The sequence below is a fragment of the Phyllobates terribilis genome, unplaced genomic scaffold (genome assembly GCF_046119375.1).
Source record: "Phyllobates terribilis strain yellow unplaced genomic scaffold, ASM4611937v1 Scaffold_5__5_contigs__length_657084704, whole genome shotgun sequence".
NCBI lineage: Eukaryota > Metazoa > Chordata > Amphibia > Anura > Dendrobatidae > Phyllobates > Phyllobates terribilis.
In genome coordinates this window covers 518,974,619-519,257,851 of record NW_027362765.1, presented here as the reverse complement: position 1 = coordinate 519,257,851, position 283,233 = coordinate 518,974,619, and the positions used below count along the sequence as shown (strand labels likewise).

Genomic DNA, 283,233 nt, shown 5'->3' with positions numbered 1-283,233 from the left:
CCACGTAGGTGATCCTCTTTTATGTCAGATTGCACAATTACCGCTCTATGGACAGAGCTATTTTCCTCAATGTAAGCATATGGCGCATCAAAACAAGGCTCCATAGATTTACACTGAGAAAGCGATTTATGGTGCACACATAAACCGCTGCGTGAGCTGGCGATTCTGCTTTCAGGTGACTTTACCTAGAAGAGGGCCAGAGACAGGGGCACGACCATGGCTGGGCCCATGCTAGTGAGGGGCCTGCCGACGCCAGCGCAAACTTCAACTGAATGTGCGTCCTCAGACGCACATTAAGCTGAAGTGTATCGCAGCTCAGAGACCCGTCAGGTCCATGCACGGCAATAGACGCTGCCGTCCAATCAGAGGCCAGCAGCCGACGTCGGCATGCACATAACTGAGGGCGCATGACAGTGACATCATTCGCTCCCATCACTTGCACTCTGAAGTCAGCTACCGGCTTCAGAAGGAGCAGAGAGAAGGTGAGTATAATGTTTTATTTATTTCTATACATTAAAGTACAGTGGTAGAACGGGGGACATATACCAGGATGGGGGATATATATATACCTAGATGGGAACCAGAGTAAAGGACATATATACCAGGATGGGGCCCAGGATAAGAGACATATACCAGTATGAGGGATATACAGTTGAAACCAGAAGTTTACATACACTATATAAAAAGACACATATGCATGTTTTTCTCAATATCTGACATGAAATCAGAATAAACCTTTCCTGTTTTAGGTCAATTAGGATTACCATAATGTTTAATATTTGCCAAATGCCAGAATAATGAGAGAGAGAAAATGTTTTAAGGCATTTTTATTACTTACTGCAAAGTCAAAAGTTTACATACATTTCATTAGTATTTGGTACCATTGCCCTTAAACTGAATGACTTGGGTCAAACGATTGGGATATCCTTCCACAAGCTTCTCACAATAGTTGGTTGGACTTTGGGCCCATTCCTACTGACAAAACTGGTGTAACTGATCCAGGTTTGTAGGTCACCTTCCCCGCACCTGCCATTTCAGTTTTGCCCATAAATTTCAAAAGGATTGAGATCAGGGCTTTGTGATGGCCACTCCAAAACATTGACTTCGTTATCCTTAAGCCACTTTCTTACTATTTTGGCAGTATTCTTCGAGTCATTGTCCATTTGGGTGACCCATGTGCGCCCAAGCTTTAACTTCCAGGCTGATGTCTTGAGATGTTGCTTCAGTATTGCCACATAATCTTTGTTTCTCATGATGCCATTTATTTTGTGAAGTGCACCAGTACCTCCTGCAGCAAAACAAGCCCACTACACGATGCTGCCACCCCCGTGTTTCACAGTTGGGATGGTGTTCTTAGGCTTCGAAGCTTCTCCCTTTTTCCTCCAAACGTAACAATGGTCATTATGCCCAAAAAGTTTCATCAGACCACAGGACATGTCTCCAAAAATTAAGGTCTTTCTTCCTGTGTGCATTTGCAAACATTAATCTGTTTTTTTTATGTTTCTTTTGGAGTAATGGCTTCTTCCTGGCAGTGTGGCCTTTCAGCTCATGTTGATACTGTACTCGTTTCACTGTGGATATTGACACAATCTTACCAGCTTCCGCCATCATGTTCACAAGTTCTTTTGCTTTTGTCATTGGGTTGATATGCGCATGTCAGACCAAAGCACGTTCATCTCTGGGACACAGAACCCGTTTCCTTCCTAGAATGGTAGAATTGGAAGGGACCTCCTGGGTCATCTGGTCCAACCCCCTGCTCAAAGCAGGATTCACTAGATCATCTCAGACAGATGTCTGTCCAGCCTCTGTTTGAAGACGTCCATTGAAGGGGAACTCACCACCTCTCGTGGCAGCCTGTTCCACTCATTAATCACCCTAACTGTCAAAAAGTTTTTTCTAATATCTAATCTGTGTCTCCTCCCATTTAGTTTCATCCCATTGCTTCTAGTCTTTCCTTGTGCAAATGAGAATAAAGATGATCCTTCTACAATGTGACAGCCCTTAACATATTTGTAGACAGCTATTAAGTCTCCTCTCAGTCTTCTTTTTTGCAAGCTAAACATTCCCAAATCCTGCAACCGTTCCTCATAGGACATGGTTTGCAGACCAGTCACCATTCTGGTCGCTCTTCTCTGAACTTGCTCCAGTTTGTCTATGTCTTTTTTAAAATGTGGTGCCCAAAACTGTACACAGTATTCCAGATGAGGTCTGACCAAAGAGGAGTAAAGACCGATAATGACTTCACGTGATCTAGACTGTATGCTTCTGTTAATACATCCCAGAATTGTATTTGCCTTTTTTGCTGCTGCATCACACTGTTGACTCATGTTCAGTCTATGATCTATTAGTATGCCTAAGTCTTTTTCACATGTGCTGTTGCTTAGCTCTATTCCTCCCATTCTGTATATGCTTTTTTCATTTTTATTGCCCAGATGTAGTACTTTGCATTTTTCCCTGTTAAAAAACATTCTGTTGGTTGCTGCCCACTGCTCCAGTTTATTTAGGTCTTTTTGAATCCTCTCTCTCTCTTCTCTAGTATTAGCTATCCCTCCTAGCTTTGTGTCATCAGCAAATTTAATCAGTTTACCCTCAATTCCTTCATCTAAATCATTGATAAAGATGTTGAACAATACAGGTCCCAGGACGGAGCCCTGTGGTACCCCACTTGAGACATTCATCCAGCTGGATGTGAAACCATTTACAACCACCCTTTGAGTCCGATCACTAAGCCAGTTATGAATCCACCTAACAGTTGCCTGGTCCATTGCATATTTGGTCATTTTTTCAATAAGGATGGTGTGAGATATTTTGTCAAATGCTTTGCTGAAGTCAAGATATACTATATCTACAGCATTTCCCTGATCCACCCAGTCAGTGATTCTGTCATAGAAGGAAATTAAGTTAGTCTGACATGACTTGTTAGTTACAAACCCATGCTGACTCTGGTTAATCACTTCATTCTTATCCATGTACTTACATACATGTTGTTTAATAATTTGTTCAAAGATCTTTCCTGGTATAGAAGTCAGACTCACCGGCCTATAGTTCCCTGGGTCCACCTTCTTCCCCTTTTTGAAGATAGGAACAACATTTGCTCTTCTCCAGTCTTCTGGGACTTCTCCTGTTCTCCAAGAATTTTCAAAGATTATGGAGAGTGGTTCTAAAATTTCTTCTACGATCTCCTTCAGTACTCTGGGGTGTAATTCATCTGGACCTGGAGACTTGAACTCATTTATGTTAGCTAAATATTCCCTCACAATCTTTCTGTTTACAGATAACTTGGATTCCTCTATTCCTTTAAAAGGACAGTGAAGATCAGTTGATGTTACATTTTCTTTCTGAGAGAAAACAGATGCAAAATAGGAATTAAAAAGTTCGGCCTTCTCAACATCCTCTCTTACCATTTCTCCATTTTCATCCTGTAAAAATCCTATAGCATCTTTGACTTTTCTTTTACTTTTGACATACCCCCAAAATCCTTTTTTATTGCTTTTGACATCTCTTGCAAGCCTTAATTCATTGTCAGCTTTAGCTAACCTGATACGTGCCCTGCAGGATCTGCAGACTGCATTATAATCTTCTTTAGATATGCCTCCCTCTTTCCATTTAATAAACATTTCTTTCTTTCTTTTTAGCATGTGTTTAAGTTCTGTGTTCATCCATCCTGGTTTCCTTAAATGCTTCCCATTCTTCCTACTTTTCGGGATTGTTAACGATTGTGCTTTGAGAATCTCATTTTTAAAAATTTCCCATCCTTCCTGGACATTTTTGTCCTTAAGGACATCCAGCCATTGGATCCCTCCTATTCTCTTTCTGAGTCTCTTAAAATCTGCCTTTCTAAAATCTAACCTTGAAGTTTGAGTCTTCACATGTCTTCCTCCTCTAGTTATCCAAAATTCTATAATAGCATGATCGCTGCCTCCTAGGGTCCCAGCCACCTTTACCTCCTCAACCATTTCCTCCCTGTTTATAAGGATTAGATCCAAAGTAGCAGATCCCCTTCTTTTCTCCCCTACCTTTTGGAAGATAAAGTTGTCAGCAAGAGAGGATAAGAATTTGCTTGACCTGTTAGTTTTACTTGAGAGAGATTCCCAACAAATGTCTGGATAGTTGAAATCTCCCATGACCACTACGTCATATTTTTTGGAGAACTTGGTCATTTGATACATAAAGAGTTCATCCATATCTTCAGCTTGCCCAGGTGGCCTGTAGTAAATGCCTACAATGGTGTCCTTTCCATTGTTCTCTCCTTGTATTCTTACCCAAACAGTTTCCACAGAACTCCCAGTCTCTGAAGCTTCAATCTCTGTGCAGATATACGCTTTTCTAACATACAATGCAACACCTCCTCCTCGTTTATCAAGTGGTATGATGGCTGGACATTCCCATCTTGTTTGTACTTGTGTATAATTGTTTGTACAGATGAGCGAGGCACCTTCAGGTATCTTGAAATTGTACCCAAAGATGTGCCAGACTTGTGTAAGTTCACAATTCTCTTCCTGATATCTTGGCTGATTTCTTTAGACTTTCCCATGATGCTACACAAAGAAGCAGTGTGTTTCAGGTGTGCATTAAAATACATCCAGGTGTATCTCTAATTAACTCAGATGTTGCCAAAAAAACAAAAGCTTCCAAACACATGACATCATCATATGGTCAGTCCAGAATTGTTTAAAGGCATAGTAATCTTAGTGTGTGTAAACTTTTGACTTTGCAGTAAGTAATAAAAATGCCTTAAAACATTCTCTCTCTCTCTCATTATTCTGCCATTTGGCAAATATTAAAAATCATGGTAATCCTAACTGACCTAAAACGGGAAAGGTTTATTCTGATTTCATGTCAGATATTGAGAAAACATACACATGTGTCTTTTTATATAGTGTATGTAAACTTCTGGTTTCAACTGTATATACTAGGATGGGGGATATATATATAGCAGGATGGGGGCCAGGATAAAGGACATATATCAGTAAAAGGGTCATATATATCAGGATGGGGGATATATATACCAGAATGGGGCCCAGGATGAGGGACATACAGGTGTATCTCACTAAATTAGAATATAATCAAAAAGTTAATTTATTTCAGTTCTTCAATACAAAAAGTGAAACTCGTATATTATATAAAGTCATTACAAACAGGGTGATCTATTTCAAGTGTTTATTTCTGTTAATGTTGATGATTATGGCTTACAGCCAATGAAAACACAAAAGTCATTACCTCAGTAAGTTAGAATACTTTATAACAACAGCTTGAAAAATGTTCTTAAAACCCAAAATGTTGGCCTACTGAAATGTATGTTCAGTAAATGCACTCCATACATGGTCGGAGCTCCTTTTGCATCAATGAGGTGTGGCATGGAGGCAATCAGCACTAGTGTGCAGATGCAGCAGAGAGGAGAGATCTGTGTGCTTAAGCTCTGACAGCAAACTAGTCACTAGTTACAAGTATGTGATTTTTTGATTACTTCCATCCACATTCAGACGTGAGCGGTCTCGCTCAATACTAGTAAATTGAGTGAGGGTGCAGATGTCTAGTCGGAATGTGGCCTGAAGTATGCAAATCGCATACTTGTGGTCACGTGACCACCCACTCTCGGCAGCAATACTGGAGAATTTTGACGTGTGTTGCTCGTGCTGTGAGAACTCACAAGTTTGCAGTCAAATAGATTAACTAATCTTTCCTCAAACCTGGATAAGCCATAATACATATTCTTGCTGAACAGCACAGAAAATTATGGTAGATTATTGGAGAAATGTTATTAATACCATTAATATAAAATACAGTATACTAACATTATCTCCTTTGTTTACCTATTAGGCTGCGTGCACACGATGTGTTTTTCATGCGTTTATGCTGCGGAATTTCCGCAGCGGAAACGCATCAAAAACGCATGTATATCCGCACCCCATGGTCCCCAATGGCATTCCGCAATGTCAATGCACATGCTGTGGATTTTTCCGCAGCGTTTCTGCAGCGCTCATAAATCCGCAGCATGTTCATTAATTTTGCGGAAGCGCAGCGGAACTCCCGCCATTGACTTGCATTGAGACGCATAGAATCCGTGTCTGTACATTTGTACAAGCGGATTCTATGCGTCTCTATGTGCGGATGGTACCCAGTTCTGGAGGAGAGGAGACTCTCATCCAGACCTGGGTACCATTGTACCTGTAAAAAAAAGAATAAAATAAAAAATAAAGTTTATATTCACCTGTCCAACGGCTTCTCTCGGCATGCCAGCAGTGCTGAAGGACCTTCGGTGACGTCACAGTCATGTGACCGCAGGCCCCTCACCGCTGTGTCTCGCGATATGCCGGCAGCCAGGAACCAGACAGGAAAGAGCGCTGCAGCACACGCCGGGGCATCGGGGGTGAGTATAGCTTTATTTTAAGCATTGTTTTACAGTCACACTATATAAATCCATGCTGTTTGCATGGATTTATACAGTGTGACCTAGTTGTCAAGCACTTTCCAAGTGATGCTAATCGCCTGGAAAGCGCTTGTCAATCTGCATGCGGAAACGCATGTGAATCCGCATATGGATCCGCATGTATTCTGCAGGAAAAACGCATGCACAATCTGAATGCGTTTTTTCTGCCAGGGAGATGCAGAAATGATGCAGAAATTTTCTGCTTCATTTCTGCATCGTGGGCACATAGCCTTAGACTGCTCCAATCAAAACATATGAGGTAAAGATCATTATAATAATTAATTACCTTTGTTTCAGCTTCCTTTCTCTTTTATAATGTAACGCTAAGATAATATTACATCAGTACTCCTTTTATCCATGGGCTGTTCCTGGTATTGTGGCTACGTCTTATTCACTGTAACGGACATGAACTGCAATACCACACACAGATAATCAACTTTTTTTTTTTTATTTTATGCAATGAATTTAAAGGGGTTTTCCCATGAACAAAAGTTCATTTCAATCAATGGCTGTGTCTGGCCGTGTATGGAACACGGTCTGATCATACCACAGCTCCTGGGCATGGGAGGAAGCAAAAGAGTATACAGACATGACTGCACGGGATCACAGATGATTCTTTCTTTGAAGTAAAACATTGTTTAAAACCAGGCAGAGAAATGTTTTACCTCACAAAAAGAATCAGCTGTGACCCCATGCTGTAATATCTGTATACTCTGTATACTCTTTTGCTTCCTCCCCTGCCCAGGAGCTGTGGTATGATCAGACCATGTTCCGTACACGGTCAGACACAGCCATTACATAGCAAGTAAAAGACAAAAGAACCACATGCACGGCCAGACCCCTTTGTGTCTATATACTTTTTAAATGTTTTTAAATGTTTTGTCTACAAAGTTTCTGGAATAAAATTATACCTTTTATATATAGAAGTGTGCTGCCCCGTGCATGTGGTTCTTTTCTCTTTTACTTGCATTCTTGATTATACCACATGGGTTAACACCTTCTTTAATATTATTGGACTCCATATTTGCTGTGCACTCCTGTATCCATATATATACAGACATTACATAGGTGAACACTTATAAGATTATCTCAGCACAGGGACATTTTACTTAAACACATCCGATTGTGGAACTGATTATTATTCCAAGATCTATTGATTAAAATTAACTTTTGTTTGTGGGAAAACCCCTTTAACCTCTAATATTTACACTTCTAAGTTGTTAAAGAGAGAGCCTAAGGCTGTGGCTACACGCTGGCACTTAGGTCTCCATAACAAACAAGTCACAAAATATCCCACCTTGTTGGATTTTTTACAACTTGATAGCCGGGGTCACTGTATCCTAAAAACTCAAATATAAGTTGATGCGCATACAGAGTATAGGCGCATGTTCACACTGGCCACCGAACAGACAAAAGCCAAGATAAAAACATAATAAACAACTACCCTGCAGTAAATAAATAAACAGCAATAGTGCATGAAAATTATTTAGGACGCTTATTTAACATAATTTTGATCAAAAAAACTTAAAAGCCATCCCACCATTTCACAGTGACCCTATTCGGGATAGTCCAAACCTACAGTATTAAAACCTTACTATTTGTCAAGTGACATACATGTGGATAAGGAACCCTGATAGAGGTTAGGGCCATCCTGAATAGCCTCACTGTGACTTGGTGGGATGGCTTTTATGTTTTTATATCAAAATGATGTTAGCTAAGTATCCAATGTTATTTATATGCACTGTTGCTATTTATTTATTTACTTCAGGGTATTTGCTTATTATGTTTCTATCTTAGGTATTGTCTATTTGGAGTCCAGTGTGAACATGCGCCTACACGCTGCATGCACACCAACTTATATTTCAATTCATCTCTTTAGGTTTTTGCTTCAGTTTTTTTGCACTCTGTGCAAATAAGCAAGTGGCCTCCCTTTTCTTTGAGCTGAACATTACATTCATGTAGTTCTCCATGGCTGGGTGTCTATTAGCCGGGTCTCAGTCCTTCTTAGCCCTTATCCACATGTACATCACTTGACAAATGGTAATATTTTAATACTTGAGGTTGGGACCGTCCCGAATAGGGTCACTGTGACATGGTGGGGATGGCTTTTAAGTTTTTTTGATCAAAATTATGTTAAATAAGCGTCCTAAATAATTTTCATGCACTATTGCTGTTTATTTATTTACTACAGGGTAGTTGTTTATTATGTTTTTATCGTGGCTTTTGTCTGTTCGGTGGCCAGTGTGAACATGCGCCTGGAATTTGAAGTTTTGGTCCACCCCCATGAATCTTATGACCTCCCATAAAAACTCTGATTCACCCATATTAACTGTTAGAACCTTGCTGTTAGATTTTTTTTCCTTTGCTGGTCACATGACCTTGTTGGCCTATTTAATCCTGCTCCGCCCTTCTGGCTTTGCTGGACTTCATTGTATATCTACTTTCTAGCTAGCCTGTGCTCTGTATCTAACTCTGTTAGTTTGCTTGGTCTACGGACCTCTAGGTTCTATCTATTTTGTTTGTTCGTCTGTCTGCTACTATTTCTGTTAGGAGGTGTCCCATATTCCTCCCAGTCCTTAGTACTTGTAGGGATTCCCTCCCCAAATCTATAGGTCTCCGTACAGACTAGATTAGGACTTTAGCAGGTCTGATCGCAGGATCAGGTTCCCTGTTACATCGTAGGGATTCAGCTGAGTCTTATAGTAGGGACAGATCTCCTCTCTTTCCTTAGCTTTGGTAGCAGAACATAACAGTAAGTCCAGCCTGTAAATTCTCTAAGGAAAGATTTTTTTGTTGTTCCATCATGGTGTCGGTTCAGGATTTGGCTAAACACCTGCAGGGACTCTCTCTGGAAGTGGCCGAGCTCCGTCAGCACGTGAGTAACTGTCCTGGAGCATATTTCTTGGAGCCTAAGGTATGTTTGCCGGATTTATTTTTTGGTGAACATCGAGAATTTTTTTTCATTTAAAAATGCTTGCTTATTGTATTTTCGTTTGAGACCCAAGTCCTCTGGGGATGAATCCCAGCGCGTAGGGTTCATAATGTCACTTTTGCGCAAAGAGCCTCAGGAGTGGGCCTTTTCTTTGCAACCTAGTGATACATGCTTCAGATCAGTGGATAGTTTTTTTTCTGCTTTAGGACTATTATATGATGATCCTGACCGTGTGGCATCAGCTGAGACTGAGTTGAGACGTTTAAAACAAGGATCAGGTAATATGGAAAAATATTGTACACATTTTCGTCGTTGGTCCACTCAAACAGGGTGGAACGATTCTGCTCTGAAAAGTCTATTTCTTGCTGGGCTCAGTGAAAAGGTTAAAGACCTGCTAATTGCTTATCCTACACCTGAGGATTTGCAACAGGCTATGCAATTAGCTATACGGGTGGACAGAAGACTGCGTGCTAGGGTTAATGAGAGCAAATCCTCTGCTATGTCAGTTTCTGGTTATGATAATGTGTGTACTAACAGTGGTGAACCGATGGAGATTGGATCGGTGGCACCTCGCTCTCAAGAAAAACACCGTCGTTTTTCAGAAGGCTTGTGTTTCTATTGCGGGAAATCTGGTCATTTGATTAAAGGCTGTGAGCTTCGTATGAAGAAAGAAAAAAAAATGGTCAGTCACGCCCGTATTGCCTGTTTAAATTCCAAGGGTATATTTTTAGCTGCTTCCACGATTGCTCAGGAAAAATTAATGGAATTTCGGGTGTTTGTTGATTGCGGGTCTACACTGAATGTTATTGATGGGGGATTCGTGGAAAAACTCAATTTAAAACCTGAACCTTTATCATCCCCCATTGCTGTGGTTTCTGTGGATGGCTCCCCTTTGAAGAATATTACTCTCAAGGTCAGTGAATTTCCTCTCACTATTAATGGTGTTCACCATGAGAAATTGGATTTGGTAGTGTTGAATAACTTGCCTTCTCCAGTAATATTGGGTTTGCCCTGGTTAAAATTTCACAATCCTGTACTGGATTGGTCTACCAGTGAAATTAAATCCTGGAGCCATAAATGTTATGACAAGTGTTGTAACGGGCGTATTGCAGCTTTGGATAGGGGAGAATTGCCTGTTCCTATTCAGGATTTTTGGAGAGTTTTTTCTGAGAAAGAATCGCAGGTTTTGCCTCCCCATAGAGACTATGATTGTTCTATTGAATTTGTCCCTGGAGCGACTCTTCCTAAAAGTCGTTTATTTAACCTTACTATTCCTGAGAGGAAGGCTTTGGAGGAATACATACAGACAAGTTTGGCCGCCGGTCACATTAGGCCCTCTAAGTCTCCTGTGGCGGTTGGATTTTTTTTTGTAAAAAAAAAGGACGGCGGTTTACGTCCTTGTCTGGATTTTCGTGAGATTAACAAAATTACGGTACGCAATCCTTACCCACTGCCATTGATTCCTGATCTGTTTAACCAGTTATTGGGGGCCAAGTGGTTCTCTAAAATTGACCTTAAGGGGGCATACAATCTGTTGCGCATGAAGGAGGGTGATGAATGGAAGACTGCTTTTAACACTCCTGTGGGTCATTTTGAGAATCTGGTTATGCCTTTTGGTCTTACTAATGCTCCTGCATTTTTTCAGAATCTGATTAATGACATCCTTAGACCTTTGATCGGTAAAAATGTGGTTGTGTATTTGGATGACATTTTGATTTATTCGCCAGATCTGGAGTCTCATTGGCGGAGCGTGCGTGAGGTATTACAGTTATTAATGGACAATTCGCTTTTTGCTAAGCTGGAGAAATGTGAGTTCGCTGTACAGAGAATTAGTTTTTTGGGCTACATTATCTCCAGCAAAGGTTTTGAGATGGATCCGGTTAAGGTTCAGGCTGTGCAGGAATGGCCTAGGCCTATTGGTTTGAAATCAATACAGAGGTTTTTGGGTTTCGCCAATTACTATAGAAAATTCATAAAAAATTTTTCTAGTATTGTCAAACCTCTGACTGATCTCACCAGGAAAGGTGCTGATGCGGTTCAGTGGTCTTCTGAGGCCATTGAAGCTTTTGTGTATCTCAAGGAGAGGTTCACCTCTGCTCCCATCCTTATGCAGCCTGATGTTACTAGGCCGTTTTTGGTTGAGGTTGATGCTTCCTCTGTGGGGGTTGGCGCAGTATTGTCGCAGGATAACGGGGATGGATTACATCCCTGTGCATTTTTTTCAAAAAAATTTTCGGAGACTGAATTGAATTACGATATTGGTAATCGGGAATTATTGGCTATTAAACTCGCATTTGAACACTGGCGCCACTTCTTGGAAGGTGCGGAATTTCCCGTTCAGGTTCTTACGGATCATAAAAATCTGATATATCTTGACGCTGCCAAGCGCCTGAATGCCCGTCAGGCTAGGTGGGCACTGTTTTTCTCGCGGTTTAATTTCTCCGTTACTTACATCCCTGGTACTAAGAATGTTAAGGCGGATGCCTTGTCTCGCAGTTTTTCTCCCATAGTCGGTGCTGAGAAAGAGGAAAACATTTTACAAGAAGGTGTTGTGATAGCTGCTTTAGACTCCGTTTTGGAAGATGAGATTCTTAAAGCTCAGGAGAATGCCCCATCTAACACTCCTCATGGGAGGTTGTTTGTGCCTGGGACCTTTAGGAGAGATTTGTTTGTTGAGTGTCACGAATCTCGGTTGGCAGGTCATCCCGGAATCTCTGAGACCAAGAGACTGGTGGGTCGCAGTTTTTGGTGGCCTGGATGGCAGAAGGAAGTCATTAAGTGGGTGCGCCAATGTACTATATGTGCTAGATCTAAGTCCTCACATACTCCTGCTGCGGGGTTGCTTTGTCCTTTGGAGGTCCCCAGTGCTCCTTGGACACATTTGGCTATGGACTTTATAACTGACCTTCCCCCCTCTGAGGGTTTTACTGTCATCTGGGTGGTCGTGGACCGTTTTAGCAAGATGTGTCACTTGGTTCCCTTCGTCAAACTGCCCTGCGCTAAAACTCTCGCTAAGGCCTTTGTCAAGGAAATTGTCAGACTTCATGGCGTTCCTACTGACATTGTTTCTGATAGGGGTCCTCAGTTCGTGGCTCGTTTTTGGCGTGCCTTTTGTGACAGGTTGGGAATTCATTTGTCGTTTTCGTCCGGATATCATCCTGAATCTAATGGCCAGACAGAAAGGAAAAACCAGGATGTTGAGCAGTTCTTGCGTTGTTTTGTGGCAGACAATCAAGAGGGGTGGTCTGAGTTTCTGCCACTTGCCGAATTTGCTCTGAACAATCATACATCTTCTTCTGCTGGTTGTTCGCCTTTTTTTTGTTGTTCTGGGAGACATCCGTCGTTTGGGTCGTTCTCCAAGTTGGGATCTGCCGTGCCTGAGGAGGAGAATTTTTCCGGTGATTTGGAAAGAGTTTGGACGGATGTGCGTGGTAATCTTCAGGAGGCCAACAGAAAATCTAAAGACTACTTTGATAGGAAACGACAGGAGGTTTTGTTCGCTGTTGGTGACATGGTTTGGTTGTCCTCTAGGAATCTGCGGTTGAGGATTCCTTCTAAGAAATTGGGTCCCAAGTTTGTAGGGCCCTTTAAGGTGCTTCAGGTTGTCAACCAATCTGCTGTTAGGTTGGAGGTTCCTACCTCCTGGAGAATTAATCTGGTCTTTCATGTCTCTCTGTTAAAAAAAGCTGTTGTGTCGGATGGTGACGCCTCTGCCTCTGTTCCTCCGGTGGTGGAGGACGGGGAATATGAAATTTCTCGCATCCTTGACTCTAGACGGTATAGAGGTAGTTTGCAGTATCTTGTGGCCTGGAAAGGTTTCGGACCCGAGGATAACTCTTGGGTGAGGTCAGATGATGTTTCCGCGTCCAGACTTATCAGAGCGTTTCACAGGAGATTTCCTGATAAGCCTGGTCCTAGGGGATCCGGAGGATCCTCTTAGAAGGGGGGGTACTGTTAGAACCTTGCTGTTAGATTTTTTTTCCTTTGCTGGTCACATGACCTTGTTGGCCTATTTAATCCTGCTCCGCCCTTCTGGCTTTGCTGGACTTCATTGTATATCTACTTTCTAGCTAGCCTGTGCTCTGTATCTAACTCTGTTAGTTTGCTTGGTCTACGGACCTCTAGGTTCTATCTATTTTGTTTGTTCGTCTGTCTGCTACTATTTCTGTTAGGAGGTGTCCCATATTCCTCCCAGTCCTTAGTACTTGTAGGGATTCCCTCCCCAAATCTATAGGTCTCCGTACAGACTAGATTAGGACTTTAGCAGGTCTGATCGCAGGATCAGGTTCCCTGTTACATCGTAGGGATTCAGCTGAGTCTTATAGTAGGGACAGATCTCCTCTCTTTCCTTAGCTTTGGTAGCAGAACATAACATTAACAGCCTTGACAGGATCATGAGAGAGAATGTGTGTTTCACTACAAGGATTCACCGGTTTCTTTGTGGTTAATTTATCGCTTAAAAAATCTGATCAATCCCGTGCACTAGACCAGTCATGACTTTTGATAACTAAGTAATGCATGTTTTAGCATTTATAGTGAATATAATTAACTTTATTAAACATGTGTGGGAGACAAATCATAAAAGTTATCTGCCCCAAAAAGCAAGACAAAAAAATGCCACAAAAATAAATACTTTATTTAAATAAACAATCCCTCACACTATTCCTCGTTCACCAATTTATTTTTAAAAAAAAGGTTTCCCACGCAGGTCCAATGTAGTCCACCGAATCCAACGTAGTCCACTAATGGAAACCTGTAAACAACAAACACATAAACACACAGAAATAACAAGACAATGTCCTTCATTCACCAACTTTATTAAAAAAAGTTTACATGCAGGTTCGCCGTAGTCCACCAAATCCAATGTAGTCAAAAGCACAGAGTGACCAGGAATGTTTGAAGAACAGTGACGTTACCAATGTTACTTATGTTATCGCACTTCAGAGGCGCTGGGTCATGCCTCCCTCTGAAGAGCAATGACCTCAGTAACATCCGTAACGTCACTGTTCTTCAAACATTCCTGGTCACTGCACTGTGGACTACATTGGATTTGGTGGACTACGGTGGACGTGCGTGTAAACTTTTTTTAATAAAGTTGGTGAATGAGGGACAGTGTCTTGCTATTTCTGTGTGTTTATGTGTTTGTTGTTTACAGGTTTCCATTGGTGGACTACGTTGGATTCGGTGGACTACATCGGACCTGCGTGGGAACTTTTTTTTTAAAATAAATTGGTGAACGAAGGATAGTGTGGCTGAGAGTTTATTTCAATAACGTGCTAGTAATGGAGGATGTCAAGCACCAGGGCTTGACATCAGCTGTGTTTTTGGACAATTCACCGCTGACATCAACCCCAAGCTCCATTACCCCAATTGTCAATGCACCAGGGCAATTGGGAAGAGTCAAGGCAAAGCGCCAGAATTTGCAAATCTAATGTGATGCACCACTTCTGGGGTGGCTGGGGGTTGGTATTTTTAGGCTGGGAAGGGCCCAATAACCAAGACCTTCCCAGCCTGATAATATCAGGTCTCAGCTGTCTGCTTTACCCTTGCTGGTTACAAAATATGGGGGGGGACCCCCTCGTCATTTTTTGTAATTTTTTTTTCCATTTATTTATTTAATCGTAAAAAGCTGCCCAATAAGCTCCACGGGGTGCAATTTTATAATACGTCGAGCAGGAGAGAGTTGAGTGCAATTAAATGTCTATATGTCCATCTATCCATCTATACCTATCTATCTATATCTATTATTTATCTTAGTCTATTATCTATCTCTATAGCATTCATTGCTGTCCAAAAATGCATGCAAAAACTGCACGCAAAAAACATAAATAATGTGTATATTGTACACTGCATTTTTCCTTCCAAGAAATGACAAGAGATGCAGAAATAGTGAAGAAATTGCTGCAACCAAATGTTCAATGTGTGCACATAACCTTAGAGTATTCATCATCATATAATAAAGAACAATGGGTCACATTTACTAATTCTCCAGTTCCATGATATTTATTTAATTACGCAATCACTCACAACCAAAACCACAAGGCCGCTCCTAATACATAAAAAAACAAATGTCCCAAATGTCAGAGCCCAGTGTTAATCACTATAAAGCACAAACTGAATGTGTCCAACGCTTTTAGTAGTCGATTGAGCACTGTGTGATGGGAGAAAAGCTTTATGAATTCAGTATGAACAGCTTTAAACAAAGGAATCAGGTTTTGAAAAGAGAAAAAAAGAAATCTACCATTAAGGAAAACAGGGATCGGCTGTGAGAAAAAAGGAGCAAAAGCAAATAGGGGAGAAGGAAAAAGGAGAAGAGCAAAACTGACAAGGTTTCAAGGGTGGGCTTGGACTACATGAAAAATGCAGGTAAAAAAAACGAAATAAGTGAAAAAAAAAGTTATATATTTTTACATGCAGTGTGAACTGTATTTATATGTATAAACAGCTTTAGACCATTCATATCCATATGGATTTGTGGATGTATTAGAAGGAAAGGAAATTTTTTGTTTCGAAGCATCATCTACTATCCATAGAGGAGACTTTCTTTAAAGAGCAGCAGCAGTAACCTTTTGTAATCCTCAGAGAACCCTATATGTGTTATAGGTTTGTCCAAACCGAACAATCCCATTAATGTTCTTAATAAAGATTTGTCAATGATTTGATATTTTCGAAGAAAAAGTCTCATAATGCAGGTTTTGAAAAGAAAACCAGCGACTGGTGTCAAAATAGCATGGATGTGTTTCTGGGGGTATCAGGCACTTTATTTTGGAAATCTGTAGGACCGGATATCTGGATTCCAATCTTTTTTTTTTCTTAATTGTGTATATTTTAGAAGATGAAGAAATGTAGAATTTCCTTTAAAAGTGGTTGTCCACTACTTTTACATTGATGACCTATGTCTGATTGGCCGGGGTCCGTCACCCAGCACCCCGCCAATCAGCTGTTATCGGTGTCAGCTGCCGCCGGCCGAAAGTACTCACTTGCCGAGCTGCTCAGTCTTCTGGTAGTAGCCGAGGCTTGGTACTGCACATCCGCCTCCTATTCAAATCAATAGGAGACGTATGTCTAGTACCCTGGGGCTGTCACTATCAGAAGACAGAGCAGTCCTTCAAGTGAGTACTTTCGCCGCCAAAACTGATAACAGCTGATCAGCGGGGGTAACGGGTGTTGGACCCTGGCTGACCAAAAGGATAGGTTATCATACTAAAAGTAGTGAACAACCTCCTTAATGATACTCACCATTAAGGTTTCTTTCTGCTGCTTAGCTGATGTTATATATTCTTTTAACTTTAAGATTTTATTGTGATTGAGTTGGATTACATCCTGTGTTGTGTATTCACTTATACTTATTTGTGTGTATTTATTGTAATAATTTTACTTTCAGAAAACTACAAAAGCCTTATCAGCAATATCAGAAGCTGTGAGTATTGCACTACATTCTCAGAGGTGGCCAGCAACCACTTGAAAAGGACCAAGCTCCAATATAATATACAGTGTATCCATATATGAAAGTATGATGTTTCTATAGAGAAAGCAGGTCTAATTTCTAATCTCATAAAGCCCTACAAGCTATATAATTAGCTGCCATTTATTATGATGTCTCTCTTTAATTTTGTGTCACTCATTATTATTATTTTCTAGTTTACAAGCACCTTTAAAACTACAGTTCATGTAAGTACAGTACATATTTTCCTTTCTATATATTTCCACAATTTTATCTCATTATTTATATTATAGGCTCACAGATTGAATAGCCAAAATGTCTCACATATGTAAGGCAGGTGACTTGATGCAACAGCAGAGGGAAAACAACAATTTATTTCTTGGATTAACAGTATGAAATATTAACATAGATGCTGAAATTGACAAATCACAAAAGAACAATATTTACAGAGCATTTGACAATCAATTGTATAATAATGTTATATGAGTTAGTATTCATTAATTCCGAAATCAATTCTGAGTCTATAGTCCAAACAGGTTCTACTGGGGAAAGGGGCAAACACAGTATTTGGCGGGAACAGTCTCTGGAAATTGCTGCAGCTTCCTGGGCCTTGACTAGGCCACTGGTCCAACTCGTTAGCCGCATGTCTCTCTTACCAAGTCTCTGGGCTGCTCTAGCATCAGAGGGACCCCGTCTAGTCCACAGTCCTCCATCTGCACATGCCCAGTACCATTAGTCCGTGCAGGAAGGGAAGATCCATCTCACATGTCTCCTTCAACCACTTGCCCAGACTGGAGTCTCTGACTGGGTGTTCTCAGGGCTTCTTCGATGCTTGACCATCAACAAACGTCTCCTCGGTACGTACTGGTGAGAGCTGGTCCTAGACTGTTGACTGGTGTTGTCTGGGTCAGGAACCTTGACCAGCATTCTTCTGATCTTCAGTGCTTGACCGCCATCGTCATACAGGTCCGGGACTGGCTTGTACCCGCGGCTGCAGCCTGCTCTCTCGGCCGCTGGTGCAGTGGGAGTGTTTGTCACCAGTCATGGTGCCAAATCTCCTCCCGTTTTGGCATGCTGACCTTTTATATCGTAGGCTGATTTCATCACTCTTACGTGATCCGGGGTATTGCCTAATTCTGTTCCCTCTGTAACTCTTCTCCTTGGGAATAGTTCCGCAGGGTTTTGTTAGAGTCTGTATACCGCATGGCTTTGCAACACTTTGTCTGCTATTCTCTGTTCTCTTACACATACATGGGTGAATAAAGACCACAGTTCTTTCCACTATCTCATGTCTGGAGTGCTGACATTTTTGCTGTACTACACATACATATACTTGCATAAACATTCAGTAGTATGCAAGGTTTACGCAGATATGGAAAAATAGAAGTGTAATAGTTTATTTTTATCAATTAACAAAATGCAACAGTAAAGCATGGCAGAAGTTCCTTTCCAAGTTTGGGGCTGTATTTCAGTAAATAAAGTTGAGAATTTGGTCAATATTTATGGAATATCAATCCTAAGAATCCTAAGAAATGCAGATACTTATTCATCGTGCATACCATTAGGGAGGCGTCTGGCTTCAAATTTATTCTGCAACAGGACAACAACCCCAAACATACTGTACAACCAATGTCATTAAGTACTGGAAAGTGGAAGATGGCCTTGTGGCTCCAGCACTGGGACAGAATTTCATGGTTTATTTTATTTTTTGTTTACTTTCAATGTAGAAATTTAAGTTTTACATGATTTGTAGTGTAGTCAGTAATGTCAGTAATACTCAGTCTAAGGCCACAGCCCCACTATCAGTATTTGGTCAGTATTCGGTCAGAATTTTTGTGGAGGCTTCACCAATTTAAGATACACCAGGTAACTGCTCTCCTCCAAATTAAAGATGTCCTAGTGCATGCAAAGAAGCTAATTAACCAAATTTGCTAATCTGGTTGAAAAACTTAACTCAGAGACTGAACCACGCAAAATGGCATACTTTATTCTACTTCTAGGTGGGATTAATAAAATTCATTGCTCTTTCTGATAACTTGGCACACTGCAATTTGCTCATCCATGTATCTCTTGGCCTCAGCAACGCCTTAGGAATTCTGATGGGAGGGGTGAGTTCATCTTTCAGCGCCATCTTTGCCAACTTGACATGAATCTCTCTGTTATCAGCCATGCACATGCATACGTCATTCACAGGAAATCATTTAGTTGTTTATGTCTACAATAAGAATAGAAACTGTTAGTTATATATTCATTAACTATTAACATAATCCATGTGCATTTACACATTTGCATACATACATACACATAGATTATTCCATCATCTCTATATTAATTTACACTGATTAGGTAATCTATTAAAAGAAACTAATTGATTTTCTACAATATATATATTTTACCTTCACAGACCCCCCTAAAATCAGTTGTTTGCTTTTAATATCCATATGCTAAAAAACAGAGGGGGAGAAGGAATTGACCCTATGTTAAGTTTATTCTGGAACCCTACGATGTGGTGGGCGCCCCATCCCTTTTAGACGGACCCACCGACGTTTCCTAAATCTAACTCAAATGAAGACCTACAGGAAAGGGATGGAGACCCTAAAAGATCTAGTGACTGGGTAATCGAGGGCCACCCCTAACACAGAAATATGGATATTAACTTTACAAACTCATTTACTTCCGGTAATCTCTCTGGTACAACACCTTTGTTCTAAGGGGAACTGTTTGTTCATAGGCCTCTTCATGAGATTCTTCGGACAAGACGCTGACAGGTACTGCTGCATCTACTGTTTTGGCAATTAACCTCTTGACACAGGGAATCACACAGATCAGCAATACACTAATTAGAATTATCACACTTCGTAAAATAATTCCCCCTTGGATTAACCAATTCTTCCAATCTCCCATCCAAGGAAAATATTTATCCCAGGGATCAGTCACACCTGAATTCCTTTCCAGTTCTTCACTTAAATCTGTCAATTTTTTGAGAGCCTTAGTAACTTTCCTTGTGGGGCCGGTATTGTCTGGGATATAAGTACAACAATGCTCACCTATCATTTTGCATACCCCTCCTTTTTCTGCAAGTAACATATCCAGGGCTATTCTGTTTTGGAAGGCCATGGTAGATGTGGGTGCTAGTTGGTCACCTATCCCTTGTAGGGCATCTTTGGTGTAATTGACAAATCTTTGTTGGTTATAATTAGAGATGAGCGGTGTTCGACTAGAACTGTTCGCCAATCTCAAATTCGAGCTGTTTTGGGCGGTGTTCGAGTTGTTCGACGAACCCGAACGATTTGCAAAAAATTCGGCTGTTCGAGGTTATGTTCGATAACTGTTCGTGCACCAAAAGCGTGTCCTGCATGTCTGGCGCTATTTAGAGCACCAATCATGCAGGGATTGTCTGCCACTCACTGTAATGCCACAGCCATGGTGGTTGTGGCATTACAGTGATTGCCCAAATCGATGGGAACAGTGCCAACAGTGAAACATGAAAAGCCGGCAATTCAGCAGCGGCATACACCGGTACCCGACAATTTAGAACCGAAAGAATAGAGCTTCACACATAGATTAGATAGATATAAACATGTCAGCCACATATATACGAAGTACAGTGAAAGTGCTGCTTACTGTACTTGTCATTTAGCGTAAAGGATTTATCAAAAAAAATAATAGTGTTTTCATGCACTGTCTCTTTAAAAAAGCCGGCCGGCAATTCAGCAGGGTACCCGACAATTTATAACAGACAGAATAGAGCTTCACACATAGATTAGATAGATAGAAACATGTCAGTCACATATATATGAAGTACAGTGACAGTGTTGATTACTGTACTTGTCATTTAGTGTAAAGGATTTATTAAAAAAAATAATAGTGTTTTCATGCACCGTCTCTTTAAAAAAGCCGGCCGGCAATTCAGCATCTGTACCCAACAATTTAGAATAGAAGGAATAGAGAATCACACATAGATTAGATAGATAGAAACATGTCAGTCACATATATATGAAGTACAGTGACAGTGTTGCTTACTGTACTTGTCATTTAGTGTAAAGGATTTATTAAAAAAAATAATAGTGTTTTCATGCACCGTCTCTTTAAGAAAGCCGGCCGGCAATTCAGCATCTGTACCCGACAATTTATAACAGACAGAATAGAGCTTCACACATAGATTAGATAGATAGAAACATGTCAGTCACATATATATGAAGTACAGTGATAGTGTTGGTTACTGTACTTGTCATTTAGTATTAAAATAAAGGATTTATTATTAAAAAAATTGGCGTGGGGTTCCCCTTAATTTTAGGCTCTAGCGGAGGTTAAGCAGACAGCTGGGCCAGATGTTTGAAGCCTGGGAAGGGGGTAATACCCACGGAGCTTCCCAGGCTACTAATATCAGCCCCCAGCTGAATACATAGCCTTTACTAGCTATTAAAATGGGGGACCCCCCCAAAAAAATGACGTGGGGTCCCCCCTAATTTAATAGCTAGCAAAGGCTAGGCAGACAGCTGGGGGCTGATATTAATAGCCCAGGAAGGGAGCCATGAATATTGGCCCCCTCCCAGGCTAGAAACACCAGCCGTCAGCTGCCCCAGAAATGGCGCATTCATAGGATGCGCCAATTCTGGCACTTAGCCTCGCTCTTCCACGCTGCCCTGGTGCGGTGGCAGGGGGTAATAGGGTTGGGGTTGATGTCAGCTTATAATGCCAGCTGACATCAAGCCCAGGTTAGTAATGGAGAGGCGTCTATAAGACACCCCCATTACTAACCCCATAGTCAAAGTTAAAAAAAACACAAACACCCAGAATAAAGTCCTTTAATTGAAATAAAGACACAATCCTTTATTGTTCTAAATTAAACCATACTTACCGTCACGCCCATTCCAGCTGAAGCCAACGATCTCCTGCAATAAAAGAAAAATAATAAAGCAACCTCATCCTTACCTTTCCATGGTTCCCACGACAGCTTCAGCTCTGCTACATCGAGATGACAGGCTGGACCGCAGCAGAACGCTGCCATCCAGCCTGTCATCCCGCAGACACTGAGAAGCGCAGGCATGCTTGCGCTCTGCAGTGTCTGGCTGTGACGGCATCCAGATGAGCCGAGTTCATGTCCAATGAACTCGGCGCACCTCATGCATGTCACTGACAGCGTGGGAGAATTCTCCTGCACTCAGCACTTCAGCATGAGAATTCTCCCACGCTGTCAGTGACGTACATGAGGTCAGCTGAGTTCATTGGACATGAATGAGCTCACCTCATGCACTTCACTGACAGCGTGGGAGAATTCTCACGCTGAAGTGCTGAGTGCAGGAGAATTCTCCCACGCTGTCAGTGACGTGCATGAGGTGCGCCGAGTTCATTGGACATGAACTCGTCTCATCTTTATGCCGTCACAGCCAGACACTGCAGAGCGCAAGCATGCCTGCGCTTCTCAGTGTCTGCGGGATGTCAGGCTGGATGGCAGCGTTCTGCTACGGTCCAGCCTGTCATCTCGATGTAGCAGAGCTGAAGCTGTCGTGGGAACCATGGAAAGGTAAGGATGAGGTTGCTTAATTATTTTACTTTTATTGCAGAAGACATTGACTTCAGCTGGAATGGGCGTGACGGTAAGTATGGTTTAATTTAGAACAATAAAGAATTGTGTGTTTATTTCAATTAAAGGACTTTTTTCTGGGTGTTTGTGTTTTTTTTTAAATACTTTACTAGAAATTCATGGCGGTCATGTCTAATATTGGCGTGACCCCATGAATTTCGGGCTTAGGGCCAGCTGATAATGCCAAGCTGGCCCTAACCCCTTTATTACCCAGTGAGCCACCGCACCAGGGCCCTGGATGAGTTGGGTACAGCGCCAGAAGATGGCGCTTCTATGAATGCGCCATTTTCCGGGGTGGCTGCGGACTGTATTTTGCAGCGGGGGGGACCCAGAAAGCTTGGGCCTCCCTGCGCGGCAGATTCCAGCCTAGTTGTACCTGGCTGGACACAAAAATAGGGCGAAGCCCCACGTATTTTTTTTTTAAATTATTTCATGAAATTCATGAAATAATTAAGAAAAAAAGGGCTTCCCTATATTGTTGTGTCCGGCCAGGTACAAATAGGCAGCTGGTGGTTGGGGGCAGCCCGTTCCTGCCTGCTGTACCTGGCTGGACACAAATATAGGGCGAAGCCCCACGTCAATTTTTTTTAAAATTATTTCATGAAACTAGATGGTGGCCCGATTCTAACGCATCGGGTATTCTAGAATATGTATGCGGCAGACCCGACGCAATCAGCAGAGCGGTGTTTAAATTTGGCGCCAAAATCGCTGACTGGTCGCGGCCAGCAACCGCGACCAATCAGTAAAGCGGTGTTGAAATTTGGCGACTATATCGCTGATTGGTCACGGCCGGCGGTCACGACTAATCAGCAGAGCGGGGTTTAAATTTTGCGCCAATAATGCTGATTGGTCGCGGTCGCGACCAATCAGCAAAGCGGTGTTTACATTTTGCGTCAATAATGCTGATTGGTTGCCGTCGCAACCAATCAGCAAAGCGGTGTTTAAATTTGGCGCCAATAATGGTGATTGGTCACGACCGCGACCATTCAGCAGAGCGGTGTTTAAATTTGGCGGCAACAATGTTGATTAGTCGCGGCCGGCGGTCGCGACCAATCAGCAGAGCGGGGTTTAAATTTGGCGCCAAAATCGCTAATTGGTCGCGGCCGGCAACTGTGACCAATCAGCAGAGCGGGGTTTAAATTTGGCGCCAATACTGCTGATTTGTCGTGGCCGGCAACCGTGACCAATCAGCCGAGCAGGGTTTAAATTTGGCGCCAATACTGCTGATTGGTCGCGGACGGCGACCGCGATCATTCAGCAGAGCTGTGTTTAAATTTGGCGCCAATAATGCTGATTAGTCGCGGCCGGCATCCGCGACCAATTAGCAGAGCGGGGTTTAAATTTGGTGCCAATCTCGCTGATTGGTCGCGGCTGGAGTCCGCGACCAATCAGCAGAGCGTTGTTTAAATTTGGCGCCAATCTCACTGATTGGTCGCGGACCCCAGACGCGTCCAATCAGCAGAGCGTTGTTTAAATTTGGCGCCAAGCTCGCTGATTGGTCGCGGCCGCTATTTAAATGTGGCGCCCAAATCGGTGATTGGTCGCGGGCAGCGTCCGCGACCAATCAGCAGAGCGGTGTTTAACTTTAGCGCCAAGATCACTGATTGGTCGCGTGCGGAGAGCGCGACCAATCAGCTAATCGTATTGGTGAGGACCGGGGAGCGCCGCTGCCTGGTTGGATACTTCCGCTGCGAGAACCCGGGACATGAGCGACTGGTCGCAGCAGAAGTATCCCGACCCGCAGCGCAGCTCCCCGGTCCTCCCTTGACACCCTAGCCGCTGATGTCCCCACAGTATCCGCATGGTGTTACAAAGATCCGGACATTTGTGTTAAAAATCGCTGATTGGTCGCTGGCGCTGCCAGCGACCAATCACCGATTTGGGCACCAAATTTAAATATCGGCCGCAACCAATCACCGATCTTGGCTCCACATTTAAACACCGCTGAGCTGATTGGTCGCCGACGCTGGGCGCGACCAATCACAGATTTTGGCGCCACATTTAAATAGCGTCCGCGACCAATCAGTACAGCGGTGTTTAAATGTGGAGCCAAGATGGGTGATTGGTCGCGGCCGATATTTAAATTTGGCGCCCAAATCGGTGATTGGTCGCGGGCAGCGCCAGCGACCAATCAGCGATTTTTAACACAAATGTCCGGACCTTTGTAACACCATGCGGATACTGTGGGGAGATCAGCAGCTAGGGTGTGAAGGGAGGACCGGGGAGCGGCGCTGCGGGTCGAGATACTTCTGCTGCGAGTACCCGCTCATGTCCCGGGTTCTCGGAGCGGAAGTATCCAACCAGGCAGCGCCGCTGACATCCATGCGGCTAGGGTGTGAAGGGAGGACCGGGGAGCGGCGCTGACATCCAATTGGTCGCGGCCGCTATTTAAATGTGCCGCACAAATCGGTGATTGGTCGCCGTCTTGACCGTGACCAATCACTGATCTTGCCGCCAAAGTTAAACACTACTGTGCTGATTGGTCGCGGACGCTGCCCGCGACCAATCACCGATTTGTGCGCCAAATTTAAATATCAGCCTCATGCACGTCACTGACAGCGTGGGAAAATTCTCCTGCACTCAGCGCGAGAATTCTCCCACGCTGTCAGTGACGTACATGAGGTGAGCCGAGTTCATTGTCAGCTCATCTGGATGCCGTCACAGTCAGACACTGAGGAGCGCAAGCATGCCTGCGCTTCTCAGTGTCTGCGGGATGACAGGCTGGATGGCAGCGTTCTGCTGCGGTCCAGCCTGTCATCTCGATGTAGCAGAGCTGAAGCTGTCGTGGGAACCATGGAAAGGTAAGGATGAGGTTGCTTTATTATTTTTCTTTTATTGCAGGAGATCGTTGGCTTCAGCTGGAATGGGCGTGATGGTAAGTATGGTTTAATTTAGAACAATAAAGAATTGTCTTATAGACGCCTCTCCATTACTAGCCTGGGCTTGATGTCAGCTGGCATTATAAGCTGACATCAACCCCACCACTATTACCCCACTGCCACCGCTACAGGGCAGTGGGAAGAGCGAGGCTAAGTGCCAGAATTGGCGCATCCTATGAATGCGCCATTTCTGGGGCGGCTGACGGCTGGTGTTTCTAGCCTGGGAGGGGGCCAATATTCATGGCACCCTTCCTGGGCTATTAATATCAGCCCCCAGCTGTCTGCCTAGCCTTTGCTAGCTATTAAATTAGGGGGGACCCCACGTCATTTTTTTGGGGGGGTCCCCCATTTTAATAGCTAGTAAAGGCTATGTATTCAGCTGGGGGCTGATATTAGTAGCCTGGGAAGCTCCGTGGGTATTACCCCCTTCCCAGGCTTCAAACATCTGCCCCAGCCGTCTGCTTAACCTCCGCTGGAGACTAAAATTAAGGGGAACCCCACGCCAATTTTTTTTAATAATAAATCCTTTATTTTAATACTAAATGACAAGTACAGTAACCAACACTGTCACTGTACTTCATATATATGTGACTGACATGTTTCTATCTATCTAATCTATGTGTGAAGCTCTATTCTGTCTGTTATAAATTGTCGGGTACAGATGCTGAATTGCCGGCCGGCTTTTTTAAAGAGACAGTGCATGAAAACACTAATATATTTTTTAATAAATCCTTTACACTAAATGACAAGTACAGTAAGCAACATTGTCACTGTACTTCATATATATGTGACTGACATGTTTCTATCTATCTAATCTATGTGTGAAGCTCTATTCTGTCTGTTATAAATTGTCGGGTACAGATGCTGAATTGCCGGCCGGCTTTTTTAAAGAGACAGTGCATGAAAACACTATTATATTTTTTAATAAATCCTTTACACTAAATGACAAGTACAGTAAGCAACACTGTCACTGTACTTCATATATATGTGACTGACATGTTTCTATCTATCTAATCTATGTGTGAGGCTCTATTCCTTCTTGTCTAAATTGTCGGGTACCGGTGTATGCCGCTGCTGAATTGCCGGCCGGCTTTTTTAAAGAAAGCGTCTTCTGAGCAGTTTGTCAGCTTTTGGACACCTTTGAAGGTGTTTTCTATGTGTTTCTATGTGTTTTTGTTTGCCTGCCATTGGTTTTAACGGTGTTCGACGGTGTTCTAAGGTGTTCGACGAACAGTTCGACGAACAGTTCCTCGAACATCCCGGTGTTCGACGAACCGAACCGAACCCGAACACTACGGGGGTGGCTCAACACTAGTTATAATATATGTAATTTATCCAATCTACGTTCTTGTTGATGGTTATTATGGACTCAAATCCCACCTTCACTTGGTCTCGGGCCTTGAATTCGTCTGGCACCCCCCTAAGCACTCCGAGAACATCAATATATATATGGGTCAAAACTGTCTTTGGGGTTAACTTCTCTCTTGGCCCTGTGTATACCTGCAAACGCAGCCTTTATTTCCTCTTTGGATTCCTGGGACTCAGATATAAGGTAAACAGACATTATTGCTTTAGTTAAGGCACATTCCCCAGTCCATTTGCCCTCCAATCTAACCCTAATCTTCATGTCACCACATTCAAGGAAGTGTTGTACCAGAAAACTGGAATATCATCCTCTTTAGTAATAATTGCTTGGAATGCACATGTTACCGTAACAAAGGCTTCCCCTCCAGCTACTGTCATCAGAAAAAGGAACATCAGGGTTGTGGGTCTGAAACCGGTTTCTTGCAATGGGATGCGTGGATCCATGATGTTCGGCCTTCGACCTTCACAGCCGTAGGTGATGTAAACAGCACTTGGTAGGGTCCTTCAAATCTGGCATCCAGTGTGGCTCGCACGTGATTCTTTATCCAGACAAAATCTCCAGGTTGGATGCTGTGAGTACCCGGTTCAAGATTTGAGTCTGGAATATAAGAGTACACTGTAGCATGTGTTATTTTTAACTCTTTAGCAAGTCCGACAACAAAATTCACAAGTTTATCATTCCCTGAACTAAGCTACTGTGGTTAATATCGACCCATTCTAGGTGGCCCCCCAAACAAGATCTCATATGGTGTGAGCCCAGTGAGTTGTCTCGGGGTATTTCGGACTGAGTATAGGGCAATAGGCAGCACCTCTGGCCATGGAAGTGACAATTCTTTACTGGCTTTAAGAATTTTGTTTTTCAAAGTGCCATTCATCCTTTCAACTTTGCCGCTACTTTGAGGATGATAAGGAGTATGCAGGCCCAAATCCGCCACAATCATCTCCCAGATTGTTTTGGTAACTTCTGCAGTGAAAGCGGGTCCTTGATCACTTTCAATCACCTCTGGAATTCCGAATCTGCTGATATGTTCTGCCAGAAGCCTTTTCACTGTAGTTCTAGCAGTCATGTTGGCCACTGGGTGTGCTTCTGTCCAGCCGGAAAACATATCCACCACCACCAGAACATATTCATATCTTCCACTCTTGGGTAATTGCATATGATCAATTTGGATTCTCTGGAAAGGATACTGTGACTTTGCCGGTTTCTTCTTTGGCACATGTTCTGTTCTTCCGGGATTACAAGTTCTACAAATCTCACAGCTCCTAGTATAGTATGTAGCAAGAATTGAGATCTCGGGTGCAATATAGAGTTTATTGATAGCTGAAATCATCTGATTCTTTCCTCTATGTACCTTTCCATGAGCCCACTGAACCACTGCAGGATACAGTGCTCTTGGCAGACATATTCTTCTTCCCACTCTCCAGATTCCATCATTGCAAAACGTTCCTCCCCGTCCGATCCATACTTGTTTTTCTTCTTCTGTTACCGCATTCTGCCGGGTCCACTAAAGTCCTGTGTGCCGGATTCTCTTCCAGTCTTTGCTCCTCTTCATCTTCCTCCTCTTCTTCTTCCAACCCCAAATTTCTCATTCCAGTTTCTTCCTCATCCCCTCGTTGTCTCTGACTTCTGGTAAGCACAAACACCTCCGTACCCATCGACACCTCTGCTTCCTCTGGAAATATTGGTTCCATAGCTGCTGCTGTTGCTGTAATGTCAGCCAGATGATTCCCCTTGGCTTCCTCCGAATTCAGTTTCCCATGAGCCTTAATTTTGATCACAGCCACTTGCCTAGGTAACTTCAGAGCTTCTAGCAGACTTCTCACTGCCACTGCATTCCGGATTGGAGCTCTACTGGCTGTCTTGTAGCACCTCAGGGCCCATATCAGGCCAAAGTCGTGGGCAATCCCGAATCCGAACATCGAGTCTGTGTAGATATTGGCCACTTGACTCTCTGCGCACTTGCAGGCTTCGGTCAGAGCATACAGTTCGGCCTCTTGACCTGACATATAAGATGGCAGTGGTCCAGCAGAAACAACCGTTGGTGGGGACACCACCGCATATGCGGTATGGTAAGTTCCATATTCATCTGCGTATCTGGACCCGTCAGTATACAGTATCAGATCCGCTTCAGGCAGTGGCTGCTCAGAGACAGTAGATAGGTGAGAGGTTTCTGCCTTCATGACCTCAAGGCAATCATGGTCACTCGAATCAGGGTATTCATGGTCTTCTGAGGACCCCCCTAAGTCTTCAGAGCAGTCCCCCCTTGACAGAGGAAGCAGAGTGGAGGGGTTCAAGACAATACATCGCCGAAGATCTATATTTTCTGTTAAAAGGAGCTCACATTGGATTCTGACACGACCTTGCATAGATAGATGGTTGTGCTGGGTTTGTGCAAGGATAGCTTTCAAATCATGAGGGGCCAGTCTAGTTGTAGGATGGCCAAGTACAACATCTGCTGTTCTGTGGCGGAGATCTGTAGCTGCCAGCACTGCTTTGAGGCATGTTGGAGCTGTTTGCGCCACTGGATCCAATTTGCTGGAATAATATCCGACGGGTCTCATGTGGCCTCCATGTTTTTGTGCCAGAACTCCTGATTCAAGGCCACACGCTTCAGAGACAAATAGAAAGAATGGAAATTCATAGTTGGGAGTCCTCAGTGCAGGGGCTGAAATGATGAGTTCTTTCAACTGGTCCATTGCATCTTCAGCTTCTTGGTCAAAATGCAGGTCAAGCTCAGAAGAGTGGACTCGATCATATAGAGGTTGCATGAGAGCTGACGCGTTAGGGATCCACTGCCTGCAGTATGTGACCATTCCCAGGAAAGCTTGGAGTTGTTTGACAGTTCTCGGGTACGGGATGTCACGGATGGCAGTTTTTCGCTCTTCAGTGAGATGCTTGGTACCTTGGTATAAGCAATGACCCAAAAACACAACTTTGGTACAACACCATTGTAGCTTTCGCAGAGTAACTTTGCATCCAATGTTGGAGCAAAGAATAGCTGAACCTGTGGCAAGTTTGGTCATCGGGACAACAGAGGAGTAGATCATCGACATATTGTATCAATGTGACTTCAGGGTTCTCACTCTTCCAGGGTTGGAGACAGGTAGTTAAGGCCAGTGTGAAGTGATGAGGGGAGTTCTGACCTCCTTGAGGCATAACGGTCCAGGTGTACTGTACTCCTCTGTGTGTAAAAGCAAAAAGATACTGACAGTCTGGATGCAGAGGCACACTGAAGAAGGCGTTTGCCAAGTCGATTACTGTAAAATGCGCTGCCTCAGGGGGAATTTCACTGAGTAATGTATATGGATTTGGCACCACTGGGGTCTCCAGGATTGTAACTGCATTCACAGCTCTCAGATCTTGCACCATCCTAAATTTATCCGGTTCTCCTCTTGCAGTTTTCTTCTTCACTGGAAACAATGGAGTATTAGCAGGAGAAACACAGGGAATTAATGCTCCTTTCTTGAGTAATTCTTGGATCTGGGCATCTAATGACTAGTGTTGAGCCACCCCCGTAGTGTTCGGGTTCGGTTCGGTTCGTCGAACACCGGGATGTTCGAGGAACTGTTCGTCGAACTGTTCGTCGAACACCTTAGAACACCGTCGAACACCGTTAAAACCAATGGCAGGCAAACAAAAACACATAGAAACACATAGAAAACACCTTCAAAGGTGTCCAAAAGCTGACAAACTGCTCAGAAGACGCTTTCTTTAAAAAAGCCGGCCGGCAATTCAGCAGCGGCATACACCGGTACCCGACAATTTAGACAAGAAGGAATAGAGCCTCACACATAGATTAGATAGATAGAAACATGTCAGTCACATATATATGAAGTACAGTGACAGTGTTGCTTACTGTACTTGTCATTTAGTGTAAAGAATTTATTAAAAAATATAATAGTGTTTTCATGCACTGTCTCTTTAAAAAAGCCGGCCGGCAATTCAGCATCTGTACCCGACAATTTATAACAGACAGAATAGAGCTTCACACATAGATTAGATAGATAGAAACATGTCAGTCACATATATATGAAGTACAGTGACAATGTTGCTTACTGTACTTGTCATTTAGTGTAAAGGATTTATTAAAAAAAATAATAGTGTTTTCATGCACCGTCTCTTTAAAAAAGCCGGCCGGCAATTCAGCATCTGTACCCGACAATTTATAACAGACAGAATAGAGCTTCACACATAGATTAGATAGATAGAAACATGTCAGTCACATATATATGAAGTACAGTGATAGTGTTGGTTACTGTACTTGTCATTTAGTATTAAAATAAAGGATTTATTATTAAAAAAAAATTGGCGTGGGGTTCCCCTTAATTTTAGTCTCTAGCGGAGGTTAAGCAGACAGCTGGGGCAGATGTTTGAAGCCTGGGAAGGGGGTAATACCCACGGAGCTTCCCAGGCTACTAATATGAGCCCCCAGCTGAATACATAGCCTTTACTAGCTATTAAAATGGGGGACCCCCCCAAAAAAATGACGTGGGGTCCCCCCTAATTTAATAGCTAGCAAAGGCTAGGCAGACAGCTGGGGGCTGATATTAATAGCCCAGGAAGGGAGCCATGAATATTGGCCCCCTCCCAGGCTAGAAACACCAGCCGTCAGCCGCCCCAGAAATGGCGCATTCATAGGATGCGCCAATTCTGGCACTTAGCCTCGCTCTTCCACGCTGCCCTGTAGCGGTGGCAGGGGGTAATAGGGCTGGGGTTGATGTCAGCTTATAATGCCAGCTGACATCAAGCCCAGGTTAGTAATGGAGAGGCGTCTATAAGACACCCCCATTACTAACCCCATAGTCAAAGTTAAAAGAAAACACAAACACCCAGAATAAAGTCCTTTAATTGAAATAAAGATACAATCCTTTATTGTTCTAAATTAAACCATACTTACCATCACGCCCATTCCAGCTGAAGCCAACGATCTCCTGCAATAAAAGAAAAATAATAAAGCAACATCATCCTTACCTTTCCATGGTTCCCACGACAGCTTCAGCTCTGCTACATCGAGATGACAGGCTGGACCGCAGCAGAACGCTGCCATCCAGCCTGTCATCCCGCAGACACTGAGAAGCGCAGGCTTGCTTGCGCTCTGCAGTGTCTGGCTGTGACGGCATAAAGATGAGACGAGTTCATGTCCAATGAACTCGGCGCACCTCATGCACGTCACTGACAGCGTGGGAAAATTCTCACACTGAAGCGCTGAGTGCAGGAGAATTCTCCCACGCTGTCAGTGACGTGCATAAGGTGAGCTCATGTCCAATGAACTCAGCTCACCTCCTGCACGTCACTGACAGCGTGGGAGAATTCTCCTGCACTCAGCGCTTCAGCGTGAGAGTTCTCCCACGCTGAAGCGCTGAGTGCAGGAGAATTTTCCCACGCTGTCAGTGACGTGCATAAGGTGAGCTCATGTCCAATGAACTCAGCTCACCTCCTGCACGTCACTGACAGCGTGGGAGAATTCTCCTGCACTCAGCGCTTCAGTGTGAGAATTCTCCCACGCTGAAGCGCTGAGTGCAGGAGAATTTTCTCACGCTGTCAGTGACGTGCATGAGGTGAGCCGAGTTCATTGGACATTAACTCGGCTCATCTGGATGCCCTCACAGAGAGACACTGTGGAGCGCAAGCAAGCCTGCGCTTCTCAGTGTCTGCGGGATGACAGGCTGGATGGCAGCGTTCTGCTGCGGTCCAGCCTGTCATCTCGATGTAGCAGAGCTGAAGCTGTCATGGGAACCATGGAAAGGTAAGGATGATGTTGCTTTATTATTTTTCTTTTATTTCAGGAGATCGTTGGCTTCAGCTGGAATGGGCGTGACGGTAAGTATGGTTTAATTTAGAACAATAAAGAATTGTGTGTTTATTTCAATTAAAGGACTTTATTCTGGGTGTTTGTGTTTTTTTTAACTTTGACTATGGGGTTAGTAATGGGGGTGTCTTATAGACGCCTCTCCATTACTAACCTGGGCTTGATGTCAGCTGGCATTATAAGCTGACATCAACCCCAGCCCTATTACCCCCTGCCACCGCTACAGGGCAGCGTGGAAGAGCGAGGCTAAGTGCCAGAATTGGCGCATCCTATGAATGCGCCATTTCTGGGGCGGCTGACGGCTGGTGTTTCTAGCCTGGGAGGGGGCCAATATTCATGGCTCCCTTCCTGGGCTATTAATATCAGCCCCCAGCTGTCTGCCTAGCCTTTGCTAGCTATTAAATTAGGGGGGACCCCACGTCATTTTTTTTGGGGGGTCCCCCATTTTAATAGCTAGTAAAAGCTATGTATTCAGCTGGGGGCTGATATTAGTAGCCTGGGAAGCTCCGTGGGTATTACCCCCTTCCCAGGCTTCAAACATCTGCCCCAGCTGTCTGCTTAACCTCCGCTAGAGCCTAAAATTAAGGGGAACTGACGCGCCCCTGGGCCTACTTGATGTAGCGTTGCGCACGCAGGGACTACCCGGAGCCGGGCCTGTTGGGGGTAGTAGTCTCGTGGCGGTGACCCGGTCCGTGCCCAGGGAGTCAAACTGTGTGGCTTAGTATTAGCAGTAGATGTTGGACGACTACGCCACCCGTTGAATGCAGCTATGGAGCTGCCGCTGCAGGGCAGACCGCTGAGGCCGGTGGAAGGATTGTGCAGCGTGGATGGTATAACCCCCAACGGGAGGGGTATGGCCTCAGGGCAGGCGACGTGGATGATGGGGGTAGCAGGAACCACTCAGAGACGATGCGGTGTAGTTCAGGGTCTTTACTGGTGACAAAGATAGACCCTCCCGGAGTACTGGCTAGCGGTCGGGGCCTGGTCAGTCCTTGAGCAGATGGGATCCCCCTTGGCCAGGCGGAGTTGTAGGCCTCCCCAACTAATTGTACTCTTCTAGCTTCCTTGCTAGAGGCGGTAAAGGTAGCCCACGTCCCTGAGTGTACCGTGTGGTGCTCACCCGTATGGCCGGTGACTCGGGGCCTTCTAGTGGCTTCCGCTCCACGACGGCGGTGCTGGTCCCACGCGTGTGACCGTGCCTTCGGGTTTCTTGGCCAGAGGACCTGAAATCCCCTGCCGGTCGGTTTCTGCTGCTGGGTCAAGGTTAATCCCCACAGCCTCGGACTCCGGGTCCGGTGGTAACTCTTCAATCAGGGCGAGCTCTTCAGCTGCCAGCCCCTGATTCCTTTTAGCACTGCTCCCACTGAGCTCCTGATCTTTCTTTCCTAAGCTGCTCCTCTTCTTCTCTACTCTTCTTCTCAACTCACTAACCCTGCCTCAGCCCCAGTTTTATATAGGGGAAGTTCTTCCCCTCCCAGGACTGGGCAGGAGGTGTGGCATGCATAGGATTCCTGACCAAGAGACCTCCCACCTGCTCTCAGACATAATATTGCTATTACTGTGGAAACCAGACCCCTGGGGTGCCACATTCCCCCCTAGTGAAATTTAGTACTCCGGGACTAAACATACTTTTGTAAACATAACAAGGAAAAACAGAAACAGTACAATAAAGAAAAACACATTAGGATGGTCACGGCGTGTCCGCAACCGGGTGCAGTCTTTGAAGAAAACAAAGGTGTCCATTTCACCAAAACAGGGAGACGTAACCAGGTAGGGGTCTGTCCTGCCCCGAGTCCTTATCAGTCTTTTAGTCCATCCTGGGTTACGCTCCAACTATATGCAAAAAGGATTCCCGGTAAATCCACCAAAGACTCCTACAAATAACTAGAAACACAAAATTATACACAAGCAACAACAAACAGGTAAACATTAATAAAATAGCTCGAACATTTAGATCCTCCACCGTATGGGCAACTGGCCTCTAGTGACCCTAGTGGACCTACGGAGCTGGCTGACTGGTCCTGAGCTACAGGGTATAGGAGCTGTCAAGGGTAAACTGGGCAGCTGTCTACGGACTCTTTGGCTCACTAGGGGTATGGCAGGCTCACTATAAGCAGAGGGTTGATTCTCCTGGTCTGCTTGTGTGGGGTCTTCTGCCTCCTGGACCGGCTGTTCTTCCAGCTCTACCTGTGTCTCCATAGGCACTTGGGATGCTGGTTGGAGGAACGTGAGGACGGGTACCACAACAGCACCATTGACTTGAGTCCAAGACCGAGGGAAGTCTCCGAGCACTGTACTAACCATATCTTCCCTTTCCTCTACGGGTCGAGGGTCCTCTTGTTCCTCTTCAGGGTTCCGTAGCTGTTCGGGACACTTCTTTAGGTGATCCCGGGATACAATGGCTGTGGTTTCCCCTCCGTCTTTACTGATTGTACAGATCTTTGGGTTGTCGTGGCTTGAAGGCAGTACTGTGTACGGGTCCTTCTCCCATTGGTCGTCCAACTTGTGGAGCCGTATTTTCCTCTTCAAGACCTGCTCTCCGGGCACCAGGGGAACAGCGGGAGCATACTGGTTGTAAGTTTTCTCTTGTCTTTCCCTAGCTTGACAGAGACTACGCTCCACGCTCTCCTGTACTTTTCGGTATTGCTGCTGCCTCTCTGTGTCCCAGTTGGCTTCTGGTGAAGTGTCCTCGGGTGTCAGGACTCCCATCTCCAGATCAACAGGAAGCTTACCAGGTCTTGCCCTCATTAGGTAAGCCGGGGTACAGTTGGTGGAACCTACAGGGATGTGGTTGTATAGGTCCACCAGGTCGGGCAGCTTTTCAGGCCACAGACTACGTTCTTCCAGGGGCAAGGTTTTCAGAAGATCTATCACCACCTGGTTCATTTTCTCACAAAGTCCATTAGTTTGCGGGTGATAGGGTGTTGTTCTAATCTTCCGGCAGCCATACAGGGTGCAGAACTCCTGGAAGACCTCCGCTTCAAAGGCAGGCCCCTGGTCCGTCAGCACCTGCTCCGGGTATCCATGCGGACGGCAGAAGTGCTGCTGGAAGGCTCTAGCTGCTGTGTGAGCCGTTAAGTCCTTGACGGGGACGACAACCAAGAACCGGGAGTAGTGATCCACGATGGTTAACGCGTAGACGTAGCCACTTCTGCTTGGGGTCAGTTTTACATGATCCAAGGCTACCAGTTCCAACGGCTGTCTGGTGATGATGGACCGCAGGGGAGTCTTCTGGTTGGCACGGTCCCTCCTTCTTAAGTTGCATGGGCCACAGTCTCTGCACCACCTCTCGATGGTTCCTCTCATGCCTACCCAATGGAACCGCCCGCGCAGCAGGAACTCCAGCTTCTTCCATCCGAAATGCCCAGCTCCGTCGTGGTATGCCTCCATCACCATAGCTGCGTCTCTTCTTGGCACCACTACTTGCCAGATTAGTTCATGCGTCCGGGAGTTAACCATTCTGCGGCACAACTTTCCCTTGTAAAGGAACAGTCGACTCTTCTCAGCCCACAGTTGCTTGGCTTCCTCCGGAGCGTCTGGGTCAAGGCGTGCATCTGGCCGAGTCAGCATCTCCTTTACCAGTCGGACGGCCGGGTCACTGTCTTGCGTCTCCGCCCAGTTGTAATGAGGTAATGGGTTGAACGTAGCGGATTGCTTACTCCTTACACGGTGGGAATACTGGATAGTCCCATGACGGTGAAACGCGGGGAGTTCAACTTCCTCTAGTTCCTCTGAATCTTCCCCTACGTCCGGTAGGTTCGGCATCCTGGACAGGGCGTCCGCGTTGGTATTGGAGCGTCCTGCCCGGTATTTGATTGTAAACTCATAGTTGGACAAGCGGGCCATCCATCTCTGCTCTAGGGCACCGAGTCTTGCAGTGTCCAGGTGTGTCAACGGGTTGTTATCCGTGTACACGGTGAACCGGGAAGCAGCGAGGTAGTGCTTAAAGCGTTCGGTGACTGCTCACACCACTGCCAGGAACTCTAGCTTAAATGAGCTGTAATTCTCAGGGTTTCTTTCGGTGGGTCGCAGTTTTCGGCTGGCGTAAGCAATTACCCGTTCCTTCCCCTGCTGGATCTGGGACAGTACGGCTCCTAGCCCGATGTTACTGGCGTCGGTGTAGAGGATAAAGGGCTGGCTATAATCAGGGTACGCCAGGATTTCATCCCCCGTGAGGGCCATCTTCAGCTGGCGGAAGGACTCTTCTTCCAGCTTCTCCCATCTGAAGGGTGGCTTCTGGTTCTTGGCCTTCCTGGACTGGCCTATCAGGAGGTCCTGCATAGGAGCTGCCTTTTTGGTGAAACCGGGTATGAACCTTCGGTAGTAGCCTACCAACCCGAGGAACTGCCTCACTTCCTTTACGCTGGAGGGGCTTGGCCATTCCTTAATTGCGGTGATCTTATCAGGGTCGGGAGCCACTCCGTCAGCACTCACCACGTGTCCCAGGTACTGCACCTTTGGCTTCAGGAGGTGACACTTGGAAGGTTTCACCTTTAGGCCGTAACTTGCCAGAGCTTCAAACACTTCCGCCAGGTGCTTCAGGTGGTCCTCGTAGGTCTTGTAGTAGGCGATGACATCGTCCAGGTATAACAGGACCGTCTCAAAGTTCCGGTGTCCCAGACAGCACTCCATCAATCGCTGGAAGGTTCCTGGTGCGTTGCAGAGTCCAAATGGCATGCAGGTAAAGTCGCTAAGTCCCATCGGGGTGGTGAATGCGGTCTTCTCCCGATCCGCCTCTGCTACAGGAACCTGCCAGTACCCGCTAGTGAGATCCAAGGTGGAGAAGAAGTTAGCAGATTTTAAAGCAGCCAAAGACTCCTCTATTCTTGGTAAGGGGTACGCATCTTTGTGTGTGATACGGTTAATTTTCCGGTAATCTACACACATTCTCATGGTGTTGTCTTTCTTTTTGACCAAGACTAGTGGAGCTGCCCAGGGGCTACAGCTATCCCTGATTACCCCAGCCTCCTTCATGTCTCTAAGCATCCCCTTGGCGTGTTGGTAGTGTGCAGGGGGTACGGGCCGATACCTCTCTTTTATGGGAGGATGGTCTCCCGTGGGGATGTGGTGTTCTACCCCCTTGACTCGCCCGAAGTCTAACGGGTGTTTACTAAACACTCTCTCGTACTCTTGAACCACCCGGTAGACTCCCTGTTTCTGGTGGGAGGGAGTGGAGTCAGTACCCAAATGTAGTTGCTGACACCAATCCTCCATTATTTTCTCAGAGCCGTTACCTTCCTCCGGATGAGATGGAGGCAAGGGTTCCACAGACTGTATAGAATTTTGGTTGATAGTATATAATTTGGCTAGCGTAGCATACCGGGGCAGGTATACTTCCCTTTTCCCAATATTTATTATGCGAACGGGTACCCTCCCATGGCGTACATCAACTACCCCCCGTGCTGTCAGAATGGTGGGCCTACTGTCTGAGTAGACGGGTTCTACCATTGCTTGGTAGTCTCTACCTCTTAGACCAATAGCTGCCCGGCACCAAATCATCATTTCACTTTTCGGGGGTATGGCAATAGGGAAAGGGTCACACATTCTTACGCTACCAATCTCACCGCCGGAGAGTTCCACTTGTTGCCGTCGCATCAGTGCCCGGATCTCTTTCTGGAGCACTCGCTGCTGGCCGGAGCTGGCGTTCTTGGCAACCTGCTGTAAAATGAAAATCACCTCTGCAAGACAATTTTCAATCACATTAGTTCCTAGAGTTATCTTTGGGTGACTCTCGCGCTTGTCAATGTCCACAATGATCAGTCCCTGTGCTGCCAGTTCGACTCTACCGATTTTAATGGTCATTTCTTTAAATCTGATCTGTGGCACGGGCTGACCATTACTGGCGATGATACTCAAGTCGTCGTCTGGATAGCGGGTTATATCCGAGTCATTCCAGTACTGCTTGAAGAGCACGTACGGGATGGTGGTGACCTGTGACCCGGTGTCCAGTAGGGCACTCATAGGGATGCCATCCAGTACCACAGGCAAGACTGGACGTCCTCCCACATATTTGTCGCGCCAGTTCGATGGGCCTGGTGATCTTTTTCCTGGGGGTTGGCCCTCTACCCCAGGTTGTGCCAGTTTAAAGGACCGTACCTTGCCATATGTCCGGGTTGATTGCAACGGCGGCAGATGGGTTGTCCGTCCTCGTTATACCGGTCGCTGGGTCTTCCTCTGGCCGGTGGGGTCCTCCTTGGTCGATGCCACGGGATGTCCTCCGGTCCGGATGCCAGCTGGATCTTCCCTGGAGTGGAAACCTGTAAAGACTGCACAGTTCGGGTTAGCGCAGCAACACTTTTAGCTAGCTCTTGGACCTGATGGTGCAGGTCTGGAGCCGGGTCATTGTTCAAAGCCTGCGCATCAGCCCCCACAGGCCCTGCCGACAAGGGCGCCGCCTCCTGGTGGTAAGTGATAGCTGGGCGCCTGTGGGTCACAACGCCACCTGGTGCCGGTTCTCGGAGCACCCGGATGGCTCTGTCCTTGAACTGTGCAAAGTCCAGATGAGGATCCTGTAAGGCTATGGCCCGCAACTGGGTTCGGTGGACATTGCAATATAGTCCCTCTATAAATTGTTCGGTCAACAGCCTGTCCTCGTTTCCCACGCTGTCAGGGTCGGTCTGCTTAATGGCTCTCAGGGCCTCTTGTAGGTTTAGTGCATAGTCCCTTATACTCTCATGTGCTCGCTGCTTGCACCCATAGAATTTAAGCTTAATCTCGGCTGAGGTGCGGGTATCAAAGGTGTCCCTCAGCCGGGTTAGTATCCCTGCGACAGTCCTCCTCCCAGGTGGCCAGGATTTTACCTCCCTTTGGGCTGCCCCGGTTAGTTGGGCCACCAGGATGCTCACTTTTTGCTCTTCTGTGAGGGGGTACACCTGGAAGAGGCTATCCAGCTTTTCTTTAAAGTCATTCAGGGTATGTGACTCCCCTGAGTACTGGGGTAGCCAGGCTGCTCCCGGGATATAGGGCATGGTGAAAGGCATGACTGCAGCAGCGGTGGCGCTGGCGGGGGTTGAGGCAGTGAAGCTCTCCTCCGTATCCGACATCTTCCTCCCCCCTAGTGGACCGTGGCCTACCTTGCGATGATCCTCTTCCGTAGGCCGCGGCTCCGCAGTGGATCGTCAGGGATGAGGACCTTCCGTCGCGCTCCTGTGACGTCAGCGTCTGCTGGGCTCCTTCCAGGACCTTACGCGACGTCTGGACGTGAGGCGGGGCTTCAGTTCTCGCGCGCTTTTGGAATCCACGCCCCTCTTCTTCCCGCGCGGCGTCTTCAAGATGACGTCCAACGGCGGGAAAACTCCACGGAAGGCGGGAAGAAGGCTGAAAATGGCGCTGGATGGCGGGAATCTTCACCGATGGCGGGAAGAAGGCTGAAGATGGCGCCGGATGGCGGGAATCTTCGCCACAGATAAGTTTAAAAGTCTCTTTTTTCAGGCACGCAGTACCCGGTGGTTGCGGGCACGAAATCCTGCCGACTACGCCAAAAGTTGACGCGCCCCTGGGCCTACTTGATGTAGCGTTGCGCACGCGGGGACTACCCGGAGCCGGGCCTGTTGGGGGTAGTAGTCTCGTGGCGGTGACCCGGTCCGTGCCCAGGGAGTCAAACTGTGTGGCTTAGTATTAGCAGTAGATGTTGGACGACTACGCCACCCGTTGAATGCAGCTATGGAGCTGCCGCTGCAGGGCAGACCGCTGAGGCCGGTGGAAGGATTGTGCAGCGTGGATGGTATAACCCCCAACGGGAGGGGTATGGCCTCAGGGCAGCCGACATGGATGATGGGGGTAGCAGGAACCACTCAGAGACGATGCGGTGTAGTTCAGGGTCTTTACTGGTGACAAAGATAGACCCTCCCGGAGTACTGGCTAGCGGTCGGGGCCTGGTCAGTCCTTGAGCAGATGGGATCCCCCTTGGCCAGGCGGAGTTGTAGGCCTCCCCAACTAATTGTACTCTTCTAGCTTCCTTGCTAGAGGCGGTAAAGGTAGCCCACGTCCCTGAGTGTACCGTGTGGTGCTCACCCGTATGGCCGGTGACTCGGGGCCTTCTAGTGGCTTCCGCTCCACGACGGCGGTGCTGGTCCCACGCGTGTGACCGTGCCTTCGGGTTTCTTGGCCAGAGGACCTGAAATCCCCTGCCGGTCGGTTTCTGCTGCTGGGTCAAGGTTAATCCCCACAGCCTCGGACTCCGGGTCCGGTGGTAACTCTTCAATCAGGGCGAGCTCTTCAGCTGCCAGCCCCTGATTCCTTTTAGCACTGCTCCCACTGAGCTCCTGATCTTTCTTTCCTAAGCTGCTCCTCTTCTTCTCTACTCTTCTTCTCAACTCACTAACCCTGCCTCAGCCCCAGTTTTATATAGGGGAAGTTCTTCCCCTCCCAGGACTGGGCAGGAGGTGTGGCATGCATAGGATTCCTGACCAAGAGACCTCCCACCTGCTCTCAGACATAATATTGCTATTACTGTGGAAACCAGACCCCTGGGGTGCCACAGAACCCCACGCCAATTTTTTTAATAATAAATCCTTTATTTTAATACTAAATGACAAGTACAGTAACCAACACTATCACTGTACTTCATATATATGTGACTGACATGTTTCTATCTATCTAATCTATGTGTGAAGCTCTATTCTGTCTGTTATAAATTGTCGGGTACAGATGCTGAATTGCCGGCCGGCTTTTTTAAAGAGATGGTGCATGAAAACACTATTATTTTTTTTGATAAATCCTTTACACTAAATGACAAGTACAGTAATCAACACTGTCACTGTACTTCATATATATGTGACTGACATGTTTCTATCTATCTAATCTATGTGTGATTCTCTATTCCTTCTATTCTAAATTGTCGGGTACCGCTGCTGAATTGCCGGCCGGCTTTTTTAAAGAGACGGTGCATGAAAACACTATTATTTTTTTTGATAAATCCTTTACGCTAAATGACAAGTACAGTAAGCAGCACTTTCACTGTACTTCGTATATATGTGGCTGACATGTTTATATCTATCTAATCTATGTGTGAAGCTCTATTCTTTCGGTTCTAAATTGTCGGGTACCGGTGTATGCCGCTGCTGAATTGCCGGCTTTTCATGTTTCACTGTTGGCACTGTTCCCATCGATTTGGGCAATCACTGTAATGCCACAACCACCATGGCTGTGGCATTACAGTGAGTGGCAGACAATCCCTGCATGATTGGTGCTCTAAATAGCACCAGACATGCAGGACACGCTTTTGGTGCACGAACAGTTATCGAACATAACCTCGAACAGCCGAATTTTTTGCAAATCGTTCGGGTTCGTCGAACAACTCGAACACCGCCCAAAACAGCTCGAATTTGAGATTGGCGAACAGTTCTAGTCGAACACCGCTCATCTCTACTAATGACGCTTCTTGGGCTGCTTTCAGTGGGTACTGTGGGAGTCTGGGAATCCGTGCACCTTCTTTCAGGAAAACTTGGACTGGCGGGACAGGCAGCCGGCCTATGTTATCAGGACCTCGAGACCAGAGCTCAGGTGGTATGCAGTCAAGATAATGCTGTGGTATGGCGGTTATTGCAAATTTGATGACACACAATGCGAGGGCATGTACCTTTGTTTGTTTCTCTAATGATAACAGAGTAGAGACATCTAGATGCATTTGACGCGCCCCCTGGGCCAGTGTTGTTTGGGGGATACCCGGAGCCGGATCAGATGGGGTTTGTAGTCTCCGAGTGGCGGTGACCCGGTCCGTGCCCAGGGTGTCAAGCTCAGTGTGTGGCAGTCCTTACAGATGTTATTGGTGTTCTTTGTGTCGACTACGCCACCCGTTGATTTGCGGTCAATACGGCCGCCGCTGCAGCAGGGTCCGCTGAGGCTGGTGGTGCTTGTGCAGCTCTGGTAGTATAACCCCCAACGGGAGGGGTATAGCCTCAGGGGGTCAGGTGTAGAGGATGGTGGTAGTGGTGGTGCAGTGTGGATGTTAAGAAGACTCCGAGCCGGGCTGTGCAGTTGAGGGTTTTTACTTACTGCTGTTCTTGTGGTCACTCTGGCCTTAAGTGACCGCCCGAGCCGTGCTGCGTCCACCAGGTCTTGGACTCGGCCAACCCCCAGGTGATTCTGGAGCGTGGTCCTGAGCTCCCTTTCTGACTTGTCCTTCTCTCTGGCCTTCCCCACCAGGGATCCACCTAAGTCCGGCTCCCTCGGGCCTCTTGTTGGTAAACCCTTGTCTCTGGGTTCCCTGACCCTATTCTTGGTTTGCCTTCCGGGTGGATTTAGTGGGTGGTCGTGGCAGATCCTGCCCACGACCTCCGGTCTCTGGCTAAGGTGTGCTGTAGCCTCCACCAGCTTGGGATCCGGTACCCTGTTGCCAACTCTTCACCCTCTGATCTAATTTTGGGTTCTTGGAGTTCCCTCTTCTCCCCCTTCTGGGTCCTTCTTTCTCCTCTCTCTCTGCTTCTCAGGCTCTCTCAGACTGACCAAACCTCTACAAAAGACTGACGTCTCACAGACTGACCCTGACCTAAGATGGTTCCCACCTTATATACTCCCTCTATGTGTGAGCTCAGGTGACCAGCACCCAATGAGCTCCTAGCTTTACCCAGGCTGCTCCCCCTATCTGCCCCTACACTACTGGGATGTTCCACCCCCCTCCCACTCCAGCCAGGAACAGACACTGTCGTACCTGCACATTTCTCTAGTGGGAGTACCATCGGTCTGTCCCTCGGAAATGGGATGTGTGTAGTGCATGCAGCTAACTGAGCTCAGTTCCACACTCCATCCTTACCCGGGAGTGGAATATCACACCTCTGGGTTGAGGTGCAATACCCCTGTAGCAGCCGAATCCTCAGGGTGCTACACATTCCATTCTCATCATATGATATCTGAGCATTTAACTTCTGGAGTAGATCTGCTCTTAACAAATTAAGCGGGCAGGTGTCTGAAACGAACCATCTGGCCAGCAGCTTCTGTTCTTTCCCAATAGGCAATGGAAATGTTAGTCGGGATGAGTGTGGTTTTCCATCCACTCCCACACATGAAAGGAAATCATCAGAAATAAGCGATTCATAGGGTAAATCTCTTGACCGTATTACTGATCTGGCTGCACCCGTGTCTACTAGAAAAGGTAAAGTTCTGTCCCCTACATCTATTTTGACAGTAGAAATCAGTCCAGATTTAGTGGGGATGTTTTCAACTGAGGTCAAGGTGAGCACGGATTTGCCACTGTCCTATGCGGTGTAATTCTGGTCTTCCCCCGCAAACCTGCGTGGTTGTTCCCTGTTATTTTGGTACATCTGTTGCGGTGGCTGGTCTCTGTAATTCTGCACAGGTTCTCTTGGCATTGTCTCATACTCTCTCTATGGTGGCTGCCGTAATGGCTGTCTATACTCTTGGCGGGATTACCGTGGATTCCCTTGGTAGCGTGGAGAATCTCTTCTTTCAAATTGCGGGTTGTAGGAGAGTGGCATCGAGCCATAGAAAGGATCCCCTCTATTCTCTGGACATCCTCTTCTGAAATGACCTGGTTGGTTACAACGGTGACAGATTGGTTCCCTTAGTCTTAAACTCGGGCCTCTGTACATTTGTGGAGGACCCATCCATTTTGGGGGTGAGCGGTATAGTTGCTGTGGGTATCCTGGGGGATTTGGCAACTGTTATTGTTGATTATCTGCAGGTTGATAGACTGCTAGAGCAGCTGGAGCGGGAGCAGGAACAGGAGTCCATGTAGGTGCTGAAGTAGGCTCTGGAGCAGGCCTTGGAGCAGGCTTGGTACAGCATTCAATTGTTTCTCTATAGCTTTAGCAATGAGGAGTACCTTTCCCGGGGACATGTCCACGTATTCTGGCCTGGAATCTGTAAGCTTCGCTGAGATTTCCTCTCTGAGTCCCCTAACAAATGAAGTGACTAGCAGATTCTGTTGGATCCTCTGACCTTCATCGAACCCTTGATCCTTGAACAGAGTATAGATTCTGGTGTAAATTTTTTTGACATTCTCCCCTGATTCTTGAGTACTGTCCGATACACTGGTAGATGAGTCTGTGGGTCGCTCCTTGGCCCATTGCTGAAGTTGTTGACAAAAAGCTCCTCCTGATTGGTAAGTCTCCTTGTCTGTCACTTGGCTATCATTCAGAGCTACTTGAATTATTGGCCAGAAGGCATCTCCCGCTCTAATGCTAGTGATTTCATGAAGATCTTTCCAAGTGGCTGAATACGTTTGTTGAATTTGTCTGATTCTTCCGTAGAACACCATAGGGTGTCTGTCTGGGTCAGGTAGTTGACTAATCACTTGATTAACTTGTGAGGGTGTGAATGCCACATATCTATTATGGAGATCTGGCACTGGAGATTCTGACTGAGAAGATGTTGAGGGAGATACCGGCAACACAGCAACAGGAGGTGGGCTTGTTTGTCTAGAAAATAGTTCATTTGGGTTATCTTCTAAGGTCATTTGGCGGCTGACTGGGTCTGATATAGCTGTGGCACTTTCCACAGCTCGGGTGAGAATTTGAGATTTATGATAGTCATTGCTGATTAGTCTTATCTCCTCCAACATAGTTAGTCCCCTATACTCTCGTATAGCTTGGACTATTGTTTGGGCACAGGCTTGCATAGGAAATCCATACATTCCAGAACTTATAGCAGGAAGAGCAATAGAAGTAAGGTTCCTTGTTCCAGCATAGTTCAGAATATTGTTGATTGTAGCTCTAAATTGTGACACACACTGATCATGATGATCTTCCTCATACACTGGACCTACTGCATGAATGATAAGCCTGCATGGTAATCTCCCTGGTCTAGGGGCTACCAGGTCTGTTGCCTCGACCGGTCCTGAAGAATATACAATGCTGTTGCAGTCTTCCTGAATAGCATTACCTCTGGCTTGCACAATAGTCTTAGCCACTCCTCCCCTATGTTGTAATCTAGGGTTTGTCGCATTAACTATAGCATCCACCCGCTGTGTTACCAGATCCCCCAGACCTGCTGTTAGTACTGTTGATGACTTCCAAATCATTCTTTCTGTCCATGGCTTCCACACCTGTGGGTATTCTTCATCTGAAAGGGTGGCACGGGAATCCTCCCGATCCGGAGAGAATTCTGATATTGGTGTACGAAATGTCACACGAGCCGGTATACCTTCTGGATCGCTTATTGGTGTGGACGCTGATGGTGGTGGTGGTGCTGCCGCCTCTTCATCCCACGGCTCCTCCGGTTCAATAGTATTTCTCCTTCGGTTAAGGGCCTGCCGGAACTCCGGACTGTTAAATAGAGTTTCGGCACTAGGCAAATGAGGATAGAGAGGGACATAGTCTTTTGGGACATAGTACGCACCATCCAGAGTGACAACCGGACACACTGGTATAGGAGTAAATGTTGCGGTTGATGTTCCGGGTGTAGTGTGTATTGCGGCCTGTATTCCGGGTGTGCCAAGATGATCGCCACCAGAAGGAAGCACACGACAGGAAGGGTGCGTGCCACTGGGAAGGAGCACACCCACTGACAACTGGTCAGAGGCCGGAGATGATGCAATGGGTGTAGTAACATGGCCGCTGCAGAAAGTGTTGGAACTTTGGGCGGACATAGGTATAACGGATGAGGATGGGGCACTAGGAGTGGCTTGGGTAGTAGCGATGGGTGGGCCTCCTGGACGGGGCGCGTGACATGCAACACAATAATCTGCTGACAATGGATTCTGCTGGCCACAATTAGAACACACCCAACAATTCATTGAGCCACCATTATAGGGCGGTGGTGGAGGCATCTCTACAACATAGAAATAACCAGTTATGTTCCCTTTGTTATCCCTATCCTCAATTTCCACAAACCATTCTTTCGATAAACTCAGCGCAACCTTTTTCCACACGTATGCACTTTGCAATAACCCATTATTTTCCATTTTTCCCCTGTTTTTTACAAATTGCTGCCTTCAACATCTCGTACTGTAATCTACCCCCAGGTACAACCCACACAATGACATTACTTTTTTGGTTTTCTCTACATATTTCCTTCCTTCTCATCTAGGAACTATATCTTTGGGGTCCTGTCGCTCCTGATCAAGCGACCCCAGCCATACAAACAATGTCTTTAGTTTTTCCATGATTTTGGCTCCAGGCGTTCCATCCCCTTAGACTTATGATCAGACCAGGCAGCTGATACACAAGTAGAATTGTAACAGGTCCCTACACTCCCTACCAAGCACTGAATTGATTCTTTTACGACTTAATGAAGCACTGAACACCCCGCGCACCCGCGTCCTAGTGACGTCTTAACATACGGCTTAACGATGCTGTTGGCTCCCCGCGTATTCCACGTCTTAATAGAGGATTGGTTGACCCCGCGTGCCCGCCCCCAATGGTGTCTTAATACACGACTTATCAGCAACTTCACTCCCCACGTGTTCCACGACTTAATACACGACTTAATAGAGGCCCTGCGTGCCCGTGCCCTAATGGCGTCTTAATACACTACATCACTCCCCGCGTGCCCGCGTTATAAACAAAGAAATTTTCCTAAATTCTCAAGTGTATACTTGTATGCCCCTGCGTACAAAGATTGTTCTAATGGGACGGAACACCTCAGATACCACAGATCAGTTATCCCAGAGCGACTACACACCAGAGTTCTTGGAATCACACAGCGGGGACCCGCCCAGTCACACGGGGCTGTCCCTAAGGGCCAATCTAGACACCACAAACTCACCAGAGACTGCTCATAATACCAATAAGCACTACGGATTCATTAAATCTGCTGACTTACCGTATTCATTGAGAGTTGATCAGGCTCTCGCTTTGAGCAGTCCCGGCTCGTCTGTAGGTGGTCCGGTGATGGACACCCCAAGACTTAGAGTCCCCTCGTGTGTGATTCCACCATTTGTGGAGGTTTCACCAATTTAAGATACACCAGTTAACTGCTCTCCTCCAAATTAAAGATGTCCGAGTGAATGCAAAGAAGCTAATTAACCAAATTTGCTAATATGGTTGAAAAACTTCACTCAGAGACTGAACCACGGAAAATGGCATACCTTGTTACGTAGACATGGGGTTATACAGTATTCTCCTTCTAGGTGGGATTAGTAAAATTCATTGCTCTTTCTGATAACTCGGCACACTGCAATTTGCTCATCCATGTATCTCTTGGCCTCAGTAATTCCTTAGGAATTCTGATGGGAGGGGTGAGTTCATCTCTCAGCGCCATCTTTGCCAACTCGACATGAATCTCTCTGTTATCAGCCATGCACATGCATACGTCATTCTCAGGAAATCATTTAGTTGTTCATGTCTACAATAAGAATAGAAACTGTTAGTTATATATTCATTAACTATTAACATAATCCATGTGCATATACACATTTGCATACATACATACACATAGATTATTCCATCATCTCTATATTAATTCACACTGATTAGGTAATCTATTAAAAGAAACTAATTGATTTTCTATAATATATATATTTTACCTTGACATTTTTTCTCAGGAGTGGGAGCCAAAACCAGGTGAGGAACAATCAGAGAAAGGGTATAATAGAAACAAGTCACCAATTCTACATTCATCACCCACTCCTGGTTTTGGCTCCAACTCCTGAGAAAAAATACTGACCGAATACTGACCAAATACTGATAGTGGGGCCGTGGTCTAAGACCACTATCACACGTTCAGTATTTGGTCAGTATTTTACCTCAGTATGTGTAAGCCAAAATCAGGAGTGGAACAATCAGAAGAAAAGTATAATAGAAACACGTCACCACTTATGTGTTTTCCACTCCTGGTTTTGGCTTTCAAATACTGATGTAAAATACTGACCAAATACTGAACGTGTGATTGTGGCCTAACAGTGATCCATTGCTATGACTACTAAGATTTACTGTAACTTTCTATATATTTACTAATAGACATATAGCAAATACACAAATGGCCCTGAAAGTCCTAGAAGCCCAGTTTTATGGCAGCCTCAATCGTTTTGAGGCACAGATTGAGTTACAGCGTTCCCTTCCTTTGACTAATTTCCTAGATGTCTTCTGTTTTTAATTTATTTTTTTTTTAGAAAATGGATGACCCCTTTAATTCATTTTTATAAACCATTGATCAAATAAAATAAGTAACTGATGCATATATTATTCGTATGCTACATAATCTAATTATACCGAAGTTTTAACATCTCAAACAATAATAAAACAAATATGAATATTTTTGACATGAAAGTTTCTGACAGAAGTTTGTTTTTCCTGTGCTATGTTCATTATAGAATTTATGCTTCGGATTTCTTTTTAAGCACTATCTTTTCTTACCCTCAGATCACTACCAGCCCTCCAGCATCCAAAGACCAGCAAAACTTGGTATGTTTCTCTTTTAACAAGTTTATTGACCCTTTTACTATTAGACACTTTTAGCGAGTATAACTTTAAAGCTGTTTAATAGAGATGAGAAAATAAATTTGCAAGACTCTAATCCAGCTGCCTTGGCTGCCGTGAGGCCTTCAAACCACTTGAAACTGCTGGCATTGTCAGATGCCCTTTCCATTAACTGGCCAAGCTTGACAGCATGTGTGCGTCACGCCACAACAATGAGTTGTGCCAGTCCAGCTAATCAAATGAGGAGTCAGGGGTGCCAGCAGGAAGGAGATGGTTCATATGGCTTTTATCTGGCAGCCACGGATTACTGATGTGGCACCTGGAGCTCATCACTACTATGCAAAGGGGTTATCCGGGACTTTTATTATTTTTGCGGATGGAGAACTGTTCTGCCCAGCGCCAATCTCTGGCAGCCCAAAGCAGTCACAAACCGCTCCTGCTGGCAATTCTGTAGCTTTCGGTGACATCACTTCGACAGAGGAGCGTCTTCTTTTCCACTCTGCTCTGTTGACGGGGCACCTCTATCAATGTCATGCTGTGTTGGGTCGGCTGGTGATCAACATGACGTCTGACCCATCGACAGAGTAGACAAGAAGACGAAGAGCTGCTCTGTTGACGAGAGGTGAAATAAAGCAGGGGAGTCACTGTCACTCTATTGGTGTCTGCGGCCATCCAGAATTTCAGCAGCTTTTTCTAATAAATATGCCTAACCTAAATATTTCTTTTCAAAGTAACACAGAAAAATTGTACATAAAACAGATAACCAGTACTTACTATACGATCATTTGCATCTATGGTGGATTAATGTGGCTTTATTGTTTATTAGTCCCTCCAAAGATATGTCTTCTGGCAAGGAAATAGGCAACAATCCCCCATGGTCTTCATAGCAGCATCCTAGTGTGGCGCCCCTGAGGGTTCAATCGCCACAGGGGTACTGCACCTCAGTTCGAGGTGTGGTATCTCCTCTTCCAGGTAAGGATGGAGCATCTCTCAGGACACCACTTCACCATTCAACACTACACCACTCCTGTCCTGTAGGGGGCCTAAATGCACCAGGGTGCTGCCCCGACCCGGGATAGAGGAGATGGGGGGAACCAAAGATAGGGGGAACCATGTAGTGGGTGAGGGTGGAGGACACACTTTTAGGAAACACTTATTCATTCATATTTAATCTACGGCCATCTTAGGTTCAAGGTCTTTGATTGTGATCTTCGTCATTGATTGTGGCCTTCGTCTTTGATTGTGGTCTTCTGCCAGGGTCCAGCAAAAGTCTGCAGCTTACTGAAGATACACGGTCCTCGTACTCTGACCTTGAGACGAGGAGTGGGTCAGAGTTAACCACTGTCTCTACCCGGTCAAGGTCCTGACCTAAGAAGGCCTTGGAGGGGAGCGGAGGAGATAGGCTCCACAGGCAAAAGGATCCCAGGGGGATACGGACGGAGCGGAGTTGCCATTTGTATTCTTTACTCTGGCCTAGTCAGAGGGATTCCTGCTGCAAAAGGGGTAACCGGCCCCCGACATCTGACTTTGTTACTTCACGTCTCAGTCAGAAAAGCCCGGAGGCTTAGTGGATCCCAGAGGGATACGGACGGAGCGGCTTACGCCACCTGTATCTCTTACACTGCATTTATCCAGTGGGACCCGGCCTTACAACACGTTCGTACCACACACAGTCAGGAGAAGACTTAGTGGGAGAACTTACAAAGGAGAGGAACACAAACCAGCGGGGTCTCGACAGGTGCTCCTGATCTACCTGGAAAGTGCTGAACCCCCTTCCCGGTGGCCGCAGTACACCGTGAGAAGCAGAGAGAAGCTTTGTGGCTGAAAGGTCATCCCAAGTGAGTAACTTCATACACCGTCTCAGCTCGTTATTTCCTGCGCGGCACTGCACCCACCATCTCTACTCACACTGCCCTGAGGCCTGCTCCGCCTGCGGGGAGCCGTCCCATCTTAGCTGCCCGCGACACCAGCCTCAGTGGACTGAAGCAGCACTGGTGCCCATCACCAGAAACCGCAGGTGGCGTAGTCAAAATACCACTCTTACTTGAAAGCCCAATATTTTTATGAGTCAGCCCTGGGCACAGAACGGGTCCAGGCCACGACTGCCTCCCCCGCTACCCCTACACCGACCCGGCTCCGAGTAACCCCATTTCCCAGGGAGGGCGTCACACTAGGATCCTTGGCTTTATGGTATGAACACCATTAGCTTCAGCTAGGCTTCAAGACATCTATAAGGATTAGCCTTTTTTGCTCATTCATGTTGCTATGTTGCTAAAGGTAGAAGCTTGAAAACAGTGTTTCCTATTTGGCTGCAATCCAATCATTTTGCTGTCAAGTTTTAATTTTAACAATTCTGGAGATACCATGAGGCCACCCATCATGCCGGGCCTTATGATATTTTATTATCATGTGATACCTTACATGGTTATAATATGGTGCTTGCTTAGCATCTCTGTCCCCATTGCATTGACGCCAACTACATCTTAGTGCTCTACATTGTGGAGCCACTCTTCATCCTGGACCATATGTCAGTCCTGTGATACGTCACATGGCTATACTATTTGATGACAAAACATCACAGGTCTGAATTTAAACCCCAGAAGTGGTTTCTAAATACAGGGAATATAGAAAAGCACATGTTCTCTTTGGATGTGAGTGGCCAACGAATATTAGGGACCTACAAACACCTCAACCATTGGCTGCATCAGTAGGTGAATCCCCTTATTCCATTTGGTATCTTTTTCTCCCATGCAATTATCTTTACTACTGTGTATATAGATTTCTTCTTTTAAAGCAGAGTGTTGATTAACTAGCAGTGTATATGTATTGTGAGGCCAGATATACTCATGTATTTTTTCAAATTGATTGCATTGACATCTTATTGCTCTGCTCACTATTGTGTATCTGTTTTGCTTTTATGGTTTGTTTATTGATTTGTAATTTATTAAAGATTTCTTTTTTATATGTTGTGTGTGTGTGTGTCTCGAACATCAATTTATATGGTTTATTTTTGGCTGTTCACAGCGCTTGCAAAATTTTTGAAAGTGAAATTTCCTCCTTAATATGAGTATTCCAGTATTACTATGTATTTGCTGGGATTATTGATCTGCCCATAGAGGATATAGAAACCAACTGGAGAAGAAATTATTAGGAAAACATTTCTATTGGATAAAAGAACAAAGTACATCAGACCATAGACATTTTATAGTCATATACTGCATGCAATAAATCATGCATACTCTTTTAACATGAAATTAATGTTTCAACAGGCCACCCTTTGCTTTTAACAGGACTAACTGCAATTATATTACACCATCTAGAATAGTGCAGCTCTCCAAAAATAATCCTTAATGTGTTTGTGATTTTACCAGTGGATGAAAACATATTTGTTTTATACTTTTAGCATTTTAGATTCCATGTATTACACCTTTTTCACTTGTACCGTTTTACTTATTTTTTATTTTTAACCTTTAGGGATTAATAATTGGTCTTTCAGTAGGAATTCCATGTGGTGTAGCTCTGATAATTGCACTGGCCGTGGCCATTTTTTACTTCTATAAGAAGAAACTCAAAAAGACTCAGGTAAAATATTTTCAAGTTTTTATTGTCAAAGTCTAGAAAGCAGCACTCTCTATTCTAGTCTATCCAGTATTTTTGTTTTAAAGAATAAAGAGATCCTAAAGGGAGTCTGTCCCCAGATTTACAGGGATTGTCCGATAGATGTAATGCCCTTTATAAATATATATCTTTAAGCCCTAACCACTTTTGTAATTTGTTTTAAATCTCTCTACTATTTTCCTATCCTGCTATTTCCTATATGTCTCACCCCCCTGAAACTGAATGGGACCATGAAGAGGAGTTGTGGTTCCTTACCTCAGCTTTGTCACTGCCATCCCCTGATGCCGTCCTGTTTCAGTAGCAGTAACAGTGAAGTGACTCAAGCTTCTAACACGCCATCACACTTCTTCTGTTCCCAGAGCCCAAATCTTCACCTCCTGTCGTCACAGCCGCTGCATCTGTCACCGCCACCTCATTCACTGAAACAAGACATCATCAGGGTGCGGTGATAGAAGCAGGGCAAGTGACATTAGCCATCCTATGATGATCTGTTTCGGGGAAGGGGAGGATAGAAGTTGTGGGAAAGTGACTTCAGGGCCATCCTCCTGTGATGTCTCATTTGATACTCCCCCGAACAAACAATCACAAGAAGTGAAGTAATAAAACGCATTTAGGGTTTAGCAGGATGGGGAGAATGGAAGGCAATTTTAAAACAATGCAAATTACAAAAGTGGTTCCGGCTTAAAGATAGATACTTATAAAGGACATTCGATCTATCAGACCACCCCTTTTGTCTCTTAGACAGGGTGAAGCTGATGTACTTATTTTGAAAATCAAAGTCAGAATGGCGGTATGATTTTCAAAATCAAATGAGCATTTTATGATATAGAGATCATTTTAATACTAGGCATGGAAAATTTTACAAAGCCCCTTAACAGTAATAAGAAAATACAATAATGCTGATAGTACTGCAGATCTCATATTCGTGATTAGGGATTGTAGAGCACAGAAGATGGATGACTCCAGGATAGAGCAGCAAGATCTCGGTGTGCAGTATATGTGCTGTTGGGCATCATATATATGTAGATAGTCCACATGAGAAGCATTGTTTCTAAGGGTATGTTCAAACAGACCAAAACCACAAATTACTTAAATTTGGTTCAATCGTAAATCTCCCTTGTAATTCATTTGTCTGCACATTTGAATGAAGATTAGATGAAGTTAATCCTTGTATTGACTCTCAGCAGTACAAATTGAAAATCTGTTGCAGAAATCCAAATATCAGCCTTGGATTACAACTACAGATTCTGTGGCAAATAAACTGGTTATTTGTTATTTGTCACGCCAGGTGTGGAAAAGATACCTGGCCAGGTATTTATACACCCAGGCCAGAGAGCTAATTAGCAGAGGGAGGTAGCTGCTAGGTCCTAAAGACAGCCTCTCAACTAAGAAGCTGTCTGCAATGCCAAACATAGAGATCTCCTGCAACCAACTGCAGGGCGATTGTCACTTCTGACATACCTGTGACATTATTACACAGGAAAAATCCTTAGTGTGAACATAAGGAGAGTATCTCTGTTCATGAGTAGAGATGAGCGGTGTTCGAATCGAACTGTTCGCCAATCTCAAATTCGAGCTGTTTTGGGCGGTGTTCGAGCCATTCGGCGAACACTAACGATTTGAAAAAAATTCGGCTGTTCGAGGCTATGTTCGATAACTGTTCGTGCACCAAAATCATAACTGGATTTTTTCTCAGTAATGCTGAAAATTAATGTTAATACGCAGTTTGAGTGTACAGCGGGGCGAGGGGGGGGGGGCAGGGGATGGATCTCTGCAGAAATAATGAAGATCTCCATTTTTTTTTCTCTTTCCCGCATTTACAGTGGGGAGGTGCAATCTGTCAGCCTATCAGCAGCGCACACACGGAGCGAACTGCTTTTTTTCACACAAGCAAGGGCATGTGTCATTGGCAGTGTATGTCACATGTCCTTGCACTATAAGACCCAGCCATTTTCCCCGTCGCCACCATTTTTTCACTGCTGCAGCTGCGTGTTGCTGTGTGCTCTATACTTTGTTAATTTCAAGCCAATTTTCGCACAAATCTACAGATAGCTTGGGAGTAGGGAATAGTTGTGATTGCATTCCTTTTAAGGACTAGGTTACATCATTTCCTACGACTTTTATCAGGCAGGTCTGTGCTCTTAAATAGATAGGTTGGGAGTAAAGACTAATTGTAATTGCAGTCCTTTTGAGGGCTAGGTTACATCTGTTCCTATCACTTTTTGCCAGCCAGGTCTGTGCCAGTGCTGTGCAAGTTTTTTTCACAGCATTTGGCTAAATCTAGCAAAGCAAATCCTTTTTGGCCTCTTGCAGTGTGTGTTAGTCAGTGGAGTAGCCTATCTGTGTTGCAAGCTACACCACCTGTGTATAGAATACCAATTTTTTTACTGCACCTAGTGAAGTAAAACCTTTTGGGCATAGCATCATTTTATTAGTCCATCTATACTAACCTCCACCAGGTTGCAAATTCAATATAATTTTTTTCTGCATCTAGCTCTGAAAAAATATTTCGGCTTGTAGCAGTGTGTGGGACTTGTTCTATTAGTCCATCTATACTAACCTCCACCAGGTTGCAAATTCAATATAATTTTTTTCTGCATCTAGCTCTGAAAAAATATTTCGGCTTGTAGCAGTGTGTGGGACTTTTTCTATTAGTCCATCTATACTAACCTCCCCCAGGTTGCAAATTCAATATAATTTTTATCTGCATCTAGCTCTGAAAAAATATTTCGGCTTGTAGCAGTGTGTGGGACTTGTTCTATTAGTCCATCTAAACTAACCTCCACCAGGTTGCAAATTCAATATAATTTTTTCTGCATCTAGCTCTGAAAAAATATTTCGGCTTGTAGCAGTGTGTGGGACTTGTTCTATTAGTCCATCTATACTAACCTCCACCAGGTTGCAAATTCAATATAATTTTTATCTTCATCTAGCTCTGAAAAAATATTTTGGCTTGTAGCAGTGTGTGGGACTTGTTCTATTAGTCCATCTATACTAACCTCCACCAGGTTGCAAATTCAATATAATTTTTATCTGCATCTAGCTCTGAAAAAATATTTCGGCTTGTAGCAGTGTGTGGGACTTGTTCTATTAGTACATCTATACTAACCTCCACCAGGTTGCAAATTCAATATAATTTTTATCTGCATCTAGCTCTGAAAAAATATTTCGGCTTGTAGCAGTGTGTGGGACTTGTTCTATTAGTCCATCTATACTAACATCCACCAGGTTGCAAATTCAATATAATTTTTATCTGCATCTAGCTCTGAAAAAATATTTCGGCTTGTAGCAGTGTGTGGGATTTGTTCTATTAGTCCATCTATACTAACCTCCACCAGGTTGCAAATTCAATATAATTTTTATCTGCATCTAGCTCTGAAAAAATATTTTGGCTTGTAGCAGTGTGTGGGACTTGTTCTATTAGTCCATCTATACTAACCTCCACCAGGTTGCAAATTCAAAATAATTTTTATCTGCATCTAGCTCTGAAAAAATATTTCGGCTTGTAGCAGTGTGTGGGACTTGTTCTATTAGTCCATCTACACTAACCTCCATCAGGTTGCAAATTCAATATAATTTTTATCTGCATCTAGCTCTGAAAAAATATTTCGGCTTGTAGCAGTGTGTGGGACTTGTTCTATTAGTCCATCTATACTAATCTTCACCAGGTTGCATATTCAATATAATTTTTTTCTGTATCTAGCTCTGAAAAAATATTTTGGCTTGTAGCAGTGTGTGGGACTTGTTCTATTAGTCCATCTATACTAACCTCCACCAGGTTGCAAATTCAAAATAATTTTTATCTGCATCTAACCCAGCCAATACTTTTGGGCTAATACCACAGTTTGGCCACTCAGCTCTGCTCGGTTCCCATCCATTGTTTTTTGTGCAAACAACTCCAGAGTTGTGAATTACTTAACCACCAAAATGAGTGGAAAAAGGCCTGCTGCTGGTGGAAAGGGGAATAGGCGTGTTGGGAAGGGAAAAAAAGGTGGGGTAGGTGTTAAAGCAACAGTAACATCTGCAGAAGAAACACCATCTTCCAGCCAAACTAAGATGTCTACTTCTTTTAGCGGACAATGTGATAAGATACCTTTCTTACGGCCACACCAATCGCTACAAATTCCAGATGAGGCACAAAAACAGCAGGTGCTTTAACGGATATCAAGTGCTCCTTTAAGTGGGCTCTCCTCCACCTCAACTTCAACATCACAAATACTCCAGTCCTCAGAGGTGTCACCCCAATCGCACTTGCTTCCTCACAGCTCCCAAGTCTCCAGCTGCCCGTCTGAGTATGGGGTAGAACAGATGATTGAGTCTGCAGAGCTGTTTACTCATACTATAGCCTGGGAATCAGAGGTCGGCTCCAGAGCTTCTGTGAATCTAGACGAGGAAATGATCTGCACTGATGCCCAGAAACTTTATGAGTTGGATCCAGGACCAGATGCAGAAGGTACTGACCATAATGTTGACCCAAGTTCCCAAACTGTAACTCCTGTTGGTGGAGACAATGAGGAAGACGATGATGAGACTCAAATACCTGATTGGAGCGACAACTTTAGTTTTTTGTCAGGGCAGGAAGAGGTTAGCTCTGAGGACGACGGGTGTGATAACACACAGGGTGATGATGACGAGGTTGGAGATCCCACTTACTGTCAAACCACAGTCAGCCAGTCGATGAGGTCAGCAGAGGAGGTGGAGGAGGATGATAGTGATGACGAGGTCAGGGTGCGCCTTCCTAGACAGAGACGTAGTACTGGAAGCACGTCAACAACTGCATCCTCAAACAAAACTCTGCCTCTGACCACAAGTCGTGGTGGCTCTTCAGGTCGCATGGGTGCTAAGCCTTGCATAACCTGGGCATTTTTTCAGATCTATAAAGATAACACGAGTTGGGTCATCTGTAACATTTGTCAGCAAAAGCTAAATATAGGCCAAAAAATACATAGTTTGAGTACTTCATGCATGAACCGGCACATGGATATGAAGCAAAAGTTGCAGTGGGAAGCTCACTGTGCTACAATGCGGCCTAGCCGCCCGGGCCAACTACCGTCTGCCACATCTTGTGCATCCGTGGCCTCTTCATCCTCTGTGACTGGGGGGACAGCAGTCACACCTGTTTTGGGACGCAAACCTGCCAACTCTTTACCCGCAACAGCCAGCGTGATTGGCAGGTTATCATTTTCTTTGGAGGTGGAAACACCAGCTGGTGTTCAGCGCTGTCCGACATCAATAGCACCACCTTTGGATCAAGGCAACCTAACATGTCCGCCTGCATCTTCCTCACAGACCGGTAGTTTGCCGGGGACACCCTTCTCAACCCCGTCTAAGCACAATAGCCAGCCCTCGGTCCCTCAGATGTGGACAAGTAAAAGACCATTTCCTCCTAGCCATGAGAAAGCTAAGAGGTTGAATTTCACCATCTGCAAGCTCTTGGCTACAGAAATGCTGCCTTTCCGCCTGGTGGACACAGAGGATTTTCGAGACCTTATGTCCGTCGCAGTGCCCCAGTACCAGATGCCCAGTCGGCACTACTTCTCATAGAAAGGTGTGCCTGCGCTCCACCAGCATGTCGCACACAACATCACCCCTTCTTTGAGAAACTCTGTGTGTGACAGGGTGCATTTCACCACAGACACTTGGACAAGTAGGCGTGGACAGCGGTGTTACATGTCGCTGACTGGGCACTGGGTAACTATGGTGACAGCAGGACAAGGGGCTGCTGTCCAAGTCTTGCCGTCCCTACGAGTTGTGCGTCAATCCTCTTTATCTCAAAGTTCCTCCACTGCTTCTGCCTCCTCAACCTCCTCTCGGTCCTCCACCTGCACCCAAAGCCTGTCTGGTCATGCCACAAGCTTTCTAACTGCGCAGAAGGGATCTTGCACACCTCCTTACTATGCTGGCAGCAGGGCTCAACGTCATCAGGTGGTTTTTACTTTTAAATGTCTGGGAAATGTGAGTCACACATCTGAGGAGTTGTGGTCAGCTCTGGAGAACCAGTTTCATGAATGGTTGTCTCCACTGGACCTGAAACCAGGGAAGGCCGTGTGCGACAATGCTGCAAACCTGGGTGCGGCCCTTCGCCGGGGCAATGTCACACACGTGCCTTGTATGGCTCACGTGTTGAACCTGGTTGTCCAGCAATTTTTAGCCCACTATCCCAGACTAGATGGCCTTCTGCAGAGGGCACGGTCGCTGTGTGCTCACTTCCGCCGTTCGCATCCCGCAGCTCAGCTACTTACATCTCTACAGAAGTCATTGGGCCTGCCACTTCACCGGCTAAAATGCGATGTGCCTACCCGGTGGAATTCAACTCTGCACATGTTGCAGCGACTGTGGCAGCACCGACAAGCCCTGGTGCAATGCGTTCTGACGCATAGCCTGGGCCAACGAGATCCAGAGGTGGGGCAAATCACGCTGGAGGAGTGGTCTCAGATCAGGGACCTATGCACCCTTCTGCACAGTTTTGAAATGGCGACGAAGATGTTTAGTGCTGACAATGCCATTATCAGCATGACTATTCCGGTGATTTACATGCTGGAGCACATGTTAAACAGAATTCGGAGTCAGGTGGTGGCACAAGAGGAGGTGGAGGAAGTAGAGGAGGAGGAGTTGTATGCGGAAGGGCTAACATCTGCAAGGTCCAGACGGTCGGCAGCACCAAGGGGGCAGGCATGTGAGGGTGGGGGAGATGGTTTTACCAGGGCGCATGGTAGCAGCCAAACTAGTGCGGAAGGTGCAGGAGCCCAGGAAGAAGTGGAGGATGAACTGATGGAAGACTCATCAGATGAGGGAGACCTTGATCACATTTCTGTTGTGCGAGGTTGGGGGGAGAGGACAGAGGAAGGAAGCATGATTGTTACCTCGCCACCAACACAACAGGGACTTGGTGCTCCTGGATGCGCAAGACACATGAGTGCCTTCTTGCTGCACTACCTGCAACATGACCCTCGAATTGTGAGAATTAGAAATAATCCTGACTACTGGGTTGCCACACTGTTAGATCCCCGGTACAAAAGTAAATTTTCAGAAATTATTCCTGCCATAGAAAGGGATGCATGCATGCAGGAGTATCAGCAGAGACTGTTGCAGAATCTTACATGTGCTTTTCCACAAAACACCAGTGGTGCATGTAGTGAATCTCACAGTTCCAACTTGCCAACCGTGGGACCGTTGAGTGTTCAGCACTCAAACCGTAACAGAAACAGAGTATCTGCTGGTAACATCAATTTTGCGGAATCATTTCACCACTTTTTTAGCCCATCCTTTGCAAGGCCACAGGAGACAAGAAGTCTGACACATAGTCAACGCCTAGAGACGATGGTACAGGAGTATCTCCAAGTAAACATTGAAGCCATGACTGTGTCACTGGACCCTTGCTCTTTTTGGGCTTCCAATCTGGATAAATGGCCGGAGCTCACCACTTACGCCTTGGAGATCTTGTCATGCCCCCCAGCCAGCGTTCTGTCTGAACGTGTGTTCAGCGCTGCTGGTGGTGTGCTGACAGATAAGCGCACGCGACTCTCCACTGATAATGTAGACAGACTCACGTTCATAAAGATGAACAAATCATGGATCCGAAACGACTTTTCTACCCCTGTGTCATCCTGGGGAGAGTAAAAGCTTGATGATTTGTTAAAATCACCTCACCAACCGTTTTAAGCTTTAAAATTACTAATCATGTTTATCTGTATCTTGACTGGAAAATAATTTGGGCCTTGTAGCAGTGTGCAGTACTGTTTCTATTAGGCCATCTATACTAAGCTCCACCAGATTTAAAATTGCTAATCATGTTTATCTGTATCTTGGCTGGAAAATAATTTGGGCTTTGTAGCAGTTTGCAGTACTGATTCTATTAGGCCATCTATACTAAGCTCCACCAGCTTTCAAATTAATAATAATTTTTAGCTGCATCTAGCCCGGAAAATAATTTTGGGGCTCCTAGATGTGCAAGACACATGAGTGCCTTCTTGCTGCACTACCTGCAATATGACCCTCAGGTTGTCAGAATTCAAAGTAATCCTGACTACTGGGTTGCCACACTCTTAGATTCCCCACACTCTTCAATCAACCTTTTCATTTTAATAAAGAGAAAAAAAATGGTCATGTTTGAAATTATAAGCATTAGCAGGTTATTAGAAACTGAAATCAAACAGTTTTGAACTCAAAACTTTATTCTAGGTGATGTTACATTTGCACATAGGACCCCTTGTTCGAAAGGTGCTTCTGAACTCTCTCGTCCATTGAATTTCTCAGGTTTTGGATGGTTTCTGCTTTAATTGTTTTGCATGAGGACAGAATACCCTCCCAGAGCTGTTGCTTAGATATTAACTGCCTCCTGCCATCATAGACACTCCTTTTGATGATGCTCCAGAAGTTCTCAATGGGGTTGAGGTCAGGGGAGCATTGGGGTCACACCATAAGTTTGTCCCCTTTTATGCCCATATTAGCCTGAGATGTAGATGTGTTATGTGCAGCATGAGACGGTGCATTATCATGCATGAAAATGATCTTGCTGCGGAACACACGGTTCTTCTTCTTGAACCATGGCAGGAAGTGCTGTTTGAGAAACTCCACATACATTATGGAGTTCATCTTTACCCCTTCAGGGATCCTAAAGGGGCCGACAATCTCTCTCCCCATGATTGCAGCCCAAAACATTACTCCACCTCCTCCTTGTTGGCGCCGTAGCCATGTTTGCATGGGGTGTCCATCAACCAGCCATCCTCCACTCCATCCATCTGGACCATCGAGCGTTGCACAGCACTCATCCGTGAACAAAACAGTTTTGAAGTCAGTCTTCATGTATTGTTTGGCCCACTGGAGCCGTTTCTGCTTGTGTACAGTGGATAGAGGAGGTCGACAGGATGGCTTACTCACAACTGCAAACCTCTGAAGGACCCTGCATCTTGTTGTTCGGGGGACGTTGGAGGCACCAGCAGCTTCAAAAACTTGTCTGCTGCTATGACAAGGCTTTTTTGCCGCTGCTCTTTTAACCTGACGTAATTGCCTGTAGGAAAGAGTCCTCAATTTTCCCTTATCAGCACGCACATGTGTGTACTGTGAATCAGCTACATACTTCTTGATTGTGCGATGATCAGGATGAAGTGTCTTGGCAATGTTGATTGTAGTCATGCCTTGACCTAAACACTCCACAATTTGTTGCTTCTCAGCAGCCGACACATCCTTTTTCTTTCCCATTTTGGCAGAAAATGTAGGCTGCTTAATAATGTGGGACAGCCTTCTTAAGTAGTCTTGTCTTTCATTGGACACACCTGCTAAACTAATTAGCACAGGTGTCTGCAATTGCTTACAGTGATATAAAGAGCCCTGACACACATCACCATCAATGAGTTTAACTGACAAACAAAAAAATTCTTACCTTATCACTCCTAAACACTTTTTGCATTATAATTTGGAACACAGTGTACATGTGCTTTTCCACAAAACACCAGTGGTTCACGTAGTGAATCTTACAGTTCTAACTTGCCAACCATGGTCTGTATGGAGTTGTTCAATAAAGGGCCCAAAATTAAGATAACATAGACGGGAGAGGTCTCTATGAATACGAATTCCTAAGTATTTGATACCCTGTGAGGGCCAGGCAAAGGGAAAGTTGGACTGGATGGAATCCTGTATGGATTTGGGGAGGGAAACATCGAGGGCCTCAGACTTCGCTGCATTGATTTTAAAATTTGACCATGTAACAAAGTGATCTATTTCAGCCATAACAGCAGGGATGGATATATGTGATTGAGTGATATATACTAGGACATCATCAGCAAATGCAGAGCACTTGTACTCGGTGCCTCCCACCTCAATCCACCTAATATTGGGGTTATGGCGAATTGATGAGAGCAGGTGCTCCGTCACTAGGATGTATAAGAGAGGGGACAGAGGACATCCCTGCCTTGTCCCATTGGTGATTATGAAAGGTGATGAAAATGTTCTGACGCGCTCCCTGGGCCTTGGGACACCCGGAGCCGGACCCTTTGGTGGATGCTGGGGGTTGTAGTCTCCGTGGCGGCGACCCGGTTCCGTGGCTCAGGGCGGTCAAACCAGTGGCGGAACTATTTATGTGGTTTTGATGTTTAAATGTCCGACTACGCCACCCGTGGATTGCGGTCAGAGTGAACCGCCGCTGCAGGGCAGACCGCTGAAGCTGGTGTTGTGGGTGCAGCAGAGCGTAGTATAACTCCCCACGGGAGGAGTATAGCCTCAGGGCAGTGTATGCGGAGGATGGGGGTGATGGTGCAGGGCAGCAGCAGTAACGACACGGAGTCAGTGATGCAGTCCAGGGCCTTTACTCACAGTTCTTATTATCCAGACCACTTCTGCAGGTAACGGCTACCCACGTCGTACTGTGCTCACCAGGTGAGGGGCTCAGACAACTCCCAGATAACTTTGGAGCGCTTCACAGGACCCCCTTTGTGTGTCCTTTCTCTGGCCTTTCTTACCCAACAAGTGACCACACTTCTGTCCGGCTGCCTCGGGCCTCCTCTTGGTAAACTTGGCGCCAGTTTCCCTGACCCTATGTTGTGCCTTCCTAGCGGGTGTAGCGAGGGGCTGCACCACATAAAATGTCACAGCCTCCGGTTTATAGCTGAGGGTCGTTTCCCGCCTCCACTAGTTTCGGGGACCGGTCTCCCCCTTTGGCCTGACCCCTCCACGCAGGTGGATTCGGGCGTGCGGTGGCGACTCGCCCGTCCGCACCCCTGGGATCCCTTCGTTCCTCGTTCCTGGAGCCTTCTCCGCTCCTCTTCCTTCCTTCTCCCTCTTCCAGGCCTGGGCCTCTGTTACTAGGCCCGCCTCCGGAGCAGAGCTCATGCAGAGCCCCTGCTCCCTGTCACTTCTGCTCAGACTTCTCTGCACTGAACTAAGATGGTGCCCACCTTCTATACTCCCTTCTCAATGCACCCAGGAACTGCTTCCTCCCTGCTCCTGCACAACAGGGTTCCCCTTCCTCGGTGTTCCCTCCCCCCACTCCAGCCAGGGACAGGGACTGTCGTGCCCATCTCAGGGGCATATTGGTCGCCCTGCCCCACGGCAATGTGGTGTAATGCATGCAGGTGTCGGGGTCCTGATCCACACTCCATACTTACCTGAGAGTGAGATATATCTCTGTAGCAACCGAGCCCTCGGGGTGCTACAGTTCCATCTATCTTCAGCCTAGGTGACGTATTGTGATACAGGGCCGTGATTTTGGCTATAAAAGGGTCCCCTAGACCCCTACCCCAAGCTTTTTAAGAGAATAATATATGGCGTGCCAGAAGACTCTATGGAATGCTTTCTCAGCATCCAACGAGAGTATCTAATTACAAATTTTTAACTGCATCTAGCCCAGGAAATACTTTGTGCCTAGTAGCAGTGTCTGCTAGTCAGTGGATTATCCCAGCTGTTAAGCAAGCTACACCACCTGTAGTTTGGACACTTAATTTTTTCAAAGGAAATGCTTCGGGCCCCCGGGATACTCAGTGAAGAGCATCGGGAGGCACTCCAAGGCACAGGGGCTGGGACTGGCGGTAGGACGCCTTGCGGTGGACCGCCAAGCTCGATCCTTATAAAAGCATTTTAACTGCAGCAGCTTTAGTGAACGCTACTGGAGCTGGAATTCCCTCAGCTGCTGGCATCAGACTTGCCCTCCAATAGATCCTTGTAAAAGGATTTAAAGTGTACTCATTCAAATTAGAGAGACAATTTAAATGAAAAAGCTTAGACCTGCCTCCACCGCAGGGGGGCTCGCTCGACCCACCAGCGGACAGGCACCAGTATTGGGAGAGGGGGGCTGGCCGTCAGGGTCCACCGCAGCTCTGGCACAAACACGGTGACACGGAGGTCGCACGGGCAGGAACGGACTGACCGTGTCGGCTTCGCACTTTTTTGGTTTTAGAAGGGCATGACATGCCTATATCTGTGTCTCCCCCTCCTTTTACTCCTCCACCTCTTTTCTTTTCGCATGACTATATGTACTTGCCACTTTTCCATGTGTTAGTTGTGTCTTCTGAGCAGTTTGTCAGCTTTTAGACACCTTTGAAGTGTTTTCTATGTGTTTTCTATGTGCTGCTATGTGTTTTTGTTTGCCTGCCATTGGTTTTAATGGCGTTCGAATGTGTTCGACGAACAGTTCGACGAACAGTTCGTCGAACATATGGGTGTTCGACGAACCGAACCGAACTCGAACACTACGGGGGTGGCTCAACACTATTCATGAGGTATTCGATGGAGCATTTTGCAATTTTTGTTCTGTTGGAATAGTATAGACTTAGAGGTGCAATAGAGGGTCCCTGCACCCCTACAGAATGGTGCAGTAATATGTCCAGGCGCATGATGCCTAATGCGTTTTTGAACTTGAAGGTGCTCTATCTACTGCCATAGTGTGTCTGTATATGGCATGTAATGGAGATTGCAACAGTGTTTCATTAATGGATCAGATTGGCAAATAGTCTGTAAGAAGCATTTCTTGGGATCTGATAGGTAAAGATATGTAATTGGCTCTGATAGTTAAAATATAAACTCATTGCGGTTCAGACAACACAGATCTAGATAAGACCATGTGCATGAGACTTGATTGGAAATATCGAGTGGACGTGATTGGTGACAGTGAAACAGAATTTTCAATAACTTGACAACAGAGAAATTCAATGTTTTTAAATTAGGGGTGAGCGGATATATACACTGCTCAAAAAAATTAAGGGAACACTCAAATAACACATCCAGATCTGACTGAATGAAATATTCTCATTGAATACTTTGTTCTGTACAAAGTTGAATGTTCTGACAACAAAATCACACAAAAATCATCAATGGAAATCAAATTTATTAACGAATGGAGGCCTGGATTTGGAGTCACCCCCAAAATTAAAGTGGAAAAACACACTACAGGCTGATCCAACTTTGATGTAATGTCCTTAAAACAAGTCAAAATGAGGCTCAGTATTGTGTGTGGCCTCCACGTGCCTGTATGACCTCCCTACAATGCCTGGGCATGCTCCTGATGAGGTTGCGGATGGTCTCCTGTGGGATCTCCTCCCAGACCTGGACTAAAGCATCCGCCAACTCCTGGACAGTTTGTGGTGCAACGTGACGTTGGTGGATGGAGCAAGACAAGATGTCCCAGATGTGCTCAATCGGATTCAGGTCTGGGGAACGGGCGGGCCAGTCCATAGCTTCATTGCCTTTATCTTGCAGGAACTGCTGACACACTCCAGCCACATGAGGTCTGGCATTGTCCTGCATTAGGAGGAACCCAGGGCCAACCGCACCAGCATATGGTCTCACAAGGGGTCTGAGGATCTCATCTCGGTACCTAATGGCAGTCAGACTACCTCTGGCGAGCACATGGAGGGCTGTGTGGCCCTCCAAAGAAATGCCACCCCACACCATTACTGACCCACTGCCAAACCGGTCATGCTGAAGGATGTTGCAGGTAGCAGATCGCTCTCCACGGCATCTCCAGACTGTCACGTCTGTCACATGTGGTCAGTGTGAACCTGTGAAGAGCACAGGGCACCAGTGCCGACTTTGCCAATCCTGGTGTTCTGTGGCAAATGCCAAGCATCCTGCATGGTATTGGGCTGTGAGCACAACCCCTATCTGTGGACTTCGGGTCCTCATACCACCCTCATGGAGTTGGTTTCTCACCGTTTGTGCAGACACATGCACATTTGTGACCTGCTGGAGATCATTTTGCTGGGCTCTGGCAGTGCTCCTCCTGTTCCTCCTTGCACAAATTCAGAGGTAGCGGTCCTGCTGCTGGGTTGTTGCCCTCCTACGGCCCCCTCCACGTCTCCTGGTATACTGGCCTGTCTCCTGGTGGTGCCTCCAGCCTCTGGACACTATGCTGACAGACACAGCAAACCTTCTTGCCACAGCTCGCATTGATATGCCATCCTGGATGAGCTGCACTACCTGAGCAACTTCTGTGGGTTGTAGAGTCCGTCTCATGCTACCACGAGTGTGAAAGCACAACCAACATTCAAAAGTGACCAAAACATCAGCCAGAAAGCATTGGTACTGAGATGTGGTCTGTGGTCCCCACCTGCAGAACCACTCTTTTATTGAGGGTGTCTTGATAATTGCCAATAATTTCCATCTATTATCTATTCCATTTGCAGAACAGCATGCGAAGTTGATTGTCAATCAGTGTTGCTTCCTAAGTGGACAGTTTGATTTCACAGAAGTTTGAGTTATTTGGAGTTATATTCTGTTGTTTAAGTGTTCCCTTTATTTTTTTGAGCAGTGTATATATAGAGTAGAAATGAATACTACTCGAATATTGCAAAAATCTACATTCGCCATTTTTTCTGTAATTTGGTTCCATGTAGTTTCAACAAAATGGTGTTCACTGGTCCCCATTTTGCTGAACCAAAAAGGCCATAAAAATATTACTTTCTGTTCTGATGAGTCCCGGGATGTTTCTGCTTATGTGCGGCTCACATCGTCATGTTATGACGTCGCGACTTTATGAGTGCTTTTGCGGAACCGTCTTGGTGCTCATCAGAGTTGGAAGTCCCAGCCCAGCCTGAAGAAGCACTGGGAACTGGCACTCACAGTGGTGATAAGAAGAAGCAGTTTGGACCAGAGGGGTGATGGCGAGGCGTGGATGAGTAGGAGAGGTGAGCAGAAAGGTAAGTATGAAAATTTTTCTTATTCTTTACATTTATATTTTTTATGCTCTGGGGTCTTTCCAGACCCCAGAGCATAATAAATATAAGATGTAAAGAATAAGAAAAATCTTATTTTCCAGACTCCAGAGCTTGATAAAGAACAATAAATTTTCTAAGAATACCTTTTCTGCAAATCGAAATTCCCTGGAAAATCTACACCAACAAGCGAATTTGAAATTTGCCTTACCTGCTTTTCTCTACATAGTATAATAATGATCAACTCATAATACGTTTCCTTTTTTATTAGTTACAGATAGAAGGAAGAGAATGCAGTGGTCCTGAATCATCTTACGAAACAAGGATCACTATGTCTAGAGCTACAAGTAATTATTATGATGACGTTGGTATTCCACACAGATGTGAACCTGTGTACGATAATGTGCTTTCAGCATATAACTCTGTGTATGACACAACTTTACCGAAAAAATAGGTAGTACTGTGTTTAAATTTTATCTATTTATGAATTCTTTATCTTATTGGGAAACAGCAGTGTCATTTGAAAAGCCGCATGACCATTATGATCGGCTATGTGGTCTTTCAAGTGAAACAGCTATCTATTTCCAAGTTAAAGTGATTGTGCAGGGAAACAGTAAAAAGACAGCAGTGGTACAGGGCAGTTGTGGCTAAAAGCTGCAAAATGACCTCAACGTGTGAACACAGCCTTTTGGCAAAAAGACTCCAATCAAATTCACTACCTCTTATACTTCCCATTTATTTTGGGAAAAAGGGCAATCATTTCCTGTGAAAAACCAAAATTATGCGTTCACAAGAAGATCGGATATATTACTTGCGCTGCCTGTTCATCTGCACAGGGGTAAGGCCCGGGCCGGCTGCAGGAAGTTTCAGTCCAGGCATCCTGTCTCTGCCTGCCCCTCCCTGCTCACTCTATTCTTGGGTCCCTGAAAGACCACATTTCTGTATTTCCTGGGAAAAGGAAGCTAGAGAAAAACTGGAACCAGAGAGGGAGAGTTTTGTAGATATCATTACAGGTACAGCTGGTAATATAGCCCTTCTCTACGCTACCCTAAACCACTGAGAGGTTGCTGTCAATCCACTCACTGCCCTACCAAGGATGTTCTCATTACCCACTCACTGCCCTACCAGGGATGTTATCATTAACCCACTCACTGCCCTACAGGGATGTTCTCATTAACCCACTCACTGCCCTACCAGGGATGTTATCATTAACCCACTCACTGCCCTACAGAGATGTTATCATTAACCCACACTTCCCTACCAAGGATGTTATCATTACCCACTCACTGCCCTACCAGGGATGTTCTCATTACCCACTCACTGCCCTACCAGGGATGTTCTCATTAACCCACACTTCCCTACCAAGGATGTTCTCATTACCCACTCACTGCCCTACCAGGGATGTTCTCATTACCCACTCACTGCCCTACCAGGGATGTTCTCATTAACCCACTCACTGCCCTACCAGGGATGTTCTCATTACCCACTCACTGCCCTACCAGGGATGTTCTCATTACCCACTCACTGCCCTACCAGGGATGTTCTCATTACCCACTCACTGCCCTACCAGGGATGTTCTCATTAACCCACTCACTGCCCTACCAGGGATGTTCTCATTACCCACTCACTGCCCTACCAGGGATGTTCTCATTACCCACTCACTGCCCTACCAGGGATGTTCTCATTACCCACTCACTGCCCTACAGCAATGTTATCATTAACCCACTCACTGCCCTACAGCAATGTTATCAGTAACCCACTCACTGCCCTACCAGGGATGTTCTCATTACCCACTCACTGCCCTACCAGGGATGTTCTCATTACCCACTCACTGCCCTACCAGGGATGTTCTCATTACCCACTCACTGCCCTACCAGGGATGTTCTCATTAACCCACTCACTGCCCTACAGCAATGTTATCATTAACCCACTCACTGCCCTACAGCAATGTTATCAGTAACCCACTCACTGCCCTACCAGGGATGTTATCATTAACCCACTCACTGCCCTAAAGGGATGTTATCATTAACCCACTCACTGCCCTACAGGGATGTTCTCATTAACCCAGTCACTGCCCTACCAGGGATGTTATCATTAACCCACTCACTGCCCTACAGGGATGTTATCATTAACCCACTCACTGCCCTACAGGGATGTTATCATTAACCCACTCACTGCCCTACAGGGATGTTCTCATTAACCCAGTCACTGCCCTACCAGGGATGTTCTCATTAACCCACTCACTGCCCTACAGGGATGTTCTCATTAACCCACTCACTGCCCTACAGGGATGTTATCATTAACCCACTCACTGCCCTACAGGGATGTTCTCATTAACCCAGTCACTGCCCTACCAGGGATGTTCTCATTAACCCACTCACTGCCCTACCAGGGGTGTTCTCATTAACGCATTCACTACCCTACCAGTGATGTTATCATTAACCCACTCTCTGCCCTACCAGGGATGTTATCATCAACCCACTCACTGCCCTACCAGCCCATGTTCTCATTAGCGCATTCACTGCCCTACCAGTGATGTTATCATTAACCCACTCACTGCCCTACAGCAATGTTATCATTAACCCACTCATTGCCCTACCAGGGGTGTTCTCTTGAACCCATTCACTGCCCTACCAGTGATGTTATCATTAACCCACTCACTGCCCTACCAGGGATGTTCTCATTACCCACTCACTACGCAACCAAATATGTTAACATTAACCCACTCACTGGCCTACCAGGGATGTTCTCATTAACCCAGTCACTGCCCTACCAGGCATGTTATCATTAACCCACTCACTGCCCTACCAGGGATGTTATCATTAACCCACTCACTGCCCTACAGGGATGTTATCATTAACCCACTCATTGCCCTACAGGGATGTTCTCATTAACCCAGTCACTGCCCTACCAGGGATGTTCTCATTAACCCACTCACTGCCCTACCAGGGGTGTTCTCATTAACGCATTCACTACCCTACCAGTGATGTTATCATTAACCCACTCTCTGCCCTACCAGTGATGTTATCATTAACCCACTCACTGCCCTACAGCAATGTTATCATTAACCCACTCATTGCCCTACCAGGGGTGTTCTCTTGAACCCATTCACTGCCCTACCAGTGATGTTATCATTAACCCACTCACTGCCCTACAGGGATGTTATCGTTAACCCACTCACTGCCCTACCAGGGATGTTCTCATTAACCCACTCACTACCCAGCCAAAGATGTTAACATTAACCCACTCACTGGCCTACCAGGGATGTTCTCATTAACCTAGTGACTAACCTACCAGGGATGTTATCATTAACCCACTCACTGGTCTACCAGGGATGTTCTCATTACCCACTCACTACGCAACCAAATATGTTAACATTAACCCACTCACTGGCCTACCAGGGATCTTCTCATTAACCCACTCACTGGCCTACCAGGGATGTTCTCATTAACCCAGTCACTGCCCTACCAGGGATGTTATCATTAACCCACTCACTGCCCTACCAGGGATGTTATCATTAACCCACTCACTGCCCTCCAGGGATGTTATCATTAACCCACTCACTGCCCTCCAGGGATGTTATCATTAACCAACTCACTGCCCTACCAGGGATGTTATCATTAACGCACTCTCTGCCCTACCAGGGATGTTATATTAACCCACTTATTCTGACTCCATGACTAAGCTGCAAGCATAGGGCACTGTGAGACACCGGTACTAGGCTGTCTCTTTAACATACTCACATGAAGTGATGTCTTCAGAAAGCATGTTGTTGAAGATTCAGAAGAAGATTTATTTTCTAGCAGAATTCTTGATGATGTGCAAACGTACAGCAGGTAAAAAATACTTTTTTAGAAACAGGCTGGAGGCACATGAGCTTCTTACATGGCTGAAGATGGTGAGTGAGGAAGAAGAGTGGGGAAGAAGGGAGAGGTTACTGACATCGGAGAGAGACAGAGAGAGAGAAAGGACAAACTTATAAAGAAGGCAAACCTTACTGCATAGTAATGAAACAGCAATATACAACAACTCAATAATAGTTGTTTGATTCCCAAATCATTGGACATGAGCATGGCACCATTCACTGCCCTACCAGGGATGTTATCATTAACCCACTAACTGCCCTACGAGGGATGTTATCATTAACCCACTAACTGCCCTACCAGGGATATTATAATTTGCCCAGTAACTGCGGTACCAAAGATGTTATCATTAACCCACTCACTGCCCTACCAGGGATGTTATCATTGACCCACTGACCCACTAACTGCCCTTGTCCAACAAGAATATTACCATTAAATCCCTCACTGGCTTAGACCACTAGAGATTAGTGTTGAGCCACCCCCGTAGTGTTCGGGTTTGGTTCGGTTCGTCGAACACCGGGATGTTCGAGGAACTGTTCGTCGAACTGTTCGTCGAACACCTTAGAACACCGTCGAACACCGTTAAAACCAATGGCAGGCAAACAAAAACACATAGAAACACATAGAAAACACCTGCAAAGGTGTCCAAAAGCTGACAAACTGCTCAGAAGACACTCTCTTTAAAAAAGCCGGCCGGCAAATTCAGCAGCGGCATACACCGGTACCCGACAATTTAGACAAGAAGGAATAGAGCATCACACATAGATTAGATAGATAGAAACATGTCAGTCACAAATATAAGAAGCACAGTGACAGTGTTGGTTACTGCACTTGTCATTTAGTGTAAAGGATTTATTAAAAAAAATATTAGTGTTTTCATGCACCGTCTCTTTAAAAAAGCCGGCCGGCAATTCAGCATCTGTACCCGACAATTTATAACAGAAAGAATAGAGCTTCACACATAGATTAGATAGATAGAAACATGTCAGTCACATATATAATAAGTACAGTGATAGTGTTGCTTACTGTACTTGTCATTTAGTGTAAAGGATTTATTTAAAAAAATAATAGTGTTTTCATGCACTGTCTCTTTAAAAAAGCAGGCCGGCAATTCAGCAGCGGTACCCGACAATTTAGAACAGAAAGATAGAGCATCACACATAGATTAGATAGATAGAAACATGTCAGTCACATATATATGAAGTACAGTGATAGTGTTGGTTACTGTACTTGTCATTTAATATTAAAATAAAGGATTTATTATTAAAAAAATTGGCGTAGGGTTCCCCTTAATTTTAGGCTCTAGCGGAGGTTAAGCAGACGGCTGGGGCAGATGTTTGAAGCCTGGGAAGGGGGTAATACCCACGGAGCTTCCCAGGCTACTAATATCAGCCCCCAGCTGAATACATAGCCTTTACTAGCTATTAAAATGGGGGACCCCCCCAAAAAAATGACGTGGGGTCCCCCCTAATTTAATAGCTAGCAAAGGCTAGGCAGACAGCTGGGGGCTGATATTAATAGCCCAGGAAGGGAGCCATGAATATTGGCCCCCTCCCAGGCTAGAAACACCAGCCGTCAGCCGCCCCAGAAATGGCGCATTCATAGGATGCGCCAATTCTGGCACTTAGCCTCGCTCTTCCACGCTGCCCTGGTGCGGTGGCAGGGAGTAATAGGGTTGGGGTTGATGTCAGCTTATAATGCCAGCTGACATCAAGCCCAGGCTAGTAATGGAGAGGCGTCTATAAGACACCCCCATTACTAACCCCATAGTCAAAGTTAAAAAAAACACAAACACCCAGAATAAAGTCCTTTAATTGAAATAAAGACACAATCCTATATTGTTCTAAATTAAACCATACTTACCATCACGCCCATTCCAGCTGAAGCCAACGATCTCCTGCAATAAAAGAAAAATAATAAAGCAACCTCATCCTTACCTTTCCATGGTTCCCACGACAGCTTCAGCTCTGTTACATCGAGATGACAGGCTGGACCGCAGCAGAACGCTGCCATCCAGCCTGTCATCCCGCAGACACTGAGAAGCGCAGGCTTGCTTGCGCTGCTCAGCGTTTCTCTGTGACGACATCCAGATGAGCCGAGTTCATGTCCAATGAACTCGGCTCACCTCATGCACGTCACTGACAGCGTGGGAAAATTCTCACGCTGAAGCGCTGATTGCAGGAGAATTTTCCCACGCTGTCAGTGACGTGCAGGAGGTGAGCTGAGTTCATTGGACATGAGCTCACCTCATGCACATCACTGACAGCGTGGGAGAATTCTCCTGCACTCAGCACTTCAGCGTGAGAATTTTCCCACGCTGTCAGTGACGTGCATGAGGTGAGCCGAGTTCATTGGACATGACCTCGGCTCATCTGGATGCCGTCACAGCGAGACAGTGAGGAGCGCAAGCATGCCTGCTCTTCTCAGTGTCTGCGGGATGACAGACTGAATGGCAGCGTTCTGCTGCGGTCCAGCCAGTCATCTCGATGTAGCAGAGCTGAAGCTGTCGTGGGAACCATGGAAAGGTAAGGATGAGGTTGGTTTATTATTTTTCTTTTATTGCAGGAGATCGTTGGCTTCAGCTAGAATGGGTGTGATGGTAAGTATGGTTTAATTTAGAACAATAAAGAATTGTGTCTTTATTTCAATTAAAGGACTTTATTCTGGGTGTTGTGTTTTTTTTAAATACTTTACTAGAAATTCATGGCGGTCATGTCTAATACTGGCGTGACCCCATGAATTTTGGGCTTGGGGCCAGCTGATAATACCAAGCTGGCCCTAACCCCTTTATTACCCAGTGAGCCACCGCACCAGGGCCCTGGATGAGTTGGGTACAGCGCCAGAAGATGGCGCTTCTATGAACGCGCCATTTTCCGGGGTGGCTGCGGACTGCAATTTGTAGCGGGGGGGGGCCCAGAAAGCTTGGGCCTCCCTGCGCTGCAGATTCCAGCCCCCAGCTGCCTAGTTGTACCTGGCTGGACACAAAAATAGGGCGAAGCCCCACGTACTTTTTTTTTAATTATTTCATGAAATTCATGAAATAATTAAGAAAAAAAGGCCTTCCCTATATTGTTGTGTCCGGCCAGGTACAAATAGGCAGCTGGTGGTTGGGGGCAGCCCGTTCCTGCCTGCTGTACCTGGCTGGACACAAATATAGTGCGAAGCCCCACTTCAATTTTTTTTAATTATTTCATGAAATTCATGAAATAATTAAGAAAAAAAGGGCTTCCCTATATTGTTGTGTCCGGCCAGGTACAAATAGGCAGCTGGTGGATGGGGGCAGCCCGTTCCTGCCTGCTGTACCTGGCTGGACACAAATATAGTGCGAAGCCCCACTTCAATTTTTTTAAATTATTTCAGGAAATTCATGAAATAATTTAAAAAAAATTGACGTGGGGCTTCGCACTATATTTGTGTCCAGCCAGGTACAGCAGGCAGGAACGGGCTGCCCCCAACCACCAGCTGCCTATTTGTACCTGGCCGGACACAACAATATAGGGAAGCCCTTTTTTTCTTAATTATTTCATGAAATAATTTAAAGAAAATTGACGTGGGGCTTCGCCCTGTTTTTGTGTCCAGCCAGGTACAACTAGGCAGCTGGGGGCTGGAATCCGCAGCGCAGGGAGGCCCAAGCTTTCTGGGCCACCCCCGCTGCAAATTGCAGTCCGCAGCAACCCCGGAAAATGGCGCGTTCATAGAAGCGCCATCTTCTGGCGCTGTACCCAACTCATCCAGGGCCCTGATGCGGTGGCTCACTGGGTAATAAAGGGGTTAGGGCCAGCTTGGCATTATCAGCTGGCCCTAAGCCCGAAATTCATGGGGTCACGCCAATATTAGACATGACCACCATGAATTTCTAGTAAAGTATTTAAAAAAAACAACACCCAGAAAAAAGTCCTTTAATTGAAATAAACACACAATTCTTTATTGTTCTAAATTAAACCATACTTACCATCACGCCCATTCCAGCTGAAGCCAACGATCTCCTGAAATAAAAGAAAAATAATAAAGCAACATCATCCTTACCTTTCCATGGTTCCCATGACAGCTTCAGCTCTGCTACATCGAGATGACAGGCTGGACCGCAGCAGAACGCTGCCATCCAGCCTGTCATCCCGCAGACACTGAGAAGCGCAGGCTTGCTTGCGCTCCACAGTGTCTCTCTGTGAGGGCATCCAGATGAGCCGAGTTAATGTCCAATGAACTCGGCTCACCTCATGCACGTCACTGACAGCGTGGGAAAATTCTCCTGCACTCAGTGCTTCAGCGTGGGAGAATTCTCACACTGAAGCGCTGAGTGCAGGAGAATTCTCCCACGCTGTCAGTGACGTGCAGGAGGTGAGCTGAGTTCATTGGACATGAGCTCACCTTATGCACGTCACTGACAGCGTGGGAAAATTCTCCTGCACTCAGCGCTTCAGCGTGGGAGAATTCTCACGCTGAAGCGCTGAGTGCAGGAGAATTCTCCCACGCTGTCAGTGACGTGCAGGAGGTGAGCTGAGTTCATTGGACATGAGCTCACCTTATGCACGTCACTGACAGCATGGGAGAATTCTCCTGCACTCACCGCTTCAGCGTGAGAATTTTCCCACGCTGTCAGTGACGTGCATGAGGTGAGCCGAGTTCATTGGACATGAACTCGGCTCATCTGGATGTCGTCACAGAGAGACGCTGAGCAGCGCAAGCAAGCCTGCGCTTCTCAGTGTCTGCGGGATGAGAGGCTGGATGGCAGCGTTCTGCTGCGGTCCAGCCAGTCATCTCGATGTAGCAGAGCTGAAGCTGTCGTGGGAACCATGGAAAGGTAAGGATGAGGTTGGTTTATTATTTTTCTTTTATTGCAGGAGATCGTTGGCTTCAGCTAGAATGGGTGTGATGGTAAGTATGGTTTAATTTAGAACAATAAAGAATTGTGTCTTTATTTCAATTAAAGGACTTTATTCTGGGTGTTGTGTTTTTTTTAAATACTTTACTAGAAATTCATGGCGGTCATGTCTAATACTGGCGTGACCCCATGAATTTTGGGCTTGGGGCCAGCTGATAATACCAAGCTGGCCCTAACCCCTTTATTACCCAGTGAGCCACCGCACCAGGGCCCTGGATGAGTTGGGTACAGCGCCAGAAGATGGCGCTTCTATGAACGCGCCATTTTCCGGGGTGGCTGCGGACTGCAATTTGTAGCGGGGGGGGGCCCAGAAAGCTTGGGCCTCCCTGCGCTGCAGATTCCAGCCCCCAGCTGCCTAGTTGTACCTGGCTGGACACAAAAATAGGGCGAAGCCCCACGTACTTTTTTTTTAATTATTTCATGAAATTCATGAAATAATTAAGAAAAAAAGGCCTTCCCTATATTGTTGTGTCCGGCCAGGTACAAATAGGCAGCTGGTGGTTGGGGGCAGCCTGTTCCTGCCTGCTGTACCTGGCTGGACACAAATATAGTGCGAAGCCCCACTTCAATTTTTTTTAATTATTTCATGAAATTCATGAAATAATTAAGAAAAAAAGGGCTTCCCTATATTGTTGTGTCCGGCCAGGTACAAATAGGCAGCTGGTGGATGGGGGCAGCCCGTTCCTGCCTGCTGTACCTGGCTGGACACAAATATAGTGCGAAGCCCCACTTCAATTTTTTTAAATTATTTCAGGAAATTCATGAAATAATTTAAAAAAAATTGACGTGGGGCTTCGCACTATATTTGTGTCCAGCCAGGTACAGCAGGCAGGAACGGGCTGCCCCCAACCACCAGCTGCCTATTTGTACCTGGCCGGACACAACAATATAGGGAAGCCCTTTTTTTCTTAATTATTTCATGAAATAATTTAAAGAAAATTGACGTGGGGCTTCGCCCTGTTTTTGTGTCCAGCCAGGTACAACTAGGCAGCTGGGGGCTGGAATCCGCAGCGCAGGGAGGCCCAAGCTTTCTGGGCCACCCCCGCTGCAAATTGCAGTCCGCAGCAACCCCGGAAAATGGCGCGTTCATAGAAGCGCCATCTTCTGGCGCTGTACCCAACTCATCCAGGGCCCTGATGCGGTGGCTCACTGGGTAATAAAGGGGTTAGGGCCAGCTTGGCATTATCAGCTGGCCCTAAGCCCGAAATTCATGGGGTCACGCCAATATTAGACATGACCACCATGAATTTCTAGTAAAGTATTTAAAAAAAACACAACACCCAGAAAAAAGTCCTTTAATTGAAATAAACACACAATTCTTTATTGTTCTAAATTAAACCATACTTACCATCACGCCCATTCCAGCTGAAGCCAACGATCTCCTGAAATAAAAGAAAAATAATAAAGCAACATCATCCTTACCTTTCCATGGTTCCCATGACAGCTTCAGCTCTGCTACATCGAGATGACAGGCTGGACCGCAGCAGAACGCTGCCATCCAGCCTGTCATCCCGCAGACACTGAGAAGCGCAGGCTTGCTTGCGCTCCACAGTGTCTCTCTGTGAGGGCATCCAGATGAGCCGAGTTAATGTCCAATGAACTCGGCTCACCTCATGCACGTCACTGACAGCGTGGGAAAATTCTCCTGCACTCAGCGCTTCAGCGTGGGAGAATTCTCACACTGAAGCGCTGAGTGCAGGAGAATTCTCCCACGCTGTCAGTGACGTGCAGGAGGTGAGCTGAGTTCATTGGACATGAGCTCACCTTATGCACGTCACTGACAGCGTGGGAAAATTCTCCTGCACTCAGCGCTTCAGCGTGGGAGAATTCTGACGCTGAAGCGCTGAGTGCAGGAGAATTCTCCCATGCTGTCAGTGACGTGCAGGAGGTGAGCTGAGTTCATTGGACATGAGCTCACCTTATGCACGTCACTGACAGCATGGGAGAATTCTCCTGCACTCACCGCTTCAGCGTGAGAATTTTCCCACGCTGTCAGTGACGTGCATGAGGTGAGCCGAGTTCATTGGACATGAACTCGGCTCATCTGGATGTCGTCACAGAGAGACGCTGAGCAGCGCAAGCAAGCCTGCGCTTCTCAGTGTCTGCGGGATGAGAGGCTGGATGGCAGCGTTCTGCTGCGGTCCAGCCTGTCATCTCGATGTAGCAGAGCTGAAGCTGTCGTGGGAACCATGGAAAGGTAAGGATGAGGTTGCTTTATTATTTTTCTTTTATTGCAGGAGATCGTTGGCTTCAGCTGGATTGGGCGTGACGGTAAGAATGGTTTAATTTAGAACAATAAAGGATTGTGTCTTTATTTCAATTAAAGGACTTTATTCTGGGTGTTTGTGTTTTTTTTAACTTTGACTATGGGGTTAGTAATGGGGGTGTCTTATAGACGCCTCTCCATTACTAACCTGGGCTTGATGTCAGCTGGCATTATAAGCTGACATCAACCCCAACCCTATTACCCCCTGCCACCGCACCAGGGCAGCGTGGAAGAGCGAGGCTAAGTGCCAGAATTGGCGCATCCTATGAATGCGCCATTTCTGGGGCGGCTGACGGCTGGTGTTTCTAGCCTGGGAGGGGGCCAATATTCATGGCTCCCTTCCTGGGCTATTAATATCAGCCCCCAGCTGTCTGCCTAGCCTTTGCTAGCTATTAAATTAGGGGGACCCCACGTCATTTTTTTTGGGGGGTCCCCCATTTTAATAGCTAGTAAAGGCTATGTATTCAGCTGGGGGCTGATATTAGTAGCCTGGGAAGCTCCGTGGGTATTACCCCCTTCCCAGGCTTCAAACATCTGCCCCAGCCGTCTGCTTAACCTCCGCTAGAGCCTAAAATTAAGGGGAACCCCACGCCAATTTTTTTAATAATAAATCCTTTATTTTAATACTAAATGACAAGTACAGTAACCAACACTATCACTGTACTTCATATATATGTGACTGACATGTTTCTATCTATCTAATCTATGTGTGAAGCTCTATTCTGTCTGTTATAAATTGTCGGGTACCGCTGCTGAATTGCCGGCCGGCTTTTTTAAAGAGACGGTGCATGAAAACACTATTATTTTTTTTGATAAATCCTTTACGCTAAATGACAAGTACAGTAAGCAACACTTTCACTGTACTTCGTATATATGTGGCTGACATGTTTATATCTATCTAATCTATGTGTGAAGCTCTATTCTTTCGGTTCTAAATTGTCGGGTACAGGTGTATGCCGCTGCTGAATTGCCGGCTTTTCATGTTTCACTGTTGGCACTGTTCCCATCGATTTGGGCAATCACTGTAATGCCACAACCACCATGGCTGTGGCATTACAGTGAGTGGCAGACAATCCCTGCATGATTGGTGCTCTAAATAGCGCCAGACATGCAGGACACGCTTTTGGTGCACGAACAGTTATCGAACATAACCTCGAACAGCCGAATTTTTTGCAAATCGTTCGGGTTCGTCGAACAACTCGAACACCGCCCAAAACAGCTTGAATTTGAGATTGGCGAACAGTTCTAGTCGAACACCGCTCATCTCTACTAGAGATAACATAAATTACTTTTTGACTACCCTAGGCCACCAGGGATGCTACTATTAACCAATTTACTGTCGTAGATCACCAAAGATGTTATCATCAACCCTTACACTTCTTATAGCCAAAATTCATGTTACCAATAATCCATCCACTGCTCTGAATCACTGCTGGTTAATCTAAAAAACAAATTGCATGTTTACATATTCAAGAAATTATTTTCTTTACAAGCTGCTCCAAAGAACAACCCTTAGGATATGTGCACACAGTGGCGGCGTAATTTAAAGTTCATGGGCCCCAATGCAAGAGCTTCAACAGGGCCCCCAATTATTGAAAGTCTTTAATAGCATTGATCTTTTTATATAGGCCAAAGGGACTTTTTTGCTCCCCCTGGGCTGCAGGGCCCGGATACGATTGTAAATGCTCCACCTATTGTAGCTACATACCGCATGCACATCATGTTTGGGCCACATATTTCTGCCTCTATTGGGGCTTTCTTTTGAAACCCTGAAAAATGGGATCTGGAATGTACCCCCAGTGGAGCCACAGTACACTTCACCTTTGTGCCTACCTATAAATATGGACACTATTGGGAAGGTGCCATATATTGCACAAAGTAACTCCATCTGCCACACTATAGTGAATGGCTCTATAGGGGATTCCACCAAAATCTAATTTTTACGAGCTTCAGTTGGAAAACCTGAAGGAGCCACAAATGTGTGGCCGGAACGTGACGTGAGCCCGGCTTTACTCTGAAGAACTCTGGCAACTGTTTTAAATCTAGTCTGTGTAATTCTTTATTTCTGTGCCAAGGTTATATAAAGCAATAACTACTAAAAATAAATTATTGTCTTCTTATGCCCTGGACCGTACACAATATTTACTTTTAGTTTTTCCACTATTTTCTGTATCATATGCACATACAGCAACATACACAAGTACATCTTCTCATATAATACACCTGCTATAGATTATTTCAGTTATTGATTGCTTATTTATAAACCAGACGTTTTACCAAATGCAACTGCCAGAAGAAATTGTGACCCCTAACCAATGCCCAGAACCATTGTGCCCCATCTATCTTTATATTGTTTAGTATAGAAATGTAATTGATAAATGCATTTTATAATATGGATAGAAATAATTTAATGCAGATAAATAGGTAATTGAAGTCCTGACTGATTTTGACAATGATGCTTATATTTGTAAAGGTTATTAAGTAAATGGAAAATATGTTCTTTAAAAAAATGAAATAGTAAAATTGAAGATAAAGGTATGGAAAATCTGTTTTTGTTGTTAAATAAACTTATGTATCAACCAAATTAAAGATATGTTTCCTTATTTTTGAATTTAGTACTTTAATTATACTTTAATTATATTATCAGTATTAAATGTGTCACCCAAGTTTCTTGATTACTGTATAATACAATGCTGGTAGGTGTTTTTTTATATTCAAGAGCATAAAAACGTGTTATATCGGCTCAACAAGTGCTGGAAAATGCCTGATACAAGGTGCGGTGCACGGAGACTCCAGACCGGCTTCTGGGTGGAGAGTATAGCAGCAAACTGGGAAATCCAGCATCCGCAGGAAATAAGGTTAGTATTTAAAAATATTATTTTATTGGCGACCATTAAAAACAAGGGAGAAAAAAAAATACAGAATGGAAGATAGGACACGGATCTACGCATTTCGAACAACTGCTCGACTAAGGACTAAGAGCGGTTGCTCGAAACTCGTAGACCCGTGTCCTATCTTCCAATCTGTATGTCTTTTTTTACATTTTTATTTCATTGTTTTAAATGGTCGCCAATGAAATAATGTTTTAACATACTTAACTTATTTCCTGCGGATGCTGGATTTTCCTGTTAGGTGTTTACATGTACTTGATTTCTGGTGCAGAAAGAACTGAAACTGAGGAAGCACGAACTGGCCAATTATAGCCAAGATTATTTTAAAACAACATGTACAAAATTAAACGATAAACAAACATTAGCCACCTTCCTTTTATTTGACAGTACATCCAGGGCCGTTCTAGATTTTCTGTTGCCTGAAGCAAACATTAAAATGACTCCCTCCGCAACCTAAAAAAAAGTCAATAGGAGTTTGTAAAGATGTGCGGTTGTGGATTTTAATTATCACCTAGGCAGGTTATCGATGCAATTAGTTTTATTCCTTCCGACCACAGTGAACAGCAATTCCAGGTAAATGTCCAACAGGCAACTCTCATAGTCCTCGTGTTTCAAACCTGGGATCAGTAGTTCCACTGCCCCGTACCAGGTGATACCCACTGTCCCCCAACTTTTGGTTGGCCCACAGCTTTTTGTATCTCCCGCCGGTATATTGGCAGTCACAGCATATGCTCCTTCGGATGATGGATATCACGACCGCAACCCATGATACCACCCAGCTCTCAGTCCGACTACCAATGAATCTTCTCTTTCTCCTGCACAGGGTTCAGCCCCCTGAATCGGCAGAAGAGCTCACCCCTTCCTCCCCCAGCTAATTGTGCCTTAGTGGAGATATTTTCTCAGGTGGAACCCGTCCCCTGGGTTTGCATGTGAGACTACCTGTGGTGATGGAGAGAACAATGGCCCAAGGTCTTGGAGATATGGTCACTGAATGGAATAGATACCTGAGGTTGAACTGATGAGCAAACAAATCACTAACAAAACACAGCAAGCAAATTTCTAACTAAACACAAAATTAAAATTGACGAAAATGGGTGCTCAGTAGTGTTGAGCGAACATGCTCGACACTGCTCGGTACTCGCCCGAGCATCACGCTACTCGGGATGTTCAGCGAGCACCGAGCATTTCCGGGTTACTCGGGCGGGAGCTCGGGTCTCCGCCCTGCATGTTTGGTGCTCTTTACAGAGCCAATGAACATGCAGGGATTGCCAGCCAGTCACTGTAATGCCGCAGCCATGTTGTTTGTGGGCATTACAGTGATTGGCTGGCCGCACAGCGTCACCTTGAGTATTTAAAACCGGGCGCCGCCATCTTGGAAACAGTCGCTCCGGATCAGACAGTGTAGGGACAGCGCTGCTGATTTAGGGAGAGATATATCCTGCAAAATAGTTAGTGTAGGGTCTGTAAAGGCTGCCAGATCAAACAAACAGTCCTTCTCAGGACTAATATCCATCACAGGTATATCAGGCAGGCAGGCAGGCTGTATAGGAGACGCAGTGGTTATACCAGCAAACGCTGCATTACAGTCCTGTGTGCTGCTCCTGTTGCTGACATTGCTGGACTTAGCTCCAGGTCCCGGGGGCCTGGAAAAATCCTTTTTTTTTATCTAAATCCTCTTTTTTTTTTCCTCATTCACAATGTACAAATACCCATCTTATTAACTTTTTGGTGCCCCCCCCCCCCCCCCAAAAAAAAAAGTGTGCCTCTGATCTTTCAGACACAAATATATCTGTTGAAAATAGTCTGGTGTAGGCCAGAGAAATAGAAGTGTGGTTTTGCAGTTCTATGGGCCATTTGTATCTAAAAAAAACAGTTTGAGTGTGTCGCTCACTGTTCAGCCACAAATATATATATTTAAAAAAGTCTGGTATACACCAGTAAATTATTACTGTGGTTTTGATGTTCCACGGTAAAACATCTCTATTATCCTGTTTTTGGCATCTTTTGCTGTATAAAAATAATAATAGTGTCTCCCTGATTTTTCAGACACAAATATATCTGTTGAAAATAGTCTGGTGTAGGCCAGAGAGACAGAAGTGTGCTTTTGCTGTTCCACGGTAAAAAATCTCTATTATCCTGCTTTTGGCATTTTTTGCCGTAAAAAATAAATAGTGTCTCCTGATTGTTCAGACACAAATATATCTGTTGAAAATAGTCTGGTGTAGGCCCGAGAAATACAAGTGTGGCTTTGCAGTTTCATGGTTCAAACCTCTGTATTATCCACTTTTGGGCCATTTGTATCTAAAAAAACAGTTTGAGTGTGTCGCTCACTGTTCAGCCGCAAATATATATATATTCAAAAAAGTCTGGTATACACCAGTAAATTATAACTGTGGTTTTGCTGTTCCATGGTAAAACATCTCTATTATCCTGCTTTTGGCATTTTTTGCCGTAAAAAATAAATAGTGTCTCCTGATTGTTCAGACACAAATATATCTGTTGAAAATAGTCTGGTGTAGGCCCGAGAAATACAAGTGTGGCTTTGCAGTTTCACGGTTCAAACCTCTGTATTATCCACTTTTGGGCCATTTGTATCTAAAAAAACCAGTTTGAGTGTGTCACTCACTGTTCAGCCGCAAATATATATATATTTTAAAAAGCCTGGTATACACCAGTAAATTATAACTGTGGTTTTGCTGTTCCATGGTAAAACATCTCTATTATCCTGCTTTTGGCATTTTTTGCCGTAAAAAATAAATAGTGTCTCCTGATTGTTCAGACACAAATATATCTGTTGAAAATAGTCTGGTGTAGGCCCGAGAAATACAAGTGTGGCTTTGCAGTTTCACGGTTCAAACCTCTGTATTATACACTTTTGGGGCCATTTGTATCTAAAAAAAACAGTTTGAGTGTGTCGCTCACTGTTCAGCCGCAAATATCTCTATTTAAAAAAGTGTGGTATACCCCAGTAAACAATAACTGTGGTTTTGCCATCCCACGGTAAAAAATCTCTATTATTCAGGTTTTGGTAGTTTTTTCCGTAAAGAAAAACAGTAGTGTCTCCTGACTGTTGTGACACAAAAATATATCTGTTGAAAATAGTCTTGTGTAGGCCCGACATCCCAGTGTGGTTTCGCAGTTCCACGGGTCAAATCGCTGTACTATCCAGTTTTGGGCCTTTGGTATCTAAAAAAAATGCAGTTTGAGTGTGTCGCTCACTGTTCAGCCGCAAATATCTCTATTTAAAAAAGTGTGGTATACCCCAGTAAACAATAACTGTGGTTTTGCCATCCCACGGTAAAAAATCTCTATTATTCAGGTTTTGGTAGTTTTTTCCGTAAAGAAAAACAGTAGTGTCTCCTGACTGTTGTGACACAAAAATATATCTGTTGAAAATAGTCTTGTGTAGGCCCGACATCCCAGTGTGGTTTCGCAGTTCCACGGGTCAAATCGCTGTACTATCCAGTTTTTGGCCTTTGGTATCTAAAAAAAAAGCAGTTTGAGTGTGTCGCTCACTGTTCAGCCGCATATATCTCTATTTAAAAAAGTGTGGTATACCCCAGTAAACAATAACTGTGGTTTTCCTCTTCCACGGTTCTAATCTACTCTTTATTACCCTTTTTCCATTGATAGTGCAAGTGTAAGCTATTTTACTTCATTTACAATGGGCAAGGCGCGTGGCAAGGGACGTGGAAGTGGACGTTCTGGTGATGGTTCGTGCAGAGGACGGGGCCGTGGCCAAGGTGAAAATGTGCCACAACCAACAGCCACATCTTCTCGCTCCCACTTCTTGACCGAATTACTAGGGAAGCACAGAACAATACCAGTATTGAGAACTGATCAGTGTGAACAGGTTATTAATTGAATAGCAGACAATACTTCCAGTTACCTGGGCACCACCACCTCCGGTCTGTCTTCCACACAGTCAACTCTTAGTAGCCGTGAGTCTCGACCGCATACTCCTCCTCACCCTGATGCTCCTTCCTCCCACCATGCCGAGTGTCGTCAGACAGCAAGTGATCCCACACTTGAACACTCTGAAGAGCTGTTCACTGGTCCATTTCCATATTTGGGCCCCTCGCCTGATACGCTTGAAGTGGTGGAAGAGGAGATCCCATGTTGCGATGCCCAAATATTTGAACAGCCACGGCCACAGGAAGTCGACGTTGGCAATCTGTCACAAGAGGTGGACGATGACGAGACACAATTGCCAGGAAGTGAGGAGGAGGATCGTGGTGCGCAAGTGGAAGAGGAGGAGGTGGTGGATGATCTAGTAACTGACCCAACGTGGAAGGAGGACATGCAGAGTGAGGCCAGCAGTACACAGGGGGAGGGAGGCAGAGTACCCCAACAGGCAGGAAGAAGCAGTGTGGTGGCCGCAGACAGAAGGCAGGCAATCGTTCCCCGTAACACCTACACGAGGGACTTTGCCAGTACAAGCGGTAGGTCTTCCAGAGTCTGGAATTTTTTTAAAGACTCTTCTGATAACCCCAAAAAAGCCATATGTTCCACCTGCCATGCCAGCATCAGCAGGGGTGACAAAACTACCAGCCTGACCACCACCAGCATGATCAGGCACATGGCAGCAAAGCACCCGACTTTGTGGGGCGAAACCCAGGGTCCGCGACCAGTGTCAGCGGGTGTCACCACTGCTTCTTCCACTGTTGTGCGTGCAATAGAACCCCCTGTTGTGTGTGCAAGGCAATCCCCTGTCCATACTGCATGTAAAGATGCCCCCTCCTCTCAGTCTTCACTTGTTATGGCAGTTTCTCAAGAAACAGCATCAACGTCCACGTCCACGTCCCACCGCAGCGTTCAATTGTCCATATCCCAGACCTTTGAACGAAAGCGGAAATTCGCAGCTAACGCCCCACAGGCCACAGTCCTAAATTCACACATTTCACGACTGCTTGCATTGGAAATGCTGCCTTTTAGGCTGGTGGAGACGGAATCCTTCCGCAATCTTATGGCGGTGGCCGTCCCTCGGTACTCGGTCCCCAGCCGACACTATTTTGCCCGGTGTGCCATCCCTGCACTACACAAGCACATGTCCCAAAGCATCTGCCATGCCCTCAACAACGCAGTTACTGGGAGAGTCCACCTGACAACGGACACGTGGACAAGTGCTTGTGGCCAGGGACGGTACATCTCTCTGACGGTACACTGGGTAAACATAGTGGAAGCCAGGACCCAGTCGGACCTTGGGACGGAACACATCCTCCCCACACCGAGGATTGCGGGCCCTATGCCAGTCAGAGTTGCCCCCACAGTGTACAGCTCCTGCGCATCCTCCTCCTCCTCCTCATATTCAGCCTCCATCTCAGATATCACCACATCAGTTACAAGCTGGAAGCATTGCAGTACTGCCTCCGCCAAGCGGCAACAGGCTGTGCTGAAACTCATAAGCTTAGGTGATAAACCTCACACTGCTTGTGAGTTGTGGACAGCTGTGAAAGAGCAGGCAGATCTGTGGCTGAGACCGCTGAACCTACATCCCGGCATGGTCGTGTGTGACAATGGCCGTAACCTGGTGGCGGCTCTGAGGCGAGGTGAGATCACACACGTACCATGCCTGGCTCATGTGCTTAACCTCGTGGTTCAGCGGTTTCTTAAATCGTACCCCGAGTTGCCAGATCTGCTCGTGAAAGTACGCCGCCTGTCAGCTCATTTTCACAAGTCGGCTACAGCTTCCGCCGCCCTTGCTGTGTTGCAGCAGCGTTTGCAGCTTCCGGCACACCGACTGGTGTGTGATGTCCCCACACGTTGGAACTCTACCCTCCACATGTTGCAAAGGATTTGTGAGCAGAAGAGAGCAGTTGTGGAGTACCAGCTGCAACAAGGCCATCGATATTCAGGTCAGACTCCACACATAAGGCCTCAGGAGTGGACCTGGATGTCTGACATATGTACCATCCTGACAAACTTTGAGGAGGCCACCAAGATGGTGAGTGGCGATGACGCCATCATTAGTGTCAGCATCCCACTTGTCTGTCTTTTGCAACGCTCTCTGCAGAGAATTAAAGAGGAGGCATTGCAGCCAGAGTATGATGAGATGGATCAAGAAGCCATAGCGGGCGATTACACACAGCCCAGCCTCATCTCATCCCAACGTGCATTGGGGGAGAATGAGGGAGAGGAGGAGGAGGAGGAGAAGGAGGAAGAACAGGAGCTGCTATCATGCGTTGTAGACGGTAGTACCTGCACAAGTGTCATACCGTCGGTTCAGCGTGGGTGGCCTGAGGACAGGGGGGATGAGGAAGAGGAGGAGGAGGAGAGCATGGTCAGTCGTCATCTTGGTGAGGACACGGAAATCTTGCCCGTTACCAGTCTGGCACGCATGGCTGACTTTATGTTACGCTGCCTTAACCGTGACCCTCGCGTTGTCAAAATGTTGGGTGACAGTCATTACTGGTTGGTGACACTTGTAGACCCCCGCTACAAGAAGAACTTTCACTCTCTTATTCCTGAGGTGGAGAGGTCTACAAAAATGGGGCAATACCAGAAGGCCCTTGCTGCAGAACTCTTAAAAAAAATTCCCATCTGAACACGCTAGCGGCAGAGGTCACAGTTCGTTGCCCAACCAAGGCGTACAGGCGAGAGAGATGCAACTCCAATCCAGCAGAGGCAGGGAAACACTGTCAACGTTCTGGGACAGTTTTCTGACACCTGCCCAGCTTACAGGCCCTGAGGCGCGGGGTACTCTCACAAGGAGTGGAAAGTTTCAAAAGATGGTGAGGGAGTACCTTGCCGATCGTACCAGCGTCCTCCGTGATTCCTCTGTGCCTTTTAATTATTGGGTATCCAAGCTGGACACTTGGAATGAACTTGCTCTGTACGCCTTGGAGGTCCTGGCCTGCCCTGCCGCTAGCGTGTTATCGGAGCGTGTTTTTAGTGCCGCTGGGGGAATTATAACTGATAAGCGCACTCGCCTGTCAACTGACAATGCTGACAAGCTGACCCTTATCAAAATGAACAAGGGCTGGATTGGGCCAGACTTCTCATCACCACCAAATGACAGCAGAGTAACATAAAGTCAAATCCACTGTGTTATTTCAGGAGGTGTATTCATATGCACCGCTTCACACCCACACATGGGTATACGCTTCCTCGTTTCGGCTGTTTTTTGCTCTTCTCCTTATCCTCAGCCTCCACCACCACTATACCACCAGGGTGCCAGCATTGCAAGTTCCTCCATCCTAATTTTTGGCAGCTTTTGCTGGGAAAGCATAAGCAAATACCATGGGACACCCACTCCCCAATAATGGGACTTATGTTTGTAATATGCTGTACTGCATGGCTCTTGTAAGGGGCATTGCAAGTTGCTCCGTCCTAATTTTTGGCAGCTTTTGCTTGCAAGGCATAAGCAAATACTATGGGAGACCCACTCCCCAATAATGGGACTTATGTTTGTAATATGCTGTACTGCATGGCTCTTGTAAGGGGCATTGCAAGTTGCTCCATCCTAATTTTTGGCAGCTTTTGCTTGCAAGGCATAAGCAAATACTATGGGACACCCACTCCCCAATAATGGGACTTATGTTTGTAATATGCTGTACTGCATGGCTCTTGTAAGGGGCATTGCAAGTTGCTCCATCCTAATTTTTGGCAGCTTTGCTGGGAAAGCATAAGCAAATACTATGGGAGACCCACTCCCCAATAATGGGACTTATGTTTGTAATATGCTGTACTGCATGACTCTTGTAAGGGGCATTGCAAGTTGCTCCGTCCTAATTTTTGGCAGCTTTTGCTGGGAAAGCATAAGCAAATACTATGGGAGACCCACTCCCCAATAATGGGACTTATGTTTGTAATATGCTGTACTGCATGGCTCTTGTAAGGGGCATTGCAAGTTGCTCCGTCCTAATTTTTGGCAGCTTTTGCTGGGAAAGCATAAGCATATACTATGGGAGACCCACTCCCCAATAATGGGACTTATTTTTGTAATATGCTGTACTGCATGGCTCTTGTAAGGGGCATTGCAAGTTGCTCCGTCCTAATTTTTGACAGCTTTTGCTTGCAAGGCATAAGCAAATACTATGGGAGACCCACTCCCCAATAATGGGACTTATGTTTGTAATATGCTGTACTGCATGGCTCTTGTAAGGGGCATTGCAAGTTGCTCCGTCCTAATTTTTGGCAGCTTTTGCTTGCAAGGCATAAGCAAATACTATGGGACACCCACTCCCCAATAATGGGACTTATGTTTGTAATATGCTGTACTGCATGTGACGCGCCCCCTGGGCCGTGTGTACACGTGTGTGGGATACCCGGTGCCGGGTCTCTGGGGTCTGTAGTCTCCGTGGCGGTGACCCAGTCCCGTGGCTCAGGCTGGTCAAACCACTGGCAGTCTTTCTTAGGTTTTGAGGTTAATTGTCCGACTGCGCCACCCGTGGATTGCGGTCAGGGAGTACCACCGCTGCGAGGCAGACCGCTGAGGCTGGTGTTGTGTGCGCAGCATAGAATGGGATAACTCCCCTCGGAAGGAGTATAGCCTCAGGGCAGTGAGTGTGGATGATGGGGGTGATGGTGCACGAGCACAACAGGAACGACTCAGAGTCTTTGCAGTGCAGTTCAGGGTCTTTACTGATGATTATAAGGTAGACCCTCCCGGGAGTACTGGCTAGCATAAGAGGCCTGGTCAGTCTGTGAGCAAGCAGGAGTTCCCCTGGCCAGGTGGAGTTGTAGGCCTCCCCGTCTGTCTGCACTCTTCCTGGCTACCTTGCTGTAAGCGGGTGGAAGTAGCCCACGTCCCTGAGTGTACCGTGTATTGCTCACCCGTATGGCTGGTGACTTGGGGCCTTCTGTTAGCCTCCGCTCCACGACGGCGGTGCTGGTCCCTTGCTTGTGACTGAGTCTCCGGGCTTCTATGGCCAGAGGACCTGAAATCCCCTGCCAGCTGGTTTCTGCTGCTGGATATATAAGTCCTCACAGCTTCGGACTCCTGTGTCCGGTTCCTATTGTCTTCTGCCAGGGCGAGCTCTGTTCAGCTTCCAGCCCCTGGTCTTTAGCTCCTAGCTCCTACAGAGCTCCTTGCTGTTACTTTCCCTTGCTCTCACTCTGACTCTGACTGTTCTCTGACTCACTCAACCACGCCCCAGATCCAGTTTATAAGGGCAGAATTCTCCCCTCCCAGGACTGGGGCAGGAGGATGTTGCATGTTTAAGGGATCCTGACCAGGAAACCTCCCACTTGCTCTCCGACGTAATATCTCTATTACTGTGGTGACCAGACCCCTGGGGTGCCACACATGGCTCTTGTAAGGGGCATTGCGTTCCTCATAATTTTTGGAAAGCCTTCCATTCACTGCTTAGGCCAACAGTGCACGGGAGACCCAGTTGCTATAAATCGAAAAAAAGGTTTAGTTAACGCCCTCTGACCTCCATGTCATTTCCAAGGGGCATTGGAGTGGCTCGAAATTTTTGGTAGGCATTGCACTCACTGTATGCCCTATAACTGTGTAGCCGAACCGCTCCTTTTGTTACAGAAACATATCCTACAAGACATATCTGGTTGACTGGCCTGATATTGATGTGAATGGTCCCTGTTCCTCCTGCTCTTTCTCCTTTGCCACCACCTCATCCATCATTCATCACCTGAAGCTTTGTTTTAACGGGAGTCATAGAACTGGGATAGTAGCAGGAAATCATCCAGCAATCCTCGAAGGAGGTAGAATATGCGCCAAAACGCTGACCACCTCAGGCCTAGCTGCTACTACATACATGCGGTTGCATTCCAAGGAACAGAAAGCTAAGGAGGTGGATGGCCTCATGATCATGAATAATTTACTCGTTGTGTAGGAGGCCGACCACTGCTGCTGTCTACCTTCTGAACTTTGTGTTGAAGCCTGATTGACCCAGGACCCGCAATCCTCTATGTCTGGAGGACGTGTTGCATCCCAGTGTCCAACTGTGTCCCGGCTTCCACAATATTAACCCAGTGTGAAGGCGTCAGTGAGATGGACCATTCCTGGCCACATTCACTTGTCCACGTGTTTGTGGTTAGGCTGTCCTTCCCACTAAATGCACTGGGGAGGGCACAGGTAATGTTTTGGTATGCGTGCTTGTGTATAAGGCGCACCGGGACAAATAGGGGCGGCTGGGGACCGTTTATGGACACCCGGCCACCCCCACACGGCTGGGGACTGTGTGTGGGCACCCGGCCGCGGGACGGCTGGGGACTGAGTATGGACACCCGGCCGCCCCCTGGCGGCTGGGGACCAAGCGTGGACACCCGGCCGCCGGGCGGCTGGGGACTGAGTATGAATACCAGGCTACCGACGCAGCCATGACGTGGTGGCCAGATTCCACCTCCACATGCCTAAAAGGCCCAGTTTCAAGTGCAAGCATGCTAGCAGTATGGTATTGCAGCCTGGGGGTGGGTGGGTGGCAGGCTGCATACTTGCACTTGTATTGCAAGTTATGGGGAGGTACAATTGAACACTGCCCTGGGACAAGGACTTGCACGGGGATAGTTGCAAGTCTGCATCTTCCGATGCGGCAAGGATCACTTCTGATGGGCACACTTTTAGGCAGTGACCTGGGTGTCAGAGATGCTTCCAGGGGTCTTCCCCATGCTATTCCCATGTCTTTTTAGCACTGTATGCATGTGTCACACAGCACATGGCCAGATAAGGTTGTAAAATGTTAAAATGACATTTCCCGGTGAATGCATTTGTCACGGTTGAAAGCAATACAAACGTGCAAAAACGCATAAAAAATGCTACTTGTGAACATAGCCCAAGGTGTGGAGGAGTATTTTTGTTTTTGGTTATTTATTTTACCTTATACACAAGTCTTTACCCTGGAAAGGATGTTCCTTAACCCCTTTCCGACCTGGTCAGTAATAGTACGCACCAGGTCGGGAAGGCCGGTTCAGCGGGGGCTCCGGTGGTGAGCCCGCACTGAAGCGAGCACATGTCAGCTGATTATTGGAATCGCAATCCACCCGCGGCTGTTAACATGTTAAATCTCTGACAGTGGCATTTAACTCGCGCTTCCGGGAGTCCTAAGCCCCGCCCATCAGTGACCCCGTCACGTGATCGCGGGTCACCAATGGGTGGGCATGACAACTCAGGGTCTGCAGCAGACGCCTGTGGTTGTCATGTCTCAATTGCTATGAGCGCCACCTAGTGGTCAGCGCTCATAGCAAGTGAGCATTTCTCCTGCATACAAGCAATCTGCTCATCGCTTGTATGCAGTAGAAGCAATCAGACAACTGCTGCTTCTAGTCTCCTCTGGAGACTATAGAAGCAAGCAGAAAGTGTAAAAAAAAAAGTTTTTAAAAAAATAAAAAAAATAAAAAATATATAAAAGTTTAAGTCACCCCCTTTTCGCCCCATTCAAAATAAAATATATATATATAAAAAAAAAAACACATACACATATTTGGTATCGCCGCGTTCAGAATCGCCCGATCTATCAATATAAAAGAAGAATTAATACAATCAGTAAACGGCGTAACGAGAAAAAAATTTTAAACGCCAGAATTAAGTTTTTTGGTCGCTACAACTTTGCAATAAAATGCAATAACGGGCGATCAAAACATCGGATCTACCCCAAAATGGTATCAATAAAAACGTCAGGCCGGCACGCAAAAAATAAACCCTCACCTGGCCCCAGATCCCGAAAAATGGAGAAGCTAAGGGTCTCGGAAAATGGCATCATTTTTTTTGTTTTTTTTTAGCAAGCTTTGGATTTTTTTTTCACCACTTAAATAAAAAAAAACCTATACATGTTTGGTGTCTATGAACTCGTAACGACCTGGAAAATAATAATGGCAGGTCAGTTTTAGCAATCTGTGAACTTGGTGAAAAAAAGGACCCAAAAAACAACTGTGGAATTGCATTTTTTTTGCAGTTTCACTGCACTTGGAATTTTTTTCCCATTTTCCAGCACACGATATGGTAAAACCAGTGATGGTGTTTAAAAGTACAACTCGTCCCGCAAAAAATAAGCCCTCACATGGCCATATTGAACGAAAATTAAAAAAGTTCTGGCTCTGGTAAGAAGGGGAGCAAAAAAGGAAAACACAAAAACAGAAAGACCCATGGTCGTTAAGGGGTTAACATATTTCACAGGAAAGCACTTTCACTTTCGTTTTTGAACGTTTTATTGTGAGCCTGTAAAAGTGGCTTAATACCTCTGACCACGTTGTTGACAGCAGTGACCTGGGGGTCAGAAATGCTTCCAGGGGCGATCCCCATGCTGTCCCCATGTCTTTTGAGCACTGTCACTATCGTTTTGGGCACTTTTTAGGCTTTCTACAGACTGCCGGGGGAGCCGCCGCAAAAATGTTCGGGTCTCCCATAGACTAACATTGGGCTCGATGCTCGGGTCGAGCACCCGAGTATCACAGTGAGCTCGGCCCGAGCTTCGAGCACCCGAGCATTTTAGTGCTCGCTCAACACTAGTGCTCAGTGCTGGAAAAGTATTTAGAAAGTGGCCAGGTCCTCACAGAGTTCTTCTTTAACTTTGGTATATTATCTATTTTTATGCTCATTCACTGATGCATTTTTCACTCCGTATTTTTTAAGTGTATCATGATACTTTTGCTTATCAAAAGACCCTTACAATACTTAGTTCGTTCCTTTATACAATGATACTCCAATTGTCAGCATTTCCACTTATAATTTAACTATAATAACAGTGTATCAATTAAAATTTAACTTTTATTGATTACTTTTCTAAAGTTCTAAAGTGCACGTGCTCAAAGATCACAAATAGATACATATAAAAGCACAGAAAAAATTATATATCACTTAGAATTTAACTGTATTTATATTTTGACCCCCAACAGTGTCTGTAGGATCACGGCCACCTAGTAACACAGACGGTAACCTTAAGGTTCGTCCGTATCAATATCATATCACAATTTATTTAGTATTATGATTTAACCATTTAATTCTAATATATACTTTTTTCCAGATCATTTTTCTTACAGTAGGAATGTTTGTTTTTCCGATCTTCTTTTGCTATTTTTTTTTCAAATTAGTTATTTCTGTTAAATGAGGTATACAGTATATGTGTTTATTGAAATTACTAGATGGAGGCCCAATGCTATCGCATCGGGAGGGCGGTAATGTCACAATGGGGGCAGACTTTGCAGTGCTGAGAATCCCCCCCCCCCATGTGCTCACCCACCTATCCACTCGCTCTTTCCCTCATGTTCTGACTTCTCCCGTCTGTGCTCTCTTCTTTGACCTGTCTACCCCATGTGCTATCCCCCTTGTCTGCTGTCTCTCTCCTTCCTGTGCTGTGTTCTCCCCTCATGTGCTATCCCGTTTGAGCTGTCTCCCCCCTGTGCGCTTTCTCTCTCCCGATCTGCTGTCTTCTCCTCTCATGTGATCTCTTCTTTGACCTGTGTACCCCATGTGCTCTCCCCATTCTCTGCTCTCTCTCTCCACCCCTGTGCTGTCTTCTTCCCTCATGTGTTCTCTCGTTTGAGCTGTCTCCCCGTGCAGTAAATCAGACCGCCGCCATCTTTGTGCAGGTAGATAGCAGCAGTCACATTAAAACTGGGAATGCTCTCCTCCTGTACAAAGATGGCGGCGGACAGTGAATCATTCGGCTGATCCCGGCGGCTGCGTGTGCAGCGTGTTTGCGACAGTTTTCCACTGGTGGTACCGCGCAAGTGGCTGCTTACGGCGTATACAGTGTGTGTGTGTGTGTGTGTTGCGTACAGCATATACAGAGTGTGTGTGTGGTGGTGCATACGGCGTATACAGTGTGTGTGTGTGTTGCGTACGGCGTATACAGTGTGTGTGGTGCGTATGGCGTATACAGTGTGTGTGGTGGTGCATACGGTGTATACAGTGTATGTGTGTGGTGATGCGTACGGCGTGTATGACGCGCCTCCTGGGCCTAGTGTGCACGTGTGAGGGATACCCGGAGCCGGGTCTCTGGGGGTTGTAGTCTCCGTGTCGGCGACCCGGTCCCGTGGCTCAGGGTGGTCAAACCAGTGGCAGTCTTTTATGGGTTTTAGGTTAATTGTCCGACTACGCCACTCGTGGATTGCGGTCAGGGCGTACCGCCGCTGCGAGGCAGTCCACTGAGGCTGGTGTGGTGTGCACAGCAAAGGATGGGATAACTCCCCACGGGAAGAGTATAGCCTCAGGGCAGGGAATGTGGATGATGGGAGTGATGGTGCACGGGAGTCCCGGTACTAGTAGTGCTGTATGCGGTGAGAAAGCAGGAACGACTCAGAGTCTTTGCAGTGCAGTTCAGGGTCTTTACTGATGATATTAAGGCAGACCCTCCCGGGAGTACTGGCTAGCATAAGAGGCCTGGTCAGTCTGTGAGCAATCAGGAACTCCCCTGGCCAGGTGGAGTTGTAGGCCTCCCCGTCTGTCTGCACTCTTCCTGGCTACCTTGCTTTAAGCGAGTGGAAGTAGCCCACGTCCCTGAGTGTACCGTGTGGTGCTCACCCGTATGGCTGGTGACTTGGGGCCTCCTGATAGCGTCCGCTCCTCGATGGCGGTGCTGGTCCCTTGCTCGTGACTGAGCCTCCGGGCTTCTATGGCCAGAGGACCTGGAGTCCCCTGCCGGCTGGTTTCTGCTGCTGGGTGAATATACGTCCCCACAGCCTCGGACTCCGGTGTCCGGTTCTTAGCGACTTCTGCCAGGGCGAGCTCTGCTTAGCTCCAGCCCCTGGTCTTCAGCTCCTGCTCCTACAGAGCTCCTAGCTGTAACTCTCCCTGTGTCTGGAACTGTCTCCAGGCTCTGACTGTCTGACTAACCCCACCCCAGACCCAGTTTATAAGGGCAGATTCCTCCCCTCCCAGGTCTGGGCAGGAGGTGTTGCATGTTTTAGGGCTCCTGACCAGGAAACCTCCCACTTGCTCTCAGACGTAATATTTCTATTACTGTGGCAACCAGACCCCTGGGGTGCCACATTCCCCCCTCGTGAAATTTAGTACTCCGGGACTAAACACATTTTTAAGAAAACACAAATACAGGGTATAAACAATAATACAACAACATATATACAAGAAGCTTTAGTCTTTAGAGGTCACGGCGTGTCCGTGACCGGGTGTCCATGTCACCCAACAAGGTGAAGTTTTGGCACAGAGTAGGGGACCTGTCCAAAGCAAACCCCAAACGTTGGCCCTGGGCGTGGCTGCAAGGCTAAGGCTAGCTACTTTGGGCCACAAGGAGGCCACGCCAGACAGGTTTTGTCTTCCGCGGCCATCTTCGCAAGAGGCACCAAGGTGCAACTATCTACAATATAGTTCCGGTTACTCAGCGTCCATAACCTGTCAGTCCAAATAAACCTGCAGGGTAACTAGAGAAACATAATTAATAACCAGGTAACAAAAACATAAACCTTTTTCAGCATTGGCAATTTTACCAGAAAATTCACATTATATTTTAGACTCTCCAGCGAGCGGGCATCTGTCCTCTAGTGCTCCTGGTGGACCTACGTAACCCACTATCTGGTTCTGCACTACAGGGTGTAGAAGGTGTTGCGGGTAGGCCTGGCAGCTTTCTGCGTACTCTTTGGCTCACTAGGGGCACGGCAGGCTCACTACTAGCAGAGGGTTGATTCTCCTGGTCTGCTGGTATGGGTTCTTCTGCCTCCTGGGCCGGCTGCTCTTCTGGCTCTACCTGTTCTTCTGTAGGCCCTTGAGGGGCTGGCTGGAGAAAGGTGAGGACGGGTACCACGATAGCGTTGTTGATTTGTGTCCAGGACCGGGAAAAGTCTCAGAGTATGGTACTGATCATTTCTTCCCTTTCCTCTGCGGGTTGAGGGTTCTCTTGATCTTCGTCAGGGCTTTGCAGCTGCTCGGGACACTTTTTCAGGTGGTCTCTGGAGACAATGGCTGTGATCTCTCCTCCATCCTTACTGATGACACACACTTTTGGGTTCTCATGGCTTGAGGGCAGTACGGTGTACGGGTCCTTCTCCCACTGGTCGTCCAACTTGTGGAGCCCCCTCTTTCTCTTCAAGACCTGCTCTCCAGGTACCAGGGGAACAGCGGGAGCATGCTGGTTATAAGTCTTCTCTTGCCTTTCTCTTGCTTGAGACAGACTTCGCTCGACGCTCTCCTGTACTTTCCGGTACTGCTGCTGCCGTTCTGTATCCCAGTCTGCCTCTGGCGAGGTGTCCTCAGGTGTCAGGACTCCCATATCCAGGTCAATAGGCAGCTTACCAGGTCTTGCTCTCATTAGGTAAGCCGGGGTACAGTTGGTGGAACCTACGGGGATGTGATTATACAAGTCCACCAGATCAGGCAGTTTTTCAGGCCACAGACTGCGTTCTTCCAGGGGCAACGTTTTTAGCAAGTCTATCACCACCTGGTTCATTTTCTCACATAATCCGTTGGTCTGAGGGTGATAGGGCGTTGTTCTTATCTTCCTGCAGCCATACAGGTTGCAGAACTCCTGGAAGACCTCCGCTTCGAAGGCTGGTCCTTAGTCCATCAGCACTTGCTCCGGATACCTGTGTGGACGGCAGAAGTGCAGCTGGAAGGCTCTGGCTGCTGTTTGAGCCGTTAAGTCTTTGACAGGGACCACCACCAGGAACCGGGAGTAGTGATCTACGATGGTGAGGGCGTAGACGTACCCAGATCTGCTTGGAGCCAGTTTCACATGGTCCAGGGCTACCAGTTCCAGTGGCTGACTGGTGATGATGGACTGCAGGGGAGTCTTCTGGCTGGCACGGTCCTTTCTTCTTAGGTTGCACGGGCCACAGTCTCTGCACCATCTCTCGATGGCTCCTCTCATGCCTACCCAGTAGAACCGTTCACGCAACAGGAACTCCAGCTTTTTCCATCCGAAGTGCCCTGCTCCGTCGTGGTATGCCTCCAGAACCATAGCCGCGTCTCGTCTTGGGACCACTACCTGCCAGGTCAGCTCATGTGTTCGGGAGTTGACCATTCTCCGGCACAGCTTCTCCTTGTAGAGAAACAGCTTACTTTTCTCCTTCCACAGTTGCTTGGTCTCCTCCGAAGTGTCTGGGTCAAGACGGGCATCAGCCTGTGTCAGCATTTCCTTTACCAGACGGACTGCGGGATCACTATCTTGTGTTTCCGCCCAGCTGTAGTGGGGTAAGGGATTGAACGCAGCAGAGTGCCTGTCCCTCACACGGTGGGAATACAGGGTAATCCCATGACGGTGGAACGCAGGGAGTTCAACTTCTTCCAGATCTTTTGGATCTTCCCCTACGTCCGGTAAGTTTGGCATTCTGGACAGGGCATCCGCGTTGGCATTCGAGCGTCCCGCCCGGTATTTGATGGTGAATTCATAGTTGGACAGGCGGGCCATCCATCTCTGCTCCAGGGCACCAAGTTTTGCAGTGTCCAGGTGTGTCAACGGGTTGTTATCCGTGTACACGGTGAACTTGGAAGAGGCAAGGTAATGCTTGAAACGTTCGGTCACTGCCCACACCACTGCCAGGAACTCTAGCTTGAATGAGCTATAATTCTCAGGGTTTCTCTCTGTGGGCCGTAGTTTTCGGCTTGCGTAAGTGATTACCCGTCCTTTCCCCTGCTGGATCTGGGACAGTACAGCTCCTAGCCCGATGTTGCTCGCGTCCGTGTGGAGGATAAAGGGCTGGCTGTAGTCAGGGTACGCCAGGATTTCATCCCCCGTGAGGGCCATCTTCAGCTGGCGGAAGGACTCCTCTTCCAGCTTTTCCCACCTGAAGGGCGGCCTCTGGTTTTTGGCCTTCCTGGATTGACCTATCAGTAGGTCCTGCATAGGGGCTGCCATTTTGGTGAAACCGGGAATGAATCTTCGGTAGTAGCCTACCAACCCGAGGAACTGCCGCACTTCCTTTATGCTGGAGGGTCTTGGCCAGTCTTTAATCACGGTGATCTTATCGGGGTCGGGGGCCACTCCGTCAGCACTCATCACGTGTCCCAGGTACTGCACCTTTGGTTTCAGGAGGTGACACTTGGAGGGTTTCACCTTTAGGCCGTAGCTTGCCAGGGCGTCAAACACTTCTGCCCGGTGTTTCAGATGGTCCTCGTAGGTTTTGGAATAAACGATGACATTGTCCAGGTATAACAGGACCGTCTCGAAATTCCGGTGTCCCAGACAGCATTCCATCAACCGCTGGAAGGTTCCTGGTGTGTTGCAGAGCCAGAACGGCATACAGTTGAATTCGCTGAGACCCATCGGGGTGGTGAATGCAGTCTTCTCCTTGTCTGCCTCTGCTACAGGAATCTGCCAGTACCCGCTAGTAAGATCCAAAGTGGAGAAGAAGTTAGCAAATTTTAATGCAGCTAAAGATTCTTCTATTCTAGGTAACGGGTACGCATCTTTGTGTGTGATATGGTTGACCTTTCTGTAGTCTACACACATTCTCATTGTGTTGTCCTTTTTTTTCACTAGAACTAGTGGAGCTGCCCAGGGGCTACAGCTGTCCCTGATTACCCCAGCTTCCTTCATGTCCCGCAACATCCCCTTTGCATGCTGATAGTGTGCAGGGGGTACAGGTCGGTATCTTTCCTTTATGAGTGGATGGTCTCCTGTGGGGATGTGATGTTCTACCCCCTTTACTCACCCGAAGTCTAGCGGGTGTTTACTAAAGACTCTTTCGTACTCCTGAACCACCCGGTAGACTCCCTGTTTTTGGTGTGAGGGAGTGGAGTCAGCACCCACATGCAGTTGCTGACACCAGTCCTCCATTTGTTTCTTAGAGCCGTTACCTTCCTCTGGTTGAGATGGAGGCAAGGGTTCCACGGCCCTTACAGAATTTTGGTTTATGGTGAACAATTTGGCTAGCATGGCATACCGGGGCAGGTATACTTCTCTCTCCCCGATATTTATGATGCGGACGGGCACCCTCCCATGGCGTACATCGACCACCCCCCGTACTGTCAAAATGGTGGGCCTACTGTCTGAGTAGATGGGTTTTACCATTGCTTGGTAGTCTCTACCTCTTAGACCAATAGCTGCCTGGCACCAGATCATCATCTCACTTTTTGGGGGCATGGCAATAGGGAACGGGTCACACATTCTCATGCTACCAATCTCACCACCAGATAGTTCCACTTGTTGCCGTTTCATCAGCGCCTGGATCTCTTTTTGGAGAACACGCTGCTGGCTGGAGCTGGCGTTCTTGGCAACCTGCTGTAAAATGAGAATTACCTCTGCAAGACAATTTTCAATTACGTTAATTCCCAAGGTTATTTTAGGGTGACTCTCATGACGGTCAATGTCCACAATAATCAGTCCTTGTGCCGCCAGTTCGACTTTACCGATCTTAATGGTCACCTCTTTGAGCCCCACCTGCGGCATGGGCTGACCATTGCTGGTGATGATACTCAGGTCGTCACCTGGGTAGCGGGTTATGTCCGAGTCATTCCAGTACCGCTTAAAGAGCACGTACGGGATGGTAGTCACCTGTGACCCAGTGTCTAGTAGGGCACTCATAGGAATGCCATCCAGTACCACAGGCAAGACCGGACGTCCCCCTACGTATTTATCACGCCAGTTCGATGGGCCTGATGATCTTATGCCTGGGGGTTGGCCCTCTACCCCAGGTTGTGCCCGTTTAAATGACAGTACCTTGCCATATGTCCGGGTTGACTGCAGCGGCGGCAGATGGGTTGTCCGTCCTCGTATCTGTCGCTGGGTCTTCCTCTGGATGTTGGGATCCACCTCTGTCGGCGCCACGGGATGTCCTCTGGTCCGGATGCCAGCTGGATCTTTCCTGGAGGAGAGACCTGTAAAGACTGCACAGTTCTGGTTAGCGCGGCTACGCTTTTGGTCAGTTCTTGGACCTGGTGGTGCAAGTCTGTAGCCGGGTTGTTATCCAAAGCCTGCGCACCAGCTCCTACAGACTCTGTAGACAAGGGCGCCGCCTCCTGGTGATAGGTAATAGCAGGGTGCCGGTGGGTCACAGCGCTACCCGGTGCCGGTTCTCGGAGCACCCAGATGGCCCTGTCTTTTAACTTTGCAAAGTCTAGTCCAGGGTTCTGCAAGGCCATTGCCCGTAACTGGGTTCAGTGGGCGTTGGACAGCAGACCCTCAATCAATTGCTCAGTTAACAGTTCATCTGCATTCCGCACACTGTCAGGGTCTGCCTGTTTAATGGCTCCCAGGGCTTCTTGCAAATTCAAAGCATAGTCTCTTATACTGTCTTGGGCCCGCTGCTTGCACCCATAAAATTTCATTTTGATCTCTGCTGAGGTGTGGGTATCGAAAGTGTCCCTCAGATGGGCTAAGATCTCCTTCACGGTCTCCTTGTCCCTGACTGACCAGGACTTTACTTCACGTTGGGCTGCGCCGGTTAGCTGGCCTACCAATATGCTCACTTTTTGTCCCTCCGTCAGGGGGTATACTTTAAACAGGCTGTACAGTCTGTCTTTAAAGTTGCTTAGGGTATGCGACTCCCCTGAGTATTGGGGCAGCCAGGCCGCTCCGGGGATGTAAGGCATGGTGAACGGCATTACTGCGGCAGCAGCCGCGCTGGTGGTAGTGGGTCCCTCCGTGTCCGTCATCTTCCTCCCCCCTAGTTAAGTGTGGCCTACCTTCTGTTGCTTCATCTCCGTAGGCTGTGGCTCCGCAGACGATCGTCAGGGTGGAGGACCTTGCGTCGCGCTCTGGTGACGTCAGCGTCGCTCCCTCTCCTTCCAGGACCTTGCGCAGCGTCGGTGCGTTGGGGTGGAGCTTCAGGTCTCGCGCGCTTTCGGCGTCCACGCCCCTCTTCTTCCCGTGCGGCGTCCTGAAGATGGCGTCCGACGGCGGGAAAACAACCCGCAGATGGTGGGAAAACAGCTGAAGATGGCGGGAACCGACTGAAGATGGCGGGAAACGGCTCCGGATGGCGGGAAACAGCTCCGGATGGTGGGGACCTTCACCACGGCAGGTATGACAGTCTTTTGAAGGCGTGCAGTACCCGGTGGTTGCGGGCACGAAATCCTGCCGACTACGCCAAAGTTGACGTGCCCCCTGGGCCTAGTGTGCCGTGTCTCTGGTGGTCAAACCAGTGGCAGTCTTTTATGGGTTTTAGGTTAATTGTCCGACTACGCCACTAGTGAATTGCGGTCAGGGCGTACCGCCGCTGTGAGGCAGTCCACTGAGGCTGGTGTGGTGTGCACAGCAAAGGATGGGATAACTCCCCACGGGAAGAGTATAGTGACGCGCCCCTGGGCCTTCGTCGCGCTGCATCGCGCGCACGGGAGCTTACCCGGAGCCGGATCTGTTGAGGGTTGTAGTCTCGTGGCGGTGACCCGGTCCGTGCCCAGGGAGTCAAACTGAGCGGCGATGCTTTAGCGATAGATGTTGTACGACTATGCCACCCGTTGAATGCAGCGAAGGAGCTGCTGCTGCAAGACAGTCCGCTGAGGCCGGTGTTATAATTGTGCAGCGTAGATGGTATAACCCCCAACGGGAGGGGTACGGCCTCAGGGCAGATAGTGTAGATGACGGTGGTAGTGATGGTGCGGTAAGGAGGCACAGAGACGTGGGATGCAGTTTCAGGGTTTTTACTCACTGGTGTTGCTTCAGTCACTTCGGCCGGGAGTGACCACCCGAGCCGTGCTGCGTCCACCAGGTGCGGGACTCGGCTAACCCCCAGGCAATTCCGGAACGTGGTCCTGAGCTCCCCTCTCTCCCTCTCTCTCCGGCCATCCCCACCAGGGATCCACCTTTGTCCGGTTCCCTTGGGCCTCTATATGGTAAAACCTTTTAAGGCTTTCCTGACCCTACTCGTGGTGTACCTTCCTGGTGAATGTGGTGAGGGTCGTGGCAAAACTTGACCACGACCTCCGGTTCCTGATTAAGGATGTTTTGCCTCCGTCAGTTTGGGATCCGGTGCCCTCTTCTGCCAACCCTTCACCCTTTTTAGCTCACTCGTGGGATCTCAGGGTTCCCTCTTGGTCTTATGCCTCTGGGCCTTTCTTCCTCTTCCTCTCTGCTTCAGGCCTGGCCCTTGAGCTGGGCCCAGCCGGAGCCACAGCTCCCTGTCAGCCCTCCTGGCTGAACTCCTCCTCAGAACTCTCCTGACAGACTGACCCTATCTCTAGATGGTGCCCACCATATATACTCCCTCTATGTGTGAGCCCAGGTGACTAGCACCCAATGGGCTCCTACCTCTATGCCCAGAGCCCCTCCCCTATCTGCCCCTACACTACTGGGATGTTCCTCCCCCCCTCCCACTCCAGCCAGGGACAGACGCTGTCGTACCTGCACATCTAACTGGTGGGAGTACCGTAGTTCTGTCCCCCGGAAATGGGATGAGTGTAGTGCATGCAGCTATCTGAGCTCAGTCCCACACTCCATCCTTACCCGGGAGTGGAATACCACACCTCTGGTTTGAGGTGCAATACCCCTGTAGCAGCCGAGTCCTCAGGGTGCTACATTCCCCCCTGGTAAACCACAGCACGTCCTCGGGCTGTAAAAGAGTAAAACAATATAAAACATACAAAAATTTTAAAGTGCACTTACATATAAAACACATTAACTTTCAATATAAAACTCTTGCATATAAAACATTCTCATATAAAACATACTCTTGATCTCCTGGCCACGGTGCAATTTATGACCAGGTAAAAGTGCAACAGTCACAAAAACAGTTCCTTATAAAACCGGTAGGGGGCGCCTTAGGAAGCGCAACTATTTACAGGGTGGCCGCTCTCAGTCCTCGGCCAGTGGGGATAAAGGGATGGCTGCTCACAGTCCTCAGCCTGGTTAGGGATAGGGACACACGGGAACAATTCACTAGTCCCAACGGGGACCATATTTTAATTAGCAGCAGTTCTTGTACCGGGTAAAGGTCACGTCCTCTGTGTCCCTCCGGCAGATGACTCTCGACATCTCTGCGGGTGACAAAGACGTCGCCGGGGGTTCTGTGATCCCGGATAAAGCCCCAACCGTGCTCCAGTTGGAACTTGATTATGGTCCCGGTGGCGCGGGGACCGTGGGCTGCACGGGGGTTTCGCCGGGTCCGACGTTTCTGCTCCGCACTCTGAACTTGCAGCCGCTCCTCGCGGACCCGCCTCTCTCGCCGTTCCCTGTCGAAGACCTCCAGTTGTTGCCGGCAGCACTCCGCACGCTGGGCTGCGGCCGCCCGGGTCTCTTGGGTGAACCCGATGAGGTTTTCTCCAGTGGGGTCCCATGCGAACTGCGCCTCCTCCAACGGGAGTGGGGTGATCTTGGCGGGCGCCGGAGCCGGAATCAGGGGCTCACACAGAGGCCATTCCTTCTGGAGTCGGGGAGTGGTGTACTCCGGAGGCCACACAAAGGGCTGCCCATCCGGGCAAGTATGCTGGGCGAACAAGTCTTCACCCAAGGGTAGCACTTTGGAGGTCGAGGGCGCGGTGGTGGCAGCGGCGCCCGGATTCACCAGGCCTTGCGACCAGGCCGGCGGCACCCTGAAGGTGAAGGGCGCTGTGGAGACTGCGGCGCTCGGGGGTACTCGATCTTGCGACCAGGCCGATGGCTTAATGGAGGTAGAGGGCGCTGTTGGAACTGCGGCGCCCGGGGGTACTCGACCCTGCGACCAGGCCGATGGCGTTTCCTGCTTGGCCACGCTCTGGATTGAGGCGCGTGACGTCACAGAGGGCGCGGCCGCGGCTCCTGCCGCTTGAGGCCTAGTTTGGAGCGGTGACGGTGCAGCAACGGGCTCGGTAAGGGGGATTTCGGGCTCTGCGACGGGGAGCTGGGGCAGGCTTACGGCTACTAGGCTTGGGGTGGTGACGTCCCCTTTACCTGCTTCCATCTCTTCAGCTCCTTCCACGGCGTCGTCTCCGGCCTTCGTCCCTCCTGCACCATCTTCAGGGGCAGGCGTGCTCCTCGTTGCGGGTGGCGGCCTTTGCTGGCGGGTTCCAGCTTGCAGGGCCATTTCTCTGCTCCACTCGGCCAGCACTTCTTGCTGCACTCGGGCCATCTTCCGAGCCAAGCCCTCCAGTGCGGTCTGTGCATGCTCCCGATCTCGGGGGAGCTGTGCCAGAATCTCCACCAGGCCTTCTGGGGTGGCGGCCTGCAACAGGCTCCTGACCACAGGGTCGGTGCTGCCTGACTCTCCCTCCATCTCCGGGTGCGATCTCTCCAGACTCCTCCAGGCTGCACCCATCCTCTCTCTTTTGTTCTTGATCCGCCCACTTTTTGGGTGGTCCCGGGGCAACTTGGTGATTGTCAGTTCCAGGGGCAGCCCCCCCACGCTGATGGACATCTCTACCATTGCAGTCTCTGCTGGTGGGGGCGGTCTCCGCTTTTGGCGCTCTTCTGGGACCTGGCCCACGATGGGAGGTGGCCTCTTGCCACCCTCTGGCACGCCCATAATGGCGTCCGCTCTGCCAGGGCGGGAAATCGTCTCAGATGGGGGGAATCGTCTCCCAATGGCGGGAAACTCCGTGGATGGCGGGAAAAGGCTGCAGATGGCGGGCAAACGGCGGGAAACGACCCGAGATGGCGTCCGATGACGGGGACCCTCTGGAATTGGCGGGAGACTCCTTTTTACGGTAAATATGAACTTTTCTTCAGGCACGCAGTACCCGGTGGTTGCGGGCACGTAATCCTGCCGACTACGCCAAAGTTGACGCGCCCCTGGGCCTTCGTCGCGCGGCATCGCGCGCACGGGAGCTTACCCGGAGCCGGATCTGTTGAGGGTTGTAGTCTCGTGGCGGTGACCCGGTCCGTGCCCAGGGAGTCAAACTGAGCGGCGATGCTTTAGCGATAGATGTTGTACGACTACGCCACCCGTTGAATGCAGCGAAGGAGCTGCTGCTGCAAGACAGTCCGCTGAGGCCGGTGTTATAATTGTGCAGCGTAGATGGTATAACCCCCAACGGGAGGGGTACGGCCTCAGGGCAGATAGTGTAGATGACGGTGGTAGTGATGGTGCGGTAAGGAGGCACAGAGACGTGGGATGCAGTTTCAGGGTTTTTACTCACTGGTGTTGCTTCAGTCACTTCGGCCGGGAGTGACCACCCGAGCCGTGCTGCGTCCACCAGGTGCGGGACTCGGCTAACCCCCAGGCAATTCCGGAACGTGGTCCTGAGCTCCCCTCTCTCCCTCTCTCTCCGGCCATCCCCACCAGGGATCCACCTTTGTCCGGTTCCCTTGGGCCTCTATATGGTAAAACCTTTTAAGGCTTTCCTGACCCTACTCGTGGTGTACCTTCCTGGTGAATGTGGTGAGGGTCGTGGCAAAACTTGACCACGACCTCCGGTTCCTGATTAAGGATGTTTTGCCTCCGTCAGTTTGGGATCCGGTGCCCTCTTCTGCCAACCCTTCACCCTTTTTAGCTCACTCGTGGGATCTCAGGGTTCCCTCTTGGTCTTATGCCTCTGGGCCTTTCTTCCTCTTCCTCTCTGCTTCAGGCCTGGCCCTTGAGCTGGGCCCAGCCGGAGCCACAGCTCCCTGTCAGCCCTCCTGGCTGAACTCCTCCTCAGAACTCTCCTGACAGACTGACCCTATCTCTAGATGGTGCCCACCATATATACTCTCTCTATGTGTGAGCCCAGGTGACTAGCACCCAATGGGCTCCTACCTCTATGCCCAGAGCCCCTCCCCTATCTGCCCCTACACTACTGGGATGTTCCTCCCCCCCTCCCACTCCAGCCAGGGACAGACGCTGTCGTACCTGCACATCTAACTGGTGGGAGTACCGTAGTTCTGTCCCCCGGAAATGGGATGAGTGTAGTGCATGCAGCTATCTGAGCTCAGTCCCACACTCCATCCTTACCCGGGAGTGGAATACCACACCTCTGGTTTGAGGTGCAATACCCCTGTAGCAGCCGAGTCCTCAGGGTGCTACAATTGCCTCAGGGCAGGGAATGTGGATGATGGGAGTGATGGTGCACGGGAGTAGTGCTGTATGCGGTGAGAAAGCAGGAACGACTCAGAGTCTTTGCAGTGCAGTTCAGGGTCTTTACTGATGATATTAAGGCAGACCCTCCCGGGAGTACTGGCTAGCATAAGAGGCCTAGTCAGTCTGTGAGCAAGCAGGAACTCCCCTGGCTAGGTTGAGTTGTAGGCCTCCCCGTCTGTCTGCACTCTTCCTGGCTACCTTGCTGTAAGCGAGTGGAAGTAGCCCACGTCTCTGAGTGTACCGTGTGGTGCTCACCCGTATGGCTGGTGACTTGGGGCCTCTTGATAGAGTCCGCTCTTCGATGGCGGTGCTGGTCCCTTGCTCGTGACTGAGCCTCCGGGCTTCTATGGCCAGAGGACCTGGAGTCCCCTGCCGGCTGGTTTCTGCTGCTGGGTGAATATACGTCCCCACAGCCTCAGACTCCGGTGTCCGGTTCTTAGCGACTTCTGCCAGGGCGAGCTCTGCTTAGCTCCAGCCCCTGGTCTTCAGCTCCTGCTCCTACAGAGCTCCTAGCTGTAACTCTCCCTGTGTCTGGAACTGTCTCCAGGCTCTGACTGTCTGACTAACCCCGCCCCAGACCCAGTTTATAAGGGCAGATTCCTCCCCTCCCAGGGCTGGGCAGGAGGTGTTGCATGTTTTAGGGCTCCTGACCAGGAAACCTCCCACTTGCTCTCAGATGTAATATTTCTATTACTGTGGCAACCAGACCCCTGGGGTGCCACATGTACAGTTTGTGTGGTGCGTACGGCGTTTACAGAGTGTGTGTGTGGTGGTGCTTATGGCTTGTATGTTTGGTGCGTACGGCGTATACAGTGTGTGTGTGTGTGGTGCGTACGGTATATACAGTGTCTGTGTGTATGTGGTGCGTACGGCGTATACAGTGTGTGGGTGTGTGTGGTGCATATGGCATATACTGTGTGTGTGGTGCATATGGCATATACTGTGTGTGTGATGCGTACGGCGTATACAGTGTGTGTCTGGTGCGTACGGAGTATAGAGTATGTGTGGGGGGTGCGTACGGCGTATAGTGTGTGTGGTGCATATGGCGTATACAGTGTGTGTGGTGCGTACGGCGTATACAACGTGTGTGGTGCGTACGGCGTATACAGTGTGTGTGTGGGGTGCGTACAGTGTATAGTGTGTGTGGTGCATACGGCGTATACAAGGTGTGTGGTGCGTAAGGCGTATACAACGTGTGTGGTGCGTGCGGCGTATACAATGTGTGTTGTGTGTGCGGCGTATACAGTGTGTGTATGGTGCGTACGGCGTATACAGAGTGTGTGTGGTGGTGCATACGGCGTATACAGTGTGTGTGTGGTGTGTACGGTGTATACAGTGTGTGTGTATTATGTGTACAGCGTATAGAGTGTGTGTGTGGTGCGTACAGCGTATACAGTGTATGTGTGTTGGTGTGTATGGCGTATACAGTGTGTGTATGGTGCATACTGCATATACAGTGTGTGTGGTGGTGCGTTCAGCGTATACAGTGTGTGTGTAGTGCATACGGAGTATACAGTGTGTGTGGTGCGTACGGCGTATACAGTTTGTGTGTGGTGGTGCGTACGGTGTATATACAGTGTGTGTGTGTGTGTGGTGCGTATGGCGTATACAGTGTGTGTATGGTGCGTACGGCGTATACAGAGTATGTGTGTGGTGGTGCATATGGCGTATACAGTGTGTGTGTGTACGGCGTATACAGTGTGTGTGTGTGTGTGGTGCGTACAGCGTTTACAGTGTGTGTGTGGTGCGTGCGGCGTATACAGTGTGTGTATGGTGCGTACGGCGTATACAGAGTGTGTGTGTGTGGTGCGTACGGCGTATACAGTGTGTATGTGTGTGTGTGGCGTGTACGGCGTATACAGTGTGTGTGTTATGCTTACAGCGTATAGAGTATGCGTGTGCTGCGTACGGCGTATACAGTGTGTGTGTGTTGTGCGTACGGTGTATATACAGTGTGTGTGTGGTGCGTATGGCGTACACAGTGTGTGTGTGGTGCGTATGGTGTATATACAATGTGTGTGTGGTGCGTACGGCGTATACAGAGTGTGAGTGGTGGTGCGTACGGCGTAAACAGTGTGTGTGTACGGCGTATGGGGGGTGTGTACGGCATATACAGTGTGTGTGTGTGTGTGTGTGTGTGTGTTATGCGTACGGCGCATAGAGTCTGTGTGTGGTGTGTACAGCGTATACAGTGTGTGTGGTGCGTACGACGTATACAGTGTATGTGTGGTGGTGTGTATGGCGTATACGTTGTGTGTATGGTGCATACGGCGTATACAGAGTGTGTGGTGGTGCGTTCCGCATATACAGTGTGTGTGTAGTGCATACGGAGTATACAGTGTGTGTGTGGTGGTACGTACGGTGTATATACAGTGTATGTGTGGTTCGTACGGCGTATACAGAGTATGTGTGTGGTGCTGCATATGGCGTATACAGTGTGTGTGTATGGTGCGTATGGCGTATACTGTGTGTGTGCGTGTGGTGCGTACAGCATATACAGTGTGTGTGTGTTGCGCATGGCGTATACAGTGGGTGTGTGGTGCGTACGGTGTATATACAATGTGTGTGTTGTGCGTACGGCGTATACAGACTGTGGGGGGGTGCGTACGGTGTATACAGCGTGTGGTCTGTACGGCATATACAGTGTGTGTGTGGTGCGTACAGCGTATACAGTGTGTGTGGTGCGTACGGCGTATACAGAGTGTGTGGTGGTGCGTTCGGCGTATACAGTGTGTGTGTAGTGCATACGGAGTATACAGTGTGTGTGTGGTGGTGCGTACAGCGTATATACAGTGTGTATATGGTGCATACGGCGTATACAGTGTGTGTGTGGTGCGTACAGAATATACAGTGTGTGTGAAGCGTACGGCTTATACAGTGTATGTGTGGTGGTGTGTATGGCGTATACAGTGTGTGTATGGTGCATACGGTGTATACAGAGTGTGTGGTGGTGCGTTCGGCGTATACAGTGTGTGTGTAGTGCATACAGAGTATACAGTGTGTGTGTGTGGTGCATATGGCGTATACAGTGTGTGTGTGTGGTGGTGCGTACGGTGTATATACAGTGTGTGTGTGGTGCGTATGGCGTATACAGTGGGTGTGTGGTGCGTACGGTGTATATACAATGTGTGTGTTGTGCGTATGGCATATACAGTGTGTGGTGTGTACGGCATATACAGTGTGTGTGTGTGTGTGGTGCGTACAGCGTATACAGTGTGTGTGGTGCGTACGGCGTATACAGAGTGTGTGGTGGTGCGTTCGGCGTATACAGTGTGTGTGTAGTGCATACGGAGTATACAGTGTGTGTGTGGTGGTGCGTACAGCGTATATACAGTGTGTCTGTGGTGCGTACGGCGTATACAGAGTATGTGTGTGGTGGTGCATATGGCGTATACAGTGTGTGTGTGTACGGCGTATACAGTGTGTGTGTGTGGAGCTTACAGTGTGTGTGTGTGGTGCGTACGGCGTATACAGTGTGTGTGTGGTGCGTACAGCATATACCGTGTGTGTGTGGTGCGTACGGCGTATACAACGTGTGTGGTGCGTGCGGCGTATACAGAGTATGTGTGTGGTGGTGCATATGGTGTATACAGTGTGTGTGTGTACGGCATATACAGTGTGTGTGTGTGGTGTGTACGGCGTTTACAGTGTGTGTGTGTGGTGCGTGCGGCGTATACAGTGTGTGTATGGTGCGTACGGCGTATACAGAGTGTGTGTGTGGTGCGTACGGCGTATACAGTGTGTGTGTGGTGGTGCGTACGGCGTATATACAGTGTGTGTATGGTGCATACAGCATATACAGAGTGTGTGGTGGTGCGCTTGGCGTATACAGTGTGTGTGTGGTGCGTACTGCGTATACAGTGTGTGTGTGGTGTGTATGGTGTATACAGTGTGTGTGCATGTGGTGCGTATGGCGTATACAGTGTGTGGTGCATACAGCATATACAGTGTGTGGTGCATACAGCGTATACAGTGTGTGTTTGTGTGTGGTGCGTACGGCGTATACAGTGTGTGTTTGTGGTGCGTATGGCATATACAGTGTGTGTGTACGGCGTATACAGTGTGTGTGTGTCGTGCGTACGGCGTATACAGTGTGTGTGTGGTGTGTATGGCGTATACAGTGTGTGTGTGTGGTGCGTACGGCGTATACAGTGTGTGGTGCATACAGCGTATACAGTGTGTGTTTGTGTGTGGTGCGTACGGCGTATACAGTGTGTGTTTGTGGTGCGTATGGCATATACAGTGTGTGTGTACGGCGTATACAGTGTGTGTGTGTCGTGCGTACGGCGTATACAGTGTGTGTGTGGTGCGTACGGCGTATACAGTGTGTGTGTGGTGCGTATGGCATATGCAGTGTGTGTGTGGTGCTTACGGCGTATACAGTGTGTGTGTTTGTGGTGCGTATGGCTTATATAGTGTGTGTGTGGTGCGTATGACGTATACAGTGTGTGTGTGGTGCTTACGGCGTATACAGTGTGTGTGTTTGTGGTGCGTATGGCTTATATAGTGTGTGTGTGTGTGTGTGTGTGGTGCGTATGGCGTATACAGTGTGTGTGGTGCGTACGGCACATACAGTGTGTGTGTGGTGCGTACAGCATATACAGTGTGTATGGTGTGTATGGCGTATACAGTGTGTGTGTGTGTGGTGTGTACGGCATATACAGTGTGTATGGGGTGTATGGCGTATACAGTGTGTGTGTGTGGTGCGTACGGCATATACAGTGTGTGTGTGGTGCGTACGGCGTATACAGTGTGTGTGTGGTGGTGCGTACCGCGTATACAGTGTGTGTGGTGATTACGGCGTATACAGTGTGTGTAGTGCGTACGGCGTATACAGTGTGTGTGGTGCGTACGGCGTATGCAATGTGTGTGTGGTGGTGCATATGGCGTATATACAGTGTGTGTGTGGTGCGTACGACGTATATACAGTGTGTGTGTGGTGTGTACGGCGTATACAGAGTGTGTGTGTGGTGGTGCATATGGCGTATACAGTGTGTTTGTGGTGCGTACGGCGTATGCAGTGTGTGTGTGGTGCGTACGGCGTATACAGTGTGTGTGTGGGGGGTGCGTACAGCTTATACAGTGTGTGTGTGTGGTGATGCGTACGGCGTATACAGTGTGTGGTGGTGCGTACGGCGTATACAGTGTGTGTGGGGGGGGTGCGTACAGCTTATACAGTGTGTGTGTGGTGCGTACTGCGTATACAGTGTGCGTGGTGCGTACGGCGTATACAGTGTGTGTGCATGTGGTGCGTATGGCGTATACAGTGTGTGGTGCATACAGCGTATACAGTGTGTGTTTGTGTGTGCTGCGTACGGCGTATACAGTGTGAGTTTGTGGTGCATACGGCATATACAGTGTGTGTGTACGGCGCATAGTGTGTGTGTAGTGCGTACTGCGTATACAGTGTGTGTGTGGTGTGCTTACGGCGTATACAGTGTGTGTGTGTGTGGTGCGTCCGGCGTATATAGTGTGTGTGGTGTGTATGGCAATGTGTGTGTGTGGTACGTACGGCATATACAGTGTGTGTGTGGTGCGTAGTGCGTATACAGTGTGTGTAGTGCGTACGGCGTATACAGTGTGTGTGGTGTGTACTATGTATAGTGTGTGTGTGGTGGTGCGTACGGCGTATACATTGTGTGTGTGGTGCATACGGCATATACAGTGTGTGTGTGTTTGGTGCGTACGGCGTATACAGAGTGTGTGTGTGTGGTGATGCGTACGGCGTATACAGTGTGTGTATGTGATGCGGACGGCGTATACAGAGTGTGTGTGTGTGGTGATGCGTACGGCGTATACAGAGTGTGTGTGTCGTGATGCTTACGGCGTATACAGAGTGTGTGTGTGGTGGTTTGTACGGCGTATACAGTGTGTGTGTGGTGCATACGGCATATACAGTGCGTGTATGTGGTGCGGACGGCGTATACAGTGTGTGTGTGGTGCATACGGCGTATACAGTGTGTATGTGTGGTGGGTACGGCGTATACAGTGTGTGTTGCGTATGCGTATACAGTGTGTGTTTGTGGTGCGTATGGCTTATACTGTGTGTGTGTACGGCGTATACAGTGTGTGTGTGTGGCGCGTACGGCGTATACAGTGTGTGTGTGTGTGTCTGGTGCGTACGGCGTATACAGTGTGTGTCTGGTGCATACAGTGTGTGTGTGTGTGGTGCATATACAGTGTGTGTGTGTCTGGTGCATACGGGGAATACAGTGTGTGTGTGTGGTGCGTATACAGTGTGTGTGTGCGTGTCTGGTCCGTACGGCGTATACAGTGTGTGTGTGTGGTGCGTACGGCGTATACATTGTGTGTGTGGTGGTGCTTACGGCGTATACAGTGTGTGTGTGGTGCATACGGTGCAAACAGTGTGTGTGTGTGTGGTGCCTATACAGTGGTGTGTGGTGTGCACGGCGTATACAGTGTGTGTGTGGTGCATACGGCGTATACAGTGTGTATGTGTGGTGGGTACGGCGTATACAGTGTGTGTTGCGTATGCGTATACAGTGTGTGTTTGTGGTGCGTATGGCTTATACTGTGTGTGTGTACGGCGTATACAGTGTGTGTGTGTGGCGCGTACGGCGTATACAGTGTGTGTGTGTGTGTCCGGTGCGTACGGCGTATACAGTGTGTGTCTGGTGCATACAGTGTGTGTGTGTGTGGTGCATATACAGTGTGTGTGTGTCTGGTGCATACGGGGAATACAGTGTGTGTGTGTGGTGCGTATACAGTGTGTGTGTGCGTGTCTGGTCCGTACGGCGTATACAGTGTGTGTGTGTGGTGCGTACGGCGTATACATTGTGTGTGTGGTGGTGCTTACGGCGTATACAGTGTGTGTGTGGTGCATACGGCGTATACAGTGTGTGTGTGTGTGGTGCGTACGGTGCAAACAGTGTGTGTGTGTGTGGTGCCTATACAGTGGTGTGTGGTGTGCACGGCGTGTACAGTGTGTGTCTGTGTGTCGTGCATACGGCGTATATGTGTCACCCCAGGCCTGGATGGCACAAACATTAAAGGCTGTGTCTGAGAGCAGGAGGGAGGTTCCCTGGTCAGGGACCATTAGCATGCAGCACCTCCTGTCCCAGGCCAGTAGGGGGAGCAGGCTGCCCCTATAAAAGCTGGAACTAAGGGCAGGGTTAGAGAGACCAGGACCCACTTCTGAAGCATCCAGAAGGGTTCCCAGAGGAGAGGGACAGGTCAGCCGCAGCTGAGGAGTCCGGAAGGCATAGGAAGAACAGCAAGCCAGGGACTGAGGCAACGAAAGCCGGTCCTGGCTGAGAGAGAGAACTACACAACCGGACACTGGGGTCCGAGGCTGTCAGGGTTGCAAGCCCGGCAGCAGATAACCAACCCGCAAGGGATTTCAGGTCCTTTGGCCTAAGAAGCCTGGAGGCTCCGCCACACAGAGGGACCGGTACAGCACAGAGAAGCAACAGGTACCTAAGGCCCGAGTCGCAAGCCATACAGGCGTAGTACACGGCCAGCTCATGGACGTGGGCTATCATACCACTAAAGGGGGAGATAGTCAGCAAGGGCAGAAAGAAAACGGTAGGCCTACCCACTCACCCTGACCAGTGGGGCTCACCCGAATGCCCTCAGACACCCAGGCCCATTCCTACCCTGTACTCCTGGTGGGTCAGTGATAACATCTGCAGTAAAAGACCCTGGACTGCATTATTAGACTCTGTGTGATTTCTGCTGCGCCTGCACCATCACCCCCAGCATCCTATTACACTGCCCTGAGGCTACACTCTTCCCGTGGGGAGTTATCCTATCCCTGTGCTGCATATCTACATCAGCCTCAGCGGTCTGCCTTGCAGCGGCGGTCCTCCCTGACCGCAATCCACGGGTGGCGTAGTCGGACATTCAAAACCCTACAAATAGACTGCCACAGCATTTGGTCTGACCACCCTGAGCCACGGGATCGGGTTGCCACTACTACTCCCATCATTGCCCTGAAGCCAGGTTCCGGGTGCCCCACGGGCCAAGGGGCGAGTCAGCTTTGGCGTAGTCGGCAGGATTGTGACCAACCCGCCACAAACAGTATTGCATGCCTGAAAAAGACTGTACACGTACCTTAAAAAGAGGTTTCCCGCCATCCGGAGCCGTTTCCCGCCATCTGGAGCCGTGTCCCGCCATCTTCAGTCGTTTCCCGCCATCTTCAGCCATTTTCCCGCCATCGGACGCCATCTTTGGGACGCCGCGCGGGAAGAAAAGGGGCGTGGACGTCCAAACCGTGCGAGACCTGAAGCCCCGCCCTATGCACCGACGCTGCGCAAGGTCCTGGAAGGAGAGAGAGCGACGCTGACGTCACCAGGACGCGACGCAAGGTCCTCGCCCGGAGCAGCACCAGAGGAACCGCGGCCTACGGAAGAGGATCAACGGAACGTTTAACTAGGGGGGAGGAAGATGACGGACGCGGAGGGACCTTCTACCACCAGCGTGGCTGCAGCAGCGGTGATGCCGTTCTCCATGCCCTACATTCCCGGAGCAGCCTGGCTGCCCCAATACTCAGGGGAATCCCATACATTAACTGACTTTAAGGAAAGACTGCATAGTTTATTTAAAGTTTATCCCCTGACAGAAGAACAGAAAGTGAGCATTCTGACGGGGCAGCTAACCGGTGCAGCCCAGCGGGAAGTGAAATCATGGTCAGATGAGGAGAAAAGGACTGTAAAGGACATTCTGACCCGGCTGCTGAGTACCTTTGATACCCGTACCTCAGCAGAAATCAAAATGCGGTTCTATGGCTGTAAGCAGCGGGCCCAAGATAGTATAAGAGACTATGCCTTGAACCTGCAAGAAGCTCTGGGAGCAATCAAGCAAGCTGACCCTGGCAGCATGCAGGACACTGATAAACTGTTGACTGACCAGTTCATAGAAGGTCTGCTGTCCAGTGCCCACAGAACCCAGCTGCGCCTCATGGCCCTACAGAACCCCGATTTGACTTTTGCACAGTTCAAGGATAGGGCCATCCGGGTGCTCCGAGAACCCACACCAAGTTTCGCTGTAGCTTTCCGGCGCCCTGCCATCACTTACCACCAGGGGGCGGCTCCCTACCCCGCAGACCTTGTGGGGGCTGATGCTCAGGCCCTAAATCCATCCCAGCCTGCAAACCTGCACCATCAGGTCCAAGAGCTAACAAAGAGTGTGGCTGCATTGACCAGGACCGTATAGTCGTTGCAGGTGGACCCGTCAAGACCAATCAAGCTGGCTTCCAGTCCGGAGGATGTCCTGTGGCGTCGACGGAGGAGGAACCCGTTGTACAGAGGAAGGCCCACCGACCGCTACACCGAGGATGGACAGCCGATTTGCCGCTGTTGCAGCCAGCCAGGACACGTAGCCAGGTACTGTACTTTAAATGGGTCCGACCTGGGGCAGAGGGCCAACCCCCAGGCATAAGGTCATCAGGCCCATCTAATTGGCACGATAAGTACGTGGGGGGACGCCCGGTCTTACCCGTAGTGCTGGACGGTATCCCCATGAGTGCACTGCTGGACACCGGGTCTCAAGTGACTACTATCCCCTATGTACTTTTCAAGCGGTACTGGAGTGACGCCGACATAACCCACTATCCAGACGATGACTTAAGCATCATCGCCAGCAATAGCCAACCCGTGCCACAGGTGGGGTTCAGAGAGATGACCATCAAGATTGGTAAGGTTGAACTGCCGGCACAGGGAGTGATCATTGTGGACATTGACCGTCGTGAAAGTCACCCTAAAATAACCTTGGGTACTAATGTGATTGAAAACTGTCTTTCAGAAGTAATTGTGATTTTGCAGCAGGTGGCGATGAATGCGAGCTCCAGCCAACAGAGGGTCCTCCAGAAAGAGATAAGAGCCCTGATGAGACGGCAACAGGTAGAACTGTCTGGTGGTGTGATCGGTAGCGTGAGGATGAGCGACCCGTTCCCCATTGCCATGCCTCCCAAAAGTGAAATGATGATCTGGTGTCGGACTGCAATCGGGTTAAGAGGGAGAGACTACCAAGCCATGGTAGAACCCGTGTACTCAGACAGCAGGCCCACCATTTTGACAGCCAGGGGGGTGGTTGATGTCCGCCATGGAAGGGTGCCCGTCCGGATCTTAAACATCGGGGAAAGGGAAGTACACTTGCCCCCGTACGCTACACTCGCCAAATTATTTGGTGTCGAACACAGTGCTATCAGGGTCGTGGAACCCTTGCCTCCATCTCCCCCAGTGGAGGATAATGGCTCCCAGAAACACAAGGAGGACTGGTGCCAGAAACTCGACGTGGGTGCTGACTACACTCCCCTGTACCAAAAACAAGGAGTCTACCGGGTGGTTCGGGAGTACGAGAGAATTTTTAGTAAACAAACGCTAGACTTCGGCCGAGTAAAGGGAGTAGAACACCACATCCCCACGGGGAGCCACCCACCAATAAAAGAGAGACACAGACCTGTACCTCCTGCACATTATCAAAACGCAAAGGGTATGCTAAGAGAAATGAAAGAAGCTGGGGTCATTAGAGATAGCTGTAGCCCCTGGGCAGCTCCCTTAGTTTTGGTAAAAAAAAAAAAGACGGTACCATGAGAATGTGCGTGGACTATAGAAAGGTCAATCGTATCACCCATAAAGACGTGTACCCGTTACCTAGGATAGAGGAGTCTTTAGCAGCCCTAAAATCAGCTAACTTTTTCTCTACTTTGGACCTTACTAGCGGGTACTGGCAGGTTCCTGTGGCAGAGGCTGACAAGGAGAAGACCAACTTCACCACCCCGATGGGATTGAGCGAATTCAACTGTATGCCCTTCGGGCTCTGCAATGCACCAGGGACCTTCCAGAGGCTGATGGAATGCTGTCTAGGGCACCGAAACTTCGAGACGGTCCTAATTTACCTGGACGACATGATTGTCTATTCGAAGACTTACGAGGACCATCTAAAGCACCTGGCCGAGGTGTTCGAAGCCCTGGCAGGCTATGGCCTGAAGGTAAAACCCTCAAAGTGTCACCTGTTAAAACTGAAGGTCCAGTACCTAGGACACGTGGTGAGTGCAGAGGGAGTAGCCCCCGACCCCGACAAAGTTACAGCCATCAAGAGCTGGCCAAGCCCCTCTAACATCAAAGAAGTGAGGCAATTCCTCGGGTTGGTAGGCTACTATCGAAGGTTCATCCCCGGGTTCACTAAGATGGCAGCCCCTATGCAGGACCTCCTGATAGGGCAATCTAAATCCAGAAGTCACAAGCCACCCATCAAGTGGGACAAGCCGGAAGAGGAGTCCTTCCGCCAGTTGAAGATGGCCCTCACGGGGGATGAGATCCTGGCCTACCCCGATTATGGCCAGCATTTTATCCTCCACACAGACGCCAGTAATGTGGGGCTGGGAGCCGTACTGTCGCAGAACCAACAGGGCAGAGAAAGGGTGATCGCGTATGCCAGCCGGAAGCTGAGGCCCACTGAAAGGAACCCGGAGAATTACAGCTCCTTCAAGCTAGAATTCTTGGCAGTGGTGTGGGCCGTCACAGAACGGTTTAAGCATTACCTGGCCTCCGCAAAGTTCACTGTGTACACGGACAACAACCCGTTGACACATCTGGACAATGCAAGACTTGGTGCCCTAGAACAGCGGTGGATGGCCCGGCTATCCAATTATGACTTTACAATCAAATACCGGGCAGGCAGAACCAACACCAATGCAGAAGCCCTATCAAGAATGCCCCACCTACCTGAAGGAGAAGACGACTCGGAAGAGCTGGAGGAAATAGAGCTCCCTGCGTTCCACCGGTAAGGGGCCACTCAGTATTCTCACCGGGTAAGAGACAAAGACTTAACCACCGTCATGTTCAACCCCTTACCCCACCACGGCTGGGCTGAAACGCAAGATAGTGACCCTGCAATACGCCTGGTGAAAGACCTGTTAACCCAGGCAGACGCTAGCCCTGGCCCGGACGCTCCAGAGGAAGCCAAGCAGATATGGAAGGAGAAAAGCAGGCTATTCCTCTACGAAGGTAAGCTGTGCAGAAGGCTTGTCAACCACCGGACGCACAAGCTGACCTGGCAGATAGTGGTCCAAAGGCCAGATGCAGCAATGGTCCTGGAGACCTACAATGACAGAGCGGGACACTTCGGGTGGAAGAAACTGGAGTTCCTACTGAGAGAGCGGTTCTACTGGGTCGGTATGAGAAGGGCCATAGAGAAGTGGAGCAGGGACTGCGGCCCATGTCACCTCAGAAGGAAGGACCGTACCAGCCAGCAGATACCCTTGAGGCCCATCGTCACCAGGCAGCCTCTTGAGCTGGTAACTCTGGACCATGTGAAATTGGCTCCAAGCCGGTCGGGCTACGTCTATGCCCTGACAATTGTGGACCATTACTCCCGGTTCCTGGTGGTGGTTCCTGTTAAAGACCTGACAGCCCAAACAGTGGCCAGAGCCTTCCAGCAACACTTCTGCTGTCCACATGGGTATCTGGAACAGGTCTTGACAGATCAAGGTCCAGCGTTTGAGGCTGAAGTATTCCAGGAGTTCTGCAACCTCTACGGCTGTAGGAAGATTCGGACAATGCCTTACCACCCGCAAACCAACGGGCTGTGTGGGAAAATGAACAATATCGTCATTGATCTCCTCAAGACTTTACCCCTGGAAGAACGCAGCCTGTGGCCGGAGAAGCTGCCAGACCTGATTGACTTGTACAACCATATCCCGGTGAATGCTACAAATTGCACCCTGGCTTACCTGATGCGAGCAAGACCAGGTAAGCTGCCGATAGACCTGTAGATGGGTGTCCTGACACCTGAGGACACCTCCCCAGACGCGGACTGGGATACGGAACGGCGGCTACAGTACAAGAAGGTACAGGAGAGTGTGGAGAGGAGTCTGGCTCAAGCGAGAGAAAAGCAAGAGAGGCTCTTCAACCAACACGCCCCTGCTGGTCCCCTGGAACCTGGTGAGCAGGTCCTGAAGCGGAAGAGAAGGCTTCACAAGCTGGACGACCAGTGGGAGAGAGACCTATACACAGTACTGCAGTCCGACCACGACAACCCGAAGGTATGTGTGATTACCAAGGATGGAGGAGAAATCACTAGCACCGTCTCCAGAGACCACCTAAAACGGTGCCCGGAGCAACTACAGAGTCCAAGTGAAGATCAAGATGACCTTGAACCCGCAGAGGACAAGGAAGAAATGATCAGCACAGTTCTCGGAGACTTCCCCCGGACCTGGAATCAGATAAATGGCGCGATAGTGGTACCTGTCCTACACTTCCTTCAGCCTACCCAGCAGGAGCCTACAGGAGAGCAGGAAGAACAAGCAGCCCCAGAGGCAGAAGAACCCTTGCCAGCAGCCCAGGAGAGTCAACCCTCTGCTGACAGTGAGCCTGCCATGCCTGCGGTAAGCCAAAGGACCCGCAGACAGCTGCCTGCCCTGCCTGTGAACCCAGCTAGTAGCAGTACCCTTAATACTAGTGGGGAAAGCCAGGTTAGACCACCACCAGACAGTGGGTTGCGGAGGTCAACCCGGAGCACTAGGGGTCAAATACCAGCTCGCTGGAAGATCTAAATGTACAATGTATATATTTAATGAGTTATGTTTGTTACCTGATAACTAATAGTGTTTTCTCCAGTTTTTCTAGTTATATGGACTAACAGGTTACGAACTTTGGGTAACCGGGACTTCCTTGTAAATATGTTCGGAGCCTAACCAAAGGAGTGAATAAAGACTGTCAAGGACTCGGGGCAAGGACAGACCCCCACCTGGTTAAGGCTCCCGTTGTGTTGGTGAAATGGACACCCAGTCACGGATCATACTGTGACCCTCTTCTTTTGTTGGTGATATGGACACCCGGTCACAGACCACACTGTGACCTAAAGAACTCAATATGTGGTGTTATTTGTTATTTCCTTCTCTGATGTGTTTATGGTCATGCATTTATACACTGTATTTGTGTTTTCTGTTAGTCCCGGAGTACTAAAATTTTACTAGGGGGAATGTGTCACCCCAGGCCTGGATGCCACAAACATTAAAGGCTGTGTCTGAGAGCAGGAGGGAGGTTCCCTGTTCAGGGACCATTAGCATGCAGCACCTCCTGTCCCAGGCCAGTAGGGGGAGCAGGCTGCCCCTATAAAAGCTGGAACTGAGGGCAGGGTTAGAGAGACCAAGACCCACTTCTGAAGCATCCAGAAGGGTTCCCAGAGAAGAGGGACAGGTCAGCCGCAGCAGAGGAGTCCGGGAGGCAAAGGAGGAACAGCAAGCCAGGGACTGAGGCGACGAAAGCCGGTCCTGGCTGAGAGAGAGAACTACACAACCGGACACTGGGGTCCGAGGCTGTCAGGGTTGCAAGCCCGGCAGCAGATAACCAACCCGCAAGGGATTTCAGGTCCCTTGGCCTAAGAAGCCTGGAGGCTCCGCCACACAGAGGGACCGGTACAGCGCAGAGAAGCAACAGGTACCTAAGGCCCGAGTCGCAAGCCATACAGGCGTAGTACACGGCCAGCTCAGGGACGTGGGCTATCACACTACGAAAAGGGGGATAGTCAGCAAGGGCAGAGAGAGAACGGTAGGCCTACCCACTCACCCTGACCAGTGGGGCTCGCCCGAATGCCCTCAGACACCCAGGCCCATTCCTGCCCTGTACTCCTGGTGGGTCAGTGATAACATCTGCAGTAACCCTGGACTGCATTATTAGACTCTGTGTGATTTCTGCTGCGCCTTCACCATCACCCCCAGCATCCTATTACACTGCCCTGAGGCTACACTCTTCCCGTGGGGAGTTATCCTATCCCTGTGCTGCATATCTACATCAGCCTCAGCAGTCTGCCTTGCAGCGGCGGTCCTCCCTGACCGCAATCCACGGGTGGCATAGTCGGACATTCAAAACCCTACAAATAGACTGCCACAGCATTTGGTCTGACCACCCTGAGCCACGGGATCGGGTTGCCACTACTACTCCCATCATTGCCCTGAAGCCCGGTTCCGGGTGCCCCACGGCCCAGGGGGCGCGTCATATACTGTGTGTGTGTGTGGTGCGTACGGTGTATACAGTGCGTGTGTGTGTGGTGCGTATGGCGTATACAGTGTGTGTGGTGCTTATGGTGCATACAGTGTGTGTGTGTGTCTGGTGCGTACGGTGCATACAGTGTGTGTGTGTGTGTGTGTGTGTGGTGCGTATATGACGCGCCCCCTGGGACATATTCCTTTTTTGAGGGGAATACCCAGCACCGGATCAGATGGGGGGTTGTAGTCTCCGAGCGGCTGTGACCCGGCCCCGTGCCCAGGGCGTCAAGCTCAGTGTTATGTGGCAGTCCTACAGATGTTATTAAGAGTTCTTTTGTGTCGACTACGCCACCCGTTGTGATGCGGTCACTGTGGCCGCCGCTGCAGCAGGGTCCGCTGAGGCTGATGGTGCAGGTGCAGCTTGTGATGATAACCCCCAACGGGAGGGGTATAGCCTCAGGGGGAACAGGTGCAGAGGATGGGGGTTGTGGTGGTGCAGTGCAGACGGCAGTGAAGACAGAGTCGGGTTATGCAGTTAAGGGTGTTTACTTACTGCAGATGTTGTACTGGTCACTCCAGCTCCGAGTGACCACCCGAGCCGTGCTGCGTCCACCAGGTCCTGGATCCAGCCAACCCCCAAACAAGTCCGGAGCGTGGCCCTGAGCTCTCCTTCTGTCCCGTTCTCTGGCCGTCCCCACCAGTGATCCACCTAGGTCCAGCTCCCTCGGGCCTTCTGTTGGGACACCCTTGGCCTTGGGTTCCCTGACCCTTCATGTGGTGTGCCTTCGGGGTGGATGTGGTGGGTGACCGTGGCAAACGCTGCCCACGGTCTCCGGTCCCTGGCTGGGGAATGTTTTTACCCCCACCAGCTTGGGTTCCGGTACCCTGATGCCGACTCTTCACCCGGGGTTTTAATTTGGGATCTTAGAGTTCTGTTCTTCTGTGCCTCTGGGTCTCTCTCTCTCCTCTCTCACTCTGGGTCTTTCCTTCTCCTCTGCTCCTGACTTGTTCTCTGCATCTGACCCTGTTCTTAGTTGGTGCCCACCTTATATACACCCTCTATGTGTGGGCTCAGGTGACCAGCACCCAATGAGCTCCTAACTTTACCCAGGCTGCTCCCCCTATCTGCCCCTACACTACTTGGGATGTACCACCCCCCTCCCACTCCAGCCAGGAACAGACTCGGTCGTACCTGCACATTTCTAAGTGGGAGTACCGTCGGTCTGCTCCTCGGAAATGGGATGTGTGTAGTGCATGCAGCCTACCGAGCTCAGATCCACACTCCATCCTTACCCGGGAGTGGAATATCACACCTCTGGGTTGAGGTGCAATACCCCTGTAGCAGCCGAATCCTCAGGGTGCTACATTCCCCCCTGGTAAATCACAGCACGTCCTCGGGCTGTAAGACATAAAACAACACCAAAACATACAATTTTTTTCATAAACATATAAAACATTATATATATATAAAACTTTTCATATAACATTCTCGTCGTCTCTTGTTTCTGGTTCCTCCTCCGGACACTGTGCAACGTGTGTCCGGGAAAAGTGCGACAGTCTCTTAGAAAAACTGGTTTTCCTATAAAACCGGTAGGGGGCGCTTTAGGACGCGCAACTATATACAAGGGATATGGCCGCTCTCAGTCCTCGGCCAGGTAAGGAGGGAAAGGGGATGGCTGCTCACAGTCCTCAGCCGGTGGGATTAAGGGGTAAGCGGGTAAACAGTTCACTCAGCTGGTCCCAACGGGGACTATATTTGCAGTAACAGTTTCTTTATACCCCGATTGGGTAACTTATTTACAGCACCTGCTCTGCCGCACTCAACGGCGTCTTCCTCCTGCTCTTTGCTTATAGCTGGTGGTAACTTCAGACCCGTCCGGGTCCTCTTGCTCCTCCTCCTCGCACCGCAACTCCTCCTCCGTCAGGCGGTGTACGTGGAGGGCGTAAGGTCCTTTGGCACACTTGTGCCGGGTAAAGGTGACCTCGTCCCCGATATAAAGGTCACGACCTCTGTGCCCCTCCGGCAGATGGGACTCAACGTCTCTGCGCGTTACAAAAACGTCGCCGGGGGTGTTGTGGTCTCTGATGAAGCCCCACCCATGCTGCTGGTTGAACTTGATCACTGTCCCGATGGTGCGGGGACAATGCGCTGCACGGGGGTCTCTCCTGGCCCGGCTCTTCTGCTCCGCGCTCCTTATCTGGGCTTGTTGTTCCCGGACCCGCCTCTCTCTCCGCTCCCTCGCAAACTCCTCGAGCTGCTGTCGACAGCACTCAGCACGCTCCGCTGCAGCTGCCCTGGTTTCCTGAGTGAACCCCATTAGATCTTCTCCGGTGGGGTCCCACTCAAACTGCGCTTCCGCTAGCGGGGGCGAGATCCTTATTACGGGCTTTGGAGCCGGGATCAGGGGTGCACACATGGCCCCAACCCTCCTCTGGTGCTCCAGTTCGTAATACTTCTGGGGCCAGATGAAAGGCTGCCCGTCCGGCCACGTGTGCTGGGCAAACAAGTCCTCTCCCAGACGCGGCACCCTTGGTTTCACGGGTGCGGGCGCGGTGGTGGTGGCGCCCGGGTTGCCCAGGCCTTGCGGCCAGGCCTGGGGCACCTGGAAGGTGAAGGGCACCGTTAGGACGGCGGCACCCTGGGCTACCTGGCCTTGCGGCCAGGCCGGAGGCTCCGCGGAGGTAGGGGGCGCTGTTGGTATTGCGGCGCCCGGGGGTACTAGGCCTTGCGACCAGGCTGGTGGTACTTCCTGCTTGGTCACGCTCGGGGTCGAGGCGTGTGACGTCACAGGGGTCGCGGCGGCGGCTTCCGGTTGGGGCCCAGTCTGCGTCGGTGACATGGCGTTTTCGGGCACAGCAGGGGGACTTTCGGGCTCTGCGACGGGGAGCTGGGGCAGGTAAGCGGTGTCCCGGCTTGGGGTGTAGACGTCCCCTTTACCTGCCTCCATGCGTTCGGCTCCCTTCTCGGCGCCGTCTCCGGCCTTTGGTCCTCCCGCGCCATCTTCAGAGGCAGTCTGTTTCCTCATCTTGGCTGGCGTGCTCCGGGTCTTGGTTTCAGCTTGCTGGGCCATCTCCCGGCTCCATTCCGCCAATATCTCTCGCTGTACCCGGGCCATCCTCCGTGCGAGGCCCTCCAGGGCAGTTTGTGCACACTCCCGGTCTCGGGGGAGCTGTGCAAGGACCTCCACTAGGCCTAGCGGGGTCGTGGTGTCTAGCAGGCTCCTGACCAACGGGTCGGTGCTGCTCTGCTCTTCTTCCAGCAGGCTCCTGGCCAGCGGGCCGGTGCTGCTCTGCTCTCTGGACATCTCCGGGTGAGCTTCTTTGCTGCTCCTCTCCAGGCTTCCTGCCTCCGGGTGCGCTCGCTCCAGACTGCTCCAGGCGGCACCCATCTTTGTTCTCTTCTTTCGTCTCCTCCCACTTCGAGGGCGGTCCCGGGGCAACTCGGTGACTGTCAGCTCCAGGGGTAGTTCTTTCACGCTGACAGACACCTCCAGCATCACAGTCTCTGTTGGTGGGGGCGGTTTCCACTTTTGGCGCCATTTTCTGTCCCGGCCCACGATGGGAGGCGGCCTCTTGCCCTCCTTTGGCACGCCCATAATGGCGTCCGCTGCTCTTCCAAGGCGGGAAATCTTCGGATTTGGCGGGAAGCGTCGCCCAGTGGCGGGAAACTCTGCAGATGGCGGGAACAAGCTGGAAATGGCGGACAATCGGCGGGACACGACCTGTGATGGGGTCCGATGGTGTGGACCCTCCGGAACCGGCGGGAGACTTCTTTCTGAGGTAAACTTGCACTTTTCTTCAGGCACGCAGTACCCGGGTGTTGCGGGCACGTAATCCTGCCAACTACGCCAAAGTTGACGCGCCCCCTGGGACATATTCCTTTTTTGAGGGGAATACCCGGCACCGGATCAGATGGGGGGTTGTAGTCTCCGAGCGGCTGTGACCCGGCCCCGTGCCCAGGGCGTCAAGCTCAGTGTTATGTGGCAGTCCTACAGATGTTATTAAGAGTTCTTTTGTGTCGACTACGCCACCCGTTGTGATGCGGTCACTGTGGCCGCCGCTGCAGCAGGGTCCGCTGAGGCTGATGGTGCAGGTGCAGCTTGTGATGATAACCCCCAACGGGAGGGGTATAGCCTCAGGGGGAACAGGTGCAGAGGATGGGGGTTGTGGTGGTGCAGTGCAGACGGCAGTGAAGACAGAGTCGGGTTATGCAGTTAAGGGTGTTTACTTACTGCAGATGTTGTACTGGTCACTCCAGCTCCGAGTGACCACCCGAGCCGTGCTGCGTCCACCAGGTCCTGGATCCAGCCAACCCCCAAACAAGTCCGGAGCGTGGCCCTGAGCTCTCCTTCTGTCCCGTTCTCTGGCCGTCCCCACCAGTGATCCACCTAGGTCCAGCTCCCTCGGGCCTTCTGTTGGGACACCCTTGGCCTTGGGTTCCCTGACCCTTCATGTGGTGTGCCTTCGGGGTGGATGTGGTGGGTGACCGTGGCAAACGCTGCCCATGGTCTCCGGTCCCTGGCTGGGGAATGTTTTTACCCCCACCAGCTTGGGTTCCGGTACCCTGATGCCGACTCTTCACCCGGGGTTTTAATTTGGGATCTTAGAGTTCTGTTCTTCTGTGCCTCTGGGTCTCTCTCTCTCCTCTCTCACTCTGGGTCTTTCCTTCTCCTCTGCTCCTGACTTGTTCTCTGCATCTGACCCTGTTCTTAGTTGGTGCCCACCTTATATACACCCTCTATGTGTGAGCTCAGGTGACCAGCACCCAATGAGCTCCTAACTTTACCCAGGCTGCTCCCCCTATCTGCCCCTACACTACTTGGGATGTACCACCCCCCTCCCACTCCAGCCAGGAACAGACTCGGTCGTACCTGCACATTTCTAAGTGGGAGTACCGTCGGTCTGCTCCTCGGAAATGGGATGTGTGTAGTGCATGCAGCCTACCGAGCTCAGATCCACACTCCATCCTTACCCGGGAGTGGAATATCACACCTCTGGGTTGAGGTGCAATACCCCTGTAGCAGCCGAATCCTCAGGGTGCTACATATACAGTGTGTGTGTGTGTGTCTGGTGCATACAGCGTATACAGTGTGTGTGTGGTGCGTATACAGTGTGTGTGCGTGTCTGGTCCGTACGACGTATACGGTGTGTGTGTGTTGCGTACGGCGTATACAGTGTGTGTTTGGTGCGTACGGCGTATACAGTGTGTGTGTGTATGGTGCGTACGGCGCAAACAGTGTGTGTCTGTGTGGTGCCTACACAGTGTGTGTGTGGTGTGTACGGCGTATACAGTGTGTGTCTGTGTGTCGTGCATACGGCGTATATGTGGCGCCCCTGAGGGTTCGGTCGCCACAGAGGTGTTGCACCTCAGCCAGAGGTGTGGTATCTCACTCTCAGGTAAGGAAGGAGTATAGCTCAAGACCCTAACACTACATCCACTACACCACATTTCTGAGGGACAGGGCGAGATTGCTCCTACGGGAGAGCACAGTCCCTGATCCCTGGCTGGAGTGGGGAGGAACCACTTAGAGAGGGGGAACTATGTAGTGGATGGGTGGAGGACATAGATCCTGGGAGCACTGAGTAGGAGATATAAAAGTAAGGAACCATCTTGGTTCAGACAGTCGAGTCAAGAGTGAAGTCAGTGGAGAAGTGACAGTAGCAGAGGCTCTGCACGAGCTCTGCTCCACAGGGAGGCCTAGACAGGAGGCCTGAGCCTGGAAGAGAGAGGAGAGAGAAGGGGAGCAGGAGAGGCTCCAGGAGTAGAAGAGAAGGGACCCCAGGGGTACGGGCCATGCAGTAAGCCACCCGTACGCCCACCGCTGCCAGAAGGTAGGGGGGGTCAGGCCACAGAAGGGGAATCGGGTCCAGCAGAGACTACAGGACTCAACTGGGAACCGGAGGCTGCAGCACTTCAAGTACAGCAGGCCGTCCACACCAGCCACCAGGAAGGTAGTCGCATAGGGCCAGGGGATGGAACACACGTCGCCCGCCAGGGCCTGAGGACACTGGACAGAGATGCTGCTAGGTGTGAGGTACAAGGAGAGAGGCCAGAGAGGACACACAGAAGGGGGTCCTGCTAAATGCTCCAGAGATACCTGAGGGTCGACCGAGCCCCTTACTGCGTGAGCACAGGACGCCGTGGGCTCTTACACTGGCCCTGTAACTGGAACTGCTTTAACCTTGAGTAAAAGACCTGGTACTGCACTGCAACGACTCCGTGTCATCATTACTGATCCCGGCAGTATCACCACCATCATCTTTACACTCTGAAGCTCCACTCTTCCTGTGGGGAGTTACATCACCTTGCTGCACATACCATCAGCTTCAGTGGACTGCTCCGCAGCGGCGGTTCCCAATAACCACATTCCACAGGTGGCATAGTCGGACTATTTAAAACAGATACACATAGACTACGCTGGTTTGACCGCCCTGAGTCACGGACCGGATCGCCGCCATGGTGACTACAACCCCCAGCATTTACAAGGCCCGGCTCCGGGTATCCCCATGGCCCAGGGGGCGCATCATATACAGTGTGTGTGTGGTGCGTACGGTGTATACAGTGCGTGTGTGTGGTGCGTACGGCGTATACAGTGTGTGTGTGTGTGGTGCATACGGTGTATACAGTGTGTGTGTGTGTGTGGTGTGTACGGCGCATACAGTGTGTGTGTGTGTGGTGTGTACGGCGTATACAGTGTGCGTGTGTCGTGCGTACGGTGTATACAGTGTGTGTGGTGCGTACGGCGTATACAATGTGTGTGTGTGTGGTGCGACGGTGTATACAGTGCGTGTGGTGAGTACGGTGTATACAGTGTGTGTGTGTGGTGCGTACGGTGTATACAGTGTGTGTGTGTGTGTGGTGCGTACGGTGTATACAGTGTGTGTGGTGCGTACGGTGTATACAGTGTGTGTGTGTGGTGAGTATGGTGTATACAGTGTGTGTGTGTGTGTGGTGCGCACGGTGTATACAGTGTGTGTGTGTGGTGCGTACGGTGTATACAGTGTGTGTGTGTGTGGTGCGTACGGTGTATACAGTGTGTGTGTGTGGTGCGTACGGTGTATACAGTGTGTGTGGTGCGTACGGTGTATACAGTGTGTGTGTGGTGCGTACGGTGTATACAGTGTGTGTGTGTGGTGCGTACGGTGTATACAGTGTGTGTGGTGCGTACGGTGTATACAGTGTGTGTGTGTGTGGTGCGTGCGGTGTATACAGTGTGTGTGTGTGGTGCGTACGGCGTATACAATATGTGTGTGTGTGTGGTGCGTACGGCGTATACAGTGTGCGTGTGTCGTGCGTACGGTGTATACAGTGTGTGTGGTGCGTACGGCGTATACAATGTGTGTGTGTGTGGTGCGACGGTGTATACAGTGCGTGTGGTGAGTACGGTGTATACAGTGTGTGTGTGTGGTGCGTACGGTGTATACAGTGTGTGTGTGTGTGGTGCGTACGGTGTATACAGTGTGTGTGTGTGGTGCGTACGGTGTATACAGTGTGTGTGTGTGGTGCGTACGGTGTATACAGTGTGTGTGTGTGGTGAGTATGGTGTATACAGTGTGTGTGTGTGTGTGGTGCGCACGGTGTATACAGTGTGTGTGTGTGTGTGGTGCGTACGGTGTATACAGTGTGTGTGTGTGTGGTGCGTACGGTGTATACAGTGTGTGTGTGTGGTGCGTACGGTGTATACAGTGTGTGTGGTGCGTACGGTGTATACAGTGTGTGTGTGGTGCGTACGGTGTATACAGTGTGTGTGTGTGGTGCGTACGGTGTATACAGTGTGTGTGGTGCGTACGGTGTATACAGTGTGTGTGTGTGTGTGGTGCGTACGGTGTATACAGTGTGTGTGTGTGGTGCGTACGGCGTTTACAATATGTGTGTGTGTGTGGTGCGTACGGTGTATACAGTGTGTGTGTGGTGCGTACGGCGTATACAATATGTGTGTGTGTGTGGTGCGTACGGTGTATACAGTGTGTGTGTGATGCGTACGGCGTATACAATGTGTATGTGTGTGGTGCGATGGTGTTCCACTGGTGGTACTGCGCATGAGGCTGGTACCACCAGCGATTTCCATATTGAGACACCCATCACCTCGGTGTCACAGTATGGGGGTTGTCGAACTTCCGCCGCTTGGAATTCTGGGATCCGGACACATCTGGATGGAACAGGATGTGAAGACATTACAAGGTAAGTATATATTAGACATTCCCGAGGTTTTGATTTTATCTGTAAGTTTCTTAGCCATTTATACACCTCTATTTTTCTGATTGGTTTATGGTTAGTGGCAGCATTTTATAAAGTCTAATATATCAATATATTTAATATAGCCCTGCCCACTTGCAAATGGGTTTATAGATGTTTTGTGCCTTTTTTATCATTATACCTAGTGAAGACTTAATTGTCAAAGCTCAAAATGTGTTGTAAATGACAATAAATTTGAGTGTGAAATTAAACATTGGAACGCAGATTTATCGAATTATCTTATGGAGAATCACCAGTGGTAAATTGTTTGTGCTACTAATTGTTCTGATGACTACACAGTGTATGTAGATATTTTCATACATACATGGCTTAAAAAGATACTAATTGAGAACTACCACCCTTTCACTTGAAAACTTTTTCATATACCGTATGTCCTTTGCCTTTTTCATTATAGGCTATGAAAATTTGTGATTGGAGGTAAAGTGGTAAATTAATAATTCAGCTATGACAGTAATTACAAAAATATATACATTTTTATTAAAATTCAAATACATGTAACGGAGAAAAGTAATATTGTAGGCAAAGTCATTAGTCAGTTCCAAATCCAAAACTATAACTTTACTCATAAGAAAGCACCTGATCTTTACAAAGTCTATTAAATAAATTATAAAATAAATCCACGTTTAGACCGTGTTTTCCTCCTCCTTGAAATACCAACATCCTCATAATTATCTTCTTCTTTGAACTTAAAAAAAAGTTTTCTGCTTTCTGGAAGTCCAAAATTTCTGGTAATTTCATTAACCACACTATCCCAAGGAGAGTTAATGACTTTTTCATAGAAATCTTCCTGCTCTCTATCTTCATAGAGTTCTTCCACCTCTTCGGAATTATTTGGCACAGGAACATCAGTTATGGATCCAGTTGTTGAGCTAATAAGTAAAATAATATGCACTTGGATTACTTTGAAATGGTATAATTTAACTTTTCGTATTGTCTGTTTTCCAGGCTATGTGATATAATAAGTCAATATCATTCTACAGATAGCCCTACTCAAAGCACCAAATCAGATTGTTTTCACATGCTAGAAAATTAAGGAAATATTGCTATGAAGTCTAATACTTGTAGGAAAATAATGCGCTACCTAATCAGTGTGCTTTGGGGGACAAAGGCTTAGAAGTTATTAATACACAAAGGTGGATACACTGAGACCCCCATTAATAGATAAGGAGGATACCAAATCTTAGAAAAGTGATCTTACCAGTGCTGAGTATTGTGTGTCATTATTTCATTGATGACATCAATTATTTTGTCCAATGTAGGCCTCTTTGTAGGATTAGGATTCCAGCATGTCTGTACACCTATCAATAGTTTATGAACTGGGTCTTCAATTTGGCCTTGATTTTTTACAGATTGGCAATATTTTTCCTGGAAAATGGCACAATAGACACACTAGTTTACTATCTAGTATGGTTCAACCTAAATGAAAGAGGTAATCTAAGCAGAAAATATTGGTGACCTATCCGTAGATTAGATCGGTGCGAGTATGACATCCGGCAACCCCACCAATCAGCAGAAAACTGTTGTGCAGTAGCCGGAACTGTAGTGCGGTAACTGGCAGCCGCAGCTACTCATTGAATGGAGCTGCGCCGAGCAGCTGTGTTCAATCTGTTTACATCTGGCAGTGACATGAGCTGTTTTCAGTTGTTCATGGGGGTACTGGGTGTCGGGTCCCCACCAATCTCATATTAATGATTATTTTATAAATAGGTCATCAATATGTTCTGCCCAGACAACCTTTTTAATGTCTTCTTTAAAGCCTATATAGCAGTCTCTATTTAATTCATCAGTGAAATGTCCTTTTTAGGCCTCATGAGGCATGGCCATGTGCAAAAAGCATCTAGGCAGCACACGGTTTCTGTAGCTCTGTTTTGTGCCAACATAGAAATCCAATGTAGCAATATTCTCCTGTAGAAGGGGGAAGACAGCAACGTATAATGTAATCTTCAGGCCATCTGTCCTATACATCCATACTTACAAATATTATTTTGGGGGTAAAAGGGATGTTTAAGCCCTTCTCCCAATCGCAAAGGAATGCCCTGACCCTACTTCCACTTTTTATGTGGGGTTTTCATAAACCTCACCTTTTTTCGGCCCAGGGTGAAATTTCCGAGGACTATATCTGAAAATTTGGCACAGTATAGGAAAATTTGGTGCAGTTGGCAAGTGTGTACTGTATGTGTTGTCTTCCTTTATATCCCGTGAATCCATGGGATGGGCTGGCTACAGTGCAGCCAGAAGGGCAGAATGCATTGCTAGCAGCAGGATTAACTGTTCTTTTGACTCGCTAGGGAAGGACGCAGGAAAAAGGGGATGGTAACTTCGAAGGAAGGGCAAATCACCAGCTATTAGGATCTTGATATGTAGCTGGTATATCAGGGGAGGGCAAGGAGTGTAGAGAATGCTGCAGTTAGAACATTAGTGCAATGTGTGGTACTAAAGGCAGATCTAAGTTCCTATCATTGTGTAAGCCAGTAGCAAGAGTTAAAGCACCACTCCAGCATTTTTTTAATTTTACCTCTGGAATGGTGTCACTAATGTAAGTTCCTCTCCCCTACTAATATATATATATATATATATATATATATATATATATATATATATATATACTGCTCAAAAAATAAAGGGAACACTCAAATAACACATCCTAGATCTGAATGAAAGAAATATTCTCATTGAATACTTTGTTCTGTACAAAGTTGAATGTGCTGACAACAAAATCACACAAAAATCATCAATGGAAATCAAATTTATTAATCAATGGAGGCCTGGATTTGGAGTCACTCCCAAAATTAAAGTGGAAAAACACACTACAGGCTGATCCAACTTTGATGCAATGTCCTTAAAACAAGTCAAAATGCGGCTCAGTATTGTGTGTGGCCTCCACGTGCCAGTATGACCTCCCTACAACGCCTGGGCATGCTCCTGATGAGGTTGCGGATGGTCTCCTGTGGGATCTCCTCCCAGACCTGAACTAAAGCATCCGCCAACTCCTGGACAGTCTGTGGTGCAACGTGACGATGGTGGATGGAGCGAGACATGATGTCCCAGATGTGCTCAATCAGATTCAGCTCTGGGGAACGGGCGGGCCAGTCCATAGCTTCAATGCCTTCATCTTACAGGAACTGCTGGCTCACTCCAGCCACATGAGGTCTAGCATTGTCCTGCATTAGGAGGAACCCAGGGCCAACCGCACCAGCATATGGTCTCACAAGGGGTCTGAGGATTTCATCTCGGTACCTAATGGCAGTCAGGCTACCTCTGGCGAGCACATGGAGGGCTGTGCGGCCCTCCAAAGAAATGCCACCCCACACCATTACTGACCCACTGCCAAACTGGTCATGCTTAAGGATGTTGCAGGCAGCAGACCGCTATCCACGGCGTCTCCAGACTCTGTCACATCTGTCACATGTGCTCAGTGTGAACCTGCTTTCATCTGTGAAGAGCAAAGGGTGCCAGTGGCGACTTTGCCAATCCTGGTGTTCTGTGGCAAATGCCAAGCGTCCTGCATGGTGTTGGGCTGTGAGCACAACCCCCATCTGTGGACGTCGGGCCCTCATACCACTCTCATGGAGTCGGTTTCTAACCGTTTGTGCAGACACATGCACATTTGTGGCCTGCTGGAGGTCATTTTGCAGGGCTCTGGCAGTGCTCCTCCTGTTCCTCCTTGCACAAAGGCGGAGGTAGCGGTCCTGCTGCTGGGTTGTTGCCCTCCTACGGCCCCCTCCACATCTCCTGGTGTACTGGCCTGTCTCCTGGTGGTGCCTCCAGCCTCTGGACACTATGCTGACAGACACAGCAAACCTTCTTGCCACAGCTCGCATTAATGTGCCATCCTGGATGAGCTGCACTACCTGAGCAACCTCTGTGGGTTGTAAAGTCTGTCTCATGCTACCACGAGTGTGAAAGCACAACCAACATTCAAAAGTGACCAAAACATAAGCCAGAAAGCATTGGTACTGAGATGTGGTCTGTGGTCCTCACCTGCAGAACCAGTCCTTTAGTGAGGGTGTCTTGATAATTGCCAATAATTTCCATCTAATGTCTATTCCATTTGCACAACAGCATGTGAAATTGATTGTCAATCAGTGTTGCTTCCTAAGTGGACAGTTTGATTTCACAGAAGTTTGATTCACTTGGAGTTATATTCTGTTGTTTAAGTGTTCCCTTTATTCTTTGAGCAGTGTATATAATGTCATGAATGAAACTGGATAATGGAAAAAAAAGGAGTTGTTCCTGTGATTTTTACACAAAAACACGGTCTGCAAAGAAATACCAGCATATGAATAGCAGCATAGACTCTAATAGGAACATTCATGAAAAACCACAGATAAAACATGTATGTGAAAAATGGATGTCTGAATGAAGCTTCTGGGATATAAACTAGAGGCTAAAACGCTGGAACATTAAGCCATCTTATACCAGCTTTTAGCGAGATACTATAACACCAACGTGAAATGAATGTCTTTATTACCAAATGCATCTTGCAATTCTGAAATGGTTCGATGAGTTGATTTTGATAAAGTGTATTTATATGGAGGCTTATTGCTTCCCAAAATACAGCAGCCAAATTGAAGACGTCAGAAGCTTTAGAATACATGCCCTTATTTCTCACTTCTGGCGCTGACCTGTAATGAAAAACACATCACTGAGTTAACCATTATCATTTTAGATAGATATAAATGGTATAGCAGTGAAATGTCAGTGTTTTGGCATCTTAAAGTACAACCAATAAATCAGAATGGTGGCATATCCTATAGAATCTTTGACAGGTCGGTATAATAGATCGGAATGTACACAAGTATTAAAGTGTGTTATAAAAGCGATGAAAGTATTATTACAGGACTGCATGTTAAAGACCCCTACGACCATTAAAAAAATGTTCAAGTGGTCCTTTGAAAAAAAAAAGGTCTTCACTGAAGACCTTTTTTTTACAAGACTCTTCAGTCTTGTAATATAGCAAAAAAACAAAATTTAGTTAGTTTTTTTCTTATGATTTTTTTTACATGTGTTTTCATTGTGCACAAGTAGAAAAAACATATCTAAAAAGTAAATTTGACATTGTTTTAATCATATCAACCTAACATAAAGCATTTTTTTTTATTCATAGCACTAAATGCTGAAAGAACAAAAAATAATGTATAACAGAACTGCTGTTTTATCGAATATGGTGTCATTAAAAATTATACCGTATTTTTCAGACTATAAGACGCACCGGACCATAAGACGCGCCTAGGTTTTAGAGAAGGAAAAAAAAAAAATGTAAGCAAAAAATGTGTTCATGATGCACTTTTAAGGGGGAGGGGGTCTTCTGCTGACACTGGTATAGGGGTAATGTCCCCCAATTCTGACAATATCCCCCATCCTGGTATATATGCCCCCCCCTTCCTTTTATACATGGTCCCCATCCCCATCCTGGTATGCCTGGCATCCCTCCATCCTGGTATGCATGGAACCCCTCCATCCTGGTATGCATGGAACCCCTCATCCCTATCCTCGTATGCATGGCACCCCTCATCCCAGTCCTGGTATGCATTGCACCCCTCATCCCAGTCCTGGTATGCATGGCACCCCTCATCCCTGTCCTGGTATACATGGCACCCCTCAGCCCTATCCTGGTATGCATGGCACCCCTAATCCCTATCCTGGTATGCATGGCTCCCCTCATCCCTATCCTGGTATGCATGGCACCCCTAATCCCTATCCTGGTATGCATGGCACCCCTAATCCCTATCCTGGTATGCATGGCACCCTAATCCCTATCCTGGTATGCATGACACAGCAATCCCCATCCTGGTATGCATGGCACCCCTAATCCCTATCCTGGTATGCATGGCACCCCACATCCCCAATCCTGGTATGCATGGCACAGCAATCCCCATCCTGGTATGCATGGCACCCCTCATCCCTATCCTGATATGCATGGCACCCCTTATCCCTGTCCTGGTATGCATGGCACCCCTCATCCCTGTCCTAGTATGCATGGCACCCTTCATCCCTATCCTGATATGCATGGTCCCCCTAATCCCCATCATGCTGCACATAAAAAAAAAATAAACACTCCTACTCACCTTTCTTCCCTCCTCCAGCGCTGCGTCCTGTCTGCCCGCACTGATCTCTCCATGTGAGTCGCGCATGGTGTCACTGCCGTGCGCGGCTCACAAGGAGAGATCAGCTGCCGGAAGTCACTGCTCCCCACGTCGGGACTGTGTGCGCGGGGAGCAGTGACTTCATGCTCCTTCATAGCCGACACACAGCGTAGCCGTGGTGCTGCTCCTGCCGGGCTGTCGCGTGTGCCTGCTTATTAAAGGGCATGAATATTCAGCCCCTCCCCACGCCCATGGGCGTGGAGAGACTTTGAATATTCATGCCCTTTAACAACGGGCACAGGCGATTCCGGCAGCAGGAGCCACGCTGCGGCTACACTGTGTGCTGCTATTAAGGAGCATGAATATTCAGTGCTCCACACGCCCCATTTTCATTAGCAGCGGGGACAGTGTAGGCTGCAGCGGGCGGCTGCTGCCTCCTGTGCCCCGCTCCTCCACCGCTACTGTAGCACCCCGAGGACTCGGCTGCTACAGGGGTATTGCACCTCGATCCAGAGGTGTGGTATTCCACTCCCGGGTAAGGATGGAGTGTGGGACTGAGCTCAGCTAGCTGCATGCACTACACTCATCCCATTTCCGGGGGACAGAACAACGGTACTCCCACTAGATAGATGTGCAGGTACGACAGCGTCTGTCCCTGGCTGGAGTGGGAGGGGGGGAGGAACATCCCAGTAGTGTAGGGGCAGATAGGGGAGGGACTCTGGGCATAGAGGTAGGAGCCCATTGGGTGCTAGTCACCTGGGCTCACACATAGAGGGAGTATATATGGTGGGCACCATCTAGAGACAGGGAAAGCAGAGCTGAGAGAGTCAGAGGGAGAGTTCAGCCAGGAGGGCTGACGGGGAGCTGTGGCTCCGGATGGGCCCAGCTCCAGGGCCAGACCTGCAGTGGAGAGGAGGAGGAAGAGAGGCCCAGAGACGCAAGACAAGAGGGAACCCTGAGATCCCAGAAGTAAACCAAAAGGGTGAAGGGTTGGCAGAAAAGGGTACCGGAACCCAAACTGGTGGAGGCTAATGATCCTCAGCCAGGAACCGGAGGTCGTGGTCAAGTTTTGGCGCGACCCTCACCACATCCACCAGGAAGGCACACCACGAGTAGGGTCAGGAAAGCCAGAGAAGGTTTTACCACCAAGAGGCCCGAGGGAGCCGGACAAAGGTGGATCCCTGGTGGGAACGGCCAGTAGGAAAGAAGAGAGGGGAGCTCAGGACCACGCTCTGGACTGCCTGGGAGTTGGCCGAGTCCCACACCTGGTGGACGCAGCACGGCTCGGGTGGTCACTCAAGGCCGGAGTGACCGGAACAACACCAGTGAGTAAAAACCCTGAAACTGCATCGCATGTCTCTGAGCTTCCTTGCTGCACCATCACAACCACCATCTTCCACATCTGCTGCCCTGAGGCCATACCCCTCCCGTTGGGGGTTATACCATCCTTGCTGCACAATCCTACCACCGGCCTCAGCGGTCTGCTCTGCAGCGGCGGCCTCCTGGCCGCAATCAACGGGTGGCGTAGTCGACACTAAAACAACATCTACAAAAGACTGCCACACACTTAGTTTGACCACCCTGGGCACGGACCGGGTCACCGCCACAAGGACTACTACCCCTATCCAGATCCGGCTCCGGGTGTCCCTTGAACATGGCCCAGGGGGCGCGTCAACTTTGGCGTAGTCGGCAGGATCTCGTGCCCGCAACCACCGGGTACTGCGTGCCTGAAGAAAAGTTCATATTTACCGTAAGAAGAAGTCTCCCGCCGGTTCCGGAGGGTCCCCGCCATCGGACGCCATCTCGGGTCGTTTCCCGCCGTTTGCCCGCCATCTGCAGCCTTTTCCCACCATCCACGGAGTTTCCCACCATTAGGAGACGATTCCCGCCATCTGAGACGATTTCCCGCCCTGGCAGAGCGGACGCCATTATGGGCGTGCCAGAGGGTGGCAAGAGACCACCTCCCATCGTGGGCCTGGTCCCAGAAGAGCGCCAAAAGCGGAGTCCGCCCCCACCAGCAGAGACTGCAATGATAGAGATGTCCATCAGAGCGAGGGGTCTGCCCCTGGAACTGACAATCACCAAGTGGCCCCGGGACCACCCTCAGTATGGGCGGATCAAGAACAAAAGAGAGAGGATGGGTGCAGCCTGGAGGAGTCTGGAAAGATCGCACCCGGAGATGGAGGGAGAGTCAGGCAGCAACGACCCTCTGGTCAGGAGCCTGTTGCAGGCCGCCACCCCAGAAGGCCTGGTGGAGATCCTGGCACAGCTCCCCAAAGATCGGGAGCATGCACAGACCGCGCTGGAGGGCTTGGCTCGGAAGATGGCCCGAGTGCAGCAAGAAGTGCTGACAGAGTGGAGCAGAGAAATGGCCCTGCAGGCTGGAACCCGCCAGCAAAAGACGTCACCCGGGACGAGGAGTCTGTCTGCCTCTGAGGATGGTGCAGGAGGGACGAGGGCCGGAGACGACGCCGTGGAAGGAGCTGAAGAGATGGAAGCAGGTAAAGGGGACGTTACTACCCCAAGCCTAGTAGCCGTAAGCCTGCCCCAGCTCCCCGTCGTAGAGCCCGAAATCCCACCGACCGTGCCCGTTGCTGCACCGCCACCGCTCCGAACTAGGCCTCAAGCGGCAGGAGCCGCGGCCACGCCCCCTGTGACGTCACGCGCCTTAACTCTGAGCGCGGCCAAGCAGGAAACGCCACCGGCCTGGTCGCAAGGCCGAGTGCCCCCGGGCGCCGCCGTCTCCACAGTGCCCTTCACCTTTAAAGTGCCACCGGCCTGGTCGCAAGGCCTGGTGAATCCGGGCGCCGCTACCACCACCGCGCCCTCGACCTCCACAGTGCTGCCCCTAGGTGAAGACCTACTTGTGCAACATACTTGCCCGGATGGGCAGCCCTTTGAGTGGCCACCGGAATACCTCAATCCCCGATTCCGGAAGGAATGGCCCCTGTGTGAGCCCCTGATCCCGGCTCCGGCACCCGCCAAGATCACCCCACTCCCGTTGGAGGAGGCGCAGTTCGCATGGGACCCCACCGGTGAAAACCTCATGGGGTTCACCCAAGAGACCCGGGCGGCCGCAGCCCAGCGTGCGGAGTGCTGCCGACAACAACTGGAGGTCTTCAACAAAGAACGGCGAGAGAGGCGGATCCGCGAGGAGCGGCTGCAGGTCCAGAGCGCGGAGCAGAAAAGCCGGACCCGGAGAAACCCCCGTGCAGCCCACGGTCCCCGCGCCACCGGGACTGTAATCAAGTTCCAACTGGAGCACGGCTGGGGCTTTATCAGGGATCACAAAACCCCCGGCGACGTCTTTGTCACCCGCAGGGATGTCGAATCTCACCTGCCGGAGGGACACCGCGGACGTGACCTTTACCTGGGTGACGAGGTCACCTTCACCCGGCATCAGTGTGCCAAAGGACCGTACGCCCTTCATGTGCACCGGCTGACGGAGGAAGAACTGCGGTATGAGGAGGAACAAAAGGACCCGGACGGGTTTGAAGATTACCCTCAAGAGGAGATAAGGAGAGGACACCGCTGCTGAAGGGAAGTAGCATAGACTGAAACTGTAGATAGTTACCCGTAGGGGTACTTTATATGATGCAAATCAGAGTGTGGTCCCCGTTGGGACTAGTGTGAACTGTTTGCTGTGTGTCCCTATCCCTGAACAGGCTGAGGACTGTGAGCAGCCATCCCTCTTCCCCACAGGCTGAGGACTGTGAGCAGCCATTCCTTTTCCCCACTGGCCGAGGACTGAGAGCGGCCATACCCTGTAAATAGTTGCGCTTCCTAAAGCGCCCCCTACCGGTTTTATAGGAAGAACTGATTTTCTTCTAGTGACTGTTGCACTTTACCCGGTCATAAGTTGCACCGTGACCGGAGGAACAAGAACGTTTTATATGAAAAAGTTTATATTGCTAGAATAATATATAAGTTACCTGTCATATTATATTCTGATAATGTTTTATAATGTTTTATATGTTAGTATGTTTTAAAAAAAGTTTGTATGTTTTGGTATGTTTTATTCTTTTACAGCCCGAGGACGTGCTGTGATTTACCAGGGGGGAATGTAGCACCCCGAGGACTCGGCTGCTACAGGGGTATTGCACCTCGATCCAGAGGTGTGGTATTCCACTCCCGGGTAAGGATGGAGTGTGGGACTGAGCTCAGCTAGCTGCATGCACTACACTCATCCCATTTCCGGGGGACAGAACAACGGTACTCCCACTAGATAGATGTGCAGGTACGACAGCGTCTGTCCCTGGCTGGAGTGGGAGGGGGGGAGGAACATCCCAGTAGTGTAGGGGCAGATAGGGGAGGGACTCTGGGCATAGAGGTAGGAGCCCATTGGGTGCTAGTCACCTGGGCTCACACATAGAGGGAGCATATATGGTGGGCACCATCTAGAGACAGGGAAAGCAGAGCTGAGAGAGTCAGAGGGAGAGTTCAGCCAGGAGGGCTGACGGGGAGCTGTGGCTCCGGCTGGGCCCAGCTCCAGGGCCAGGCCTGCAGTGGAGAGGAGGAGGAAGAGAGGCCCAGAGACGCAAGACAAGAGGGAACCCTGAGATCCCAGAAGTAAACCAAAAGGGTGAAGGGTTGGCAGAAAAGGGTACCGGAACCCAAACTGGTGGAGGCTAATGATCCTCAGCCAGGAACCGGAGGTCGTGGTCAAGTTTTGGCGCGACCCTCACCACATCCACCAGGAAGGCACACCACGAGTAGGGTCAGGAAAGCCAGAGAAGGTTTTACCACCAAGAGGCCCGAGGGAGCCGGACAAAGGTGGATCCCTGGTGGGAACGGCCAGTAGGAAGGAAGAGAGGGGAGCTCAGGACCACGCTCTGGACTGCCTGGGAGTTGGCCGAGTCCCACACCTCGTGGACGCAGCACGGCTCGGGTGGTCACTCAAGGCCGGAGTGACCGGAACAACACCAGTGAGTAAAAACCCTGAAACTGCATCGCATGTCTCTGAGCTTCCTTGCTGCACCATCACAACCACCATCTTCCACATCTGCTGCCCTGAGGCCATACCCCTCCCGTTGGGGGTTATACCATCCTTGCTGCACAATCCTACCACCGGCCTCAGCGGTCTGCTCTGCAGCGGCGGCCTCCTGGCCGCAATCAACGGGTGGCGTAGTCGACACTTAAACAACATCTACAAAAGACTGCCACACACTTAGTTTGACCACCCTGGGCACGGACCGGGTCACCGCCACAAGGACTACTACCCCTATCCAGATCCGGCTCCGGGTGTCCCTTGAACATGGCCCAGGGGGCGCGTCACTACCACTCCCCCCACACCCCACATATATATACACACCCCCCAACATTCGGACTATAAGACGCACCCCCCATTTTCCTCCAAAATTTTGGAGGTAAAAAGTGCATCTTATAGTCCGAAAAATACGGTAACTAATTTTGAAACATAAAAACAAAGAATCTTATGGCCGTGTATTTAAAAAAAGAAAGTTATTTTTCTTGATTTTTCTTGATTCCATGAAAAAATAAAGAACCAACAATAGTTGTCTAACAACCAACAATAGTTGTCCAGCCATAAATGATCAAAGTGGGCTGGTCACTAAGGGGTTAAAATATGACCTGTTGGGGGTACTTGACTGAAAATGACACACAAAACCTAGACATATACATAGAACCAGCTACTTGATTCCCACTGAGAGTATCTCGCTCTTCACTGATATTGGCCAATAGTTTTTACCTATTAGTAACATATTCCATAACACTTTACTATCATCTCCGTCCTCTCCTCTACAGCTGCGGCAAAAGCATACCAGCATGCACCCAAATATCTAATTAAAAAGGACCTGTCTCCAGTTCAAAATTGGATAGTTTTTGCTTTTGTTTACGACACTTCATAAAAAATAAAAAAAATCAGATATATGGTTCCAGAGAATCTTTTAACCCCTTCACTCCCTAGCCTGTTTTCACCTTCTTGACCAGGCCAATTTCTTCATTTCTAACCAGTATCACTTCATGAGTTAATAACTCATGAACGCTTCAACATATTCCAGTAATTCTAAGAATGTTTTTTTTTCATGACATGCTGTATTTCATATTATTGGTAAATTTCAGTTGCTATGATTTGCATTTATTTGCAAAAATATCAAAAAAATTTACAAAAAATGTGAAAATGTTGCAATTTTTAAACTTTTACATTTTATGTCCTTAAACCAGATCCAGATAGTTATACCAGAAAGTTAATGAATAACATTTACAACATGTCTTCTTTACATCAGCATCATTTTGTAAACCTAATTTTTTTTTTACAAGTTTAAAAGTTTATTAGCAATTTCTCATTTTTCCAACAAAGTGTGCAAACAGTTTTTTAGGAACCACATGAGATATTAAGTGCCTTTGAGGAGCCTATGTGCTATAAAATGCCCCAAAGTGACAACATTTTAAAAACTGTGATCAAAGCCACATTGAAGAAGTTTATTAACCCTTTAGGTGCTTCACAGGAATTAAAGCAATGTGGAAGAAAAAATTGAAAATTAAGATTGCTTTAGCCCCAAATTTTTCATTTTCACAAAGGTAACCGGAGAAAATGGACCACCTAATTTGTTGTTCAATTTCTCCTGAGTATTCTGATACCCCATATGCAGTGGAAAACTACTTTTTAGGCGCACGGCAGGGTTTGGAAGGGAAGAAGCACTATTGACTTTTGGAGTGCAAAATTGGCTGGAATAGGTAGCGGACGTCATGTTGCGATTGCAGAGCCCCTCATGTGCCTAAACAGTTCAAACCCCCTAAAAGTGACCCCATTTTGGAAAGTATACCCCTCAAGGAATTTATCTAGAGGTGTGGAGAGCACCTTGAACCAACAGGTGCTTCACAGAATTTGATAATGTGGAGCCATGAAAATGAAAATTAATATTTTTCCCCAAAAAATGTAGCTTTAGCCCCGAATTTTTCATTTTCACAAGGGTAGCAGGAGAAAATGGACCCTAAAATTTGTTGTGCAATTTCTCCTGAGTACGCTAATACTCCATGTGTCATGGGAAACTACTATTTTGGCACACTGCTGAGCTTCAAGTGCAGACGTTAATGGAATGGTCTGTGGTCATGTCGTCATGTCGCGTTTGGAGAGTCCCTTATGTGCCTAAATAGTGTAAATAACCCCCATAAGTGATGCCAGTTTGGAAGCACGTCTCAAGTCCTGCCCATCGGCGCCCCTGACACGTGATCGCAAGGTGCCAATGGGTTATCATGACAGTTGGGGGTCTGCAGAAGACACCCATGCCTGTCATTGTGAATCTCCTATGAACGCTGGCCCGTGGCCGATGTTCTTAGGAGATTGTAATTTCTTCTACGGGTCTCGGAAAATGGTGACATAAGCAAATTTTCCTTTTCTTACAAATTTTGGATATTTTTTTTCACTACTTAAATAAAAAAGAACCTATACATGATTGGTATCTACTTACTCGTACTGACCTGGGGAATCATACTGCCAGGTTAATTTCAGCATTTAGTGAACACGGTAAATAAAAAAAATAAAAAACATTGTGGAATTGCACTTTTTTTTGCAATTTCACTGCACTTGTAATTGCTTTCCTGTTTTCCAGCACGCTATATGGTAAAATCAATAGTGTCATTCAAAAGTACAACTCGTCCTGCAGAAAACAAGCCCTCATACAGCTATATTAACAGAAAAATAAAAATGTCATGGCTCTGGTAGGAAGGGGAGCAAAAAAATGAAAGCGTAAAAACGGAAAGGCCATGAAGGATTTAACAAGAGGGCATGGCTCACAGGATTTTCTGGGGGCGTGTCTTAAGGCTACTCTGTATAATTGCCCTGTGAGCAACTCTCCCTTGTAAAGAACAAAAAAATCAACTCTAAAAGTAAAACCACTGGACATTACAGTATACATAAGCAGTGCAATATCAGTATGCAAAAGCATAAAGTTATATACACCAGGGGCGGACATAAGGGAGTAATGGAGCCAACTACCACCCCTCCAAAGCATGTGAAATTGTGTACTATGATGAGCTTTTAGACTACAAAGGGCCTATTGTAGTGTTCTTGCAAAGGGACTTTCTTCAGTCTGTGTCCACCAATGATAAACACATACTCAGTACATATGAACAATGCCCTTTCTGCTTATGAATAAATATGGTTAATGGCAGGCATTTGTGTTCGTCAACATTCACATGGCAGATATCCACATTAAGTGCCGAAATCCTCAGTGCCACAAAATGATTAATCGTTACTGTTTTAGCTCCTCTCCTACACATGGAACTGAACAAGGGTGCTCACGGCCTTGCACTAGTTCCAGTTTGTGGCCTCATCACCTCTCATTTCTGCAGCAGCAGAGGCATCTGGTGGATAGAAAAAAATCACATTTGCAATAATGCACTTCAGGGGTTTTCCACTGCTGTGATACTGATGACCTATCCTAACCATAGGTAGTTAATATCAGATCGGTGAGGCTCCATTACCTGGCACGCCCAGTGATCAGCTGTTACCACCTCTGACACGTCCGGATAAACAATGTAGACAGGGGAATATCTCAGCTCCCGGATGCTGCAGTTTAACTCCAATTCGCAAGGATAGGTCATCAATATCATAGTAAGCATATAGTAACCCGGCATTGTGCATTCTGTTTTGATCATGTAGACATGTGAAGACTGTGGTCACTGGTCAGTCATAGCACTCATATGGTGTTTCCGTTGGAAGAGCACGTCAAGGTTCCCTCAGTTGACACAGGCAATGGCACAAGAGGAATGGAAGGGGTTTGGTAGAACAGACTTATATATTTTTTTACCACCATGCTGCGTCCATATAAAAAAACATAGGAGTAAATAAGTTATTCTTAGGTAATTTATAACATTTTGCACTCCAAATGTGTTTGTACTATGACAAAAACCTTGAGGTTATTATTAGATTAATAGTATTAACATTGACCATACCATTTTTTGGCATCTGATGGCATCAATTTTACAGCGTGTGGATATGTTGTTGTACCATCCAAACACACGGCTCTTCCCATGTGCCCGATTTTTAATGTTCCCTGGTGTGTTCAAACAAAATAAAACAGTAATCGTAAGATAAACTGACATATAATAATGTAGCCACCTGGTTAAAGTCACCACATTAGGTATTAATAATCAACACCCCGAAGCCCTCCATAATCTGCTGAAACTTTTACATTTGTCTGACATTGCTCATATTACCATGGGATTATAGAGATTTTCTTTTTTTGTGTGTGGATTCTTACCAACATTTTAAAGACTAAAACTGCCTTGCTCCATGTCCACCTGGTAAATGCGCCACTTGCTCCCCCTAGATATGCCTATGGTTAAAGGGAAGGGTCACCTCTGCAACCACTTTTACTTAACAGATCCATTGCATTTAAATTGGAAAGTAAAGCAACCATGCAAATAGTCTTAATTATTTTTTTTGCGTCTGCCACTCGTTGAAGACTAGCATGTAGAGATGAGCGTTGTTCTACTCGAACTGTTCGCCAATCTCAAATTCGAGCTGTTTTGGGCGGTGTTCGAGCCGTTCGGCGAACACGAACAATTTGAGAAAAATTCGGCTGTTCGAGGTTATGTTCGATAACTGTTCGTGCACCAAAATCATAACTGGATTTTTTCTCAGTAATGATGAAAATTAATGTTAATACGCAGTTTGAGTGTACAGCGGGGTGGGGGGAGGGGCAGGGGATGGATCTCTGCAGGAACAATGAAGATCTCCATTTTTTTTTCTCTTTCCCGCATTTGCAGTGGGGAGGTGCAATCTGTCAGCCTATCAGCAGCGCACACACGGAGCGAAGTGCTTTTTTTCACACAAGCAAGGGCATGTGTCATTGGCAGTGTATGTCACATGTCCTTGCCCTATAAGACCAAGCCATTTTCCCCGTCGCCACCATTTTCTCACTGCTGCAGCTGCGTGTTAGACGGCACCGCTGTTGCTGTGTGCGATATACCTTGTTAATTTCAAGCCAATTTTCGCACAAATATACAGATAGCTTGGGAGTAGGGAATAGTTGTGATTGCAGTCCTTTTAAGGACTAGGTTACAGCATTTCCTACGACTTTTATCAGGGAGGTCTGTGCTCTTAAATAGATAGGTTGTGGGAGTAAAGACTAATTGTAATTGGAGTCTTTTTCAGGACTAGGTTACATGAGTTCCTATCAGTTTTTGCCAGGCAGGTCTGTGCCAGTGCTGTGCAAGTTTTTTTCACAGCATTTGGCTGAATCTAGCAAAGCTAATCCTTTTAGTCCATCTATACTGACCTCCATCAGGTTGCAAACTGAATATAATTTTTTTCTGCATCTAGCTCTGAAAAAATATTTGGGCTTCTAGCAGTGTGTGGGACTTGGTCTATTAGTCCATCTATACTGACCTCCATCAGGTTGCAAATCAAAAATAATTTTTATCTGCATCTACAGTACCTCTGAAAAAATATTTGGGCTTCTAGCAGTGTGTGGGACTATTTGTATTAGTCCATCTATACTGACCTCCATCAGGTTGCAAATTCAAAATAATTTTTTTCTGCATCTAACCCAGCCAATAGTTTTGGCCTAATACCACAGTTTGGCCACTCAGCTCTGCTCGGTTACCATCCATTGTTTTTTTGTGCAAACAACTCCAGAGTTGTGAATTAGTTAACCACCAAAATGAGTGGAAAAAGGCCTGCTGCTGGTGGAAAGGGGAATAGGCGTGTTGGGAAGGGGAAAAAAGGTTGTGTCCGTGGGGTAGGTGTTAAAGCAACAGTAACATCTGCAGAAGAAAGACCATCTTCCAGCCAAACTAAAATGTCTACTTCTTTTAGCGGACAATGTGATAAGATCCCTTTCTTACGGCCACGCCAATCGCTACAAATTCCAGATGAGGCACAAAAACAGCAGGTGCTTCAACGGATATCAAGTGCTCCTTTAAGTGGGCTCTCCTCCACATCAACTTCAACATCACAAATACTCCAGTCCTCAAAGGTGTCACCCAAATCGCACTTGCTTCCTGACAGCTCCCAAATCTCCAGCTGCCCGTCTGAGTATGAGGTAGAACAGATGGTTGAGTCTGCAGAGCTGTTTACTCATACTATAGCCTGGGAATCAGAGGTCGACTCCAGCGCTTCTGTGAATCCAGACGAGGAAATGATCTGCACTGATGCCCAGAATCTTTAGGAGTCGGATCCAGGACCAGACGCAGAAGGTTCTGACCATAATGTAGACCCTCATTCCCAAACTGTAACTCCTGTTGGTGGAGACAATGAGGAAGACGATGATAAGACTCAAATACCTGATTGGAGCGACAACTTTAGTTTTTTGTCAGGGCAGGAACAGGTTGGCTCTGAGGACGACGGGTGTGATAACGCACAGGGTGATGATGATGAGGTCGGAGATCCCACTTACTGTCAACCCACAGTCAGCCAAGAGATGAGGTCAGCAGAGGAGGTGGAGGAAGATGCTAGTGACGACGAGGTCAGGTTGCGCCTTCCTGGACAGAGACGTAGTACTGGAAGCACGTCAACAACTGCATCCTCAAACACAACTCTGCCTCTCACCACAAGTCGTGGTGGCTCTTCAGGTCGCATGGGTGCTAAGCCTTGCATAGCCTGGGCATTTTTTCAGATCGATAAAGATGACCCAACTCGTGTTATCTGTAACATTTGTCAGCAAAAGCTAAGTAGAGGCCAAAAAATACATAGTTTGAGTACTTCATGCATGAACTGGCACATGGACATGAAGCATAAGTTGCAGTGGGAAGCTCAGTGTGCTACAATGCGGCCTAGCCGGCCGGGCCAATCACCGTCTGCCATATCTTGTGCATCCGCGGCCTCTTCATCCTCTGTGACTGGGGGGACAGCAGTCACACCTGTTTTGGGGCGCAGACCTGCCACCTCTTTACCCGCAACAGCCAGCGTGATTGGCAGGTCATCATTTTCTTTGGAGGTGGTAACACCAGCTGGTGTTGAGCGCTGTCCGACATCGATAGCACCACCTTTGGATCAAGGCAACCTAACATGTCCGCCTGCATCTTCCTCACAGACCGGCAGTTTGCCGGGGATACCCTTATCAACCCCGTCTAAGCACAATAGCCAGCCCTCGGTCCCTCAGATGTGGACAAGTAAAAGACCATTTCCTCCTAGCCATGAGAAAGCTAAGAGGTTGAATTTCACCATCTGCAAGCTCTTGGCTACAGAAATGCTGCCTTTCCGCCTGGTGGACACAGAGGATTTTCGAGACCTTATGTCCGTCGCAGTGCCCCAGTACCAGATGCCCAGTCGGCACTACTTCTCAAAGAAAGGTGTGCCTGCGCTCCACCAGCATGTCGCACACATCACCGCTTCTTTGAGAAACTCTGTGTGTGACAGGGTGCATTTCACCACAGACACTTGGACGAGTAGGCATGGACAGGGGCGTTACATGTCGCTGACTGGGCACTGGGTAACTATGGTGACAGCAGGACAAGGGGCTGCTGTCCAAGTCTTGCCGTCCCCACGAGTTGTGCGTCAATCCTCTTTATGTCAAAGTTCCTCCACTGCTTCTGCCTCCTCAACCTCCTCTCGGTCTTCCACCTGCACCCAAAGCCTGTCTGGTCATGCCACAAGCTTTCTAACTGCGCAGAAGGGATCCTGCACACCTCCTTACTATGCTGGAAGTAGGGCTCAACGTCATCAGGCGGTTTTTACATTGAAATGTCTGGGAAATGTGAGTCACACAGCTGAGGAGTTGTGGTCAGCTCTGGAGAACCAATTTCATGAATGGTTGTCTCCACTGGACCTGAAACCAGGGAAGGCCGTGTGCGACAATGCTGCAAACCTGGGTGCGGCCCTTCGCCGGGGCAATGTCACACACGTGCCTTGTATGGCTCACGTGTTGAACCTGGTTGTCCAGCAATTTTTAGCCCACTATCCCAGACTAGATGGCCTTCTGCAGAGGGCACGGTCGCTGTGTGCTCACTTCCGCCGTTCGCATCCCGCAGCTCAGCGACTTACATCTATACAGAAGTCGTTGGGCCTGCCACTTCACCGGCTAAAATGCGATGTGCCTACCCGGTGGAATTCAACTCTGCACATGTTGCAGCGACTGTGGCAGCACCGACAAGCCCTGGTGCAATACGTTCTGACGTATAGCCTGGGCCAACGAGATTCAGAGGTGGGGCAAATCACGCTGGAGGAGTGGTCTCAGATCAGGGACCTATGCACCCTTCTGCACAGTTTTGAAATGGCGACGAAGATGTTTAGTGCTGACGATGCCATTATCAGCATGACTATTCCGGTGATTTACATGCTGGAGCACATGTTAAACAGAATTCGGAGTCAGGTGGTGGCACAAGAGGAGGTGGAGGAAGTAGAGGAGGAGGAGTTGTATGCGGAAGGGCTAACATCTGCAAGGTCCAGACGGTCGGCAGCACCAAGGCGGCAGGCATGTGAGGTTGGGGGAGATGGTTTTACCAGGGCGCATGGTAGCAGCCAAACTAGTGAGGAAGGTGCAGGAGCCCAGGAAGAAGTGGAGGACGAACTGATGGAAGACTCATCAGATGAGGGAGACCTTGATCACATTTCTGTTGTGCGAGGTTGGGGGGAGAGGACAGAGGAAGGAAGCATGATTGTTACCTCGCCACCAACACAACAGGGACTTGGTGCTCCTGGATGCGCAACACACATGAGTGCCTTCTTGCTGCACTACCTGCAACATGACCCTCGAATTGTGAGAATTAGAAATAATCCTGACTACTGGGTTGCCACACTGTTAGATCCCCGGTACAAAAGTAAATTTGCAGAAATTATTCCTGCCATAGAAAGGGATGCACGCATGCAGGAGTATCAGCAGAGACTGTTGCAGAATCTTACATGTGCTTTTCCACAAAATACCAGTGGTGCACGTAGTGAATCTCACAGTTCCAACTTGCCAACCGTGGGACCGTCAAGTGTTCAGCACTCAAACCGTAACAGAACCACAGTATCTGCTGGTAACATCAATTTTGCGGAATCATTTCACCACTTTTTTAGCCCATCCTTTGCAAGGCCACAGGAGACAAGAAGTCTGACACATAGTCAACGCCTAGAGACGATGGTACAGGAGTATCTCCAAGTAAACATTGAAGCCACGACTTTGTCACTGGACCCTTGCTCTTTTTGGGCTTCCAATCTGGATAAATGGCCGGAGCTAGCCACTTACGCCTTGGAGATCTTGTCATGCCCCGCAGCCAGCGTTCTGTCTGAACGTGTGTTCAGCGCTGCTGGTGGTGTGCTGACAGATAAGCGCACGCGGCTCTCCACTGATAATGTAGACAGACTCACGTTCATAAAGATGAACAAATCATGGATCCGAAACTACTTTTCTACCCCTGTGTCATCCTGGGGAGAGTAAAAGCTTGATGATTGGTTAAAATCACCCTACCAACCGTTTTAAGCTTTCAAATTACTAATCATGTTTATCTGTATCTTGACTGGAAAATAATTTGGGCTTTGTAGCAGTGTGCAGCACTGATCCTATTAGGCCATCTATACTAAAGCTTCACCAGATTTAAAATTAAAAATAATTTTTAGCTGCATCTAGCCCGGAAAATAATTTTGGGGCTCCGAGATGCGCAAGGCACATAAGTGCCTTCTTGCTGCACTACCTGCAGCATGACCCTCATATTGTCAGAATTCGAAGTAATCATGACTACTGGGTTGCCACACTCTTAGATCCCCCAAACTTTTCGATCAACCTTTTCATTTTAATAAAGACCAAAAAAATGGTCATTTTTGAAATTATAAGCATTAGCAGGTTGTTAGAAACTGAAATCAAACAGTTTTCAACTCAAAACTTTATTCTAGGTGATGTTACATTTTCACATAGGACCCCTTGTTCGAAAGGAGCTTCTGAACTCTCTCGTCCATTGAATTTGTCAGGTTTTGGATGGTTTCTGCTTCAATTGTTTTGCATGAGGACAGAATACCCTCCCAGAGCTGTTGCTTAGATGTGAACTGCCTCCCGCCATCATAGACACTCCTTTTAATGATGCTCCAAAGGTTCTGAATGGGGTAGAGGTCAGGGGAGCATGGGGGTCACACCATAAGTTTGTCCCCTTTTATGCCCATATCAGCCAGAGATGCAGATGTTTTATGTGCAGCATGAGATGGTGCATTATCATGCAGAAAAATGATCTTGCTGTGAAATACACGGTTCTTCTTCTTGAACCATGGCAGGAAGTGCTGTTTGAGAAAATCCACATACATTATGGAGTTCATCTTTAGCGCCTTCAGGGATTCTAAAGGGGCCGACAATCTCTCTCCCCATGATTCCAGCCCAAAACATTACTCCACCTCCTCCTTGTTGGCGCTGTAGCCGTGTTTGCGTGGGGTGTCCATCAACCAGCCATCCTCCACTCCATCCATCTGGACCATCGAGCGCTGCATGGCACTCATCCGTGAACAAAACAGTTTTGAAATCAGTCTTCATGTAATGTTTGGCCCACTGGAGCCGTTTCTGCTTGTGTGAAGTGGATAGAGGAGGTCGACAGGATGGCGCATGCACAGCTGCAAACCTCTGAAGGACCCTGCATCTTGTTGTTCGGGGGACGTTGGAGGCACAAGCAGCTTCAAAAACTTGTCTGCTGCTATGACAAGGCTTTTTTGCCGCTGCTCTTTCAACCTGACGTAATTGCCTGTAGGAAAGAGTCCTCAATTTGCCCTTATCAGCACGCACACGTGTGTACTGTGAATCAGCTACATACCTCTTGATTGCCAAGACACTTCATCCTGATCATCGCACAATGTTGATTGTAGTCATGCCTTGACCTAAACACTCCACAATTTGTTGCTTCTCAGCAGCCGACACATCCTTTTTCTTTCCCATTTTGGCAGAAAATGTAGGCTGCTTAATAATGTGAGAGAGCCTTCTTAAGTAGTCTTGCCTTTCATTGGACACACCTGCCAAACTAATTAGCACAGGTGTCTGCAATTGCTTACAGTGATATAAAGAGTCCTGACACACATCACCATCAATGAGTTTAACTGACAAACAAACAAATTCTTCCCTTATCACTCCTAAACACTTTTTGTATAATAATTTGGAACGCAGTGTACATGTGCTTTTCCACAAAACACCAGTGGTTCACGTAGTGAATCTTACAGTTCTAACTTGCCAACCGTGGTCTGTATGGAGTTGTTCAATAAAGGGCCCAAAATTAAGATAACATAGATGGGAGAGGTCTCTATGAATAGGAATTCCTAAGTATTTGATACCCTGTGAGGGCCAGGCAAAGGGAAAGTTGGACTGGATGGAATCCTATATGGATTTGGGGAGGGAGACATCGAGGGCCTCAGACTTCGCTGCATTGATTTTAAAATTTTACCATGTAACAAAGTGATCTATTTCAGCCATAACAGCATGGATGGATATATGTGATTGAGTGATATATACTAGGACATCATCAGCAAATAGAGAGCACTTGTACTCGGTGCCTCCCACCTCAATCCACCTAATATTGGGGTTATGGCGAATTGATGAGAGCAGGTGCTCCGTCACTAGGATGTATAAGAGAGGGGACAGAGGACATCACTGCCTTGTCCCATTGGTGATTGTGAAAGGTGATGAAAATGTTCTGACGCACCCCCTGGGCCTTGGGACACCCGGAGCCGGACCCTTTTTGGTGGATGCTGGTGGTTGTAGTCTTCGTGGCGGCGACCCAGTTCCGTGGCTCAGGGCGGTCAAACCAGTGGCGGAACTATTTATGTGGTTTTCATGTTTAAATGTCCGACTACGCCACCCGTGGATTGCGGTCAGAGTGAACCGCCGCTACAGGGCAGACCACTGAGGCTGGTGTTGTGGGTGCAGCAGAGCGTAGCATAACTCCCCACGGGAGGAGTATAGCCTCAGGGCAGTGTATGCGGAGGATGGGGGTGATGGTGCAGGGCAGCAGCAGTAACGACACGGAGTCAGTGATGCAGTTCAGGGCCTTTACTCACAGTTCTTATTATCCAGACCACGTCTGCAGGTAACGGCTGCCCACGTCGTACTGTGCTCACCAGGTGAGGGGCTCAGACAACTCCCAGATAACTTTGGAGCACTTCACAGGACCCCCTTTGTGTGTCCTTTGTCTGGCCTTTCTTACCAACACTTCTGTCCGGCTGCCTCGGGCCTCCTCTTGGTAAACTTGGCGCCAGTTTCCCTGACCCTATGTGGTGCCTTCCTAGCGGGTGTAGCGAGGGACTGCGCCACATAAAATGTCAGAGCCTCCGGTTTCTAGCTGAGGGTCGTTTCCTGCCTCCACTAGTTCGGGGACCGGTCTCCCCCTTTGGCCTGACCCCTCCACGCAGGTGGATTCGGGCGTGCGGTGGCGACTCGCCCGTCCGCACCCCTGGGATCCCTTCATTCCTCGTTCCTGGAGCCTTCTCCGCTCCTCTTCCTTCCTTCTCCCTCTTCCAGGCCTGGGCCTCTGTTACTAGGCCCGCCTCCGGAGCAGAGCTCATGCAGAGCCCCTGCTCCCTGCCACTTCTGCTCAGACTTCTCTGCACTGAACTAAGATGGCGCCCACCTTTTATACTCCCTTCTCAATGCACCCAGGAACTGCTTCCTCCCTGCTCCTGCACTACAGGGTTCCCCTTCCTCAGTGTTCCCTCCCCCCACTCCAGGCAGGGACAGGGACTGTCGTGCCCATCTCAGGGGCATATTGGTCGCCCTGCCCCACGGCAATGTGGTGTAATGCATGCAGTTGTCGGGTCCTGATCCACACTCCATCCTTACCTGAGAGTGAGATATCACACCTCTGGGTGAGGTGCAATACGTCTGTAGCAACCGAGCCCTCAGGGTGCTACAGTTCCATTTATCTTCAGCCTAGGTGACGTATTGCGATACAGGGCCGTGATTTTGGCTATAAAAGGGTCCCCTAGACCCCTACCCCAAGCTTTTTAAGAGAATCATATATGGCGTGCCAGGAGACTCTATGGAATGCTTTCTCAGCATCCAACGAGAGTATCTAATTACAAATTTTTAACTGCATCTAGCCCAGGAAATACTTTGTGCATAGTAGCAAGTTTAGACACTTAATTTTTTCAAAGGAAATGCTTCGGGACCATGGGATACTTAGTGAAGAGCATCAGGAGGCACCCCAAGGCATAGGGGCTGGGACTGGCAGTAGGATGCCTTGCGGTGGACAGCCGAGCTCGATCCTTATAAAAGCTTTTTAACTGCAGCAGCTTTAGTGGACGCTACTGGAGCTGGAATTACCGCGGCTGCTGGCATGAGACTTGCCCTCCAATAGATCCTTGTAAATGGATTTAAAGTGTATTCATTCAAATTAGAGAGACAATTTAAATTAAAAAGCTTAGAGCTGCCTCCACCACAGGGGGGCTCGCTCGACCCACCAGCGGACAGGCACCAGTATTGGGAGAGGGGGGCTGGCCGTCAGGGTTCACCGCGGCTCTGGCACAAACCCGGCGACACGGAGGTGGCACGGGCAGGAGCGGACTGGCCGTGTCGGCTTCTCACTTTTTGGATTTTAGAAGGGCATGACATGCCTATATCTGTGTCTCCCCCTCCTTTTACTCCTCCACCTCTTTTATTTTCGCATGACTATATGTACTTGTCACTTTCCCATGTGTTAGTTATGTCTTCTGAGCAGTTTGTCAGCTTTTGGACACCTTTGAAGGTGTTTTCTATGTGTTTCTATGTGTTTTTGTTTGCCTGCTATTGGTTTTAACGGTGTTCGAAGGTGTTCGACGAACAGTTCGACGAACAGTTCGGCGACCACACGGGTGTTCGACGAACCGAACCGAACTCGAACACTACGGGGGTGGCTCAACACTACTAGCATGTCTTCATGGTGTCCGACACAGAAGACAAAGTTTGAGAATTCAGATATACTGTATATATTTATCTTTTACTTCTTACTAATATACATTTTGTAGGATAACGAGATGTAGCGGACAAATAGATCACAACATGAGAATCAAACTGCAAAAAAATTTGTTTTTAATCTGTTACAATAAAGATACAAGGGTCTTCACAAGTGCCAAAGCACAAAACTATACATTTTAAACAAGACTACATGCAAAGTTATTTTTTACATTTTTTTTTAAATTTTATTTAGGTATATTATGTAACAATAGAGCTGCTAAGATTTTGCCTCAGATAATTATCAAGAAGGAGTTTGCAAATTTCTCCTCATTTAGTGTATGAAAACCTGGAAAAAAGACCAATTTACTGGCGTGGAGCTGTGAGGGCTCTTTAAGAAAAGGCAGACTGGTAGCACATGGGGTTTCTTGCCTGTGGAAGACAGACATTGCAACACTTTGGGATCAAGGGCTCCGGAAATAATGCATATTTAATTGTATACGTTGAAATTAGAATGTGTCAGATTCTAATTTCTACATTGTGAATGGAGTGGTATCCTATCTGCGCACTGCATAGAGCAGAGTGACGTATAGCTCTATCTACATATTTAGTTTTAGATGCTTGGCAGTAGACTTTTCACTTGTATTGTAGATAAAAGTAAAAGCTTGGTAGTGAGTGGTATACCTCAATGTACAGTACAGACCAAAAGTTTGGACACACCTTCTCATTTAAAGATTTTTCTGTATTTTCATGACTATGAAAATTGTACATTCACACTGAAGGCATCAAAACTATGAACTAACACATGTGGAATTATATACTTAACAAAAAAGTGTGAAACAACTGAAAATATGTCTTATATTCTAGGTTCTTCAAAGTAGCCACCTTTTGCTTTGATGACTGCTTTGCACACTCTTGGCATTCTCTTGATGAGCTTCAAGAGGTAGTCACCGGAAATGGTCTTCCAACAATCTTGAAGGAGTTCCCAGAGATGCTTAGCACTTGTTGGCCCTTTTCCCTTCATTCTGCGGTCCAGCTCAGCCCAAACCATCTCGATTGGGTTCAGGTCTGGTGACTGTGGAGGCCAGGTCATCTGGCGTAGCACCCCATCACTCTCCCTCTTGGTCAAATAGCCCGTACACAGCCTGGAGGTGTGTTTGGGGTCATTGTCCTGTTGAAAAATAAATGATGGTCCAACTAAACGCAAACCGGATGGAATAGCATGCCGCTGCAAGATGCTGTGGTAGCCATGCTGGTTCAGTATGCCTTCAATTTTGAATAAATGCCCAACAGTGTCACCAGCAAAGCACCCCCACACCATCACACCTCCTCCTCCATGCTTCACGGTGGGAACCAGGCATGTAGAGTCCATCCGTTCACCTTTTCTGCGTCGCACAAAGACACGGTGGTTGGAACCAAAGATCTCAAATTTGGACTCATCAGACCAAAGCACAGATTTCCACTGGTCTAATGTCCATTCCTTGTGTTCTTTAGCACAAACAAGTCTCTTCTGCTTGTTGCCTGTCTTTAGCAGTGGTTTCCTAGCAGCTATTTTACCATGAAGGCCTGCTGCACAAAGTCTCCTCTTAACAGTTGTTGAAGAGATGTGTCTGCTGCTAGAACTCTGTGTGGCATTGACCTGGTCTCTAATCTGAGCTGCTGTTGACCTGCGATTTTTGAGGCTGGTGACTCGGATAAACTTATCCTCAGAAGCAGAGGTAACTCTTGGTCTTCCTTTCCTGCGGCAGTCCTCATGTGAGCCAGTTTCTTTGTAGTGCTTGATGGTTTTTGCAACTGCACTTGGGGACACTTTCAAAGTTTTCCCAATTTTTCGCACTGACTGACCTTCATTTCTTAAAGTAATGATGGCCACTCGTTTTTCTTTACTTAGCTGCTTTTTTCTTGCCATAATACAAATTCTAACAGTCTATTCAGTAGGACTATCAGCTGTGTATCCACCAGACTTCTGCACAACTGATGGTCCCAACCCCATTTATAAGGCAAGAAATCCCACTTATTAAACCTGACAGGGCACACCTGTGAAGTGAAGACCATTTCCGGTGACTACCTCTTGAAGCTCATCAAGAGAATGCCAAGAGTGTGCAAAGCAGTCATCAAAGCAAAAGGTGGCTACTTTGAAGAACCTAGAATATAAGACATATTTTCAGTTGTTTCACACTTTTTTGTTAAGTATATAATTCCACATGTGTTAATTCATAGTTTTGATGCCTTCAGTGTGAATGTACAATTTTTATAGTCATGAAAATATAGAAAAATCTTCAAATGAGAAGGTGTGTCCAAACTTTTGGTCTGTACTGTATAAACAGTCGTTCACGCCGAGCAGGTGCTTCTTCCTGGTCTTAGGACCAAGAAGAAGCACATGCTCGTCATGAAGCTGCTGTTGTCCATAGAATAATGCCATTTGCTACCATGCTGTTACTTTCATCTATCTGGAAATAACGTATCTGAATTTTATGTACGGGTGAGCGCCGCAATTACTTTCCTTCTACAATACTATTGGACTTTCTATATACAGTATTCATTACTGAGCACCATCATAAGTGAATGGAATAAAATGCTTTTTAGGAGTGCAAATACTTTTTCTTTCTATTGGACCTTTCACTTCTGTAGCTAGTAAAAGCTCTGATTTGTGGTGTGGCCGGATGGATTAGGATTTTTGGACCGTGATGTAAAATTGCAAAATAGCAATAGAAAGGTGACTGACATTGAACGCATTTTGAATCCTCTTCATTGGAGTGAACTTCTTGATGTCTTAGATTCCTCCAAACCAGGAGACTGCAATACTGTAAGCTAAATTCCATTGGAAATGTTACGATATAAATAGTTAAATAAAGTTGGTGGCATAGTTAAATCTGTTCTTAATATTGGTCATACAATTGTGATTGCTACCAGATTTAAACCCTTTTTAGTCACCAGTTAGTTGGCTTTTGTTGTAAAACAGTAAATGACTGAAAGGTGAAAATGTTTTCCAATATGTTAGATTTAGTTTGGTTGCTTTTGGGTTCAGTTGTTGATGACAATAGTTGAAATGTAATTTATGCCATACAACAGGTGGTAATTTAAAGGGAGCATTCTTACGTAATTACGGTAAATTGCTTTAGTTATACAGCATGAAAATAAGCAATTTTGCATTTCACTTGCTTTTTCTATCCACTGTCATTCTTCTTAAATAATACCCTATATCTTTAATAGTGTACAACTGGTTTCAATATAGAGCCCTGGTTTAGTGCCTGCTCAGACCCTGGCTGAATGTGCGCAGTAGCTACACTCCAAAGGAGAAGTGAACTCCTAACATACCAGCCACCTCTGTCCAGCACATTGATTTCTATACAGTAGTTAGTTGCTCGCCTCCCTCCCACTTCTTCTAAGCTTATGACATGGGCTCTTATCAGTCCTGCATTATCACAATATCTGGCATGGCAAGCAGCAGCACATTGGCATTTTCCACAGACATTCTTCAAATCATGGCTCTCACTTTCCCAAGCCATGTGCTTGTTCAAATTCCCTATTTTCCCCATATATAAATATAGTGATAATAGTGCAGACTCAGAAGAAAAACTGACAGACTGCTAACATGTAGCAGCAGAATGAAGCTGCTCACCAGAATTGTCACTCAGGGAGGAGCACTCATCCCACAAGCAATCATAAAGTAAGGGGAGACTGCATATCTCGGAACTACTCAAGAGACAACTAGAGAATACCCCTAACAACTTGGCACCAAGAGTTTAAATTCTGTACAGCACCACAAGGGAAATAAAGTGTAACATAACACTCTCCAATTTTTTTGCAGGCATTCCCCACACTGGGTAATAGCTAATGGTCTAGGCAGGGGACCCTTTTTTAAAGAAGCACTCCCATTAATATTTTTTTTTCATTAAATGTGTGTATAAGTGTATTGTGTGCAGTGTGATTGTATTAATATACTCACCTACCCCCACTTTCTCCAGAATCCAGTGCCGGCCGGCCAGCTCCTCTTCTCAGTGACGTCACTGCACTTCAGACTCTTGGGCTCACTCTATGCTCTATGTGTGAGCCAAAACTCTCTTTTACAATGAAAGTCTATAGAGCCTCATTCTGAGGCTCCATAGTCTTATATTTTAAAAGTTACTTCTGGGTCACGCAGAACACAGTGTGACCCGGAGAGTCGGCATCCTGGAGAAAGCTTCGGTAGATGAGAATATTAATATACACATGCTATGCCACCATACACATGTACACACTTTTAAAGAAAAAAAAACATATTCATGGGAGTGCTTCTTTAATTATTCTATTTCCTTATAGGTTAATTAAAAATCAGTTATAAGCCAGGCATCCTTTCAGTACTAAGTCTTTTCTTGAATTCTTGAATAGAAATGAACCATTATGGCCATTTTTATTTAAGAAATGTAAGAAAAGCATTTGTTTCCATGACTATATCCCCTTGTATAAAATAACACAAAGTACCTTTTCTGGGTTTATGTAGATGTGACTACATCTCAAGTCACAGTGCACAATGTTGTGCCGATGTAGCTCCTGTAAACCAAGAGTCACTTGTTTTAAATAGGAAAAGAGCTGGTTTACAGAAAGGTCTTGGTTAGCCTCATTGAGAGCACATACGTGTCCATCGAAAGCATTTGTCACCTGCATAATACGGAGAATGAATTATGATTAAAAAAATAATTATCATCACACATCTGTGCAATATTTAATTAGGAACATCTTAAATGTGCAATATATGGAGACTTGTCTTGATTTGTATCCCAAAATATGTATTTTTTTTTATAATAAAAACTTAAAATGTCAGTGATTCACCTTAGCTGTATATGTGACTGTCAGCTCACTTTCTATACTACATAACTGCTCAAACACTTTCCAATCGGTGATGATCTTTTACATCATGTAAGAAAGTTGAAATTGAGTCGGACGCCATCTTACAAAAAATAAAGGTGTTTATTTGGGCAAAAAGGGTCCATGGGTCTGGAGCTGTAAAAAGTAACAAACTAACCTACTTGCACCCACGTGGATCCAGTGCAGGCCAATCCATGGTCTGCACTGATGTAGGAAGAGGAATCATCATCATTCTACCAACAGCAGAACCGCTCTGGCCTGTGATTGGCTGTAGCGGTCAGGTGACTTGAGCAGCAAAAATATTAATTGATACGCTGTTCAAGTCATCTGAAAGGTGAGGCCAATCACAGGCTGCAGCAGTCTTGATGTTGGTGTAATGGTGAGGTCTCCTCTTTCTGTACCTACCACAGATCACGGAGAAGCCTGCACTAGATAGAGGTGGCTTCTGTTAGTCAGTGTCACATAAAATTAATTAAGCCACTGCATAACTTTGCTTTTTGCTTGGAAAATTCCTTTAAGAACTGATGTCACCTGAACCCCACTCTTGTTCCTTTTGTTGGTTACTTTGGGTTACTGTTGACTCTGTTATGTTGGATATCCCATCGAAACCCTCAATTGTCTTAATACTGTGCAAATGCTGTTAAAAGGAATCTCTCACCAAAATTTTGCACCTTATCTGGGAGCAGCATAATGTAGAGACAGAGACCCTGATTCCAGTGATGTGTCACTCACAGGGCTGCTTAGTGTTCTTTTAATAAAATCACTGTGTTATCAGCTGGAGATTATCACCAGTAGACTAGTAAATCTGCTGCCAGGTAGTATTCCATATTCATGAGCTGTGTATAACCCTACCCCCACTGATTGCCAGCTTTCTGCCTTTGCACAGTGTACCCAGAAAAAGTGATTTTAGCAAAGCTGCAGCAAGCAGCCTAGTAAGTGACACATCGCTAGATACATTATTCTGCCAACAGATGGGGATAACAAAAATCTGGTGATAGATTCCCTTTAAATTTGTTATGCTATGTGCTTTATTATTTGATTTATACCTGCTGAGTACCCCTATAGTGGTCAATTGCTGGTAGTATCATGCATTTTGAGCCAGGTATGCCGCATTGTCATGCAATTACATTGAAACTCCATTATGTATATTAATCTTACTTACAATCTCTTATTAATCTCTTACAATAGTTTTTTGCTGATATCTTATTGTGTCACTGTAATTGCAATCACTCATCATAATATTATAAATTCTATTTAGAAATTCACTTACCAAAATTGTCTTAAAGCAATCTGTTTGTATATCATTTACTTGTAAAACATTTTCATGCTCTAATTGCAAGATTTTTCTTTTTGTGTTGTGTCTCATACAAACTGTTACAGTCTGTGTGAGTTTGCCGTCCTGAAAAATGAAATAATCATATAAATTTACATATTAAAGGAAACCTGTCATATCCCAAAATGCTATTAACCTGCAGATATGGGGATAATCTACAAGTTAATAGAGCTCTAAAGCTGTTTGGCCACCGCACTAAAAGCCCGACTCCCGGGAAGAAATTAATTTTATTCCTCCTGGCAGCCTCTGGCTTTCAGTCATAGAGGCGCTGCTGGTGCGGCTTCAGTCACCAGAAGCTGTAGGCAAGGCGTTGACTGACAGCTGACTCTGCGCAGATGTGCTGCAGAGACAGCTGTCAGTCAATGTGCCAGGGCATGGTTACAGCTGCTGTTCACTGTGTAAGGAGCGGTAACTGAAGCCACACTGGCAACGCTGCCATAAGTCAGTGGCTCCCAGGAGGAATAAAGCTCATTACCTCCCGGTAGCCGGGCTTTTAGTGCAGTGACCGCACTGCTTTGGAACCTCATTAGCCTGCAGATTGAAGCCATATCTGTAGGTTAATAGCATTTGGGGACATGACAGGTTGCCTTTAAGTTCTGAACATAAGTGATAGTCTTAAGGAGTTTAAAAATTCATGTTATATAAATGTGATCAGTTTATCAGTAAAATCCTACAAAAGGACTTTAATATTCCCCTTCCTAACAGGAGCTAGCACTTCTGATATATTGATGATATGTCACATTTTTAAGCAATGTTTTCTTCTTGCTGGCACTCTTGGACTTTGCACAGAGCTTTGATTCACTGGTATTGCATATTTGGTACAGTTTTATTGTGGATTTTGTACAGGCCTTACTTTCCCGTCTAAAAGAAATGTGTTTTTTCCCCACTGGGCCTCATGGATAGTAATATATTTATAGTACCCTGATGGTGTTACTTTAGGGTTTTTATAAGGCTTACATAGGTTTTGAATTCTTCCTGTGCTTTTATGATTTGCTTTATATCTGTCTCCAAATGTTACTTGAAGTTAGGGGCAATATTTCATCCTATTGGGGTGGTTCCTCTGGATGCGTATACACATGCATTGCATTTAACCCCATGGCATCACGGTCAGTTTTGGTCTTTATGTCAAAGCATTTTTATTGGATACCAATAGTGGAGAAGAATGGGTTAATTCCTGTGCGTTTATCATGCGTTTACGCTGCGGAAAATTCCGCAGCAAAAACGCTTGAAAAATGCATCGTGGGTACACCCTCTTAATCTACATGAGTCTCTGATTCTCCATCCAGTCACCCCAGCAATTAACCCATTTTTCTCCACTATCCGAATCTTGGCATCTTTGTAGGTTCTAAGTGGTTGTGGTGCCAGGTGAGCAAGGCTCGTTATCAATTGATACATAATTTACTCGGATAAGGCCCTATTGTGCTATTGTCTTTCTAGTTCTTCCCTATTGTAGAGCAATTTTTTTCACCTTTTTATTTCCCATTCCAGGAGCCATAACCTTTTATTTTTTTGCTACATACTTATATCTCAGTGACTTATTAACATTTATTAACTCTTTATGGGAAGGAATATAAACAAAATGACAATTCTGACATTGTTTTTTTTTAATTTTAAATGTTATGTTATTGTTAGAACTCTCCTGTTAGGTTTTTTCCTTTGCTGATCACATGACCTTTTTTGCCTATTTAATCCTGCTCCGCCCTTCTGGCCATGCTGGACTTCATTGTAATTTCTTTTCTTAAGCTAGCCAGGTGCTTTGTAACCTTTCTCCGTCAGTTTAGCTAGGTCTTTGGACCTCTATGTTCTATGTTGTTTGTTTGTCTTTTTCCTGCTACAATTTCTGCTAGGAGGTGTCCATCTTTTTCCCAGTCCCTAGTTCTTGTAGGGATCCCTCCCTCACATCTATAGGTCTTCGTTCAGACTAGCTGAGGACTTTAGCGGGTCTGATCGCAGGATCAGGTTCCCCGTTACATCGTAGGGATCTAGCTTAGTTCTATTGTAGGGACAGATCTCCTGTCTTTCCTTAGTGCTTGTAGCAGATCATAACAGTAAGTCCAGCCCAAAAATATCTCTAAGGAAAGATCTCCAGTTTCCATCATGGTGTCGGTTCAGGATTTGGCTCAACGCCTGCAGGGACTCTCTCTGGAGGTGGCCGAGCTCCAGCAACACGTGAGTAGCTGTTCTGGAGCGCATTTTGTGGAGCCAAAGGTACGTTTGCCTGATTTATTTTTTGGTGAACAACAAGATTTTTTTTCCTTTAAAAATGCTTGTTTGTTGTATTTTCGTTTGAGACCCAGATCCTCTGGTGATGAATCACAGCGCATAGGGTTCATTATGTCACTTTTGGGCAAAGAACCTCAGGGATAGGCCTTTTCTCTCCAACCTAGTGATCCGTGCTTTAGATCAGTGGATAGTTTTTTTTCTGCTTTGGGGTTGTTGTATGATGATCCTGATCGTGTCTCATCAGCTGAGACTGAATTGAGACATTTGAGGCAGGGATCAGGTAATGTGGAAAATTATTGTACTCACTTCCATTGGTGGTCTGCTCAGGTGGGGTGGAACGATTCAGCTTTGAAAAGTTTGTTTCTTGCTGGGCTAGGTGAAAGGGTTAAGGATCTGCTGATTGCTTATCCTACACCTGGAAACTTGCAGGAGACAATGCAATTAGCTATACGGGTGGACAGGAGACTGCGTGCAAGGGTTAATGAGACTAAATCCTCTGCCATGTCAGCTCCGAGTCTTGAGAGGGTCTGTACTGACATTGGAGAGCCAATGGAGATTGGGGCGATGTCACCCCGCTCTCAGGAAAAAGACCGCAGGTTTTCTGAAGGTTTGTGCTTTTATTGCGGGAAATCTGACCATTTCATTAAGAACTGTGTGCTTCGTATGAACAAAGAAAAAAAAAAGGTCAGTTACGCCCGTATAGCCTGTTTAAACACTAAGGGTGTATTTCTTTCTGCTACTACTGCAGCTCAGGAAGAATTAATTGAATTTCGGGTATTTGTGGATTGTGGTTCTACTCTGAATGTGATTGATGGGGGATTCTTGGAAAAACTTAAATTAAAACCCAAACCTTTGTCATCCCCTATTGCCGTGGTTTCTGTCGATGGCTCTCCCTTGAAATGTGTTACTCACAAGGTTTATGAATTTCCCCTCACTATTAATGGTATTCACCAAGAGAATTTGGATTTGGTGGTATTAAATAATTTGCCTTCTCCAGTAGTTTTGGGGTTACCCTGGTTAAAATTGCACAATCCTGTACTGGATTGGTCTACCAATGAAATTAAATCCTGGAGCCCTAAGTGTCATGACAAGTGTTGTAACGGGCGCATTGCTGCTGTGGATAAAGGGGAATTACCTGTACCTATTCAGGATTTTTGGAAAGTTTTTTCTGAGGAGGAGTCGCAAATTTTGCCTCCCCATAGAGACTATGATTGTACCATTGAATTTGTCCCTGGAGCGACTATTCCTAAAAGTTGTTTATTTAATCTTACTATTCCTGAGAGAAACTCTTTGGAGGAATACATACAGACAAGCTTGGCCGCCGGTCATATCAGACCTTCTAAGTCACCTGTGGCTGTTGGATTTTTTTTTGTTAAAAAAAAGGACGGCGGTTTACGTCCCTGTCTGGACTTTCGCGAGATTAACAAAATTACTGTACGCAATCCCTACCCACTGACATTGATACCTGATTTGTTTAACCAGTTAGTGGGGGCCAAGTGGTTCTCTAAAATTGATCTCCGGGGGGCATACAATTTGTTGCGCATGAAGGAGGGTGATGAATGGAAGACTGCTTTTAACACTCCTGTGGGTCATTTTGAGAATCTGGTTATGCCTTTTGGTCTTACCAATGCACCAGCATTTTTTTCAGAATCTTATTAATGACATCCTTAGACCTTTGATCAGCAAAAATGTGGTTGTGTATTTGGATGACATTTTGATTTATTCGCCTGACCTGGAGTCTCATTGGCGGAGCGTACGTAAGGTATTACAGTTATTAATTGACAATTCGCTTTTGCTAAGCTAGAGAAATGTGAGTTCGCTGTACAGAGAATTAGTTTTTTGGGCTACATTATCTCCAGCGAGGGCTTTGAGATGGACCCGGTGAAAGTTCAAGCTGTGCAGGAATGGCCTAGGCCTATTGGTTTGAAATCGATACAGAGGTTTTTGGGTTTCGCTAATTATTACAGAAAATTCATTAAAAAATTTTCTATTATTGTCAAACCACTGACCGATCTCACTAGGAAAGGTGCTAATACGGTTCAGTGGACTACTGAGGCCATTGAAGCTTTTGTGTTTCTAAAGGAGAGGTTCAGCTCTGCCCCCATCCTTATTCAGCCTGATGTGACTAAGTCATTTTTGGTTGAGGTTGATGCTTCTTCTGTGGGGGTCGGTGCGGTGTTGTCTCAGGAAAACATGGATGGAGTACATCCCTGTGCCTTTTTTTCAAAAAATTTTTCTGAGACTGAACTTAATTACGATATTGGTAATCGGGAATTGCTGGCTATTAAACTCGCATTTGAACACTGGCGTCATCTCTTGGAAGGTGCTGAATTTCCCATTCAGGTTTTCACTGATCATAAAAATCTGATCTATCTTGATGCTGCCAAGCGCTTGAATGCCCGTCAGGCTAGGTGGGCACTTTTTTTCTCGCGGTTTAATTTTTCCGTTACTTACATCCCGGGTACCAAGAATGTTAAAGCTGATGCTTTGTCTCGCAGCTTTTCTCCCATGGTGGGTGCTGAGGAGGAGAGCATTTTACAGGAGGGTGTTGTGATTGCTGCATTGGACTCCATTTTGGAAGATGAGATTCTTAAAGCACAGGAGAATGCCCCATCTAACACTCCCCATGGGAGGTTGTTTGTGCCTAGGACCTTTAGGAGAGATTTGTTTGTTGAGTTTCATGAGTCTCGGTTGGCAGGTCATCCAGGAATTTTTGAGACCAAGAGACTTGTGGGTCGCAGTTTTTGGTGGCCTGGATGGCAGAAGGAAGTCATTAAGTGGGTACGTCAATGTACTGTGTGTGCTAGATCTAAGTCTTTGCATGCTCCTGCTGTGGGGTTGCTTTGCCCTCTGGAGGTTCCTAGTGCCCCTTGGACACATCTGGCTATGGACTTTATTACTGACCTTCCCCCCTCTGAGGGTTTCACGGTCATCTGGGTGGTCGTGGACCGTTTTAGCAAGATGTGTCACTTGGTTCCCTTCATCAAACTGCCCTGCGCTAAGACACTCGCTAAGGCCTTTGTCAAGGAAATTGTCAGACTCCATGGTGTTCCTACTGACATTGTTTCTGATAGGGGACCTCAGTTCGTGGCTTGTTTTTGGCGTGCCTTTTGTGACAGGTTGGGAGTTCATTTGTCATTTTCATCTGGATATCATCCTGAGTCTAATGGCCAGACAGAAAGGAAGAACCAGGATGTTGAGCAGTTCTTGCGTTGTTTTGTGGCAGACAATCAAGAGGGGTGGTCTGAGTTTCTGCCACTTGCTGAATTTGCTCTTAACAACCATACATCCTCTTCTGCTGGGTGTTCGCCTTTTTTTTGTTGTAATGGGAGACATCCGTCTTTTGGGTCATTCTCCAAATTGGTATCGGCTGTGCCTGAGGAGGAGAGTTTTTCCGGTGATTTGGAGAGAGTTTGGACGGATGTGCGTGGTAATCTTCAGGAGGCTAACAAAAAATCTAAGAGGTACTTTGATAGGAAACGGCAAGAGGTTTTGTTTGCTATTGGTGACATGGTTTGGTTGTCCTCTAAGAATCTGCGGTTGAGGATTCCTTCTAAAAAATGGGGTCCCAAGTTTGTAGGGCCCTTTAAGGTGCTTCAGGTAGTTAATCAATCTGCTGTTAGGTTGGAGGTTCCCACCTCCTGGAAGATTAATCCGGTGTTTCATGTTTCTCTATTGAAAAAAGCTGATGTATCAGATAGAGACGCCACTGCCACTGTTCCTCCGGTGGTGGAGGACGGGGAATATGAAATTTCCCGCATCCTAAATTCTAGACGGTATAGAGGGAGTTTGCAGTATCTCGTCGCGTGGAAGGGTTTCGGTCCCGAAGATAACTCATGGGTGAGGGCGGATGATGTTTCTGCTTCCAGACTTGTCAGAGCATTTCACAAGAGGCTTCCTGATAAGCCTGGGCCTACGGGATCCGGAGGAACCTCTTAGAAGAGGGGGTACTGTTAGAACTCTCCTGTTAGGTTTTTTCTATCTTGCTGATCACATGACCTTTTTTGCCTATTTAATCCTGCTCCACCCTTCTGGCCATGCTGGACTTCATTGTAATTTCTACTCTTAAGCTAGCCAGGTGCTTTGTAACCTTTCTCCGTCAGTTTAGCTAGGTCTTTGGACCTCTATGTTCTATGTTGTTTGTTTGTCTTTTTCCTGCTACAATTTCTGCTAGGAGGTGTCCATCTTTTTCCCAGTCCCTAGTTCTTGTAGGGATCCCTCCCTCACATCTATAGGTCTTCGTTCAGACTAGCTGAGGACTTTAGCGGGTCTGATCGCAGGATCAGGTTCCCCGTTACATCGTAGGGATCTAGCTTAGTTCTATTGTAGGGACAGATTTCCGGTCTTTCCTTAGTGCTTGTAGCAGATCATAACAGTTATTCTTCGTGCTGCACAAATAAAGTTTTACCTTCATTCTGTAGCTCAGTGTGATTATGGTGATGCTAAGAAATAGACATTCCTCACATGTAATAAAGCTGTCAAACAGTCGCAAATCATGCACACGGAAGCGATTCAAGCATATCACTGAGCAGCTGTAAATACTCAGAGCTCGGCCCGAGCATACTCGACGAAAGGGTTAACAGAACATACTCACTCATCACTAATAATTACTAAACACTGAAAAAAAACTTTTGTATCACCATATTTTGAGAGCCATGAATTTCACAATTTTCTAAAAGCAGAGCTGTATCAGGGCTGGATTTTTACTGTGGCTTTCATTGGTGCTATTTTGTGATATGTCCAACATTTTGTTTCACTCTTTGGAAGGCAAAATGAAGAAAAAAAAACAACAATTCTATATTTATTTTTTTTAAAACACCATTCTAATTTGGTAATATTGTCATGTTATCTTTATTTTGGGGGTTGATACAATCTTGACAATATTATTGTATTTTTATATTTTCCCACTTTTAAGAAATTACTTTTTTTTAATTTTTTTTTTGGTCACCATATTCTGATGCCCATTACATTACTTTCTTATTTTTCCGAAGATGGAGCTATATGAGAGCTTGTTTTTTTTTTGCAGGGCAAGCTGCAATTTTTACTAGTGCCATTTGTGGGTACACACAACTTTTTGATTCTTTTTTTTGTTTGGCATGAACAAAATTCATTGAATCTAGATTTGATTTTAAGTTTTATCTTTTACAAAAAAAACCCCTATAACTGTGATTTTTTTTTATTTTTTATTTTCACGTTTTTTTTCACTGAAAACAATTTTTTAAATGCTTACCTGTCCCACAAGTGGACTTGAAAATGTGATCCTTCGATCGAATTGACAATAAACTGCACTGTACTACTTATGTACTACAGTGCATTATTAGCCTGTCAATCTTTGACTGACAGTTAGCCTATCATACCCCGCCTCTGGCAGGTTATGAAAGACTGAGGGACATGACAGACATGGAGGCCATTGTTAGACCTCGGGTTGGAATAACAACCCATTGGCACTCCATGATTGTGTTGCTCGGGTGTTAATGGGCTGACAAAAGGAGTGATCTCCCTCTGTCAAACGCCACACATGCAGCTGTCACAACTGACAGTGGCACCTGAGGGGTTTCAGAGCTGAGATCAGAGGTGGTTCCCTTCCAAGCACATGCAGCAGGAGCTTTGCTGTGTATAGTCTCTTGCTGCAGATGGCAATGGCACAATTCCTGAGCCCATGATATTCCTAAGATGTACCTGTATGCCCGATTTCAGGAAATCACTTGAAATATGGATATTCAGTTATGTCCATTTGCAGAATTTCCTCAAGAACATGCTGAGCTAGACTGCAGCTGTGACCATCTCTGAAGGCGTTTGCTTTCTCTCCTCTATGACGTTTTGATTGGCCAGTGTCATAATGGAGAAAAAGCATATGTCCACAGAGAAGTTCTATGGTATTCCAATGATTGATTAAAGGGAAAATTTTCAAATTGGGAGGGTGGGGGAAGGGGCATAACTTTGGAACAGGGAAGCACAGAAAAAAAAGAAAAATGGTTTCAGAATCAGTAGATCAGCACCAATTGGTAGAGGTACTCAATTTAAATAAAAATAATCTATTAAAAGGTCCTCTTTAATTGTTTTTATACTGTCCTGTCTTTTTATTATAAATTTTGCATTATGTTATAGTAAAAATGTTGTTATGCTTAAGTGTTCATTTTTTTTTGCATGATTTTTTTTTGTCTTTGGGAACATACAGTGTTAGATACATCCATTTATGTACAGAAAACCTGTAGCAATTGAATGTCTGACCATGTACTAATAAAAATGATTTGTTTAAAATCATCCTAGGGGAAAAATATTATTGCATATTTGTATATCTTACCAATTTTACACTGTCCTCTGAATAACATTTTAATTGTTCTTCAGTTTCTTCCAATTTGAAGATTCCTGCAGAAAAAAGTAATTGAATATTAAAGGAAAATAAAGCTGACACTTAGGGGGAAACCACACATTGCAGTTACGACACAGTTTTGTTGTCTGCGTAAAGTTTTTGCATAAATAAGCAAGGTTCTGTCTGTGGGTTTTCTGGCTGCATGTTATTTAGCAGGGTCACTACCACAGTTGCTCCACTTTGATTAAATTAATACATTATTAAATTTGGGTCATACATTCAAAAACATTGTCAAAACTGCATTCAGTTTTGGACAGAATCAGAAATGCATTGTGAAATTATATATGTGATCCCTCTTAATTATTAAGTTTTGCTGATATAGCCGTACCCTCTTGCAAACACATGTAGAAAATCAAACACACAGTGATAGCCAAACATTGGTAGAGCTCAGTGACTTTAAACTGTTACAGTATTCCACATTTGCACAAATCCGATTTTTTTTTTTTACATAAACACTTAGTACTGTTGAAAAAAGTTTATCTAAGAGTTTGGACAGGATATGGAAACAACCTGAGAAGTTACTGACCTGATAGTACTCTTGCTGCTACTACTACTGTTAAAGAAGACCTTTCACCATCTTTTTGCATGTTAATCTGGCTATTTCATGATAAAGGGGCGGAAGAGCCAATTAAAACATAGTTTTCCTTTTTTATCTCTCCTGACCATTTAGGAGATATTGGCTTCTAAAGTTTAATGGACTTTATATGTTAATTTGCCCTCCAAGCAGGACAAAGCAGGCTTGATAACAGATTCTTCTCTGGTGGCATTTAGTTTTTCCCCTGTTTTATGCTGCCCAATTATAAAAAGGCAGCATCATACAGGGGATAAAAAGCAAATGCCCCCAGAAACGGTCAGAAAAGGCATTTTCTCTGTGATTTGGTGAGACTTTTTTGTTGTCACAACCAGAGGTGATAGGCACTGGGCTGGATATTTCGTGTCTAAATCTGATCACACTAAGTTCTGCTCACTCCTGACATTTATTGTCATTACAATGTGGAAAGCTAGACTTTAATGTCATTACATACAAAGCTCTGGATCTATCCTAGGTATTGAGGAATAATTCATTGAATATGACAAACGCTGCTTACCTGTGGTTTAAATGATAGTCTCAGATGAATCCCAGTTTGTGGCTTGGTGTACCAAGATAGCTACCATGGGGGCCTTCAACAGGCCTTGACTGCCATGGAATCCCATTAGCTCCCTGTGATCACATCTGGGGTGAATGATTTACTATACCATCTACGTCAGGAGACTCAAACATTCGGCCCGCACCATAGACCCCTTGACTATCCTGGCCCGGTCCAGGAGCCGCCAACAGCAGTGTTTTCTTTCTGTTGAATGTGTGTCCTTGTACGCACATTCAATTGAACAGTGTTGCCATGCAGATACCAGCTCTCTGCACAGCAATACCAATGCCAGCCTCCAGCCAATCAGAGGCCAGCAGCTGACATCTGCGTCCGGGCGCTGCAGTGTATGATGTCACTGCCATGCGCAGATGTCAGCTGCTAGTCTCTGATAGAATGGGGGACATTACTACAATATGGGGACCAGGATGGGGCACATTACTACAAGATAGGGACCAGGATGGGGCACATTAATACAATATGGGGACCAGGATGGGGCACATTACTACAAGATGGGGACCTGGATGGGGACATTACTACAAGATAGGGACCTGGATGGGGACATTACTCCAAGATAAGGACCAGAATGGGGCATTACTACAAGATGGGGACCAGGATGGGCACATTACTACAAGATGGGGACCAGGATGGGGCACATTACTACAAGATGGGGACCAGGATCGGCTCATTACTACAAGATGGGGACCAGGATGGGGCACATTACTACAAGATAGGTGCCAGGATGGCACATTACTACAAGATGAGGACCAAGATGGGGCATTACTACGAAATGAGGACCAGGAATGGGGCATTACTTCAAGATGGGGACCAGGATGGGGGATATTGCAACAAGATGAGGATCAGGTTGGGGCATTGCTACAAGATGGGGACCAGGATGGGGGACATTATGACATATGGGCACCAGGATGGGGCACATTACTACAAGATGTTTGCCAGAATTACTATATGGTGCTAATTGTAAGACAATATTACTGTATGTGGCCAATTGGGGGAAATAAAATTGTAAAAATTAAAAAAGAAAAATTCAAAATAAAGCATGAAAAAATATTTTGCAACTAAAAATGCTGTTTTACATATAAACTAAAGTAAACAAAAGTGCACATTTGTTATCGCCACATCCTTAACGACCCAAGCTATAAAAAAATAAAATAAACAATGCTAAAATGTTCAAAGGGTGTATAGAAAAAAATGGTATCACTAAAAATGTCACTTTGTCCTGCAAAGAATGTGGCCCCCTAAATTAAAAATGTTTCCATGTGTGGCCCATATACCCACTCGAGTTTTAGACCCCAGATCTACGTAAATGGTTGAACAGCAGCAAGTGGAGCAATCTTCAGTCACTGCTGTTAGAGACAGAAGTCAGGTGTGTGACACAGATGAAATCAGCAGTGTGTGGAGTGGGTCAGCTCTGAGCTGCCAAGACATGTACGCACCCCAGTGCGGTTTTAAATGTACATCCATTTGCACTAAGGGGTTAGAGATAGTGAGTTATAAAAAACTGTGCAAATTTTGCTATTAAGTTATATAACTCAGTGACAGGCAACTCCAATAAAAGTTCTGACCCAGACAAACAGTATGGGATTTTTCAGTCTTTGACTACGAACCGAGATCTAACTTATAGTTATAATACATACCAGTATCATCCAGATAGCCCTGTAGATTAATAAAAACATATTTGATAATGTCATAATAGTAATCATAAGCATTACTCAATAAAAGGTAAGAAATAAATTGTAGCATGAAGATGGTGGGCTGATAAAATCATTAATGCCTGTAGAAATATCTGATATATAAATGACTATAAACCACTGTGCTTCATGTTTTTCAGCTCTCCTGCCTGTACTTGTGATTACTTGTATTCTTTATAAAATAACAACACAGGAGGTTGTTTTCTTAGATTTTTGCATCTTGCCTTTGCTGTGGAATTATATGTATGTATGTATATGCTGTATGCCTTGTACGGAGTACTTTCACTTGTTTCTTGTAGTTTTACACTGATCCTATCAATAAAAGTTGTAAAGGACCCCCTGCGTCTACCTCAGTGCATCGATAGGAAAGAGTTTAGCTGTCTGTGAACTCGTTCTTCTTAAGCACAGAGTGAGGATGCCAGAACACTGGAAACGGAGCTTATAGCTACAGATCCAGACAAATTTTCAACTTGAAGTACATTAAGAAGTTGCTAATTTAGGCAAATTTGAAAACAATTTGCTTGAACTGGAAACCCCTTTAATGAAGCTATCTATTTTTTAAGCCGTGTTTCATGCTTTTTAACCATTCTACAAGCAAACCTGATAAGTGATTTATCGTGAATCATAGATCGGCTCCATTATTGAAATTGTACTCTGAAGTGTTACAGCTTTTCAAAAGCAACAAACCTTAATAGTTTGACTCTCCTCAATCTAGACCCTTTGATTTTCAGATCTCTCCCTATGTGAAGGGTGGAGAGAAGCTGCCGGGGGTCTGTCTAGTCACTAGGGATGAGCGGTGTTCGACTAGAACTGTTCGCCAATCTCAAATTCGAGCTGTTTTGGGCGGTGTTCGAGTTGTTCGACGAACCCGAACGATTTGCAAAAAATTCGGCTGTTCGAGGTTATGTTCGATAACTGTTCGTGCACCAAAAGCGTGTCCTGCATGTCTGGCGCTATTTAGAGCACCAATCATGCAGGGATTGTCTGCCACTCACTGTAATGCCACAGCCATGGTGGTTGTGGCATTACAGTGATTGCCCAAATCGATGGGAACAGTGCTCACAGTGAAACATGAAAAGCCGGCAATTCAGCAGCGGCATACACCGGTACCCGACAATTTAGAACCGAAAGAATAGAGCTTCACACATAGATTAGATAGATATAAACATGTCAGCCACATATATACGAAGTACAGTGAAAGTGCTGCTTACTGTACTTGTCATTTAGCGTAAAGGATTTATCAAAAAAAATAATAGTGTTTTCATGCACTGTCTCTTTAAAAAAGCCGGCAGGCAATTCAGCAGCGGTACCCGACAATTTAGAATAGAAGGAATAGAGCATCACACATAGATTAGATAGATAGAAACATGTCAGTCACATATATATGAAGTACAGTGACAGTGTTGGTTACTGTACTTGTCATTTAGTATTAAAATAAAGGATTTATTATTAAAAAAATTGGCGTGGGGTTCCCCTTAATTTTAGTCTCTAGCGGAGGTTAAGCAGACGGCTGGGGCAGATGTTTGAAGCCTGGGAAGGGGGTAATACCCACGGAGCTTCCCAGGCTACTAATATCAGCCCCCAGCTGAATACATAGCCTTTACTAGCTATTAAAATGGGGGACCCCCCAAAAAAATGATGTGGGGTCCCCCCTAATTTAATAGCTAGCAAAGGCTAGGCAGACAGCTGGGGGCTGATATTAATAGCCCAGGAAGGGAGCCATGAATATTGGCCCCCTCCCAGGCTAGAAACACCAGCCGTCAGCCGCCCCAGAAATGGCGCATTCATAGGATGCGCCAATTCTGGCACTTAGCCTCGCTCTTCCACGCTGCCCTGTAGCGATGGCAGTGGGGTAATAGGGTTGGGGTTGATGTCAGCTTATAATGCCAGCTGACATCAAGCCCAGGTTAGTAATGGAGAGGCGTCTATAAGACACCCCCATTACTAACCCCATAGTCAAAGTTAAAAAAAACACAAACACCCAGAATAAAGTCCTTTAATTGAAATAAAGACACAATCCTTTATTGTTCTAAATTAAACCATACTTACCGTCACGCCCATTCCAGCTGAAGCCAACGATCTCCTGCAATAAAAGAAAAATAATAAAGCAACCTCATCCTTACCTTTCCATGGTTCCCACGACAGCTTCAGCTCTGCTACATCGAGATGACAGGCTGGACCGCAGCAGAACGCTGCCATCCAGCCTGTCATCCCGCAGACACTGAGAAGCGCAGGCTTGCTTGCGCTGCTCAGCGTCTCTCTGTGACGACATCCAGATGAGCCGAGTTCATGTCCAATGAACTTGGCTCACCTCATGCACGTCACTGACAGCGTGGGAAAATTCTCACGCTGAAGCGGTGAGTGCAGGAGAATTCTCCCACGCTGTCAGTGACGTGCATAAGGTGAGCTCATGTCCAATGAACTCAGCTCACCTCCTGCACGTCACTGACAGCGTGGGAGAATTCTCCTGCACTCAGCGCTTCAGCGTGAGAATTCTCCCACGCTGAAGCGCTGAGTGCAGGAGAATTTTCCCACGCTGTCAGTGACGTGCATAAGGTGAGCTCATGTCCGATGAACTCAGCTCACCTCCTGCACGTCACTGACAGCGTGGGAGAATTCTCCTGCACTCAGCGCTTCAGTGTGAGAATTCTCCCACGCTGAAGCGCTGAGTGCAGGAGAATTTTCCCACGCTGTCAGTGACGTGCATGAGGTGAGCCGAGTTCATTGGACATTAACTCGGCTCATCTGGATGCCCTCACAGAGAGACGCTGTGGAGCGCAAGCAAGCCTGCGCTTCTCAGTGTCTGCGGGATGACAGGCTGGATGGCAGCGTTCTGCTGCGGTCCAGCCTGTCATCTCGATGTAGCAGAGCTGAAGCTGTCATGGGAACCATGGAAAGGTAAGGATGATGTTGCTTTATTATTTTTCTTTTATTTCAGGAGATCGTTGGCTTCAGCTGGAATGGGCGTGATGGTAAGTATGGTTTAATTTAGAACAATAAAGAATTGTGTGTTTATTTCAATTAAAGGACTTTTTTCTGGGTGTTGTGTTTTTTTTAAATACTTTAGTAGAAATTCATGGTGGTCATGTCTAATATTGGCGTGACCCCATGAATTTCGGGCTTAGGGCCAGCTGATAATGCCAAGCTGGCCCTAACCCCTTTATTACCCAGTGAGCCACCGCATCAGGGCCCTGGATGAGTTGGGTACAGCGCCAGAAGATGGCGCTTCTATGAACGCGCCATTTTCCGGGGTGGCTGCGGACTGCAATTTGCAGCGGGGGTGGCCCAGAAAGCTTGGGCCTCCCTGCGCTGCGGATTCCAGCCCCCAGCTGCCTAGTTGTACCTGGCTGGACACAAAAACAGGGCGAAGCCCCACGTCAATTTTCTTTAAATTAGCCGCTGCTGAATTTGCCGGCCGGCTTTTTTAAAGAGAGTGTCTTCTGAGCAGTTTGTCAGCTTTTGGACACCTTTGCAGGTGTTTTCTATGTGTTTCTATGTGTTTTTGTTTGCCTGCCATTGGTTTTAACGGTGTTCGACGGTGTTCTAAGGTGTTCGACGAACAGTTCGACGAACAGTTCCTCGAACATCCCGGTGTTCGACGAACCGAACCGAACCCGAACACTACGGGGGTGGCTCAACACTACTAGTCACCTTAGTCTGTCTTATTATTCAGCTACTAAAAATACATTTTCTCTGAAATGATGCAGCGTTTCAAATGAAAACATGCACAAATGGAATAACAGAGCCGATCTCTGACTCATGTAGCCATTGGTTTCAATAGCATGAACCAGCTGTCAGATTCCCTTTAAGTTGTTTTTTTTTTCTGCAGCTTTCATGGCATTTTTAGAATGAATACTGTACCATTTGAATGTCTTCTGGATTTATATAACTGCAAACAGTATTCACTTTATAAATTGCTTGACCTCTGTCACCTAAAAGACAAATATAAGAAAAACTTGTAATGATTATTATTTTGGATAATATTGAGTATAATCTATTAAAAACATTTTTTAAAATATAAATGTTACTATTTTCACCCAATTAAAAAGCATTATTCAGAGGGACTTTTTTTTTGCATGGCCAAATACTGAGACCCATATATACGAGGGTCAGTCAATAAGTAATGCCTCCTATTTTTTTTCTCCTTAAATAAGGTAGTTATGTTAAATATTCGAATTTGGCACAATTCCTCAAACCTTCTTCTCCAATCCACAGCAATTGCAACTTCCTGCACCAACAGGTGGCAGGACTGTATCCATTTGCAAAATGGCTGACATGGATGTTCGTATTAGACAACGTTCTGTGATTGAATTCTTGCATGCAGAAGGTGAAAAACCCATTCCAATTCATGAGAGACTGAAAAATGTGTACGGTGATGCAACAGTGGATGTCAGTACTGTTAGACGATGGGTTCGTCGCTGTAACACAGCTGAAGGGCCATCACCGTTGGCTGACAAAATGCAGAGTGGCAGGCCAGTAACCGCAGTGACTCCAAGCAACATTCAGCGAGTCGATGACATCATTCGTGGTGACCGCCGGGTGACTGCAGATGAATTGTGTGGCATTATCTGCCTCAGTAAAGGCAGTGTAATGAAAATTATTGGACAACTGGGATACAGAAAAGTTTGTGCACGGTGGGTCCCAAGAATGCTTTTTACCATGCTGGAATACATGCCCTTGTTAAATGGTGGACCAAGACTGTGGAAATGGATGGAGATTATATTGAAAAGTGACAAATTAATCGTTAATGTTGTGGTTTTGAACCTATCTAATTGCATTTGAATTTCTTGCCAATTAAAAGGAGAAAAAAAATAGGAGGCATTACTTATTGACTGACCCTCGTATATATGTATATGTTACTGTAAAAGTCAGAAGGCCGGTAAAACCTAGGATTTACCGGTCAATCTGAACATTTACCGATGCCATCGGTAAAAGCTCAAAATGAAAAGTAAAATTGGACTTTTACCGGTGAAGTCTTGGTAAATCTTAACATTTCTCAACAGCGTTGGTAAAAGTCAGATGTATTCCATATAAATGAAAGATTTTGGACTTCTACCTGGGCGAATTGGTAAATCTTTACATTTATCAGCATGTGTTGGTAAAAGTAACTTTGAGTCACAGAATTTTGACTCTTACCAGCAGATGATGGTGGTAAAAGTTAACTAAACGCAATTTCCGACTCTGATGAAGGCCTTAATCGTTAGAAATATTTTTATTCTTCAAAATGCAAATGCAAATGAACAAATACAAATAGGAAAATGCAAATAGAAAACATTTATGTAGGAAAATACTTCTCAAAAATGACAAATTACCGCAAATACAAGAATAACGCAACTTCAAAACTATGTAATTCTGAATTCAAATAGGAAACATTTATGTAGGAAAATACTTCTCAAAAATGACAAATTAATGCAGATACAAGAATAACGCAACTTCAAAACTATGTAATTCTGTAATTGTGACTAGGGATAAGCGGATAGATCCGTCCAGACCCGTTATCCGAGCGGATAACGGGCTGTACGGATACGGATAATCCCGATATCTGTCGGATATATCCGTGCCTTCCGATAATGCATGTTTCATGCATCATCGGAAGGCATGGATGGTGCGAGTGTGCAGGGCAGACAGGTATAAAGCTAAATTGCTACTTACCGGAGGTTTCCCAGGTCTCGTCGTCCGCGTTCTCCTTCCGGGTCACATGACTGCATACGTCACCACGCAAGTGACGCATGCGTAAGTCATGTGACACAACTCGTGTCACATGACTTATGCTGTCACTTTCGTGGTGACGTATGCAGTCATGTGACCTGGAAGAAGGAGGATGGGGCCGTCTGACGAGACCTGGGAAGCCTCTGGTATCCTCCGGTAAGTAGTGATCTTTAAGTGAAGCCATCTTCTTTTTTTATAATAATCACAATGATCGACTTAGGGTCCATTTTTGAACGGTCGACGTCTGGAATTCTGATTCTGATGTTCTGTCCAATGTTAGGTTCGGGTAATTTTTGACTGGAACATTTCAACATTTTCTTGGCCTGTGTTTCAAGTCCTTCTCTTGCAGCTTTTCGAACTCATCTGACCGCACCAATTCTTCTATTGATTGTATGCGAAATCAAAACGTCAGGTTGCTGATCATCATGAAGTTCTCCATCTTTCTTAGAAGGCTTTGACACTTTTTTCTTTTAGGTCTTCATTATTCTTGGATGGCAAAATTGGTGGAGTTTCATATGCTGTTAAGGTGTGCGGACAGTTGGATAAGTCCAAAGCTTCTCCTTCCGTTGTGAACAGCTGATGACTGTTGGATTCATCCGAAGCTTCTGCTGCTGTCGGTGCTGACGTGTGATGAAAGTTAGATTCATCTGACCCTTCGGCTTCTGTTGGTGATGTCGGATCACTAGGTTCCTCTTGCAAACCAACAAACATTTTTTCAAGATCTTCTTCTGAAGAGAGATTTCTGATCCCATCACTAGGAATTTTGGAGGTAGCTAGACCCATCTGCATTGGTACTCCGAACATAGCTTCATAGGGCGAGCATTTTATTCCCTCATGGTATGCTCTATTTTTCATTGCTTGTACAAAGCGAAGGCCCTCAGACCACTTGGGTGTCTTATTTGTTTCCATCCACGTTGACAACATGTTTTCAATGTCTTGATTTGCTCTTTCCACGGAGCCTTGGGACTGGCTGTGTCTTGGTTTACCATGCACTATTTTCATATCAGGCCACATCGCGCACAAACTCAGTATGACCTTGTTACAAAATTCCCTCCCATTATCAGAATGCAGAATACACGGGCACCAAAAGTGGAAAAAATGTCAAGGAGGTGGTACGCAACCTCTTCTGCTCTTTTAGTGCATAAAGCACGTAGAAGAACAAATTTAGTGACGTGGTCTTGATAGACGAATATGAACTTGAAATCATTATCACAATTGGATTGCATGTCAATGAGATCGACTTGAGCACGAGAATTCATTTCACTGTGTAGGATGGGTTTCACAACAAGGCCTTTTTTGGTAATCTTCTGTTTTTTCTGGCATGGCTGGCAGAGTCGCAGATAAATAACTATTGACTCCGTTGTGACATTTTTGAACTTACGGTTCACCTCCTTTAGGATCCTGGTCCGCCCTCCGTGGCCGGTACTGATGTGCGCATTATGAATGACACTAAAGAGTTCTGCACACCGAACGTAATGCAACACGTTGTCTTTTTCACACGAGATTGGTGCAATTAACTTTTCATCACTTCCGTGATGTCGTACCTCTTCAAACGCCTGTAGTGAATACTCTGTTTAGGTACCGCCACCTTAGCCTCCTTCACTTCTTTCAATAAATTCTCGTATTTATCATCCGTGAGATAAAAATTATTATCTCGCTTTTTCTCCACCACTTCATTCAAGAGCTCCGAAAAACGATCTTTCATTTCCTCACTCATGATCTGACAATCAGCTAGTGCCTGTGCAGCTTTGACAGGCAGTCGGCTATGCAACTTTGAGCAGTATGTGCAGCTTGCAAAACATTCAGGCAGTCGTCCAGCATGAGGACACAAACAGGAAGTACGCCCATTTACCCACACTGCTTGGCAAGAATCCCATGTTCTTTTGTAATAGGATTACTCAGCATTGTGTGAAAGACTGTACAACAGCACCATCTACTGGTCTAACACTGCCATTGATGAGTTAGTGATTTTCTTCAGGCAGTGATTGGGCAGCAATCTAAGAAGAGAACCCCAGGAAACTAGGACTTGAGGCAGGAGCTATTTTAGGGAGAGTGAGAGGACTGGTGCTGTGCTGACTAGACTGAGCCCAGACAGGGCTGTTGCGCTGTTTCCTTCCAGCCTTTTCTCGGAATGCGCTGTCTTCCGATTCCCCTGATCAGAGACTACGGTGCTCGGGTGGAACAGACCGTTCATGGCACCCAGCAACTTCGGCTCAGAGCTTATCTGCATATCTTCTGGTTCTACCACATTGGCGCGGCAACGGTAAATCGTGTGAGCGGTGTTAGCGTCCACCTTGCAAGGGGCCCTTGGAAAGACTTTGAACTCTGCGCTCTACAGGAAGCTAAGTACAGGACAATTTATACACTACTACACCGGCAGCGTGTGTACTTCTTGTAACTTTTTGTGAGAGGGTGCTGCGGAACACTGATACCCTAAGATTCATTTATTACACCCTTCTCAGCTACATTTACCAAGAAGCCGTGGTAAATGTGCACATTTACCAACTGCGCTTACACCGTTCTCAGCTACATTTACCAAGAAGCCGTGGTAAATGTGCACATTTACCAACTGCGCTTGGTTAAAGTCAGATGTTCCATTTTCACACCTGATATTTCTGACTTTTACCACGCTCGACAGTAAATGTTAACATTTACCAAGACTTCACAGGTAAAAGTCAAATTTTACTTTTCATTTTGAGCTTTTACCGACGGCCTCGGTAAATGTCCAGATTGACCGGTAAATCCTAGGTTTTACTGGCCTTCTGACTTTTACAGTAACATATATATATGTATGTATTTTTTTTTCCTGACATCTGTAGCTTCATTAGGTTATAAGTCATTCTTTTTAACTATTATAGGGAGGGTTAAAGAAAAAACAGCAGTTTCACCTTTGTTCTTTGAAATGCAGAATATTGACTCGCTCACACTTGCGAATAAAAATGGACAAGTGTAATTCAATAAAAAATCAGATTGCACTCAGATCAATGTTATTCAGTGAGGCAGTGCAGATGAGGGTATTTTTTCTCAGCTGTATTCAGCATGAGAAAACAATCGCCGCATGCTATGATTTAACTCTGACATCAGTACAGTCCGAGACGGATCATCAGTAAAGCTGTAAAGAAATAAGACACTGTGGAACCAGAACACCATGGAGGCGTAGCAGAGGGGCAGAATTCGACAATGTTCAGTGTTTTCAGGGAAACTAGCTCAGAAGAAAAACAGCGCGTGTGCAAGTTCTGGAGGTGATTCTGACTCAGAGGAGAGAGACAGGAGGAACAACAGCACCGTCCGGAGCTCCTGTCAGGAAGAAAGGTGCCGCGTATCCACCCAGCCCAGACATCGACGGTAGAGGGAAAGACAGTAGTCAGAAGGGGACCAGCAGACACCAGAGTAGCATCGCAAAAGTGGATAGAGATTTACGGGGGAAATGGGCAGCGGGTTATGATAGGAATAGAGTATTGCCAAGGCTTTAAAAGACTGCCCCTTGCCACATATAGTTAATGATCTAGTTCCCCTTCCCTCCAGTAGATCATTTTAAACTACGTGCCCCTGAATTCTAGTGTATTCTGATATTTTATTCTGTTATGTGATTTCCTGCTTATTTTACTCTCAAACATTGTAAATAAATTGTTATCATATAATACGTGTTTTACAACTAATATTAGTTGTTAAATATAAGAAAAATACTTTTGTTCCGCCTGTGTGTCCGCTGTTGCATTCTGGTACCTGCTTATACAGCATCCAATTTTTATGGATACATTATAATTCTGTAGCATTGGAAACTGTCAACGGTCTTGTAAAAGATTAAGAGCTGCTGAGTAAAAAAACGGATTGTACATGGATGACAAGGGAGAAAAAAGTCATCCCACTCTCCTGTATGAGAATAGAACTGACTTTTTTATACGCAATTGTGAGCATACTCTAAATAACATATTTATTTTATGTGTTATTACATGTGTGACAGTTGCAAAAATATATTTTAAGGGGTTATTCCTAACATTGAAAGTTTTCACCTATGTACCCAGCACTTCATTCATTCTCTATGGGACTTCCAAAGGGTATGTTTAAAACTTACTGGTGGACACAGACAAAAGTGGGCCCCTGTGCAAGATCAATATATGGGCCCTTTGCAGTTCAATAGTTCATCATAAAGAACAATTCCACTTGCTTGGGAGTTCAGCTGTGACCATGTAAATTAAATCGGGAATCCGATAGAGAGTAGAAACAAAATCTGTACAATAGGCTGCAAGGTGATAATTACACCCCCTGTCTTCAAAAAGCAACATTTTGGCCAATGATGGTAGACAACAGAAACAGTGGAGAGGCCGTGGCAGGGCCCAAGACCCTACCCACAGTCCCACCCCATAGTGCCGTTCCATTGCATGAAGCTATAAGAAAACATCAAATCCCAAATACACAAAATCCACAAAAAGGATTTCTTCACCACAGATATTGTTTTAATCAGTATCACAGTGCCAATATGGCTATGTGTGTACTTTGCTTAGAAAAATCCTGCTGACAAGTTCCACTTAAATAGAAAAGAGAATAGCTAACTGAATTCATTGATTATGCAAGCAGACTAATTATATAAATTCCACCTACCCAAATTATTCTGGAATCCTTGCAGTTCCTGTAACACTGTTTCAGTCCGTGCGCGATTTGTAACACAACAATCCAGATATTTTTTTACAATATCCCACAAATCAGGAGGGATTGAGATTGGTCTGCTTGCAGTGTGTTGGGATGTAATCTGTGATTATAAAAATTCAGATTTATGTTAACTCACTGTAAATCACTATGACTCAACAACATAAAAAATATTCTGGATTAAATATGCTGAAAATATTAAAAAAAAATAATAAAAATTACACCGGTCAACACAAAAAAATCACCAGCAAAGGTAATATGTCTGTTTTATGGAGTTTGATGTGCTGATTCCAAAAATATGCTTAGTTTTGCTATATCACATAAAGTTTCTGATACAGAAGCATTTTTGTTATTACGTTATTTCTACATTTCCAATGTATGTGTTTTTTCTGTTCCCATTCCTTTGCTTGTCGTACTTAATTGTGAATTTTCTTACAGGGACATCAGTAAAGTTTTTAGTGAGTTTTATGGGAAGGAGTATTGACAGTGCAGTCAGCCAATGACTGCTTCTCGGAAAGTCACATGTTATGGGGAGGAGCTAACTGTTATGAGGTGGTAAGATTTGAGTCAGTCATAAAAGGATAGTGATGGCAGCATGGACTGGTATGTGAGACTGTGACAGGAGACCGGCCTCTACAGGCCTCTTACACTGAGGTGTAACTGAGTGAGGGTCTCCACAGAGAGAGAACCTGAAAGCAGCCAATATCACACTGAGAAACTGCCTGTCTGCAAGTGTTCATCTTTAAGGAATAGACTGACCCGTTTACCTCACACCTGTATATAGTTATCTACCAGATTACCTCCAGTAAAATAAGTTTTAAATACAAGCTGCCTCTGTCATCTCTGGGGAAATATCTACATACCGGCTCATGCCATTTTTTTTCAGTTTGTCACCAACATTGAACTGAACTTACTCTTCTGTTTGATCTGATTTAAAGGAGAAAAATGCCCCGACAGTGTATCAATCATCCAGACAGATTCTGCTATGTGTGTGGTTCTTTTACACCAAAAGGCAAAGTACGTTCAATCACTCATGATATTAAAATGATGTACCAGATGTACTTTAACTGTCCACTTGGTGATCAAGACAAAAGCTGGGCCCCTCGTGTGATATGCTCAAGTTGTTCAAATGGTCTACGTGACTGGTTGAATAAGAGGAAAGTGGCTATGCCATTTGCTGTTCCCATGATTCGGAGAGAACCCAAAAATCATAGTGGTGACTGCTACTTTTGTTTTGTCAAACTGAAGGGCTTTTCTACAAAGAACAAACATAAGGTTAATTACCATGAACTTGAATATGCAATTAGGCCAGTTCCACATGATGATACCTTGTCAGTTCCTGTACCACCGTTGTCTGGATTAGATGAAATTGAAGTAGAATATGGAGCTGAAGCTATTAGCATAGGCATGGAGACCTCAAGCCAAGATGAGTATGTACCTGATGGAGCAGCCGAGCAGCCAGAACGCTTTACTCAACATGAATTAAATGACCTCATCAGAGACCTGTCATTGTCAAAAGATAAAACTGAACTTCTTGCATCTAGGTTGAAACAGAAGAATCTTCTTCATGATGATGTCAAAGTGTGTTATTACCGAAACAGAAATAACAGTGTAACACAATTTTTCACAGTTGATGGACCAGTGGTTTACTGTAACAATGTGAATGGCCTCTTGAAGAACTGAATCAAAAGTATTTTGGTGCAGATTGGCGATTGTTTATTGACCCATCCCAGAGAAGTTTGAAAGCAGTATTGCTTCACAATGGAAATCACTCCCTATTGCTCACTCATGTCATCTAAAGGAAAGTTATGAAAATCTGTCAGTTGTTTTGGATGCTATACAATATAAGCATCATCAATGGAATATCAGTGGAGATTTGAAAGTGATTAGTCTGCTAATGGGAATGCAAGGAGGTTTTACCAAATATTGTTGCTTCTTGTGTTTATGGGACAGTAGAAATATAGTAGAGCATTATGTTCGACGTGATTGGGGACATAGAGACATCTATGCTCCAGGTAGACACAATGTGCATCATAATCCTTTAGTTGCTCCAACAAAAATCTTTCTTCCTCCACTACATATAAAGTTGGGATTGATTAAAAACGTTGTGAAAGCCATGACATTCACAAGGGTTCCAGTACATTTCACAGAAATTCTCCAGCATTTCACCAGCAAAACTGAAGGAAGGGGTATTTGTTGGTCCTCACATCAGAGAGTTTATGAGAGATGATGTGTTTGAATGAACTCTAAATGATAAGGAATTTAAAGCTTGGAAAAGCTTCAAGTGGATCTGTGAAAACTTCTTAGGAAAAAATAAATCTCCAGAATATGTTGAAGGTGTTGAGGAACTGCTAAAATGCATACCATTGTCTTGGATGTCGCATGTCTCTGAAAATGCACTTTTTGCATTCACATTTAGATTTCTTCCCTCCAAATCTTGGGGATGCAAGCAATGAACAAGGCAACCAGTTTCACCAGGACATTAAAGTAATGGAACTCTGCTACCAGGATTTTTGGAATGACTCAATGATGATAGATTACTGTTGGATGTTATATAGGGTCAACCCTGAAAAATCTTATCAACGACAGTCTAATGTCAAGCACATTTAATTTTTGTTCATATTTTGGTTTCTATTTTGCATGTGAAATTATTTTGGTTCAATAAAAAGTGTTTTGTAAGGTTAAGCATTTTTTTCTGATATGTAGATTACTGTTTTCTTAATGTCACCAGTATATTTCCTATACCTTATAATAATGATGCTGCTTCGTGGAAACTATACCTGCTACAGAAAAACTATATACATTTTTGAGATCAGAACAAAAAATTGATTCAGAAAACTACAAGGTCAACTGAGATGATTACAAAAAATATTTTTGTAGTCTTGTGGACCTGTGTTATCACTACATATAGTCACCATTTGATATAAAAATATGTGTCTGTACTGCTTTGCAGGGTGAAGTAAACATATTTCACCATGGGCTCCAATTCAGTGAATATTTGAACCTTGCCCCATTTTGCATTATAACTTAAAGAGGTTGTGCACTACTTATTGAAGACCTATCCTTTGAATAGGTCTTCAATCTGCGACACTTGGCACCCCCACCGATCAGCTGTTCCCAGTGTCGGTGGTGGCCAGAACTGGTCAGTTTTGGAGCTGCACAGCTCCGTTGATGGAATAGTCCCTGTGGCAGGGTACTGCACATCCACCCCCTATTGATTTGAATGGGGAGCAAATGTGCAGTACCTGGCCGTGGCCACTATACAGTTGACAGAACTGCACTGTACAGCTCCGTAACAACCGTTCTGGCCGCTGCCGACACCGGGAACAGCTGAACGGTTGGGGTGCTTAGTGTCACACCCCCACCGATCAGAGATTGATGACCAACCCTAAGGATAGGTCATGAATGTTAAAGTAGTGGACAACCTCTTTAATTCTGTATTTTATGACATGTACAACACTTTACATATATAAAGATAATAAACAGTATTTACTATATTGGCTTATTGCTGGTTCTAATTAGTTAACTGCATCTTTCTCATCTCAAAGTTTAGATTTTTTTAAATATCTTAATTAATGAATTCTTTAGTGAGAATAAAATTGTGTGGTATGTAGTGATAGAGCAATTACATCTTTATCACATATCAAAAGACAATGTATTGCCTAGTCGTCCACCATGTGAAATGAATATTCTAAAATGTACCTCTTTTATAAAAGCAAAAACATTGAGATGCGCCAGCTCTTCAAATGGTTGTCTCCCATATAAAAGGATTGAATAGAAAGTCGCAGCAAGCATCCATACTTCGCTATATTCGGAAAACGTTTTGTTGGATAGGCTTTCAGGCGAACTAAAATAAGCTGGAATATTCTCCTTACTGTCACCTTGAAGAGAGCAAAATATTATATTTCCTATGTTACTGTTTTTCAAATGTATCAATTTATGGTATATTTATTAAAGGGGTTGTCCACTACTTTTTATCAATATCTGATCAATGGGGGTGCATGACTAGGCAACCAGTGCGCACACCCTTGATATTGATGGCCTATCCTATAGATAGGCCATCAATAAAAAAGTAATGGCCAACCTCTTAAATTTCATAAGTGCTGTAATAAAAAAATAGTTCTGAATATGTGAATAATGGTCAATTTCCTAAAGTAAGTATTGCCTGTTTCCAGGGGTAATGTTTCCCCTTGTGGAGAGCACCTAGTCAGCATAGGGAAACTTATAGGCCATGCAATGTTCCTCTGTAAATTCAACTATGCAAATACAGTCTTCAGAGAGGAAGAGGACAGGAATTCTAGTGCCAACTGTTGGAAGCAACAATCCTAAAAGTCTGCGAGTATGTATCAAGAAGTGATATATCACTCTCGTATATCAACTCTTTCAAGTGCCTTGCCACATGACTTAGGATAAGAAGCCAAACCAGAAACTGTATTTGCAAACAAGTGTTTTGGGATGTTTGCCCCTCATCAGTGCAAAGCAGGAGAACTGATTTGACTTTTGCATCTTATCATAAGTCAGGTGGCAAGGCCCTTTAAAAGGTCGATATTGACTTTTATGATTGCTTCTTCCAATAGGGGTCACTAGAGGTCCAGTTCTCTTCCTCTCTGAAAAGGCAATTTGCATATTTGACTGTTCCCAGTGATTCAAGTAATGAAGTAAGATAAGTTATTATCTTTGAATGGAGAAAAAAATGAGACGTGGATGTATGTTTCTTAAATTAATTGCCATTGCCTGGAACTGTGGTGCCCTGGTACACACTGCCAGCAAACTTCTCCAAACTTTAATTACCTCTGCACATTTCTTTTCTGCTTGTCACTTTTCTGCACCTCAACACCAATTCAGCTACAATATGGGCATAACATTAGAGAGGCTGTCCACCTTTAGGGACATTGTTTTTACTTAAAAGGGTTGTCCACTACTATTCAAAATAGCCCAATGTATTTTTATAATGAAAAGAAGCTTCTTTCTAATTACCTCCCGCTGCTGTTTCTGCCTATGAGTGGCGCTATCCTTGGCCTCTCACAGGCATCACGTGACCACGCGCTGACGTCACGTCAAGTGATGTGTGACTCAGTGCTGGGGTCCCCGTGGTGGCTGCTGGGTTGTGGGCAGGGTTACCCCGTGCGTCACACCCAGCATCCACGCGCACTTTCCCAATGAATGGGGAGAGGGAGAGCGCGCGGTGTGATGCCGGGTGTGACGCGCGTGGATAACCCCGCCCGCAACCCAGCAGCCACCATGGAACGCAGAAGAGGGACTCCCAGCTGCATCCGGAATCATGACGTGACATCAGCGGATGTCAGAGCCGGCTGCAGCCGGGGGTCACGTGATGCCTGTGAGTGGTCAGTGATAGAGCCGCTCACAGGCTGAAACAGCAGCGGGAGGTAATTAGAAAGAAGCCTCTATTCAGCATGAAAACACATTGGGCTATTTTGAATAGGAGTGGACAACCCCTTTAACTACAGTTACTTGGAGTTAAAAATAATTTTTGCAAACGTGCTCCATTAAATATTTTCCACTCTGTGGCTTGGCTTACACTGTTTACTTCTGGTTGCAGAATGAATTAACTCAGAATTCTCCAGTGACAACTCTATAAATGAAAGTACTACTGGAGGCAGTCTAGATAGGTTTTAATTTACCAAATATTTTGATATTATGGGGATTTTGCCATTTACTATTACCAGCTGGCTGTTTATTTATTTGTTTGCTTATTTGAATAAAAACCTATGTTTTCACGCATGAAACAACACACTTCTCTTTAGATATTGTATACTTTTCGACATTTTTTCACATCATACCCACAAAATGCATTTTATTGTGATTTTATGAGATATTTCAATTCAAAGTAGCAAGTATTTGTGAAGCGTAAAGGAAATGATACATGGTTTTCTAAAAATACAAATCTGAAAATTGCACCCTGCATTTGTTTTTATCCCCGTGTAGTCTGATACCCCTAAATAAAATTCTTAGCGACCAATTGTCTCTAGAATGCACATAATTAGTAAATCGAGTCCACCTGTATATAATTTATTCTCAGTAGCACTACAGCTGTTCTGTGATGGCCTCAGAGGTTTGTTTGAGAATATTAGGGATCAAACAGCATCATGTAAACCAAGGAACACACCAGACAGATGAAGAATAAAGTTGTGGAGCAGAATAAAGCAGGGTTAGGTTATGAGAAAAATAGCTCCAAGCTCTGAACATTTCATGGAGCACTGTTCAGTCTATCATCCTAAAATGGAAGGAGTATGATGCAACTGCAAACCTACCAAGACATGACCGTCCACCTAAACTGATATCCCAAGCAAGTAGCGCACTAATTAGAGAAGAAGCCAAGAGGCCCAAGGTCACATTGTAGGAGCTGCAGAGATGATCAGGTGGAATAATCTGTCCATAGTACAATTATTAGTTATATACTCTACAAATCTGGCCCTTATGTAAGAGTGGCAAGAAGAACGACAGTTTTGAAAGCAAGCCATAAGAAGTCCCATTAGCAATTTGAAAAAAAGCTATGTAGAGGACACAGCTACCATGTGGAAGAAGGTGTTCTGGTCAGATGGGAGGTACCATAGTAGAATTTTTTTAGCTAATTGTTGTAAATACTGTTTATCCGAGTCACCAGCCTCAGAAATCGCAGGTTAACAGCAGCTCAGATTGGAGACCAGGTCAATGCCACACAGAGTTCTGGCAGCAGACAAATCTCTTCAACAACTGTTAAGAGGAGACTTTGTGCAGCAGGCCTTCATGGTAAAATAGCTGTTAGGAAACCACTGCTAAGGACAGGCAACAAGCAGAAGAGACTTGTTTGGGCTAAAGAACACAAGGAATGGACATTAGACCAGTGGAAATCTGTGCTTTGGTCTGATGAGTCCAAATTTGAGATCTTTGGTTCCAACCACCGTGTCTTTGTGCGACGCAGAAAAGGTGAACGGATGGACTCTACATGCCTGGTTCCCACCGTGAAGCATAGAGGAGGAGGTGTGATGGTGTGGGGGTGCTTTGCTGGTGACACTGTTGGGGATTTATTCAAAATTGAAGGCATACTGAACCAGCATGGCTACCACAGCATCTTGCAGCGGCATGCTATTCCATCCGGTTTGCGTTTAGTTGGACCATCATTTATTGACAATGACCCTAAACACACCTCCAGGCTGTGTAAGGGCTATTTGACCAAGAAGGAGAGTGATGGGGTGACCTGGCCTCCACAATCACCAGACCTGAACCCAATCGAGATGGTTTGGGGTGAGCTGGACCGCAGAGTGAAGGTAAAAGGGCCAACAAGTGCTAAGCATCTCTGGGAACGCCTTCAAGATTGTTGGAAGACCATTTCCGGTGACTACCTCTTGAAGCTCATCAAGAGAATGCCAAAAGTGTGCAAAGCAGTCATCAAAGCAAAAGGTGGCTACTTTGAAGAACCTAGAATATAAGATATATTTTCAGTTGTTTCACACTTTTTTGTTAAGTATATAATTCCACATGTGTTAATTCATAGTTTTGATGCCTTCAGTGTGAATGTACAATTTTCAAAGTCATGAAAATACAGAAAAATCTTTAAATGAGGTGTGTCCAAACTTTTGGTCTGTACTGTATATGCAAGCTTTCAGAGCGCAGAGGCTCCTTCTTCATGCAATATTGCAAATGAATTGATAAGACAAAAGGCACAACATTTAAGAAATGTTACCTGCAAAGTGCCTCTTCAGAGAAAAAGAGGACTTGTACTCTATAGCGCCACCTATTGTAGCAATCCTACAAGTCACAATCAACCCTTTAACGAGTCGTGCAATATGACTTAGGATAAAAGCCAAATCAGAATCTCAATTTGCAGACACGGTGTTTCGGGCTGTTGGCCCTCGTCAGTGCAAAGTATGAGATCTGATTTGGCTAGGTGAGAGGCTCTGGACTGAGGTCTAAGGGGTACCGTTTCTCCTTATAGAGAGTGACACACCAGCTCTGGCACATCAAGATAAGGAGGCTTATTCACCATGCAATGCTCCTCTGGGAAATTTAATATGCAAATTGCCTCTTCAGAGAAAAAGAGGACTTGTACTCTATAGAGCTACCTATTGGAAGTAGCAATCCTGCAAGTCACAATCAACCCTTTAACGAGTCGTGCAATATGACTTAGGATAAAAGCCAAATGTTACAGCAAAACATTTGTTCATGAGGTGTAATGGGTGATGCGTCCTAATAATAAGTCAAAGAGATCAAATTTAAAGTTTTTAGTTGCAAATAGAAAGTCTGTGGGAATGTTTAATCATCTGGAGATCATCTGGTGGAGGTGTGAATTGAATCCATGTAGTGAGTCATAAATCTAGGTGTTAGATTGAGTCCTGTTGTCAAGGAATTGAACATCCTTATCAATTTGAATTCCCAGATTCTTCTCTCCCTGTCATCCTTGAAATGACCTTTTAGTATTAAAACTGTTAGATCTGTCATGCAGTGTCCCGGGCCAGAGAAATGTTTTCCCACAGGCGTATCCAGTTCCTTCTTAATTGTGTGTCTGTGTAAATTCATTCTTGTTTGCAGTTTTTGCATAGTTTCTCCAATATAAACTCCTTCCGGGCACTTTGTACATTGTATCATGTACACCACATTGGAGGATGTACATGAAAAGACATGATTTTGTAGTCCTGACTTGTGTTTGGTATTTGATACATGGATTCAATTCACACCTCCACCAGACAGTCTCCAGATGATTAAAAATTCCCACAGACTTTCTATTTGCAACTAAAAACCTTAAATTTGATCTCTTTGACTTATCCTTAGGTGGCATCACCCGTTACACCTCATCAACAAATGTCTTGCTGTAACTTCTCTTAAATGTTTTGCCTTTTGTCTTATCAATTCATTTCTAATGTTGCCTGAAGAAGGAGCCTCTGCGCTCTGAAAGCTTGCATATATATATATTTTTTCTGGTTAGCAAATAAAAGTATCACTCCGAGAATACGTGTGTCTTTTTTGGGCATAAAAGTATTTATATCGATTTTTGTGGCTAACACGGTACCACAGTATAACTTTGTATTGTACATCTTGAGCTAATTGTAAAACAATATGTGTGGCGAAAAACTAATACTGCACATCCCCCTGAAAACACCATCCCCACCGTCAAACATGGTGGTGGCAGCAACATGCTGTTGGGATGCTTTTCTTCAGCAGGAATAGATAAGCTGGTCGGAGTTGATGGGAAGATGGATGAGCGAAAAACAGGGCAATCCTGGAGGAAAACCTGTTAGAGGCTGCAAAAGACTTGAGACTGGGAAGTAGGCTTACCTTCCAGCAAGACAACAACCCTAAACATACTGCCAGAGCTAAAATAGAATAGTTTAGATCAAAGCATATTCATGTGTGTGAATGGCTCAGTTAAATTCCAAACCTAAATCCCCTTGAAAATCTGTGGCTAGACTTGAAAACTGCTGTTCACAGATGCTCTCCAACCAATCTCATTGAGCTAGAGCTAGTTTGCAATGTAGAATGGCCAATAATTTCTGCCTCTAGATGTGCAAATTTGGTAGAGACATATCCCCCAAAAAACTTGCAATAGTTTTTCTGCGAAAGACAAAAGGTGGTGTACTAAGATTAAAGGGGATATATAAAACAATAACCTTTATTAGTTTAATTAAAAACCACTCAATTTAAAGTGCAAAATTAGTGCCATAAATCACAACACACGCACAAGTGATGAGACAACTAGTATCTCAGATATAGGAGGCAAGCTTCCTTGCTCAAATGAAGAGCAGTGTACCTAATTATATCCCCTACCAAGCTTGGATGCACAAAAGGAATGGTACAACCACACAGGTACACCGGTAGCAGCAAATCAGTACGAACCTACTAAATAGGTCAATAGTATTTACACTTCAACAATACCTACCATTTGTATGTGTATACCATAATATATCTCATTTGATTGATGTGCATATTTTATGCTGCATTAGCATCAAGTATGGGTTGGTTTCACTCAAGTAACTCCAGGAACAATACTAGAGAATGACGTGATGACTTGATATATACAGTAACCACCTATGCTTTATGATTTATCTCAGTACTGTATATGTGTTTATTCAGCACCTATAAACAAATTGTTGCTTGTCCATCCCTGTCCCTATCAGTCAAGTAGTTATGGTTTTTGATAGGACAGATGGTGGTGGCATTTCAAGTAACATATTGATAAACTAAGAGGGCATTCCTCAGGAGTTATTTGACAGTCATATGAAACTTGTCTGACAAAAACACTATACTGTGACCTATTGAGCAGGTCTGTACTGATTTGCTGGTACCGGTGTATCTGTGTGGTTGTACTACTACCTTTGTGGATCCAAGCTTGGAAGGGGATATAATTAGGTACACTGCTCCGCATTCGAGCAAGGTGGCTTGTCTCCTATTTCTGAGATACTAGTTGTCTCATCACTTATGTGTGTGTGTTGTGATTTATGGCACTATTTTTGCACTTTAAATTGAGTGGTTTTTAATTAAACTAATAAAGGTTATTTTTTATACAGTATATCTCATCAATTACTATACCTTTTAATGTTATATCTTGGGCTATACATATACCCCTGCTTCACCTAAGATTAAAGGAGTTTTTCACTGTCAAAAAATGTGTGGGAAAAATTATTGCATAGTTATAAAACAACAAACGCAGATAGTTCTAATTTTAAAGCAAAATTCACATGAGCGCATAACAAAATTATCAACCAGAAAAAAAGTGCGATATTCATCTCATTTGTGATCCATATGGCATCCATTTTTTATACATTATTTCCTGTGTTAAAGAATTGCAATTTATTCATAAAAATCAGATGCTCTGCGGTTGATCAATATCGGAGCGGATTTTTTTTGTGCATCCAAAGACTTGATTAGTGAGTCTCATTCTACATATGGATGAAATTAGTGCATGCTGCCATGTTTTTTACAGATTCAGTCCGTGAAAATAAAACTTGTCTAGTACAGGGGAAGATGTTGAGTTCAGGAATATATTGTATATTTTTCTATGATTTCATTCTGTATTTTCAGGTAATCTGATGTCAGTATTCAAAGAGAAAGCATGTGACTCCTGCTAACCCATCTATATACCTTAAGTTATACCTGTACATATCAATCCATGCAGGAAAAGCCACCACTCATTGTGGGGAAGTGTAAACAAAGCTCACAATTTTTCTATGGGTATTGACAGCAAATAATCATTTTTTTTAATGAAATGATGGAAAAAATATTTAGATTAACTTGGCTCCCAGTCCCGACTTAAAGAAGTTGTCTGGTACTTTTTTTAAATTGCCCAATGTATTCAGCATGAGAGCATAAGTATATTTGTAAATACCTTCTGTTGCTGATAATGCCTGTGAGCTATCGGTGGCCGCTCACAGGCATCACGTGACCCAGCGCTGACGTCACGAGAAGTGAGACGTGACTCAGCGTTGGGGTCCCCGCGGTGGCTGCTGGGTTGTGGGCGTGGTTATTCCCCGCATCACACCCAGCATCCACCACGCGCTTTCCCAATGAATGGGGCGAGGGAGAGCGCGCGGTGGATGCCGGGTGTGATGCGGGGGGGTAACCCCGCCCATAACCCAGCAGCCACCGGTGGAACGCGGAAGAGGGACCCTCGGCTGCAGCGAATGTCAGTGCCGGCTGCAACCGGGGGTCACGTGATGCCTGTGAGCGGCCAGTGATAGCGCCGCTCACAGGCATTATCTGCAACACAAGGTATTTACAGAGATACTTATGCCCACATGCTGAATACATTGGGCAACTTAAAAAAAGGGGTTGTGAGTCTTAACATGGTGATGACATATCAAAATGACCACTCAATCAGTATGAGATTGTTTGGTGTCCCACATCGATCAACTGCTATTTGCTCTTTTATCCATATTACCTGGCAGCAGCCGCTACACATTGAATGGAGCTGCGCTTTGCTGCCATCGCTCTAGTAAATCACAGTTGATCCGTGGAAGTGCCGGGTGTTGGACCCTCACTGATCTCATATTGATGACCTAACCTAAGGATAGGTAATTATTATACTAACATTGGACAGACCCTATAAGCCTATTTTGTTATCTCATTGGACAAAATAGAGAACAAAACATACCATATTTTCATATACAATTATAATACAGTTTAGAAGCAACAAATTCTCTAAGGCTTTACCATGGATGCAAAGGAAATCATTGCCTTCTGTGTAATCCACACCAGCGCAGATAGAATTTTCACATTCCCCGTTTCTGGCATGTAGGAAATTAGCCAACTTAATTTTGAAAGATCCATCTTCTTTAAAGACAATGATGAAGCTGGCTGGAGTAATATCACAAAGTATAATCTTCTTACTGTGGCAATGATGGACTGCCTTAGTGATCTCAATGAGTATTTGAGTCATCTGAGACCAGGTAAGTTGGTTTTCCTTTGTATGCAAAAATGGCAAAAGGGGTTCACCATTTTCAACGACAAAAAATGGCAGAAAACTGTTGCTTGACACATTTCTCCATGCTACAATATACTCGTTGACTTGACATTCTTGAATAATTCTTGACATTTCACTGAAACGTTCACAGGCATCATCTGTAGTGTTAGTCTGTAGGATATGATTCAACGTCCTCTGCTTAAATACATACACAAGAACTTGACCTTCTGGAGTTCTTGCTTTATAGATTGAAGTATGTGAAGATTTGGATGGGACTTCATCATTAAGCATCAACTCTGGACAATGATGGCGCATATGTTCTCGTATGCACATCTCTACTACGGCTTCATTTACTTTAATATAACAGTTACCTAACTGGGAAGTGTCAAAATAACTGAAGTCATTATCAAGCATCAGAGGAGAAACAAAGTGTCTGACAACTTTAACAGGATGATAGACAAGCTTCCTCAAGACATGTTTAAGTACAATGCTCAGTCTATCTTTTTTTTTCCTTAGTTTTTGTAAATTCCAGGTGATAATAGTGTGGTAGAGATCCATACAGACGTTCAATGAACCTACAATAGAAAATGTTGAAAAATCAAAGTATACAATTTAAATACTTTAAAACCAATCACTAAGATTATATTACCATTCTTGTGACTAATGCAGTAGCGTAGCTACCGAGGAGGCAGAGGACACGGTTTCGCAGGACTTGTGTGCTAAGAGGGGCCCATGAGGAGCTACACCACCCTTAAAGGGAATCTATCAGGTGATTTTTTTTTAGTACGATTCTAATGGCATCCTGAAACAGGACTTGGTCAGTCCTTTCAGAATATGTATCTTTTATTGCTGTAGCTTCTCCAGTTGTCTTGCTGTAAGCACCAGAGGAATCACAGCCGTGTGCCTGCTAGTCAAGAGTATGTAAATCCAAAATGAAGATGCACTGCTCCCCACGCCCATAATCCTGCCCACCTCTCTGTGCCGGTGTCGGTTATAGTAAAAACCTTCACTGTCATTTATTATCACTTTTTTCAATTTTTTTTTATATTCTTATATTTTTTTTACTATTTAATTTATTTTTTAGTCCACTTAAGGGACATGATCCTGCAATTGTCTGATCACTTGTACTCTATACTGCAATATCAGGAAATTTGCAGCAGCTAGTAAAAATCACAACCTATTATGAAGCCTAGCCACAGGCTGGTCTTCACAGAAGCATCAAGATGACAGGGAGGTGGCCTTCAATTGGCCCAAGGTGGACATGTCAACCAATTGACACTTGGTGATAGCATAAGAGGGTTGATGGGTGCAAAGATAGGCACCTCACCTCCCCATATTATATAGCACTGTGCACTTACAATTTATTTATTTATTTGTATTTATTTTACTCACTTATATAGCGCCATTAATTCCACAGTGCTTTACAGACATTATTATCACTGTCCCCATCGGGGCTCACAATCTAAACTCCCTATCACTATGTCTTTGGAGTGTGGGAGGAAACCAGAGAACCCAGAAGAAAGCCACACAAACATGGGGAGAACATACAAACTCCTTGTTCATTTTGCCTTTTGTTATGTGCACGCCGCTACGTTTAGATAGGGGTGAGATAGATTTCATGAATTCTTTGGAATCATGGGGGAACCGTTAGGGCGAATTGATCCTGCTGGCATGGTTATTGGCCCCTGCTCACTCCCTGGCCGGGTGGTAGTGGGGGTTATATGTATCAGCGCCATTCCCGGCAACTTCCGGTTTGGGGTGGGCGCCGCCATCTTGGTTCCGCCATGCATCATGGTCGCGACCGGAAGTCCCACCCCTCTCGCGATAGCAGAAGCCGGGACAGACGTTGTGGCCATGATGAGTACTTCCGGTGCGGTGGACAGGGCCGCGGCCATGGTACCTGCAGACGCCAGCTACTCCTCCGGTGAGTGCAGTGGTGGGATGGGCCTGGTGGGTGGGTGGCACTGTGGTGGGCGGCACTGCGGTCACTGTCTCTGCGAACACCCGTGACTTCTTTGGTGAATCCGGCGCTGAGAGGTGTGATGCTGCGGTGTGTGGTGCGGTGGCGGTCGGGGCTCCCGATATATTCTGGCTCGGGGGTGATGGTGAGATGGGCGAAGGGTCCAGCACCATACCTGGGGGTTCCGTCTCTGGCGCTTGGGAGACCGTTGGATTCTGGTGGGGCTGAACGGCCGCGTCTGGCTGAAGACTTCCCGGAACGCTACTGCTGTGGGTGAGAGGGCGCAGGGCTGTATCCTCCGCTCTCTCTCCTCCTGCCGCAGGTCTCTGGGACAATGCACGTGCTGCTTGATCCGCCATGCTGGAAGACACCAAACCACACAGTCCTCTCTCCATGCCACTCCTGACAGGAATGACGTTCATCTGGCAAGAAGAGCTCCGGCTCACCTTTACTCCTCCCCCTCTGGGACAGTACCTCACTGGCCATTGGTCCAGCATTTCGGTGGGTGGGGTGTCTTTTCTCTGAGGGCAGCCTTCTCTAGCTTGTTCCTCTGCAGGGGGTTTGGCTCTGTTTTGCGCGCTTTTATCCTACACTCCTACAAGATGGGATGTAATTCTTCTTCCCCACTGAGCTGTGGGGTGCCATTTTAACAAATACAGTTGTCATTTTAACTTTCTGACATGTGCTAATTCTTGCATCTTGCAGTGTCTAGTTCTCTGTATTTTGCTGCCTAGTTCTTCCTTTGTCCTTTTCACTGGTGTAGCAGAGTTGAATTGAGGTGCTGTGCTGCTGAGTTTTCCAGTCACTTTTCCTCTTTTCCCTCTACATGCTAATTCCTGCGCAGAATTCCCCGTATGGGCCACCAATGTTACGTGCATGCCGATAGGTTTAGATAGGGGTGAGACAGGTTTCATGAATTCTTTGGAATCCTGGGGGAACCGTTACTCAGGGCGACCATGCGTTGCAATTTCCTCAGGCACAAGATGGATTCACTTGCTTTCACAGACACAATTGACAGAGTCCTCATGAACAGATGAACAGTAGAATTTAATGTATAGCACACATTACCAAAACAACAGTCTCTTTAGACACACTATTTAGTTCCTCCACCAGCAGTCCCTGTCCACAGTGCCACACGCTTTTCCTTGGAATGCAGTGAGGTATGGGGGGAGGGGGTAGAACGGAAGGATGAGTCCAGTCCTTAGACATGGTGATCAATCCCTTCTTCTGCTTAAAAACAGTTAATTCCTGCATTAACTTCTTCCTGGGGTAGATACTCCTAGTATCTAACAGGTAGTCGCAGTAAGAGAGATCCAGGACTCTCATCAGCCTGGTGAAGAGGTCTGCATCCTTCAAGCTCGCTCTCCAACTCAGCACTGACACTACCCAGTCTCACTGGGGCAGGCCTGACCACTCCCCTTAGCTGCACCCTATTAACCCATTTAGTTGCTGGATGCTTAACAATATCATGTGCAGTATCTACCTGTCAAACTTTCTACCCAGTAAATTTTTTTTTTCTCTCTGCTCTATATATAAGCAGGAAGTCTATTTTCCCAGCAAAAATCATTCCCCTCTTCAACTCCTGACCCAGCTGCTCTGCTCCTCCCCTCTGGCAGTAACTTGTGCAGTGAGTTATGCAGGGAAAAATTGTATGCGGATTCAAAGGGGCTTTTCCCTGCCCTGCTGGTAGGTCCACATTGAAGGATGAAATCAAGATGAGAAATTCCAATAAAGGATTTTTATCTAGTGTTATAAAGTCAACGCGTTTCGAAGTTTATCTAATTTCTTCATCAGGACAGGGTATAACCAAACTGGAGAAACATTACAGACCATCAGTTATATACCTCAGAATTTCAAAAAGAAGCACCAAAGAAGAAGCACATGACAGGGCAATTGTCAGAATTCAACCAAAGCGCCTTAGCACATTGCACAAATCACGAAAAACAAATAAAAACATAAACCAGCTAAACATTTAACATATTAACCAAGAATAGCAATATATTTAGTGAACATTTAAGATAAATAAATATACGCTGTGAAAATTAAAAAAAAGTTTTAAAAATGCATTACATCAACTGGATTCAAACTGACTGACTTAGAACTGCGGTCTCCGTAACAAATCCTGTTCAGCCTTAATTTTTCATTTTTTGCATGCAGGTTGTCTACGATCCTGCTATTTAGTTCCATCATATGTGATTTTCTTTAGTCCTCATGTTTAGGTGTTTTACTCGGCTCCAAACGCGAGCTAGAGATGGGAATCCTTCAATATAGTCCTTATAACCTCGTCACTGCCACCGCTCTTTTAACCCCTTTCTGACGACGTCAGTAATAGTACGTAGCAGCGCTCTGGAACTTATGGACCAACTACGTACTATTGCGCAAAATGCGATCGCTCCTACACACAAGCGGTGCGGGGAGATCACCACCGGGTGTCAGCTGATTGTCACAGCTGACACCCGGAGCTATGTGCAGGGAGCGGTCCCGCACTTCTCCCTGTAAATTAACATCCGCAATGCTGTGATCGAAGTCAATTGCAGCATTGCAGGGACAAGGGGGGAGTTAAGCGCAGGTACTCACCTCCTCTCCGACCTTCAGCGATGTCTGCGGCGGCTCCTGGATGTTGTCATGACGACCCGATGTCGTCATGACAACATCCAGGTCACCAGGAGGCAGGACATTACTTTAGTCATGTGCGGTGCATGACCAAAGTAATGTCTCCCTGTGTGCAGTGCTGACAGGCTGCATGGCATAGGGAGCTGCTGCTCTCTAGGCTATACAGCCGATCAGGCTGCAAAAAGTGAAAGTCCCATAGTGGGACAATGTGTAAAAGTAAAAAAGAGGGTAGGAAAGTGAAAAAAAAAATAATTGTAAAAATATAAAAAAAAGAAGAAAAAAATAATCCCCCAAAAATAAAAATATATTGTACCCATAATATTTATTTATTATGAAAAAAAATAAACCAATAAAAGTACACATATTTGGCATAGCCGCGTCTGGAGTGACCTGTCCCACTAGTTAACCTCTTTAGTGAACACGGTAAAAAAACAAATAAAAAATGAAGCAAAAAACAATGCTTTATCATCATACCGCCAAACAAAAAATGGAATAACACGCGATTACGATATGGCGACCGGTGTTGAGTGCAAGTGCTCACTACATGAGTTTGCATCGGGTGCTCGGGTATGCACTGAGTATCGCGGGTGTTCGAATGACACGCTCGAGTCTCTGCCCCATATGCTTCGCGGACAAAAAAAAACGTTGCTGGGATTGCCTACCATGCCCAAGCGATCCCCGCATGTTCTTTTTTGGGTGTCTAACAACCGTGAAACATGCGGGGCGGGGACTCGAACATGTCACTCAAGCACCCATGATACATGGTGCATACCCGAGTACCTGATGCAAACTCAAGTAGCGAGCACTTGCGCTCAAGACTAACAACAACTTATTCAACATGATGACTTATTGCTATTGTAGCACCCTGAGGATTCGGCTGCTACAGGGGTATTGCACCTCAACCCAGAGGTGTGATATTCCACTCCCGGGTAAGGAAGGAGTGTGGAACTGAGCTCAGATAGACTGCATGCACTACATACATCCCATTCCAGAGGAGCAGGCCGACGGTACTCCCACTTAGAAATGTGCAGGTACAACCGAGCCTGTTCCTGGCTGGAGTGGGAGGGGGGTGGTACATCCCATGTAGTGTAGGGGCAGATAGGGGGAGCAGTCTGGGTAGTGATAGGAGCTCATTGGGTGCTGGTCACCTGAGCTCACACATAGAGGGATATATAAGGAGGGCACCAACTTAGATCAGGGTCAGACGCTGAGAACAAGTCAGTTGGAGAGGAGAGAGAAGGAAACAGCAGCCCTGGAGAGAGAGAGAGTGGAGCAGAGAAAGACCCAGAGGGGGAAGACTGAAGGGACCCAAGAACCCAAATTAGAGCACCGGGTGAGGAGTCAGCAAGAGGGTACCGGAACCCAAGCTGGTGGGGGCAAAGACATTCCCCAGCCAGAGACCGGAGACCGTGGGCAGTGTCTGTCACGGTCACCCACCACATTCACCCCGAAGGCACACCACATGAAGGGTCAGGGAACCCAGGGCCAAGGGTGTCCCAAAAGAAGGCCCGAGGGAGCTGGACCTAGGTGAATCACTGGTGGGGACGGCTGAAGAAAGGACAGAGGGAGAGCTCAGGGCCACGCTCTGGACTTGTTTGGGGGTTGGCCGGATCCAGGACCTGGTGGACGCAGCACGGCTCGGGTGGTCACTAGCAGCTGGAGTGACCAGTACAACATCAGCAGTAAGTAAACACCCTTAACTGCACAACCCGAGTCTGTCTTCATTGCCGGCTGCATCGCACCACCACAACCCCCATCCTCTGCGCCTGTCCCCTCTGAGGCTATACCCCTCCCGTTGGGGGTTATCTCACCAAGCTGCGCACCCACCATCAGCCTCAGCGGACCCTGCAGCAGCGGCGGCCACAGTGACCGCATCACAACGGGTGGCGTAGTCGACACAAAAGAACTTTAGTAACATCTGTAAAGCTGCCACATAACACTTAGCTTGACGCCCTGGGCACGGGACCGGGTCACAGCCGCTCGGAGACTACAACCCCCCATCTGATCCGGTGCCGGGTATTCCCCTCAAAAAGGAATATGTCCCAGGGGGCGCGTCAACTTTGGCGTAGTCGGCAGGATTACGTGCCCGCAACACCCGGGTACTGCGTGCCTGAAGAAAAATGCAAGTTTACCTCAGAAAGAAGTCTCCCGCCGGTTCCGGAGGGTCCACGCCATCGGACTCCATCACCAGTCGTTTCCCGCCGATTGTCCGCCATTTCCAGCTTGTTCCCGCCATCTGCAGAGTTTCCCGCCACTGGGCGACGCTTCCCGCCAAAACCGCAGATTTCCCGCCTTGGAAGAGCAGCGGACGCCATTATGGGCGTGCCAAAGGAGGGCAAGAGGCCACCTCCCATCGTGGGCCAGGACAGAAAATGGCGCCAAAAGTGGAAACCGCCCCCACCAACAGAGACTGTGATGCTGGAGGTGTCTGTCAGCGTGAAAGAACTCCCCCTGGAGCTGACAGTCACCGAGTTGCCCCGGGACCGCCCTCTAAGTGGGAGGAGACGAAAGGGAAGAGAAAAGATGGGTGTCGCTTGGAGCAGTCTGGAGCGAGCGCACCCGGAGGCAAGAGGTCTAACAAGGAGTAGCGGAGAAGCTCACCCGGAGATGGAAAGAAAGCAGAACAGCACCGGCCCGCTGGCCAGGAGTCTGCTAGAGACCGAGGAAGGAGGGCAGAGCAGCACCGGCCCGCTGGCCAGGAGCCTGCCGGAAGCCGAGCAGAGCAGCACCGACCCGATGGTCAGGAGCCTGCTAGAGTCCACAACCCCGCTAGGTCTAGCGGAGATCCTAGCGCAGCTCCCCCGAGACCGGGAGTGTGCACAAACTGCCCTGGAGGGCCTCGCAAGGAGGATGGCCCGGGTACAGCGCGAGATACTGGCGGAGTGGGGCCGGGAGATGACCCAGCAAGCAGAGACCAGTCAACGGAGCACGCTACCCTGGAAGAGGAAGCAGACCGCCTCTGAGGATGGCGCAGGAGGACCCAAGGCCGGAGACGGCGCCGAGGAGGGAGCCGAACGCATGGAGGCAGGTAAAGGGGACGCCTATACCCCAAGCCGTGACACCGCTTACCTGCCCCAGCTCCCCGTCGCAGAGCCCGAAAGTCCCCCTGCTGTGCCCGTAGCCGCCAGGTCACCGCCATGGACTAGGCCCCGACCGGAAGCCGCTGCAGCGACCCCTGTGACGTCACGCGCCCCGACCCGGAGCGTGACAAAGCAGGAATTACCACCAGCCTGGTCGCAAGGCCTAGTACCCCCGGGCGCCGCATCACCAACAGCGCCCCCTACCTCCGCGGAGCCTCCGGCCTGGCCGCAAGGCCAGGTAGCCCAGGGCGCCGCCGTCCTAACGGTGCCCTTCACCTTCCAGGTGCCCCAGGCCTGGCCGCAAGGCCTGGGCAACCCGGGCGCCACCACCACCGCGCCCGCGCCCGCAATACCAAGGGTGCCACACCTGGGGGAGGACCTCTTCAGCCAGCTCACATGGCCGGACGGGCGGCCCTTCATCTGGCCCGAAGGGTACCCTGAGCTGGAGCGGCAGCAAAGACTAGGGCCCTTGTGTGAGCCCCTAATCCCGGCTCCGAAGCCCGTGGCTCGGGTCTCGCCTCCTCTAGCAGAAGCCCAATTCGTGTGGGACCCCACGGGAGAAGATTTGATGGGGTTCACCGGAGAAACTCGGGCAGCCGCAGCTGAACGTACAGAGTGTTGCCGTCAACAGCTGGCAGAGTTTAAGAGAGAACGGGAGGAGAGGCGGGTCAGAGAACAACAGGCCCAAATCCAGAGCGCGGAGCAGAAGAGCCGGACTAGGAGGAACCCCCGTGCAGCGCATTGTCCCCGCACCATCGGGACAGTGATAAAGTTCAACCCGCAGCATGGGTGGGGCTTTATTCGGGACCGTAACAACCGCGGTGACGTTTTTGTGACCCGCAGAGACGTCGAGTCCCACCTGCCGGAAGGTCACAAAGGCCGTGACCTCTACGTCAGAGACGAGGTCACTTTCACCCGGCACAAGTGTGCCAAAGGACCTTACGCCCTCCACGTACACCGCTTGACGGAGGAGGAGTTGCGGTACGGGGAGGAGGAGTCAGAGGACCCGGACGGGTCTGAAGCAACACCGTATCACTAAGAAAAAGCAGGAGGGAGCCGTCGTTGAGGACGGGAGTAGAGACTGTATATAGTTGCCCGTTGGGGCACAGTGAACCGTTGCTGCTAAAATAGTCCCCGTTGGGACCAGTGAACTGTTACCCGTTAACCCCTTCATCCTACAGGCTGAGGACTGTGAGCAGCCATTCCCTTCCCTCTACCTGGCCGAGGACTGAGAGCGGCCAACTTTCAACTTTCCCTGTATATAGTTGCGCTTCCTAAAGCGCCCCCTACCGGTTTTATAGAAAACCAGTTTTTCTAAGAGACTGTCGCACTTTTCCCGGACACACGTTGCACAGTGTCCGGAGGAGGAACCAGAGACAAGAGAAGTCTACGAGAATGTTTATATAAAAAGTTTTATATATATATAATGTTTATATGTTTTATATGTTCATATAAAAATTTTGTATGTTTTGGTGTTTTATGTCTTACAGCCCGAGGACGTGCTGTGATTTACCAGGGGGGAATGTAGCACCCTGAGGATTCGGCTGCTACAGGGGTATTGCACCTCAACCCAGAGGTGTGATATTCCACTCCCGGGTAAGGAAGGAGTGTGGAACTGAGCTCAGATAGACTGCATGCACTACATACATCCCATTCCAGAGGAGCAGGCCGACGGTACTCCCACTTAGAAATGTGCAGGTACAACCGAGCCTGTTCCTGGCTGGAGTGGGAGGGGGGTGGTACATCCCATGTAGTGTAGGGGCAGATAGGGGGAGCAGTCTGGGTAGTGATAGGAGCTCATTGGGTGCTGGTCACCTGAGCTCACACATAGAGGGATATATAAGGAGGGCACCAACTTAGATCAGGGTCAGACGCTGAGAACAAGTCAGTTGGAGAGGAGAGAGAAGGAAACAGCAGCCCTGGAGAGAGAGAGAGTGGAGCAGAGAAAGACCCAGAGGGGGAAGACTGAAGGGACCCAAGAACCCAAATTAGAGCACCGGGTGAGGAGTCAGCAAGAGGGTACCGGAACCCAAGCTGGTGGGGGCAAAGACATTCCCCAGCCAGAGACCGGAGACCGTGGGCAGTGTCTGTCACGGTCACCCACCACATTCACCCCGAAGGCACACCACATGAAGGGTCAGGGAACCCAGGGCCAAGGGTGTCCCAAAAGAAGGCCCGAGGGAGCTGGACCTAGGTGAATCACTGGTGGGGACGGCTGAAGAAAGGACAGAGGGAGAGCTCAGGGCCACGCTCTGGACTTGTTTGGGGGTTGGCCGGATCCAGGACCTGGTGGACGCAGCACGGCTCGGGTGGTCACTAGCAGCTGGAGTGACCAGTACAACATCAGCAGTAAGTAAACACCCTTAACTGCACAACCCGAGTCTGTCTTCATTGCCGGCTGCATCGCACCACCACAACCCCCATCCTCTGCGCCTGTCCCCTCTGAGGCTATACCCCTCCCGTTGGGGGTTATCTCACCAAGCTGCGCACCCACCATCAGCCTCAGCGGACCCTGCAGCAGCGGCGGCCACAGTGACCGCATCACAACGGGTGGCGTAGTCGACACAAAAGAACTTTAGTAACATCTGTAAAGCTGCCACATAACACTTAGCTTGACGCCCTGGGCACGGGACCGGGTCACAGCCGCTCGGAGACTACAACCCCCCATCTGATCCGGTGCCGGGTATTCCCCTCAAAAAGGAATATGTCCCAGGGGGCGCGTCACTATCAAATTCTGTCATACCTCTGGATTCAAAATGTTCACTATACCCCTTGATAAAATCCTTAAGGGGTCCAGTTTCCAAAATGGACTCAATTGTGGGGGGTTTCCACTATTTAGGCACATCAGGGGCTCTCGAAAAGCGACATGGCGTCCGCTCTTGATTCCAGCCAATTTTGCATTCAAAAAGTCATACAGTGCTCCTTCCCTTCTGAACCTTGACATGCGCCCAAACAGTGTATGTTCCCCACATATGGGGTATTGGCGTACTCAGGAGAAATTGCACTACAGTTTTTAGGTTCCATTTTCTCCTCTTACCCTTGTGAAAATAAAAAAATTGGGGCTAAAAGCTTTGAGGAAAAGTTAGATTTTTTTATTTTCACGGCTCCATGTTATAAACTTCTGTGAAGCACCTGGGGCTTCAAGGTGCTCACCATACATCTAGATAAGTTCCCTGAGGGGTTTAGTTTCCAAAATGGTGTCACTTGTGGGGGGTTTCCACTGTTTAGGCACATCAGGGGCTCTCCAAACGCAACATGGTGTTCGCTAATTATTCAAGCAAATTTTACATTCAAAAATTCAAATGGCGCTCCTTCCCTTCTGAGCCCTGCCGTGCACCCAGACAGTGTTTTTTCTCCACATATGGGGTATCTGTGTGCTCAGGGGAAATTGCACAACAAATTTTGGGGTCCATTTTTTCATGTTACCCCTGCAAAGATAAAAAAATTGGGGTCTAAAGTAACATTTTTGTGAAAAAAGTTAAATGTTCATTTTTTTCTTCCCCATTCCAAAAATTTCTGTGAAGCACTGAAGAGTTAATAAACTCCTTGAATGTGGTTTTGAGCACCTTGAGGGGTGTAGTTTTTAGAATGGTGTCACTTTGGGGTATTTTCTGTAATGAAGGCCCCTCAAAGTGACTTCAAATGTGATGTGGTCCCTAAAAAAATGGTTTTGTAAATTTTGTTGTAAAAATGAGAAATCGCTGGTCAACTTTTAACCCTTATAGCTCACTAATACAAAAAAAAATGTTGGTTTCAAAATTGTGCTGATGCAAAGTAGACATGTGGGAAATGTTATATATTAACTATTTTGCATGACATATCTCTCTGATTTAAGGGCATAAAAATTCAAATTTTGAAAATTGCGAAATTTTCCAAATTTTTGCCAAATTTCCGATTTTTTCACAAATAAACGCAAGTGATATCGAAGAAATTTTACCACTATCATAAAGTACAATATGTCACGAAAAAACAGTCTCAGAATCAGAGAGATCCGTTGAAGCGTTCCAGAGGTATTACCTCATAAAGTGGTCAGATTTGTAAAAATTGGCCCGGTCATTAGCTTGCAATCCACCCTCGGGGGTTAAGGGGTTAAGCGGTAGCAGGATCCCTTCTCATGCGTTCTATTTATCTTATTTGACGCTAAAGATTTTTTCAGTAGGATTTATTTATTTTAAATGTTCACTAAATATGTTGTTATTCTTGGTTAATATGTTAAGTGTTTAGATGGTTTATGGTTTTATTTGTTTTTCATGATTTGTGCAATGTGCTAAGGCGCTGGTTGAACTCTGACAATTGCCCTCTCATGTGCTTCTTCTTTGGTGCTTCTTTTTGAAATTCTGAGGTATATAACTGATGGTCTGTAATGTTTTTCCAATTTGATTATACCCTGTCCTGATGAAGAAGTTAGACAAACTTCGAAACGCGTCGACATTATAACTTTACATAAAAATCCTTTATTGGAGTTTCTCATCTTGAGTTCATCCTTCAATGTGGACCTACTGGACCAGCAGGGAAGGGAAAAGCCACTTTGAATCCGCATATATTATTTATTTTTAATCAGTTAAAGCCCTATTTTGCACTTATCTTGCTTTCCAGTGTTTTCTCATGCAGGGAAAATTTACTTCCTGTTCTGCACAGAGCTAAGAAGGATTCAGCATCATGTGATGTCACAGATATGACAGGTAGATACTGTATTGATGTTTCTAAGCATGCAGAAACTAAAGGGGTTAACAGAGTGCAGCTTAGGCCTGCCCCAGTTGGACTGGGTAGAGTCAGTGCTGAGCTGGAGAGCAACCGGGAAGAAGGCAGATGTGTTCACCAGGCTGATGAGGGTTCTGGAACTTTCTTACTGTGACTACCTGCTAATTGCTAGGAGTATCTACACCAGAAAGAAGTGGAAGCAGGAGTTAACTGTTTTAAAGCAGAAGAAAGGATTGAACACCACCTCTGATAACTGGACTCATCCTTCTGCTCTACCCCCCACCCCCGTACCTCACTGCATAGAAGGTAAAGCATGTGGCACTGTGACAGGGACTGCTGGTGGGTACACTAAATAGTGCGGCTAAAGAGACTGTTGTCGTGGGTGCGGTGCGCTGAGCTGTGCTGCTAAAAGAGACTGTCGCTACTGTACCTTTATGATGAAGCTGCTTAATGTTGTTGTTCATGGAAAGCCTGCTGCTTTAATGGACTTGATTTGTACTGGCCGTGCTCCTGCATTAAATTCTACTGTTCACCTGTTCATGAGGACTCTGTCAAGTGTGTCTATGCCAGCAAGTGAATACATCTTATGCCTGGGAAAGCTGCAATGTATGGTCGCCCTGAGTAACGGTTCCCCCAGGATTCCAAGAATTCATGAGACCGGTCTCGCCCCTATCTAAACCTAGTGGCGTGCACGTAACACAGACCTAATGGAAAACAAAAAAATGAGCTGGGTAGAAAGGCAAAATGAGCAATTGTAAGTACACAGTGCTATATAATATGATGACTGCAATATACTGTATTAAGAGGATAAAAACTTTGTTGAAAGTGCTTCTTCAAAAAGTAGGCTTCTGAAGGTGTCTTGAAAATCTAAAATGTGAAATATTTCTGTTAAACTTAAAAGCTGTCCCCAAATGTAAACAGATATATATATATATATATATATATATATATATATTGTACAGACCAAAAGTTTGGACACGCCTTCTCATTTAAGGATTTTTCTGTATTTTCATGACTTTGAAAATTGTACATTCACACTGAAGGCATCAAAACTATGAATTAACACATGTGGAATTATATACTTAACAAAAAAGTGTGAAACAACTGAAAATATGTCTTATATTCTAGGTTCTTCAAAGTAGCCACCTTTTGCTTTGATGACTGCTTTGCACACTCTTGGCATTCTCTTCTTGAGCTTCAAGAGGTAGTCACCGGAAATGGTTTTCACTTCACAGGTGTACCCTGTCAGGTTTAATAAGTGGGATTTCTTGCCTTATAAATGGGGTTGGGACCATCAGTTGTGTTGTGCAGAAGTCAGGTGGATACACCGCTGATAGTCCTACTGAATAGACTGCTAGAATTTGTATTATGGCAAGAAAAAAGCAGCTAAGTAAAGAAAAACGAGTGCCCATCATTACTTTAAGAAATGAAGGTCAGTCAGTCCGAAAAATTGGGCAAACTTTGAATGTGTCTCCAAGTGCAGTTGCAAAAGCCATCAAGTGCTAGAAAGAAACTGGCTCACATGAGGACCGCCCCAGGAAAGCAAGACCAAGAGTCACCTCTGCTTCTGAGGATAAGTTTATCCGAGTCACCAGCCTCATAAATCGCAGGTTAACAGCAGCTCAGATTAGAGACCAGGTCAATGCCACACAGAGTTCTAGCAGCAGACACATCTCTTCAACAGCTGTTAAGAGGAGACTTTGTGCAGCAGGCCTTCATGGTAAAACAGCTGCTAGGAAACCACTGCTAAGGACAGGCAACAAGCAGAAGAGACTTGTTTGGGCTAAAAAACACAAGGAATGGACATTAGACCAGTGGAAATCTGTGCTTTGGTCTGATGAGTCCAAATTTGAGATCTTTGGTTCCAACCACCGTGTCTTTGTGCAACGCAGAAAAGGTGAACGGATGGACTCTACATGCCTGGTTCCCACCGTCAAGCATGGAGGAGGAGGTGTGATGGTGTGGGGTTGCTTTGCTGGTGACACTGTTGGGGATTTATTCAAAATTGAAGGCATACTGAACTAGCATGGCTACCACAGCATCTTGCAGCGGCATGCTATTCCATCCGGTTTGTGTTTAGTTGGACCATCATTTATTTTTCAACAGGACAATGACCCCAAACACACCTCCAGGCTGTGTAAGGGCTATTTGACCAAGAAGGAGAGTGATGGGGTGCTACGCCAGATGACCTGGCCTCCACAGTCACCAGACCTGAACCCAATCGAGATGGTTTGGGGTGAGCTGGACTACAGAGTGAAGGCAAAAGGGCCAACAAGTGCTAAGCATCTCTGGGAACTCCTTCAAGATTGTTGGAAGACCATTTCCAGTGACTACTTCTTGAAGCTCATCAAGAGAATGCCAAGAGTGTGCAAAGCAGTCGTCAAAGCAAAAGGTGGCTACTTTGAAGAACCTAGAATATAAGACATATTTTCAGTTGTTTCACACTTTTTTGTTAAGTATATAATTCCACATGTGTTAATTCATAGTTTTGATGCCTTCAGTGTGAATGTACAATTTTCAAAGTCATGAAAATACAGAAAAATCCTTAAATGAGAAGGTGTGTCCAAACTTTTGGTCTGTACTGTATATATATAGTTAATCCCCATGATCAAGTATGCAGCTCAGAAGGTAAGAGGGCACAGCTTCTGGCTATTCCCACACACAGCCCAGAGTATGGATTCAATACTAAGCATAAGTTTTGAAACCTCTTCTTGCTATTGAATCCGTACCTCAGTTTGTTTGTGTGCTGACGCAGAATAGTGTTAATCAGGTCGATGATTTTACCGTTATGGTTATCAGAACAGAAGTGCTGAGAAGAAAAATTGCTTTTGTTCTAGTGATCATTGGAGATTTCAATTTATTGTCTGTCACTAACTTGAGGTTTTGATATGTCTCCTTCATATGAATGTAGCTCACTTAATTTGAAGACTCAAGATTTATCTGTTTAAAGGTCCACATTTTCTCAATCTGAATGTTTGCCCCATGAAAATAATAACACTTATACTCACCTCCCGTGTTGGCACCGTTCCAGCAGTGTCGCCACTCACATTCCTGGGGCTCTCATGTGGTTGTTATGACATGTGAGTCCTGCACCCAATCAACCCTGGTGTCACTGTCCCCGCCTTCAGACGTATAAGTAATAAAGAGGAAAGGAGCTGTTAGTTGAAGATCTTATTTCCTCTTGATTACTTATACGATCGAAGATGGGTACAGTGACACCAGTGTTGATTGGGCACAGGACTCACATGTCATAACAACCTCACGTGAGCAGGGCCGCCATCAGGGTATTACTGCCCTTACTGTTGAATGGACAATGTGCAAAGTATTGTGGTCAATTCGGGCGCCGGACACTGAATTAAGCACCTGGGACGGATTACTTAAAAGAAACTAACCTCTTTATTTAGACACTCTTATGAACATATGGCGGTTAGGGGTGGTTCTAATAAGTTTTATCCGATGCACCATAAGGGTGCACATATAGAATCTTTTCAACAATTGGTCCTTAGAGATCTACGTTCTATTGAACGATGTAAGAAATCGGACAATTTAAAGAAAGATGAAAGGGAAGCCATACAGTCTTTAAGAAATAATAATAACATCATAATAAAAAGTGCCGATAAAGGAGGAGGGGTTGTGGTTATGGACAGATCTTGGTATCAGAGTGAGGGTCTTAGGATATTGAGTGATAACCAATATCACAAAAAATTGGATAGTGATCCCTCAATTTCCATTTTTGTAAATTATAATTATTTGATTAGGGAAGGTCATGAGAAAGGCATTCTGAATAAGATTGAAAAGTAATTTCTAGATATTGCAAGTTACCGGGTTCCTGTTTTTTATTTTTTACCTATGTTACATAAGGATCCACGTAACCCACCCGGACGCCCTTTTATATCTGGGATAAATTCAATCACGTCCAACCTATCCCACTTCATTGATCTGTTCCTCCAGAAATATGTATGTGAATTGGAGTCTTACCTCAAAGATTCCTCTACTCTGATCACCATAGAAAGGAATTTACCGTCTGTAAAAAAGTGCATTCTTATTACAGCAGACGTTACAGCTCTTTATAGTAATATTGCTCATGAATTAGGTTTAGGAGCAGTACGTCATTACCTAATGAAGGACAATAGTATTCCCCTTTTTCAAAGAGAATTCATTTTAAAATCAAAAGAATTCATATTAAATAATAATGTATTCTCATTTGATGGTAGTTTCTATAAGCAAATAAAGGGCTGTGCAATGGGGACAAGTGTAGCTCCAAGCTACGCAAATCTCTTCATGGGATACTTCTAATCTTTGTTTATCACGTCCTCTCCTTTGGCCCATGGCCATATATTGCTATATCATCGTTACATCGATGATCTGTTTTTTATTTGGGAGGGAACAGAGAAATCAGCCAAGGATTTTTTTGAAGCTTTAGATGGTAACCCATGGGGCCTCAAGTTCACTGTATCCATGTCAAGTAGTTCCATACAGTTTCTTGACTTAATGTTGAAACTAGATGATCTGGGGAACGTTTTCACGTCCACTCATTTCAAAACTGTGGACGTGAATAGTTACCTCAGATTTGACGGTGGCCATCTTCCAAGGTGGATAAAGAACATTCCGTATGGCCAGTATTGGCGTATACGGAAAAATTGTACACAGAATGAAGATTTTGGAAAGGAGGCTGATGTTCTTCAAAAAAGATTTTTGAGGAAGGGATATCCAAAGAAATTGATTAGGGGTGCGTATAAAAGGACTAAGTTGCTCAGTCAGGAATCATGTCTGGCTCGGATCTCTGAACCTAAATGTGGGAATACAAGTACAGGACATAGAGATTGGAGTTTAGTGACTACTTTTAATAAATCCAGAATGAATGTACAAAAATTGATAAACCGCTATTGCTGTGTCCTGTTAGGTGATCCGATTTTACATAAGCACCTACCAAGTAGGCCTAAGATTGTTTATAAGAAAAATCGGAACTTACGGTCTTTCATATCACCCAGTAATACGATGTTGAAATCTGTAACATTGGTGTGGAGATCGGAGAAACAAAAACAAGAAGAAGTAGGTTGTTTTGCTTGCAGATCCCCTGGATGTTTATGTTGTAGGGCCATTAATCATGGAGCAATATCCTTCTCCTCACAAACCATGGGTGAGCAATTCCACATCACCTGTAAGGTGGACTGCTATTCTGATTATGTGGTCTACATGTTACAGTGTGGGTGTGGTTTACAATATGTAGGCCGGACTATGCAAAGAATGCAAGCCGGCCTCAATAAACATCGTTCTAATATTAAGAATGGATATTTACAGCATAGTGTATCCAAACACTTCCTGACTACTCATCAGAAGGATCCCAGTGGTTTGAGATTGACAATTTTGGAACAAATCCCTGAAAATATGACAAATCGGTATAATTACCTTATGAAGAAAGAGAATTTTTGGATTTTCAAATTAGGTATATTGTATCCTGAAGGGTTAAATTTAGCGATTGATAATGTTTGTAGATGACACATTAGTATCTCTGACATTAAGAATAAGTAAAGATGTTAGGACTTCATGTGTATGATTTATTAACCCCTTAAGCCCCGAGGGTGGTTTGCACGTTAATGACCAGGCCAATTTTTACAATTCTGACCACTGTCACTTTATGAGGTAATTACTCTGGAACGCTTCAACAGATCCCCCTGATTCTGAGACTGTTTTTTCATGACATATTGTACTTCATGATTGTGGAAAAATTTCTTCGATATCACTTGCGTTTATTTGTGAAAAAAATGGAAATTTGACGAAAATTTTGAAAATTTTGCAATTTTCAAAATTTGAATTTTTAAGCCCTGAAATCAGAGAGATATGTCACACAAAAGAGTTAATAAATGACATTTCCCACATGTCTACTTTACATCAGCACAATTTTGGAACCAAAATTTTTTTTTGTTAGGGAGCTATAAGGGTTAAAAGTTGACCAGCGATTTCTCATTTTTCCAACAAAATTTACAAAACCATTTTTTTAGGGACCACATCACATTTGAAGTCACTTTGAGAGGTCGTTATGACAGAAAATACCCAAAAGTGTCACCATTCTAAAAACTGCACTCCTCAAGGTGCTCAAAACCACATTCAAGAACTTTATTAACCCTTCAGGTGCTTCACAGGAATTTTTTGAATGTGGAAGAAAAAAATGAACATTTAACTTTTTTCACAAAAATGTTACTTTAGACCCAATTTTTTTTATTTTCACAGGGGTAACAAGAAAAAATGGACCCCAAAATTTGTTGTGCAATTTCCCCTGGGCACGCAGATACCCAATATTTGGGGAAAAAACACTGATTGGGCGCACGGCAGGGCTCGGAGGGGAAGGAGCGCCATTTGACTTTTTGATTGTAAAATTTGCTTGAATAATTAGCGGACGCCATGTTGTGTTTGGAGAGCCCCTGTGTGCCCAAACTTTGGAGCTCCCCCACAAGTGACCCCATTTTGGAAACTAGACCCCCCAAAGCACCTTTCTAGATGCATAGTGAGCACTTGGAACCCCCAGGTGCTTCACAAATTGATTCGTAAAAATGAAAAAGTGAAAAAAAAAACACTTTTTCATTTTTACTAATCAATTTGTGAAGCACCTGGGGGTTCCAAGTGCTCACTATGCATCTAGATAGGTGCCTTGGGGGGTCTAGTTTCCAAAATGGGGTCACTTTTTGGGGAGCTCCAATGTTTGGGCACACAGGGACTCTCCAAATGCAACATGGTATCCGCTAACAAATTGAATGGAAAATCGGCTCAAATTGTTAGCGGACACCATGTTGCGTTTGGAGAGCCCCTCTGTGCCCAAACATTGGAGCTCCCCCACAAGTGACCCCATTTTGGAAACTAGACCCCCCAAGGCACCTTTCTAGATGCATAGTGAGCACTTGGAACCCCCAGGTGCTTCACAAATTGATTCGTAAAAATGAAAAAGTGAAAAAAAAAACACTTTTTCATTTTTATGAATCAATTTGTGAAGCACCTGGGGTTCCAAGTGCTCACTATGAATCTAGAAAGGTGCCTTGGGGGGTCTAGTTTCCAAAATGGGGTCACTTGTGGGGGAGCTCCAAAGTTTGGGCACACAGGGGCTCTCCAAACGCAACATGGTGTCCGCTAACAATTTGAGCCGACAATTTGTTAGCGGATATCATGTTGCATTTGGAGAGTCCCTGTGTGCCCAAACATTGGAGCTCCCCCACAAGTGACCCCATTTTGGAAACTAGACCCCCCAAGGCACCTATCTAGATTCATAGTGAGCACTTGGAACCCCCAGGTGCTTCACAAATTGATTAGTAAAAATGAAAAAGTGTTTTTTTTTTCACTTTTTCATTTTTACGAATCAATTTGTGAAGCACCTGGGGGTTCCAAGTGCTCACTATGCATCTAGAAAGGTGCCTTGGGGGATCTAGTTTCCAAAATGGGGTCACTTGTGGGGGAGCTCCAAAGTTTGGGCACACAGGGGCTCTCCAAACGCAACATGGTGTCCGCTAACAATTTGAGCCGACAATTTGTTAGCGGATATCATGTTGCATTTGGAGAGTCCCTGTGTGCCTAAACATTGGAGCTCCCCCACAAGTGACCCCATTTTGGAAACTAGACCCCCCAAGGCACCTATCTAGACTCATAGTGAGCACTTGGAACCCCAGGTGCTTCACAAATTGATTCATAAAAATGAAAAAGTGTTTTTTTTTTCACTTTTTCATTTTTACAAATCAATTTGTGAAGCACCTGGGGGTTCCAAGTGCTCACTATGCATCTAGATAGGTGCCTTGGGGGGTCTAGTTTCCAAAATGGGGTCACTTGTGGGGGAGCTCCAATGTTTGGGCACACAGGGGCTCTCCAAACGCAACATGGCGTCCGCTAACAATTTGAGCCGATTTTCCATTCAATTCGTTAGCGGACACCATGTCGCGTTTGGAGAGCCCGTGATGTGCCTAAACAGTGGAGCTCCCCCACAAGTGTCCCCATTTTGGAAACTATACCCCTCAAGGATTTTATTAAGGTGTATAGTGAACATTTTGAACCCAGAGGTACGGCACAGAATTTGTTTACATTAGGTCATCATATTGAATAAGTTGTCATTATTCTTGAGCGCAAGTGCTCGCTACTTGAGTTTGCATCAGGTACTCAGGTATGCACCATGTACAGCGTGTGCTCGAGTGACATGCTCGAGTCCCTACTCCGCATGTTTCACGGTTATTAGACACCCAAAAAAAAACATGCGGGGATCGCTCGTGCATGGCAGGCAATCCCCGTAAAGTTTTTTTGGCCGCAAAGCATATGGGGCAGAGACTCGAGCATGTCACTCAAATACCCACGATACTCAATGCATACCAGAGCACCCGATGCAAACTCAAGTAGCGAGCACTTGCGCTCAACACTAGTCGCCATATCGTCATCTTTTTTTCTTACTTTTGAAAAAAATCCCAACCCCAGCCCTAACCCTAGCACAACCCTAACCATAGCACAACCCTAGCCCTAGCACAACCCTAGCCCCAGCACAACCCTAGCCCCAGCACAACCCTAGCCCCAAACCCAGCCCTAACCCTAGCCCAATCCTAACCCAAGAGTTTATTTTTGACGCCGTTCCTTGTGCGGTATAAGTGATTAGACGACTTTATTCTTCAGGTCGGTGTGATTACAGCAATGCCAGAATCATATGGGGTTTTTATGACTGACAGCTGTCACACACTAAAAGAGGCATTTTTTGTAAAATCTAGTTTTTGCATCGCCATATTTTGAGAGCTATAATTTTTCCAGATTTTGGCAGACAGTCATGTGACGGCTCGTTTTTTGCGGGATGACTTGACGTTCTTATTGGTGCCATTTTCAGGCACGTGACATTTTTTGATCGCTTTCTATTCCGATTTTTGGGAGGCAGAATAAACAAAAACCAACAATTCAGGAATTGTTTTTTTTTTTTTTTATTCTGTTCCGCGTGTGGTAAAATTGATGAGGTAGCTTTATTCTTCGGGTCAGTACGTTTACAGCGGTACCACATTTGTATCATTTTTCTATGTTTTGGCGCTTATACACAATAAAAGCTATTTTATAGAAAAAAATATTTTTTAGCATCGCTTTATTCTGAGACCTCTAACTTTTTTAATTTTTGGCTGATGGAGCTGTATGGTGGCTTGTTTTTTGCGGGACGAGATGACGTTTTCAGCGGTACCATTTTTATTTATATGCGTCTTTTTGATCGCGTGTTATTCCACTTTTTGTTTGGCGGTATGGTGATAAAGCATTGTTTTTTGCTTCGTTTTTTTTTTTTTTTTTACCGTGTTCACTGAAGGGGTTAACTAGTGGGACAGTTTTATAGGTCAGGTTGTTCCGGACGCGGCGATACCAAATATGTGTACTTTTATTGTTTATTTATTTTTTTTTATAATAATATTTATTGATGGGTACATTATATTTTTATTTTTGGTGGATTATTTTTTTTTTTATAATTTTGCAATTTTTTTTTTTTTCCACTTTCAGACAGTTTATACACTTTATTACTTTGTCCCACTCTGGGACTTTCACTTTTTTTTACTCTGATCGCCTGCATGGCATAGGAATGGAGCACCATCCCTATGCCATGCAGGCTGTCAGCGGTGCACAGTGTGAAGATTGTTTGGAGATGCACTGCGCATGTCCAAACAATCTTCCTGCTGTCTGGTGACCCGGATGTTGTCATGACGACATTGGGTCGTCATGGCAACACCCGGGAAGCCTTTGCAGACTGCGCTGGAAGCCGGAAGAGGAGGTGAGTATCGGCGATCACCTCCCCTTGCCCCCGCAATGCCACGATCGACTTCGATCGCAGCATCGCAGGGGTTAATGTGCTGGGAGCGGTGCAGGACCACTCCCTGCACATAGTACCGGGTGTCAGCTGTGACAATCAGCTGACACCCGGCGGCGATCGCGCCCGCACAGCCTGTGTGCGCGCGCGATCGCGATGACGTACTAATACGGGTCTGGCTCTTAAGTCCCAGGGCACAGACGCGTATTAGTACGTCAGATGTTGTTAAGGGGTTAATTAGTTTTTTTGAGAATTTTTTTTTTTTTTTAAATTGAGTGGGAATAATAATAAGTTTTATTCTTTGTTAGTTATTTCATTTTTGTGATTGAAGTGTAAATGACCATTGTATGTTATTATTATTATCATCATCGTCAATATTTATACTTGATGTTTTTAATAGTAGTTTTATAATGCGTAAGTGTTGGTTTTTAAGAGGTTTTTAGGTCTCTTGATTATAAATTTGGACTGTTCATGGTGATTATTAATCAAGGAGTTAAGGTCAAAGGATTTTTTTTAACACCTCCCACTGAGTTCCTCTACTCTGTATATAAAGTGCCTTTTTTGTCATTTCCCCCTAATTACACCTGATGAAGGCAGCAGACCGCTGCAGAAACACGTCGTGGGCATAAGAGTGTCTAAATAAAGAGGTTCGTTTCTTTTAAGTAATCCGTCCCAGATGCTTAATTCAGTGTTCGGCGCCTGAATTGACCACAATACTTTGCACATTGTCTTATCGTTCCCACTGGGAATTGTGGCTTGGAGCTGCAGGGAACTGGATGCACTTCCAGCAACTAGGACCTGTGATGATGTCACCGCCCGCGTGATCTACACTCGGAACCACGTGATCGGGAGCTCCAGTAGCGGTTTTAGAGGAGACACAGTGGACGCGGCGGTAACACTTTAAACACCAGAGGCCTCTAAACCCGGGTTGTGTGGTCTGCACAACCCATTAAGGCGAGCAACCGTTTGGTATCTGCATATGTATTCTATTTATCAAACAGGTTCACACAAGCACAGCGCTTCTCCACCCCACCCCTTTGTTTTTTCCTACTGTTGAATGGGGCCCGGTGAACAGCAGTAAAGAGCAAAGGCCCCCTTGCTCTTGTGCTTCTGCTAACCGGGCCCTGGGGTATCGTCTGCCGCCGACGCTGTGTGCCTGTGTGCCACCGCCGCCATCTCCTCCACACAGGTAGCCAAAACTGAATGGCCGTGCAGCTCCAGGGGAGTCCCTCATCCCCTTCAGTAACACTCTTGAGATGGCTGTATGCGATGACGTCATCGCATACTCGCTGGCATCCAGTGCAAGGATGGTGCCAGGTCAGAAGTTGAGCTACAGGGATCGTATAAGAGGTAAGCATGAAAACTTTATTTTTTTATAGAATTAAATGGTCTTGGGGGACAGTACATGATGAACTGGGAGTGGGGGAGAGGTAATGATGAACTGGGAGTGCGGGGGAACTAATGATGAACTGGGAGTAGGGGGAAGAGCTAATGATGAACTGGGAGTGAGGGGGAACTAATGATGAACTGGGAGTTGAGGGGAGCTAATGATGAACTGGGAGAGGGGGGAGCTAATGATGAACTGGGAGTGTGGGGGGAGCTAATGATGAACTGGGAGTGGGGGGGCTAATGATGAACTGGGAGTAGGGGGGAGAGCTAATGATGAACTGGGAGTGGGGGGAAGCTAATGATGAACTGGGAGTGGGGGGCTATTAGTGAACTGGGAGTAGGGGGGAGCTTATGATGAACTGGGAGTGGGGGGTGGGGAGAGAACATGATAAACTGGGAGTGGGGGGCGGGGAGAGCACATGAATTGGGAGTGGGGGGTGGGGAGAGCTAATGACGAATTGGGAGTGGGGGTAGGGAGAGCTAATGATGAACTGGGAGTGGGGGTAGGGAGAGTTAATGATGAATTGAGAGTGAGGGGTGGGGAGACCACATGATGAACTGGGAATGGGGGTGGGGAGAGCTAATGATGAATTGGGAGTGGGGGTGGAAAGAGTAAATGACGAAGTGGGGGTGGGGAGAGCAAATAATGAATTGAGGGTGGGGGAGCGCAAATAATGATGACTTGAGGATGGGGGATGGGGGCAGCAAATGATGAATTGAAGGTGGTGGTGGGAAGAGCAAATGATGACTCGATGGTGGAGGGGGGAGAGCAAATGATAATGAACTGAGGGTGGGGGACAACAAATTATGATGAATTGGGGTGGGGAGAGTAAATGATGATGAACTGGGGGTGGGACAGGGAGAGGACATGACAAAATGAATTGGAGTGGAGGGGGGCATGTAAATATAATGAGTTGGGAGAATGGGGGGCGTTGAGGATGCAGGAGTGTAACTGGTAATGAATTGGGCGAAAGAGTACAGGTTCTAATTAATTAATTTATTTATAGGTGGGGAAAGTGGCTTTTTATAGTTAGTGGGGGCACAGTGGTGGATTACAATTTATATTTGGAATGGTGTGTTGTATAATAACTAATTATATATTAATGATGGGTGCAAGTCTGTATTCATCTGTGTAGTGTAGAAGTTGGGGAATGTGCTCTAGATAACTGTATGTTATTTTATTCAGAGATGAGTTATGGCTGGAAGAAGTGATGGTGGTCTGTGCTGGATGAAGGAGAAAAGCGAAGATGAAGGACTTCAACTAGAGACGTCATTGGTGAGTCAGTGTGTTATCTGTACACTGACACTAGAAACTATATACTATGTACAGAGCTCCTGTGTATAATGTCACTGATGATCACTGTATTACCTATACACTGACACTATATACAGAGCTCCTGCGTATAATGTCACTGATGACCCCTGTATTATCTGTACACTGACACTATATACAGAGCCCTGTGTATGTCATCACTGGTGATCACTGTATTACCTGTACACTGACACTATACACTGTATACTATGTACAGAGCTCCTGTGAATAATGGCACTTATGGTAATATTAGTATTGTGTTTTTTTTATTAATGATCAGTATTGTAGTGTTCGGTCACTATGTGGTGGCAATATATGGTCTGGTCATGGTGTGGAGGTATTTGTTCCTTTTATGTGGTATTATTCAGTCATTGTGGTGGTAATATGTGGTCTGGTCATGGTATGTCAGTATTTGTTCCTTGTATGTGGTATTATTCAGTCACTATGTGGAGGTAATATATGGTCCAGCCATGGTGTGATGGTATTTGTCCCTTGTATGTGATATTATTGGTCATTTTAAAAAATGTACGTGACACATTTCCTTAAAGAAAAATAAATAAAAATATACTTAAAAAGAGTACTGGATATTTTAAGAAATGTTTAATAGGTTAGAGTAGAGTAGGGCTCAGCCAGAAGAGTCTCCTTGTTGTGATGGCGGCTTAAAAAATCTTCTAGCCAAAACAAAAGCTGCTGGCTGTGTTTGTGATCTGGTGTTCAATGTGAACTGTTAGGCTAAGTGCCCAAGATGCAGAAATGCTCCGGATTTTTCCTGAGCGTTTCTGCATCTCCCTGGCAGAAAAAACGCATGCGGATTTTACATGCGATTTTTCTGCCAGGGACAAGTGTAAGTGAAGCGTTTTGATCATGCGATTTCGCTTGCGGGTTGTCAAGCGCTTTCCAAGCAAGTTTAGCAACACTTGGAAAGTGCTTGACAACTTGGTCACACTATATAAATCCATGCAACTGTCATGGATTTTATATAGTGTGACCAAGTTAGTTAAAAAAAAGAATAGAAATGGTAAAAAAATAAAAAAAAAACATATACTCACCTTCCGATGGCCCATGGTCTCTTTATCCGATGCGTCCGGTCTTCCTGGTGTCTTGCGGTTGTGTAAAAGGACCTTCCATGACATCATTTAGTCATGTGACAGGTCACGCGACCGCCAACGTCAGCGGTCGCATGACCCGTCATATGACTAAACGACGTCATGGAAGGTCTTTTTATACCATCGCGAGCTGCAGCGGAGCCAGGACGCATCACTGTGGAGACCGGGGGCCATCAGAAGGTAAGTATAATGTATATTTTTTATTTTAATTCTTTTTTTTTACAGGTACTATGGTACCCGGGTCTGGATGAGAGTCTCCTCTTCTCCAGACCCGAGTACCCTCCGCACATTGAATCGCTTAATATCCGCATGTGCACATGTAGTCATGCGGATATTAAGCGATTTAATGCAAGTCAATGGCGGCGAAAACGCCGCGATTCCGCAAAATAATTGGTAGTGCTGTGGATTTTTACGCACTGATAATCCACAGTGGAAATTTCCGCAGCATGTGCACAGCACATGCGGATTATTATTGGGGAACATTGCAGACCTTCTACCAAGCGTTTCTGCAGCGGAATTGCCGCTGCAGAAACGCTTAAAAAACGCATAGTGAGCACACAGCCTATATGTGTGATTGGTGAGGACGTGATGCAGAAGTGGAGCTTTCCAAGAGTGGGCAGTGGGACTGTGGAAGGTTTGAGGGGTGGGGGGGGGAGCTGGGGTGGAGGGGAACAGGGCTGGAGCTTGGGCGAAGTCTCAAGGGGGCCCGAAAATTTTGCCAGTATGGACCCTGAAATTTCTAGTGGCAGCCCTATACGTGAGCCCCGGGAATGTGAGTGGCGACACCGCTAGAACGACACCAGCACTGGAGATGAGTATAAGGCTATGTGCCCACGATGCAGAAATGCTCAGGATTTTTTCCTGAGCGTTTCTGCATCTCCCTGGCAGAAAAAAAACGCATGCGGATTGTACATGCGTTTTCCTGCCAGGGACATTCGGAAATGAAGCGTTATTCACTGACATTTCCGCATGCGGGTTGACAAGCGCTTCCCAAGCGATTAGCATCACTTGGAAAGTGCTTGTGACAACTAGGTCACACTATATAAATCCATGCAAACGGCACGGATTTATATAGTGTGACCCGAGAGAGTGGTTAAAAATAAAAAAATAAACTGTACTTACCTTCCGATGGCCCCCGAGACTTGCATCGCTCCTGTGCTGGCTGCCGTCAGATTGCGGTACTGAAAAGACCTGCCGTCACATGACTGTGACGTCAGCGCAGGTCCTTCAGTCCTGCGCGATCTGTCAGCTAGCGAAGAGAAGGAGTCCGGGGGACTCGGAAGGTGAATATAATCTTTATTTTTTATTTTATTCTTTTTTTTTTATGGTACCTGGGTGAGGAGGAGACTCTCCTCTCCTCTACACCCGGGTACCATCCGCACATTAGAACGCGCCAATTACGCAAGTCCAGATGCAGTCTTGCGGAATTGGCGCGTTCTAATGCAAGTCAATGGCGGAGAAAACGCAGTGCTTGCGCAAAATAATTGGTAGTGCTGCGTTTATTTCCGCAATGATAATCTGCAGCGGAAATTTCCGCAGCATGTGCACAGCACATGCCGATTATCATTGTGGAACATGGCAGGCCTTCTAACATGCGTTTTTAATGCGTTTCCGCAGCTGCAAAAACGCTGCGGAATCGTGGGCCCACAGCCTTAGTGTTTTTATTTTAACGGGGAAAAACATTCAGAGTGAGAAGATGTTGTCCGAGTAGTGGAGAACCCTTTTAAGTACAAAGAAAATGAAATATGACAATCTTCAAAAGAATATTGTTAGGTTTTGAAGTAAAAGAAGCATCATAGTAATGGAACAATTACCTTCTGAATAGCTTTGTAGAGTATATTCTGTTAGACTCTCAAGCACTTCAAGAAACACTCCCCAGTACTTTGTTCCAATTGTATCACATATTTCAGAGAAAAACTGCACGTTCGATGATGTGTAACTCTTCTGAAATAGCTTAAAAAAATAAAAATAAATAAATATTAGTAAACAATACAAATGGTTAACATTTTATTTTTGTCTACTTTCTGAATATTAGGATAAATATTAATTAAAATTGTTGCCTAACAAAGCACTAAATAGAATAGACATACAAAAGAAAAGCCCAGGTGCTTACTAGTGCAAGAGGATATACACATCATTATCACTGTTTGAAGAATCAGATATCTCTTGGCTTTTAAGTGGACAATAAAAGACAGATACTGGAGGAACTACCAATGGAGAAAAAATGGTACCGACAGAGGAATCTAAATGATGTTTGGAACACAGTAAACAGGACTGAAGACCGTTTCCTGTCCTCTATGCACAGTGCCATGCTGTGAGCCAGGGATCTCTTGCCCTTCCCCTTGCTCCCAGCTCCTGAGTAGACACTGTCAGCAAATTAAGAGTGGCTATGGAGGATGCATAGCAAATACTATAAGTAATGCTATTCATCCTTCATTCACTTTATGTAGTGGCTGCAAAAGCAGTGGGCCACATTTGTGAATAGAGGTCCTGAGCAAGTGGCCAATCAAGTTGTGCTTTTTTTCCAATTACAATTCCGATTTGCATATATATATATATATATCACAGATCCCCATAGACTTGATTTGCCCATTCTGATCCAAAACATGGATGCGTGTATTGATCCATAAAACTTTATGATTCCATGGGCTGTCTGACAAAGAAGAAAAGAAAAACAGATGTTACACAGACTAAGGCAAAGTTCACACCTGCGTTTGGGCATTTCATTTGTCTGTTCTACTTTTAGGAACAGACCAACAGAATTCATATGTAAAAAGGAACAATTGCATACAGTTAGGTCCATATATATTTGGACAGAGACAAAAATTTTCTAATTTTGGTTCTAGACATTACCACAATGAATTTTAAACAAAACAATTCAGATGCAGTTGAAGTTCAGCCTTTCAGCTTTCATTTGAGGGTACCCACATTAAGATTGGATGAAGGGTTTAGGAGTTTCAGCTCCTTAACATGTGCCACCCTGTTTTTAAAGGGATCAAAAGTAATTGGACAGATTAAATAATTGTAAATAAAATGTTCATTTCTAGTACTTGGTTGAAAACCCTTTGTTGGCAATGACTCCCTGAAGTCTTGAACTCATGGACATCACCAGACGCTGTGTTTCCTCCTTTTTGATGCTCTGCCAGGCCTTCACTGCGGTGGTTTTCAGTTGCTGTTTGTTTGTGGGCCTTTCTGTCTGAAGTTTAGTCTTTAACAAGTGAAATGCATGCTCAATTGGGTTGAGATCAGGTGACTCACTTGGCCATTCAAGAATATTCCACTTCTTTGCTTTAATAAACACCTGGGTTGCTTTGGCTTTATGTTTTGGGTCATTGTCCTTCTGTAGTATGAAACGACGACCAATCAGTTTGGCTGCATTTGGCTGGATCTGAGCACACAGTATGGCTCTGAATACATCAGAATTCATTCGGCTGCTTCTGTCCTGTGTCACATCATCAATAAACACTAGTGACCCAGTGCTACTGGCAGCCATGCATGCCCAAGCCATCACACTGCCTCCGCCGTGTTTTACAGATGATGTGGTAAGCTTTGGATCATGAGCTGTACCACGCCTCCGCCATAATTTTCTCTTTCCATCATTCTGGTAGAGGTTGCTCTTGGTTTCATCTGTCCAAAGAATGTTCTTCCAGAACTGTGCTGGCTTTTTTAGATGTTTTTTAGCAAAGTCCAGTCTAGCCTTTTTATTCTTGATGCTTATGAGTGGCTTGCACTGTGCAGTGAACCCTCTGTATTTACTTTCACGCAGTCTTCTCTTTATGGTAGATTAGGATATTGATACGCCTACCTCCTGGAGAGTGTTGTTCACTTGGTTGGCTGTTGAGAAGCAGTTTCTCTTCACCATGGAGATTATTCTGCGATCATCCACCACTGTTGTCTTCCGTGGGTGCCCAGGTCTTTTTGCATTGATGAGTTCACCAGTGCTTTCTTTCTTTCTCAGGATGTACTAAACTGTAGATTTTGCCACTCCTAATATTGTAGCAATTTGTCCGATGGGTTTTTCCTGTTTTTGCAGCTTAAGGATGGCTTGTTTCACCTGCATGGAGAGCTCCTTTGACCGCATGTTTACTTCACAGCAAAACCTTCCAAATGCAAGCACCACACCTCAAATCAACTCCAGGCCTTTTATCTGCTTAATTGAGAATGACATAACGAAGGGGTTGCCCACACCTGTCCATGAAATAGCCTTGGAGTCAACTGTCCAATTACTTTTGGTCCCTTTAAAAACAGGGTGGCACATGTTAAGGAGCTGAAACTCCTAAACCCTTCATCCAATTTTAATGTGGATACCCTCAAATGAAAGCTGAAAGTCTGAACTTCAACTGCATCTGAATTGTTTTGTTTAAAATTCATTGTGGTAATGTCTAGAACCAAAATTAGAAAAATGTTGTCTCTGTCCAAATATATATGGACCTAACTGTAAGCAGTAATATACGTAGATGAAGATTCATATATTCAATTGTTCACATATACCTCAGTGCATGCTGCTCCAGTGTTATGTTTGATTATAACCATAAAATAACACTAATATAGTACAAATATACAACCCCTGGCAAAATTATGGAATCACCAGGCTCGGAGGATGTTCATTCAGTTGTTTAATGTTGTTGAAAAAAAGCAGATCACAGACATAGCACAAAACTAAAGTCATTTCAAATGGCAACTTTAGGGCTTTAAGAAACACTAAAAGAAATCAAGATTAAAAATGTGGTACTCAGTAAGGGTAATTTTTTCAGACCAAGCACAGGGAAAAAATTATGGAATCACTCAATTCTGAGGAAAAAATTGTGGAATCATGAAAAACAAACACACAAAAGAACACTCCAATACATCACTAGTATTTTGTTGCACCACCTCTGGCTTTAATAACAGCTTGCAGTCTCTGACGCATGGACTTAATGAATGACAAACAGTACTCTTCATCAATCTGGCTCCAACTTTCTCTGATTGTTGTTGCCAGATCAGCTTTGCAGGTTGGAGCCTTGTCATGGACCATTTTCTTCAACTTCCACCAAAGATTTTCAATTGGATTGAGATTTGGACTATTTGCAGGCCATGACATTGACCTTATATGTCTTCTTTCAAGGAATGTTTTCACAGTTTTTTCTCTATGGCAGGATGCATTATCATTGAAAAATGATGTCATCATCCCCAAACATCCTTTCAATTGATGGGATAAGAAAACTGTCCAAAATATCAATGTAAACTTGGGCATTTATTGAAGATGTAATGACAGCCATCTCCCCAGTGCCTTTACCTGACAAGCAGCCCCATATCATCAATGACTGTGGAAATTTGCATGTTCTCTTCATGCAGTCATCTTTATAAATCTCATTGGAACGGCACCAAACAAAAGTTCCAGCATCATCACCTTGCCCAATGCAGATTCGCGATTCATCACTGAATATGACTTTCATCCAGTCATCCACAGTCCACGATTGCTTTTCCTTAGCCCATTGTAACCTTGTTTTTTTCTGTTTAGGTGATAATGATGGCTTATGTTTAGCTTTTCTGTATGAAAATCCCATTTCCTTTAGGTGGTTTCTTACAGTTCGGTCACAGACATTGACTCCAGTTTCCTCCCATTCGTTCCTCATTTGTTTTGTTGTGCATTTCCTGTTTTGGAGACATATTACTTTAAGTTTCCCGTCTTGACGCTTTGATGTCTTCCTTGGTCTACCAGTATGTTTGCCTTTAACAACCTTCCCATGTTGTTTGTATTTGATCCAGATTTTAGACACAGCTGACTGTGAACAACCAACATCTTTTGCAACATTGCGTGATGATTTACCTTCTTTTAAGAGTTTGATAATCCTCTCCTTTGTTTCAATTGACATCTCTCGTGTTGGAGCCATGATTCATGTCAGTCCCTTGGTGCAACAGCTCTCCAAGGTGTGATCACTCCTTTTTAGATACAGACTAACGAGCAGATCTAATTTGATGCAGGTGTTAGTTTTAGAAATGAAAATTTACAGGTTGATTCCAAAATTTTTTCCTCAGAATTGAGTGATTCCATAATTTTTTCCCTCTGCTTGGTCTGAAAAAAAATCACCCTTACTGAGTACCACGTTTTAATCTTGATTTCTTTTAGTGTTTCTTAAAGCCCTAAAGTTGCCATTTGAAATGACTTTAGTTTTGTGCCATGTCTGTGATCTGCTTTTTTTCAACAACATTAAACAACTGAATGAACATCCTCCGAGCCCAGTGATTCCATAATTTTTGCCAGGGGTTGTAATACAGTATCATATAAATATAGTAATAGAATACGAAGCAAACACTGCAGCAGCATACACTGAAGTATACAGTGGGTACGGAAAGTATTCAGACCCCTTTAAATTTTTCACTCTTTGTTTCATTGCAGCCATTTGGTAAATTCTAAAAAGTTCATTTTTTTATCTCAATAAAGTACACTCTGCACCCCATCTTGACTGAAAAAAAACAGAAATGCAGAAATATCACATGGTCATAAGTATTCAGACCCTTTGCTCAGTATTGAGAGGAAGCACCCTTTTGAGCTAGTACAGCCATGAGTCTTCTTGGGAATGATGCAACAAGTTTTTCACACCTGGATTTGGGGATCCTCTGCCATTCTTCCTTGCAGATCCTCTCCAGTTCAATTTGGATGGGTGAAAGTTGGTGGACAACCATTTTCGGGTCTCTCCAGAGATGCTCAATTAGGTTTAGGTCAGGGCTCTAGCTGGGCCAGTCAAGAATGGTCACAGAGTTGTTCTGAAGCCACTCCTTTGTTATGTTAGCTGTGTGCTTAGGGTCATTGTCTTATTGGAAGGTGAACCTTCGGCCAAGTCTGAGGTCCAGAGCACTCTGGAAGTGATTTTCATCCAGGATACTCTGTACAAAATGGCTGCAATGAAACAAAGAGTGAAAAATTTAAAGGGGTCTGAATACTTTCTGTACCCATTGTACATTCTGCAATAGGATTACTTCATCCTAGGTGTATTAGTCTACACTTATCTATATTAAACCTCATCTGCCAAGTGTTTGCCCATTTAGTCATCTTATCCACATCATTCTGCAATATCTTAATGTCAAGATCAGATTTTAATATCCTACATAGTTTGGTGTTGTCAGCAAAAACTGACACTTTACTTTCAATCCCAATTTGGCTGAGTCAAAAACGCAGCGTCTTACAGTTCAGCCAGCAAAGTGGATGGGATTTATAGACAGCTCATCGTCCACTCAATGTAAACTGACCTGCAGTGGGTGTTTCAAATCCACAGCATGTCAATTTCTCTTGTGGGTGCGCTGAGTTTTCTGTGAGGATTTTTCCCATGCGCTTACATTAGATGTGGAAAATCGACAGGTAAAACATGTACATGCATTCTTAGTGCACGTTTTCCATGCGTTTTTTGTAATCCGCACCTGAGTATATCAATAAAGTTTTGTCAAAGCCAAATATGTCCGGAAGTATCAAAAACAAAGCAGCTTTATTTAAAGCATGACACACCAAAAAGAGACAAAAACTGCAGCGTCAAAAACGCAATAAAAATGCATGTTAAAATAGTACCACAAAAATGCTATGAAAAACCGCAAAGAACCTAATTTAAATAATAAATGTATAAATTCTACAGCATCCACAACTCACCAAAAGCTCATGGTGGGAATGTAGCCCTAGGCCTGAATATTCACAAGTGACTATTTGGTCAATATTTTGTATGTTTGTATGCCAAAATCAGGAGTGAAACATATACAGAGAAAACTATAATTGAAAGATTGTCACCTGTTCTGTGTTTTGGAGACACTCCTGGTTATGGCATATACATATACTGATGAAATACTGATCAAAAATACTGATGTGTGAATAAAGTCTTAAAGAGGTTGACCATTACTAGGACACCCCCTTCTCGATCTGAATATTTGCCCCCGTGAAAATAAAAACACTTATACTCATCTCCCATGCCAGCGCCATTCCAGCAGTGTCGGCACTCGCTTTCCCGGTAGTTGTTATGACACATGAGCCTGGTGCCCAATCAGTGCTGACGTCACTGTCCCCGACTTCGAACATATAAGTAATCAAGAGGAAGTGAGCGGCAGCTATTAATAACCTGATTGATAACAGCCAAGGCATGTAAGTGCGGGGATTTCTACACGTGGTGCTTATACTGGATACAGAATAAATCAATATTTTTTGAAAATTTTATTTACATTTTTTTCATCATTTGCATGTCATTGACCTATCTATCCATCCTGTGATTTCCATAATTCCATAACTTTTCCTTTTTAGTGTTGCTATTTCAATGATATCTATTCTGATTCTTACATACCTTTTCTGCAATGGAAATTATGATGATATGCTTAATATCCCATGGTAGGCTTGTTATATTCTTAATCACGGCTTTTGGTTTCCTCTCCTTATTTAACGATTCAACGTCTATCATTGAGAGGCAATTTTCAAATTTCTTAACATAGACATTATTGTGGTCCAGTCTATTTGTCCATGCCTTCATCTTAGCAAGTAGAGAAAAAGTAAGTGAATGGTAAACTTGTTGACAGAGCTGATCAAATGGTTTTTTGCTGATTTTACAATTGGGTAATGTCAGAATTTTCATGTACTTCTTTAAATTCTGGTCATCGCTTTTGTATATTCTAAAAAATGTTGCAACCAAAATCCAGAAATACAGCTTCATATAGACCGCTGAATCGTATTTTTCAATCAAGAGTCTGGTTTGCTTTTCATAGTTTTGTAAATGTAAATGGTCATCACTGCAAAAGTTTACAATGTTTTTCTGAATTAAATTTGTCAGACGTTTGGCTGCTGAGTTCCTAATATTTTCATTGCTGTTGTAGCAACAAATGAAAAGTTCTTCAGGATTTATTAAATCATTTGTAAATTCAATTGAAACATCTCCACCTATTGAGAATCATAAAAAAAATCAATAGGCGTGTTAGTAAAAAAAATTTTAAAATTTGGAAACAATATAACACAAATGTCCAAAAGTGATAGCGGAAAACTAAAGGTTCATGGACGATAATATACAAACAAATACTGTATATACCATGTATGTATTTTCCATGAATGCAAATATAGCTCAAACAAACAATTGTGACAATTCTATTTAGACTACATGATATTTCTATTTAGGCACTGTATGGTGGCTTTATATGAGCATAGTGTAGGGTACTGTACTGTACAACATTATTTAGGACTTGAAAAGTATTGTTTTGTTTAGGTAAAATGTATAGGATGGAGACAAAACAAAAATCCCACACAAGGTTCATCTATTATATAAACCTTTTAGACACTTACGTGATCTTGCTACTTCTAAACAGGCAGAAGAGTTTGGTGCTTAATAAAGGGAAACAAAAAAACGAGACAATAAAATATAAACTTATCAAGTAGAAGGACTTTTTAATATGAGGTGCAATTTTACAACTGGTTTGCTTATTATTATTATTTTTAAACTCACTTCTGGATGTAACTAATAGCTGCAATCATGTTGAAATCAGTAAATGTGGGTTCCTGTAAGACTTCCCTCATAGACCGATTTTTGTGACACTATTTGGCTTGTAACAAACAATTGTTTTCTCTGAGGCGTTCTTTTTTTAGTTTGAAAATTTTTTACTATACATATTTTAAGGGATTTTTACAATTCTGTACAGAAGCTTATATAAAATAACTGGAAAAAAAGATAATAATGGACCAAAAATAGAGACCAAAAAGAAAAGAAAAAAAACACACAAATAAAAAAGGATTGTTTGTACTGTAGTGCAAAAAAAAAAATCAAAGCTAAAATGCTATAGTGTATATAAAAATAGAAAAACTAAAATAATGTGGTTGCATAAGTGTGAACCTCCTCTTATAATTGGAGATGTGGTTGTGCTCAGAATTAGCATTTCACATTTAAACTCATGTTAAATAGCTGTCAGTACACAGCTACCATAATTTACAGTGATTCTGATTAATCCCATATAATATTTAGTTGTTCTTGTAGGAGTTTCCTGACATTTTCTTATTTGCATTTTATAGCAAAAGGAATCTCACTGTTGAAAGTTATCAGTGAGGAGAAGGGTACAAAAAAATTCCAAGGCATTAGATATATCATGAAACATGGTGAAGATGGTTATCAATAAGGGGCTTAAATTTGGCACAACAATAACATTACCTAGAACTGGATGTCCCTCAAAATTTAATGAAAAGATAAGAGGAGAATTGGTGTGGGAGGATGCTAGGAGGCTTACAGCAACATTAAAGGAGCTGCAGGAATTTCTGGCAAGTACTGATTGTGTACTGCATGTGACAACAATCTCATGTGTTCTTCATATGTCTGGCCTGTGAGGTAGGGTACAAAGATGGAAGCCTTTTCTTTACAAAGGAAAACATCCAAGCCTGGCCAAAACCTACATGAAGTCTGCCAAAAGCATATGGGAATATATGTTGTGGTATGATGAGTGCAAGGATGAAATTTTAACCATAGCTCCTAAAGGTTTGTTTGGCCCAAAGCCAACACTGTGCATTACCAAAATTGATACCTACAGTGCAGCATGATGGAGGCAGCATTACACTTTGTGTAGATTTGTCAGGAGGTGGAACTGGGGCTTTAGACAAGATGGAGGGAATAATGAACAGTTCCAAACATCAATCAATTTTGCAACAAAATCTTCAGGCCTCTACTAAAAAGGTGAAGACGTAGATGAGTTTTATCTCTCAGTATGCAAATGACTTCAAGCATACCTCCATATCAACATTGCGCTGCGCGATGTGAGGATTCTCTGGTGCCGCTGCCGAGAGCAGCAGGCACATGACCACAAGTATGTGATTTGCATATATGCTGTCACGTGTCGAATAGAAGTACACAGCCTATCTCAATGCAAATGTAATGAGCAAGGGCTGGACACATGTAATCGGACTGTGGCCGGAAGTATGCAGATTATATACTTGCAGTCACATGGCCGTCTACTCCCTATGTCGGCACTATAGAATCGTCACAGCACGTAGTGCGTGCGATGTGAGGATTCACAAATCTGCAGTCACTCCAGGTTTGTAGTGTAAGGCCGGACAACCCTGCTACATTAATAAAACACGTTATGCTGAATTTTTTCCCACACAACCATATACCAATGTATTCAGTTCACTCTGCTCTATAATATCGTGCCTGCAGATTGGACGGCATTTTCATGCTGATAATTTCCCTTTAATGGTGTGAATATTTAGGCAAGCATATTATTTCAGTTGTTTATTTAACTTTTTCCACCCAAAAAGATTTCTGTTTATTTATCAATTGAATTTTACAGATTGTAGTTGACATTAAAAGATGGAAAAAAATTCTGAAATGATTCGTCTTGGTATGATTTTTTTTTACATGGCAAAAACATGGCACTGTAACAGGGGAGAGTAGACTTTTTATATCCACTGTATGTGTGAAACCACCACTATGGAGACTGCAATCAGTTCTAACTGCTTTTACAGGTTATTTGTATGTCTTTTAAAACTTTTTTATCCACTTGTTTGAAAATCTATTAAAAAATAAATTAATTTTCACATAAAACCCTGTTATTGACATGTGTTTGACTATACAGCTTAAAATCTTAATAAGCCAGACAATCAGATTAGTTAAGCCAAGAGAAATACACTATTGTGTTCATGTTGACTTATAATTGTATGTGTATTTCTGTGGCTGGTCGAGAAAGTCAAACTATTTGTATAAAACTGAATGTTGACTTATCTGCCTTTGGAAACAATGAATGCTTGCTAATTATGTTAATAAACCTTGGTGGACCGTGAGGCTTATTGACTCACAAGACAGGAGGACAAACTAAGCAAATGCATTAAATGCTCAAACAATGAGACATGAGGCTGCCCTCCCTAACCCCTTACCTGTGAATGTGTACTTGCAAGGACAACTGTGACTATTTTAAGGGGCATGTGCTTCTGTAGCAGTCAGACTTGGGACAGAAAATCAAGGAGAAGCAAGGGGACACACAGACTCTTTGAGACCATCAACTTGGAAGCATGGATTTAACCAATGAGACACAGATTTGGAATCTACATGATTCTAGTCTAAGGGTATATAGCCCTGACTGGAAAGATACGGATCTGCTCCATTGACCATCAGAGAGACCATGCATATATTTGGGAGACCAGGTTGGGACGATGAAGTCACCTTGCCCCATGGGTATGTTGTTTGGAGTTGCCAGGAGGGACCCACCAGTCACCTGGCCCCATGGAAACTCTCGGAGAGGCCAGGGTGGGACCCTCGGGTCTCTTGGCCTTGTACCTCGATGGACTGCTAGCTTCCTAAGCTTGCCGCTACCTTCTCTCTGTGGGAGCCCGCCAGAAGCGGGGGGCCACTGATTGAGGTAGTTGTCCTTGTAAGTCCCAAGGTCGCAGCTGTTCTATCCCAGGCGGGCGGAGCTGAAGAGTGAGACTGTGTAATGTTGCACCATCTTGGGTATTTACTGTGACTGTTCTAAGTGTTTTTTGTCATCTTTGTGGTTCAATAAAGTATTGCCACGCTGTTTACCCACACCCTGTGTTGTTTGAGTAGTATTACGCCCACGGAGGACCCCGGGTCTTCACAACATGATTTAACATACAATTGATCATGTATGTTAAGTGAAACTACATACAAATATATTTTAAGGCCCAATTTCCTAGCAGAATCTAGCAACTACTTAAAAAAAATCAAGATTATTCTTTTATTTTCTAAAAAGAAACAAAACAGAAAATATTACCTTCTGATGTAGCTGATGCTCTTGTTCGAAATGAACACCTATAAGAGTCTGATCTCCTGAAAGGATCTGGAAAACACATATTAATAATGCCGATTTCATGGCTATTCAGACCAATGTAGTAACATGCAATAATCTTGTAAAATAATGGGCTGAGAATACTTACTGTTCCTTGCAATGTCAGACTCAATAGATGATATGGTCGATTCTAGAATGTAATGTAAAGGTTTGATTTACTATAATGGACATAAAAAATATAAAAATATATATAATTTCTGTAAATGTATACACCACATTCAAACGTAGTTATTTGAAATTAATTTGGTAACACAGTTGTGCTCAAAAGTTTACATACCCCGACACAATTTTTGCTTTCTTGGCCTTGTTTCAGAGAATATGAATGATAACAAAAAAAATTTTTCTCTTCTCGTGGTTATTGGTTGGGTGAAGCCATTTATTGTCAAACTACTGTGTTTTCTCTTTTTAAATCTTAATGACAACCAAAAAACATCAAAATGACCCTAATCAAAAGTTCACATACCCTGCTGATTTTGGCCTGATAATATGCACAGAATTTGACACAAATGGTTTTGAATGGCTACTAAAGGTAACATCCTCACCTGTGGCCTGTTTGCTTGTAATCAGAGTGTGTGCATAAAAGCTGAGTGAGTTTCTGGGATCCAGATAGACTCTTGCATCTTTCATCCAGCCACTGACGTTTCTGGATTGTGAGTCATGGGGAAAGCAAAAGAATCTGCGAGAAAAGGAAGGTGAACTGTATAATACAGTAAAGGGATACAAAATGATATCCAAGGAATTGATAATGCCAGTCAGCAGCGTTCAAATTGTGATTAACAAATGGAAAATCAGGGGCTCTGTAAAAACCAAACCATGGTCAGGTAGACCAACAGAAATTTCAGCCACAACTGCAAGGAAAATTGTTTGGGATGCAAAGAAAAACCCACAAATAACATCAGCTGAAATTCAGGACTCTCTAAAAACTAGCGGTGTGGCTGTTTCAAGATGCACAATAAGGAGGCACTAGAAAAAAAATGGGCTGTATGGTCGAGTCGCCAGAAGAAAGCCATTACTGCATAAATGCCACAAAGTATCTTGCCTACAATACGCCAAACAGCACAGAGACAAGCCTCAAAACTTCTGGAACAAGGTAATTTGGAGCGATGAGACCAAAATTGAACTTTTTGGCTACAACCATAAACGTTACATTTGGAGAGAGGTCAACACGGCCTATGAAGAAAAGAACACCATTCCTACTGTAAAGTATGGAGGTGGATCGCTGATGTTTTAGGGATGTGTGAGCTACAAAAGCACAGGAAACTTGGTAAAAGTTGAAGGAAAGATGAATGTGCACGTTATCAGCAAAACCTGGAGGAAAATTTGCACTCATCAGCCCGGAAGGCCAAGTCGACCTGTCATTGGCTACAGCAGAACAAAGTGAAGGTTCTGGAGTGGTCATCTCAGTCTCCTGACCTCAATATCATTGAGCTACTCTGGGGAGATCTCAAGCGTGCAGTTCATGCTAGACAGCCCAAGAATTTACAGGAACTGGAGGCTTTTTACCAAGAAGAATGGGCAGTCATCTGAGAAAATAAAGAACCTCATCCACAACTACCACAAAAGATTTCAAGCTGTCATTGATGTTAGAGGGAGCAATACATGGTATTAAGAACTGGGGTATGTGAACTTTTGATCAGGGTCATTTGAATGTTTTTGGTTGTCATTAAGATTAAAAAAGAGAAAACACAGTAGTTGGACAATAAATGGCTTCACCCAACCAATAACCATGAGTGGAGAAAAAGTTTTTTTGTTATCATTCATATTCTCTGAAACAAGACCAAGAAAGCAACAATTCTGCAGGGGTATGTAAACTTTTGAGCACAATTGTATATAGTCTATTAATAAGCTACCTTATTTTTCGCATAATAAATCACACTTTACCATAAGATGCACCCCAGGTTTAGATAGCAGAAAATAGAAAACATTTTTTTCCTATTAATTAGAACTTACTTAGCGATGTAAAATGGAGATATCACTAATTTTAATAAACTGGGTAGAATAGGGAGGTAATAAATCTGTTTTTATTGTCTGTCTGCAGTGTGTATTGTACATTGATTTGGCTACAGTGTATAATCATGATATGCTTTCTGCTGCGAGCGTGAGCTGAGTGCCTATATAAAATAGTAACTACACTGTGTGCAGAATTATTAGGCAAGTTGTATTTTAGAGGATTATTTTTATTATTGATCAACAACTATGTTCTCAATCAACCCAAAAGACTCAAAAATATCCAAGCTTAATATTTTTGGAAGTTGGAGTGGTTTTTTTTTTGATTTGGCTATCTTAGGAGGATACCTGTTTGTGCAGGAAACTATTACTGTGCAGAATTATTAGGCACCTTAATAAAAACCAAATATAATCCCATCTCACTTGTTTATTTTCACCAGGTAAACCAATATCAGTGCACAAAATTTAGAAATAAACATTTCTGATGTGCAAAAACAAAAACCAAAAAAATTAGTGATCAGTATAGCCACCTTTCTTTATGATGACACTCAACAGCCTTCCATCCATAGATTCTGTCAGTTGCTTGATCTGTTTTCGATCAACATTGAGTGCAGCAGCCACCACAGCCTCCCAGACACTGTTCCGAGAGGTGTACTGTTTCCCCCCCCTGTAGATCTCACATTTTATAATGGACCACAGGTTCTCTATGGGGTTCAGATCAGGTGAACAAGGGGGCCATGTCATTATTTTTTCTTCTTTTATACCTTTACTGGCCAGCCATGCTGTGGAGTAGTTGGATGCATGTGATGGAGCATTGTCCTGCATGAAAATCCTGTTTTTCTTGAACAATACCGACTTCTTCCTGTACCACTACTTGAAGAAGTTGTCTTCCAGAAACTGGCAGTAGGTCTAGGAGTTGAGCTTCACTCCATCCTCAACCCGAAAAGGTCCCACAAGTTCATCTATGATGATACCAGCCCATACCAGTACCCCACCTCCACCTTGCTGGCGTCTGAGTCGGAGTGGAGCTCCCTGCCCTTTACTGATCCAGCCTCTGGCCCATCCATCTGGCATATCAAGAGTCACTCTCATTTCATCAGTCCATAAAACCTTTGAAAAATCAGTCTTAAGATATTTCTTGGCCCATTTTTGACATTTTATCTTATGTTTCATGTTCATAGGTGGTCGTTTTTCAGCCTTCCTTACCTTGGCCACGTCCCTGAGTATCGCACACCTTGTGCTTTTTGATTCTCCAGTAACGTTGCAGCTCTGAAATATGGCAAAACTGGTGGCGAATGGCATCTTGGCAGCTTCACACTTGATTTTCCTCAATTCATGGGCAGTTATTTTGCGCCTTTTTTGGCCAAAACGCTTCTTGCGACCCTGTTGGCTATTTGCCATGAAACGCTTGATTGTTCGGTGATCACGCTTCAAAAGTTTGGAAATTTCAAGACTGCTGCATCCCTCTGCAAGACATCTCACAATTTTGGACTTTTCAGAGCCCATCAAATCTCTCTTCTGACCCATTTTGCCAAAGGAAAAGAAGTTGCCTAATAATTAAGTACACCTTATATAGGGTGTTGATGTCATTAGACAACACCCCTCCTCATTACAGAGGTGCACATCACCAGATTTACTTAATTGGTAGTTGGCTCTCAAGCCTATGCAGCTTGGAGTAGGACAACATGTATAAAAAAAATCATGTGATCAAAATACTCATTTGCCTAATAATTCTGCACGCGGTGTACAGTATATGAAGACAATTGCATGTGTATCTTTTCCATAAAATGATGGCAGTAATAACTTGTCCATAGAGATCTAAAGTGTCTTAAGTCAATTCCTACATTCTTTTGTATCATTACGACTATGAAATTCCAAATATATTTGGACCAAGATATTATATATACACTGCAAGATGATAGTTGGGTTGTGGCAGAATATATATTGCGGCTATTTTATTTGTCTGGAAGTTAGTTTAAAATGTATGTTGGCAGAGAAAAATGGTTAATTTATTTAGTTTTTGGTGAGATTTTTTTAAATTAAATTTTACTTTACTTTTAATTTCTGTTCCACAATGGAACTTAAAGGGAATTTATCACCAGGTTTATGCTATGTGATCTGACAGCAGCATAATGTAGAAGCAGAGACCCTGATTCTAGTGCTGTGTCACCCTATTGGGCTGTGCTGTGTCTTTCTGTTTCAATACAATCAATACAATCAGTGTTTTATCAGCAGCAGATTATCATTACAGGACAACTTGGCACATGCTGGGTAGTCCAACCACATCTCCAGCACTGATTAGCAGCTCTGTCACTATACAATGTACACAGAAAGCTGTGGTGTGGACGGAGGTTCAACAACTAAGCTCTGCTAGATCTGCAGCAGAGAAAACTGTGACTCATAACTGCTGCACCCAGTAAATTAAGTGATACATCGCTGGAATCGCAGTCTCTGTCCCTACCTTATGGTGCTGTCAGATAGCAAAAATCTACTGACAGATTCCCTTTAACCTCTTCACTCCGAAGCCTGATTTCACCTTCTTGACAAGACCAATTTTTTCAATTCTGACCAATGTCAATTTATAAGGTAATAACTCTGGAATGCTTCAACGGATACCACTGATTCTGATTTTTTCCGTGACATATTGTACTTCATGATAGTGGTAAAAAAATTTCAATATGACTTGCGTTTATTTGTGAAAAAAACTGAAATTTGGCAAGAATTTAGAAAATTTTGCAATTTTAAAACTTTTAATTTTGAAGAAAGTGAAGAAAAAATAATTACATTTTTACCACCAAAATTTTGTTTTAACCCCAGATTTTTCATTTCCACACTGTCAAATGGGTAAAAATGGCATAAAAATTTGTCCCACAATTTCTGCTGAATGTAGAACTACCTCATATGTGGCTGTATAGTACTGCTTAGCCACACGGCGAGACTCGGGAGGGACGGAGCGCTATTCGCCTCCTGGAGCACAGATTTTCCTGGAATACCTTGCGGACTCCATATACAGAGCCCCAAGGACTAGAAAAGCAGAGTTTCCCCTCAAGTGAGCCCATTTTGAAAATTATACCCCTTTGGGAATTTACCTATAGCTGTGGTGATGATGGTGACTCCATGGGTGTTTTTCAGAAACAAGCAGCAGTGGATGTTTCTGAGTTAAAATTGTAAACTGCTAAACTGCCATTGTAGTGATCAGTATGTTGTAGTCACCAGTATGTTGTAGTGCCCAGTACGTTGTAGTGCCCAGCTCGTACTTCTGGAGACATGCACCTGTAAATTAGACGGGCTGTGATCGCTACAAAAATGTCAAACATGTGGACGCTAAATGTGGTTTAGGCAAACTGTTGGGCTCAGAAGGGAGGGGGCATTTGGATTTGGGAGTGCAGAATTTGCTGAATTTCTTTTGGGGGGCAAGGAGCCATAGCGCTTTTCCAGAGCCTTTGTACTAGTGGTAATGTGGAAGCCCCCCTATATTTCCATTACCAGATGACAGACCTGAGTGGGGACTTGCTTTTTTTGTGGATTGAGTTGACGCTTTTAATGGGAACATTTTACATAAAGTTTGGGATCATACTTATCCGGCGCTCTCCGCTGAGCACTTACATCGGGGTCTCCATCTAAATCTCTGAGCGACATAACTCAGATAAAACCTCTGAGGGATCCATTCACTATAATGAGGCAGCAGAGTTACTCTGGACTCCCTTTGGTCTCTGTTCAGTGGTGTGTTGCTTTTCAGAAGTACACAAAACTGTGGTGCACTGCGCTTTTATGAAAGCCTGAAAAGACAGACAATGCTGAATCACAGGTCAGAGAGCATAAACAGTACCTCCATCTACCTCATTATAAGGAATCTTCCACCAGGGGTTCCATCTGAACCACATATATCAGAGATTTACACGGAAATCCCGGTGTAAGTGCTCAATGTAGAGCGCAGGATAAATGTCGAGCCATACTGCGATCTTTGAGAGGCAGAATGAACAAATCAACAGCAGATGAAATATTGGTTTTATTTTTTTTTACGCCGTTCCTCGTGAGGTATAAGTGATTAGACAACTTTATTCTTCGAGTCGGTGCGATTACAGCGATACAAGATTTATTTTGTTTTTTTATGTTTGGCTGCTGTCACACACTCAAAGACGCTTTTTATTGCAAAAACTAGATTTTGCATTGTCATATTTAGATTGCTATAATTTTTCCATATTTTTGCCGACAGAGTCATGTGAGGGCTTGTTTTTTGCGGGACGAGTTGACATTTTTATTGGTACCATTTTCAGGCAAATTACATTTTTTGATTGCTTTCTATTTAGATTTTTGGAAGGCAGAATGAACAAAAATCAGCAATTCAGGAAATTTTTTTTTATGCCGTTCCGTGTGTGGTAAAATTGATAAGGTAGGTTTATTCTTCAGGTCAGTACGATTATAGCGATGCCACATTTATATAATTTTTTTATATTTTGGCACTCTTACACAATAAATACTGTTTTATAAAAAAAAGAATTATTCTGCATCGCTTTATTCTGAGAGCTATAACTTATTTATTTTTTTGCTGACAGAGATGTGTGACAGCTTGTTTTTTGCGTGACAAGATGACATTTTTATATATACTATTTTTATTAACATTCGCCTTTTTGATCGCATTTTGTTCCACTTTTTGTTTTAGCTGAGTGCCGGCTGTCGGACCCCCACCTATCTCTTATTAATGGCCTATATAATAGATCAATATGTCAGTCCTGGACAACCCCTTTAAAGCAATGATCATTTGATCACTTGCATTTTTCTTTGGAATACTCAGTACTCCAATACATTATTTCCATCACTATTACTCTGACAGAGTGTTTATTGTCCATTGGCCTTTAACGTGGCATAATAATCATATATTGGCAGTTTTACTGACAGCACTTGTGACATCACCATGAGAAAAAATGTACCTCGGGGTGTGGGATTTGTCATCCTACCATGTCATACACTTTTGTCACTGATTGTTAAATAACTAAATAGATTTTTCAATCAAAGAAAGTGATGGCATATTGGTAGGATATGCAATTAATTCATAAACGTTGGGAGCCAGACTGCCCGACCCTCACAATATTGTGAATGAAGAATCAATAGTGTTAAGTAAAATGTAACTGTCACTTTATAAAACATTTTATATATTATAGGAAGTGATGAGCGAGCACTAAAATGCTCTTTTGCTTGTTACTCAAATCGAGCAGGTCGGACTGCTCAGGGGCCCGACTCAAGTAACGAGTATAATGAAAGTCAATGAGAAACTTGTGCATTTTTCCGGCAGACACTGCAAGGAGGTCTGGGGGGCAGTAAAATTGCTGAAATGGATGGAGAAAGTGCTAAGTCCTATAGTGATAATCTCCTGCTGATAAAACACTGATTGTATTGAAAAAAACAAAACATAGCACAGTAAATGACACATCAATAGAATCAGAGTCTATGCTCCTACATTATGGTGCGCTCAGAATACATAGCAAAAAAGTGGTGACAAATTCCTTTTAAGTTTAGTGGCCATTACAATGATGCTCCTTGCCAACTGTTGGGCAGAGAACTACAACAAAGGTCCATTGCTTTGCACAACTTTGGGCTGTTTAAATTGCTACCATATACTTTATACGGAGTATCAGGACATATGCTCAACTATTCTTAATTTAATGTCCTCCTTGTCACAGTTGTACAGCAAGAGTAACTGGCATCCCCATCCTAGTGATCATGGAGAACCCTGCAGTCTGACCTTCGTCAATCTAACATTAATTACATATCCAGTGGAAAGGTAAAAAATTACTTAATCTTGAATTTCCTTTTAAAAGTTTTGATGAAAGTAGATAACTTCCCACAAATTCTTATTGCCATGGCATCACATAAATAAATGATGTATGACAGTTAAATTACATAAAAGGCTGTAAAGAATCCAATTTTCCATTACGAGTACTTACGAGGATCACTGCACATTCTGGACATTTCAAATTTGCTTTTCCGGTCACACAGTGGATTCTGTGAGCATTTTCTTGCAATTGAATTGATTAATTTTGGTAGTAGAAAGGGATCATCAATGTTGATTGAAAAGCTGTTCCTAGAAACCACTTTAGGTCTAATGGGTGTTGAATCGAAGCAAATAAACACAATTCTGTTTAGGTAACTAGGTCTAATAAGAAGGTCCCGAAGTCCAGAGAAAGTGCTGTCCTTAAAGACCGGAATAATAGTAATTGGGATGATGGTCATCGGGTTACTTAATGCTGCTATGACATCACCGTCAGTAATATCTCTAGATCCTAGTAAACACTTAAACCCATGTTGCTCGAGAGGTTTCACAATTTTCTCAATCATCTCTCTATCAACTTGACTTTGCTTTAGATTTTGTGGATTTGGTGGTGACATGACGTAGGAATCATAGCAAAAAAGTTCATGAAATATTAGTACACCTAGGAGAGAAAAAAGGGTGATTAAACAATTAGGATCTATTCTAAAGAGGCTGAATCTTTTTAACATAGAGTATATCTTATTTTAACTCAAAATATCAAGCAATCCAAGCTTTACAAGTTCATATATAATTATAATATCAAGTGATTACAGCAAAGCTTTATATGTCATTTATTTGTGTTTCTAAATGGATTCATATAATACTCATTTCTTTATGTAGGAGACTTAAAATGGAAATGCCTGGCAACAGCTTTCCCTGGCAAAATCTGCTTTACAGGGAAAAAGGTGTGCTGGCTGGTTGTTCTATGTTCCCCTTTAAGAATATAGAATACATTAGCCCTTTGTGGTAGAGTGGTTTCACACTTAAAGGGGTTTTCCCATGAATAAAAGTTTATTTTAATCAATAGATCTTTGAATATTAATAACTTCCACAATTGAATGTATTTAAATAAAATGTCCCTGTGCTGAGATAATCTTATAAATGTGCCCCTGCTGTGTACTGTGTAATGGCTGTGTCTGACCGTACAGGGACATGGTCTGATCATACCACAGCTCCTGGCCTGAGGGAAAGAAAAAAAATATACAGATATATACATTATAGCATGTGATCGCCAATGATTCTTTCTTTGAAGTAAAACATTGTTTAAAAACAGGCAGAGAAATATTTTACCTCACAAAAAGAATCAGCTGTGACCCCCTGCTGTAATGACTATATTCTCTCATTTGAGTCCTCCCCAGGCTATGTATTTATATTGTCTATTGACAGTGAGCTGCTGACCACTGCTCAGCTGCCAGCTAGTCACTGCAATGGTAATGTCCCAGTAATAAAACCTTCATTGTGTGGAAACAACAGCACACAGCTTGATAAGTGACACATCATTGAAATCTGTGTTATAACTAATGTTGAGCGAATTTGTTCGGCATTTCAAATCGGCTCCGCCCATGAACATCCCTGATTTGCCACGCTGTCACACAGATAGCATCCTCTTCATTCACCTCACTGACACCAGCAAAAAGACTCCTGGTCATAGTGGCAAAACTCAACTTCCCTCTGTGCAATGATTGTAGTATCATGAAGGAAAGGTAGACTCACACATCTGGTACAAAATATGCTTTTGGGTGCCAAAGTCCAGAAAATAATCGTGGGATTCATGTACAATAAGTTCTTTTAGACTTCAAACTTCTGGGCGTTCCTGCTCCTACTCTGCAGTAACCTTCTAAAACATTACTGCATAGGAGCCTCAGCTATGCACAACTGTGAATTGTGGAAGCCGGGACCGGTATCAGAGACAGCCGGAGTCACCATAGAGAAGGTACAGACTGTTTATTACCGTCTGTGTCTTCTCCATTGCTATCTACAAAGCGCTAAAGAAGCAATATGTATGCATTAATGGCAGCTGATGACGGCACTTCCTCCTCTATACACAGCAGTCATCACTGTGTATAGTAAGGGAGCAGGAGCTGCACTTTGCTTGTGTGACGCGCCCCCTGGGCCAGTGTTGTTGGGGATACCCGGAGCCGGATCAGATGGGGGTTGTAGTCTCCGAGTGGCTGTGACCCGGTCCGTGCCCAGGGTGTCAAGCTCAGTGTGTGGCAGTCCTTATGATGTTACTAGATGTTCTTTTGTGTCGACTACGCCACCCGTTGATTTGCGGTCAATACGGCCGCCGCTGCAGCAGGGTCCACTGAGGCTGATGATGTGAGTGCAGCTTAGGTAGTATAACCCCCAACGGGAGGGGTATAGCCTCAGGGGGTCAGCCGTGGAGGATGGTGGTTGTGAAGGTGCAGCAAGGAGACTCAGAGGCATAAAATGCAGTTCCAGGGTTTTACTTACTGGTGTTGCTCGGGTCACTGTGTACAGCAGTGACCACCCAAGCCGTGCTGCATCCACCAGGTCCTGGACTCGGTCAACTCCCAGGCAACTCCGGAGTGTGGTCCTGAGCTCCTTTCTGTCTCTCCCTTCTTCTGGCCGTTCCCACCAGGGATCCACCTAAGTCCGGCTCCCTCGGGCCTCTTGTTGGTCAAGCCTCCTCTGGGCTCCCTGACCCTATTCTTGGTCTGCCTTCCGGGTGGATTTAGTGGGTGATCGTGGCAGATCCTGCCCACGACCTCCGGTTCCTGGCTAAGGTGTGCTGTAGCCTCTGCCAGCTTGGGATCCGGTACCCTGTTGCCGACCCTTCACCCTATTAGCTCTCTTATGGGCTCTTGGGGTCCCCTCTGCGCCTCTGGGTCTCTCTCTCTTCTCCTCTGCTCTGCTTCTCAGGTTACACTCTGACAGACTGACTGACGTCTCACAGACTGACCCTGATCTAAGATGGTGCCCACCTTATATACTCCCTCTATGTGTGAGCTCAGGTGACCAGCACCCAATGAGATCCTAGCTTTACCCAGGCTGCTCCCCCTATCTGCCCCTACACTACTGGGATGTTCCACCCCCCTCCCACTCCAGCCAGGGACAGACGCTGTCGTACCTGCACATTTCTCTAGTGGGAGTACCATCGGTCTGTTCCCCGGAAATGGGATGTGTGTAGTGCATGCAGCTAACTGAGCTCAGCTCCACACTCCATCCTTACCCGGGAGTGGAATATCACACCTCTGGCTTGAGGCGCAATACCCCTGTAGCAGCCGAGTCCTCAGGGTGCTACATTCCCCCCTGGTAAATCACAGCACGTCCTCGGGCTGTAAGATATAAAAAACATCCAAAACATACAATTTTTTTTTCATAAACATAAACATAGAAAACATCATATAGATATCATCAGCAATAAACTTTTCATATATAACATTCTTGTTTCTGGTTCCTCCGGTCACGGTGCAACTTGTGACCGGGTAAAGTGCGACAGTCTCTTTTGGAAGAAAACAGTTTCCTATAAAACCGGTAGGGGGCGCTTTAGGAAGCGCAACTATATACAAGGGAACTATGGCCGCTCTCAGTCCTTGGCCAGGTATTAGGGAGGATTGACCGCTCTCAGTCCTCGGTCAGTGGGAATAGGGACACACGGGTTTCAGTTCAATCTGCTGGTCCCAACGGGGACTATATTTTAACTAGAACAGTTCTTATACCCTGACGGGTAACTATGTACAGTCTCTCTCTACCGTACTTCAACGACGGCGTCCTCCTGCTCTTTCTTGTTGGTTGGTTTCAGTTTCAGACCCGTCCGGGTCCTCTTGCTCCTCCTCACACCGCAGCTCCTCCTCCGTCAGGCGATGCACATGGAGGGCGTAGGGTCCTTTGGCACACTTGTGCCGGGTGAAGGTGACCTCGTCCCCTACGTACAGGTCACGACCTCTGTGTCCCTCCGGCAGATGGCTTTCTACGTCTCTGCGGGTTACAAAGACGTCGCCGGGGGTCTGATGGTCTCTGATAAAGCCCCATCCGTGCTGCATGTTGAATTTTATCACAGTCCCGGTGGCACGGGGACCATGAGCTGCACGGGGTTTCCTCCTGGTCCGGCTCTTCTGCTCCGCGCTCCTTATCTGCATTTGCTGTTCCCGGACCCGCCTCTCTCTCCGCTCCCTCTCGAAGACCTCGAGCTGCTGCCGGCAGCACTCTGCACGCTCCGCTGCGGCCGCCCGAGTCTCCTGAGTGAACCCCATGAGGTCTTCTCCAGTGGGGTCCCACTCGAACTGTGCCTCCTCCAGCGGGGGCGAGGTCCTCCTTGCGGGCTTCGGAACCGGAATCAGGGGCTCGCACATGGGCCTTGCTCTCTGGAGTTCCAGCTGAATATACTCCTGGGGCCATACAAAGGGCTGCCCATCCGGGCACGTATGCTGGGCGAACAGGTCTTCACCCAGGTGCGGCACTCTAGATGTTGAGGGCGCGTTGATGGTAGCTGCGCCCGGGTCGACCAGGCCTTGCGACCAGGCTTGGGGCACCCTAAAGGCAAAGGGCACCGTAAGAACGGCGGCGCCCTGGGTTACTCGGCCCTGCGACCAGGCCGGTGGCTCCGCGGAGGTAGGGGGCGCTGTTGGTATTGCTGCGCCCGGAGGTACTAGGCCTTGCGACCAGGCCGATGGTATTTCCTGTTTGGTCGCGCTCAGGGTCGAGGCGTGTGACGTCACAGGGGTCGCGGCCGCGGTTTCCGGTTGAGGCCTAGTCGGCGGCGGTGACGATGCAGCGACGGGCACGGCAGGGGGAATTTCGGGCTCTGCGACGGGGAGCTGGGGCAGGCACGCGGTTTCCCGGCTCGGGGTAGAGACGTCCCCTTTACCTGCCTCCGTCCGTTCAGCTCCCTTCTCGGCGCCGTCTCCTGCCTTCATTCCTCCTGCGCCATCCTCAGAGGTGGTCTGTCTCCTCGTCTCAGGTGGCGTGCTCCGCTGACGGGTGCCGGTCTGCTGGGCCATCTCTCGGCTCCACTCCGCCAACGTCTCTCGCTGCACCCGGGCCATCCTCCGTGCGAGGCCCTCCAACGCGGTCTGTGCACACTCCCAGTCTCGGGGGAGCTGTGTTAGGATCTCCAGCAGGCTTTCTGGAGTGGCGACCTGCAACAGGCTCCTGACCACTGGGTCGGTGCTGCCTGACTCTCCCTCCATCTCCGGGTAGGCTTTCTCTGGACTCTCTTCCAGACGTCTTGTCTCCGGGTGCGCTCTCTCCAAACTGCTCCAGGCTGCACCCATCTTCGTTCTCTTGTTCTGTCTCCGCCCCCATTGAGGGTGGTCCCGGGGCAACTTAGTGATTGTCGGTTCCAGGGGCAGTTCTCTCACGCTGATGGACACTTCCAGCATCACAGTCTCTGTTGGTGGGCGCGGTTTACGCTTTTGGCGCCATTCTTCGACCTGGCCCACGATGGGAGGTGGCCTCTTGCCACCCTCTGGCACGCCCATAATGGCGTCCGCTCTTCCAAGGCGGGAAATCTTCGGAAATGGCGGGAATCGTCTCCCAGTGGCGGGAAACTCCATGGATGGCGGGAAAAAGCTGCAGATGGCGGGCAACCGGCGGGAAACGACCTGTGATGGGGCCCGATGGCGGGGACCCTCCGGAACCGGCGGGAGACTTCTTTTTAAGGTAACGGTGAACTTCTCTTCAGGCACGCAGTACCCGGTTGTTGCGGGCACGTTATCCTGCCGACTACGCCAAAGTTGACGCGCCCCCTGGGCCAGTGTTGTTGGGGATACCCGGAGCCGGATCAGATGGGGGTTGTAGTCTCCGAGTGGCTGTGACCCGGTCCGTGCCCAGGTTGTCAAGCTCAGTGTGTGGCAGTCCTTATGATGTTACTAGATGTTCTTTTGTGTCGACTACGCCACCCGTTGATTTGCGGTCAATACGGCCGCCGCTGCAGCAGGGTCCACTGAGGCTGATGATGTGAGTGCAGCTTAGGTAGTATAACCCCCAACGGGAGGGGTATAGCCTCAGGGGGTCAGCCGTGGAGGATGGTGGTTGTGAAGGTGCAGCAAGGAGACTCAGAGGCATAAAATGCAGTTCCAGGGTTTTACTTACTGGTGTTGCTCGGGTCACTGTGTACAGCAATGACCACCCAAGCCGTGCTGCGTCCACCAGGTCCTGGACTCGGTCAACTCCCAGGCAACTCCGGAGTGTGGTCCTGAGCTCCTTTCTGTCTCTCCCTTCTTCTGGCCGTTCCCACTAGGGATCCACCTAAGTCCGGCTCCCTCGGGCCTCTTGTTGGTCAAGCCTCCTCTGGGCTCCCTGACCCTATTCTTGGTCTGCCTTCCAGGTGGATTTAGTGGGTGATCGTGGCAGATCCTGCCCACGACCTCCGGTTCCTGGCTAAGGTGTGCTGTAGCCTCTGCCAGCTTGGGATCCGGTACCCTGTTGCCGACCCTTCACCCTATTAGCTCTCTTATGGGCTCTTGGGGTCCCCTCTGCGCCTCTGGGTCTCTCTCTCTTCTCCTCTGCTCTGCTTCTCAGGTTACACTCTGACAGACTGACTGACGTCTCACAGACTGACCCTGATCTAAGATGGTGCCCACCTTATATACTCCCTCTATGTGTGAGCTCAGGTGACCAGCACCCAATGAGCTCCTAGCTTTACCCAGGCTGCTCCCCCTATCTGCCCCTACACTACTGGGATGTTCCACCCCCCTCCCACTCCAGCCAGGGACAGACGCTGTCGTACCTGCACATTTCTCTAGTGGGAGTACCATCGGTCTTTTCCCCGGAAATGGGATGTGTGTAGTGCATGCAGCTAACTGAGCTCAGCTCCACACTCCATCCTTACCCGGGAGTGGAATATCACACCTCTGGCTTGAGGCGCAATACCCCTGTAGCAGCCGAGTCCTCAGGGTGCTACATGTGCACTGTCTGATATGTGTACTGAGCTGTGTCCGATATGAGAGATGTGCTTCTATGATGTGTCTGTTGTGTGTTTTACATGTACACTGTGTGTTGTCTTCTCCATTCACCATTCTTATGTTGCGAAGATAACCCCCAAGATTAGCAGCAACAAAGTGGTTTAACTGTCATGGCTCGGTTCGGGGATTCATTCCAGTGACCTATTTCTTCATTGTCGATTATTCTGTCTGTTTTCCATTTTGGTTTGCCCTATCACATTCTGGGTGGGGCTTTATATTATCCCTTCACTGCACTTCCTTGCTGGCTATACTTCAAGGTGGGTTTATGCTAAGAAGTTCCAGGCCTTTAGTGAAGGTATTTACCCTGCTAGACTTACACTGCTTATATTCTTGCTGTGCGTCTGTTTGTCTACCTTCCCAGCACCTTTTCCTTTTACCACTGTTAGATTTCTGGGAGGTTTCATTTAATTGTAGGTTCTCTTTACTATTCCCTCTCTCCCCTTTTATGATCGAGCTTTAAGTTTCTCACCCTGGATCTTCGTGTCCACCTGAACACCTTTCTCTCCCTTTTATGGCAGTGTATTGCAGCCTCCCCATTGGTTCTTCAGGAGGTATGAGAAATCCCTCGATGTCTTTTTAGGGAGTTAGTGTTTTTACTTGTGCGGCTATGGATTAGACTAATTTGGACAGGGACCAGTTGTGTGTAGAAGCAGCTTCTCTCTGTAGTAAGTCTTCCTTACTCCCTTTTCCCATGTGTGAGTGTGGTATGCGCATAACAGTGACAAAGCACTGCCTGATGCCTGCAATGAGATAGAATTTAGTGCTGCATAGATTGGAGCAATATAAGCCGGTTAAACTGATTATATCATGCAGCAGAGAAACTGAAACTAGCAGTATCCTGAGATCCACCATGGGCCGGTGATAAGTCTTTCATAATCTTTAAGCAATTAAATTAGTCAGTAAAGACAAAGCACTGACAGGGATTCCACAAGTGATGGAAAATGAATAGCAACTTCCAATTTCTCCTCAGTGCCCTGAATCTGTTGAAGTCCCATGCTGCTTCCCATTTATTTTTTAAGGGTCATAGTGCCGAGTCCTACCCCTACTGCTTCATATTAATTTATGAATATTGGGTTGTCCATAGTGTTGAGCGAGCACTAAAATGCTCGGGTGCTCGAAGCTCGGGCCGAGCTCGCCGTGATACTCGGGTGCTCGACCCGAGCAACGAGCCCAATGTTAGTCTATGGGAGACTCGAGCATTTTTGCAGTGGCACCCCCGGCAGTCTTTTAAAAGCCTAACAAGTGCCCAAAACGATAGTGACAGTGCTCAAATGACATGGGGACAGCATGGGGATCGCCCCAGGAAGCATTTCTGACCCCCAGGTCACTGCTGTCAACAACGTGGTCAGAGGTATTAAGCCACTTTTACAGGCTCACAATAAAACGAAAGTGAAACTTTTTTCCTGTGAAATATGTTAAGGAACATCCTTTCCAGGGAAAAGACTTGTGTATAAGTTAAAATAAATGACCAAAAACAAAAATACTCCTCCACACCTTCGGCTATGTTCACAAGTAGCATTTTTTATGCGTTTTTGCACTTTTGTATTGCTTTCAACTATGACAAATGCATTCACCGGGAAATGTCATTTTAACATTTTACAACCTTATCTGGCCATGTGCTGTGTGACACATGCATAAAGTGCTGAAAAGACAAGGGAACAGCATGGGGAAGACCCCTGGAAGCATCTCTGACTCCCAGGTCACTGTCTAAAAGTGTGCCCATCATAAGTGATCCTTGCTGCATCAGAAGATGCAGACTTGCAACTATCCCCATGCAAGTTCTAGTCCCAGGCCAGTGTTCAATTGTACCTCCCCCATTCTTTGCAATACAAGCGCAAGTATGCAGCCTGCCACCCACCCACCCCCAGGCGGCAATACCATACTGCTTGCTTGCTTGAACTTGAAATTGGGCCTTTTAGGCATGTGGAGGCGGAATCTGGCCACCACGTCATGGCTGTGTTGGCGGCCTGGAATCCATACTCAGTCCCCAGCCGCCCGGCGGCCGGGTGTCCATACTCAGTCCCCAGCCACCCCGCGGCCGAGTGTCCACACGGTCCCCAGCCTGGGGGCAGTCGGGTGTCCATAAACGGTCCCCAGCCGCCCCCATTTCTCCTTGGAACATCCCCCCACACACTTTTCTTAGCCCGGCCTGCTTTAGGCAGCATTGGACGAGCCCACCAAAGAACCAGACTCCTCCGGTGGGCCCTGACTTCTCCATCGGTGGAGTTGAGAGTGCCAAGGTGAGGAGCATGATGATGATGACAGAAGTTAGCATCTGCTATGTTTTCTTTTAATGCAAGTGTAAGTGTGCAGCCTGCCACCCACCCACCCCCAGACTGCAATTCCATACTGCTAGCTTGCACTTGAAATGGGGCCTTTTAGTTTAGAGGAGGCCGAAGCTGGCCACTACCTCATGGCTGCTTCGGCAGCGAGGTATCCATACTCAGTCCCCAGCCGCCCCTATTTGTCCTGGTGTGCCTTATACATAAGATTAAGCGCGTATACCAAAACATTACCTGTGCCCTCCCCAGTGCATTTAGTGGGAAGGAGAGTCTATTCCGCTGTAGTGTGTGCATGCCAAACCCCTGTTCATGGTACATGCGAAGATGCCTCCCACCTTGCACCTGTCGTTGCAGACTTGCAACTATCCCCATTCAAGTCCTTGTCCCAGGGCAGTGTTCAATTGTACCTCTCCCATTCCTTGCAATGCAAGCGCAAGTATGCAGCCTGCCACCCACCCACCCCCAGGCTGCAATACCATACTGCTTGCTTGCTTGCACTTTAAATTGGGCCTTTTAGGCATGTGGAGGCGGAATCTGGCCACCACGCCATGGCTGCGTCGGCGGCCTGGTATCCATACTCAGTCCCCAGCCGCCTGGTGGCCGGGTGTCCCCGCTTGCTCCCCAGCCTCCAGGGGGTGGCCGGGTGTCCATACTCGGTCCCCAGCCACCCCTATTTGTACCGGTAACCTTTCCCACACTTTTCTTAGCCTGGCCTGCTTTAGGGCAGCATTGGCCGAGCCCACCGGACTATCAGACTCCTCCGGTGGGCCCTGGCTTCTCCATCAGGGGAGTTGAGAGTGCCAAGGTGAGGAGCATGATGAGGATGATAGAAGTTAGCATCTGCTTTGTTTTGTTGTAATGCAAGCGCATGTATGTAGTAGCGGCTAGGCCTGAGGAGGTCAGCGTTTTGGCGCATATCCTACCTCCTCCGAGGATTGCTGGATGTTTTCCTGCTACTATCCAAGTTCTATGACTCCCATTAAAACAAAGCTTCAGGTGATAAATGATGGATGAGGTAGTGGCAAAGGAGAAAGAGCAGGAGGAACAGGGACCATTCACATCAATATCAGGCCAGTCAACCAGATATGTCTTGTAGGATATGTTTCTGTAACAAAAGGAGCGGTTCGGCTACACAGTTATAGGGCATACAGTGAGTGCAATGCCTACCAAAAATTTCGAGCCACTCCAATGCCCCTTGGAAATGACATGGAGGTCAGAGGGCGTTAACTAAACCTTTTTTTCCATTTATAGCAACTGGGTCTCCTGTGCACTGTTGGCCTAAGCAGTGAATGGAAGGCTTTCCAAAAATTATGAGGTACTGCAATGCCCCTTACAAGAGCCATGTGTGGCACCCCAGGGGTCTGGTCACCACAGTAATAGAGATTACGTCGGAGAGCAAGTGGGAGGTTTCCTGGTCAGGATCCCTTAAACATGCAACATCCTCCTGCCCCAGTCCTGGGAGGGGAGAATTCTGCCCTTATAAACTGGATCTGGGGTGGGGTTGAATGAGTCAGAGAACAGAGAACAGTCAGAGTCAGAGTGAGAGCAAGGGAAAGTAACAGCAAGGAGCTCTGTAGGAGCTAGGAGCTAAAGACGAGGGGCTGGAAGCTGAGCAGAGCTCGCCCTGGCAGAAGACAATAGGAACCGGACACAGGAGTCCGAAGCTGTGAGGACTTATATATCCAGCAGCAGAAACCAGCCGGCAGGGGATTTCAGGTCCTCTGGCCATAGAAGCCCCGAGGCTCAGTCACAAGCAAGGGACCAGCACCGCCGTCGTGGAGCGGAGGCTAACAGAAGGCCCCAAGTCACCAGCCATACGGGTGAGCACTACACGGTATACTCAGGGACATGGGCTACTTCTACCCGCTTACAGCAAGGTAGCCAGGAAGAGTGCAGACAGACGGGGAGGCTTACAACTCCACCTGGCCAGGGGAACTCCTGCTTGCTCACAGACTGACCAGGCCTCTTATGCTAGCCAGTACTCCCGGGAGGGTCTACCTTATAATCATCAGTAAAGACCCTGAACTGCACTGCAAAGACTCTGAGTCATTCCTGCTGCGCTCGTGCACCATCACCCCCATCATCCACACTCACTGCCCTGAGGCTATATTCCTCCCGAGGGGAGTTATCCCATTTTATGCTGCGCACACAACACCAGCCTCAGCGGTCTGCCTCGCAGCGGTGGTACTCCCTGACCGCAATCCACGGGTTGCGCAGTCGGACAATTAACCTCAAAACCTAAGAAAGATTGCCACTGGTTTGACCAGCCTGAGCCACGGGACCGGGTCACCGCAACGGAGACTACAGACCCCAGAGACCCGGCACCGGGTATCCCACACATGTGTACACACGGCCCAGGGGGCGCGTCACATGCAGTACAGCATATTACAAACATAAGTCCCATTATTGGGGAGTGGGTCTCCCATAGTATTTGCTTATGCTTTCCCAGCAAAAGCTGCCAAAAATTAGGACGGAGCAACTTGCAATGCCCCTTACAAGAGCCATGCAGTACAGCATATTACAAACATAAGTCCCATTATTGGGGAGTGGGTCTCCCATAGTATTTGCTTATGCTTTCCCAGCAAAAGCTGGCAAAAATTAGGACGGAGCAACTTGCAATGCCCCTTACAAGAGCCATGCAGTACAGCATATTACAAACATAAGTCCCATTATTGTTCAGATGGGAAATTTTTTAAGAGTTCTGCAGCAAGGGCCTTCTGGTATTGCCCCATTTTTGTAGACCTCTCCACCTCAGGAATAAGAGAGTGAAAGTTCTCCTTGTAGCGGCGGTCTACAAGTGTCACCAACCAGTAATGACTGTCATCCAATATTTTGACAATGCGAGGGTCACGGTTAAGGCAGCGTAACATAAAGTCAGCCATGCGTGCCAGACTGGTAACGGGCAAGATTTCCGTGTCCTCACCAAGATGACGACTGACCATGCTCTCCTCCTCCTCCTCCTCTTCCTCCTCCCCCCTGTCCTCAGGCCACCCACGCTGAACCGGCGGTATGACACTTGTACAGGTACTACCGTCTACAACGCATGATAGCAGCTCCTGTTCTTCCTCCTCCTCCTCCTCCTCTCCCTCATTGTCCCCCAATGCACGTTGGGATGAGATGAGGCTGGGCTGTGTGTAATCGCCCGCTACGGCTTCTTGATCCATCTCATCATACTCTGGCTGCAATGCCTCCTCTTTAATTCTCTGCAGAGAGCATTGCAAAAGACAGACAAGTGGGATGCTGACACTAATGATGGCGTCATCGCCACTCACCATCTTGGTGGCCTCCTCAAAGTTTGTCAGGATGGTACATATGTCAGACATCCAGGTCCACTCCTGAGGTCTTATGTGTGGAGTCTGACCTGAATATCGACGGCCTTGTTGCAGCTGGTACTCCACAACTGCTCTCTTCTGCTCACAAATCCTTTGCAACATGTGGAGGGTAGAGTTCCAACGTGTGGGGACATCACACACCAGTCGGTGTGCCGGAAGCTGCAAACGCTGCTGCAACACAGCAAGGGCGGCGGAAGCTGTAGCCGACTTGCGAAAATGAGCTGACAGGCGGCGCACTTTCACGAGCAGATCTGGCAACTCGGGGTACGATTTAAGAAACCGCTGAACCACGAGGTTAAGCACATGAGCCAGGCATGGTACGTGTGTGATCTCACCTCGCCTCAGAGCCGCCACCAGGTTACGGCCATTGTCACACACGACCATGCCGGGATGTAGGTTCAGCGGTCTCAGCCACAGATCTGCCTGCTCTTTCACAGCTGTCCACAACTCACAAGCAGTGTGAGGTTTATTACCTAAGCTTATGAGTTTCAGCACAGCCTGTTGCCGCTTGGCGGAGGCAGTACTGCAATGCTTCCAGCTTGTAACTGATGTGGTGATACCTGAGATGGAGGCTGAACATGAGGAGGAGGAGGAGGAGGAGGATGCGCAGGAGCTGTACACTGTGGGGGCAACTCTGACTGACATAGGGCCCGCAATCCTCGGTGTGGGGAGGATGTGTTCCGTCCCAAGGTCCGACTGGGTCCCGGCTTCCACTATGTTTACCCAGTGTGCCGTCAGAGAGATGTACCGTCCCTGGCCACAAGCACTTGTCCACGTGTCCGTTGTCAGGTGGACTCTCCCAGTAACTGCGTTGTTGAGGGCACGGCAGATGCTTTGGGACACGTGCTTGTGTAGTGCGGGGATGGCACACCGGGCAAAATAGTGTCGGCTGGGGACCGAGTACCGAGGGACGGCCACCGCCATAAGATTGCGGAAGGATTCCGTCTCCACCAGCCTAAAAGGCAGCATTTCCAATGCAAGCAGTCGTGAAATGTGCGAATTTAGGACTGTGGCCTGTGGGGCGTTAGCTGCGAATTTCCGCTTTCGTTCAAAGGTCTGGGATATGGACAATTGAACGCTGCAGTGGGACGTGGACGTGGACGATGCTGTTTCTTGAGAAACTGCCATAACAAGTGAAGACTGAGAGGAGGGGGCATCTTTACATGCAGTATGGACAGGGGATTGCCTTGCACACACAACAGGGGGTTCTATTGCACGCACAACAGTGGAAGAAGCAGTGGTGACACCCGCTGACACTGGTCGTGGACCCTGGGTTTTGCCCCACAAAGTCGGGTGCTTTGCTGCCATGTGCCTGATCATGCTGGTGGTGGTCAGGCTGGTAGTTTTGTCACCCCTGCTGATGCTGGCATGGCAGGTGGAACATATGGCCTTTTTGGGGTTATCAGCAGAGTCTTTAAAAAAATTCCAGACTCTGGAAGACCTACAGCTTGTACTGGCAACGTCCCTCATGTTGGTGTTACGGGGAACGGTTGCCTGCCTTCTGTCTGCGGCCACCACACTGCTTCTTCCTGCCTGTTGGGGTACTCTGCCTCCCTCCCCCTGTGTGCTGCTGGCCTCACTCTGCATGTCCTCCTTCCACGTTGGGTCAGTTACTAGATCATCCACCACCTCCTCCTCTTCCACTTGCGCACCACGATCCTCCTCCTCACTTCCTGGCAATTGTGTCTCGTCATCGTCCACCTCTTGTGACAGATTGCCAACGTCGACTTCCTGTGGCCGTGGCTGTTCAAATATTTGGGCATCGCAACATGGGATCTCCTCTTCCACCACTTCAAGCGTATCAGGCGAGGGGCCCAAATATGGAAATGGACCAGTGAACAGCTCTTCAGAGTGTCCAAGTGTGGGATCACTTGCTGTCTGACGACACTCGGCATGGTGGGAGGAAGGAGCATCAGGGTGAGGAGGAGTATGCGGTCGAGACTCATGGCTACTAAGAGTTGACCGTGTGGAAGACAGACCGGAGGTGGTGGTGCCCAGGTAACTGGAAGTATTGTCTGCTATCCAATTAATAACCTGTTCACACTGATCAGTTCTCAATACTGGTGTTGTTCTGTGCTTCCCTAGTAATTCGGTCAAGAAGTGGGAGCGAGAAGATGTGGCTGTTGGTTGTGGCACATTTTCACCTTGGCCACGGCCCCGTCCTCTGCACGAACCATCACCAGAACGTCCACTTCCACGTCCCTTGCCACGTGCCTTGCCCATTGTAAATGAAGTAAAATAGCTTACACTTGCACTATCAATGGAAAAAGGGTAATAAAGAGTAGATTAGAACCGTGGAAGAGGAAAACCACAGTTATTGTTTACTGGGGTATACCACACTTTTTAAAATAGAGATATTTGCGGCTGAACAGTGAGCGACACACTCAAACTGCTTTTTTTTTAGATACCAAAGGCCCAAAACTGGATAGTACAGCGATTTGACCCGTGGAACTGCGAAACCACACTGGGATGTCGGGCCTACACAAGACTATTTTCAACAGATATATTTTTGTGTCACAACAGTCAGGAGACACTACTGTTTTTCTTTACGGAAAAAACTACCAAAACCTAAATAATAGAGATTTTTACCGTGGAACAGCAAAACCACAGTTATAATTCACTGGTGTATACCAGGCTTTTTAAAATATATATATATTTGCGGCTGAACAGTGAGCGACACACTCAAACTGTTTTTTTTAGATACAAATGGCCCAAAAGTGGATAATACAGAGGTTTGTACCGTGGAACTGCAAAACCACACTTGTATTTCTCGGGCCTACACCAGACTATTTTCAACAGATATATTTGTGTCTGAAAAATCAGGGAGACACTATTTTTTTTTTTTTTACAGCAAAAAATGCAAAAAGCAGGATAATAGAGATTTTTTACCGTGGAACAGCAAAAGCACACTTCTGTCTCTCTGGCCTACACCAGACTATTTTCAACAGATATATTTGTGTCTGAAAAATCAGGGAGACACTATTATTATTTTTATACAGCAAAAAATGCCAAAAACAGGATAATAGAGATGTTTTACCGTGGAATATCAAAACCACAGTAATAATTTACTGGTGTATACCAGGCTTTTTAAAATATATATATATTTGCGGCTGAACAGTGAGCGACACACTCAAACTGTTTTTTTTAGATACAAATGGCCCAAAAGTGGATAATACAGAGGTTTGTACCGTGGAACTGCAAAACCACACTTGTATTTCTCGGGCCTACACCAGACTATTTTCAACAGATATATTTGTGTTTGAAAAATCAGGGAGACACTATTTTTTTTTTTTTACAGCAAAAAATGCAAAAAGCAGGATAATAGAGATTTTTTACCGTGGAACAGCAAAAGCACACTTCTGTCTCTCTGGCCTACACCAGACTATTTTCAACAGATATATTTGTGTCTGAAAAATCAGGGAGACACTATTATTATTTTTATACAGCAAAAAATGCCAAAAACAGGATAATAGAGATGTTTTACCGTGGAACATCAAAACCACAGTAATAATTTACTGGTGTATACCAGGCTTTTTAAAATATATATATATTTGCGGCTGAACAGTGAGCGACACACTCAAACTGCTTTTTTTAGATACAAATGGCCCAAAAGTGGATAATACAGAGGTTTGTACCGTGGAACTGCAAAACCACACTTGTATTTCTCGGGCCTACACCAGACTATTTTCAACAGATATATTTGTGTTTGAAAAATCAGGGAGACACTATTTTTTTTTTTTTACAGCAAAAAATGCAAAAAGCAGGATAATAGAGATTTTTTACCGTGGAACAGCAAAAGCACACTTCTGTCTCTCTGGCCTACACCAGACTATTTTCAACAGATATATTTGTGTCTGAAAAATCAGGGAGACACTATTATTATTTTTATACAGCAAAAAATGCCAAAAACAGGATAATAGAGATGTTTTACCGTGGAACATCAAAACCACAGTAATAATTTACTGGTGTATACCAGGCTTTTTAAAATATATATATATTTGCGGCTGAACAGTGAGCGACACACTCAAACTGCTTTTTTTAGATACAAATGGCCCAAAAGTGGATAATACAGAGGTTTGTACCGTGGAACTGCAAAACCACACTTGTATTTCTCGGGCCTACACCAGACTATTTTCAACAGATATATTTGTGTTTGAAAAATCAGGGAGACACTATATATTTTTTTTTTTACAGCAAAAAATGCAAAAAGCAGGATAATAGAGATTTTTTACCGTGGAACAGCAAAAGCACACTTCTGTCTCTCTGGCCTACACCAGACTATTTTCAACAGATATATTTGTGTCTGAAAAATCAGAGAGACACTATTATTATTTTTATACAGCAAAAAATGCCAAAAACAGGATAATAGAGATGTTTTACCGTGGAACATCAAAACCACAGTAATAATTTATTGGTGTATACCAGGCTTTTTAAAATATATATATATTTGCGGCTGAACAGTGAGCGACACACTCAAACTGTTTTTTTTAGATACAAATGGCCCAAAAGTGGATAATACAGAGGTTTGTACCGTGGAACTGCAAAACCACACTTGTATTTCTCGGGCCTACACCAGACTATTTTCAACAGATATATTTGTGTTTGAAAAATCAGGGAGACACTATATTTTTTTTTTTTACAGCAAAAAATGCAAAAAGCAGGATAATAGAGATTTTTTACCGTGGAACAGCAAAAGCACACTTCTGTCTCTCTGGCCTACACCAGACTATTTTCAACAGATATATTTGTGTCTGAAAAATCAGGGAGACACTATTATTATTTTTATACAGCAAAAAATGCCAAAAACAGGATAATAGAGATGTTTTACCGTGGAACATCAAAACCACAGTAATAATTTACTGGTGTATACCAGGCTTTTTAAAATCTATATATATTTGCGGCTGAACAGTAAGCGACACACTCAAACTGTTTTTTTTTAGATACAAATGGCCCAAAAGTGGATAATGCAGAGGTTTGTACCGTGGAACTGCAAAACCACACTTGTATTTCTCGGGCCTACACCAGACTATTTTCAACAGATATATTTGTGTCTGAAAAATCAGGGAGACACTATTTTTTTTTTTACAGCAAAAAATGCAAAAAGCAGGATAATAGAGATTTTTTACCGTGGAACAGCAAAAGCACACTTCTGTCTCTCTGGCCTACACCAGACTATTTTCAACAGATATATTTGTGTCTGGAAAATCAGGGAGACACTATTATTATTTTTATACAGCAAAAAATGCCAAAAACAGGATAATAGAGATGTTTTACCGTGGAACATCAAAACCACAGTAATAATTTACTGGTGTATACCAGGCTTTTTAAAATATATATATATTTGCGGCTGAACAGTGAGCGACACACTCAAACTGTTTTTTTTAGATACAAATGGCCCATAGAACTGCAAAACCACACTTCTGTTTCTCGGGCCTACACCAGACTATTTTCAACAGATATATTTGTGTCTGAAAAATCAGAGGCACACTTTTTTTGGGGGGGGGGGGGGGACACCAAAAGGTTAATAAGATGGGCATTTGTACATTGTGAAGGAGGAAAAAAAAAAGAGGATTTTGATAAAAAAAAAAGGATTTTTCCTGGCCCCCGGGACCTGGAGCTAAGTCCAGCAATTTCAGCAACAGGAGCAGCACACAGGACTGTAATGCAGCGTTTGCTGGTATAACCACTGCGTCTCCTATACAGCCTGCCTGCCTGCCTGCCTGATATACCTGGGATGGATATTAGTCCTGAGAAGGACTGTTTGTTTGATCTGGCAGCCTTTACAGACCCTACACTAACTATTTTGCAGGATATATCTCTCCCTAAATCAGCAGCGCTGTCCCTACACTGTCTGATCCGGAGCGACTGTGTCCAAGATGGCGGCGCCCGGTTTTAAATACTCGAGGTGACGCTGTGCGGCCAGCCAATCACTGTAATGCCCACAAACAACATGGCTGCGGCATTACAGTGACTGGCTGGCAATCCCTGCATGTTCATTGGCTCTGTAAAGAGCGCCAAACATGCAGGGCGGAGACCCGAGCTCCCGCCCGAGTAACCCGGAAATGCTCGGTGCTCGCCGAACATCCCGAGTAGCGTGATGCTCGGGCGAGTACCGAGCAGTGTCGAGCATGTTCGCTCAACACTTCAACCACCTTTTGCGACAATTTTTTTTTTTAGAACTAAGTTCATTTATTTGGGCCTAAAAATCATTATTCCAATTGGGTTTAATTAAAAATGCTGCATAATTTGGCTTTTACTGGCTCTTTCTTCCCCTGCACATTCATCTTTGATGTGGTCTCCAGTTATAAATCAGCTGAAAGTAGTTTAGAAAAAGGCAGAAAAAAACGGTCACATACTCCCTGTCAGACTATTAGAACAAACTCACTGACAGATTCTTAATTAACTCATTCTTGTGTATAGCATGTCATAGTTGATCTACATAATCTGCATCAAATGTTTGGAACAACAACAAGGCAACAAAGCTGCTGACATCTCCTAATCTGGGTAGACATGGTTGCAACACTATGCTGCGCCCCTGCGCAGGATTGGGCACCTGCCCAGGATTGGCATCAGTAAGGCTGTGGTAGTGTTAGTTTTCATTGCTACCTCACCAGGTTGGAGAAGAATCTAGAATCAAACCTTGATTTTGCCTTATGTGTGGTATGATCACCATGGTAGCCACAGAAAGCAACATGCAAAGTAGAGAGTACAGACCGTGACACACAAATGAATAGTTGCCATCAAGACCCTGCATTCATAAATGCATGGACCATCCTGAATTGGCATGGACCACAGACCAAGTTACTTAAATTCCGCCATTGCCCTGGAAATTTCAGTAATAATTTGAATAATAATAATAATTTTATTTTCATGGCGCCAGCAAATTCCGCAGCACTTAAGAGGGGACAAATATACCGTGAAGGAAATAATTATTTGATCCCTTGCTGTTTTTGTAAGTTTGCCCACTGACAAAGACATGAGCAGTCTATAATTTAAAGGGTAGGTTAATTTTAACATTGAGAGATAGAATAACCCCCCAAAAAATCAAGAAAATCACATTGTATGAATAAGATACATTTTTTTGCATTTTGCAGTGAGAAATAAGTATTTGATTCTATACAAACCATTATGAGTTCTGGCTCCTACAGACCAGTTAGATGCTCCTAATCAACTCGTTACCTGCATTAAAGACAGCTGTCTTACATAGTCACCTGTAGAAAAGACTCCTGTCCACAGACTCAATTAATCAGTCAGACTCTAACCTCTACAACATGGGCAAGACCAAAGAGCTTTCTAAGGATGTCAGGGACAAGATCATAGACCCGCACAAAGCTGGAATGGGCTACAAAATCATAAGTAAGACGCTGGGTGAGAAGGAGACAACCGCTGGTGCAATGAGTAAAGAAACTGGAAGAAATACAAAATGACTGTCAATCAACATCGATCTGGGGTACCATGCAAAATCTCACCTTGTGAGGAATCCTTGATCATGAGGAAGGTGATATATCAGCCTAAAACCTCACGGGGGAACTTGTTAATGCTCTCAAGACAGCTGGGACCACAGTCACCAAGAAAACCATTGGTAACGCATTACGCCTTAAAGGTTCAAAATCCTGAAGTGCCCGCAAGGTTTCTCTGCTCTAGAAGGCACATGTGCAGGCCCATCTAAAGTTTGCCAATGAACACCTAGATGATTCTGTGAGTTATTGGGAGAAGGAACTGTGGTCAGATGAGACAAAAATTGAGCTCTTTGGTATTAACTCAACTCGCCGTGTTTGGAGGAAGAGAAATGCTGCCTATGACCCAAAGAACGCCATCCCCACTGTCAAGCATGGAGGTGGAAACATTATGTTTTGGGGGTGTTTCTCTGCTAAGGGCACAGGACTACTTCACCGCATCAATGGGAGAATGGATGGAGCCATGTACCGTAAAATCCTGAGTGACAACCTCCTTCCCTCCGCCAAGACATTAAAAATGGGTCGTGGCTGGGTCTTCCAGCAAGATAATGACCCAAAACATACAGCCAAGGCAACAAAGGAGTGGCTCAAAAAGAAGCACAGTAAGGTCCGGAAGTGGCCTAGCCAGTCTCCAGACCTTAATCCCATAGAAAACTTATGGAGGGAGTTGAAGCTCCGAGTTGCCAAGCGACAGTCTCAAAATCTTAATGATTTAGAAATGTTTTGCAAAGAGGAGTGGATCAAAATTCCTCCTGACATGTGCGCAACCCTCATCATCAACTACAAAAAATGTCTGACTGCTGTGCTTGCCAACAAGGGTTTTGCCACCAAGAATTAAGTGTTGTTTGCCAGAGGAATCAAATACTTATTTCTCACTGCAAAATGTAAATAAATTTATCTAATTTATACAATGTGATTTTCTTGATTTTTTGGGGGGATATTCTCTCAATGTTAAAATTAACCTACCCTTAAAATTATAGACTGTTCATGTCTTTGTCAGTGGGCAAACTTACAAAAACAGCAAGGGATCAAATAATTATTTCCTTCACTGTATACAATAAAGAAATTATAGAGTAGCAAAAATTTCAACAGTTACAACCAGGGTGAGGGTCCTGCTCACAAGCTACAATATATAAAGAAAAAGGGGTTCCACAAAAGGTAAAAAAGTGCTTGTCATGTATGATTGATCCATAATTATAATAAATAAGGGATTTTTAAAACGCTGCATTATCTGGCCAGTATCTGTGTAGGTACAATTACCAAGTGCTAGTGGGTGCATGGAGGATGTGGAGACAGATGAATAGGAGGAACCAGATTCTGAGTAAAATTTAGAAAGAGGGAACAGAGGAGAATTAGGTTAATGAATTGAGGTGATAGGCCTCTCTAAAAAGATGAGTTTTTAAAGCACACTTAAAAACGTTGTGGCTAGCTATTAGTTGGATCGTCCTAGGTAGTCCATTCCAGAAATCTGATTCAGCACGAGAGAAGTCTTGGAGACAGAATTGGGAGTTTCGGATTATGGAGGATGTTAGTCTTAGATCAGTTATGGAGCGGAGAGCATAGGTAGGGTGATAGACAGAGATGAGGGAGGTGAATCAAGCTGGCCATACACACTAGATGTCGAGCTAATCGTTCCACCGACACTCAACCTATTCTCCCATACACAGGAGCTCTTGTTCGGCCGAGGTCTGATGTGTTCTCTAGAAAGTAGATTAACATGTCAGCCAGGGGCTTATCTCCTGGAGAATAGTGTAATCGGCAGTCGGAAATTGGACATTTGCGATCTACTTCTTTCCCTCCTATCAGTCGGCCGGCACCCACATACACATTAGAGTATCGGCTGACCCAGTCAATATCAGTGGGTTTAGCCGACATTGGTGTAATGTGTATGGGCGCCTTTACAGTCATGAAAGAATGTTCTGCCTGATTAGATGAAAGGGATAGTTTTTAGAATATTTTTTATTTGCATAAGGCTATGTGCCCACGTTGCGGAACTGAAGCATATTTTTTACGCTTCTCCCTGGCGGGAAAATCGCATGCGGATTTTACATGCGGTTTTCCCGCCAGGTAGAAGCGTATGTGAGGCGTCTTTGCAGCATCTTTGCATGCATTTCCACATGCGGGTTATCAAGCACTTCTCCAAGTGATTAAGCATCACTTGGAAAAGTGCTTGACAACTTGTTCACACTATATAAATCCATGCAACCGGCATGGATTTATATAGTGTGACCAAGTAATAGTTAAAAAAAAAGAATCAGAATGGCAAAAAATAAAAAAATAAAGTTTATACTCACCTTCTGATGCATTCTCGGCCCCGTCCGGAGTCTTGAGCGGCTCACGCTGTTGTGTGCAGGACCTGCGGTGACGTCATTGAGTCATGTGATGGGTCACATGACTCAATGATGTGGCAGGTCCTTCACACACCTCGCGACGGCGGGAAAACACCGGGAAGACATCAGAAGATAAGTATAAACTTTATTTTATTTTTTTTTTTACAGGTTCTTTGGTACCCAGGTCTGGATGAGAGTCTCCTCTCCTTCAGACTTGGGTACCATCCGCATGCAGAAACGCAAAATTAATGAACATGCTGCGGATTTTTGACCGCAGCATATACGCTTCGGAAAAATCCGCAGCATGGGCATTACCATTGCGGAATCCCCTTGGGGACCATGGGGAGCGGATTACCTAGCGTTTTACAAGCGTTTCCGCTGCGGAAATTCCGCATCAAAAACGCTTGTAATACGCAACGTGGGCACCCAGCCTTAATCCATAGCGCCACACAATATACTTCTGAAAATTTTCTTGGCCGTGTGTGGATAAGATTTCATAAAGTCTCATACACAAGAGCTATACGGGAGCTATATTTTGTGAGTTTTCCTTCCATGAGAACAAGCCCTGGCTGCTGACATATTTGCTAATTGATGCCCAGAGCAGAAGTACACTGTCTTGTAAATGTAGAACCGCTTACATTCCACCATACATACTGTCTTATTGTCGTAGTATATTCTATAGTACTGAATGTCAGTGTAGTAAGATTTACTTTAACATTCTAGCAATATACATAACAATGTCCTTGGAGGGGTTAGTTTATCACTGTACTTTGGACTTTCTATTATGAAACCTGAATATTATCTACAAACACAACTTGAAGGGGATTTTCAGAGATATGAGGAAGTTAAATTCCTAAAATTAATCCCTGTGATATCTATTTTTTCACTGAATTCTTCACACTTGAGTTTACTAGCCTGTGTTTGGTAAGATCAAGAATAAACAATTAACCCAAAACCTTTTACAACAAAACAAGATTTTTTTAAAGAGATATTTTATTTTATTAAATGTAAGTCACGAAACTTTAAAAAATATATTAAATGTCATCAATATTTGAAAGATAATTAATATTATAAACCCAAGCAAACAGCTTAAAGGTGTGATCTCGAGCTTGAAATTTATCCCATATCTATGGGGTAGGGAATAACTTTTAGTTTCCTGGTAGTCCCACCACTGTGGCCCCCAGCAATCCTGAGACCCGAAACTCCAAAGAACTCTCTGTTTGACTGATGCAGTGGTCGATGCCACTCTATTCACTCTTAATGGGTACGGCTGAGATTGTAGAGAATGTCGCTCAGCTGGTCTACAGCAATCCAATTAGAGCACTGCAAGATCTGCAGCAGAGAAAACTGTGCTTCTATCACAACAGCTGCAGCCAGTAAACATAGTTATACCCTAGAATCAGGATCTCTGTCCTTACTTTATGATGCTGTCAGATTACATACAAGAACCTGCTGATAGATTCCCTTTTATTACTATTTGTAATAAACAGACAAATCCTTACTTGTAGGGGTTGTCCGTGCTGATGATATCTTTAGGATAGTGTGGCGCCCAGCTGCGCTTGGTACCACAGATCCTAGAGGGGTGCATTAGCAGATTTCTCCACAAGAGGCCCCCAGAGCAAACACACACCTCCACCTTCCACCTCAGACCACCAGAGGGAGCCCGTTAGGGATATAAATAGGGAAGGTGGAGCCAGGCAGCTCAGTGATTCAGCAGTTCCTGCTCAGACACAGAAGGAGTCAGTGCAGTCGAGCCAGAGCCTAGCAGTTCCTGCAGAAAGAGTTTAGTATAGTCTGTAGAGTGAGTCCAGACTAGAACTCACAGAGCTCAGGATAGAGAGCTAGGAGTGTGCCGACACTCTGAGAGCGGCGAAGAAGAGCAGCGTACCGGCTGCAGTGTGTGTTGCCTAGTGAGGGCCCGAGCGGGGCCGAAGGCAAGTGGAAGAGAGTAACATAGGGGGCAGAGGAGCTTTACCAGCTCAATCCAGAAGCATATTCCAGACACCGGGTCCAAGTCTACGTGGATCTTCATGACCAGTAGAAAACAACCGGAACCTCTGGCGAACTACATGTTCCAGGATCACCAAAAGCTGATACGTACCAGCTGATACGTATCACGAGAGTGATCTCCAACAGAAGGCCCTATCACCAAGTCAGCAGGTGTGGAACAGAAACCAAGTTAGGCCTAGCTTCAAGCAGGTCAGAAACTTACTACGCAGAGGCAAGAAACAGGAGGCCCTACACCCGCTCATGGGGGAGGATCCTGATATGCACCCTTCACCCTACAGTGCTCTGGGATGTGCCTGAATTTCCATCAGTAAAAGGTACTGAAGTGACTTTCGTGTGTGCTCCTATCCTTGCTCTGACCCGGCTGGGTCCCCTCTGTCCTGCATCCCCCTCTCCGTATGCTGCCCTGAGGCCTAGCTCCACCTGTGGGGAGCTATACCACGCAAGCTGTATTAACACCGGCTTCAGTGGGCTGCCGCAGCGCTGGTGAACCTCACCAGATACCACAGGTGGCGTCACGAACTTTCATAGAGTTAACAATTAATCGCCTTTTAAAAGCTGACCCCAGGGTACGGGCCCGGGATCCGACCACCGCGACATCCCCAAGGCCAGGCAAAGGCCCGGGTACCGAGTCGTCCCCATCCCCCTGGGCGTTTCATCTTTCCTGGCGTCATGAACAGGATTCCGTGCCCGCTGCAATGACGGAGTGTTATGCCCGTTGCCACCGGGTACTGTGCGCCTTTATTCTGAACTGTGTATTTAACTGTGGTGAAGATTGCCGCCATTGTTGGGCCGCCGAGCGGGAAGAAGGGCGTAACCGCGGACAAACCGAGAGGCGTACCTGCAAAAGCGCGCGAAGCCCCGGACACGCCCCACGCCTCGACGTTAAACCAGGAAGCGCCAGGTCCTGGAAGGAGCGTCGCTGAATAATCTGACGTAGGACGCAAGCGACGCAAGGTCCTGAAGAAGACCATCACCTGCGGAGCTGCGGCCTACCGGAAGGAAAGGAAGGTAGGCCACGGTTCGCTAGGGGGGTGCCAGAATGTCCGAGGAACAGCACAGCGCCGGAGCACCGGTTCACCGCCCTGATGTTCAACCCGAGCTCGGCCCCGAGCAGGCCAAAGCGGCTGCCCCGTCAGCAGGACTGGTAACCCCTGTCATACCCATGGCCCTGAATGTCCACAAGGTGGGGGAGGAGAGCAAACCCCCGCCATCTATGGCTGATGACCCGGCTGGGCCAGCCTATCATGGACAGGTGCTTCACCGGAAGGAGCACCATTATTGAACTGCTGAAAATGTTTTATATGTTTATAATGTTTTTGTTATGCAACGTTTAAGAAATGTGCCTCCCATAAAGGGAAGATTGTTAATGTTTATTGTTTTATAAAATGTACTTCAGCCCGGGAGTCCTGAGCTTTGCTAGGGGGGAATGTGGTGCCCAGCTGCGCTTGGTACCACAGATCCTAGAGGGGTGCATTAGCAGATTTCTCCACAAGAGGCCCCCAGAGCAAACACACACCTCCACCTTCCACCTCAGACCACCAGAGGGAGCCCATTAGGGATATAAATAGGGAAAGTGGAGCCAGGCAGCTCAGTGATTCAGCAGTTCCTGCTCAGACACAGAAGGAGTCAGTGCAGTTGAGCCAGAGCCTAGCAGTTCCTGCAGAAAGAGTTCAGTATAGTCTGTAGAGTGAGTCCAGACTAGAACTCACAGAGCTCAGGATAGAGAGCTAGGAGTGTGCCGACACTCTGAGAGCGGCGAAGAAGAGCATCGTCCCGGCTGCAGTGTGTGTAGCCTAGTGAGGGCCCGAGCGGGGCCGAAGGCAAGTGGAAGAGAGTAACATAGGGGGCAGAGGAGCTTTACAAGCTCAATCCAGAAGCATATACTGGACACCGGGTCCAAGTCTACGTGGATCTTCATGACCAGTAGAAAACAACTGGAACCCCTGGCAAACTACATGTCCCAGGATCACCAAAAGCTGATATGTACCAGGGTCAGGAATCACGGAGACCCCAGAGAATAGGGAGAGTGATCTCCAACAGAAGGCCCTATCACCAAGTCAGCAGGTGCAGAACATAAACCTAGTTAGGCCTAGCTTCAGGCAAGTCATAAACTTACTACGCAGAGGCAAGAAACAGGAGGCCCTACACCCGCTCATGGGGGAGGATCCTGATATGCACCCTTCACCCTACAGTGCTCCGGGATGTGCCTGAATTTCCATCAGTAAAAGGTACTGAAATGACTTTCGTGTGTGCTCCTATTCTTGCTCTGACCCGGCTGGGTCCCCTCTGTCCAGCATCCCCCTCTCTGTACGCTGCCCTGAGACCTAGCTCCACCTGTGGGGAGCTATACCACGCAAGCTGCATTAACACCGGCCTCAATGGGCTGCCGCAGCGCTGGTGAACCTCACCAGACACCACAGGTGGCGTCACGAACTTTCATAGAGTTAACAATTAATCCCCTTTTAAAAGCTGACCCCAGGGTACGGGCCCGGGAGCCGACCACCGCGACATCCCCAAGGCCAGGCAAAGGCCCGGGTACCGAGTCGTCCCCATCCCCCTGGGCGTTTCAATAGGTCATCATTAGTGATGAGCGAGCACTATAATGCTTGGATACTCGTTGCTCAGGTCAAGCAAATTGGAATTCTCGGGTGCTCGACCCGAGCAACGAGCCCAATGTAAGTCTATGGGAAACTCGAGCATTTTTCAGGCGGCTCCCCCCGCCGGTCTGCAGAGGGCCTAAAAATTGCCCAAATCGATGGGAACAGTGCTCAAATGACATGGGAACAGCATGGGGAAGACCCCTGGAAGCATTTCTGACTCCCAGGTCACTGCTGTCAACAACCTTGTCAGAGGAATTACGCCACTTTTACGGACTCACAATAAAACATACAAAAACAAATCCAAAATGGATTTTCCTGGGAAATATGTTAAGGAACATCCTTTCCAGGGTAATAACTTGCATATAAGGCAAAATAAATAACCAAAAATTCTCCTCCACACTTTGGGCTATGTTCACACGTAGTGTTTTTGATGCGTTTTTGTACTTTTGCATTGCTTTCAACAAAGACAAATGCATTCACTGGGAAATGTCATTTTAACATTTTACAACCTTATCTGGCCATGTGGTGTGTGACACATCATCAGACACATGCATACAGTGCTGAAAAGACATGGGAACAGCATGGGGAAGACCCCTGGAAGCATTTCTGACTCCCTGGTCACTGCCTAAAAGTGTGCCCATCATAAGTGATCCTTGGCGTATGCGAAGATGCCTCCCGCCATGCACCTGTCTTTGCAGACTTGCAACAATCACCGTCCACATCCTTGTCCCAGTGCAGCGTTCAGTTGTCCCTACCCCATTCCTTGGAATGCAAGTGTAAGTATGCAGCCAGCCACCCACCAGGGTATCCATACTTGGTCCCCAGCCGCCATCATTTGTCCTGGTGTCGTCTCCGCCTTCAAGAAGCACAGGTCCCACAACATTACCCGTGCCCTCCCCAGTGAACTTACTGGGAAGGACCGCCTACCCACAAACACGTGGTCAAGTGTATGTGGCCAGGGACGGTACGGAGCCAGTCCACAGCTTTTTTTGCTGAGATGTATTTCACCACAGCCATATTTTTTAGCTTGGTGAAAGGACTTGGGAAGCCATATCTACTCCAGCTGTCATTTCTCACAGGAAGTCCTCTAAAGCTGCTTTCACTTGAAATGTGGCCTTTTAGGCTCGTGGAGGCGGAAGCTTTTCTCAACCTCATGCCTCATACCTCGTGTCCATACTCGGTCTCCAGCCGCCACTATTTCTCCCGGTGTTGTCTTCGCCTTCTACAAGCTCGGGTCCCTGAACATTACTGCTGGTACTTTTCTATGGGAATCTGCTTGCCTCCTACCAGCTTGGAATATTTCCAGTAGACTATGGTATGACGCCATGGTATTAGCACTGCCCCCACTACCAGTAGCAAAGCCATCCCCATTTTCCTTCTCAGGAATTTTATTTGGTAGACTGAGTGGCTGCCCAAATACATTCGTTTTTCACAAAGGAGCTGAAGATAGAGTGGCAGTAGGTGCAAGTTTCTCCAGCCTGTTAGATATCAGAGAGTGAACGGCAGCACATTGGATCAGTGGTTAGCACTGAAGCCTTGCAGCGCTGGGATCCTGGGTTAAAATCCCAGCAAGGACAACATCTGCAAGGATTTTGTATGTTCTCCCTGTGTTTGCGTGGGTTCCCACCTCAGTAAAAGAAAGCAGCCATAGAGTGTCTGTGAAACTTCCCACACACTTTTCTTAGCCAGGACTGCTTCTCGGCAGGGTTGGACGGTCCCACCAGAGAATCCTCTGGTGTGCCCTGGCTTCTACATAAGGAGAGTTCATGATAGCGCTAACTTTGCATCTGCTATGGGGCTCTTGAGCTGGGGAGAAAGGTCAGCTCTCAGAATCAAATCCTCTGGTGGGCCCAATGTTTTTCAATCTGAAACAGCTTCTCAGTGGGAGTTGTATTTCACCACAGCCATATTCTTTAGCTCGGTGAAAGGGCTGGCATAGCGGGAAACCATATCAACTCCGGCTGTCATTTCTCCGTCACCAGGTTCCGCCCATTGTCACACACGACCATGCCTGGCTGTATATTCAGCGGTGAGAGCCACAGATCAGGCTGCTGTGTTACAGCTTTCAACAACTCTGCAGTGCTGGGCAGTTTGTCACCTAAGCATTAAGCATGTTATCTTCAGCACAGCCTGTTGCCGCTTGGCCAAGGCAGTGCTGCAGTGCTTTCGGCTTGTGACTGATGTGGTCATTTTGGAGATGGAGGCTGAAGAGGAGGAAGAGGCTGAGGAGGATGAGCTGCAGGAGCTGTAGACTGTGGGGGGCAACCCTGATTGACCTAAGGCCTGTGATCCATGGCGTTGGGAGGACGTGTTCCGTCCCAAGGTCCGACTGGGTCCCGGCTTCCACTATGTTAACCCAGTGTGCCGTCAGCGAGATGTACCGTCCCTGCCCACAAGCACTTGTCCATGTGTCCATGGTCAGGTGGACTTTCCCGGTAACTGCGTTGTTGAGGGCATGGCTAATGTTTTGGGACACGTGCTTGTGTAATGCGGGGACGGCACACCAGGAGAAATAGTGGTGGCTGGGGACCGAGTACCGAGGAACGGCTGCTGCCATCAGGTTACGGAATGCTTCCATCGCCACTAGCCTAAAAGGCAGCATTTCAAGTGCAAGCAGTCGCGAGATGCGTGAGTGTGGCCTGTGGGGCGTTGGCTGCGCATTTGCACTTGTGACGCGCCCCCTGGGCCATATTCTTTAGGGGGAATATCCGGAGCCGGATCAGATGGGGGTTGTAGTCTTCCGAGTGGCTGTGACCCGGTCCGTGCCCAGGGTGTCAAACTCAGTTGTATGTGGCAGTCCTACAGATGTTACTAAGTTCTTAATGTTGACTACGCCACCCGTTGTGTTGCGGTCACTGTGGCCGCCGCTGCAGCAGGGTCCGCTGAGGCTGGTGGTGTAGGTGCAGCTTTGGTGATATAACCCCCAACGGGTGGGGTATAGCCTCAGGGGGATCAGGTGCAGAGGATGGGAGTTGTGGTGATGCAGTGTAGACGGCAATCAGAGACAGAGTCGGGTTATGCAGTTTAGGATGTTTACTCACTGCTGATGTTCTGGTCACTCCAGCTTCGAGTGACCTCCCGAGCCGTGCTGCGTCCACCAGGTTCTGGATCCAGCCAACCCCCAAATAAGTCCGGAGCGTGACCCTGAGCTCTCCTTCTGTCCTTTCTCTGGCCGTCCCCACTATTGATCCACCCAGGTCCAGCTCCCTCGGGCCTTCTGTTGGGAGACCCTTGGCCTTGGGTTCCCTGACCCTCCACGTGGTATGCCTTCGTGGTGGATGTGGTGGGTGGCCGTGGCAAACGCTGCCCACGGCCTCCGGTCTCTGGCTGGGGTGTGTTTTTGCCCCCACCAGCTTGGGTTCCGGTACCCTGTGCCGACTCTTCACCCGGGGATTTAATTTGGGTTCTTAGAGTCCTCTTCTTCTGTTTCCCCCTCTGGGTCTCTCTTTCTCCTCTCTCACTCTGGGTCTCTCTTCTCCTCAGCTCGCTGACTTTCTCTCTGCAACTGACCCTGTTCTTAGTTGGTGCCCACCTTATATATCCCTCTATGTGTGAGCTCAGGTGACCAGCACCCAATGAGCTCCTATCTTTACCCAGGCTGCTCCCCCTATCTGCCCCTACACTACTTGGGATGTACCACCCCCCTCCCACTCCAGCCAGGAACAGACTCGGTCGTACCTGCACATTTCTAAGTGGGAGTACCGTCGGTCTGCTCCTCGGAAATGGGATGTGTGTAGTGCATGCAGCCTACCGAGCTCAGTTCCACACTCCTTCCCTACCCGGGAGTGGAATATCACACCTCTGGGTTGAGGTGCAATACCCCTGTAGCAGCCGAATCCTCAGGGTGCTACATTTGCATTGCAAAGACTGGGGTATGGACAACTGAACGCTGCGCTGGGACAAGGACGTGGATGTGCTTCCTGATGCTGCTACTTGAGAGTGTGCAATGACAGGTGCAGGGCAGGAGGCATCTTCGTATGCACCATGGACAGGGGATTGGCTTGCATGCACAACAGCGGAAGAAGCAGTGGCGCCACCCGCAGACACTGTTTCTGGACCCTGGGGTTCGGCCCACAAAGTCGGGTGCTTTGCTGCCATGCACCTAATCATGCTGGTGATGGTCAGGCTGGTTGTTTTGCCACCCCTGCTGATGCTGGCCTGGCAGGTGGTGCAAATGGCCATTTGAGGGTTATCGGCAGAGTCTTTAGAAAACAACCAGACTCGGGAAGACCAGCCACCACACTGCTTCTTCCAGCCTGTTGGGGTGTTCTGCCTCCCTCGCCCTGTGTGCTGCTCTCCTCGCTCTGCATGTCCTCCTGCCAGGTTGGGTCATTTACTATATCATCCACCACCTCGTCTTCCCCTTCCGCACTCTGGTCCTCCTCCTGACTTTCTGGCAATTGTATCTCATCATCATCCACCTCTTGTGACACTTTCCCACCGTCACCTTCGTGTGACGGTGGCTGCTCAAATATTTGGGCATCACTGCATGCGATCTCCTCTTGCCCCGCTTCAAGTGGACCGGGCAAGAGGCCTGAATCTATAAATGGAAAAGTGAACAGCTTTTCGGAGTGTCCAAGTGTGGGATCAATTGTCTCCGGGCACTCGGAGTGCAAATCCTGTCAAAAATTATAAGCAAGGTCATCCTTGAAGGCACCAACCGGCATGCCTCATAAAAAAATTAAGAAAGTGTAGTTGTGGTACTTCTACACTCATAAAGGCTTTGCATAGAAAGGAAAAATATAAGTAGGGTCATCCAGTCATCCATAGACTCTAGAAGGTAACAACTAGCAGGCCTCATTCAAATATTGAGCATCAAAAACAATTTATGTGCTGCTGTCATCTGGTAGTGTGGAAAAGTGGGGGCTAATCCAGGCTTTGTTCATTGTTATCAGAGTGAGCCTGTTAGCACTTTCTGTTGACAGGTTAAAGTGCCTGTCTGTTCTGACACTCCCGGTGGCACTAAAAACCCACTCAGTAAAGACACTAGGGGCAGGGAATCACAACACCTCCTTGGCATAGAGGGACAGCTCATGACAGATGTCCAGCTTTGAGATCCAGTAGCTGAGGATCGTGAAGGAATTAGGGAGTACGCTGGTTTTGTCAGCCAGGTATTGCTTGATCATCTTTAAAAACTTGTCTCTCCTTGTCGAAGGAGAGATTGTACCAAATTGGTATCACACAAATTGTCTTTTCATAATTTTGGGAATGTTGAGGGTGAACACATTTTTGTTTTAGAGTATATTAGAAAAATACTCACCAATAGTTCTTTGCTTACAATCTGGACAAACTCTTGAACCCATGTTTCAGTTTTAATTCTGTTTAGAAGGAATTGAAAGACATGACTGTAGTACATCATAATTAACTATAAAAAGCTCTAAAATATAAATCTGTATTTTTGTGCTACATCTGAATTCATACCGATGTAGCAAATGGTAACTTTTCAAACAACACATTATTTATGTAATTCACACGCCCGGACTGACTGGCGTGTGCGTGTTTAGTGGTTCCACTGTGCCATGAACCGGAGAGTGCCTGGAGGGGCGTAACTAAGTATCTGCCTGATCCGACCAAGGTCGCACGACGGCATACGACGCCAGTGCACCAGGGAGGAACCGAGCAGAGGGACCAGGGTCTACTCCAGGTCAGACTCCGGACACGGCTGTTGACCCACACTGGGGAATACAGGAACAGGCAGACTAGAGCGCAGGCTGGGTAGGGTCCAGTACGGACTGGGAGACAAGTTCAGAGCCACAGATGCGGTAAACAAACAGAGTAAAGCGAAACTGCAGGTGCGGTAGACAAGGCTGAGCAGAGCAGAACCGCAGACGCGGTAGACAAGGCTGAGCAGAGCAGAACCGCAGACGCGGTAGACAAGGCTGAGCAGAGCGAAACCGCAGACGCGGTGGACAGGGCTGAGCAAAGCGAAACCGCAGACGCGGTGGACAGGGCTGAGCAAAGCGAAACCGCAGACGCAGTGGACAGGGCTGAGCAAAGCGAAACTGCAGACGCGGTGGACAGGGCTGAGCAAAGCGAAACCGCAGACGCGGTGGACAGGGCTGAGCAAAGCGAAACCGCAGACGCGGTGGACAGGGCTGAGCAAAGCGAAACCGCAGACGCGGTGGACAGGGCTGAGCAAAGCGAAACCGCAGACACGGTAGACAGGGCTGAGCAAAGCGAAACCGCAGACACGGTAGACAGGGCTGAGCAAAGCGAAACCGCAGACGCGGTAGACAGGGCTGAGCAAAGCAAAACCGCAGACGCGGTGGACAGGGCTGAGCAAAGCGAAACCGCAGACGCGGTGGACAGGGCTGAGCAAAGTGAAACCGCAGACGCGGTGGACAGGGCTGAGCAAAGGGAAACCGCAGACGCGGTGGACAGGGCTGAGCAAAGCGAAACCGCAGACACGGTGGACAGGGCTGAGCAAAGCGAAACTGCAGACGCAGTGGACAGGACTGAGCAAAGCGAAACCGCAGACGCGGTGGACAGGACTGAGCAAAGCGAAACCGCAGACGCGGTGGACAGGGCTGAGCAAAGCGAAACCGCAGACGCGGTGGACAGGGCTGAGCAAAGCGAAACCGCAGACGCGGTGGACAGGGCTGAGCAAAGCGAAACCACAAATGCGGTGGACAGGGCAGAGCGGGCAAGAACCGCCGGAGCGGTAAGCAAGGCAGAGCAGAGGGGACAGGGCTCTGTTCACACGGAACAGACTGGAAGGGAAAGGCAGAACCAGGTACACACAGGATACTTGCAATGAAGTAGCGAGTGGACTCTAAACTCACAAACGGGAGTACAGACACAACGAGTAGGAGATAGGTACGGGATCAGATTCTGCAGGAAAAAGGGAAGGTACGGACATAGAGAAAAACAGGTAACAGGCTAGGAGAGTATACAGACAAGAACAGACACAGCAGCAAGATACAAGAGCGAGTCTAGGTATGCGGCCCCTAGAAGTTGGAACGAAAAGGCAAGGAGCGTGTTCACACTGGCCTGGAAATACAGCCTCCAGGATAGGCCGAAGACAACAGGCTAGAAGATAGTTCAGACAGGACACAGTTCAGACACAGGAACTGATACCGCAAAGCAGGAAACATAGACAGGACCTGGCACATCAGTGACCGGAAACCAACTGACAGAACACAATGCTCAGGCAGGGTTTCTTGGGAGGAGCTGGGTTAAATACCAGGTGACAGACAGCAATAGGCTGAGGACGCATCAGGGGTGTGTCTGCAGTAGGTACAAGAAACAGGAAGTGATCGGGCGCCGCCCTTAAGCAGCAGAAACAGAGGCAAGCAGACAGCATGGAGGGAAGCCAGGCTAGCAGACTAGACTGGAGATCAAGTGCGCGCTCTTGCACAGTGGGAGATGGACCACTATGCAAGGACGCCGCCAGGTATGTTACAATTTGTATAAAACAATGCAGCAAAATATCTCAAATAATTCTAAGGCTATGTTCACACGCTGCATTTTTCTTTTCTTCGATCACATTGTTATAAACAGGAGCTTAATTCACCACAACTCAACTCACCACAACTAAATGCTGAAAGTAACTGTGGTAAGCTCACCACCACACTCTTATGAACTCTGTCTAAGGCCGGTTTCACACGTCCGTATATTTCTGGTACCGGAAAAAACGGTAACAGAGATGTCCGTGTCCCGTGTGTCCGTGTGTGTTTTACGTGTTGAATCTGGGTGCGGCCCGTGTGCCGCATCAGGATCACACGTAGCGCTGTTCCCAAGTGCCGGTGCTGAAGGCTCCCTCATCATGGTTTCCTGCCGGCGCTGCGATCTGCATAAGCAAGGACCATGATGAGGGTAGTAATATTCTGCTCCCACAGTGTTCACCTGTATAAAAATAAGAATAAAATAATAAAATCCTTATACATACCTGTCCTAAGTGTCCCCCGCTGTAATCCTTTGACCGCTGACACAGAGGAGCTGGGTAGAATAAGCCGCTGCTGTTTTGTAGAGATCACTTCTTAGCAGTCATGTCATTATCATCAGATGCAAGATTACAATAAAAAATAGCAGCTTTATTATAGAGTAGAAAGCAGACAACACAGGTTCAACCATTGTAATAGGTGATGGATACAGCTCTCCTCTTCTCTCTCCCTGCACATTGATCTGTACAGGTCACAGAGCACAAGCACAAAACCCTGCCACAGGAGTCATCTCTACACACCAGCGTTCTGTGCCCATGTGGCGGCTGTAATGTAAATATTTGAACTATTGTCAGCAGAGAAAAGTTGCAGCTCCCCATAATCATGTGGAGAAAATGAAAAAATATACAATTGCAAAATAAAAAAGAATGTATTTCATTATTTAAAGGGAATTTGTCACCAGCTCTTGGCCACCTAATCTGAGAGCAGCATTATGTAGAGACAGAGACCCTGATTCCAGCAATGTGTCACTTACTGGGCTGCTTGCCGAAGTCTTGATAAAAATACTGTTTAATCAGCAGGATATTATCATTAGAGGACTAGTAAATTTGCATCCATGTAGTCCTGCTTATTCGTGAATAATCAGTGGTGTGGGCGGGGTTATACAGAGGTCAGCATTTAGAGAACTGCTGGATCTGCAGCAGATAAAACAGCGATTCTATCAAAACTGCAGCAAGCAGCCCAGTCAGTGATGTATTGATTTAATCAAGGTCTCTAACCCTACACTATGCTGCTCTCAGATGGGGTAGCAAAAAACCTAGTGACAGATTCACTTTAATTAGTACATATAAATCTAGTTGATACATTCCCTTTAACTGCTTCTACCCTGCTTAAGACCAGAACTAGAATAAATGAAAGATCGATATTTCCCTCGTTAACCAGCTTTTAAATGCAACTGAACTTAAGAAAAAAGTGTTTTCCTAACAAACTCAGAGGTTACTTAATAAATTTGAATTGATGGAATGGAATTGATTTTCAGAAGCCAAAATAAAAAATTACAGTCAACCATCAGAGAATCATTATTAAGTTTATGTATCGGGGTCTAAAATGTAGGCTTGTCAATAGTATACACATGCAAACAATTACATATAAATCTGTTTATCATAAATTATTTATAATAAATTATACTTACTATCACAGAGCTCTGACACTGTGTACTGTCTGTGCTTCAACCTCTTGCTTATATTACTGACAGCCGGTTTAGAAGAGTTATTTATGCCTTTTTACTTCCTTATTACATGTTAAACATCATTCTTAAGTAACCAAGAGCGTAATACACATACACATTTTTGTTTCTTATGTTCTTCAAGGAAACAAATCTTGAAAATGTATACAGACACACCTATATATGCAACCAGATAAAGTAGACTTTTATGTCGGTCACAGAATATGATGTGGTGGGTATTACTGAAACCTGGCTGGATGAAAGCCATGACTGGGTGACAAACATAGAGGGATACACTACAATTAGAAAGGACAGGAAAGACAAAAAAGATGGAGGGGTATGTATATTCATAAGAGGCAACTTAATAGCTGTGCTCAATGACAACATTGGGGGAAGCTACGACAGTGTAGGGTCAGTTTGAGTAAATGTACATGGGGATGGCAATAATGGAAAGCTGCTAATTGGAGTTTGTTACAAGCCGCCTAATGTAGCTGAACTGGTAGAGGACAAAATGCTGGAACAAATTAAAAATGCAGCAAATAATAATAGGGTCCTTGTTATGGGGGATTTTAACTATCCTGATATTCAATGGGGCATAGAATTGTCCAGTTGTGCTAAAAGCTGCAAGTCTTATCCACGGTTCAGGACAATTAACTCTCTCAGCTGGTAGATGAACCAACCAGGGGAGGTAATCTCCTGGATCTGGTGCGGTCAAATAGACCAGATACAATTTCAGATCTACAGGTCCGAGAGCATTTGGGAACAGTGACCATAATATGGTAAGTTTCAATGTAATATTCAATAAAACATTTCACAAAAGAAATGCAAAAACCTGGAACTTTAGGAAAGCTGATTTCAAGAAATTAAGGGAAGAGCTTAATTGTGTAGACTGTGATCTTGTCATGGTAAATGGGGATTACGAACGTAAATGGGGCACGTTTAAGGAAATACTAGTAGAATCCTGTAGAAAATTTATACCCTCTGGTAATGAAATGTCCAGGAATAAAAAGAAACCATTATGGATAAATAAGACAGTACAAAGTTTAATAAGACAAAAACAAAGGGCATTCAAAATCTCGAAGGCCGAGAATACAGAAATAGCATTTCAGCAGTATAAAGACCTAAATAAGAAATGTAAAAAAGGAAATCAAGCTAGCAAAGTTATTTAAAGAGCAACAAATCACCAGGGACATTAAAATAAATCCCCAAAAAATGTATACATACATCAATGCCAAAAAGAGAAAATCAGATGGTATCGGCCCCTTAAAAGACGATAACAAGAAGATAATTATAGAGGACAAAGAAAAGGCTGAGATATTAAACAGACACTTTTCATCCGTGTTCACCAACAAACAGTCTGTTCCAGGGATCTTTCAACAGGGCAAAATCAATGTTCGCCACCTAATATAACTAGTTTAACACAAAAAGAAGTACGCCTGAGTCTGAACAAATTAAACATTGACAAATCCCCTGGCCCAGATGGTATTCACCCACGGATATTGAGGGAATTGAGCTCAGTAATTGACAAACCGCTGTATCTCATATTCTTGGATTTGATTGTAACAGGGATAGTGCCACAGGATTGGAGGATAGCCAATGTGGTACCGATATTTAAGAAAGGTAAGAAGGTGGATCCAGGTAAGTACCGTCCAGTAAGTCTGACATCAGTAGTGTGCAAAGTTTATGAGGGCATCATAAGAGATGACCTGCAGAGTTATATCACAGAGAATAATATAATTAAGCACGGATTCATGAAAAATACGTCGTGTTTAACCAACATGTTGGGGTTCTATGAGGAGGTAAGTGCAAATCTGGATGTTGGTAATGCTGCTGATGTGATTTATCTGGACTTTGCAAAGGCATTTGACACTATACCTGTTATGTCTCATGATCGGGAATTTCATGGACTATAATAGACTTCTTACAGTTGCTATGTATTACCGTTTTATTGCTTTGTGTAATGTTTACCTTTCTTGAAGTTTGTCCTTTCCCTCTCCCAGTCTCCCTCTGTTGGCTGTGATGTAACTAACCCCTCCCTTCTTCTTCCTTCTTCCCCTCATTCTCCATGCTAACCACCATTAGAAGCTCATGTGCTCACAGCCTGTCTCTCAAGAAAAGTCTTTAACCTGCAACTGTTGTATGCATTTTTACAAGATTCCTGCAAGAGAGAATAAAGTTTCTTCTAAATCTTCATCAACGTCCCTGCAGCCGAGTTAAAGCTATCTGCGACCATCGCCCTTGTAGGTAAGATGAAGAGACAGTCTGGAAACAGTGTCTCACAGCGCCCTATATTTACAGCACAGCCATGGAGATAGAATAGTAAAAAGACTTTCCCAGTTCATCTGTAAAGCCAGCCACAGCTTCTATAAAGCTACAGAACAGTCATCAGAGCATCTGCTCTCAGCATATAAGAGATCATCCAGTGTCCTTTCTCCCTGTGAAATAATATGGCTGAGGGAACGACTACCTGGTCTCTGCCAGACCTATTGTTAGATGAAGAATGTATAGAACTTGATCCACACGCTAGTGAGAAGGCTAAACGTCCTACAAAACCTACATGGAAAGTTAGAGAGAACTTTGAAACCATTAAACATGAACTTTCCTGTGTTATAGCAGACTTATGGCAAAAACTGCTGAGTCACATTGACAGCCTCTCTAAGCCTGCTTGTCTCAAACTACCACCAGAGGGAGCCTTGCACAACTGTGTTCAGATTATCAACTGTATGTCAGAACTAGTGTTGAGTCCCCCCCCCCCGTAGTGTTCGGGTTCGGTTCGGTTCATCGAACACCGGCATGTTCGATGAATGGTTCGTCGAACGGTTCATCGAACACCGTTAAAACCAATGGCAGGCAAACAAAAACACATAGAAACACATGGAAAACACCTAGAAAACACCTATAAAGGTGTCCAAAAGCTGACAAACTGCTCAGAAGACACAACTAACACATGGAAAAGTGACAAGTACATATAGTCATGCGAAAAGAAAAGAGGTGGAGGAGTAAAAGGAGGAGGAGGCACAGATATAGGCATGTCATGCCCTTCTAAAATCAAGAAAGGCTGGAGTAAAAATCTAAAATCAGCCTCCCAACACCCAGACGTCGTGACAAGAAAATTAAAAAAAGAAATATCTTTAGGTCGAATGGCGGTTCCATTCAGAACACTTTCCTTACAAGACGTAGTGGTATCCCCGTTGGGAGTCGTGCCAAAAACGGAACCCAATACATTCGGACTAATCCACTATTTGTCATTTCCAAGGGGCAGGTCAGTAAACGACAACATCGACGCAGAACCAAGTACAGTAGTATATACTGTACTTCCTTTGACAAGGCAATCAGGCGGGTCAAGAAGTTGGGAAGGGGCACCCTAATGGCCAAAACAGACATTGAGGGGGCATTCCGGTTACTTACTACCTGTGCCTCCGAATTGTGTCCGCCTATTGGGCTTCTTCTGGGAAGGAGCATACTATATAGATCGCTGTTTGCCCATGGGGTGCTCCATATCCTGCTCACTAGTTGAGGCGTTTAGTTGCTTCCTCGAATTGGTCATCATGGACGTTTCTAAGGGGGCACATATTATCCATTACCTCGATGACTTCTTATGCCTGGGCCCAAAAGATTCACCACAGTGTGAATACACATGGCAGTCCACTTGTGAGAAGGAGAGAGCTGGAGGGATAGCGGACACCACAGGACCGAGGGGTTAGATGGAGAATGGAAGAAGGAAAGAGGGTGAGGGAGGTAAGGGAGTACGGTGGAAGGCCGACCTGAGCTCCCCCACGTTCCTGCTGGGCGGGGAACAGCCCTGGGAAGAAAAGCCGCTTGCGCATCCCTTTGAGGTTACAGGCGCGAGCGGGCAGAGGGACTACGCTGGAGTGCGAAGCCGACACGGCCAGGCCGCTCCTGCCCATGCCACCTCCGTGTCACCGGGTTTGTGCCAGAGCCACGGTGGACCCTGACTGCCAGCCCCCTTCTCCCAATACTGGTGCCTGTCCTCTGGTGGGTCGAGACCCCCCGCGGTGGAGGCAGGTCTAAGCTCTGTAATTTAAATTGGCTCTGTAATTTGAATGAGTACACTTTAAATCCTTTAACAAGGATCTATTGGAGGGCAAGTATGGTGCCAGCAGCCGTGGTAATTCAAGCTCCAGTAGCGTCCACTAAAGCTGCTGCAGTTAAAAAGCTTTTAAGTCCCAGCTCCTTTGTCTTGGGGCGCCTCCCCAATGCTCTTGGCTGAGTGTCTCGGGGGCCCGAAGCGTTTCCTTTGAAAAAATTAAGTGTCCAAAGCACAGGTGGTGTAGCTTGCTTAACAGCTGGGCTACTCTGCTGACTAGCAGACACTGCTGCTAGGCCCAAAGTATTGCCTGGGCTAGATGCAGTTAAAAATTTGTAATTAGATCTACAGGCGGTGTAGCTTGCTTAACAGCTGGGCTACTCCACTGACTAGCAGACACTGCTACTAGGCCCAAAGTATTGCCTGGGCTAGATGCAGTTAAAAATTGGTATTAGATACCAAGGCGGTGTAGCTTGCTTCAGATGGGGTACTCCGCTGACTATGAGACACTGCTACTAGCCCAAAAGGATTTCCTGGGTTAGATGCAGTAAAAAATTGTTATTAGAGACACAAGTGGTGGAGCTTGCTTCAGATGGGCTACTCCGCTGACTACGAGACACTGCTACTAGCCCAAAATGATTGGCTGGGTTAGATGCAGTAAAAAATTGTTACTAGATACACAGGCGGCATAGCTTGCTTCACAGCTGGGCTACTACACTGACTAGCAGACACTGAAGCTTTGGAGCAGACCTCTGATTCCCAGGCTATAATATGAGTAAACAGCTCTGCAGACTCAACCATCTGTGTTACCCCAAGCCATAGTGTATGTAGTTTCTTACGGTTAAAAGGGGGGGGGGGCGACCCGACCCACCTGGAATTGACGTTGACGATGCCAACGTCATGTAAAACAAAGCAAGGGGACTCCAAAAAGAGTCTCTATTTTTTCCAAAAATTGTGGCACAGACACCACTTAAGTGACATCAATTGCCCCAGAGTTGCTTAAAATGGTTGGTGAGGTGATTTTCCAAAATCCTCAAGCTTTTAGTCTCCCCAGGATGACACAGGGGTAGAAAAGTCCTTGCGGATCCATGATTTGTTCAACTTTATGAACGTGAGTCTGTCTACATTCTCAGTGGACAGCCGCGTGTGCTTATCTGTCAGCACACCACCAGCAGTGCTGAACACTAGTGTTGAGCATTCCGATACTGAAATATCGGGTATCGGCCGATATTCACTGTATCGGAATTCCGATACTTAATTCCGATACTTTTATAATATCGAATACCGGAATCGGAAGTTCCCATAATGCCTGCGCTCTGCAGTGTCTGTGAAGGATGACAAGCTGGATGGCAGCGCTCAGCTGCGATCCAGCTTGTCATCAGAATGCTATCCCAGCGTGGGAGAATTCTGCTGATTGTTTAAAAGCCGGCGGGCGGTAAAAAGCCGCCGGCTTTTAAACAATCACACAGCCCCATACTGCTTCCCCGCAGCCTCCCACCCCGATCCTCCGCTCCCCTCGCCACCTCCAA

The 283,233-nt window shown here is 46.2% G+C and overlaps 1 protein-coding gene across 1 annotated transcript; it reads right to left on the bottom strand.

The window, feature by feature from the left end:
* Positions 1 to 130,482: 130,482 nt before the first annotated feature.
* LOC141271314 (uncharacterized) lies at positions 130,483 to 277,707 on the bottom strand. Its single transcript, XM_073681427.1, has 20 exons — positions 277,624 to 277,707; positions 273,812 to 273,869; positions 241,748 to 242,233; positions 233,944 to 233,985; positions 233,781 to 233,846; positions 230,356 to 230,394; positions 229,373 to 229,959; positions 222,887 to 223,025; positions 194,869 to 195,693; positions 186,427 to 186,605; positions 182,680 to 182,827; positions 176,230 to 176,300; positions 172,315 to 172,333; positions 169,467 to 169,531; positions 160,877 to 161,005; positions 159,223 to 159,399; positions 144,896 to 144,996; positions 134,365 to 134,518; positions 131,092 to 131,258; positions 130,483 to 130,762 (listed from the first exon to the last, which is right to left on the bottom strand). Exons 2-20 carry the CDS (start codon positions 273,852 to 273,854, stop codon positions 130,498 to 130,500), a joined length of 3,702 nt encoding a protein of 1,233 aa, XP_073537528.1. The 5' UTR covers positions 273,855 to 273,869; positions 277,624 to 277,707; the 3' UTR covers positions 130,483 to 130,497.
* Between the last annotated feature and the right edge of the window lie 5,526 nt (positions 277,708 to 283,233).

Excerpts from the sequence above, each read along its gene's own strand:
- LOC141271314 (XM_073681427.1), bottom strand. The coding sequence starts at position 273,854 with ATGGGTTCAAGAGTTTGTCCAGATTGTAAGCAAAGAACTATTG. Across the intron at positions 161,006-169,466 it reads CAGAGGACAGTGTAAAATTG|GACGGCAAACTCACACAGAC; the intron begins GTAAGATATACA and ends TTCATTTTTCAG. Across the intron at positions 159,400-160,876 it reads ATTGCTTTAAGACAATTTTG|GTGACAAATGCTTTCGATGG; the intron begins GTAAGTGAATTT and ends CGTATTATGCAG.